At 37.3% G+C, this 288,358-nt stretch overlaps 1 protein-coding gene across 1 annotated transcript; it reads left to right on the forward strand.

The window, feature by feature from the left end:
• Positions 11,720-237,083, forward strand: UBR3 (ubiquitin protein ligase E3 component n-recognin 3 (putative)). Its single transcript, XM_021076503.1, is given in 40 exon segments — positions 11,720-12,074; positions 12,077-12,332; positions 43,259-43,398; positions 46,461-46,619; positions 53,368-53,511; positions 54,072-54,121; positions 68,528-68,594; positions 73,394-73,524; positions 74,600-74,828; positions 83,593-83,772; positions 84,907-85,040; positions 92,365-92,451; positions 102,931-102,996; positions 103,083-103,172; positions 104,941-105,069; positions 105,969-106,021; positions 106,121-106,254; positions 106,606-106,691; positions 108,260-108,401; positions 111,768-111,864; positions 124,404-124,545; positions 128,237-128,341; positions 132,134-132,307; positions 134,109-134,569; positions 142,796-142,884; positions 156,493-156,642; positions 163,367-163,500; positions 168,282-168,392; positions 175,770-175,970; positions 177,613-177,749; positions 185,171-185,256; positions 195,553-195,658; positions 206,604-206,707; positions 214,057-214,181; positions 219,838-219,945; positions 220,074-220,199; positions 229,663-229,842; positions 233,180-233,389; positions 233,962-234,101; positions 234,654-237,083. Coding segments are annotated over 40 exon segments (5,667 nt in total). The 5' UTR covers positions 11,720-11,788; the 3' UTR covers positions 234,772-237,083.

Genomic DNA, 288,358 nt, shown 5'->3' on the forward strand with positions numbered 1-288,358 from the left:
ACCCATTCTCTCAATCATTGCCCTAACATCCTTCTATGAATCTCGCCTCAGGCTTTGTTCTGCATAGGCTACTTGCTTCCCTTTCTTGTTCTACACTACTCCAATAATTTGATATTTTTTCCTTTTCTTCTTTTTAGGGGATTCTGTTTTTTTGTAGCAGGCAAACATATGTGTTCCAAGTATCATTATGCATGTGTCCTCTAGGTGCCCACAGGAGATAGGAACTCTTTGCATTCTCATGCTGACTTTCAGTCATATCGTGTTGTTACCATGAAATGAACCTTGTCATCTCTCCTTTATATGTGTGAAAGAGAGGCAAAGAGGCTTACTGAAATTTGAGTACAAACTATTCTTTTTTCTAATATTCCTAATATTAGAAAGTACATTTCCTCATATTTTTCAAATTAAGTTAATTTATTATATTGAAATTCCAAATTTGAAATGTTTCTTATTCAGTGCTGAAGATTCACTTAATCACAAATTATTAAGTACAAAAATATATGTCTTCTTCACAGGTAGTACTAATTTAAAAAACTTTTATGGGAGTTCTTCTTGTGGCTCAGCAGAAATGAATCCGACTAGTATCCATGAGGATGTGGGTTTCATCCCTGGCCTTGCTCAGTGGGTTAAGGATTCGGCATTGCCATGAGCTGTGGTGTAGGTCACAGACATGCCTCAGATCCCACATTGCTGTGGCTGTGGTTTAGCCTGGCAGCTGTAGTTCCGATTCTACCACTAGCCAAGGAACTTCCATAGCTGCAGGTGCAGGCAGAAAGAAAAAAATTTTTTTACTAACTTGCATATAAGCACAAATCATAAACGAATAGCTCACTGAGCAAGTGAATACAGTGAACAAATCTATAATGACCATCAAGAGATAGAATACTATCAACACCCAAAAAGCATCTCCCTTAGGCTCCCCTCAATCACTCCCTGCTGCTCCCACCTCCAAAAGTCTTTTAATATACTGCTATAGATTAATTTTTGTCAATTTTTACTTTATACAAGTGGAATCATACTCACTTTGTTCAACTTCTTTTGCTCAACATGTGTCTGAAAGATTCATCCGTGTTTGCTCATTTTCATTGTTGAATAGTGGTCCATTGTATGGATATACTATATTTATTCTACTCTTTATGGATATTTAGTTTGTTTCATTTTTGAAATTGACATACTTTTCACAAAATGCACAATCTTAAGTGTACAATTTGATGAAATGTGAATAACAAATATACCATGTAAACACCATCCCAATTAAGATTCACTGGAGTTCCCGTCGTGGCCAGTGGTTAACGAATCCAACTAGGAACCATGAGGTTGTGGGTTCAATCCCTGGCCTTGCTCAGTGGGTTAAGGATCCGGCGTTGCCATGAGCTGTGGTGTAGTTTGCAGACATGGCTCGGATCCCGTGTTGCTGTGGCTCTGGTGTAGGCTGGCGGCTGCAGCTCTGGTTCGACCCCTAGCCTGGGAACCTCCATGTCCCGCAGGAGTGGCCCTAGATAAGGCAAAAAGGCAAAAAGGCAAAAAAAAAAAAAAAGAAAACCATTCACTTACATTCATCCCAGTAATTTCCCTTCTACTTCTCCCAGTAAGTTGCTGCCATCTCACATCTTTTTTTGTGTGTGTCTTTTGTCTTTTTAGGGCCGTACCCGCAGCATATGGAGGTTCTCAGGCTAGGGGTCTAGTTGGAGCTATTGCCGTTGAGCTACGCCAGAGCCACAGCAATGCCAGATCTGAGCCGCGTCTGTGACCTACACCACAGCTCATGGCAACACCGGATCCTTAACCCATTGAGCGAGGCCAGGGATCGAACCTGCAATTTTATGGTTCCTAGTTGGATTTGTTTCCACTGCACCACAACGGGAACTCTGCATATCTCATTTTGATCATCACAGCTTACTTTTGCCTATTATAAAACTTCATGAAAATGGAATCATGCAAAAACATATTTTTGTGTTTGCCTTATTTCACTTAGCATTTAGTTTTTGAGATTCATCCTTGGTGTAGTTCATTCCTTTTTATTGCTAAGTAGCATTCCACTGTATGAATAGACTGCAATTTGTTTATACATTCATCTGTTGATGGACATTTGGGCTGTTTCTAGTTTTTAGCTAATATGAATAACATTACTATGAAGATTTTTGCATATAATCTTTTTTGGATATGTATGTTTTTGTTCCTCTAAGGTTTAATCTTAGGATCACAGGGTAGGTGTTGATTTAACTTTATAGGAATCTGCTGACCTTTTTTTCCAAAGTGCTGAAACATTTTGCATTCCCGCTGACACTAATTGGTAGTTCCAGGTGCTCCACATCCTCACCAATATTTGGTATTATTAATTTAAAATTTTAGCCATCCTGTTGGAAGCGTAGTATGCTCAATATGATTTTAATTAGCAATTCTCTGATTACTAATGATTATTTATTTCACATGTTTATTTGCCATGTGGATATCTTCTTTTGCGAAATGTCTATTGAAGTCTCTTCTCCAATTTTCTAATTGGATGATCATTTCCTTTTTGATTTGTAGGAATTCTCTACATATTCTAGAGGTACATCATTTCTGGATTAAATATGTTGGAAATATTCTGTCCTATTCTATAGCTTGCCTTTTACTCTTAGTGATTTTCTTTTCTTTTTCTTTTTTCTTTTTGGCCATGGCATGCAGTGGCTTGATGTGGAATCTCAGTTCCCAGACCACAGACTGAACCCCAGACCACACTGGTGAAAGCACTGAATCCTAACCACTAGACCACCAGAGAACTCTCAGTGGTATCTTATTATTAACAGCTTTTCTTTTCTTTCTTTTTTTTTTTTTTTTTTTTTTTTTTTTTTTTTTTTTAGGGCTGCCCCCATAGCATATGAAAGTTCCTAGCTAAGGGTTGAATCAGATCTATAGCTGCCAGCCTACACCACAGCCACAGCAACCCCAGATCTGTGCTGAGTTTGTAACCTACACCATATCTCATGGTAACGCTGGATACTTAATGCACTGGGTGAGGCCTGGAATTGAACTGGTATCCTCATAGATACAAGTTGGATTTGTTACCGCTGAGCCACAACAGGAACTCCTTAACAGATTTTTTGAGCAATAATTCGCATGCCACACAATTCACCAATTTAAAGTGTACAATTCAGTGATGTTTGGATTCAATTATGCTAATAATTTTTAAAAATTATGGTAAAATATATATAACAAAATTTACATTTTAACCATTTTTAGGGTAAAATTCATTGGCAATAATTATATCCATAATGTTGTTCATCCATTACTACTATTTCCAAAGCACTTTCATCATCCCAAAGAGAAACTCTGTAAACTGAAAACTCTGAAAACTCTTTTTTTTTGGCTGTGTTTGTTATGTGGTAGTTCCTTCTGGGCTAAGAATTGAACTTGTGCAACAGCAATAACCCCAGCTGGTGAAATGACAATGCCGGATCCTTGTTGTTTTTTTTTGTTTTGTTTTGTTTTTTGCTTTTTAGGACTGTACCCACAGCATGTGAAAGTTCCCAGGCTAGAGGTCGAATGGGAGCTACAGCTGCCGGCCTAAGTCACAGTCACAGCAACTTGAGATCCAATCCACATGTTTGACCTACACGACGGTTCACCACAATGTCGGATTCCCAAACAACTGAGTGAAGCCAGGGATAGAACCTGAATCCTCATGGATACTAGTCGGATTTGTTTCCACTGAGCCACATCAGGAACTCCCCATGATGTGTTTTAATGAACAGAAAGTTACAATTTTATTTTTAAATTTTTTGTCTTTTTTCCTTTTCTAGGGCTACTCCTGGGGCATATGGAGGTTCCCAGGCTAGGGATCTAATTGGAGCTGTTGCTGCTGGTCCACGGCAGAGCCACAGCCACAGCAACATGGGATCTGAGCTGTGTCTGCAACCTACACCACAGCTCACGGCAACACTGGATCCTTAACCAACTGAGCAAGGCCAGGGATCCAACCCACAACCTCACAGTTCCTAGTCGGATTCGTTAACCACCGAGCCACGACGGGAACTCCAGAAAGTTACAATTTCAAATTAACCCATTTTGGCAGTTAGTTTCTTCTTTTGTGATAAGTACTTTTGGTGCCCATTAAAAAATATTTTCTGAGTGCCTGTTGTGGCTCAGCTGGTTAAGAACCCTACTAGTATCCATCCATGAGCATTCAGTTGGATCCCTGGCCTTGCTCAGTGGGTTGGGGATCCGACATTGCTGTGAGCTGTTGTGTAGTTTGCAGACTAGGCTTGGATTCCAGGTTGCTGTGGCTGCAGTGTAGGCTGCCAGCTGCAGCTCCAATTCCACCCGTAGCCTGGGAACTTCTATATGCTGCAGGTTTGGCCCTAAAAAGAAGAAAAAAAAAGTTTTTGGAGTTCCCGCTGTGGCACAACAGGATCTCCGCATCTTGGGAGCGCTGGGATGCAGGTTCAATCCCTGGCCTGGCATAGTGGGTTAAGGATCTGGCATTGCTGCAGCTGTGGCTTAGGTCGCAACTGTGGCTCTGATCTGATCCCTGGTCTGGGAACTCCATATGCTGCAGGGTGGCCAAAAAGAAAAAGGAAAAAAATATTTTCTCACCTCAAGGTCGGAAGTAACAATAATTGTAGCAATAGTATTAATGTATCCTTAGATTAGGCTATGATTTATACTATGCTTCCATCATTCTGTGAGCTCCATGTCAGGGGCATTGTATTCTGTGTGAATGGTGCCCCCTAGAGTTGTGCCGCACCATGGACCACATCTCTTTTGTTCACTGTGCTATTGTCAGCTATTGCAGAGAGCAACTGGTAGGGGCTCAACTAATATTGGTTGAACTAATTTTCTGTATGAATATGGCAGTGGGTGAAAATCTTCTAGTCTTTAATAAAAATGCACAGAGGAGACTTTTTTATAAAAAAAGGGGGGGAGGGAAGAAAATTAGGACAAATTGGTAATGTTATTAAATGATAAAAAAGATCCCAGACGGTTGTTAAGCATTGATAACCTTGGAAAAGTTGCACAGACCAGTCTGCGGAGGAGATAATGTAGGTCAGACCCTTATTGCACTGTCATGCTTTTTCCCCAAAATATTTCTAAAGCATGAGTTGAGAAAGTTACTAAAAATGTCCTTGTTTCAATATTAAGCAGATGAGAGAATTGCAGATTGCAAGGTCTAAAAGGACTCAGTTTTGAAGGAAGGAAGGGAGGGCAGAAGGGAGAGAGGAGGGGGAAGGAGAAAGAGTGGGAGGGAGAGAGGAGAAGGAGAAAGTCACATGTAGGTAAAATAAATGAATTCTCTTACAGGGTTCTTGATTATGATTTGAATGCTATGAAAGGGAAGGTATCACTGCTACTTATTAAAATGGGGAAAATAATAATTACCTCTCAGGGTTGCTGTGAATTTTAAAGGTGATCACCTGGCACAATTCCTTGTACATAGTAGGCGCAATGTTTCTTATGGTGTGAATTTCAACAGTTCCCATTAGAAGTGCTGAACCTGGCGTTCCCGTTGTTGCTCAGTGGTTAGCGAATCCGACTCGGAACCATGAGGTTGCAAGTTCGATCCCTGGCCTTGCTCAGTGGGTTGAGGATCTGGTGGTGCCATGAGCTGTGGCGTAGTGTGCAGACTCGGCTCGGATCCTGCGTTGTTGTGGCTGTGGTGTAGGCCAGTGGCTACAGCTGTGACTCGACCCCTAGCCTGGTAACCTCCATATGCTGCGGGAGCGGCCCAAGAAACCGCAAAAAGACAAAAAAAAAAAAAAAAAAAAAAAAAAATTAAAGAGCTGGTAAACCTGCTGTGCACATAGAGAAGGTCTGGTGTGTCTCTGGAGGCCAGAAATACTGTTGTTGACATCTTGCATATTTATGTTTCCAACAGGTATCTCTTCCTCTTCCTTCTGGTGATAAAGTTGACATGGACCTTGAGTTGGCCCAGTCAGAGTTCTTCCCTGGGGTTCTTTTTTTTTTTTTTTTTTTTTTTTTTTTTGTCTTTTTGCCATTTCTTGGGCCGCTCCCGTGGCATATGGAGGTTCCCAGGCTAGGGGTCAAATCAGAGCTGTAGCTGCTGGCCTACGCCAGAGCCACAGCAACTTGGGATCCGAGCCACGTCTTCGACCTACTCCACAGCTCACGGCAACACCGGATCCTTAACCCACTGAACAAGGGCAGGGATCGAACCTGCAACCTCATGGTTCCTAGTCAGATTCGTTAACCACTGCGCCACGATGGGAACTATAATACATTGTTTTTTAGATATTATTTTGTAACTTTCTGTAACAGCCAATGTTGCATGGTTATTTATTCAAAGTCTTCAGTAGAGTAACAGTAGCATGATTAAATGTAATCTTAGGTGGTATAGGCTTTAAATGTATTTAAATGAGTCCAGAGTTTTCAGCTGCATTTCAGTCTGGCTTTCCTCATGGAAATATGATCATCGTAGGAATTCTCCATGACACAGCACAGTGATTTGAGAGGTAATTTCAAAGAAGAGTTTTAATATTACATTAATGAGTTGAAAGAGGAAAATGTCAGATTTTCTGGATCCAAATGATACAAGTCCCAGACATTCCAGGAGAGGCAAAGATTTGAGAGTCTGTCATATTGATTCTGAAAGCTAAAGCAGTAAAATAGTTTCTACCTGGATAGAAATTTGATTATTCCATTCAACTCAAACAAAAAGTAGTATTAACTATTGTTATTAACTTTTATTGCAGTATAATTTCACACCATAAAATTCACCTGTTTTTACAATAGAAATCAATGATTTTTAGTAAATTTACACAGTTGTGCAACCATCACCACATTCTATCTTTAGAACATCCCTGCCATTCTAAAAAGATCTCTTGTGCTCATTTGAAGTCACTCCTTGTTCTTAACCCCCAGCTTCAGACAACTGCTTGTCTGTTTTGTGTTTCTATAAATGTAACTTTTCTGGATAATTCAGATAAACGGAATAATACAATATGCATTTTTTGGTGTGTCTGACTCCTTTCACTGACATAATATTTTTCAAATGTATCCATGTTGTAGCATGCATTAGTACTTTTTTCTTTTTATTGTTTAATAGTGTATCATTATATGAATATACCACATTTTGTTTATCCATTTACAAATTAATAGACCCTTGGATCTTTTCCAAGTTTTTTTTTTTTTTTTTTTTTTTGGTCTTTTTGCCATTTCTTGGGCCGCTCCCGTGGCATCGGAGGTTCCCAGGCTAGGGGTCGAATTGGAGCTGTAGCCACCGGCCTACGCCAGAGCCACAGCAACACAGGATCCAAGCCGCGTCTGCAGCCTACACCACAACTCACAGCAATGCCGGATCCTTAACCCACTGAGCAAGGCCAGGGATCGAACTTGCAACCTCATGGTTCCTAGTCGAATTCATTAACCACTGAGCCATGACGGGAACTCCTTTTCCAAGTTTTTATGTTTTGTTTTGTTTTGTTTTTGGTGTGTGTTACGTGACAAATACACCTATAAATATTTACCTACAAGTCTTTGTGTGGATATGTTTTAAATTCTCTGGGGTAAATTCTTAGGAGTAGAATTTTACAGTTCTATGGAAAATTATATTCAGCATTTGAAGTACATAACTGTCAAACTGTTTTCCCAAGAGGCTGAACCATTTTACATTCCCATTAGTGTTGTATGAGGGGTCCCGTTTCTCCATATTCTTGCCAACATTTGTTGTTGTCTTTCTTTCTAATCATTGCCATTTTAGTGAGTGTGTATAGTGGTATCTTATTGTTTGTTTCTCATGGCCAAACCTGTGCCATATGGAAGTTCCCGGGCTAGGGTTTGAATTAGAGCCATGGCCTCTGACTTACGCCACAGCCACAGTAATGCTGGATTCGAGCTGCATCTGCTTCCTATGGTGTAGCTTCCAGCAACACTGGATCCTTAACCCACTGAGCGAGGCCAGGGATTGAACCCACAGCCTCTGGGAGACTTTGTTGGTTCTTAACCCACTGATCCACAGTTGGAACATCAAGTATCTCATAGTTTTGATTTGCATTTTCCTTTCTTTCTTTCTTTCTTTCTTTCTTTCTTTCTTTCTTTCTTTCTTTCTTTCTTTCTTTCTTTCTTTCTTTCTTTCCTTCCTTCCTTCCTTCCTTCCTTCCTTCCTTCCTTCTTTCTTTCTTCCTTCTTCCTTTCTTTCATTTATTTATTTTGCTTTTTAGGGCTACACTCATGGCATATGGAGATTCCCAGGCTAGAGGTCAAATCAGAGCTACAGCTGCCAGCCTACGCCACAGTCACAGCAATGCGGGATCCCAGCCGTGTCTGCAAACTACACCCCAGCTCACAGCAACACCAGATCCTCTGCCCCCTGAGCAAGGCCAGGGATGGAAACTGCGTCCTCATGAATGCTAGTCAGAGTCATTTCCGCTAAGCCACGAAGGGAACTCCAATTTGCATTTCTTTATTGACTAATGATGCTGAATGTCTTTTCTGTGTCTATTAGCCACTTATATATCTTTTTTGGTAAAATGTTTTTTTCACATTTTTGGCCCATACTTCACTTGGGTTATTTCTATTCTTATTATTACCAGTTATTTTTATGGTTCTCTGATTTTGAGCATCATGAACAAAGTAGGTGGGGTATCTGGTAAACATCCAGATTTCTGTATGTGTACTCTAGTGTCTATGTAACTGAAATAGAAGGTAGTATTTAAACTTTATTTTTTTTATTTTTTATTTTTATTTTTTGTCTTTTTTTTTTGCCATTTCTTGGGCCACTCCCGCGGCATATGGAGGTTCCCAGCCTAGGGGTCGAATCAGAGCTGTAGCCACCAGCCTATGCCACAGCCACAGCAATTCGGAGATCTGAGCCGCGTCTGCGACCTACACCACAGCTCATGGCAACGTCAGATCCTTAACCCAATGCGCAACGCCAGGGATCGAACCCACAACCTCATGGTTCCTAGTCGGATACGTTAACCACTGAGCCACAACGGGAACTCCTAAACTTTATTTTTATTAATTATTATTATTATCATTTTTTATGGCTACAGCTGGAGCGTGTGAAATTCCTAGGCCAGGGACCGAGTTTGAGCTGCAGCTGTGACCTACACTGCAGCCGCTGCAACGCTGGATCATTGTGCCTGGCTGGGGATTGAACCATCTGCAGTGACCCTAGCTGCTGTAGTCAGATTTTTAATCCACTGCACCACAGTGGGAACTCCTAAATTTTTTTGTTTGTTTTTGTTGCAGAAAAAAAGAGGCACTGGTGACAAGTGGTGCAATTTTGTAGAAATTTGTAGAAATTGTGTTTCTGTCAAACAGACTGTGTGCGGGCCATTGAGGAATGCTGAAATGAGGATGCATTTGCTAGTGTGCATCATCATGGTGAAGCGGAGCACACACCCTGTTTTTCTTCACAGGAAAGCAATCCTGGACAGATATCAGCACACTTCCCCAACTGTCTGAAACCATAGACACTGATTAGTGAACACACACTAGTTCTAATGTTCCTAGATTTCATTTGGTTTACAACTTGGTGATTCATAAAGGGAATTATTGAGCATTTTTTGAATTATTTACCGCTGTTAAGTGATGATTGTGAAATGCTTTATTAATGTAGGATCAGGACATGTGAAATAGTACGTATTAGTTATGCTAGATTCATTTATATCACTGGTTATGGATTGGAAATACTATTACTCTAATTTCTTGGATTGCTTCTCCTACAGCTGTTTTCTTTTTTTGGCCATACCCCAAGGCATTTGGAAGTTCAAGGGTCAGGGGTGGAACCTGAGCCACAGCAATGACAACACTCAGTCCCAAATTGCTAGGCCACAAGGGAACTCCAGCTTTTTTCATTTTTGGTTGTTCTTGTCATGTGTTACTAAGTTACTTTTAATAATACATCCAGCTCTCTGGAGGTGAGCTACAGGAACTTAATATGCTGCAGATTTTTAGTTCTGGAAGGATCATCAGTGATGATCTCTTTTAAGATTCAGATTTTGCTAGATACGGCAGTGTAACCTCTGGAGACTTTGATTCCCTGGGTCTGAGATGGGCCCCAGAATGTGTTTTTGTGAGTAAAACTTCAGCTGATTCTTAGGGTCAGGCAAGTTTGGGAAGCATTGATGTGGTAGAAAGAGCAGAGCTTTGGACTCAGATGGATCTGCATTTCAGTCACCTCTCATTTGTCAGTTGTGTCTTTTTGGGACACATAAATTACCTCCTTATGTTTTAGTTTCCTTACTTTATAGAATTATTGAGAGGGTTGTTACCCATAGAAAGAATGAGGCACACAGGAAATATGCATCAAACATTATCTACTGTAATTATGTTCCATTTAACAACAATAATCAAATATTTGAACACTTATGGGCAATGATGAAGAAAATTCATTCTTTGCCCTTAAGAAATTTATCAATGCTGTGGGGATGAAGTTTTTCACAGTGCTGGCAATAGGCTATATCATCAAAAAAGTTCAGAGCTATTTTTTTTTTTGAAGAAGGGAAATTAAATGGGCAGACATTGCTAGAACAGGGGTGTGGGGTGACTGTACGGAGTGGAATTAGGAACAATAAAGAGCAAAAGCAGAAAAGCATAAAGCATCTTCAGAAAACATAAAACAGCCCCATTAGTCTCATTCAAATGGCAAACTTGGAGTAGAATCAAAAGATAATGATAGAAAGTTAGGTTGGGATACCTGTGACTGTAGTGGACTTTAAAAGAAGATTCAAGGAGTTCCCTTTTGTTTCCACTAAAGAGTTTGAACAGGAGAGTGATGGTAATAATGTACCTTAATCCTCTAAAAAATGTATGTTAGAAGATTAAACTGGAGGAGTTCCCCGTTGTGGCTCAGTGGTTAACGAATCCGACTAGGAACCATGACGTTTTGGTTCCATCCTTGACCTTGCTCGGTGGGTTAATGATTCGCGTTGCGGTGAGCTGTGGTGTAGGTTGCAGTCACGCTCAGATCCCGCGTTGCTGTGGCTCTGGCGTAGGCCAGCGGCTACAGCTGCGATTAAACCACTAGCCTGGGAACCTCCATATGCTGCCCCAGCGGACCTAGCAAAGACAAAAAAAAAAAAAAAAAAAAAAGATTAAACTGGAAATAGTGTTAAGGGTAAGAATTGATTCGGGGGAAACGAGGTCCTACTGTATAGCACAGGCGACTATATCCAATCTCCTGGGATAGACCATGATGGAAAATAATATATATATATATACACACATACCCACATGCATGTGTGTAAATATATACAATATATATTCATACACACACACACACACACACACACATATACGACTGAGTCGCTTTGCTGTTCAGCAGAAATTGGCACACTGTAAATCAGCTTTAATAAAAAAAGAGAATTGATTCAAGGGGAACCATTAGGAGGTTTTTTCAATAATAATTGTAATTCAATAGCAATTAAGGATTTGATAAGTGGTAATCTACATCTTAAAACGAAATGTAGATGTAGTATCTGAAAGATACTGTCTATAATGTCTATAGTCCAGGTAAATAAAGGAAAAATTATCCCCATTACAGATTTTCCACATTGCCCGCATTAAATTTTTTTTAAGTCGTGTCCCTTATTTTAGCGGCTCTCAACGATAAGCTGAGAGCCAAGAGGTTGGAGGAAGACACAGGACGACCACCCCAGGCGAAAAGGTCGGGAAGCTGGCACCCGGCGGGAGGGGGCGTGTGCAGGGGCGGGGACGCAGGCGTAGGTGCGCAGAAGCCCCGGGGTATCGCGAGAGTTGGGCGGGCCGAGCAGTCGCAGCAGTCAATTCCCCCACCCTCCCCAGAGGAGCCGCCGGCCCTGGACTCTCCAAATTCTGAGCTCTCATCATGGCGGCGGCGGCCGCGGCGGCCGTCGGGGGGCCGCAGTCATCCCAACCTGAGGTGCCCGCACAGGGGCTGGCCCTGGACAAGGCGGCCACCGCCGCGCACCTGAAGGCGGCCCTCAGCCGGCCGGACAACCGGGCAGGTGCTGAGGAGCTGCAGGCACTGCTGGAGCGGGTGCTGAGCGCCGAGCGGCCACTGGCAGCGGCTGCGGACGGCGAGGAGGCGGCAGCGGCCAGCGGCGGGGGCGGTCCGGGGGCGGCCGAGGAGGAGGCCCTGGAGTGGTGTAAGTGCCTTTGGCTGGAGGCGGAGGCTACGACGAGTTCTGCGCGGCAGTGCGGGCCTACGACCCCGCGGCGCTCTGCGGCCTGGTCTGGACAGCCAACTTCGTGGCCTACCGCTGCCGGACGTGCGGCATCTCCCCTTGCATGTCGCTGTGCGCCGAGTGCTTCCACCAGGGTGACCACACCGGACACGACTTCAACATGTTCCGCAGCCAGGCCGGGGGTGCCTGTGACTGTGGGGACAGCAACGTGATGCGGGAGAGTGGGTGAGTGGAGACCTCCCCCCGGCGGGGGGCAGCGCTGGAGGCCCAGGCCGAGGTTTGGGGAGGCCTTGGAAAGGGGGAGCTCGGAGCCGACCCTGAGCTGTCAAGGGAGAGGAGTTGGGAAGGGTGCAGCTACACGGGGATGGCGATGACTGAGCTGTCAGCGGTGCAAAGGGGATGGGGTAGGGGTAGAGCGGAGAGCATGTTTAGAGAAGGAGGCTGTGAATTTTCGGGGAAGCCGAGGCGAGTGAGTGAGTGAGTGCGAGAAAAGAGACAGTGCGTGGGATGGGAGGGGAGAGAGGAGGAAATAGTACTTGGGGAATCTGATGTCGAGCTGTCATTGTGTACTAGTTGGGCAAGGCTTTAAAGCTGCCTGCTTCTTGGGAAGAACTTGATGATGTGATTTGGATTGGCTGGGAAGGGGATGATATTGGGGCTCAAATTGGGTCGCAAAATGATGAGAGTCGGGGAGGTGGCCTTGCAGCTGCAGGGGAGGACAGCTTGTGCAAAGGGACTTCTGAACTGTCAGTGTGTCAGTAAGGAGCTCTTGAGCTGATGGGGGTTGAGGGAGGAGGGAAGGGGAGGGGCATGCATGAAAAGTGACTGTTGAGCTGTCAGTGGAGTATTTGGTGTGCTGGAATGACATCTAGAAATGAGCTACTGAGCGAGCAGTTATAGAATACCCTCCATACCAGAAGAGCAAACAAAACACCAAGCGAGCTAGGAATCAAGTGTTAGGTCTTCTCCAGTTAAAAGGGCACTTTATTCACTAACTAATATGTGAACCTCTGTCTAAAAGGAAACACCAACAAATGCTTTTTCGATAGAAGTGATGTACTAGAGTGTTTGGATTTAGGACAAAAGATATTTCAGAGATTGCAGTGAGTTAAAGAGTTGGTACATGTTGTGTCTTAGCTTAGGATGTAGTGCTGGGGGAAGTCCTGGGAAAAGAAGAAACTTAGTCCAAGAGAGGAGATTTTGGCTGGGCATTCATTCAGTAGTTGAAAGAATGTTAGCAAATCCAGTCATTCAAGTTTTTCAATTTTCAGGTCTTATAATTAACAATAGAGTATAATCCCTATAGAAATGGTCACTATTTTCTTTGGAGTATTTGTAGGTTACTGTTTCTCCATAAGGTTTGTATGTTTGTATCTACTAGGTACAAGCAAGGCTCCCAGAGTATTACAGATGAACAAGACATTGACCTACCCCTTAAGCTGCTTACGCTAGAGTAGAAAATGATAAATTCCTTAAATAGTCTGGGAGTTAGAGGAGCCTTCTGTGCAGAGGGAGTAAGAAAAAAGCTTCAGAAAGAAGGTATATTGAGCTTGCTAATAATGATAATATTTATAATACTGCTGTTGCTAACAACAATAATAATAATTGCAGTTAACATTTTTGAGCTTAAAGTGTATGCCTGACACTTAAAAATGCTTTAAAAATTGAATAATTGAATAGGTAAAATATTTATGTAGTTAAAAAAGGAAAACAATAAAATAAAAAGATGCACAGTTTGAAATTTCACTCTCATCCTGTCTCCCATCTGCCCAGTTTCTTCCCATTAGTTTCTCAGTGCAAAAACAAACAAGGATGAATATGTGTTTTGATTTTTCAGTCTCCTTTTATGCAAAAGGTAACATTACATGCACTGTTCTATACATCTTTCAGTTTTCACTTATTTAATGGGTCTTTCCATGTCAATAAATCAGTGTATTCTGTTTAGTTAAAAGTAACTTATTTGGAGTGTAGTTGATTTATAATGTTGTATTAGTTTCAGTGTATGGCAGAGTGAATCAGTCATACCTATAAATATATCCATTCTTTTTTCCCTTATAGGTTATTACAAACTATTGAGTAGATTTTCCTGTGCTATATATAGTAGGTTCTCATTAATTAGTGTACTCGACTTAAAAAAAACTGCATAGTGTTCCACATCATGAATTTGCCATTTTTTATTTAATCATCACTTTTGATGGACATTTGGGCTTCAGTCTGAAATAAACTGGTATACCTGTCTTTTCCCACCTGTGCAAGAATATCAATGGGCTAAATTCTCTAAGTGGAACTTACAGATTGCCCCCCATAAGGGTTAGTAGCAAGCATAGCATGTGACTCCTTGCATTCTGACAGCCTCATCAACAGAGTGCTATTAAAACTTTGAAATTTTTTTAGTTGAATATTTTTATTAAAGTATATTTGATTTATAGTGTACCAATTTCTGCTATATAGCAAAGTGACCGAGGTATATATGTCTTTCTGTCTTGTCTGTCTGTCTATCTATTGCCCCGATTTTATATTATCTTCCATCATGGTCTACCCCAAGAGATTAGATATAGTTCCTTGTGCTATATAGCAGGACCTTATTGTCTATCTATTCTAAATGTAATAGTTTGTATCTGCCAACCCCAAACTCCCAGTCCATCCCGCTTGCTTTTCCCCTTCTTATGGCAACCACAAGTCTGTTCTCTATGTCTGTGAGTCTGTTTCTGTTTTGTAGATAGGTTCATTTGTGCTATATTTTAGACTCCACATGTAAGTGATGTCATATGGTATTTGTCTTTCTTTTTCTAACTTCACTTATTATGATAATCTGTAGTTGCTGCAAATGGCATTATTTCATTTTTTATGGCCGAGTAGTATTCCATTGTATATATACCACATCTTCTTAATCCATTCATCTGTTGATGGAGATTTAGGACATTTAGGTTGTTTCTTGGCTATTGTGAATATGCTGCTGTGAACACAGGGGTGCATATATCTTTTTGAATTTTAATTTTGTTCAGAAATATGCCCAGGAGTGGGATTGTTCAGTATTCAGTATTCAGTTTTCTGAGGAACCTCCATTCTGTTCTCTGTAGTGGTTGTACCAGTTTACATTTCTACCTACAGTGTAGGAGGGTTCCCTTTTCTCCACACCCTCTCCAGCATTTGTTATTTGTGGACTTACTAATGATGGCCATTCTGACTCGTGTGAGGTGGTACAGGGTTTTTTTCTTCTTTTTTCTTTTTTGGCCTGCGGCATGCAAAGTTCAGTGGCCAGGGATTGAACCCATGCCACAGCAGCAACTGAGGCTACTTCAGTGACACCAGATTCTTTTTTTTTTTTTTTAATTAATTAATTTATTTATTTTGGTCTTTTTTTTTTTTTTTTTGCTATTTCTTTGGGCCGCTCTCGCGGCATGTGGAGGTTCCCAGGCTAGGGGTCCAATCGGAGCTGTAGCCACTGGCCTACGCCAGAGACACAGCAACGTGGGATCCGAGCCGAGTCTGCAACCTACACCACAGGTCACGGCAACGCCGGATCGTTAACCCACTGAGCAAGGGCAGGGACCGAACCCGCAACCTCATGGTTCCTAGTCGGATTTATTAACCTCTGCGCCACGATGGGAACTCCTGACACCAGATTCTTAATCTCCTCTGCCACCAAGGGAACTCCCCAAACTTTGGATTTTTATCCATCTATTTGGAAAATAGTGGTCATATATTAAAATCTGCTTTGCATGATTAACTGATTTAATCAACAACCCTGAGGTTGTTACTGTTATTATCTTCATTGTATAGAAAAGGAAAATGTGGCACAGAGTTTTAAGAAACTTGCTTAGGATTATATAAGCAGCTGGCTAGGCATGCTGGCTCCAGAGCCTGACAGCTCAACATTTCGTTCTGTTGCCTCTAGAGATAGCTTTTTTTTTTTTTTTTTTTTTTTTTTAAAGGGCTGCACCCGCAGCCTGTGGAAGTTTCTAGGCTAGGGGTCAGATGGGAGCTGTAGCTGCCGGCCTGCACAGCCACAGCAACGCCAGATCCCAGTCTGTGACCTACACCATAGCTTATGGCAACGCCAACCCACTGAGCGAGGACAGGGATCAAACCCAAATGCTCATGGATTCTAGTTGAGATCTGTACCACTGAGCCGTGACGGGAACTCCTACAAATAGCATTCTTATTGGTCCTTCGGTTCATTACCCTGTATTGTACTCTCCCTTCCTACTTCGCACCGATGCACTCAAATATGGAAGTTCCCAGGGCAGGGATTGATAAGAGCCAAAGCTGCAACCACCTACGTCATAGCTGTTGCAAAGCTGGATCCTTTAACCCACTGCCCCAGGTTGGGGATTGAACCCTCCCCTCTACAAAGACTTGAGCTGTAGCAGTCGGATTCTTAAATCACTGTGTCACAGTGGGAACTCTTTTTTTTTTAATATCCAATTTTTTTTTTTTTTTTCTTTTTAGGGCTGAACCTGCAGCGTATGGAAGTTCCCAAGCTAGGAGTTGAATCAGAGCTACAGCTTTGTCACAGCCACAGTATCTCGGGATCTGAGTTGTGTCTTCGACCTATGTCACAGCTCAGGGCAAGCTGGATCCTTAACCCCCTGACTGAGGCCAGGGATTGAACCTGAATGCTTATGATACTAGTCAGGTTCTTAACCCACTGAGCTACAATGGGAAATCCCTGCCATTGTTATTTGTAGTTTCGTTTCTTTTCCTTTTTAAAGACTTACTTAAAATAAAAACAAAAAACAAAAAACTTAAGATGAATTTCAGGAGTTCTCTTGTGGTGCAGCCGTTAAGGATCTGGAATCGTCACTATAGCAGTCTGGGCCAAAACCTGGCCTGGGAAATCCACATACTGAGAGTGTGGCCAAAAAAAAAAAAGGAAACAAGAAACAAAAGCGAGGTTTCAAAGCAGAGAAATTGGAACAATTCTGTACTGATACTTAGACATTTTTTACTTCCTAGACTAGGTTAGCATTTAGGAGGAAACCCCCCCTCCTCCACCAAAGAATGTGAGGGTGGGAAAGAGTATTGATTCTTTTTTTTTTTTGTCTTTTGTCCTTTTAGGGCCGCACCCGCAGCATATGGAGGTTCCCAGGCTAGGGGTCTAATCAGAGCTACAGCTGCCGGCCTACGCCAGAGCAACAGCAATGCCAGATCTGAGCCGCGTCTGCAACCTACACCACAGCTCACGGCAATGCTGGGTCCTTTACCCACTGAGTGAGGCCAGGGAATGAACCCACAACCTCATGGTTCCTAGTTGGATTCATTTCTGCTGCGCCACAACGGGAACTCTGATTCTTTTTTGAATTTTAGAACACGTTGTATAATTATCAGATTGATCTGGGTGAGATGCCTATCTGATCTCTCATTGTGATGCTTCAGTGCAGGAGCAGAAATATCTCAGTGAGTTTTTTTGAAGGTACATGTACAGCTTTAGGGCATCTGAGCTGTGGTTAGTCTGCATCCTAGTCTTATAGCGTCTGCCTTTACTGAATCTTGTAGATTCTTGTATTTCTGTCAGTCTGGCAACCCTCTATGAAATGATATAGTGCTTAAAGATTTATTGTTTCTCTGCAATGCATAGCTATTGCCTGTACATGCCAGTAGTTGCCTTGCCCAATTTCATGAAGGGCAAGAGTGAACAATAAACAATACTGTGGCCATTTGATTATTCTGAAATTTCGACAACTCTGGGTTGGATAGAATAATTCCTCCGGGCTATACACCTTATCTACTGCCCTGAGGATATTAGCAAGCAATGCAGGTTAAAAGGCTACCTCTGAAACTTTTTAGAATTGGGAATCATCAACAAATTATATCAGTATTTCTGGTGGGCAAAACTGGACAACCCTTGCATGGATGGAATGTATTTAGCATTTCTCAGTTTTTGATATTTCTTAAAATCCTTTTAGATCACTAAAGATTGAAGATTTGGGAGCATTTTGTTATTTTAACTGCCATAGAAGTTTGTAAATCCCATTTGGTAAATTTTTAGGAGGATTCTGTTTTCCTCTGTATCATGTTCTTAGTAAAAGAGAAGAAACCCTGCTGTGCCTTAATCCTTTTCCCAAGTGTCTGACTGTTGAGAGTAGGATGCTGTATCATTGGAGATAGGAAAGAATCGAATCTTGGATCCATCATAACCTGTTATTTCTATTTAATTTTCAAATTTATAATTATAGAAATATGGAAGGAGGATTCAGTTGTTTTTGATTAGTATATAATCAATGTGATGATATTTAACAGGTGTACAAATAAAAGGAAGAAAACAACTGAGAATTCATTTGTGGGAAGAGATTACCAGGCCTATAGAAACTATGCATTAATAATTGTATGAGAGTTCCTATTGTGGCTCAGCATGTTAGAGACCCAGATATGGGTTCCATCCCTGGCCTCACTCAGTGGATTAATGATCTGGCATTGTCACAAGCTGTGGTGTAGGTCACAGATGCAGCTTGGATCTGGGGTTGCCATTACTGTACCTTGGCCTTAGCTACAACTCCCATTCAACCCCTGGCCTGGGAATTTCATATGCCAGAAGTGTGGCCTAAAGAGAAAACAAAAAGCTATATGTATAACTGCATAGTTTTGCCACTAATGTAAGTGCAATTCATTGTCACAAATGATTGATGGAGGGCTGAGTTAAAAAAAAAAAAAAGGAAAATAATGGAATTTTTAAGATAAGGTGTGAATGGTTTGAGGTTTTGATGGTACAAATCAGAAATTGAGATTTGAAACATTTATTTTTCAAAAAAAAATTTTTTTTTTTTGGCAGCATAAGTTTCTGGGGCCAGGGATCCAACTCGTGCCATGACTGTAACTAGAGCCACAGCAGTGACAATGACAGGTCCTTAACCCACTAAGCCAGGAGAGTACCCCTATTTTTCAAATTTGAAGCAAAGGGTGACCATTTTCATGATCTATCCCTGTATTACGGATTTCTTTTTTGCTTCCTTCATTATTTTCCCTCACAGATTGTAAACTCTAAAAAATAGGAACCTTCTCTTGCTATTATTAATCAAAGGCTTTTGCACTTAGTAGGTACTTAGTAAATGTTGAATTAAATTGAATAAAATATTGGCTCTTTTGCCTGAAAATTTGCCTTGAGATTACATTGCTTTATTCAGGAGATGGCATGGATTATTAAGTCTATAGCGTCTTTTTTTTCAGTGTACTTCAGGAATGATTTCTTTTTAATTTTAATTGGTTTATAACATAAAAATAGGTGGATAAAGTAAAGGTTTCTCTTTCCTCTATCCCACTCCTCAGTGAGAGATTTCCCTTACTTTATTTTGAGCTTAGTTATACCTTTAAAATCTTTTAAGTATGATTCACTCAGCATTTCTAGGTGTTTTCTTGTGAGAAGTCTGTAGGTTATTTGGTGTGTGGTAATGCCAGAAATGGAAGCAGTTAATGTGTGGCTGAATAGCGATATACTCTGCTGTAACTTGCTTTTTTCCCCTGAACATATTTATTGGGCACTGTCTCTTCTTAGTATACAGAAACCATTTCATTTTCTTTTTTTATTTTTTATTTTTATTTTTTTTTGTCTTTTGTCTTTTTTTTTTTTTGTTGTTGTTGTTGTTATTGTTGCTATTTCTTGGGCCGCTCCCGTGGCATATGGAGGTTCCCAGGCTAGGGGTCCAATCGGAGCTGTAGCCACCGGCCTACACCAGGGCCACAGCAACGAGGGATCTGAACCGCGTCTGCAACCTACACCACAGCTCACGGCAACGCTGGATCGTTAACCCACTGAGCAAGGGCAGGGACCGAACCTGCAACCTCATGGTTCCTAGTCGGATTTGTTAACCACTGCGCCATGACGGGAACTCTGTATTCTTTTTTTTTTTTTTTTTTTTTTTTTCCCCCCAGGACTGCACCCGAAGTATATGAAGGTTCCCAGGCTGGGGGTTGAATTGGAGCTGTAGCTGCTGGCCTACATGACAGCCATAGCAACAGAGGATCTGAGCCATGTCTGCGACTTATACCACTGCTCACAGCAACGCCACATCCTTAACTGAGTGAGGCCAGGGATCGAACCTGCAAGCTCATGGTTCCTAGTTGGATTTGTTTCTGCTGTGCCATGACAGGAACTCCTAAAGTTAAATTGTATTCTATTTCATTTTTGACTGTCTGTATTTTACTATAATTTATTCAGTCAGTTTCCTACTGATAGACATATAAGTTGTTTGTTGTCTTGGGCTTTTTTTTTTTTTTGGTAAATATTGTTGCAGTCAGTATTCCTATATATACTTCTTTGTGTATGTGTGTGAGTATATGTGTGAGGATAAATTTCCAGAAGTTATATCTTGGTTAATGGAAATTTTTTTCCATTTTAAGCTTTGTTAGAGTCTTCCATAAGTTAATTTACAGTCCTACCAACAATATATGAAAGAGCATGTTTCCCTACATCTTGGCTGGTATACGTGGTGTTATCAATTTTTCTGATCTTTGTTAATCTGGAAAGTGGAAAGTGATATCTTGTTTCATCTATTATCTGTTTCCCCGCTGCCCTTCCATCCCAAACTGGAATATTTTGAAACAAATCTCAGATATCTTATAAATTTATAAATATTTGAGTATATATTTTAATAAAGAGGTATGAACCCTTAAAAATAAGACATAACCCAAATGTCTATTGACAGGTGAATGGATAAACAAAATGTAGCATATACATAAGATGGAATATTATTCAGCCTTTACAAGGAATGAAATTCAAACAGATGCTACAATATGGATTAGCCTTGAAAACCTTATGTTGACTGAAATAAGCCCGACACAAAAAGACAAATACTGTATGATTCTATTTATATAAAGTACCTGCAATAGTCTGATTCATAGAGACAGAGAGTAGAGTGGTGATTGCCAGAGGCTGGGGGAAGGGGTCAGTGGGCAGTTATTGTTTAATTGGTAGAGTTTCAGTTTGGGAAGATAAAAATGTTCTTGAGTTGGATAGTAGTGCTGGTTGCACAACATGAATATCCTTGATGACACTGAATTGTACACTTAAAAATGGTTGAAATGGGAAGTTCCCTGGTGGTCTAGTGATTGGCGTTTGGTGCTTTCACCACTGTGTCCTGGGTTCAATCCCTGGTGTGGGAATTGAGATCTCTATCAAGCTGCTGCACCCTATGGCCAAAGGAAAAAAAAAAAAAGGTTACAATGAAGTTAAAACTCACCCTCCTACCATAGGTAAAAATAAAGGCAAAATGGCTTAAAGACTTAAATATAAGACAAGACACCATAAAACTCCTAGAGGAGAACATAGGCAAAACATTCTTTGTCATAAATTGTACCATTGTTTTCTTAGGTCGGTCTTCCAAGGCAATAGAAATAAAAGCAAAAATAAACAAATGGACCTAATCAAACTTACAAGCTTTTAGAGTTCTAATCAAACTTACAAGCTTTTGCACGGCGGAAGAAATAAACAAAATGAAAAGACAACATAAGGACTGGGAGAAAATATTAGCAAATGATGCCACCAACCAGAGCTTAATTTCCAAAATATACAAACAGCTTGTACAATTCATTAACAACAATAAGAAACAACCCAACTGAAAAATGGGCAGAAGATCTAAACAGAATTTATCCAAAGAATACACACAGATGGCCAGTAGGCACATGAAAAGATTCTTATTGCTAATTATTAGAGAAATGCAAATCAAACCTATGGTGAGGTGCCATCTCACACCAATCAGAATGGCCATCATTAAAAAGTCTATAAATAATAAATGCTGGAGAGGGTGTGGAGAGAAGAGAACCCTATTACACTGTTGGTAGGAATGTAAATTGGTAAAACCACTGTGGAAAACAGCATGGAGATTCCTCAAAAACTATAAACAGAAGTTCTTGTTGTGGCTCAGTGGGTTAAGGACCTGATGTCTGAGGTTCAATCCCTGGCCTTGCTCAGGGGGTTAAGGATCTGGCAGTATCACACGCTGAGGCATAGGTTTTAGCTGCAGCTCTGATTTGACCCCTAGCTTGGGAACTTTCATATGCTATAGGTGAGGTTGTAAAAAAAAAAAAAAAACAGAAAACAAAACCCTCCTAAAAATAGAGTTGCCGTATGATCCTGCGATCCCACTCCTGGGTATATATTCAGAGAAAACCATAATTTGAAAAGATACCTGCTCTCCAGTGTTCACAGCAGTACTATTTACAATAGCCAAGACATGGAAGCAACCTAAATGTCCATTGGCAGGTGAATGGATAAAGAAGATGTGATACGCACACCCTGGAATATTACCCAGCCATTAAAAAGAATGAAATAATGCCATTTGCAGCAACATGGATGCAACTAGAGACTCTTATACTAAGTGAAGTAAGTCAGAGAAAGACAGATACCATCTGATACCACTTATGTGTGGAATCTAAAATATGACACAGATGAATTTATCTACAGAACAGAAACAGACTCAAAGACAGAGAACAGACATGTGGTTGCCAAGGGGGGAGGTGGGAGGGAGTGGACTGGACTGGGAGTTTGGGTTTAGTAGATGCAAACTATTACATTTAGAATGCATGAGTAATGAGGTCCTGCTGTATAGCACAGGGAACTATATTCAGTCACTTGTGATAGAACATGATTGACAATAATATGAGAAAAAGAATGTATGTATAAATGGGTCACTTTGTTGTACAGCAGAAATTGACAGAACATGGTAAATCAACTATAATAAAAAATTTTAAAAAGAATGATGTAATGCCATTTACAGCAACATGGATGGACCTAGAGATTTTTATACTGAGTGAAGTAAGTCAGAAAGAGTTCCATTTATGTGGAACTAAAATATGACATAAATCAACATATCTATAAAACAAAAACAGACTCAGAGAGTAGACTTGTGGTTGCTAAGGAGAAGGAGCAGTGGAGGGGGGGAAGGATTGGGAGTTTGGGATTAGCAGAGACAAACTGTTGTATATAGAATGGATAAACAATGTGTTCCTACTAAATAGCACTAGGAACTGTATTCAATATCCTGTGATAAACCATAATGGAAAACAATTTGAAAAAGAATGTATAACTGAGTCACTTAGCTCTACAGAAGAAATTCACACATTGCAAATCAATTACACTTCAATAAAATTTAAAACATTTTAAAAATGATAAATTTTATGATATATATATTTTATCACAATTAAAAGAACAATTATAGTGCCATTACTACACCTAAAATATTCGCAGTTATTTCTTTTTTTTTTTTTTTTGTCTTTTGTCTTTTTGCTGTTGTTGTTGTTGTTGCTATTTCTTGGGCCGCTCCCGCGGCATATGGAGATTCCCAGGCTAGGGGTTGAATCGGAGCTGTAGCCACCGGCCTACGCCAGAGCCACAGCAGCGCGGGATCCGAGCCGCGTCTGCAACCTACACCACAGCTCACGGCAACGCCGGATCCTTAACCCACTGAGCAAGGGCAGGGACCGAACCCGCAACCTCATGGTTCCTAGTCGGATTCGTTAACCACTGCGCCACGACGGGAACTCCCGCAGTTATTTCTTAATGTCTTCAAATATCCAGTGAGTGTTCAGATTTTCCTTCTTGTCTCATAAATGATTTCTGAGGGTTGATTTAGGATTAGGATGCAAAAAGGTCCTAATGTTATATTTTGTTCTTATACTCTTAATTTATGTTCTCCCCTCTTCCTTCTTTGTAGTTTATTAGTTGAAGAAACCCACATTCTGGAATTTCCTAATTGCACCTCTGTGATATTTAACTTGTTTCTCTGCCCATTCTTTTCTATAAATTAGTAGTTACATGTGGATTCTTGATGAAATTTTAGGTTCTATTTTTGGAGGGGTGCTAGAAAACTTTTAATGGTGTTTTTAACTTCCTCTGGAATCACAGCAGGAGCTACAGAATGTCTCCTTGTCTCTTCTTTAGTAAGTGTTAGGTTGATCAGTGGGTTCAGGTTTGTCAGCCCAATCCATTTGTTTTAAAGTCCCCTGTCATGTTAAAGATTTTCTTTTTTTTTTTTTTTTTTCTTTTTTTTGGCTGAGCCCACAGCATTTGAAAGTTCCAGGGGTTGAATTTGTACCACAGCAATGACCTGAGCCATAGCAGTGACAATGCCAAGTCCTTAACCTATTAGGCCATCAGGGACCTCCTATGTTAAAGACTGTAGCATGTATTTATTATCATTGTCTAGATTCATTATTTTATTAGAGTTTGCAAAATGGTGTTATTCTTTTTTTTTTTTTTAAAGGGCCGCACCTGTGGCCTATGGAAGTTTCCGGGCTAGGGATCCGGTCAAAGCTGCAGCTGCCGGCCTGTGCCACAGCCACAGCAGCTTGGGCCGTGAGTCGTGTCTGTGACCTACACTGCAGCTCATGGCAACACCGTATCCTTTAAGCCACGGAGTGGGGCCAGGGATTGAACCTGCCTCCTCATGGATGCTAGTCAGATTCTTAACCTGCTGAACTCCAAAAAGGTGTTATTCTAATTGTATTGTCCTTTCATATATTAGAGTTCTTTCTAGCGTATTCTACTCTTAATGTTTGAAGAATAAGTTATACTTATATCTCTAGACATGTTTTACAGAGATCTACTGAGAGGTGTACTGTAGTCAGACTTAGAAAATACTACAGACTGTATTTTCTTGGCTATCTGCAGTGCATCTTAAAGAAATCCAATGGTAAAGAAATCTGTAACTTTGAATATCCTGCAGTTCATTGGTTAAATCCAGGAAGTTATTATTTTTCGAGACACGCCAATTTGGAAAATGTAGTCCATTTGAATTCCTCTCACTACCTTAATGTCAGCGTGTCTAAAATTGAATCAATTTATACCTCTCCAGAATAGTTACATGTAGATTTTCCTTTTTCTTTCATCCTTTTTTGTTTCTTTTAAAATTAGTATCATTTCCCACCCCTAACCCCCAGTCAGAAATCCCAGCTACTAGTGGCTTAAACTTTGAAGACATTTATTGTTTTGTATCTCAGAACTCGTTTAGCAGCTTATTGGTGTTACTGGGGAGCCAGACTTTTTTTTTTTTTTTTTAAATAAACTTTCATTCCATCTCTTTGTTTATATTTAGTCTTTTTGTTTCATGGCTGGCAAAAAACAGAGGAATGGATTTGGGGTAGATATCTAACAGTGTCTGCTTGTGTCACTGATTCTTCCCTTTCCCTTCTTCTTATATGCTTGGTACCAAGAATGTTCTTTTGCTTTATCTTAGATTTGTTCTCTTCGTTCTCTGCTGTCACTTTAGGCCAGGCCTTCGTCACGCCATAACCTATTCCATGAAAATTTACCGTTTTCCTGCCTGTAATAATTTCACAGTTCAGTCTAACCTTCACTCATATAAAGTTCTGCTTGATGTATGTCACTTCTTTGCTTAAAATAGCTTCCCATTTTTTCTAGGCTAAAGTCTGGAGCCCTTTCAGTGTTTTCCATGGCTTTTGGTAGGTGTTTTCCACCTACACTGCCAACATTACCTTCTCCATTTCTAGTGGGATCCTCTCCACTACTTTTTTTTTTTTTTTAGCTCACTGTATGTAGTCCTGTCCTTGATGTCTTATGTTGTAACCTGCCTTGCAAAGTCCAGTGGTGAGTTTTATTTTCTCTGTGAAGCTCATGTGTAGAGGTAGCACTCCTATAGCATAAGTATAGTGTGAAACCATACTGCAGGATTTGATTTTCTGAATTAACAATATTTTCTTTTCTGGTTTATATCCCTACAACTAACAAACTTCCAGTAAAGATGTGATGGTGTAGAAGACCTGTGCCATAACTACCTCTTTTTTTAATATCTTCTTTGTACATATTTGGAGTTTTAGAATGTGTCTGTGTATTTATAAATGGATTACTTGTGAGATTTTCTTTCCTATGAATCTGGAATTTTCTCTAGAGCAGTATTCATCTAACTCAAGTCACAAATTCAAACAAAGGAGCACAACACTCCTTATGTTCTGAGAGGTTGGAGGAAGAAGAGTTAAAGAAATCTTTATCTTCTTTTCTGTGTTCACTGTACTTTTTGTCATAATTTTTTTCTAATCATTTTTATGTCCTGTTAAGTTCTTTAAAACTATTTACAACTATGAAAGTTTTCAGGATACATGAATTATCAAGATAATATAACAAATACCTTTGTACTTACCACTGAGATTAATAGTGGTCAACCTTTAGTCATATTTGCCTTAGAGCTTTTTTCAATCAAAAAACTAGAGGTCATCCTCTTCCTCCTTCCTTTCTCTTTCCCTCCCCAGGGGTTACCATTATCTTGGAATTCATGTATTATATCCATGCTTGTTCTACTTTTACATATACTTAAATGTACTACATTTAAACTATGTCTATACACACACACACATATAAATTGTTTTAGTGTGAAAATTTTACGTAAAATATTTTACATTATATGAATCCTTTTGCAACATGCCTTTTTCATTTATCATGTTGCTAATATAGACTAGTTCATTCACTTCAAATTATTATTAAACAGTTACAGTGTGATTAAACCACAGTTTGCTTATCTATTTCTTTGCTGATGCTTTGTATTTGTCACTGTTTCCAAAAGGGCTATAGTGAACATTTTTTTTTAATGGCTGCACTCGCACTAACCTATTGCACCACAGGGGGAATTTCCCTGGGTTTTTTGTTTTATCTCACTGAGTGGTTTTTTTTTTTTTTTTTTTTTTTTTGTCTTTTTGCCTTGTCTAGGGCCGCTCCCGCGGCACATGGAGATTCCCAGGCTAGGGGTCCAATCAGAGCTGTAGCCACCAGCCTACACCAGAGCCACAGCAACGCGGGATCCGAGCCGAGTCTGCAACCTACACCACAGCTTACGGCAATGCCGGATCCTCAACCCACTGAGCGAGGGCAGGGACGGAACCCGCAACCTCATGGTTCCCAGTCAGATTCGTCAACCCCTGTGCCACAACAGGAACTCTGAGTTTTAAGACTAAATATGCTAAATACTGAGCTTCGTTTATGTGAATTCCTAATTTCATTTTTCAGTCTGTGGCCTGTGTCTTTTCACCTTGTTACTTTTCACCATCATAATAGTGTTGTAAAAAGCTTTAAATTAAAAATCCAGTTTTTCTGCACTAGTTTGTATTATTTGTCTTTTTATTTTATTTATTATTACTTATTTAGTCTCTTAAGGGCCGCCCCCGTGGCATATGGAAGTTCCCAGGCTAGGGGTCAAATGGGAGCTGCACTGCCAGCCTATACGAAAGCCACAGCAACACCAAATCTGAGCTGTGTCTGTGACCTACACCACAGCTCATGATAACACCAGATCCTTAACCCACTGAGGGAGGCCAGGGATTGAACCTGCATCCTCATGGATGAGCCATGATGGGAAACTCCTCATATAATGACTTAAAAAAATGTTTCTCAGAACCTAAATTAGGGCACCATTTTTAGATAATCAGCGGAAAAACATCGATACATTCAGGATTTCTTGACTTTCTCAGTGAGAATTCAACATCTTGTTTTTACCTTTTAACCCTGAATTATTAAAAAGCTAATTAATGTATACAGCTTCAAATAGAGGAGGAAAACCTTTTCTTTCCCATTTCCATTTTTCTTACTTTGTTTTCCTTTCATCTGAATACCTAAAATGTTCATTGTCTCTATTATTGATGATTCAACACAAATAGTCCTCAAAGGCAGGACAGACTTAGGCAGCCTGATGTGGAGATACACACACACACACACACACACACACACACACACACAACACACACACACGCATATTTGATCTGGTGTCTTTTACTCAGCATAATTATTTTAATTAATTAATTAATTAATTTTTTGGTCTTTTTGCCATTTCTTGGGCTGCTCTTGTGGCATATGGAGGTTCCCAGGCTAAGGGTTGAATTGGAGCTGTAGCCACCAGCCTACGCCACAGCCATAGCCACGTGGGATTGGAGCCGCATCTGCGACCTACACCACAGCTCATGGCAACGCTGGATCCTTAACCCACTGAGCAAGGACAGGGATCGAACCCGAAACCTCATGATTCCTAGTCGGATTTGTTAACCACTGCGCCATGATGGGAACTCCCGTTCATATCTCTTCTTAGGGAAAATATTGGTTCAGATATTTTGATTGTTTTTTTCCTTATCTAAGGTTTGCTTCCTTTATTTGCTTTTTTTTTTTGCTCATGGAATTTATTTTATTTTTTATTTTTTACTTTTTTAAAGGGCTGCACCTGGGGCATATGGAAGTTCCTGAGCTAGGGATTGAATCAGAATTGCAGCTGCCAGCCTACACCACAGCCACAGCCACATGGGATCCAAGCCCTGTCTATGACCCGCACTGCAGCTTACAGCAATGCTGGATCCTTAAGCCACTTGGCGAGACCAGGGATTGAACCTGCATCCTCATGGGTACTAGTTGGCTTCATTATGCTGAACCACAAGGGGAACTCCTGTCTTGGACTTTTGATAACTTAATTACAGTGTGTTTCAGTGCAGCTGTTTTTGGGCTCAACCTACTTAGGGACTTTAAGACCTCGTGAATCTGGATGTCCATTTATTTCCCCAGTTTGGGAAGTTTTCAGCCATTATATCTTTAAGTAAACTTTTGGTCTCCATCTCTTGCTTTTCTTTCTCTGATTCCCATAAGGCATGTATTTGTTCTTTGAATGTTGTCCCGTGTGTCCTTTCGGCTTTCTTCGTTCATTCTCATCTTTCTTTCTCTCTCTCTTTTTTTTTTTTTTTTTTGCTTTTCTGGGTGGGTAACTTCAGAGGACTTGTCTTTGAGTTCACTGAGTCTATCTTCAGCTTGATTAAAGTCTGCTGTTGAAGTTTTATGTTAGGTTTTTTAGTTTCAGTCATTATATTCTTCAGCTGTAGGATTTCTGTTTATTTTTAAAAATGACTTCTATGGTTTTTGAACTCATTTTATTAATATATTTTCCCCTTTTACTTATTTTATTTGTGTTTTCTTATAGTTCACAAAATTTATTTGAGTGTGGATGAATCTGCTGGCTGGGCTCCTTATGTGGGTGGGGCTGCTGGCTTGGCTCTGTGGTCAAGTGTGGCTACTGCTTGGGCTCCATAATCACTTCTAGTTGGGCAGGGTCACAGACTCTGCTTCCAGCCTGAGTGGTGCAGCTATTTGGACCACTGATTGGGTGGGTTTGCAGGCTGAGTTCTTAATCACCCCTGGTTGGGTGTGTCCCAAGGCTGTCGTCCCTGGCCAGGTGCCGGTCTATACTTCCCATTGGGTCAGATTTTTTAAATTAGCCTGGATTATGATAATTGATTGTTTCTTCAAACCATTGAAAGCTAAGGGAATTGCACTATTTTTTAAAAAAATTTTTTTATTTCGGGTAGCCTGTGTCTTCCAGCATATCTCTTTAACTTGGACATCATGTGAAAATTCTTTCTTTGACTGTAGTTTATGGTGGACAAAAGTTCCAGATTAAGAATTAAGCAATCCTGACTTTCATCTCCTCAAATGATTGGGTCAAATAGGTGTGCATTTATACTTATGGTAGTCCTTACATTCGGTATGTTTATTTACACTCTCTCCAGCAGTGGAATGAGAATATGCATCACTTTACTACCTAGCCAGGACAATATGTCATCAAACTTGTAGTCTTTGCAAATATGATAGGTATTAGAAAATTGTTCCAATGTGATTTTTTTGTTTTTTGGTTCTGATATTATTTACAGGTGTGTTATTGATTTCCAAACTTTGGAGAATTTTTTAGGTTTGTCTGTTACTGATTTCCAGTTTAATTACTTTGTGGTCTGAGAGCATACTTTATGTAATGTCAGTTTTAAATGCTTCAGTCCCACAGAGTTGATAAGATGCATATATCCTTTTTTGATATTTTTTGCTTGTCAGCATTGCCATTAATCTCTGGTTTTGATTAATTTTACTGTTAGCCAGTAGGCTGGCTCCATTGTGTGTTTAGGCAGTCATGTCTTACTGAGGGAATGTAAGTAGTCTGCTTGCTGTCATTAACATAGTACCACAAACTAGGGGACTTAAGCAACAGAAATTTCTGGAGTATGGATCAAGGTGCTGCCAAGTTTGGTTTCTCCTGACACCTCTCTCCTTGGCCTGCAGCTGTGTGCTTTCTTTCTGTGTTTTCACATGGCCTTCCTTCTGTATGCATGTATGCCTAAAAAGGACACCAGTTCTGTTGGACTAGAGTCCCACCTTGTGACCTCATTTAATTTTAATTACCTTTTTGGTGGCCCTGTTTCCAGATATGGTCACACTGGGAGTTAGGACTTCAGTGTATAATGTTAGGGCGCCTCACTTCAGTTCATAATGGGAGGGGAATGGAGAGTGGTTATATACATTGGGAAGGTACTTCCTGTGCTAATCCTATGCAAGGTAGTCAATGTAAATGTTGATAAATGTACACAGTGATTATTTGAAAATACTGTCTGTATGCTTAAGGTAATTATATGATTCTGTGAATTAATAATACCCCTTGCTTCTAAAAAATTTAGAAAAAGAAAATTTTTCTTTGGCCCCACCTGTGCCATGTGAAAGTTCCTGGGCCAGGGATTGAACCCATGCCACAGCAGTGACCTGTGTCACTGAAGGGACAGCACCAGATCCTTAACCTGCTGAGCCACAAGAGAAATCCCCAAAGAGAAATATATTGAGACGTATTTTATAAGCAGTGGAGTGAGTGTCCAGATGTTGTTGGGTATATATAGTGCTCTGTCATTGACACTTAGCTTTTTGGTTGATAGTACTTAAAATGACAGACATTTATTATCGTATACTGTTTATGTACCAAGGATTCTGAAGTGGCTTAAGTGTGTGGTTATGGCATAATGTCTCTCATGAGGTTGTAATCAAGATCTTGGCTGGCATTAGTCTTCTGAAGGCTTGTTGGGATGGGAGGATCCACTTCCAAGATGTGTCACTCACATGTCTGTTAATAGGAGAGCCATTTTCTTTTTCTTTTTTTTTTCTTTTCTGGGCTGTACCTGTGGCATATGGAAATTTCTGGCCTAGAGGTTGAATTGGAGCTGCAGCTTCTGGCCTATGCCACAGCCACAGCCATAGCAGTGCCAGATCCGAACCTCTTCCGTGACTGAGTGAGGTCCAGGGATTGAACCTACATCCTCATGGATACTCGTCAGGTTCTTAACCTGCTGAGCCACAAGGGAACTCCTGAGTTATTTTCTTGAAATGTGGATTTATCATAGGGATGCTTATAAAACTTAATATTTTTTTGTAGTGCAAATGTGATAACAATGAATTCTGGGTTTTGTCTGAAAAATTTTTATTTATCTTCAGTTTTGAAATGTATTTTTGTGTTAAGAATTCTGGATTTGTTTTCTTCTAGGACTTTAAATATGTCCCTGCCTTGTGTTCCTGATTGTGTGATTTCTAATGAGAAGCTTGCTGTCTTCTGAATCTTGGATGCTCTTTACATAATGAATCATTTCCTGATTACTTTAAAGATTTTCTTCTTGTCACTAGTAATATGATGGGACTTGTGTGGTTTAAAAAAGTTTATTATGTTTGGGATTTGATAAGTTCTTTTTTTTTTGTCTTTTTGCCATTTCTCGGGCTGCTCCCGCGGCATATGGAGGTTCCCAGGCTAGGGGTTGAATCGGAGCTGCAGCCACCGGCCTATGCCACAGCCACAGCAATGCGGGATCCGAGCTGTGTCTGCAACCTACACCACAGCTCACAGCAACTCCAGATCCTCAACCCACTGAGCAAGGCCAGGGATTGAACCCTCAACCTCATGGTTCCTAGTCGGATTTGTTAACCACTGAGCCACAACGGGAGCTCCCTTGATAAGTTCTTTGTTCTGTGATTTTACGTTTTCAACAAATTTGGAAAAATTTCGGCCCTTCTTCATATGTTTATTCTTTCTCTCCTTGTTCCTTTTTTGGAATTCCAATGCAGTGTAGCATTGCTTGTTCTTATCCCACACCTCACTGAGTCTCTGTTCTTTTTCTGTCCCCATGCTTTATTTTGGATAGTTTCTTATTGCTTTGCCAAAATTACTGATCTTTTCTTTCTAGTGTATAAACTACTATTATCCCATCAGGTGTACTTTTCATTTCTAAAGTTGTATTTTTCATCTGTAGAAGTTTGATATGGGCCTTATTTATTATCATGGTATAAGGTGAGAGGGGATTCCTCCCTCCTCCTGGACCCAGAGTGACTGGTTATTCAGTTATCTCAATACCATTTCTTGGAATGAGCCATGTTTTCCTCAGAGATTTGAAATCTGCTTTTGTCATGAATTAAATCCCACATATATTTGATTCCATTTCTCAACTCACAGTGATTAATCTGTCGATTGTTATGTCTTTTCATGTATCATTACCACATTTTTTTTTCTTTCTGTCTTTAAGCATTCACTTTATAATTTCTTTTCTTTCCTTTTCCTTTCCTTTCCTTTCCTTTCCTTTCCTTTCCTTTCATTCCTTCTTTGCTTTTTTAGGGCCATAGCCAGCATATGGAAGTTCCCAGGCTAGGGATCTAATCAGAGCTGTAGCTGCCCGCCTAAACCACGGCCACAGCAACACAGGATCCAAGCTTCATTTGTGACCTACACCACAGCTCATGGCAATGCCGGATCCTTAACACACTGGGCCAGGCCAGAGATGAACCTGCGTCCTTATGGATCCTAGTCGGGATCGCACATCACTGAGGCATGAAAGGAACTTCCTATAATTTATTTATTATTTTAATAAATAAGTACATTTACATCTATAATTTTACTTTCAAATCTTCTGATCTTATATGTCTTCCCTAATTGGATTTAAAACATTTAATTTTCATAAATATTTTGTTCATGCCTTTCTAGTTTTTTAGGCTCCAATAAATAATATTGAACTTGTATAAATAGAATTTAAAATGTTTCCTTTTATTTCTTAACTATTCATGTAATCTAACAATTTTAGACATGAGGTGAATCTGCATTTTTAATCAAGCCATACATAATAGAGAGTTAGAAATGTATATCTAAAGAAATGACATAAAAACACCTATAGGTGAATTTGGAACTGAATTTCTGTTTCAACTCTGTTTTACTTTACTCTGTACTTTATTTAATTGAATTTACCATTAATGTCTACTGTCTAGAGTGTAAGCTCCCTAAAGGCTAGATACAACACTGTTTTGAGTATTTTAATTGTAAAATATATTAGTATTTGATAAAACTGTTCTACTTTTGGAGTTCCTCTTGTGGCTCAGTGGAAAGGAATCCAATTAATATCCATGAGAATGTGGGTTTGATCCCTGGCCTTGCTCAGTGGGTTAAGGATCTGGCATTTCCATGAGCTGTGGTATAGGCTGCAGATGCAGCTCAGATCCCATGTTGCTGTGGCTGTGGCGTAGGCTGGCAGCTACAGCTCCAATTTGACCCCTAGCTTGGGAACTTCCATATGCTGCAAGTGTGGCCCTAATAAAAAGCAAACAAACAAAAAAACCTACTCTACTTTCATTACATTTATTTTATAGAACTTTCTTAGCTATTCTTAATAGCTAAGAATAGCTACTAACTTTTTTTTTTTTTTTTTTGGTCTTTTTTTTTTTGCTATTTCTTGGGCCGCTACCGCGGCATGTGGAGATTCCCAGGCTAGGGGTCCATCGGAGCTGTAGCCCCCGGCCTATGCCAGAGCAACAGCAACTGGGGATCCGAGCTGCGTCTGCAGCCTACACCACAGCTCACGGCAATGCCAGATCGTTAACCCACTGAGCAAGGGCAGGGACCGAACCCCCAACCTCATGGTTCCTAATCGGATTCGTTAACCACTGCGCCACGACGGGACGGGAACTCTTTTTTTTTTTTTTTTTTGCTACTAACTTTTTAACTTTAACTTTTTTCCATAGGAACTTTAGAATCATCTTTATTTATTCCTTTGATATTTTTACTGGGGTCATATTAAATATATAGTTTAGTTGCCTTATATCTTTATGGTATGCCTTTTGTAAATTTCAGGAGCCTTTTAATAATTTTATTAGGTAGGTCCTTTAGTGGTTCTGATACTTCCCTATCTGTGAAATGAAGAGAACAGATTATTTCAGGGGCTTTTCATTTGGGTTGCGTGACTCTCTAGGAATCCTCTGAATTATATTAAATTACATGCAATAACATGTACATGTATGTAATTTGTGCTAAGTTGAGAACATAATGTCCATGCCACAGGGTAACTTTTAGGTGAGCTTATCTTAAATGCTTTTCTATTTTTTTTTTGGCTGCACCTGTGGTACGTGGAAGTTCCTGGGTCAGGGAATTGAACCTGCGCCACAGCAGTGACTCAAGCTGCTGCAGTGACAATGCCAGATTTTTAACCCACTGAGCCACGCAGGAACTCCTCTAATTTTTGAAATATGTGGTTGAGTTATTTGAGTTGGCCTCTCCTTGTCCTTCTACCCCCAACCAAGTCTCAGGAATTTGTAGATGGATGGCCAGAATCCCCTGTTCCTTTTTCTTTCTTTGCATCTTATCCCCTCCCTTACTGTCCTATTCCACTCCCTCTCTTTTAGTCAGAGTACTGGAACTCTGCTTTTAGTCATTTAAATTTGGTATCAGTGAATCACAGGAGGCTCTCTGGGATGCTGGTAATATTTTGTTGCTTGATCTGGTTTGTACTTATATGGGTGTGTTCAGTTTGTGATACTTCCTTGAGCTGCACACTTAGCTGTTGGGCAATTTTTTGTCAATTGTACTTCAATAAAAACTTTTTATCTTCTTCTTTTTTGGCCACCCTTCAGCACATGGAGTTTCTGGACCAGGGGTCAGATCTGAGCCATAGTTACAACCTAAGCTGCAGCTGCGGCCAATGCTGGATCCTTAACCCACTGTGCTGGGCTGGGGACCGAACCTGTGTTTCAGCTCTCCTAAGATACTGCTGATCCTTTTGTGCCACAGTGGGAACTCCTTAATAAAAACTTTTTACAAAGTTGATATACAGCAAAATTTGGAGAAGTCATTTTATCAACTGTTTTTGCAGTTCTATTCTGCCATTCTATTTATTGCTGTAACATCCTGCTTAACTAAAAAATATTTAACCATTTTTGGTCATTCGAAACTATTGGGTTCCATGAAGAAAGTGTCTGTAACTTATAACTGGTAAGGCAAACACATTACTCCCTGCTATTTTTCTTTTGGGGCCATACCAGTTGTCTAAAAAGCCCTCTTTCTGTTCACTTGGGGAGAGATCTTTAGTACCTATTTATATGCAGTTGCATTTGTCATACTTCTTTTGACAACATGCTCTACCCACAGAGCTTTGCATGTCTAGCCTAACTCCTTCATTTCACAGCCTGAATATCACCTCTTCAGAAAGGCCTTCACTGACAAACACAATTTAAAGGAGCCTGATGGATGTATTCTATAAATCATGCTGGGAGGGGGTGGAAGGAGGGAGTGGGATGGAACTGGAGTTTGGGGTAGATGCAAACTATTCATTCCATTTAGAGTGGATAAACAGGAGTTCTCATTGTGGCTTAGTGGGTTAAGAACCTGACTAGTATCCCTGAGGATATGGGTTCGATCCCTGGCCTCACTTAGTGGGTTAAGGATCTGGTGTTACCATGAGCTGTGGTGTATGTTGCAGATGTGGCTCAGATCCAGCATTGTTGTGGCTGTGGTGTAGGCTGGCTGTTGCAGCTCCAATTCGACCCTAGCCTGGGAACTCCCATGTGCTACAGGTGTGGACCTGAAAAGACCAAAAAAAAAAAAAAAAAAAAAAAAAGGATAAACAATAGGGTCCTACTGTATAGCACAGGAAACTGTATCCAATCTCCTGGGATAGACTATGATGGAAAATAATATAAAAAGGAATGTGTATATATATATATGGCTGAGTCAACTTTGATGTACAGTAGAAATTGGCACAACCATGTAAATCAACTATATATATATAGTTTTTTGTTTTTGTTTTTTTGCTTTTTAGGGCCATACTTGTGGCACATGGAGGTTCCCAGGCTAGGGGTCAAATCAGAGACACATGACGCCAGATCTGAGCCATGTCTGCGACATACACCACAGTTCACAGCAACACTGGATCCTTAACCCACTGAGCGAGGCCAAGGATCGAACCTGCATCATCATGGATGCTAGTCAGATTAGTTTCCACTGAGCCATGATGGGAACTCCCCAAATCAACTATATTTTAATTTAAAAAATAGATATAAATCATGCTATAATAATATTTTGTAGAGCTTATTATTCATGTTAGTTTTTTGTTTCTTTTTCCTCTTCTCCATGCCCCCCACCCCAGTAGAAAGTTAGCTCCATGAGATTAAGGTCCTTTATTCCTAAGGCCTGAGGCACCAGGCACATTTGAAAAACTGGGATTATTAAATGAGTTTCTGTTTTTTTTCTTTTTTGGCCTCCCTGAGGCATATGGAAGATCCTGGGCCAGGGATCAGATCTGAGCTGCACCTGCAGCAACGTAGGATACTTTACCCCATTAAGTTGGGCTTGAGATTGAACCTGTGTCCTAGTGCTGCAGAGATGCTGCTGATCCTGTTGTGCCACAGCAGGAACTCTGGTTTCTGTTTTTTCTTTAGTTGGATGCTCATGAAATCATTTTTGGAGTTCCACTATTAGGTTAAATCTTTGTTTCACCAAGCCTTTATTGAGCACTTGCTATATAATATGTAAGGTGTTTTAGTTCCCCCACACCATTTCCCCAGCCTAAAATACAAAAACCTTTTGTATATTGTTTGACAGTCTTATGTTATCTTATAATGATTCTTGTAACCATAGTCCCTAGTTGTGTAGACCATTCTTGCTGTTCCTTCAGCTTTGCTCCGGGTTGAAGTGTCACGCCTTAAAGCTACTTGACACTCTGTTCAAATGTTCTTTACTCTCTGCCCAGAAGCTCCTCTGAATTCATTTCTTTCCTACAAAGAAAGTATCTAAGAGCTTTCTGTGTTCTTCTTTAATCCTTTCTCTCTTCCTGCTTTTTCATTGCATCCTTTAGTCTTTATGCCCCACTATGTTTTCCCTTTCTTCTCTTTTGGCTTTCCTTTCATTTGTTTTCTTTCTTTGACATTTATGCTTGTAGGCATGTCAATTAAATTCTCTTTGATCACCTCAGGTTTACTAACCTGTTACACAGACCAGATTCTTTTTTTTTCTCTTTCTTTCTATCATTAAAGACTTTTAAAATGGAGTAGGATTTTGAAAGTTTCTTTGATTTTACTTAGATTTTGTGTACCCCATCTGAAAGGTTTTTTTTTTTGTCTTTTTGTCTTTTTGTCTTTTTGCCATTTCTTGGGCCGATCCCGTGGCATATGGAGGTTCCCAGGCTAGGGGTCGAATCAGAGCTGTAGCGCAGGCCTAAGCCAGAGCCATAGCAACGTGGGATCTGAGCCGTGTCTGCGACCCACACCATAGCTCACGGCAACACCAGATCCTTAACCCACTGAGCAAGGCCATGGATCGAACCTGCAACCTCATGGTTCCTAGTCAGATTTGTTAACCACTGAGCCATGGCGGGAACTCCAGAAAGAAGTTTTTAAATTTGTATTTTCCTTTAAATAAAGATTTGGATTTAAGGTGTAATACTTTCTAACATTTTCATAATATAATAAATACGGAAATGATATTTGGATGGGACACAGAGGCAACTGAGGCGAATGTTCAGACCCTACCTGTCTGTCTGCCTGAGGACTGAGGAAATCCCTATCTTTACAATGTAATCTATTGACCTGAAATTTGAAAACTCTGCCTTAAGGGTAGAAAGACTTCATGAATGTGTGAACACCCTGAATGTTTTATTTTTTGTGTTTGCATACGTTTTTCTTAAGAAAGAGTGATAACTTTCATTAGACTCTCAAAGGGGTCCATCTGCCAAAAAAGATTAGGGATTAATGTTCCAATTGTGAAACTAAAACCAAATGAATGGCATAATTTATTATTGTTTGTTTTTGAAGTAAATTTTTTCTTTTTGATTACAAAGTTATGCGTGTATTTGTCATACAAAATTCAAACACTGTAGGTGGTAGAAGGTAAAAGTATATTGTATCCCACTTTCAGATAATTTCCACAAAATTTGATATACATTTTCCTTAATATTTTCAAATATCCACATTTTCTTACATAACCACAATGTCTTGTCTTACCTAATAAAATTATCTAATGCATTAGTACCCAGTTCTTTTTTAAACAATTTATTTTATTTTGTTTTATTTTATTTTTAGAGCTGCACCTGAGACATATTGAGGTTTCCAAACTAGGAGTCATATTGGAGCTGTAGCTGCTGGCCTGTGCCACAGCCACAGCCACAGCAATGCCAGATCTGAGTTGCATATGTGGCCTGCACTGCAGCTCACGGCAACATGAGATCCTTAACCCACTGCGTAAGGCCAGGGATTGAACCTGCATCCTCGTGGATACTAGTCAGATTTATTTCCACTGAGCCGTGACAACTCATAAAAAATTTATTTTATTGAAACTAATTTACAGTGTTCTTTAGTTTCTGCTGTACCGTAAGGGGATTCACTTACACATATATGTATGTATGTATTTTTCTTTTTTTTTTTTTTTTTGGTCTTTTTTTTGCTATTTCTTTGGGCCGCTTCCACGGCATGTGGAGGTTCCCAGGCTAGGGGTCCAATCGGAGCTGTAGCCACCGGCCTACGCCAGAGCCACAGCAACGCAGGATCCAAGCCACGTCTGCAACCTACACCACAGCTCACGGCAACGCCGGATCGTCAACCCACTGAGCAAGGGCAGGGACCGAACCCGCAACGTCATGGTTCCTAGTCGGATTCGTTAACCACTGCGCCACGACGAGAACTCCCTGTATTTATTTTTCATGTCTTCTTTATTCACTCATCTCTCGGTGGACATTTAGGTTGCTTTCATGTCTTAGCTATTGTGAATAGTGCTGCTATGAACATTGGGGTTCATCTTTCCTTTTGAATTATAGTTTTCTCTGCATATATGTCCAGGGTCATGTAACAGCTCTACTTTAATTTCTTTAATGAACTGCCCTACTGTTTTCTTTTTCATCTTTTTAAGGCCACACCCATGGCATATGGAGGTTCCCAGGCTAGGGGGTTGAATTGGAGTTGTAGCCGCTGTTCTACACCATAGCCACGTGGGATCTGAGCCACGTCTGCAATCTACACCACAGCTCACTGCAACACCGGATCCTTAATTCACTGAGTGAGGCCAGGGATCAGACCTGCCTCCTCATGGATACTAGTCGGGTTCATTAACCACTGAGCCATGTTGAGACTCTCTGTACCAATTTATATTTCCACCAACAGTGTAGGAAGATTCCCTTTTTCCACACCCTCTCCAACATTTTATTATTTGTAGACTTTTTAATGATGGCCATTCTGACCTCTGTGAAGTGGTACCTCATTGTAGTTTTGATTTGTATTTCTCTAATAACTTAGAGATGATGAACATTTTTTTCATGTGCCTATTGGCCATCTCACTGTCTTCTTTGGAGAAAAGTCTGTTTAGGTCTTCTACCCATTTTTTGATTGGATTGTTTGTTTGTTATTAAGTTGTATGAGCTATTTGTCTATTTTAGAAATTAAGCTCTTATTGGTTGCATCATTAGCAAATATTTTCTCCCAGTCCGTAAATTGTCTTTTTTTGTTTATGATTTCCTTTCCTATATAAAAGTTTTTAAGTTTGATTAGATCCAGTTCGTTTATTTGTGCTTTTATTTCTGTCACCTTGGGAGACAGACTAAAGAAAACATTAGTATGATTTATGTCAGAGAATGTTTGCCTGTGTTCTCTTTTAGGAGTTTTATGGTGTCATGTCTTATATATATATGTTTTTTTGTCTTTTTTGTTGTTGTTGTTGTTGTTGCTATTTCTTGGGCCACTCCCGCGGCATATGGAGGTTCCCAGGCTAGGGGTTGAATCGGAGCTGTAGCCACCGGCCTACGCCAGAGCCACAGCAACTCGGGATCCCAGCCGCGTCTGCGACCTACACCACAGCTCATGGCAACGCCGGATCGTTAACCCACTGAGCAAGGGCAGGGACCGAACCCCCAACCTCATGGTTCCTAGTCGGATTCGTTAACCACTGCACCACAACGGGAACTCCTCATGTCTTATATTTAAGTCTTCAAGTCAGTGAACACAGGAGTGCATGTATCTTTTTGAGTTACATTTTTGTCCGGATATATGCCAGGAGTGAGATTGCCAGATCGGTACCCAGTTCTTTTGTTTTCGTTTTTGTTTTTGTCTTTTCTGGGGCTTTACCTGTGGCATATGGAGGTTCCCAGGCTAGGGGTCTAATTGGAGCTGTAGCCCACTGGCCTATGCCACAGCCACAGCAACTTGGGATCCGAGCTGCGTCTGCGACCTACACCACGGCTCATGGCAATACCAGATCCTTGACCCACTGAGCGAGGCCAGGAATCGAACTCACAACCTCATGGTTCCTAGTCGGATTTGTTTACCACTGAGCCATAATGGGAACTCTGGTACCCAGTTCTTAATTGGACTTCCTCAGTTGTCTAAAAATTGCCTTTTTAAAGTTGGTTTTTAGAATCAGTTCACACGTTACATGCGGTTATTGGGTTTCTCAAGGCTTCTTAGTGAATGATCCTTTTATTTCCTTTTTCTCCCTGCTACTGATAGGTTGGAGAAACATAGTCAGTTGTCTCTATGATGTTCTACATTCATGATTTGTCTGTTTGCTTTTTTTTTTGTCCTGTCATTTAACTTGTTCCTTTATATCCTATATTTCTTATAAATGAAAGTTAGCTCTAGAGACTTGATGTCATTCATATTTAACTTGTTCAGTAAAAACTCTTCATAAATGGTTCTGTGTGCTTCTCAAGCATTATAGTGTCTGATTTTTGTTCATTTTTGATGATACTAAGATCTCTAAGGATGTAGCAGTCTGATTTCTAAGTGGATAATTTCTCCTCAGGCCTTCCTTTAATGACTCCATTGAATGGGTTAGTTATTTCATTAGGTATTCATTTTCTGATCACTCATTTTATATTTTAGTAAACTTTATTGCTTTGGTTATTAGGAAATTGAGCTTCTTTTCAAGTTTGTTGGCTAATCACTTCTTTTGTGAATTGTTCATGACTTTGGCTGATTTTTCTGTTGAATTCTTTTCTTTTTTTAAAATCTACTTCCCAAGATTCATAAATCATTGATACTAATCTTTTATCTGTTTTACCTATTGTAAATATTTTTTTTTTGTTTGTAATTGGTTTCTGCATAGAAGCTTTTGATTTATGTAGCCAAATTTTATTTTCTTTTATGGCTCTTGGTTTCAGATCTTACTTAGACTTTGGTACATTTATGTAATGTAGGGAAAAAGTTTATTTTATTCCTGGTAATTTTTTTTCACATTTGATTTTTGATCTCTGTGGAATATATTTTATATTTGGTGTAAGGAAAGAGTCGAATTTATTTCCTGCATGTAATCTGTTGTCCTTTAGCAATTTATTGGAAGTCTTCTACTCCCCACATTTATTGTCATAGTCATCACATTGTCTGTTTCTAGTGTCCATTGTGGTCTATTGATATTATCACATTACCACACATTTTAAATTATATTAGCTCTATACTGTGTTTTAAAGCTAGGTCACTAACATTAATTCCTTTTTAAGTTTTACTGATTTTTTTTTTTTCACACATATGTTCTTCCTTTTGAACTTTAGAATTAGTTTGCTATTAGTCTCATTGGGCTTTAAATCTAGTGTCATTAAGTTTGGTGGAAGTTACTTAAAAAAGAAAGTTTTTTTGGATTTCCTGTTGTGGCTCAGTGGTTAACGAATCTGACTAGGAACCATGAGGTTGCAGGTTCGATCCTTGGCCTTGCTTAGTGGGTTAAGGATCTGGCATTGCTGTGAGCTGTGGTGTAGGTCGAAGACGTGGCTCAGATCCTGCGTTGCTATGTCTCTGGTGTAGGCCGGTGGCTACAGCTCTCATTAGACCCTAGCCTGGGAACCTCCACATGCCACAGGTGTGGCCCTAGAAAAGACAGAAAAAAAAAGTTTTTTTTCCATTTGGGTATGTAGTTTTTCTCCATTTAGATCTTTTGTGTTTTTCAGCTAAAGCAGTTTCGCACCCATCATAAGTTTATTTCTAGGTACATTGTATGTTTAGTTGACTTATTTTGTGTTTGGTCACAAAATACCTTATTTGTGATTATTTGGATTGTGAATACAGAATAGTTTACTTCATTTTTGCTCAAATATACCAATCATACTTTTAAATAAGTATAAACAAGATTGGAAAGAATATCTTCTTAAGTATATAAACATTTCAAATAGGAGTTCCTGTTGTGACTCAGTGGGTTAAGAACCTGACATAGTGTCTGTGAGGATGTGGGTTTGATCCCTGGCCTTGCTCAGTGGTTTAAGGATCTGGTATTGCTGCAGGCTGTGAAGTAGGTTGCAGATGTGGCTTAGATCTGGCATTACTGTGGCTGTGGCGTAGGCCTGCAGCTGCAGCTCTGATTTCAACTCCTAGCCTGGAGACTTCCACATGCTACAGGTCTGGCCATTACCAAAAAAAAAAAAAAAAAAAAAACCAAAAAACTTTTCAAATAAACTTTAAGTATTTGTATCACTTATCCATTACTATAATAAGTTCAAAGTAGTTAAGGAATGGAAAATACAAATTCTTGGAAAATTATCAATTTGTACTTAATGGGTTTTACTTAAAGCATTGAAAGTAATAAAATAATACTTGAAAGTAGTAAATTGTGGTTAAATAATATAAACCATATAATGAGATTTTCTTTTTATATTCTAGTTGGAATCTAACTAGTATGGTCTTTTATTAGGAAGAAGTCTTCCTCAGTGACATTTTTATTTAAAGACCAATTAAAAATATATTCTTTTAGGAGTTCCTATTGTGGCACAGTGGAAATGAATCCGACTAGTAACCTCGAGGTTGCAGGTTTGATCCCTGGCCTCGCTCAGTGGGTTAAGGATCAGGTATTGTTGTGAGTTGTGGTTGTGGGTCACAGATGTGGCTCAGATCCTCTGTTGCTGTGGCTGTGGCCGGCAGCTGTAGCTCCAATTCCACCCCTAGCTTGGGAACCTCATGAGTGCAGCCATAAAAAGCAGAAAAAAAAAAGTATATATATATATATATTCTTTTAATTTAGTGCCTTAAAAAATCATAGAGGAGTAATATACTGGCTTTGATAGTGGCCCACATTCTGTTTATAAATATTGTAAGTAGGATTAGTGTATTCTTGGCAGATTCGACAACACTGTTAATTTTTTTTTTCTTTTTCATGTTACAGGTTTTGCAAAAGGCATCAAATTAAATCAAGTTCAAATGTTCCCTGTGTCCCCAAAGACTTACTGATGATGTCTGAATTTGTTCTTCCAAGATTTATTTTTTGTCTTATTCAGTACTTAAGAGAAGGCTATAATGAACCAGGTATGTTTAATCCACTCTTAGTACTCTTTTTAAGTTCCCAATTAACAAACTTTAACATTAACAATGAGGTGAATTTTTTTAGATGTCATTTTTTTGCTTAACATTTTTTATGTAATGACTATGAAATACAGAGACTAGATTAAAAACACCCTAAATATCAATTATGTAACCTCATAGAAGAGTTGCTGCTATGGTGCAATGGAATTGGCAGTGTCTTGGGAGCACTGGGATGCAGGTTTGATCCCTGGCCCGGCACAGCTGTGGCCTAGGTGGCAACTGATTTGATCCCTGACCCGGAAAGTCTGTATGCTGAGCGGCGACCAAAAAAGAAAAATAAAAGCAAAAAACCCCCAAAAATAAATAACCTCGTAATAGGCACAGTTTGGCAGTCTCTGCCCCTAGGATTGTAAATGTTTTTGATCAAACTTTGATGGCCTTTTGCAGATGAGAAAATAATCATTTTATGGGGTTAAAGTAACTTTATGATTATATTATGGTGGAGCAGAATTAAGAAGTCCTGCAATGTTTGACTTTAATTTAGATTTTTAGAAGATAAACTACTGTTTCACCTCTCTCTTGCTTTCTCTTTTTTTGTAGAGGTTTATATGTTTTTATTTTGCTCTGTATGTAACAACTTATGAGAGGGTCAGATTGCTCACACCCTTATTACTGATAGAGTATATGGATGTAAGCATTATGATAGCATTGAAAAGAGAAAAGAAACATGCAAATACAGATATTTATTTACCTTTTAAAATTTAGTCACAATCTTGATTAATATGCTTTTTACTTAAATATTTGGATTTAATATCTTTTAAAGTTTTTGGTCTGACATTGTGAATTATAGATATCAGTTAGTGATATGAAACAAGTTACATTTTTATGATGTCTTTTACTTTTCTAATGATATTTGCATTTTTATCATTTAAGGTATTCATTTGCATTACTTTTGAAGGTTTAAAATTATTTAATATTATAAATAATCTTACATCCAATTTGAAACTATGGCACATATTATTTTCTGTCTAACCTCTATCCTAAAATTGTGAAGAAATAAGAGTATCTTCATCATTTCTAAAACTATTATGTTATTTGCATTATGATAAAATACTTATACTTCCTTATTTCTACATTTTAAGGAAAATATACAATATTTTCTCAAGTACTTCTATTCTCAGAGTGGATGTCTTAAAATACAGAAAGAAATGTTATTTGATTTATTCCCAAACTACTCTGACTTTGGAATGAAGGAACTGGAGAGTAGTTGGGTCGTTGAACTTGCCTTTCATTCTGTTTCTCATGTACTAATTAATAGACTTTGAGAATTTACATTTTGTATTACAGTTGTCCTATTTTAGATAAGTAATAGGTAGAAATTATTTATTATGAGAACCTCAAAGCTTATCATTGTTTAATCAAAGAGAAGTTCATACTAGACTGTATTATATTCATTTTTTTATTTACTTGGTGACATTTAGTAATCATTAAAAGTGGATGACATAGGTACATAGCTTTGATAATTATGTTACCATTATTTGAAAACATAAAGGAATTAATGGAAGCACTTTTTTTGTCTTAAGATGAGTTTCATGAGTTTACTAGTTTCATGATGTTTTCCTCTCTATATTACCACTTGTGCTCAGCATTAGTTTCTTCTGTCTATACAAAAATAAATTATTGGATTACTTTGTGTAGAGATCACTGTTTAAAATTAAAGATTTGAAATCATCTAATCTAAAGTAATTGAAGCTCAGATAATTTGGTGGTTTGTCAGGTTGCCTTGTGTTCCATTTCTCATTTCACTGACCATCTTTAGACCAGTGTCAGAGCTTGTTTTAGAACCCTTGACAATCAAGAACAAATGCAGATTAAATATCTGCTATGTTAATACATAAGTCGTTGTGGGGAATATAAAGAGGAATAATGTATATATTGCTTTTCCACCAAGAAATAAGATTTTTGAACTTAGGTCCCTAGAATTTCATTGAACCGGGTAGTGAGTTCCAAGAATAAATGTCTTATTTAGTTTTGCCTTGAACCAGATTGTGAATTCCAAGAGTAAATAATGTCCTATTTCTTGTCTTGTTTCTCAGTGCCTATCATGTGGTAGATAATTAAATGTTGAATGAAATTGATGTCCTTTTTCCTGGGCACACAAGCCCCCTATTATCTCCCTTATATACATTCTTCTTTTAACCAGTCATGGCTAAGCTCTAAATCTCTCTATTCACTTCATCCTTTTTAGACCTTGTATTTATGAAACATGTATCTTTTCCTCTTAAGTATTCTTTTTAAGTTGCTGTCCAGATTTCTTCTCTCTCGCTCTACCAGCATATCTTGGCTGGTATTTTAAAATCGTTGTAGTAAAAACATCCATATTTATGAAAAGTTATTTTTATTTAAGTTGCTTTGACCTCTAGCTAACATGAATCTGTAGTTTTAGAATATGATAGAGTATAGGTTATTTACTACACAGATTTGAATTTAGAGCTGACATAATTTTGTTCTTATATTCTTACACTCCTCTCAATATATTTGATTTTTGCCTTGCCATAGTTTAGAGAGAAATGTTAAATTTTTTTCTTAAATACTGTGTATCTAATTTTGATAATCATTGATCTTAAGATTACATGTATATATCTAGAAGTACAGGGCCCTCAAATTGAATGTTTCTTACACAAATTACGTGGCTGATACCTTACGAAGTCTTCTCTTTTCCTTAGTCCTTTCTCAGGGGACTGAATTCTTAAACAAGTCTACCCTGGTCTGGGTGCTGGGTGAATGCCTACAAAAAGAGTCCTTAGGGAGTTCCCTTGTGGTGCAGTGGGCTAAGGATCTGCCATTGTCACTGTAGTGGCTCAGGTTGCTGCTGTGGCTTGGGTTTGATCCCTGGACCAGGAAATTTTACATACTGTGAGCATGGCCAAAAAAGCTAAAAAAAAATTCTTGTATTAACCTTTTGAATATAAAGTATGTCATCTAAGTTTTTGTAGTTTTAAGAGAATAAAATATTGTTATTTTTAGCAAAATATTTTAAAGAAAGTTATTATATGTTATTTTAGCAGCTGATGTACCATCAGAAAAAGACCTTAACAAAGTCCTTCAGCTTTTGGAACCTCAAATTTCCTTTTTAGAAGATCTAACTAAAATGGGAGGAGCAATGCGGTCTGTTCTTACTCAGGTTTTGACAAACCAACAAAACTACAAAGATCTGACTTCTGGTGAGTAAAACTTAGAAGAGAAGAAAGTTAAACTTATATGTAGTATAATTATAAGAAATTATTTATTTTAGAACTTAAAAGTAAAATGTAAATTTTTTAATGGAATGTTAAAGCTGGAAATTATTAAGAATACTTATTTTGTGGATAAAGAAACTGAACCCCAGAAAAATTAAATGACCAGTTCAAGACTTCAGAGTTAATTTATTTTGGGGTTGGAACTAGAACTCAGGTCTCCAGTGTTTGGTGTGACATATTCATAATTTTATTTCACCTCCCCTCTCCAAACAATAACAGTAACCATTTTGTGTTGTTCATTTTTGGTATTCTAAATTTTTTATTTTTGTGTTGTATGACCTAGGATTTTATAGTGATGTAGAGTTTAAGTTATAAAACTTAGAATTGTAGGGAGTTCCCTTGTGGCCCAGCAGGTTAAGTATCTGGCATTGTTACTGCAGCGGCTCAGGTCTGATCCCTGGCCTGGGAAGTTCCACATTCCCTGGGCATTGCCAAATAAAAACCACAAAAAAACCTTGCTTTTAAGTATATCTGTACATGATATACTGTTATGTAAATTACTTTAGTTTTCGTACCTGTAGTTTAGTTCAAGTTTATAGTAGGGTAAACATATCAATTATTTAAAAATCTTGTTATAAATATTTTAAATAGTATCCTTTTGCTGGGTCATGAACAGCATGTTGTAAAAATTGAAGTTTATGTTCTTTCTTTAGAGTGGTGAAAATTTTTTTTTTAGGGCTGCACCTGTGGCATATGGAAGTTTCCAGGCCAGGGTTCGAATCAGAGCTACAGTTTCTGGCCTGCACCACAGCCAGAGCAACACAGAATCTGAGCCATGTCTGTGACCTACGCCACATCTCATGGTAATGCTGGATCCTTATCCCACTGAGTGAGGCCAGGTATTGAACCTACATCCTTATGGATCCTAGTCGGGTTTTTTCTTTTGTTTTGTTTCTGTCTTTTTGCTTTTTCTAGGGCGGCACCCGAGGCATATGGAAGTTCCCAGGCCAGGGGTCTAATCGGAGCTATAGCTGCCGGCCTACGCCAGAGCCACAGCAATGCAGGATCCAAGCCATGTCTGTGACCTACACTACAGCTCACGGCAACGCCGGATCCTTAACCCACTGAGTGAGGTCAGGGATCGAACCCGCAATCGCATGTTTCCTAGTCAGATTCGTTAACCACTGAGCCACGATGGGAACTCCCTAGTTAGGTTCGTTACCTTTGAATCACGCTGGGAACTCTTAGAGTGGTGAAATTTTTATGTATATTGTTAACCATGTGTTATTTAGAGATAGTATTATCTGATGTATTTATTTCTTTACCAAGTACTTATTAAGCATTGTTATGTGCTTGGCTTTGGGCCTAGGTATAAGAGCTTGGAGTGGGGAAGGTAAGTAATAAACCAGGTATTCTTATCCTTGCCTTATAAAGCTTATGGTCTAGTTCATGAGATGACATTAACAAAATCCCCAAACCAAAAAATTGTGTAATTATAAACTGTAGTAAATACTATGAAGTGATGGGACAAATATTTATAAAAGGGAGACCTAATTTTTGGTTTTTTGTCTTTTTTTTTGCCTTTTCTAGGGCCACTCCTGTGGCATATGGAGATTCCCAGGCAAGGGGTCTAATCGGAGCTGCAGCCGCCAGCCTATACCAGAGCCATAGCAACAACTTGGGATCTGAGCTGCGTCTGCGACCTACACCACAGCTCACAGCAACGCCGGATCTTTAACCCACTGAGCGTGGCCAGGGATTGAACCTGTAACCTCATGGTTTCTAGTTGGATTCGTTAACCACTGAGCCATGACAGGAACTCCCTGGGAGACCTAATTCAATGATTGGGAAGGTGGGAAAGCTTCACTGAGGAAATGACACTTAAAACCTAATGATGGAGAGAAAGTCATTTAGCTAGAGGATGAGGTAAGCTGGGTGATAATGGGATGGAGTTAGATTCCAGGTAGAGAACATTTTCTGCTTCTGACTCCTGGACTTGTCCTTAACATCATAAATAATATTAAACTGGAAAAAAAAATGTGGGGCAGTTACTTTCAGGCAGTACAAGACTGTAAACCTTTGAGAGACAGGAAAAGCATGAGATGAGCCTCACAATTCTCTGAATTTCTGTCTGGGAATAACTTCCTGATTGTATTGTAGAAGGCTGGCATTGAAGCAGCATGGTGGTCCAACTGAGTTAAGGAGAAAGAGGTCACAGTTTAGGGCAGCTGAAGTAGTTGGAAACTGGAATCTCTGGGGCAGAATAGCATGAGGTAGTGGGGCAGATGTATGGGGCACCTCTGAAAGTGCTTGACTGAGAAGTGAGGATGAGACTACCTCAGGCTTAATAGAGAGTGCTTTGGGGTTACTGCTCTCGAATTAAAAGGAGATAGTAGAGATGAATAGAATAGAGATATTAAAGGTGAGGTGATGTTAGGAGACACTAGAGTTCAGCACAACCAGACTGGAGAGATCTTATTAATACCCTAGGCATCAAGCCGAGACACCAGAAGGCCAAACCTTAGAATAAATTCTACTTTAAGTCAGCCTTATTGAAACATTGAATCCTGACAGAGTTTGGAGATTATGCCTGTCAATTCCAGGGCCTTTTAAGAATCTCAGGCTTTCCAGAAATCTGCTTCTTACAAAGTGTAAAACCAAGCCTTATGAGTTCTAGGTAATCAGGCTATTTATTGAATGCCTTGTAGAATTAAAATTAATACTCTTTGAAGGAAAACAGCAGAATCCAGAATCTTTGATTAATTTGTCATCAGAATGTCCAGTGTACAAGAAGACTGCTAGACATGCAAGAAAATAAGAACTTTTGCATGATAACCAAGAAAAGGGACAGTAATAGAAATTGACTTTGAAATGGCCTAGAAATTGGGTTTAGCAGATAAAGACATTAAAGCAACTATTATAAGTATGTTCAAGAAATAAAGAAAAATATTTTGAAATAATTAAAGGAAAATATAGTGTTAGTGAAGAGATAAGGAATCTTAGTGAACAAATGTAAACAATAAAAAAAGAAATTCTGGAACTGAAGATTATTGTAGAGTGAAATAATTGAACTGATAAATTCACTGAATGGACTTAGTAGCAGTTTGGAGATGGTAGAAGAAAGATTTCATGAAGGCTAAAGGCTAAAGATTTTTTGAAGGTGGATTAATAGATTCTCCAATCTAGAGAACAGAGAGAAAACACAACAGAGCTGCAGGGACTATTAGATAGAATCAGATGATCTAACATACATACAATTTACATCCCAGGAGGAAAGGAGAGTGGGAAGAGGGCAGAAAAACATTTGAAAGAATCATAGCTAAAATTCCCCCAAATGGATTGATTTATAGATTCAAGAAGCTTAATGAACCCCAAACATGATAAATGTAAATACTGTAACATCTGGATACTTCCTAGATTCCATGCAGAGGGACTAGCATATGAAAATATTTATGGGTGAGAATGAACTTACTTTTTAAAAAAGGTACTAAAAAGGGTATTGTTGAAATGAAATGAATGTAGGGGGATAGTGGCAAAAATAAGGCTACTGCATTAGGCTAGCCAGATTAGGTAGGCCCTTGTTAGTTATTTAAGGGGTTTTATATCTTATCCTGAATGTAGCAGGAAGTCATGAAAATATTTTTTGCTTAAGAGTGACGTGATCAGATATGTACTTTAAAAAGGTGGCTTGTGGAGTTCCCGTCGTAGCTCAGTGGTTAACGAATCTGACTAGCATCCATGAAGTTGTGGGTTTGATTCCTGGCCTCACTCGGTGGGTTAAGGATCTGGCATTGCTGTGAGCTGTGGTGTAGGTCACAGATGTGGCTCACTCGGCTCGGATCTTGCATTGCTCTGGCTGTGGCCTGCAGCTACAGCTGCAGTTCGACCCCTAGCATGGGAACCTCCATATGCTGCAGGTGCGGCCCTAAAAAGCAAAAATAAATAAATAAATAAATAAATAAATAAAATGAAAAGGTAGCTTACTATTTTTTTTTAATTTTTATTTTTATGGCCACACCCATGGCATGTGGAAATTCCTGGGCCAGGCATCGAATCTGAGCAGAGCTGCAGCTGTAGCAGTGCTGGATCCCTTAACCCACTGTGCTGGCTGGGGATTGAACCTGCACTTCCACAGCAACCCAAGCTGCTGCAGTTGAATTCTTAACCCACTGTGCCATGGCAGGAACTCCAGCTTGTGGTTTTAGCTAAGAGTAGATGGGAAGGGGCAAGAACAGAAGCTCAAGTGCGGTAGCCTAGGATAAAATGATGGTAGCTTGTGTTTGAGTTTTGGTGATGAAGCTGGAGAGAGTTCAAAATTATACCTGGAGATCTGTTATTTATTCAACCTAAAAAGTGGTTCTTTATTCAGAAACTATCAACTGTTGGGAAAAAGAGGAGCAAGTTGTTCTTAATCATTGTAGGAATGTATTTCTTGAGAATCATTTATGGCAATCGTCTCCTTATATTCCTACAATTCTTTTAAATTCTTATTTCTTGAAATTAAAAAAAAAAAACAACAGAAGTCCCTAGCTAACTTCTAGTGATAGAAATTACATTAGATTTTGATTCAGAAGTTTAAAATTTGTGGTCTAGCTTCATTCCTAGTCATTCCTTGCTTACTCACTTATTAGCCATGTTATCTTGTAGGTCTCAGTTTCCTAACTTATAAAAATGGTTATTACTTTTTTTTTTTTTTGGTCTTTTTGCCTTTCCTAGGGCCGCTCCTGCAGCATATGGAGGTTCCCAGGCTAGGGGTCTAATCAGAGCTGTTGCTGCAAGCCTACACCACAGTCACAGCAATGTGGGATCTGGGGTAAATCTGCAACCTACACCACAGCTCACGGCAAAGCCGGATCGTTAACCCACTGAGCAAGGCCAGGGATCGAACCTGCAACCTCATAGTTCCTAGTCGGATTCGTTAACCACTGTGCCACGACTGGAACTCCAAAAATGGTTATTGTATGTTCATTTTTCTGAGGCTTATTGTAAGAGGTTGATAAAATATATTTTATTAAGTAAAAATATAAAATTTTGGAGTTCCCTTTGTGGCACAGTGGAAATGAATCTGACTAGGAACCGTGAGGTTGCAGGTTCGATCCCTGGCCTCACTTGGTGAGTAAGGATCTGACGTTGCTTATAGAACTACCATATGATCCAGCAATCCCACTCCTGGGTATATATCCAGACAAAACTATAATTCCAAAAGAAACACACAACCCAGTGTTCATAGCAGCACTATTCACAATAGCTAAGACATGGAAACAACCTAAATGTCCATCAACAGATGAATGGATTAAGAAGATGTGGGATATATGTATACAATGGTATACTACTCATCCATAAAAAGAAAAAAATAATGCCATTTGCAGCAATGTGGATGCAACAGAGATTCTCATACTAAGTGAAGTAAGTCAGAAAGAGAAAGACAAATACCATATTATATCATTTACATGTGGAGTCTAAAATGTGGCACAAATGAACCTATCTACAGAAACAGACTCACAGACATAGAGAACAGACTTGTTGTTGTCAAAGAGGAGAGGGGAGGGAGTAGGATGGACTGGGAATTTGGGGTAGGTAGATTTAGAATGGATAAGCAATGAGTTCCTACTGTATGGCACAGAGAACTACATACAGTCTCTTGGGATAGACCATGATGGAAGTTAAAATACAAAAAAGAATGTATGTATATGTATGACTGGGTCACTTTGCTTTACAGCAGAAATTGGCATTACATTGTAATTCAACTATACTTCAATTGAAAAAAGAAAAAGTGGCATTAATTAATATGCTGAAATTCTAAAGTGAAAGTTCTAGGATTAATTTTAGAACCTAAACTTTTCAGTATTTTTGGAATAAATTTGTTTTAGCTGATACAATGTAGAAATTATATTTTTAATTCCTTAAATGTGATTATAAAAACATTTTATGCTTGGTATACAGACATTAGGAGTAATCTCAGTTATAATATTTGAAAATTCCTCTCAGGCATTATCTTCTCCAGGAATTCTTTCCCAAAACTTTGCTTTGGATAAGTCTGACTACATTATGAGAGCACAGGCTGGCAAACCAAATGGTGAAGTCTGTTACATAATCATCACTTACCATGTTATCTCCCTTTTTTTAATTACTAATTTTAAGTTCCTTGAAGGCAGGAATCATGCCTTATTAACCTTTGCACCCTCTGTGTCTTGTATATAATCTCTGGTGTATTTTAGATGCCTGGTTACTTAGTGGATTTTGTTATATGCTATTCTTTTTTTTTTTTTTTGTCTTTTTAGGGCTGCATCTGCAGCATATGGAGGTTCCCAGACTAGGGGTCTAATCAGAACTGTAGCTGCCGGCCTACACCACAGCCACAGCAATGCAGGAGCCGAGCTGCTTCTGCGACCTACACCACAGCTCAGGGCAATGCTGGATCCTTAACCCACTGATTGAGGCCAGGGGTCGAACCCACAACCTCATGGTTCCTAGTTGGATTTGTTTCCATCACGCCACGATGGGAACTCTTCGTTATATGTTATAAACATGCTGTGCATTCATTCTGAGATTGTTAATGCCAAACATGAGCACAAAACGGTTGTCTGAAGCTATTTTACATTATCCATTTTAGGGTTTCCCCTCCATTAGAATATTTATCTGTTTTATATATGTATACTTAGTTACTGAGATGGCTATACTTTTATTTCAAATTTAATATTTTTTCTGATTTTAAATTTATTTTAAATATTAGGTCTTGGAGAAAATGCTTGTGCAAAGAAAAGTCATGAAAAGTACCTTATAGCTTTGAAGAGCTCTGGACTTACTTATCCTGAGGATAAACTTGTATATGGTATACAAGAGCCATCTGCTGGCACTAGCACTCTGGCAGGTCAAGGTTTGTCTAAATATTTAATTTGAACACTGATAACTTTTCTGTACTAAAACAAAAATCCGCATACTTTACTCATTAATGAAGAGATTTAAGTGCTGTGTCATTTTTTTGTAAGGAAAGTAGTAAAAGTGGTAAAATTTTGGAAGCAAGAAAGAATAGACTAATCAAAGAAGATACTGCATTTTTCCTAAATGGAATTCGGTTAGTTTATTAAAGGTTCTGCTTCTAACTCATGAAAAATGTAGCAGTTGCTATTTAAGAGTAGCCCAAAATTTGAATAGCTCAATATTTTAGTAAACCATGGTTTAAATATAAAAAGAAAGAGATCCTTCTGAATCACCATTTGTGTTTATTAAATCAGGGTATTCTCTAGAGATTTCCTATTGAAGTATAAACCTATAAGGCCCAAATTTATTAAAGGTCAATATTGAATTCTGCCAGGATACTATTAGAATGAATTGTCTTGACAAAACTTGGCTTTTGATATTGCTGTGTCTCAAAATACTTATAAAGTAAGCAATGTATAACAACTATGAAGGACAATTTTTTTCTCCTTTCCAAAGGTTTTGCAGGTGCAACAGGAACATTGGGACAACTAGATTCTTCAGATGAGGTGAGATTTAACATTTGAAACTTTTTGAAAGAGTTTTAAAAGTTTTGTAACTACCATACAGATTTGTGGATGTTGCTTAGTTTGAGTTCCTCGTTTTGTAGTTATGGACACTGCAGCCCTTAAGATCACACAGTTGCTTAGTGACAAGACAAGGACTACAACAACATTTCTATTTTTTGTTTGTAAATTCATTTCTTTTTTCACAGTCTAGAAATAGGAAATAAGGAATTCCTTTGTGGTGCAGTGGGTTATGGATCTGGCGTCACCTCAGTGGCTCAGGTTGCTGCTGTTGTGTGGGTTTGATCTTGACTCCTAGCCTGGGAACTTCCACATACCATGGGTGTGGCCAAAAAAAAAAAAAAAAAGAAAGGAAAATAAATGAGAGATAGATAATTCTCCTATGAAGAGACCCTCAAATTTATCCAGTTGTCATATGTACAGTGAATTTATTTTAAAAAAACTTAGGTAAGTCTAGAATAAGTTACTAGAAGAATATGAAATGTAGTTGCTTTTCTAATCTCATATAAAGTTATATCTTATATGTCAAGGATTATTATTATTATTTTTGCCTCTTTAGGGCTGCACCTGTGGCATATGGAAGTTCCCAGGCTAGGGGTCCAATCGGAGCTGGAGCTGCTGGCCTACACCACAGCCACAGCAATGTGGGATCCGAGCTACTTCTGTGACCTGTACCAAGCTCATGGCAATGCTGGATCCTCAACCCACTGAGTGAGGCCTGGGATCAAATTTGTGTCCTCATGGATCCTCGTCAGGTTCATTACCGCTGAGCCACAATGGGAACTCCAAGGATTATTATTTTTTTTTTAAAGCAGTGTATGTATTGGTAAATAGACTGTCAGTTGAAATTTCAGTTTTTATAGTGTTTATTAATAATAAATGTTTCTAATAAATTCCTTATAACATTCCTGTTTTTTAATTAGTATGCAGTTTAAAAGGAAAAATTGCTTTTTTAGTCTATGTGTTTAATCTTGATATTTGTAGAATTTAAATTTCATATTTTTATTGATCTATACATTTAGTGCTTGAAATTTAAAAAACTAAATTGTATTACATTTAATACTTTTTTTTTCTCTATGAAGACTTATTTTGCAAAGGTAATATATGAACTAAGCCAAATATCCTCTTTTTGGAAGTGTGATTTCCTTCATGGAAATGTAATTGATCTAATGCCTTATAATATAAACTTTTTTTTTTTTTTTGCTTTTTAGGGCTGCACCCGTGGCATATGGAGGTTCCCAGGCTAGGGAGCTACAGCTGCCAGCCTGTGTCACAGCCACAGCAATGCCGGATCCAAGCCACATCTGCGGCCTATAGCACAGCTCATGGCAATGCCGGATCTTTAACCCACTGAGCGAGGCCAGAGATCAAACCTGCAACCTCATGGTTCCTAGTTGGATTCGTTTCTGCTGCACCACGACAAGAACTCTAATATAAACTTTGTAGTAGTATTTCCCCCCCCAGGAAAGCTCCCACAAAATGCAGCATTTTGTGGTGTCTCATTTTGGACTAATATTTTAAAAGAGTTTTCAACAACTTGGACAGGCAGTTTCATATGCTGCTTAGAAACTGGACTTGGAATTAGAATATCTGGGTTTGAATCACACCAATTGGTAGTGTGACTTTGGATAAGTGTTTTGACTTCTCCATGCCTCAATTTCCTCATCTGTAAAATGGAGGTAATAATATAGTACTTAACACCTGGGGTTATTATGATGCTTGAATCAATTAATATATGTAAGCACTTAAAGTAGTAGTGCCTGGGATATTGTAACACTATATATATGTTTGTCTAGTAAAGAAATTAAAATAAAATCATTTAGAAATTGTTATAAATGGTTAGCTGTAATTTTTGCTTTTTGTTAGCTTTAAAGAGTTACTTCTAAGAATAGTGTTGCTATAATGACGAATGGGGAAAACTTGCTAGTGCTTAAAATAGGCTTTCAAAAATATATAAACTATTGACTAAAACAGTAATAATTTCATTCTGAAGCTGGGAGAAGGGAGTGTTGGGGGTAAGAATGCTAATTCTTTCTGTGTCAAAGAAGGAAGTGATTAGATAATAGACATATGATTTTAAATTGCTTATTCTGCTTGCCTTTTTTGTTGTTGTTGTTGTCTTTTTGCCATTTCTTGGGCCGCTTCCGCGGCATATGGAGGTTCCCAGGCTAGGGGTTGAATCGGAGCTGTAGCCACAGGCCTACGCCAGAGCCACAGCAACTCGGGATCCGAGCCATGTCTGCAACCTACACCACAGCTCACGGCAACGCCGGATCCTTAACCCTGAGCGAGGTCAGGGATTGAACCTGCAACCTCATGGTTCCTAGTCGGATTCGTTAACCACTGAGCTACGATGGGAACTCCTGTTCTGCTTTCTTTAACGGCATTTTGTATGGAAGTGGAATGGCCTCTCAAAGGTGACATCCGGGAATACTAGTTGATATGAATGGGTGCAGGAACCCTTCCTTGGCTAAAGCCAGCCAAACCAGAAAGGGGCCTTGTATCTATGCTTATCAGTTGGAAGATAGAAATGTATTTATTGCATAATGAAATGGTTCACTATTATTACAAAACATCTTATTAGAATAATCTAAATATCTTAATGTGATCTGGAACAATAAAAATCTATAGTTTTATATTTGTTTTTAATAAAGTAGGTTAAAACCTTCATATTGTGGAGTTCCCGCTGTGGGTCAGTGGGTTACGAACTCTACTGGTATCCATGAGGATGTGGGTTCGATCCCTGGCCTCCCTTAGTGGGTTAGGGGTCTGGCATTGTGGTGAGCTATGGTGTAGGTCACAGACTCAGCTCAGAGCTGGCATTGCTGTGCCTGTGACATAGGCCGGCAGCTGCAGCTCCAATTCGACGCTTAGCCTGGGAACTTCCATATGCTGTGAGTGCGGCCCCTTAAAAAAAAAACAGCAACAAGAAAGCTTCATATTGTTTTAGTATATTATTTTGTATGTATAATGATTTTTTTTTTTTTTTTTTTTTTTTTTGCTTTTTTGGGCCTCACCTGAGGCATTTGAAAGTTTCCTGGCTAGGGGTTGAATTGGAGCTACAGCTGCCGGCCTGTGTCAGAGACACAACAATGCCAGTTCTGAGCCAGGTCTGCGACCTACACCACAGCTTATGGCAGTGCCGGATCTTTAACCCACTGAGTGAGGCCAGGGATCGAACCCACATCCTCACTGGATACTAGTCGGGTTCATTTCCTGATCTTTAATGTGGATACTTTTTCCTCTATATAGGGAAAAAGTTAGTCATTTTTGTTTTGGCCTAAGCTCTCCAGATTAGCTTTTCAGTCTCCCGTGGAGACTTTAATTGTACATACCTGCATTGCAACAACACTGTATTCTATGGTAGAGTACTGAAAGTAGATCCATTTGGTGTGTGTGTGTGGGTGGGAAGCTTTTGAATTTCTCCTGGAAGTAATGTCTTTTTCTTTCTTTTTTTTTTAGCTGAGTTTTCTTTTTAGTTCCAGCACTCTATGATTGACTGATCATGTTAACTCTTTGGTGTGTTTTGCCCAGCCAATAGCTCCTTTTTCATTGTGTTTTTTTTGTTTTTGTCTTTTTAGGGCCACACCCGCAGCATATGGAGGTTCCCAGGCTAGGGGTCTAATTGGAGCTGTAGCCGCCTGCCTACACCACAGCCACAGTAACATGGGATCCGAGCCACGTCTGCAACCTACACCATAGCTCACAGCAATGCTGGATCCTTAACCCACTGAGCAAGGGCAGGGATCGAATCTGCAACCTCATGGTTCCTAGTTGGATTCGTTTCTGCTGCGCCGTGACGGGAACTCCATCCTGGAATTAGTTTCTTGAGGGATATCAGAAGATTTGAAATTGGGCCTTTTTTTCTTCATTACTATTGTTTCTGCTCTTTTTTGGGGGGGGCCATATGGAAGTTTCAGATTTGATCTGAGCCGCAGCTGTGATCTACACCACAGTGGCGGCAACATTGGATCCTTAACCCACTGCACCAGGCTGGGGATCACTCTCATGCCTCAGCAGCAGCCTGAGATGCTTGCAGAGACAACGCTGGATACTGTGCCATAGTGGGAACTCTCCATTAGCTTCTGCTCTTGTTCTTCTTAGTTCCTCCCTTCTGTTAATTTCTCTTGGATACTTTGTTCTAGCAACTGCTCTGTGTAATGTAATTTATATAATCATTTGTTCCTTAATTATGATTATGTCTCAGTGTAAATCATAGTAAATACTTTTTGATAGTGACAGCTTCAAAATACTTCATTTCTGTATGTATTCTTACAAAATGCTTTTTTTGTGATAGTAGCTGAGAACACTTACTTTCAGAGTACGTGAAGGTATATTTAAAAACAGTTTAGACTTTTTGATCTTTGTTTTTTGATCTTTAAATTATATTTTACAATTAAAGTTTTAATCTGTTAAAAAGTATTTTATAGACATATCATATTTTCTCATTGGAATGAAAAAAAGGATCATTTGGGCATCTGAAAGCTTAAGAATTTGAAGTAGAGTTGTTTAGCTGAAAGTAGATTGAAGGGATATCTACTTTGGTATTTCTTTAAGAGAAATTTGATGTTTAGAGTTAGGCATATCAAAGTTTGCATGCTGCCTCATAACATCACTATGTTTTTTGCCAGGTTTTACACTTCTGAACATCAATTTTCTCATGGAAAAATGGTGATAATTCTAATGTTAGGATTAAATGGGATAACATATGGATTACCTATCATGAACCAATGTAAATTAGGTTCTTGATAAATGTTTTCTGTCCTAGTGCTTTATATGTAGAAGGGATTCAAATACTTAAGTTTTGAGCTATTGTGGGTCATATTATAGACATTTCTGCTCATTTTTCCGGAGGAAATAGTTTGTGAAAACATGGCTTAAGAGTAATGAAGTTTATCTTTAAAAATTTATATTAAAGGTTTAACCAAATATCACACAAATACATTATAGTTGTTTTGCCAGATAATTCCAGTAAAGTGAAAGTCCTTTCTCTGCCCTCCATAATAACAGCTCCTCCTCTGGGTGACTTCAGTTAGTAGTTTGGTGTTCTTAACAGATCCTTTTCTATGTAATCAAGTTATTGGTTAATAGAAAGGTATAGTGTGTGTGTACGTAAATAAAAAAATGTAATAGGAGTTCCTGTTGCGGCTCAGCAGAAATGAATCTGACAAATATCCATGAGGACGTGGGTTCAGTCCCTCACCCTGTTCGGTGGGTTAAGGATCCGGCGATGCCCTGAGCTGCGGTGTAGGTCGCAGATGTGGCTTGGTTCAGCTATGGTATAGGCTGAACGCTGCAGCTCTGATTTGACACCTAGTCTGGGAACTTAAATATCACAGGTTTGGCCCTAAAAACCAAAACAAAAAAAGTAATAGTATTTTGTGTTCTTTTTAAATTTACTCTGTAACTTATTGTGCAAATTCATCTTTGGCAATATTTTCTTTCCATCTGCTGTGTAGCATTCTGAAATATGAATAAAGTATAGTTTTTCTAATCATTTTTATAATTTCCACTTTTTTATTACGAGATATAATGCTTATATTTTTTTGTGCAGACATGCAAATAGTTCTCTAAGATGTGGAATTGCTAAATTATATGGTATGCATATCTTAAATTTTACTAGATTGTATTTTTCTGACTATAAAAGTCACACACGTATTTAAAGTATAAGTATGGAAAAATACAGAGTACGGCTAGTCATAGAAGGGTTGTAGTGGTAGGAAACTTTCTATTTAAGATTGTGAGATTGATCAGAATTTTTTTATTTTCCTTTTTGGTTGCCCCTGTGGCCTATGGAGTTCCTAGGCTAGAGGTCTAATCCAAGCCAAAGCTGCAGCCTACATTTCAGTTGTGGCAATGCTGGATCCTTAACCCACTGCTCCAGACCTGGTATCGAACCTGTGTCCCTGCTGCTGCGGAGACATGGTTGATTCTATTGTGCCACAGTGGGAACTCCATGATCATAATTTTTAATACAAAAAATTCATTTATGTTTTATTGAAGTATGCACTACAGAGTCAAATCTTGAGTTAGAAAAGTCATGTGATATAACAAAACAAAGATGAGAATCCATCATTTTTCCTAGGAGGGGACAGTTTGACGGTTTAAAAGGAATTATGAATGCTGGACCTTAAAGTTCATCGTGCCTAACTTTCTTATAGATGAGAAAGCTGAATTCCAAAGAATTAGCTGATTCATTCAAGCAAGTGAATTTATCTACTTAGTAGTGCATTTGGAAGTGGATACTAGGTCTCCTCTTTGCAGTTCTAGAAATTTTTATGTAAAGTGGATAAATTACCTTTTTTTTTTTTTTTTTTCCAGCCGTGCCCATGGCACGTGGAAGTTCCCAGGCCAGGGATCCAACCTGCGCCACAGCAGTGACCTGAGCCACTGTAGTGAAAATGCCAGATCCATAACCCACTGACCCACAAGGGGACTCCAAACCACTGTTCTTTTTATTTCCATCTAGCAAATTTGTCCTAAACCTTGTGGCTTAACATTACCTTTTTTCCCCCTCACAATTTTATGACTCAAGAATTTGGGAAGGGCAGCTGAGCAGTTCTTACTTGGGTTATCTCATGAGGTTCCTATTAGCTGTTGGCTGCAACTGCAGTCATCTGAAGACTCAGCTGAGGTGGAGATTTAAGATGGCTTATTGACAAGGCTGGCAGTTGATGTTGACTGTGCAGAGAGAACTCAGCCTGCATTGGCTTTTCCTGTATGGTGATCTCAAGTTGTTGGACTTCTCAATTACTGGCTTCTCCCTGGATGAGTAGCTTGAGAGCAGAAGCTGTAGAGCCCTTTTCTGAGCTAGCCTGGAAAGTTACATAGTATCAATTCCACTGCATCCTCTTGTTTGGGAGTTGCTAAAGTGGGCTTAGATTCAATGGGAGAGAACATAGATTCCACCTCTGGAAGGGAGGAGTGTCAAAGAATTTGTAAAGAGCTCTTAAAACTTCTTCAACCAGAATGTGACATTTACCATTCTTTCCCCTGGATTCTTCTTCTTTTTTTTTTTTTTTTTTTTTTTTTTTCTTTTTTCTTCTTTCTTCTTTTTTGGGGCTGGACCTGCGGCACATGGAAGTTCCCAGGCTAGGGGTCTAATCAGAGCTATGGCCTACACCACAGCCACAGCAACTCTGGATCTGAGTTGTGTCTGAGACCTATACCACAGCTCATGGCAACACTGGGTCCTTAAACCCACTGAGTGAGGCCAGGAATCGAACACTGCATCCTCATGGATCCTAGTAGGGTTCTTTAACCACTGAGCCACAAAGAGAACTCTGGATTCTTCTGATAGCCTAGAAATGACTAGTGATTATAGCTAAATAATGTACCTATAATTGATTATGTGTTTTTTCATTTATTTCAGTGGTACTTGTCTGTTGGGAAAAACTATAACTTATAATGAAATACTACTGTAGCCAGAAATGTGTCTTGTAATGTTTTAAATAAGATCAAACTTTTCCTTAATTATATTAGTTATTATTGTACCTCAAGAGAACGAAAGCTTATATTTAAAGATGTAAGTTATTTTTTAAAAAGTCAGTCTTACCTTTGTAAAACAGAAGGGGATATGCTAAAACTCTACTAGCATTCATTGCAGCTTAAGGAACAAAATATAGTTTTGAATTTAGTTAATACTGAAATTAAACAATTACAACTCTGCTAATCTCTTCTTGGTGTCTCCTATTTTATTCTGCTTTTATTTCTTTATTTTTTTATTTTTTATTTTTTATTTTTATTTTTTGGTCTTTTTGCTATTTCTTGGGCAGCTCCCGCGGCATATGGAGGTTCCCAGGCTAGGGGTCTAATCGGAGCTGTAGCCACCGGCCTACACCAGAGCCACAGCAACGCGGGATCCGAGCCACGTCGCAACCTACACCACAGCTCACGGCAATGCCGGATCGTTAACCCACTGAGGAAGGGCAGGGACCGAACCCGCAACCTCATGGTTCCTAGTCGATTCGTTAACCACTGCACCACGACAGGAACTCCTGCTTTTATTTCTTAATGAGGAACATTATTTTATTAGGACCAATGATCTACATGGAAAAAAATTCCTTTTGGACCTTCGTATCATAAATAAGAGTTAACTGATTTTTTTTTTTTTTTGCTTTTCAGGGCTGCACCTGCCACATATGGAAGTTCCCAGGCAGGCTAGGGGTTGAATTAGAGCTGCATCTGCTGGCCTACACCACAGCTACAATGCCAGATCTAAGCTGTGTCTGCAACCTACACCATAGCTCACAGCAATGCTGGATCCTTAACCCACTGAGCGGCCAGGGATCCAACTCACATCCTCATGGATATTAGTTCAGCTTGTAACCCTCTGAGCCACAATGGGAACTTCCAAGTTAATTGAGTTTTAGTTTGATTTATTTAGAGGGAAGAAGAAAAGAATATCCATCTGCTCACTTAAAAATTAATGATACTGACATTTTAAATTTGTATTGTACTAATAGTCTTTTCAAAGCATTTTTATATATATTATGTAAATGCATTATTAAAAAGGCAAGCAGAAATTTAGTAAAGGTTAAAATAAAGGAGAAAGTAAGTGAAAGGATTAGGTAAATGGAGAGTATGATAAAAGAGTACCCAGATACAAATGTTCTTCAACAAATACCTATTTTATGCTATTTCAAAATTTTATTCTAAGCTTTTAAAGCCGTATTATATTTTATTTTGCAATGTAGGCACAAATGATGTTTGCTTTTAGTATATATATTTGAAATTTAATGAAGAGCTGAATATGGCTTAAGGATTGGAATTTCTACACCCTTACCTTACAGGCCCATGGGATTATTGAACAAACCCTTTTTTGTGATTTCATTGTTATAATTTAACAACTATATAAAAAGGAAGACAGGGTGAGAAGAGAGCAGTGACATCTCAAAAACTACCATAGAGAGGGAATTATAGCAATTAAAAAAGTACTGTAAGGTAGAATTTAGAATTGGAAGATATCCTAGGGGTAATCTAATGCTGTCTCTTTGTATTAAAAATGAAGAATTTTGCTCTGACAGCAGCAAGATTTTACCTGTTTGTAAAGAGTTTTATTTGAATGAGTGTACATATTACTGGCTACTTAATTTTATTCACGCAAGTTGTGTCGGATATTTGTACCTGCTGTCCCTAGAGTAACAGAACATTATGTACTCAGCAGTGCTATTTATACACATGGCAGTCTTCATACTACTACTTCTTGCTTTTTTGTGTGTGTAGCTAATACATAATAGTAGAAAATGTTCTTTGTGTTGTATGGAACCAAAAAGGAAATATAATAGGAGTGCATTTTAACTTTATGAAGTATTTTAAAATGTAAATTTATGTTTATTCATTTTTTCATTCAGATTTATTTATAACCATCAGAGAATTCAGAAGAAAATTATCTCTGGTATTGTATGTACATGGGTGTAGTAGCGAGTTTCTTAGGATAGAATCTTTTAGATCAAGATAACTTCTCAAGGGATGATTGTATTCACTGTGGCCATTACTATAAGCAATATCCTGTTTATCTGGGTTCAGTGACCAGATCATCATTACTCTCTATGACTTTGATGTATTTATCTGTTAATAAGATGAAATCATTTAAAGCACTTTTCCCCTTGTGTAACTATGAAAATATGAATGTTCAGTATGGAAAAACTGAAGAAAAAAGTATAAAAAAGAAAATATCTTCAGCTGTACTATCCAAAGATAACCATTGATTTATTAATTTTGCTTGTTTACTTCTGGTCTCTGTTTTGTATACTCTTACATAATTGAGAAACAATCACTTAGCAAAATAAAGTTTCTACGTGGATATGCTCCCAAAAGTCTTGCCTTTATTCGAGAGAACCAATGAATAATTAAAATTAATTTGTCAAAACTTGTAGCAAAAGAAGGATTATTGAAAGTCAAAGTAGCTTGTGATAAATGAATACGTAAAAGAAAAATATTTTATTTTTAGAGATATAAGGTTTAATTTTAATTATTTTTCATGAATTACATTAATGTTAAAGTATATGGTGGGGAATCATAGAAACTTTTGGTGAGAAAGCTTTAGAGATACCTAATATATTTCTTTTCCAGTTTAGGAATGTTACAATATTTCTGACAGTTGTTAAGCTTCTCCATTCACACTTGCAGTGGTGGGAAGTTTACCTAGTTTATGAGGCAACTAGCTCTACTTATTAGGACATTCTTCTCAATACTGCATTAAATATAATTTTCACACATTTCTTCTTGTTTACCCCCATAGAAATATGTTTTATTCCCATAAGACACCTCTTTAACTACTTAGCTTTAGTTGTTTGATATTCTTTACTGTTCATAGCTTTTCTTTTATTCATTCTCTTTTGAAAAATCTATGAGCTGATTCAGTATGGAGTGATAAGAACACTTTTCCTGAAGCATGTTATGGTTTCCCTAGGGCCTGAGGTTTTGTGTTAGCCTTTTAGCAGCTATGCTGGAGTGTGGCAGGAGTCCCACATTCAAATGAAATGCCCAGGTCCCCCACCCACCCACCCCTTCAGATTTATAGCTGACAAGGTTTAGATCTCCCTCTCTGCTTTGTACTTGCAGAATTGATTTAAAGCAAACAATCTCAGATTACAGTGGTTTACATAAACCTCTGTTTCATTGTATTGTAGTCTCTCAAGATCTCCTTCGGATTTTTAAAAAAATAACCTGATACGTTGAAATTTTTTTTTTTTTTGCCTTGTATATTCTGTATTAACATTCTTCGATTATTGGACTGTGGGAGTGTGGGACTTGTAATAGATAAAGCAGTAATCTGTTGTCTTGAGCAGATCATTGTGCTTAGGATTGAAAATAAGAATTAGTATTTAAAACATATTGGCTTAAGGCTACAATTTATAATAGTTGAATAAATAAAAAAGAAATGTTAACAAAAGATAATGAAATTACCTTTACTCTGGCGCTTAGAGGTGACTTACTATAAGCATATATATCCTAAAAGATTTTATGTACAGCATAATTTAATTGCTTCATGCTATATATGCTATTCTGTATTCTGCTTTCTCACTAATGGTAGTTTTGAAGATCTGTAACAAGAAGTGTATTTTAACAGATTTTATTTGTGTGTATTACTAGTACTTAAATGGTTTCATATTCCATATGCTATTCTATATAGCATACTTCTTTCATAATAATATATTTTTTCTTTTTTTCTTTTTATGGCCGCATCTGTGGCATATGGAAGTTCCCAGGCTAGGGGTCGAATCAGAGCTGCAGCTAAGGTCTACACCACAGAAACAGCAATGGCAGATCTGAGCAGTGTCTGCAACCTACACTGCAGCTTGTGGCAACCTCAGGTCCTTAACCCACTGAGTTAGGCCAGGGGTCCAACCTGCATCCTCATAGAGAGATGACATCAAATCCTTAACCTACTGAGCTACAATGGGAATTCCTGTAATAATAGTTTTTGAACATCTGTCTGGTCACAATGAATATAGACCTTTAGTATGGTTTTTCTTCATAGGGTATATGTGTGCTATAATTTATTTACCTAATCCCCCTGCTATTGGAAACCAAAGATTCTTTTTTTTTTTAAATTATAGATAACATTATGATGGGTAGTTATGCATATAGTCCTTATTCACTTGTCTGATTATTTCTTTAGAATAAATTCCCATAATTAGAATTTCTGTTCCAATGATAAATACACTTTAAAAAACTTTTGACATATGTATCAATACATTGCCATTTAGGAAAATTGTTCTGTTATATGCTTTCTCAAACGGTGTATCAGAGTACCTGTTTTCTCACCAGTTTAGGTGGAGATAAACTCCCTTTCTAGCTGAGTTAGATCTCTACCATGATATCAAACTCAACTCACTGATCTTTATTTCTAGACTCTTGTCATTGTGCCTTTTTTCACACTGTCTTCTTGGAATGACTTTCCTCTCCTCTGTTTGGCTAATTTTACTTGTGCTTTAGAGTATAACATGGGGAAATTTATAAAACTTTGTGTTGCTGTGACCATTACTTGATCAAGGACACTCTTTTCATAGGAGTTTGTATTTGGAATTAAGAAGTAATCCTAACCTGGAATATAAAATTAAAATTTGGGCAAGTCTTTTCTCTCTTGGGAGAAGAGTTTCATAAATGGCTATTAGTTAAGATCTCAAACTTGGGAATTTTCTGGGTCTTCTGGCCTGGTTTTACATTCTTGTATGTGTCTTTTATTGCTCCAAACTGACTGAGTTTCTCCAAGGGCAAGGTGAGGGCGGCAGAGGAGAAGAGTGTAGTTTGACCGTTAGTTTTGCTGCCAAGTAGATGACCGTAGAGGCCTAGCTTTGGCGGGGGTTAACAGGGAGGGCATATTGAAGTGCTTAGTAAATGCTGAATGATTTAGCTAAGTAATGTCTCTGAGAAACCATAGACTGGTCCTGAGGACTGATGCTGGAGTTGGCATCAGCCTGAAATTAAGGCTGTGGTAGGCCAAGGAAATTGTACCAATAGGCAGAGCAGCAGCATAAACCTGAGGCTTTCTGCTTTAGAGATTTGATTTAATTGAGAAAGTATCTGGGAATTTGTACCATAGTTCTAATCTGCCACCAACATCACTAATTAACACAACAGACTATGTGCCAAAATGCTACCACACGTCTTTATAATACCAGTTGCCTCATATATGTTTGGAAAATAGGAAAAAGGTGTCAGTATAACTTGGAGGTTTTGGATTCCTGTTCAGGAGAGCTGGGATAACGGGGTAGAATTATATCCTTTAGCTTGAGGGGGAAACCCCCTGAACTGTGAAGGCAGCAGGAGCCTTTTTAGCAACATTGAAAGAAAATTAGAAATGAGCACCTGTACCCATGGCTCCCTCCCTAAGTGGCACATCCCTAGCCTTATGTTGGTTTCACTAGTAACAGGCTGCTTCCTCTCTCCTCTTCCCTCCAAGTTGTCTCAGCCAGCTAGCTTCCTGCTGGTGTTGTGGTACTTTGTTAACATCCCCTGATACAGGCTCACACCCCTCCAGGGTATTTGTTGGGGCATCCAGATGATCTCCCCAGGTACCAGTTATTGCTTTTGTTGCTTCTTTGGTTATAAACTTTTTGGTTACAAAATAGGTTGTGAGCGGTCTATCCCTTACTCCTTCCCTTAAGCCTTGCTATTTTAATTTTTATTTTTTTTTTTTTTGCTTTTTAAGGTTGCACCTGCAGCATATGGAATTTCTCAGGGTAGGGGTTGAATAGGAGCTGCAGCTGCCAGCCTAGGCCACAGCCACAGTGACTTGGGATCCAAACTGCATCTGCAACCTACGCCACAGCTCACAGCAATGCTGCATCTTTAACCCACTGAGTGAGGCCAGGGATTGAACCCACTTCCTCATGTATACTAGTTGCGTTTGTTACTGCTGAGCCACATTAAGAACTCCAAGCCTTGTTACTCTAATGTGAGTTTTGTTTTTCAGGAGTGGGTATATCACATGTGAGCACGTGTGTATTTTCTTGGATTTTTTTCCTAAGCACATTTTAATTTGTTTTTATTATTATATTTTTTGACCGTCAACTCATCTTCTAATATGCTTTGCTTATTTTTCAGAACTTGATCTCTTGAACTCATTTTGTTTGTCATACACTCTTCAAAGCCTTTCCTCTAGTCATTGTTTTAACCCTCTTCCCCTTTTCTCCTTCCTTGCTATGTTAATCTGTTCTCTCATTCCCTTTAGATTCTTTTTTTTTTTTTTTTTTTTTTTTTTTTGTCTTTTCAAGGGCCGCACTCATGGCATATGGAGGTTCCTAGGCCAGGGGTCTGATCAGAGCTGTAGCTGCTGGCCTATACCACAGCCACAGCAACGAGGGATCCAAGTCACGTCTGCAACCTACACCACAGATCATGGCAACGCCAGATCCCTAACCCACTGAGTGATGCCAGGGATCGAACCCTCAACCTCACGCTTCCTAGTTGGATTTGTTAACCGTTGTGCCACCAAGGGAACTCCTCCCTTTAGATTCTTTGTGCATTTGTTATTATATTTATAAGGTTAAGAAAATTTTTGTTTTGGCATTTTGGGATATTTAAAAATCTTTCATTAGAAGCATAGATTGTTTAGAATTCATAAGGATTTTCATTATATATTTTAATTATTTTTCTAATTTTAAATTTAATTTTTAAAGTTAGCAACATTAAAATACATTTTATTAAAGCAAGTATATAAAATTGTTGATTAATAATGTATAAGCATTTCCATTAATCTGTGTTGGCTATTTTTAAAAGAATGACCATGATTTATTCAAATAAATAAATGTACAATAAAAATAATGTATAAGCATACCTATATTTTATATTTAACATTTATAAGCATATTAATATTTATATAAAATGTGTAAATTCTTGAAGAGAACTATTGATAATGCTGCTTTTGTTTTCCTCCAGGAGGATCAGGATGGGAGTCAAGGTCTGGGAAAGAGAAAGAGGGTCAAACTAAGCAGTAACACCAAAGGTATTTATATTTTGTTTTTTCCCTTGTATTAAAAAAAGCTTGATCACTGAGAATATGTGGTTGGCTAAGCATATTGACATCAAAGCTGTTTGAAGGCAGAATTATGTTATTAGATTTGTGTAATGATAAAATGTTGTTGGGGGTGATTATATGGGACCTCAAAACCAAGTAAAACCTTTACTATTGGGATATTTATTTTCTTCATAAAATGAGCAATATCATATTTGAGCCAGAAAAAAAGTCTTTTCACTGAATCTTTGATTTAGATCCAGCATTTTTGTTGTAAAGTTTTAATTTGGTTTACATCTTTTTATAAACTGGGGTATGCAGTGGACAAGCCAGGGATGGATTGTGTGTGTGTGAGAGAGAAAAATAACAAGAGTGAAAGAGAATGAGAATGAGTGAGAATAAAAGATGCTCACCACATATTAAGGGCTCAGTAAAGACTCAATATTTATTTATGTAAAGAAGGAAGTAGATAATGCTTGTAATGAGGGACCATATTAGTAATGGTAATGAGTAATATTTGCTAAACTTTTTGTATATGCCAGACATAGTGTTAATTATGTCACATGTGTTGTTGCACCTAATTCTCAAAGAAACCTTATGAAGCTGGTTTTATTATTATTACTGTTTTATGAATGAGGAAAGGGAGGCATGTTAGGCATAACGGCTAATGAGAGATAGGTCCTTAATTCAAATCCCAGACTTTAAATGCTTTATCACTATATTTTTTCTTAACCTCCCTAAAAGCTTTTCTGGAGTACTTATTAGTTGGAAGCCTGTGCTCTGGATTTTTGCCATGGACTTCCAGATCTTAACATAGTATATTTTCTGGATTAGTATGATCTGCTAGCAAGCCTCCAGAGGTTAAAATATTATTTTAAGGCAGAGATTCTTACTTCTGGTGCTATGTCTTGTGGAATGTTTAAGACTGCTTGGGAGGTGGAGCAAGCAGGCATTGTCAATTGAGGCTCATTTATAAGTGTGTTCTGGTTATATGCTGCTGCGTTTAATTTATAGACTGCTAGCAAAGGGCATGAAATTTGGTTTGCTGTCTAGGATGCACACATGAAACATGTTCCCCTTCTTCCTGTCCCAGCAGAGAACCTGAATGCCTGAAAGAAATTAGAAACCCCTTTGGCTACCTGGGGTGATTTACCAGAGTTGTCCATATGTTTACCTTAGTTCTTAAGACACAACTGTATTGAAGCAGATTATTATGCGTATATTTGCATTTAAGTTTGATTTACTAGAGTTGTCCATATGTTTACCTTAGTTCTTAAGACACATCTGTATTGAAGCAGATTATTATGCATATATTTGCATTTAAGTTTTAGGGATGTTCAGAAAATACCTATTATGGGGTAAGAGGTCATTGTCTTCCTTCAGCCTGGTCAGACTCTGGCTGAAGATACTTTTATGCAGACTTTACATTGAATTTAAGTTTATTTTCTATTATACATGAAGTTTTTTGCATTTAAGATTGCACTGATTGTCTTCTCTTCCTTCCTCTACTGGTTAGAAGTCATCAGAGATTTAACTTATCATATTTGGTTTAAGTATGTACATGAAAGAAATGGTTTTTTGAATTAGTAGAACATCTGTTTTCAAGAAGTGATTGCTGCTTTTGAAAATATCTGAAGTCACAGAGTGGTTTAGTTTTTGTAAGGAGTTGATTCAACAGTCTCAAAGTGAACTGAAAATATGTAATGACAGACAGGAGGAGAGGCATTGTGCTGATAATAAACACGTCTCTGGTTATTCTCAAACATAAATTTTATTTTATTTTTAAATTTTTTTTGTTATAGTTCATTTATAGTGTTCTGTGAATTTCTGCTGTACAGCAAAGTGACCCAGTTATGCATATATATATATATATATATATACATTCTTTTTCTCAAATTATCTTACGTCATGTCCTATCACAAGTGATTAGATATACTTTCCTGTGCTGTACAGCAGGATCTTATTGCTTATCCACTCCAAATGCTATCATTTGCATCTACTAACCCCACACTCCCAGGTCATCCCATTCACTCCCCCTCCCCCTTGGCAACCACAAGTCTGTTCTCCATGTATATGAGTTTGTTTCTTTTCTGTAGATAGGTTCATTTGTGCCATATATTACATCCAGATGTAAGTGATATCATATGATACTTGTCTTTCTCCTTCTTACTTTACTTAGTATGAGAATCTCTAGTTCCATCCATGTTGCTGTAAATGGCATTATTTTGTTCTTTTTTATGGCTGATCAAACCTATACCTCTGCAGTGACCTGAGCCACAGCAGTTGGATTCCTAATCCACTGCACCACAGTGGGAACTACACACATGCTTTAAATATCTTGGCAAACTCATATCTTTTAAGAGCAGCAGTGAAGATGTATTTTTTTTCCTTTTTTATCTGAAGATGGAAAAATTGTGTTGTATATAACTGTATATAAATGTAGTCTGAAATTTTCAATCGTGTTAGTACTGTGTGAATTTTGAGAAATAAATTGGCTTGGGAGTTCCCATCGTGGCTCAGCGGAAACAAATTTGATGAGCATCCATGAGGATGCAGTTTCGATCCCTGGCCTCGCTCAGCAGGTTAGAGATCTGGCGTGGCTGTGTATTAGGCTGGTGGCTACATCTCCATTCAACCCCTAACCTGGAAACCTCTGTATGCCATGGGTGTGGCCCTAAAAAAAAAATACAAAATAAAGGAGAAATAAATTGGCTTTAGCAATGTGTGCTGCAGATTTTTTTTTTTTTTTTTAGGGTCACACCTGTGGCATATAGAAGTTTCCCGGTTAGGGATTAAATCGGAGCTGCTGTTGCCAGCCTAAACCACAGTTGAGGATTAGTAGATACTTTTGCTTCTCTGTAGTTAAAAATCATAGTGTCTGTAGAATTTTATTTTATTTTATTTTTTTTGCTGTTCTGTTTAGGGCTGCACCTGTGGCATATATGAAGTTCCTGGGGCTAGGGGTTGAATTGGAGTTACAGCTGCCAGCCTATATCACAGCCACAGCAACGCGGGATCCAAGCCATGTCTGTGACCTACACCACAGCTCACAATAATGCCCGATCCTTGACGTGCCGAGCGAGAAGATCGAATCTGCATCCTCATGGATACTAGTTGGATTTGTTTCTGCTGTGCCACAATGGGAACTCTCCATAGTGTCTCCAGATTAATGGATTTATTAATCTGAAAATAATGCATTATTAATTATTAATGGAAAATTGAATTAAAGTTATATCAAACTTTTGTATCTGATTCGTTTATTAAATTTAATTATTTACAAAAGAAATCAAGAGAGTGATTAAATACTGAGTTGTTACTCTTTTAGACCTATTACCTGAGGAAATGTAAGAACACATAACTTAGTAATAGAAGAACTGTAACATTGGGTATGGTTCATTGAAAAAACTCTGTGGGGTTACCCTGTAAAACTGCTTATACTGTAATATAGTAGAGCTGTACCTGAGTATTTTGGTTCATGTGATTCTGTTTTTTTCAGATCTCTTATCTAATTCTAGTTCCTGTTTAAGCATTCCCACTGAACCTGTCCATTCATAGTTGGCTCTTGATGCACTTACATATATAGCTGATGGTTCAGAGCAGTATCCCAAGATAATTTGCTGCAGCAAAGATTGATAGAATTTCTGGTTTATTCTGAGTGATAAATATTAAAGAAAATGAGAGAAGGAGATAGCCAAAGTATTAAAAATATTCAGTTCATCATATACAAGTTGAGGCCTTCCTGTTGATTTAAGAATGGCAAGGAGGTAGAGATAAGCAAGAGACAGCCTAGCCCCTCAAGTGGTGGAACCTGGCTTTAGAAACAGGCTTTCCAGTAGATAATTTTCTTCCCCCTTTGAATACCTTTATTTAAAAGGGGCATGCTATTCCTGTTTCCTCTATGCATAAAGAGAGCATCTTGAGTCCAGTGGAAATAAGCATATCTAACCCTCTGTTACTTCCCTGGTATATTCCTACCAGAAAAAAGTAAATGCTTCTGTGTGCTAGAGTAAGCAATGCTCTAGTGAGTATTCTCTCTAATAAAGTTAGTTTTCATTTATGAAGGGTACTTTTAAAGGAATAGATAAGTTATTAAATCCTATACATTTTTTTCCAAAACATAAAAAATTAGATAACTTTGGAGTTTTTGTCCTTAATAGTATGATTTTTGTTTGTTTGTTTATTTATTTATTTTTACTTTTTAGGGCCACACCTGTGGCATATGGAAGTTCCCAGGCTAGGGGTTGAATTGGAGCTGTTGCTGCTGGCTTCCACCACAGCCACAGCAACGCCAGATCCAAGCCGTGTCTGTGACCTACACCATAGCTCACAGCAATGCAGGATCCTTAACCCACTGAGTGAGGCCAGGGATCCAACCCGCAACCTCATGGTTCCTAGTCAGATTCTTTAACCACTGTGCCACTATGGGACCTCCTAAAATTGTTATTACTGTTTTAAATTAAGTGCCATGGATATCTTTCTTATAATTATTTTGAATCTTAGTAGAAATTTTAGATAAATGGCTTATATTTAAGGACAAGTACTTACTTATTGTTCTAGTAACTGCTTTATATTAAATTAAAAGGATTAACTATTTTATTATTTATTTACTGTGGACATTATAAAAATGTAGCTTGATATTGTTAGTATTAGCATTGAATTATTGAAAGGATAGCCTTAATTTTTTTGCTATATTCAGGTGTTTGAGGTTGATAGGTTCTTAATTATAGTAAGGTTTAAATGAGATTAGCAACTTAAATCATTATGTGATAAAGTTTATTTTTCTTATATAGATCAGTCCATAATGGATGTTTTGAAACATAAAAGTTTCTTAGAAGAACTGTTATTTTGGACTATAAAGTATGAATTTCCCCAGAAGATGGTGACTTTCTTACTCAACATGCTTCCAGATCAAGAGTATAAGGTATATACATTTTTCCCTTACTTTCTGAACTTTGCTCCCTTTCTTTGCTTTTGAACTACTAAGTCTTTTGATGTATTTCTCAGCTCTGTTGCCAAAGTAGGGCCTACACAAAAAGCACAGTTTTATAGATCTGAGCAGAAGCACCATTATAGAGCTTGATTCCTTACAGTTGCCTTTCTGCATAAAACTTGATCCAATAGGATTGCTTGGGATAAACAAATACACCATTGGACAAATAAATATGTAGTTACTCAGTAAGTTCTCTAAAGGAAAGAGCTGTACAAGGTACTATGAGAATGGTTTACTGGGGGCAGCTGAATTTAGGGGGGTTAGGAATGGCAAAAGCTATGGAGTTAGTAGTTGCTGGCTATAACTGTTAAAGACAACAGTTTCTGACTTGTATACATGTAGGTAGGTGAAGTCTTTTGTCTCAGAGGGTGTGGCTAGGGCAAAGTTACACTGCCTAGTGTCTGAAGAGACTATAAATCATGTTGTAGTTATTTTTATGATTTAACTAATAAAGCCTCTTTGGGAGTGAAGCTTTAATAATGCCATTGTTTTGTGTCTATATCAGCTTATGAAGGCAATAGAGGAAGTGTTATGTCACACAGAAAAGAATATTTAGCCAGAATAGCGGTCAGCTTTCAGATCAAATATGTGAAGATATTTCTTTTGGAGTAATCACATCGAAGCATTATTTAGTTATAGAAACAACTCTATGATGGTTTTCAGATGAGACTTTAGATTTTGTTAGAGTTGGTAGCACAGGACAGAGACACATACTTGGACATTATTAAATTTGATATATTTGTAAGCACAGTTAAGATTTGTATTTTCAAACTGTATTTGTAATTGCTTTTAAACTTTAATAATTTAAAATGCATATTAAACATTTTTTTAACCATCAAAGTATTTGCTAATTTTCCAAAAAAAAGAAAATGTGAGACTACCATCTCCTTACCTTGGACATCATCATAAGCTATATAATAGCTTTAAAATGCCAATATAATATACTAGAAAATGTGTTCTAAAACTCAAACTGTTTTTTTTTTCTTTCTATTTAAAACATTTGCAGGTTGCTTTTACAAAAACTTTTGTTCAGCATTATGCTTTCATTATGAAAACACTGAAGAAAAGTCATGAATCAGACACAATGTCTAACAGAATTGTGCATATTAGTGTTCAGTTGTTCAGCAATGAGGAGCTAGCCAGACAGGTAACAGAAGAATGTCAGCTGCTGGATATTATGGTCACTGTGCTATTATACATGATGGAAAGTTGCCTTATTAAAAGTGAACTACAAGGTAAACTCAGAATTATTTCACTAGTTTTATAAGTATACTTTGTATAACCATCCTTAAAAACTCCTTGTATGCTGAAAAATAGCTTTAAAAATATTATAAAATAATACACATTTGTTAAGGAAAATTTTTGAAGTTTCAGCAAAATTTGAAAAAAAACTGTAAAATCCCTATAGTTTTGTTGAGCATAGATAACTTACATTTTGGGATATTTCCTTTCTGTCTTTTTGTGTGATATGAGTATATTTATAGATACAGATATGTACTTTAAAATATGCTATTTTACACATCAAGAATATGTAGTTTAATGATTGCAAGTAGTTAATATCATTTAACCTTACCATAATTTATTTAACCATTTTCTTTTTAGATATGTTTCTGTTTTTTTAAATTAGTTCAGCTTTGGGCATTTTATATATGTATACTTTAATAGTTTAAAAGTTGGAATAGGAGTTCCCGTTGTGGCTCAGTGGAAATGAATCTGACTAGTATCCATGAGGATGCAAGTTTGATCCCTGGCCTTGCTCAGTGGGTTAAGGATCCAGTGTTGCTGTGGCTGTGGCATAGACCAGTGGCTACAGCTCTGATTCTACTCCTAGACTAAGAAACTCCATATGCTGCAGGTGGGCCCTAAAAAGACAAAAAGACAAAAAAAAAGGGGGGGGGAAATGAATTTTGCCTTTCATATGTTCCTTTAGCGTGGTCTTTAATTTTTCTGCTTTATGCCTACTTCATGGTTAATACACCTCAAATTTGCCTTAACATTTCTAGGAATTCCTCCCATTCTTATTTATTTGTGGTCTTTGATCTTGATTTACCTTTCTGTAATAATTTATATTATTTGAGTATTTGCTATGTACTTGGCAGTATGTTAATACTATTTATTTGTTGCCTCAAGCTTCTGAACAATTCTTTGGATTGGCATTATTATTTCCACTGCAAAGATGAGTGAGTAAATTGAGGCTTAGAAAATTTGAGTCATTTGCCATAGATTATATGGTTAGTAGATGACAAAGCCAGGGACTTTATATCTCCTGATGTCAGAATCTTAGTTCTTAGCCACAACGCAGCCTGGCCAACATTAATAGGACTGCTTCTTCACTTGTTGGCACTTGGAGCTAAACTTAAAAAATAACAACAAACAATGCCTCAAGGTAAATCTTAGGACTTTCCATTCTCTGTGGATGGGAGATCTTGTTGTACTTGAGACTTTTACTGTTGACTCATCTTGCATATCAGCGCTTATTTTTTCTTTATACTGATAGTCTCCATATTCTCAGATGCGATACCATAGCCTGAAAATTTATGTAGGCCTCAGTGCAGGGCGTGATGCCTTATATGTAATAGTAGCTCGCTAATAATTATGGTAGCTACCATCCTTTGAGCATTATATACAATGTTTTTTTTCCAGTGCTTTAAATGTATTATCCAATTTAACCATTAGTGATTCTGTGGAATATTTGTAAATGTATTTCTCCCATTTTGTAGATGAGGCAGTTGTGACCTAGGGAGTTAAATCAAGTCGATAGTTATTATAGCTGTTAAGTGGTAAGGCTGGGTATCTGAGCTTCAAAGCCCATACCCCTGCCCACTGGCTGCCCTCACAGCATATGGAAGTTCCTGTGCCAGGGATAGACTCTGAGCCACAGCTGCAACCTACACAACAGCTGTGTCAACGCTGGATCCTTAACTTACTTTGCCAGTTCAGAGATTGAACCTGCACCTCCACAGAAACAATGTCAGATCCTTAATGAACTGTGCCACAGCAGGAATTCCACCTCTTTACTTTTTTTTAAGAGGAAAACTGAGAGGCTACTTTGTATGATGGTTTTTCCTATCTTTGTGTAGGATGACCTTTTTTTTTTCTTAGAGATTTACTTATTACATTTATTGCTCTTTCTTTTTTCTTTTTGAAATAGTATCTATCATCATTCAGCTGTATCAATGATACTCTTTTTTTTTTTTTTTTTGGTCTTTTTTTAGGGCTGTACCCATGACACATGGAAGTTCCCAGGCTAGGGGTTGAAATGGGGCTATAGCTGCTGGCCTACGCCACAGCTACAGCAATGCCACATCCGATCTATGTCTACGAACTACATTACAGCTCATGGCAGTGCTGGATCCTTGACCCACTGAAGGAGACTAGGGATTGAACCTGCTTCCTCCTGGATGCTAGTCAGATTCATTGCCACTGAGCCATGACTGGAACTCCTCAATGATATTCTTACACGTAGAATTATATTATTAGAAAAGGACTTTTATAAAAAAGTAATATTTTTAATTTATAAACTGGAAAAATTAAAAAAAACAGAAGTATCTATTCTTTTGAAACGAATGTGAATGTGGAGTCTATTTTCTTGACGAAGTGGTTTAACTATGTTTATTATATATGGTTTGCATTTCAAGAAAGAATGTTCGGGAAGATGTATATGAGTCTGTTTTCCTCCCCCCGCCCCCGACAGCTCTCCTGAGAGAGTTTTTATATTTGTTTCCTTGTCTTCCATTTGCTTATTAACCCAATCTAGTATCTGCTTCTGTCATTCTCTTTCTCTCTCCAAAATTGTGCATGACTCCAGTGACTGGATGTCCTTCTTTTTCCAGAACAGTTCCAAGTGATGTCTGTTATTTTGACACAGTTTTTTTTTGTTCGTTTGTTTTTCTTTTTGTTTTTTGGCCACACTCATGGCATATGGAAGTTCCTGGGCCAAGGATTGAGTCCAAGTCGCAGCTGTGACCTGTGCCACAGCTGCAGCAACACTGGATCCTTAACCCATTGAGTGAGGCCAGGGAATCAAACCCTCAGCCTCACGGAGACAATGTCGGGTTCTTAACCTGCTGAGCCACAATGGGAACTCCTCCAACATAGTTTTTAATACAGTCCTTTTTGCTCTCAAAAGAGCCCTAGTTTATACAACAAATTATATAATCACCGTTTCTGTAACTGCATGGCAAGGAAGCCAGTGGCAACACTTTGGTCCTGATCTTGCTTGATTTTCATTAGCATGTCACACTGTTGATTCTTTGTTCTTTGTGTGGCCTAAAACTATTTTCTACCTGTTCTATTAATTTTGGTGTTTCTTGGCACTTGGTCATGGTGTCTCAGTGTTTCTCATGTTTCCCATATTTTCTGAAATTGTTACATGGTCTTGGTTGCTTTCTACACATACTTCCTTCTAGCGCAGTTAGTTTGTCCTAGAAATTCATAACAGAAATAGAATTTTCCAGAAGCTAAATAGCTATAAGTAGCATTCCTAAGATCTTTAAATATGAATGTATTTTTTTAGCCGTATATTATATTATTTCTAAGCCAAGTCTTTAGTTTCTATGGTGTTTTTTTTTCCTCTTTTAAAAGTAGCATAACATTTCATGATATTTACTGGTTTTCTAAAAGCACCATATGCTTTTTCTGTTTTTACTTGAAGAGTATTGGAATGAGCTTTAAATATTGAACTAGCTGCAGATATTACACAAGATCTCTATACTTTCTTTTTATTTTTTAACAGCCTCTATCTAGCCTTTGTATACATTGTTATTTGGCAGTATTTGAAAATTTTGTCTACATTGTTAGTAAACGTAGGAGCTAATACAATGAAAATTCACGTGGTCATAGTAATAGCTGAAGATTAAAAGGAAAAAGCCTCTAGTAGTACATGACCTCTTCCTTACACTTTTACTTTGTCATATTCATTTCTACACCATTGCTGCTTTGTGATTCCAAACCTTCCATATCCCTGAAATTTAACGATTTTTCTTATGAATATCTGTGTAAAATGGAACTTAAAACCATGTGTTGTATAACTATAGGAATGTTTGTAGTTGCTAATAATGCCAGATTTATTTTCTGTCTTGAATATCAAATTGTTTCGTGAACTATTTCTTTGGATGTCTATAAGCAACTCAAGATATACAATGTCCATACCAAATTCTCATTCTTTCTATATTAAGCCTGCTTCTTTTCTGTTATTGCATGTGTGCATGTGTATGTCTGTATGTATTAGCACTCAGATAGGTATTTTGGTACCACTCTAATCATCTACAGAGCTTCCCAATCTAAAAACATTAGAGTCATTTTGACTTCTTACTTCTTGTAGATATAGTGAACATCATCTGGTCTGTCATTTAAATCCTTCTAAATATCTTAGAATAGCCAGTTCTCAGATTCTAGCACCATAGTTCAAGCCATTGCTGTCTCTAGGCCTTCTACCTCTAGTCATCACCATCATCATTCATTCATTCATTTACTCATCTGTTTATCTATTTGCCGCACCTGTGGCTTGTGGAAGTTCCTGGGCCAGGGATCGAACTCGAGTCACAGCGGTGACAATGCTGGATCCTTAATCTGCTGAGCCACCAGGGAACTCCCATCACCACCCTCCTTTAGTCTCTTTTCATACTAAACGTCTAGTCATTTCCTCTCTCTTCAGCCTCTCTCTGTGGCTTGCCATTCTCTTCACATGAATTGCAAACATCTAGACTCATTTCTGCTACCTATCCTCCATATTCTTTGTTCTAGTAATTCCATCCTTTTTTGTACTGCTTCCTCTATCTAGAGCACCATTTCCTCCCCCATCTCTAGTCTATTTGATTAATCCCAATTTCTTTCTCACTCTGTAAATCTCTGTTTAAACATCTCTTCCTCAGGAAACTTTTCCTAAATTGTAGACCAGCTTTATTTGTTCTTATGACTTCCTGTACCTTTCCTGTTAGAGTCCTTACCACACTTTGTCTTCTTAGGTATTAATCTCAGTGGAGAGAGAGACTATATAAATCTTAATTTATTTACCACTTTATTCTCAGAGCTTGCTAAAATACCTGACCCTCTGTAGAAGCTCAGAAAATATTTGTTGATGAGTGAATGTCATTTATTAGTGACTCATTGATCTCTCTATATCTGTAGTTGAAAAGTACCAATTGGGTAAAATTGGAAGTTCTAATCGTTTTATGTCATTAAAGATTCCAAGGTGTTTTTCACAAGAACGGTAGGTAGTATTTAAAGCACTCTCAGGAAAAAAGTGATTTTTATTTAATTACATTCTGCTTATTCATCTTCTGATTTCAATTAAATAGGACAGTGATTCTCAACGTTTTTTTTTTTTTTTTTTTTTTTTTTTTAAAATCCCAGCATTATCCTATCGATATCAGTGGCTCATACAAGGTCACAGTGACGGTGGTTGTCAGTGAGGGTTTTTCTGAATCTCAGGCGTGGATAATTTGTAAAAGCCCTCTTACCTCTACTCTCTCATTCAGTTAGAGCCTCTCTATCCTATTGAGAAGCACTGAAAGAGAGCATACTTTAGGGGGTCCTATTCTTATATATTGTTAAATTTAAGGGTTGGGTCAAATAATTTCATAGACTGAAACCTGAATTTAACTTATGGAAAATAAGAAGTGCACTAGAAGCTGTCTTCACTGGTGAGTTTGATAACTAGGGGGTTAGTTAAAGAATTGATTAAAGTCATGGACTTGGAGAAGAGACTTGTGGTTGCCTGATGGGAGGGGGAGGGAGTGGGAGGGATCGGGAGCTTGGGCTTATCAGACACAACCTAGAATAGATTTACAAGGAGATCCTGCTGAATAGCATTGAGAACTATGTCTAGATACTCATGTCGCAACAGAAGAAAGGGTGGGGGAAAAAACTGTAACTGCAATGTATACATCTAAGGATGACCTGACCCCCTTGCTGTACAGTGGGAAAATAATAACAAAAAAAAAAAATTGATTAAAGTGAAGAATCATTAAAAAATGATACATATGAATCTTATAAACAGTGCTTTTTTTTTTTTTTTGGTCCTTTGTCCTTTTAGGGCTGCACCCACGGCATATGGAGGTTCCCAGGCTAGGGGTCTAATTGGAGCTGTAGCCGCCACCTGGTACCATAGCCACAGCAATCACAGATCCGAGCTGCATCTGTGGCCTACACCACAGCTCATGGCAACGCCGGATCCTTAACCCACTGAGCGAGGCCAAGGATCGAACCTGCAACCTCAATCAAGGTTCCTAGTCGGATTCGTTTCTGCTGCGCCATGACGGGAACTCCTAAACAGTGCATTTTAACTTAAAACACAGGAATGCATGTTTGTTCTCCAGTCTTAATTTGGGCAAAGCATTTTTAAGGTATGATTTTCTTTACTGGAGTTCTCCCTCATCTTTCTTATATATGCCGCATCTGTAAAGCATCATCAGAACATAAAGATTTTTTGTGACCAATGTGAATGTAAAATCCTTGTAGACTTTTATAATTTTTCTCCTCCAAGATTTTTTCAGGTGCTTTTATTGTCTCTCAAATGCTTATGGTCTAATTTTTGTAATACCTCTGTGCATTCATATTTTATCAGTTTATATACTTTTAATTTAAATTTTATAATTATAATAATAAAAAGAACAATTAGTATGAACAGAAACAAAAACAGACATTGGATAAGCAAATCTCTTGGGGCTTGTGTACTAGGGAATAGGCTACTTTGAGCATTCTGTGTATTATGGGTATTAGTGCTTTACAGTGGGAGTGGGAGGCCTGTTTGTCCAGTAAGTCAATTAAGCTGGAATACCTCAAAAGAGCTAATGTATATATAACTTCTTTAAATTTTTTTTTTAAACTATAGTTGGTTTACAGTATTGTGCCATTTTCTGCTGTACAGCAAAGTGACCCAGTCTTATATATATGTGTGTGTGTGTGTGTGTGTGTGTGTGTGTGTGTGTGTATATACACACACATTCTCTTTCTTATTATATTATCTTCCATAATGGTCTGTGCCAGGATATTGGATATAGTTCCCTGTGATATATAGTAGGACTTGACTGTTTATCCATTCTAAATGTAATAGTTTTCATCTACTGAGCCCAAACTCCCAGTCTATCCCACTTCCACCCTCTCCCCGTTGGCAATCACAAGTCCATTCTCTATGTCTGTGAGTCTTGTTTCTGTTCTATAGATAGGTTCATTTGTGCCATATTTTATTTTATTTTATTTTTTATTTTTATTTTATTTCATGTCGTTTTGTCTTCTTGCCTTTTTCTAGGGCTGCTCCCGCGGATATGGAGCTTCCCAGGCTAGGGGTCTAATCGGAGCTGTAGCTGCTGGCCTACGCCAGATCCACAACAGCTCGGGATATGAGCCGCGTCTGCGATCTACACCACAGCCCATGGCAACACTGGATCTTTAACCCACTGAGCAAGGCCAGGGATCAAACCCACAACCTTATGGTTCCTAGTCGGATTTGTTAACCATTGCGCCACGATGGGAACTCCATTTGTGCAATATTTTAGATTCCACATATAAGAGGTATCATATGGTACTTGTCTTTCTCCTCCTGACTTACTTTACTTAGTATGATAATCTCTAGTTGCATCCATGTTGCTGTAAATGGCATTATTTCATTCTGTTTTATGGGTGAGTAGTATTCTGTTTTAGATATATGTACCACATCTTTTTAATCGATTCATCTGTCAGTGGACATTTAGGTTGTTTCCATGTCTTGGCCATTGTGAATAATGCTGCAATGAATATATATCTTCATGTATCTTTTTGGGTGCTTGTATCTTTTTGGATTATAGTTTTGTCTAGATATATACCCAGGAGTGAGATTATAACTTCTTTTTTTTTTAAAAAGGGCCACATCTGCAGCATGTGGAAGTTCCCAGGCTAGGGGTCGAATAGGAGCTACAGCAACAGGGGATCCGAGTCACATCTACAACCTACACCATAGTTCACGGCAGCCCTGGATCCTTAACCCACTGAGCGAGGCCAGGGTTCGAACCTGCATTCTCAGGGATAGTAGTTGGGTTTGTTACCTCTGAGCCACAGTGGGAATTCCTGGGATTATTACTTCTAATAGTAAAAATTTTATACAAGGCTGATCCTCCTCATCCTTTCCTTCCAACAGTGTACTTTTAATTTCTTTTAGGTTTAAGAAATTTATGTGTGTTTTTTTGTTCTTCCATTTTGGAAATACTGTGTTGCCAAAAAATTTACGTGTTTGTTCGTTAGTTCGTTCTTTCTTTCTCTCTCTCTCTCTCTCTCTCTCTTTCTTTCTTTCTTTCTTTCTTTCTTGTCTTTTTGTCCTTTTTTTAGGGCTGCAACTGTGGCATATGGAGGTTCCCAGGCTAGGGGTCCAATCAGAGCTGTAGCCACCAGCCTACGCCAGAGCCACAGCAACACGGTATCTGAGCCGCGTCTGCAGCCTACACCACAGCTTACGGCAATGCCGGATCCTTAACCCATTGAGTGAGACCAGGGATCGAACCCTCAACCTCATGGTTCCTAGTCGGATTTGTTTCCGCTGTGCCACAGTGGGAACTCCTGTTTTTTTTACATGTTCTTTGAATTGAAGAAAGCAATTAAATATATATTGTTCAGGTCATACAGATTTGGTTGAAAAGATGGAATGAGATTAATCTAGGGATAAAAACATTTTATTGATTGTGACTGAAAATATTGCATTATGTCATTAAAATCAAGGAAGTAATAAGGTTTTATAAACATAACTAACTTAATGTAATATGTTAGACATGTAATAATTATTACAATGATGTGCCAAGTGTTATGTTAACTTTTCACTTAATTCCCTTAAGATAGGTGTCTTTCTCTGTTTTATAGATGAGGAAACTGATTCAGAGTTTTGTAATAAACCTAAAGCTGTATAGATGTTAAATTGCAGGATAGGGTTTGAATTTAGGTGTCTCTGATTCTAAAGTGTATAATCTGTATCATTTGTTAAGCCTTTTTTTTTTTAAACTAATTTTTTTGGTGTGTGTGTATCTATTTTAGATGAAGAAAATAGTTTACATGTGGTAGTAAATTGTGGAGAAGCATTGCTGAAGAATAACACTTACTGGCCTCTTGTCAGTGATTTTATTAATATACTTTCTCATCAAAGTGTGGCTAAGAGATTTTTAGAGGACCATGGTTTGTTAGTGACATGGATGAACTTTGTATCTTTCTTTCAAGGTAGGAATTTCAGTTTTTTTTCTTAATTTTTTTAGTTTGCAAAATGCCTGATGTTGAACTGTCAAACACTAATTAAAAGATAATAACACATCATTTAGTTACATGTGAAATGCCTCATTTTATTCTATTTTATTTTATTTTATTGACTTTTAGGGCTGTAAGTGTGGCATTTGGAAGTTCCCAGGCCAGGGGGTCGAACTGGGGCTGTAACTGCCTGCTTATGCCATGGCCATAGCAACTTGGAATCCAAGCTCCATCTGCAGCCTGCACCATAGCTCATGGCAATGCTGGATCCTTAACCCAAGTGAGCAAGGCCAGGGATTGAACCTGCATCCTCATGGATACTAGTCAGGTTTGTTTCCATTGAGCCACATGAGAACTCCACATGTCTCATTTTAATGAGTTGCTGTTTGTAAGTGTTTTAATAAAGTATTAATGAAAACATATGTTATGGAATGTCAAACTATTACATAGGAAACAGGAGTTAAATTTTTTTTTTTTGTCTTTTGCCATTTCTTGGGCCACTCCCACAGCATATGGAGGTTCCCAGGCTAGGGGTCCAGTCAGAGCTGCAGCCACTGGCCTACGCCAGAGCCACAGCAACTAGGGATCCGAGCCGCGTCTGCAGCCTACACCACAGCTCATGGCAATGCCGGATCTTTAACCCACTGAGCAAGAGCAGGGATTGAACCTGCAATCTCATGGTTCCCAGTCGGATTCGTTAGCCACTGAGCCACGATGGGAACTCCCAGGAGTTTAATTTTTAAAAGCATTTTAAAGCATTAAGCTAGAATAAATTTCTAATCTCTTCTCCAAGAAAGATTTGTAACATTGTCATAAAAATTTAAATCAGCATCAATTAAAATAGTTATGACTTTTTAATTTAATATAGTCAATTATGTTATTTAAGAGACACTTCACAAACTATTTCTAAGAAAACCTAGTTTGTAAAGAATTCCAAAAGAATTAGATTATTTTATTTTTAATAATTTATACATTTCTATACATATTGTGTCATTTTTGCCATTTGAGTGCATTAAAATTACTGTTTCATACGAGGAAGTGTTTTACTTGGTTTTCAATACAGGGATTTGCTTCCAGTTGACAAGGTTTATATCTTTTAATTTTTGTAAGGTATGAACTTAAACAAGAGAGAACTAAATGAGCACGTGGAATTTGAATCTCAGACCTACTATGCTGCTTTTGCTGCTGAACTTGAGGCCTGTGCACAGCCAATGTGGGGACTCCTGTCACATTGTAAAGTTAGGGTATGTGGAAAGTATTTTTGTTAATATCTCCATTTGCTTTAAACTAATTAAGAAAATGATTTGTGAAAACATTGATTTGTTTATTTGTATGTAATAATATTCAGTGTTTAATTCTGAATTCAGTTCTGTGAAAGTTGACCTGAGATGGTAATTATTATTCTTAGGCAGGTTGGAATTCCTTTATATTATCAGATCTTTCCAGTCTTCTCTTATTGTGGATAGTCTCTGGAGCTTTATAACTCTCCACATTCATCTTTATTGTTTCATTTTACCCGTTATCAATTAGTTGCCTAATGCTTCTTGTCTTTCAAGGGATCAGATATTCCTCAGTAAAGTTTATACTTTTAAGATTTCAAACAAAACCAGTGTACATTCCATACAACTTCCAGTTGTTTGTAAAAAAAAAATCTTAAGAGTATCAAAGCAACAACATAAATTCTTATAATTGGTTAGGAAACGCTTACTTATAATTGCATGCATTTATGTCTTTCTAGACAAATATATCTTTTACTTATGAATTTTAAAGTGTTGGTTCGATAGGTCTCCAGAATCTTTGGACAGTTCAGAAAAAATATTATCTCTTAACCTTATTGAACCAGGTACGTGAATCAGATTTTGCTGTGTAGATCCCATGAGATTCCAACTGGCTAGACTGTACCACTAAGCAAGTTGGACAAGATTTTATAGTGGTCTTGGCTCTGCCACTTCCTACTTAGGTGACTTGGTTAACTCGTTTAAAACTGAACTTCTCAGTCTTTTTCCTCTTCTTTTAAAAACTAAAGGAAAGAAAATAGAAATGGGACAGCACAAAGCCTGTTCTTCCTCATAGTTTTATTAAGAGACTATCTTACATATACTCTTTAAATGTGTGTAAGCCGATTTATATTTTCTCTTATGGCTCCACCTTTCTCTAAATGAAGATGACTCACAATTTTGTTACACTCTAGCCAGATTCACATTTTCAGTAGCTCCAGTTATTCGTGTAGATCTCCTTATAAGTAGCTGAAGTTTTTGAGATTCCTAACCAAATTTTTAGAAACATTTGCCCGTATTGTGCCCTTTGTGCCATTTTATGTATGGTGTCTTTTTTGTCTTTTTTAAAAAAAGTACTATTACTATTTTAGGGCTGCACATGTGTCATATGGAGGTTCCCAGGCTAGGGGTCAAATCAGAGCTGTAGCTGTAGGCTTACAATCACAGCTATAGCAATGCAAGATCTGAGCCGCATCTGTGACCTACATCACAGTGCATGGCAACGCTAGGTCCTTAACACACTGAGCGAGGCCAGGGATTGAACCTGCGTCCTCACTTCTGCTGAGTGAATGGTGTCTTAAATGATGCAGTTATGTGAGATAGAAACCTTCCCCCCTTGCTGCTCCAGCTGTGTTCAAGCTATAATCAGATACCATGAATTCTCTTTTACATTTCAGAAATCTCTCTATCACTTCTTTCCTCTGTCTTAATTTATTTCTTTATATTTTAAAAATCTGGGTTGTTAAGTAATTTCTCAACTGCTTTTCCTGCCTCTAGATTCTTCCTACTCTAATATGTTCCAATACTTAAGTTACTTCTAAGCTCTATGCATATCTCTGCTTTGCTTAAAAATCATTCAAGTTCTTATCTGTCTATAGGATAATGTCCATCTTTCCTATTGAGGTATTTAAGACCTTCCACAGTTTGCCCTCAGCTTGTCTCTTTGCTTTCCTGTAACCCCTCTACCTCCATGCTTTCCTTGGATTGATTACCATTCCTCAACACACAATTCCTTCTTGATTCCAGGTCTTTTGTTCAAGATAGTCCCTTTTTGGTCATATACTTTCAATCTGTCTGCTTAGTCTACTGCTTTTCTTATGTGAGAAATCATATGGGAAGCTTTAAAAATACTTTCTGTAAGTATTTGTGAGATGGTGAGACAGACAGTGCCCAAGTCTCACTGTCAGAGAGTTTGATTTCAGTGGTGTGCAGTAGGACTTTGGCAGCAATTCTAACTGGAGTGAAAAACCATTAGTATTAGCTCTTCAAAAACTGTACTCTTAAGACTCAGATGATAGGTAATTGGCTCATTTAAATTCTTGCAGATTTATGATTACAGTCTCTGTTTTTGTAGTACCTTGTTTAATCTCTACTGTAGCATTTATCAAAAAACTGTCACATAATATTTATTTGTTCATTAATTAAAAAAAAAATCTGTTGAATACTGTTCTTTGTCAGATGCTATCTAGATGCTGGGTTTTTGGTCATGACCCAAATTGATGTGGTTCCTGTTCTCTTGGAGCAGTCTAATAGGGAGACAGACATTTAGTAAATAAGCACATAGGTTTATTTCGTAAGCTTTTATAAGTGTTCTGCAGGAAAATATCATATGGCTATGAGAGTAATGGGTGTGGGGACTGATTAGATTTGAGGATCAGGGAAGGCCTTTCCAAAGAAAGAATATCAAGGAGCCAGCAATGTGAAGAATAAAAGTAGGGTTAGTGGTGGTAGTAGGGTAAAGAGTATGGAGTAACCTACCTCCAGTAGGAAAGTGATTAGTCCTTTTATGGAGTTTGTGTTTGGAGTCATAGAGTAGAAAAAAAATAGAGTTGGAAAGATAGGCAGGGATTGGATTATTAATGCAGGTTCTTAGAGATCATGCTCATGAGCCTTGGTTTTCATCTTAAGGAGAAGCTAGTGATTATTTTAAGTAGGGGTTTGATGTGATCAGATTGCCATTGTAAAGATCATTCTGTTTGCTGGGAAGACTGGATTGGGGGAAGAGTGTGGAGCATCAAGACTAGAAGCAGATAGACCAATTAAGATCCTGTGATAATAGTCTAGGAAATTCAGATTTGAAATTCAAGGTATAAATCAAGGTGCATTTTGGATATTAAAAATGTGTTTGGGGTATATAACCAACAGGCGTGGTAATGGATTATTGTTATTGATGAGTAAGAAAACTTTTAGGTAACTATGCGTGGAGGTAATTTTACAGAGGTGAAAAAGATGTATAGAAAAGCAGGTTTAGGAATTCCCATCATGGTTCTGTGGTTAACGAACCCGACTAGCATCCATGAGGACATGGGTTTGATCCTTGGCCTTGCTCAGTGGGTTAAGGATCGGTATTGTCCCTGAGCTGTGATGTAGGTCGCAGACACGGCTCAGATCCCAAGTTGCTGTGACTGTGGTGTAGGCTGGCAGCTACAGCTCTGATTGGACCCCTAGCCTGGGAACCTCCATATGCTGCAGGTGCAGCCCTAGAAAGACATCAAAAAAAAAAAAAAAAAAAGGAAAAAGCTGAAAAAAATAGAAGAGCAGGTTTCGAGAGATTGGAGTTATTTTTGGATATGTTAAGTTTGAGATGTATCTGAAACATATAAGTGGAAATAGTGAATGGACTGGTTGGGTATATGAGTTTTGTGCTCAAAAGAAAGTCTGGACTAGGGTTATAAATTTTAGACCCTTGGGAATATAAATGGTATTTATCGCCAGGGAACGGCAAGTGGTCAATTAGAGGGAGAAGAGATATGGACCTTGAAGAAAAAACTAGCTTTTAGTTATCAGAAAGGGAAAGGAGAAAAACCACAAGAGGGTAGCATCATACAAGCCAATAAAAATGATGATTTAGGAGGGGGGATTGATATGATGTTGATATGAAAAGATCATTGTTTTAGGAGGATTATTCTGATAACTGTGTTTAGGCTGAATTTGGATTATAAGGCTAGGGCTGTGTTTATCTTTGTGATAATGAGAAATCATTGTTTCCAGGCAATAGTTTATTTTTCAGCTTTGAAGGCCAGGATTGCAATGTGTTTATGGTTCTTTTAATCTAAGAACTGAAGATAGAGGGAAAACGGGCTCATATTGTTCTGGTAGAAACTGAGAGTAGTTTCTCAGCCAAAGGAGCATATGGTTCCTAGATAAGATGTTCTCTTGATGAGAGCCTACACTGTGCCAGACATTTGTTCTTTACACTTTATTCCTTACATTATATTCTTATCTGCTCCTCATCGCATCTCTTATAAAGTAGATAGTATCATCCCTTTCTTCCAGAGGTTAAATAACTTGCCAAAATTTACACAGCTTTACGTAAGTGGAAGCTGAGTCTGAAAGCAAATCCATCTTATTTCAGAACCAGTGCTCTTTACCACTTTACTATTAATTGTCTTTTAAGCAAGAATGTATTGAGCCTTTTAGCAGCAGTGCTTGTTCCCTGATTTAGAAATGTAAACTAGAAGAAAGACTATTTTTTTAAGTAAAAAAAAGTCATTTCTTTATGTTCTCTAATTATAAAATATGAAACTAGGGGATTTGCAATAGAAAAGGGAACTTTGCCTGATAGCTTACTTTCTGTGTATGATTGCCCTGTGTGTTGTTAGGTTCTTGAAAGTGTTAAGGGATGGTTAAACAAGTAATACTAGATTAAGAACAGATAGCTTGGGTAAGGGATGGCCCATTTCTAGAATCTTACTAATTTTTGCCTTTTGAACAGAGCAAAGCAGCTGTAAAATCTCCATCTAGCGGCAACTTCAGGTTACTGCCAACTTGACAGAAGTTGTGTCTGGCCCCTCTGGGGGCACTTAGCTTGTACTTAGATATAGAGCTAGACTGTGACATAGAGCAGTTTTATGTTCATTCTTTCATTTGCTTCTTCATAACAGTCCTAGGAGTTAGGAAGTATTATGCCTGTTTTTATATATGGAGAAACTGAAACTCATAAAATTTAAGTAATTTGCTCATGGTTGTAAAAGTAGTCAATCAGCATGCATACTGAGGTTTTTTTGGGACAGGTATGATAGTGATGGGGAGGGGGGAAAGAGATCACCTGAACATGATTATTAAATATGCTATATTTAGGAATGGAATTAACTAGCCACCTTTTTGAAGACTCTTGATACCTTTTATTTTTTTTATTAAAGTATAGTTGATTTAGATACTTTCCAAATTGTTCTCCAGAAAGACTTATCCATTTACACTGTGCAAAGAGGATATAATGGTACCCCTTACTGAAATCTTCGATTAAATGGGAGACCATTTGATTTTAAATGTTTCTTTTTTAAAAAATTTTTATTGGAGTATAGTTAACTTACAGTGTTGTGATAGTTTCAGGTGTACAGCAATTTAAATGTGTATTTGTGAATTATCTGCCACATTATTTTGTTTATAACATTATTTATATGTAACTTATAAGTGCTATTACTTTTTTTCACTAAGAGATAGGGAACAGAATGTGTAAAATAGTATTTTTAGAAAATAAATCTCATATAGGGTAGATTGAAACAGGGTGAGACTGTTGGCAGAGAAACTTGATAAGTGATATTTGGTCTGAATGGTATCAGAAATAAGAGGAAATGGACAAGAACCTACATGATATTATTGAGGAAGAATTATCAGGACTTGGAGTCTGAGCTGGGTGAAGGAGAAGTCAATCTCTGAAAGAAAGGGATGATACTATCTATAAGGGATGCTATCAGGGTCAGAAATGACTATGAGACTTAAATCTTTTTTTAAAGGTCCAGGATATTTTATATATGTAGCTGATGAGTTTAATCTATTTGACTTTGATAGTATTTATTCTTTTATTCTTCATTGATGCCCCCAAATGTCTTTTTAAAAAACTTTTTATTGAGATAAAATTTACATAACATAAAATCATTTTAAACCATAAATTCACCAGCTTTCAGTATATTCACAAAGTATGAAGCCATCACCACTAATTTCAGAACATTTCTATCACCCCCTCAAAGAAATCTCATACCTCTCAATTCCAACCTCCTCTTATCCCTGAAAAGCACTAATCTCCCCTCTGTCTCTATAAATTTACTTATCTGGACATTTCATATAAATGAAACCATGTAATATGTGGCCTTTTGTGTCTGGCTTCTTTCATTTAGCATAATGTTTTCATGGTTTGACTATGTTGCTGTATGTGCCTGTACTTCAAACATTTTAATGGCTGAATAGTATTCCAGTGCATAGATATACCACACTTATTCACTTATTCATCCATTCATGGGTTGATTTCACTTTTCTTTTCTTTTTTTTTTTGGCTGCTTTAGATAATGCTGCTGTGAACATTTGTATGTGGGTTTTTGTGAATATGTATTTTCAATTCTCTTGAGTATATAAGAGTAGAATTGCCTGGTCATATGGTTTAGTTTTAAAGTGGCTACCCCATTTTATATTTCCACCAACAATATATGAGAGTTTCAATTTCTCTACATCCTTGTCAACACTTTTTATTTGACATTTTAAAAATTATAACCATCTTAGGTGTGAAGTGGTATCTTGTTGAGGCTTTGACTTGCACTTTCCTAATGACTGGTAGTGTCAAGCATCTTTTCATGTGCTTATTAGCCATTTGTAGGTCTTCTTCCAGTATATATTTATTCAAATCCTTTGCCTATTTTTTTTAAAGAAAGGCTCTGATGATTTATTTTTCCATTTAACTTAATATGCACCTATTTCACTGGATACATGTGTTCATAAAACATTACTATTTTCATTCATAATCTTTATTTAAGTGGCATATGCTCATTCTTCTTTTAAATTCTGTTGCAAGCTAAGATATTCACAGAATACTTATAGTACTCATCTGTTCTGCCCTCTGTATTTTTTATTACGGCAGAATATGCATAGCAAAATTTACCACTTTAACCATTTTAAGGTGTACAATGATATTACCTACATTTTCAGTGTTGTGCAAACATCACTATTAATTTCCAGAACTTTTTCATCATCTGCAAAGAAACTCCACCCATTAATAACAGTAGGGAAACTATATTTTTAGGATCTCTTGATATGAAACTCAATTTACATTACATAAATTTATTTCAGCCTTGATCCATATTCAGGAATATATTATATAAAAGATAACATATAGTGTTCTTTAATTTTCATAATGGTCACTTGTCTTTACTATTAGTTTGCGAAAGGATGTTTTTTTTTTTTTTTTTTTTGCTTTTATGGGCTGCACTTGCAGCATATGGAAGTTTCTAGGCTAGGGGTCGAATTGGAGTTGCAGCTGCTAGCCTACGCCACCGCCACAGCAACAATAGATATGAGCTACATCTGAGACCTACACTACAGCTCATTGCAACGCTAGATCACTCACCCACTGAGCGAGGCTAGGAATCGAACCCACATCCTCATGGACATTAGTAGGATTCACTTCTGCTGTGCCACAATGGGAACTCCTCGGGATGATTCTTGAAAATGTGGTTATTTTGAAAATATGTATATTTCACTATTATATATATAATAACAAACTTATTTTTCTGTATTATGTATACTTTGAAGTTGAACTTATGTTTATATGCTATAAAATTTATATAACTTATTATTTTAGGAAACTCAAGAATACACCCGAAATGTTGTTAGATACTGCCTTGAAGCTCTTCAAGATTGGTTTGATGCTATTAACTTCGTAGATGAGGTATGTATATTTTTGATATATATAAAAGCATTGAGAAGTATTATATCTCATTTAACATTGAAAATAATGAGTATCTTTTCCTGGGCTAAGGGAAAAACGTTGGAATAAACATAAAATCATTAGACTTTGAAGAGGGAGACGTGAAAGACCAGGTTCTTTGACATTTAGGAGATTCTACAGTACATTAATCATTTTTATTTATTTCTTAGAAGGGCATGTTTTTTTTCTGTTATTAAATGTATATTTGTCAAGAGTCAAAGTCAGTTTCGTTGAAGAGGTAAAAGTGACAGTGCAATTGTGAATAGGTTGGGGGAGATTAATGGAAAGGGTATCACAGGTTTATTAATTTTGGTCAATGTTCTCCTGTGGGTGTGGATAAAGATGATTGTTATTGATAATGAACTGAGAAGAGTTGGCACAGAACATGCTGTCTATGAATTAAATAGGGCTTGCTTTTAATTGGTTAGTCAAGTTTCCTATCAGAAGCCGTTTTTATTCCTTTTATGAAGTGGGGTCAAAATTCACCATATGCAGAAGAAAGAATTTGTTTCGGACAACTCCAACCCCTCATCTGATTTCTGAACTCTAGGGAGATGCAACTCCTGTTGTCTTTCTTGGGATGGGAGGGAGAGGGTCTTTTATTTATTTCTTTTTCTTAAAAAAATTTTTTTTGACACAATCATACTTAATTGAAAAGTTAGAAGTAGAGTACAAAGAACTTTTTCTTGAACTGTTTGAGAGTTAACTTATTGTCCATTATCCCCAAATACTTTCTTTCTTTCTTTCTTTTTTTTTTTCTTTTCTTTTGACTGCCTTGTGGCATATGGAGTTCCCAGGCCAGGGACTGAATCCTAGTCGGAGTTGTGATTTATGCCACAGCTGTATTAACGCCGGATCCTTAATCCCACTGAGCTGGGCTGGGGATCAAACCTGCGTCCTTGCTGTTGCAGAGACACTGTTGATCTTATTGTGCCACAGCAGGAATTCTGCCCCCAAATACTTCAGTGTGTTTTTCCTATAAACCAGGATATCTCTTATATAAACAGATATAACCATAAAAATTAGGAAATTAGCATTAATATATTATTATTATGTAATCCTTAGAACTCATTCATGTTTTACAAATTGTCCAATGGTTGCCCTTTATAGCAAAAGGATCCTTTTTAGAGTCACATGTTCCATGTAGTTTTGTCTCTAGTTTTTGCAATGATTTCTCATTCTCTCTTTGCCTTTTGTGAAGACTATAGCTCAGTTATTTTTGTAGAACATCCCTCAACTTGGGTTTTCTTATGATTAGATTCGGATTATGCATCTTTTATAGGAATGCTACAAAAGTGATGTTATAGTGTTACAGTGTTTTCATTGCACCCTCCGTGGAGGTTTATGATCTTTGTCCTATTGCTGCTGATGTTCTCTTTGTTCATTTGATTAGGCTGGTACCAGCTAGACTTCCTTACCATGAAGTTACCCTCTTTCTCATTGTAATTAATAAACTATTTTGTGAGGAGGTGCTTTGAAGCTATGTAAACACATCTGTTATCTAATTTTCAGTTCATTAATTTTTATGTGTAGAGATCCATAGTTTCTATTTTATTCAGTGAGTTATAATTTACTACTACTATTGATGCTCCAATTTTTTCAGATATGGCCAGTGAGAGCCCCTTAAAGCAGCTTTCTGTGTTCTTTTGACTTGTCCCATTATTCTTTGAGCACTTCTTCTCTTAGGGGCCCAACAAGATGTTTCAAAAACTCACCTCATATTGGAGATTCCGTTGTGGCTCAGTGGTAAGAAGCCTTATTAGTATCCGTGAGGATGTGGGTTCCATTCCTGGCCCTGCTCAGTGGGTTAAGGATCTGGCATTGCTGTGATCTGTGGTGTAGGTTGCAGATGTGGCTTGGATCCCTTGTTGCTGTGGCTGTGGCTGTGGCTCCTATAGCTTGGGAGCTTCCGTATGCTGCAGGTTTCGGCCTTAAAAAGACAAAACAAAAAAAGCTCACCTTATATTTTCCCTATTTCTGGAATCAGTCATTTCGTTGAGCATCTCTGGTTAATTTTAGTAGAGAATAGTATTGAGAAAGCAAGATTTGGGTACTTGATGGGCTCACTGCTATGAGGTGTTATTACTCCCTTCTCAGTGAACAGAAGTTCAGAATATATGCATTTATGTATAAACATATACATATTTACGTCTACATTTACTTTTCTATTTATTCTATATATTGAAGGCTGTGAATTCAAACTTATACTTTAAATTCCAGTATAACACCACAGATCTTAACTCTAGTTTTTGCTAACAGTGAGAAGCCTGGCTTAATATATTTATTTATTTGACCAGTCCTCAAATATAGAACCAATTTCTCCACTCCAGTTGCCTCCCTTTCCCCTGCATGGATGCACTCTTCTCCCTGCACTCTGTCCCCCATCCTCCTATATATGTGGATACCTTCCTCATCCCACTTGGGCACCCGCTACCCGACTTGGACTACCCTTCTGTGGAGAATCCTTCTCACTTTTCGTGTGCTTTGAATGCTTTCAATTCCTATACCAGGTGCTTCCTCATTCTAGCTGCTCTCTTCATTCTGCTTCGGCTTTGATGCCCCATTTTAGGTGCTTTGCACATGTGTATAATCTCTTCATCTTGCTAACAGTAGAAAAGCTCAAATAATAATGGGACAAGTCAAAAGGACACAGAAACCTGCTTTAAGGGGCTCTTTGTCTTGCTTGAAATTTTATTTTTAGGGCCACATCTGCGGCATATGAAAATTCCCAGGCTAGGGATCAAATTGGAACTGCAGCTGCCAGCCTGCACCACAGCCACAGCAACACAGGATCCTTAACCCACTGAGTGAGGCCAGGGATCAAACTGCATCCTCATGGATACTAGTCGGGTTCATTACCCACTGAGCCACAAGGAGAACTCCCTCATCTTGCTTGAATTTTGATTCTTTAGTCCAGGTTGGCTCCCTGTGTCATTTCCCTCTTTATTTTGTCAGGTTCTGACTTTTCTTCCCAGGTCGGTCCCCACATGGATGCTCTCCTCACCCTGATTTGATCTGACATACTATACAGGGCTGCTTGGCTGTGTGGATGCCCTGACTCCCTGTGCCAGGCCATACCGCACTTCTGTGAAGATACTTTTCATCCTGAAAAACCACTCAGCTGCATGCAGTTGCCCTCCCGACCTTGGTTCTCCTTAACTCCCCTCCCCTACTCCCAGTGGCCCTAGGACTAAATTATTTATGAAGGGAAGAACCCCCTACTGTCTTAACTCTCATCCTGCCTGTCCCAGACTAATTTCTTCTATCCTTGATGACTCCTCCTTCAGTATTTGTATCTGCCTTTAGCCTTCATTCTGGCCGTTTTGTCCATTTGGATTCTGATTCTGCCTTTACCAAATCACTGTGATTCTTAAAATGTCTGAATGTTGGTCTTTAAGCTTAAACTTTCTTTATATAAGTGGTAATGGATCAGCTTAAAAAATATTTATTTATTTATCTTTATTTAGTTTTTTTTTTTGTCTTTTTGCCATTTCTAGGGCCGCTCCTGCGGCATATGGAGGTTCCCAGGCTAGGGGTCCAATTGGAGCTGTAGCCGCCGGCCTACACCAGAGCCACAGCAGCGCAGAATCCGAGCCGCATCTGTAACCTACACCACAGCAATGGCAACGCCGGATCCTTAACCCACTGAGCAAGGGCAGGGATCGAACCCGCAACCTCATGGTTTCTAGTCGGATTCGTTAACCACTGAGCCATGACGAGCACTCCTATTTATTTAGTTTTTTAGGGCCGCACCCACGGCATATGGAGGTTCTCCGGCTAGGGGTCCAATCAGACCTACAGCTGCTGGCTTACATCACAGCCACAGCAATGCAGAATCCGAGCCTAGTCTGCGACCTATACCACAGCTCACCGCAGTGCCAGATCCTCAACACATTGAGTGAAGCCAGGGATTGAACCTGCAACCTCATGGTTCCTAGTTGGATTAGTTTCTGTTGCACCATGCCGGGAACTCCGGTAATGAATCAGCTTTAAAGAAAACGTCCCGTCTCCACAGAGCTCCATCATGATTTCAGCCTGCTTCACTGCTTCCTCACGACCTCCAGGATTAGTCTTTCAGCTGGGGCTTTTCAGATAGAGCTTTCCTCAGGCCAATTCTTCTTGGTATGTGAAACTTTAGGAGTTATTGTTGAAGTGGTAGATCACTGAGACAACAGGAAGACTAAAATAGGGAAAACGCCAAATTTGAGCTGTGTCTGCAGCCTACGCTGCAGCTCACGGCAGCGCTGCATCCGTAACATACTGAGTGAGGCCAGGGATCATCCTCATGCATAGTAGTTGGGTTCATTACCACTGAGCCACAATGGGAACTCCAAAAATTTAAATGGATTTTTGATAGAAAAGAAAATAAGTATAGGAGTTTCTGAAAAATAAGTATAGGAGTTCCTGCTGTGACACAGTGGATTAAGGATCCGACTGCAGAGGTGTGGTTTTTGATCCTTGGCCCAGTGCAATGTTAAGGATCTGGTGTTGCTGCGGCTAAGACATTGGGTGCAGCTTCAGCTTGGATTTGATCCCTGGCCTGGGAACTTACGTATGCCTCGGGTGCAGCCAAAAAGAGAAAACAAAAAGTTTTGTACTTTGCTTTTTTTATTTTTCTTCTTTTTGGCCACACCTGAGACATATGGAAGTTCTCAGGCCAGGAATTGAACTCGTGCCACTGCAGTGACCTGAGCTGCAGCAGTGACAATGCCAGATCCTTAACCTGCTGAGCCACAAGGAAACTCTGAAAATAAGTATAGAACCTAAGGAATCAAACTATACACACACCCACACCCACACCCCCCCCCCCCGCCAGGGTTTCTTTTTTGGCAGCATCCACAGCATATGAAAGTTTCTGGGCCAGGGATCGAATCTGAACTGTAGCTGTGGCGTTAGCACAATGTGGCAATGCTGGATCCTCAACCCACTGTGCCAAGCTGGAGATCAAACCACTGCCTCCACAGAGACAAGCTGGATCATTAACCCACTATGCCACAGTGGGAACTCCCCAACAATATGCTTTCTTATGGTGTTTAAAAGTTTCTTGCTTCTTAACATGCTTTGATATATTTGTTTCTCCAAACAACCCTATGAAGTAGGGAAGTTACTGCTCTCCCTCCATTTGTTGTAGATGTTAAATGGAGATGTAGAGTTATTAAATGACTTGCCTCTAGTTGTATAGCAAATTGCTGGCAGTTCTGGTCCAGAGCCTATATCTTTCAGCTCCTTTCAGGTATTATTTCAACTATTCTGGCTATTGGCAGTGGAAAGAGATTTAGAGTCAGGCATACTTGAGTTTAAATTGTGGCTCTGCCACATATCAACTAGCTGTGTGATCTTGGACAGGTTTTTAAAATTTTTTTTATTTTTTATTTTTTGCTATTTTAGGGCCGCACCCATGGCATATGGAGGTTCCCAGGCTAGAGGTCTAATTGGAGCTGTAGCTGCCGGTCTATGCTACAGCAACAGTAATGTGGGGTCCTCATGGATCCTAGTTGGGTTTGCTAATCGCTGAGCCACGAAGGGAACTCCTAATTTTAAAGACAGGGTTGAGTCCATCTCCTCATATATTTATTTAAGATGATACTATTAGCCAGTGAGGATTAAGAGGCACATATTTCTTGTGTGATAAATATTTGTTCTTCTTGGAGTTTCTGTTGTGGCATAGCAGATTAAGAACTTGACGTAGTATCTGTGAGGATGGGGGTTCAATCCCTGGCTTCCCTCAGCAGGTTAAGGATCCAGCCTTGTTGCATGCTGCGGTGTAGGTTGTAGATGTGACTTGGATCCAGTGTTACTGTGGCTGTGGTATAGGACAGCAGCTGCAGCTCCAGATTCAGCCCTAGCCTGGAAACTTCCATATGATGCAGGTACAGCTGTAAAAAGAAAAAAAAAATTGTTCTCTTTCAACCTTGAGAGTGGAGGTCAGAAGTTTTTGTAGTAATCCAGCACAGATTAAGTAAATAATGTTTTTTGAACTGGATAAAGCCAAATCAAACAATCACATAGAAGCAAAAGATGGAATAAATTTTCCCAAAGGATAGGCCATTTAAGAATCCTTAAATACTGAATATCATGTAAGGCAACATTTATGAGTGTATAGCAGAGTAGTTTGATTCATCTCTGATAAGAGGAAAGTAGAACATATGTTTATCCAGCAAATATTTATTGAATATTTACTATTTTCTAAACACTGGGGATACATTGATGAAATGACTTCTAATTTAAGTGGCTACTGTAAACTTGACTGTCAGTCAGATGTGGCTACTATAAACTTGACTTTCTAATTTAAGGAAATGAAAGACAAGTAGATGGCTAGTTTGGTCTCAGTGCCTCTATAAAGTTGTGACCAGGGTGCTGGGGGAGAGAATAGAGTGGAATATCAGATTTACCTTAAGGGACTCAGGAAAAGCTTCCTAGTAGAAATGTCATTTGAGCAAAGTCTTAAAGGTATATTAATCCAGTGGGAGCAGGAATGTATATAACATTTGAGGCAGAGGGATTAGCATATACAAAGGAAGAGAAGTGTGGGTTAGGGATACTGCCTATGGTGCATGAGTTTATATATCAGGAGATGAAGATGGAGAGGTAAGCCCTGTCTTCTCAAGAGTTGGAAGTTCTAAGAGGTTAAAACTATAGGGAGCCATGAAACGATTATGAGTGGAGAAATACAAGATTAATATTTTGCGAAGACCACCTCCTGGCAATATACAAAGGTTTAAATGCATGTGTTAATTCAGGTTCTTTTGAATGCAAGGAAAAAAACTTTTTTGAGGCAGCCTAATTTAAAGGAGTGATTTATTATGAGTGCAGAGGCTGCTGGACTTCAGGAACTGAAGGGACAGCTGAACAGGAACTCCTGTCTCACCTTTTCTTTTCACTGTCTTTCTGCCTCTTTTTTTCTTCCCTTTCTGTAAATTGGTTTTCTGTGCTTCTTTATGTGGTTAAATATTACCTTCCTATAGTTGCCTAATGTTGCAGTTTCAACCATATTCCATGACTCTGTTCAGTTGTCAAATGAGAGAGAACCGTGCTGTCTAGGATGGGTTGGGTGACCCTGCCTTGATTCCAGTCAGATGTGGCTACTATAAACTTGACTGTCAGGCTCCAATCCCTTTGTGCGTGTGTTTGGAAATTAGGATAGAAAGGGACATTCGGAGAAAATGGGGAGGGTTGTGAGCTAGGCAGATACCACAAAAGGTGTCTTATGGAAGGTAAGAATGGAAGCAAAGGGTTATACTGAAATCTAGGCACTAAGTGTATGGGCCTCAGCTAAGGTTAGTATGGGACAGTGTGGGAAGAGAGGAGGAAGTAGAGTTAAGAGGTACTTAGAAAATCAAACACACTTTGGTGCTTCATCAGATATAGGAGGTTTGAGAGAAGGAAGGAGTCTACATTTCAGATTTGTATTATAGGAATTTGGAGAAGAAACTTTGAGGAGGATTGAGTTTTAGGGCAAAGATGCTGAATTTGGTTTGGACACATTGTATTTGCCGTCCCTGTGGGATATTATTATTATTTAAAAATTTTTTTTTGTTATTTCCCCAATACAGTTTTTTTTCTACTGTACAGCATGGTGACCCAGTTACACATACATGTATACATTCTTTTTTCTCCCATTATCGTGCTTCATCATACATGACCAGACATAGTTCTCAGTGCTGTGCAGCAGGATCTCATTGCTAATCCATTCCAAAAGCAATAGTTTGCACCTATTAACCCCAAGCTCCCAATCCATTTTACTTCCTCCCCCTCCCCCCTGGCAACCACAAGTCTGTTCTCCAAGTCCATGATTTTCTTTTCTGTGGAAATGTTCATTTGTGACATATATTAGATTCCAGATATAAGTAATATCATATGGTATTTGTCTTTCTCTTTCTGACTTACTTCACTGAGTATCAGAGTCTCTAGTTCCATCCGTGTTGCTGCAAATAGCATTATTTCATTCTTTTTTATGGCTGAGTAGTATTCCATTGTGTATATATACCACATCTTCCTAATCCAAACATCTGTCGATAGACATTTGGGTTGTTTCCATGTCTTGGCTATTGTCAATAGTGCTGCAGTGAACATATGGGTGCATGTGTCTTTTTAAAGAAAAGTTTTGTCTGGATATATCCAAGAGTGGGATATTAAGTGTTGATCTTCAGTAGACACTTGAATGTAGGGTTTGGAGTTCAGGGATGAGATTTCTGCTGAGATTTGGGAGTCGTCTTGATAGTTGGCAGTCGAAGCTATGAACTGGATAAAGTCACCTAGAACAAGAATAGAAAGCTCGAGAATAAAATCTGAGGGCCATGGAATAGAAGAGGAGTTCATCAAGTGGCTGATTTGTCATATTGGACAAGGAGGGGTTATGGAATGCAGCACTGCAGAAGAATGTGCATTTACCATATGCTAAGCCTTAAAAGACAAGGTAGAGTCTATGGCTTAGTAATTAATTAATAGATATGTGTGTTGGGTACTATGTTATCTCACTTGATTCTCAGCTGATCCAACTGCTTAATATTCCCACTTGACAGGTCAGGCAGCAGGTACGGAAAAGTTAAGTAACTTGCTCACAGTTTTATAGGTATAGGTGACAGAGTCAGGATTTGAGTTCATGCAAATCCAGGTTTTAAGGATCTGATCTTAAACACTGTTCATGATGGCTGCCTTCAAAGGAAATTGAGGGAGATTCTGATTTAGCTAATTTATGTATAATATTTTACTAAAATGATTATAGTAACAGAGGGGCAGACTTGTTTTATTTTTATTTTTGATTGTGGTAAAATTAAAATGCACATAAAATGAAATTTACCATTTTATTAACCTTTTTAAAAGTATACAGTTCAGTAATGTTAGGTATATTCAAGTTGTTGTGCAACCAACCTCAAGAACTTTCTGTTTTGCAAAACCAAAACTCCGTACCCAATAAACTCCCCATTTTCCCTTTTCCTCAGCCCCTGACAACCATCATTATACTTTGTGTCTGATTTTGACTACTCTAAGTACCTCATATAATCATAGAGTGTATGTATTTTGTGACTGTCTCATTTCATTTAACATAATGTCTTGAAGGTTCATCCATATTACGTCATGTGTCAGAAGTTAATTTTTATGGAAGTCCAACTTTTATTTATTAGAACAGTTTTCTGTAGATGTTTATTCACATGTTGAAGAAGATCTTACTCTCAGATTGGTTTTGGAAAAAACTCAGGGATGGTGAAACAGTGCAGATCTTTATAACTCTATACTGGTATTATATTAACTTAATAATAATTATTATTTTTTCTTTTTCTTTTTAGGGCTGTACACACGGCATACGGAATTTCCAAAGCTAGGGGCTGAATTGGAGCCTCAGTCACTGGCCTTCACCACAGCCACAGCAACACCAGATCTGAGCCACATCTGTGATCTACACTGCAGCTCGTGCAGCACCAGATCCTTAACCTATTGAGCAAGGCCAGGGATCAAACCTGCATCCTCATAGATACTAGTGGGGTTCTTAACCTGCTGATCTTCAATGGGAACTCCACATTAGCATAAATATCTGAGTGTTTTGGATAAAAATTTTAACAGAAGGAAACTTTACTAAAAACTTTAAAAAGCATTAGAAATTAATTTTTTAATTTTTAATTTTTCTTGTTTAAGAAGGACAAATGTGGTATACTTTTTCACTGTAGTGGTAATGTGGCCTATGGGAGTCACAAATTTAAAACATAATTTTTCACAAGGATACTGAAGGTCTATGACATACAGTGTACTAAGCTTTCCTGTATTAACTGTGTTCAGCACAGATATGGGGAGCATGTCACCCACCAGGCAAAACCTTTAGGGCTGTGGTCAGAGCCTCTTACTATTCTGAATATAACAGTGGAGTTTAGGGCTGTGGTCAGAGGCTCTTACTATTCTGAATAAAACAGTGGAGTCCAGACTAGGTCCTTAGTTTACTACTTGTTAATTTTAGGAAGTAGCAAGTTTTTAAAGCTTGGATTTCCCTATACAAAATGGGAATATTCAGTTTCTGCCGCATAGGGTTCTCATAGGAAATTAAATCTGAATAAAGTGTTAGCACAACAAAGTGTTGGCACACAGTAAGTGCTCGAGTGTTAGCTATGATTACTGTTCTCGTTACTGTTATCATGTTTGGTATTCATGCCTTTGAAGATTCCCAAATGGTCTACTGTAAAGGGAAATCTATTACATCCCTTGTTCTGGGCTAGATGCTTCAGAGGATTCAAAGTTGAGGAGTATACAATTTCTGCCTTTAAGGAACTTGCATTTAGGTGTTTAAAATGGAATAATTTTATCTACAGTGGGTTTTTGAGCCATAACTTCCAAAATTTTACTTTTAAATAAAAAAGTATAGGAATAAATTGAGGTAAAAGTGTGGTTTTAGCATTTTAAAACCTTTGAACTTGGTGAAGTGTTCTTTGACGTGGATTTTGTTTATTTCAGCCGGCACCTAACCAAGTCACTTTTCACCTGCCACTACATCGTTATTACGCTATGTTTTTAAGTAAGGTAAGAGTGTCATTACACAATTGTTTAGTTTTTGAATATTTGGAACTATGTATTAAATTAGTAATTTTTTTAATTGTAATTTTTAGGCTGTGAAATGTCAAGAACTAGATTTGGATTCTGTTTTACCTGATCAGGAAATGTTAATGAAACTAATGATTCATCCACTCCAAATTCAGGTACGTATTCAGGCTTTTAAAAGGTTTTGAATTGAGTTCCTTGGTTAAGTGATTCTTCCTTTATTTTATCTGGTGCCTTTATCATTGTTATTATAGCTAAAATGTTTGAAATTAAAAAAAGAGTTTTGTATTTTTGTATATTTAGGTGTTTTTTATTTTATGAGATTTATATTTAGTTATAATTTCCCTAGGAATTCTTTTCACTATATTTATTTATAGGAGAGTTTTAACATTCTTCAGCACTGTTTTGGGAGTCAGGAGACTCAACAAATTCTAGCCTTAGTGCTACCACTATTTTATTATCCATGTTGTTTGGAGTGCTTCACCTACTCAAGTCTTAGTTTCCCATTTGTAAAATGCGAGGAGAGAAAAGAGAAGACAATTATCCTACATACTCACTGTAGTTTCTTTCATTTCTAACATTATGATTTGGTGGACTACCTTTTATATACCTTAGGGGGATTTTCACATCAGTTTGTTTATCCTGGCAGTTTTGGATTTGTTAATCATTATTGAATTTTAACTTTGGGAGTTAGAAACAAAGAAGAGATGAAGTTATGACTGTGCTTAGTTTTAGTTGATACAGACAAAAATACATGAAGAGTTAAATATTAATGTAGTAAGAAAATTTATTCTAATCTGACCTTCTCTTACCATTCAGATTTTATTTTATTTTTATTTTTTATTTTTTTTGGTCTTTTTGCCATTTCTAGGGCCACTCCCGCGGCATATGGAGGTTCCCAGGATAGGGGTCGAATCAGAGCTGTAGCCGCTGGCCTACACCACAAACACAGCAATGTGGGATCTGAGCCACATCTGCAACCTACACCACAGTTCATGGCAATGCCGGATCCTTAACCCAGTGAGCAAGGCCAGGGATCGAACCCACAACCTCATAGTTCCTAGTTGGATTCATTAACCACTGAGCCATGACGGGAACTCCTTACCATTCAGATTTTAGAAAATGACTAGGTTGGGAGTTCCTGTTGTGGCTCAGTGGTAACAAATCTGACTAGCATCCATGAGGACACAGTTCAATCCCTGGCCTTGCTCAGTGGGTTAAGGATCTGGTGTTGCCGTGGCTGAGGTGTAGGTTGCAGCCATGGCTTGGATCTGGTGTTGCTGTGGCTCTGGCATAAGCCAGTGGCTACAGTTCTAATTTTATCCCTAACCTGGGAACTTCCATATGCTGTGGTGCGGCCCTAAGAAGATGAAAAAAAAGAAGAAAAGAAAATGATTAGGTTGCATATTGAGTTAGAGTGAAGTAAAGATTATATTGGACAATTAGCTTTGTTTTATACTTATTTCTGTGTTTCTTTAAGCATATGTGTGTGTATGTATATATATATTTATTTTATTTTATTTTATTTTTTTAATTAATTAATTAATTTATTTTTTGTCTTTTTGCTATTTCTTTGGGCTGCTCCCGCAGCATATTTTTTTTTTGAAAAGGAAAAAGTTAAATATATGTTAATGATTCCTCATAGAAAATTTCAGTAGAAATTGTTATAAATGCATCTGGGAGTCAACATGAAAAACTAACTCATGTATAAGCTCCAAAAGAAGGGAGTATATAAAACTAATGTTCATTTTAAAATTTAAAAGTATATATTTGAATTAAATATCTTAGACATTGGATAGCGTGTCAGGCTCACACTGTGATTAAGTTATAAAATATTTTTGAATAATTGTTTATAGTAACATGATTTTATATAGGTCAACTTTAGATGACTTCTTTGTCCAAAGTACTTAATTTTTATTTTACTAGGCAAGTCTTGCTGAAATCCACAGCAATATGTGGGTAAGAAATGGTCTGCAAATCAAAGGACAAGCCATGACCTATGTCCAGTCTCATTTCTGTAATTCCATGATTGATCCTGACATTTACCTGCTACAGGTAAGCCAACTTGATAATGCAGATGTTGTACTTTAGAAGTATCTCATTGGTGGGAGTTCCCTTCTTGGCTCAGTAGTTAATGAACCTGGCTAGGATCCATGAGGAGGTGGGTTCGGGTTCGATCCCTGGCCTTGCTCAGTGGGATAAGGATCTGGTGTTGGCTCTGAGCTGTGGTGTAGGTCACAGACACGGCTCTGATCCCATATTGCTGTGGCTGTGGTGTAGGCCAGGGGCTACAGCTCCAGTTTGACCCCTACCCTGGGAACTTTCATAGGCTGAGAGTGTGGCCCTAAAAAGAAAAAAAAAAAATTTTATTTGTACCTGTGGGATTTTAATTTGTAGAGGTGACTAAATGAAAACACTGAAAGATCAATGTTATTGAAAGAAGATTTTATTATTTTTATTTTCCAAAGAAAGGGGGCATGCCACACCATGCAGGACCAGAGGGGAAGTGTTAGATTTTGGTCAGGAGGCAAAAGGAAGAGTGAGGGGAAATCCGTGATCAGAACCTTTATTAGGGTTTCTATGGGAAAGGCATGGCAGAGCAGAGGAAACAGTTTAGGACTGGCTCATTTGAATAATCTTGGTAGGCTTTGGGCATAAAGGCTGCCCTTAGCTATCTGGTACCTGGCCCTTGGCAGGAGGCCAGGAGGCCAGGAGGAATATTGGCTTGGTACGTGAATTAAATAAATGGCTTGTGTGGGTGCGTATAAAAGACTTGCTTCCAAGTAAGCTGTTTACCACCTTTAGAAATTAGCTAGCCCTAAGAGAGGTAGTTTCTCCCCTAGGTATCAAAACATCATAAGACAAAACAGAAAACATGATTAATACAAGAAGCAAAACTAAATACTGAGAAAGTTTGTGGGTTTTAGTTATTTTTGTTTTTCTGTCTTTTAAAGGTTTGTGCATCTAGACTTGATCCAGATTATTTTATTTCATCTGTCTTTGAAAGGTAAGCGTAATTTTATTAAGACAGGTATTAGGAAGTATTTGGAATTTAAATTAATTTTGTTTTAACTTTAAAAAATCTGTCTCAAATTTTTTTAAATAGATTTAAGGTAGTGGATTTGTTGACAATGGCTTCACAACATCAAAACACAGTACTTGATGCAGAGCACGAGAGATCCATGTTAGAAGGCGCTCTTACATTTCTTGTGATTCTTTTGAGTCTTCGTTTACATTTAGGTAAAAAGCACTAATACAGATACTTGGGTATTAACTATTAACCTTCCTTTCTTTCCCTCTCCCTGTGGTAGTAACTGGCTTATGGAAAAAAAAGGAAGGGATGTGTTTCAAATTCTTGATATATGTTTTACCATGATACTCCTTTTAGAATATCCTTTAAAAAACTCTACTTAATGGAACTGCAAACAGCAGAATAGTTAAACTGCAGTTATATTTGGGATATTGCATTCTTTGCTCTTTGATTTTTAAAGCATCTCATTGTTGGTAACACAGTTTAATAAATTGTGTTGTTAAGTTGTTTCTTTATAATTTACAGATACTCAGATGTATGACTTCTATTTTTAATTTTAGGAATGTCTGATGATGAGATTCTCAGGGCAGAAATGGTAGCCCAGCTGTGTATGAATGACAGGACACATAGTTCATTACTGGACCTCATATCCTTTGAAAACTTAGTTTTCTGTTTGTTGCAGGATCTAAGATATAAGTAGCATTTATGGATTAAAGATATGTCCACTTTTTTATTAAAAAATTTTTTTTGAAATTGAAAAATAATATGGAAAAAACACTCCAATTGTTTGTCCAGTTCTGTGTTCAGATCAGGGGTAGATGTTTTTGCTTCTCAGGGTACTCTTGTTAAGACCTCGGTTACTCCAGGATCTGATTTTCTTGGACAGCATTTGCAAAGGGGAGCCGGACACTTGATAAAAGACAACTAGGTCTACTTTATGTATACAGCCAGCCTGGAAATCATGGTTAAAATTTAAGGGTACATCTTGTAATTATTACCAGGGTTTTAAACATTTTGATGATTTTTTTCTTAGAACTTAGTCTTAATCTGAGAGGCTTTAAGGGTAGAGACTACTGTCTACAAACTTTAAAAACTTAGAATTTGGAGTTCTTGTCGTGGCGCAGTGGTTAACGAATCCGACTAGGAACCATGAGGTTGCGGGTTCGGTCCCTGCCCTTGCTCAGTGGGTTAAGGATCCGGCGTTGCCGTGAGCTGTGGTGTAGGTTGCAGAGACGGCTCGGATCCCGCATTGCTGTGGCTCTGGCGTAGGCTGGTGGCTGCAGCTCTGATTAGACCCCTAGCCTGGGAACCTCCATATGCCGCGGGAGCGGCCCAAGAAATAGCAAAAAAAAAAAAAAAAAAAAAAAAAACCCTTAGAATTCTCTATATAGGACTGAGCCTGCAATGGACATTTTATTATCTAAGTTATTGTTAAAATTTGAGGCAATGCTCTTCATGTTATATTGTGATAAAATTTATTTTGTAAAATTTTGACTATATTTATTCTGTATATTATGATTATGTTTGAAATAATTGACTAAAATTTGGTGAAATAGCTCCTACTTGAATGCCTATATCATAATCTTGAAGATTTTCATAAGCAATTTGATACTGTCTGATGATTTTATTCAACCATTATATACTGTGTATCAGTGCTGTAACAGTGTAAAGCATTCTTTGCAACTTTGAATTTAAAAAAAATTGTGTAGATTAATGTGAGACCAATTGGAAAGAATCCTTGTGGTTTTCTGGTTTTCCTCTTTTTAAAAAATTTGCTTGGTATCTTTTTCTTTTTTATTTCAAGGATGACATTTTGTGTTTTTGGAAAAATAATCTTTACTCAAAAATCTAGACTGACTTTTAGCATACTCTCTGATTTTCTAAGGGAAAATAGGAGATTATTTGCAAAATGATGAACAGGATATTAATTTTAAGTTTTTTTTCATTTACTGAAACTGTATTAATTTGTTTTAGGGGAAATATACTTCAAAACTACTTAAGTATGTAGTTTATTAGTAGGCTTCTATATTAAAATTATTTAAAAATTCATTGTTAATAAAAAGTTATTATTGAACTATTATATGGCCCTCTTGTGGCTGACATTATATATTACAACCAGTTACTCGGCATATTTTAGCAAAGTCAGAAACTAACATACCTTTGTAAGATTTTAAAGCTGGCTTTAATTATTTTTTTTCTTGACGCATACATCATATTCCAGAAAATCCAAATCCAAAAAGTGGCATTATTCCAGGCAGTTATAGCTTTGAATCAGTTTTATCAGCTGTAGCTGATTTTAAGGCTCCTGTTTTTGAACCTGGAGGTTCTATGCAACAAGGCATGTATACACCTAAAGGTATGTTTATATATGTATTTTTTCAAATGTTAGTTTTCTGAAGGTTCAATGTATATACCAAAATAAAATGTTTTTATTATTTTAGCTTTGATTTTTCCCCTTAATTTTCTTTTGGATGTATATTTGTCTTCTGATATGATGACATTGACTCCATTTATTTACAAATATATAGTTTATGTTACAGTAGGCTTCTTACCTGATTTAAATTATAAAAGGAATTTTACATATGAATTCAAGTTTATTTTTATAACGGAATGACCCAGAAGTTATAAAGTATAATATATACTTAAAAATACCTTGAATGTATTTGCCCTCTAAATTAGATTTTGAAATAGTTCTAACTACACAAATTTTAACTTGAAACAGTTAAAATCTTTATGGAATGCTGGTAACATTCTTACACATTTTGAACCTATTTAATACATAGAAACCTTTTCCTTAAGTGGTTGGTTTTCTAAGTTTTTCCCCTGAATTTGTAGATGACATGCTTAACAAGAGCCAGAAGTAGATGATATCTTGATTCATGGTCTTCTTCACCTTTACATTTTCACTGATATAAGTTAAAATTGTGAAGAAGATAGCAGTTACATGCTTCTTGATCCCCCTTCTCCTTGATATAGCAAAGTAAGCTTTATCACATGGGATTTTTCAGAGAGTTCTCAAAAAGAGTAAGAACAATCTAGAGTCTCTGATTGGAATGTATTCCATTAAAGGAAAGCACAGTATTTCTTTATTATGGAGAACACTTTATAGCTAAAATTTAGATGATCTTCAAATTAGAGTGATGTTCTTGTATTAAAATGCGATTATTGGGAGTTCCTGTCGTGGCTCAGTGGAAACAAGTCTGACTGGTATCCGTGAGGATGCAGTTCAATCCCTGGCCTTGCTCAGTGGGTTAAGGATCCGGTGTTTCTGTGAGCTGTGTTGTAGGTTGCAGATGTGGCTCAGATCTGGTGTTGCTGAGGTTGTGGCATAGGCCAGTGGCTACAGCTCTGATTTGACCCCTAGCCTGGGAACCTCCATATGCCTCAGGTGCGGCCCTAAAAAGACAAAAAAAAAAAAAAAAAAAAAAAAGTGATAATTGACTCAGACCCACTCATGGTCCTTATTAAAATACAGGTTTTGAGAGTTCCCCTGTGGTACAGTGGGCTAAGGATCTAATGTTGTCACTGCCACAGCTCACATTGCTGCTGTGGCGCATGTTCTCTCCCTGGCCCGGGAACTTCTGGGATATGCCGTGGGACAAGTCATGGTCATAGTCCAAAAAACCAAAAAACAAAACAGATTTCTATGCCTCAGCCCCAGTCTTCTTTCATCCAGATCTTTGGGGATAGATTCTGTAAATCTTCCTTTTTACCAAGCTCCATAGGACGATTATCATGCACAGGAAAGCTTGAGACACAGAGAGCACCGGGCATTTGAAGATTAGAATTAAGAATTTTGGTTTCATTTTCAAATACAGTAGCCGAATTGTATTAGCTAGTTTTACGATGTTGAGAAAGTTTTTTATCTTTGGATTTGACTTCTTATTTGTAAAATGGAAGAGTTTGAATAGATGAGAGATTTTTAAGCTTTTTAAAAGTAGTTAAAATAAGCCTTCAGTTTTAGGGAACTAAGCCCCAAGTCAGTCTGTTATGCAAAAGCAGTAAAAGCAAATCTACTCTTGTTAAAGGGAGTGTGGAGAGTGGACATAGTTTTATATCTGTTTTACTATCTTTGTGTTGCTAAAGTAGCTCCTGTTAAATCTCTGTGGAAATCTCACTCCATGGAACACTATTTGAAGCTCCTGGACTATTAGTTAATCGTGAAAGTGTTCTTCCATTTCAGTGGTTTTAGAATTCTGACAAAAGCACTGGCATTTTAATTATGCAATTTAATAGATTTAAAACCGAGGAACAATAAATGACAATGGAAATAGCAACAAAGGTCTTTGTCTTTGTGAAGGCCTAAACATACTTATGATAACTTAAGATGAATAGCTTGTCATATGAAATAGAGACAATTGTTGACAATTTTTTTTTAATGCCAAAAAGTTGAAATTATAGTGGATATGTAGGGAGATGCTTAAGCTTCCTCTCCCCCTTTTATGTGTCGTGCCTACGGCATATGGAAGTTCCTGAGCCAGGGATTGAACCTGTGCCACAGCAGTAACCTGAGCCATAGCAGTAACCCAAGCCACAGCAGTGACACCATTGGATACTTAACCTGCTGCACCACCGGGAGCTCCATAAGTTTCTTACCATGTTTTCAAATGTTAAGAATTCTGCTAGAGAGAATGAGAGGGGAGAAAACTTAACGTAGGAAACAGACTCTCTTGAGTCAGTGGTTTCTAAAATTATTCTCAGGCCATGTTTTAGAATTTTTTGGTCACATACAAATTCCATTTCTACTCTTATATAATTAGTAGGCTATGTTTTCTTTTGATTCACTTTTCAAACGTCTCCTCATCCTAAGCATTGTTATTAGTGAGATCATGGGTTTTATTTGCAATACACAATTTTCTAGTATATATTAATGTAATTGTATAGCTTTAACATAAAAAACTTATTGCACTTACTACTTAAAATTATCTTGTGTACAACTAATGTACACATACCACACATGGGATAGTGGTTCCTCATTATGGAGAAAGTAAGGAGATCAGTTACTGCTTTGAGCAAGAGAACAGAAAATATTTTGTAAACCAAAAATGTTTATAAAGTAAGCTCTTAAAAATTAAAAGATCCTTAATTTTTTAATCTAGCTTTCACATTTGTGTGTGGGTGTGTGTGTTTAGGGCCACACTTGCGGCATGTGGATGATCCCAGGCTAGGGGTCAAATTGGAGCTGAGGCCATTGGCCTGTACCACAGCCACAGCAATGAGGGATTCAAGCTGCGTCTGTGACCTACACCACAGCTCATGGCAACGCCAGATCCTTAACCCACTGAGCAAGGCCAGGGATCGAACCTGCATCCTCATGGTTACTAGTCAGATTCATTTCTGTTGAGCCACGACGGGAACTCCTAGCTTTTACATTTTTATCTTTGAGTACTTTCAAAAATGTTGATTCATTGTGTTTCTTATTTTCTGCCTAGCACTTTACAAAAAAAAAAAAAAAAAACTATTATTGAGGAATTATCACATTATAAAACTTTTTTGTTCACTAGTTCTTGCTGAACTTAAGAACCATCATAATAATGAAATGAAATTTGATTTAGAGAAGTTGTCATGGTATGAAGCTCATTAAGGCAAATATATCATCAAATTAAACTTTCCCATCTTTTAAATTTAAGATATACTTAAATGTAATTAATCATTGACTAATAAAGATTGACTTTATTCCTAAGAAGTCAGTATTTTGTTTCTGCTCTCTTTTGAAAAATAGCTGAAGTCTGGGATCACGAGTTTGACCCTGTCATGGTCATTCTTCGAACAGTTTATCGTAGAGATGTGCAGTCTGCAATGGACAGATATACAGCATTGTAAGTCCATTACATTGGTTAGTATAATAATGGGTATCTTGTATTTACATAGAAAAATTTCAGTTGTAACACAGATGTGAGATATGGTCTCATTAAAGTATACTCACAATCTTTAGAGGGGAAAATATTTTAAGATTAAAAATAATAACCTGGCTGAGATTTATATTCAAATCCAAAATCCGATGTTAATCTGATAATAAATTTTATAAAACATCACAAGTAAACAAACAAACAAAAACCCCCCAAACTTATTTAGTTGTTATTTGACCAGTGGAACTCAAAACTTGGTTTTGTGTTGTTTTACTTTTAAACCAGTAGAGGAGGCACAAATTCAGAGAATAAAATTGTTTGCCATCAACAATGTAGATGATGAATAGCTACAAAAAGTGTGGTAATATAGCTGTCTTCTTGACAACTGGGAAAACTGTCAAAGTAAAATGAATTTTATTTGTGAATATATTACAAAGTTGTTTTTTTAAATTTACTTTTTAAAAAGTTAAAAAATTTAAGAGTTCCCATCATGGCTCAACAGTTAGCGACCCTGACTAGCATCCATGAGGATGCGGGTTCAATCCCTGGCCTTGCTCAGTGGGTTAAGGATCCGGCATTGCTGTGAGCTCTGGTGTAGGCTGCAGACACAGCTCGGATCCCTCATTGCTGTGTCTGTGGCTGTGGCATAAGCTGGTAACCTCATCTCCGATTTGACCCCTAGCCTGGGATCATCCTTATGCTGCAAGTGTGGCCCTAAAAAGACAAAAGACAAAAATAAATAAATAAATAAATAAATAAATAAATAAATAAATAAATAAAAAATTTTGTAGCCACACACGTGGCTTATGGAAGTTCCTGGGTCAGGGATTGAACCCAAGCTGCAGCTGTGACCTACACCAGAGCTGTGGCAATGCCAGATCCTTTAACTCACAATTCCAGGCTGAGGATCAAACCCATGCCTCTGCAGCAACCTGAGCCACTACGGTCAGATTCTTACCCTAGTGGCCCACAGTGGGAACTCTTGTATTTTTTTACTTATTTATTTTTGGCCATGCCCTCAGCATGTGGAAGTTCCCAGGCCAGGGATCTAACCTGCATCATAGCAGCAGCCCGAGCTATTGCAATGACAACACCAGATCCTTAACCTGCTGTGCCACAAGAGATCTCCCAGAGTAAAACCTTTTAATCATTTTTTTTGGTAAATTAATCTGTGAAATTTTATGTGTATATTATTATATTAATCTAATAATATTTTGTGTATTTAAAGTAAATATTATATCCATGAAGAATGTGTTTCTATGTAAAACTTAATTTTTTTGAAATTTATTTTGTATGTGATATACAGCTTCTGTTTTCTTTATATGATATCTTATATGACTGTATAAGTGACTGTTTCAGTTCTAATTAGAACATAATGAGAAAATAACCCTAAAGTGTAAGATTTATTGGCTATTGGTCATTTTGTTTTCTTTTGAAGAGCAAAAGTAGCAAAACTGATTTTACTTAGTGTGATTCTTTCTTATTTCAAGAAGGCATTAGAAAGGTCTTTTGAAGAATTATAGAGAAACATATTTGATAAATTAGTTATTGTGTCTTCAGAATCTAGCTTGATCCTAGGCAATTTGTAGACAATCAGTAATTGCTAAATGAATGAAATGTAAGTTTCTTAATTATTTTTTTTCTTTTTTGCTTTTTAGAGCCACACTTGTGGTATATGGAAGTTCCCAGGCTAAGAGCTGAATTGGAGCTGCTGCTGCCAGCCTATACCACAGCCATAGCAATGCTGGATCTGAGCTGCGTCTGCGACCTACACCACAGCTCACAGCAACAGTGGATCCTTAACCCATTGAGTGAGGCCAGGGATTGAACCTGTATCCTCCTTGATACTAGTTCATTACCACTGAGCCGCAGCAGGAACTCCAAGGTTCTTAAATTTTCTTATGCTGAGAGTTTAACTGAAAATAAGCCATTTGCTTTGTGTGATGTTTAGAATTATAGAATTATAGGATCAAGTGCTTCCCTCCAGCTGCTGTAAGTTCTTGGGGGCCATCACTAGATGACGGGGTTGGGCAATAGCAAGAGGAGGCCCAAGAGAGTAGAGGTGGCTCAGCCTGTTTTCCTCACTCCCTCCTAAATGCCCCTTAATGGGCAGTTCATCTTTTAAAATGAAACAAAACAAAAAAATCGAAACAAACCAACAGCTGGAAAACCATTCATTCAATTCAGTGTTATATTTTACATGTGACGACATTGTAGTCTGGAGAAGTTCAGTGAAATATGTTTGTTAATGGCAATGTTGGAACTATTGTCTAGGCCATTTCCAAAAGACAAATGTGATTTTTATATAGTGACTACTTTAAATCCAGCTGGAAAGCAAATTTTTTGAACTATAATCTCTGATATTTCTGTAGCTTCCCATCTTCTACCATGAAGGTTAATGGCTGCTGACCCATGTTGGAAAGTATGATGTATGAGTTTATATATGTCATTTTTTTTTTTTGCCTCAAACTAGTCAATAATTAGATGTCAGTTTGAGTCACTTAAAATTTTTTGTTGTCATATAGCTTTTCATTTGCATTATTCCACTAATGCTTTTGAAAAGGGTGATCAGAATGATGTATTACCTGCTGCCTTGAACAAATATATAACCTTTGTTTTGGAACACTTTATTAGCCTAGGTGCTGCATATTTAGGGGCCTAGTGCTTAAAACAAACAAAGAAACAAAAGCTAAAAATTGCTTTTCTATGCTAAATGCAGTAGTATAATTAAAACATTTATATCATATTGGGATTGATTTGAAAATTATGCTCATATGTAGCCACTATAGAAATCATTTTTTTGTTTGTTTGTTCGTGTTTTGTTTTTTTGGGTTGTGGGTGGCTGTGCCCACAGCATACGGAAGTTCGCTGGCCAGGAACTGAACCCATGCCACAGCAGTGACCCAAGCCACGGTAGTGACCGTGCCAGATACTTAACCTATTTAGCCACATGAGAACTCCCAGTTTTTTTTTTTTTTTTTTTTTTTAAAGTTAATGGCATCTTCTTTTTGAATCATAGACACAACTCATATCTCTGGTATGTTAATGGTATTTTTTTTTTCTTTTTTAAACGCAGATAAGGGCTTATTGCAAGGCCAAGCGAGGAGAATGGGTGGCTCTTGCTCTAAAAAACCCCTGAATTGCCTGATAGTTTCAGGGAGAAGTTTCTATAGGCAAAATTAGGGCTGAGGGTGCAGGATGTGTGACTTTCTTTTGATTGGTTGTTGGTGAGGTAACAGGATGGTGCCCCCAGGAATCTTGTGCTTACTATCCTTCACCTGGTGGGGTTCCAGATCCTGGGTATGTTGTTTCCATTCCCTTCCCATCCCAGGGATCACTCTTTTGCCTCAGAAAGATGCCTCGGAAAGATGACCAGAAACGACCCAAGGAGACCAGGTTCCTATAATTCTCTAACATCATATCCCTGTACAATTCCCATTGAACAATGTATGGAAATTCCCACTCATCCTGAGAAAATTTTGTGGCTGCAACCTGGAATGTCAGCAGTCCCTGAGAAGTTGCCATATCCTCCTCTTCCTCTTTCTCTGGATCATTTTCTCCTTGGAATTATGTTGAGAAATCACATTAGCATCTTGAAAATAAGCCTTTGCTCCCAACACACCCACAGGCGGAAGGATCTTGAAAGGCTGAAAACACCACCTTACCCTGACCTTTTTCTCAGAAGACATTCAGGAAAAATTAGCTGCTACATGGAAACCACACTGCGAATTTATTATTCTTTCCTGTTTACAGGTGTTCTCTCCTCCTGTAGATGTCAGGAAATTCTGCTAACTCAGGGTATATGGGCTACACTGACTTTCCCCTGCCAAACCCATGTTATAGGAAAATTTGTTGCCTCTCCTTATAATTTTTGTGTTTTTAAGAAACCTTGTTGCCTCTCTTTATAATTTTTTTGTTTATAAGATTTTCCCCTCTTATCTGTTTCCTCTAAGTTGAGTTTTCTACTGTTTGTTCTCTAGCTTCTGTATTATAGGCATTCTTCGGATGTCTGATAATTCTGGCTGCTTGTGACGAAGAGCTTTCAGTGCCTTGGTGGATCTTGTAGACTCTGAGTTTCAAAGTAGGGTAATTTGGACAGGCAGGTTTGTTGAGAAGCCCTTATGTTAAGTCTCTTTAGAACTTTCTTTTTGGTCTTGTCGGATTCCTCAGAGAAATATTTTCAGATATTGCCCAGAAGGTAATGGTCTGTTTGTGTTTTGCCATTATTCTGTGAACTGAATGGAGTCAAAGCCTAAGGGCTCTGAATCAAAATGCTTATGATGACTTTGCCCTTAACTGTGCTTGTGTCTTACCTTCTTCAGAGATGAATTAATTATGTTGGAGTGGATGGGAGAGAAGCAGATTTTACCCAGTTTTCATTTTAGCCTCTTATCTCCCCACCTCTGATTATTGAATTACTGGGTGCTTACAGTTCCTAAATCTTTTGAGAATTCTGCACTATAACTGGGGTTCATAGCTTTTCTCATTGCCTTTTTGTAATTTGACTTAGGTTTACTAGCGTAATCACATGTCCAATTTGCTTTACAATTAACACAGTTTTGCGTTTTTTTTTCTTTTCTGATTACCGTCATCCTTCTGCTTTTCATCCTTTAAAAAATACCATTGCTCTATTTTTATTGGAATTTGGGTGAAAGTAAAATGAAATACTTATGTTTATTCTGTCATTTTAACTTCAAGTGCTAAATGTACGACTCACTTGCATTCTCTGGATTACTAGGTAAGGTTGAGCCTTTAAAAAATCTTTAAATTTCCCTGCATGATTGTTGCTCTAAGAGCGTGTCTGCTTTATTTAATGATTTTTCTGTTAGTTTGTCTAAAGTTTATTCTCAAGTTTTACTTTTTATATTTGGATCTTTAATCTACCTGGAGTTGATTTTTACATATAGGGTGAAGTAGTGATTTATTTATTTCCCTCCTGCAGAAAACCAGTTGCTCCAGTACTATCTTAAACAATCTATCCTTTTCTCACTAATATGTAATGCTAATTCTGTCATATACAGTTGATCCTCACTTTTTGCAGATTTTGTGTTTGGAAATTTGGCTACTTGATAAAATTTATTTTCAAGCCCCAAATCAATTCTCTGAGCACTGTCTTGGTTGTTTGCAGATCTGAGTGGATATGCAGAGTGCACCTTGGTTGAGGACACCCTAGCCAAGCTCTACCCTTTTGTTTTAGCTCATACTATAAACAGGTGTCTTTTTATGGTCAATTTAGTGCCTCGTTTTTTCATTTTTGTCCTTTGCTTGGGGTGATTTTGCTATTTAAAATGACCCCCAAATGTAGTGCCAACGTGCTATCTAGTTTAGTGTTCTTGAGGCTAGAAGGCTTTGATGTGCCATATAGAGAAAATATGTTGTTAGATAGGCTTCATTCAGGCTGCTGTTGGCTGTGAGTTCAATGATAATGGATCAATTATATGGTACATCTAGAAAAAGGTAGAGGAAATCACTTACCTGTACATGAAGCCATTCCAAAAAGGGCTAAAGTAACACGTATGATGTTATGTGTGATGTGTGTGTGATGAAGCTTTTGAAAAACTGAGAAGCTAAACTTGTGGACTCAAGAGATAATGATGGATAAAAAAGTGTAGTAGACAGAATTGTTTTGAGTCTGAGAGTGTAAGAAATTTATTGTCCTGTTTACCCAGGGTCAGGTAAATGTTAAACCGTTTTTGGCTAGTGCTGGCTGGCTTGCAGATTTCAAAAGGTGTATGGTATGAAAATGTTAACTTGCATGCAGAGCAGGTTCTAGAGATCAGGAGACAGTGGAATAATTAAAAAAATACTTGCTAAAAGTTATACTGGAAAAGGGTTATGTGGAAGACCAGATTTTCAGTGCTGATAGGGCCAGCCTGTTTTGCATTGGTAAAGAAACCTATAAATTTCAAATAGCATTTTGATGACAAAAATGTTGTAACCCCAGACTTGCTGAAACTTAACCTTGCATTTCCCCTAGGAGCAATGATTCAGTGTTGTGGTAGCTTCATAGAACATAAATAACTACTGTGATAAAGACAGTTGAGTGTATCAGGTAAATCTGTGTAGGTAGGTCTATTTCTCTTCTGTTCATTCTGTAAATATGTTATTGTCATAAATAACTCTAAGTCCCTCTCCTTTCTCCTCCTCCTCTTCCTTCTCTCTTCTAATAGCTGTTTATTCTTAGCCCTTTGCCTAGAATTTTATGATGACCATATAAAATAAAACAATGAAACATTTTGGGTTTTGATTGAATTGTACTGATGAATTCATAGATTAATTTGGTAGAAATGCCTTCTTAACAGTAATATGTTTACTTATCCGTGAACATGGCCTATCTTCATTTATTTAGGTCATCTTTAAATAAAACTTTATAGCATTTTTTTATAAAGGTTTTAGATATCTTTTGTCAGGCTTATTCAAAGTTATCTTAAAATTTTTATAAGTATTATATGTGGTATACTTCCTCAAATTACAGTTTCTGTTTGTTTTAGTGAATAAGAGTGCAATTGATTTTTGTTATTCATCTTAGGTTCAGGTGGACTCTTACTAGTTCTGATAATTCGTAGGTTTTTAAAATGTGGACAGTTATATTAACTGGGAATAATAATTTTGTTTCTTTGTGTATATACATATATACACATACGGACACATATTCTTCTCTTACTTTGCTGTCTAGGATTGCTAGTATAGTGCTGAATAGTAACAGTAATGAAAAGCGTTCTTGTCTTATTCCTAATGCTTTTAATTCATCATTATTGGATACGTTTGCTTCAGTTGCTTTGTAGCTATCCTGTATCAGGTTGAAGAAGTTCTCTTCTATTGAATCCTTACCAGGAATTTTTATTATAAATGTGTTTTTGATTTTAGTAGATGCTTTTCCTGAATCTCTGTAGATGGTGGTATACAATTTAGACATCCTTGAATTATTGGGGAAAAACTCCATCTTATTATGAAGCACTCCTTTTTTTTTTTATTTGCTTGATATGAATTACCAATTTTTTTAAAAGATTTTTTCCGCTCTACTCATAAGAGTGATAGTCCTATACTTTTTTTAAAAAAGTTCTTTCCTTGTTTTGTTAATTATAAAATTATCTGTGTACCTTTACCATTTTGCTGATCTCTAAAACTTATGCCAAGAGATAGAGATTATCTGTTTCTTGAAGTTTTTTTTTTTTAAAATAGCTTTATTTAGATATAATTCATGTACAATACAATTTATACATTTAGAGTATATTATTTCCATCAGGTGTTTTTCATATATTCACAGGGTTGTGCTATTATCACCATAATAGATTTCAGAACTTCTTCATCACTAAAAAGAAACCCTATATTCATTCATAGCTACTTCTAAATCCTTGGCAACCACTAATCTACCTTCTGTTTGTATAGGTTTACCTATTTTGGACATTTCTTATAAATGGAATCAAATGTAATCTTTTGTGACTGACTTCTTTCACATAGCATTTTTTTTTTTTGTCTTTCTGCCTTTTCTAGGGCCGCTCTCATGGCATATAGAGATTCCCAGGCTAAGGGTCTAATTAGAGCTGTAGCCACCGGCCTACGCCAGAGCCACAGCAATGCAGGATCCAAGCCACATGTGCAACCTACACCACAGGTCACGGCAATGCTGGATCCTTGACCCACTGAGCAAGGCCAGGGATCGAACCCGCAACCTCATGGTTCCTAGTTGGATTCGTTAACCACTGTGCCACGATGGAAACTCCTCACATAGCATGTTTTCAAGGTTCATTCATGTTGTAGCATATATCAATATTTCATTGCTTTTTTTGCCAAATAATATTCCATCTTAGGGATATTCCACTTTTATTTATCCATTTCTCAGTAATGCATATTTGCTTTTTTCCATTTGGAACTGTTGTGAATAATACTACTATGAACATTTGTGCATAAATTTTGTGTGGACATATATTTTCATTTCTCTTGAGTATATGCCTGTGAGTGGAAATGCTGGATCTAATAGTAACTCTATGTTTAATTGTTTGAAGAACTATCAGACTATTTACCAAAGCTGTTCTCCATTTTACATTCCTACCAACAGTGCATTAGGGTTCTGATTTCTCCACATTCTTACTAACACTTGTTATCTGTCTTTTTGTTTATAGCAGTTCTTGTTGGTGTGAAGTAGTATCGCCTTTCTTCTTTTGTTCTCTTCTTTTGTGATTTGATGACTATCTTTAGTGTTGTGTTTGGATTCTTTTTAATTTTTTTCTTGTGTTATCAATTATAGATTTTTGGTTTGTGGTTACCATGAGGTTTTGGTATAGCAATCTATGAATATGCATGATTAAGGTGCTAATCTCTTAATTTCAAATGCAATTTAAATGTCCTGCATTTATACTCTCTTCCTCTCATGGTTACTGGTTTCAATATCATATTTGTGTGTGGATGATTTCCTGCTTTTACTGTATGTTTGCCTTTACAGGTAGGCTTTCTCATTTTTGTAATTTTATTGTTTCTAGTTGCAGTTTTTTCTTTTCTTTTCCTTTCTTTTTGGCTGTATCCATGGCATGCAGAAGTTCCCAGGCCAGGGATTGAACCCATGCCACAGCAGCAACCTGAGCTGCTGCAGTGACAACATTGGATCCTTAACCCTCTGCCCCAAAGGGAATTCCTTTTTTTGGTCTTTTTCGTTGTCATTTGATTGTTTTGGCTGGTGGCCTTTTCTTTTCTGCTTAGAGAAGTTCCTTTAGCATTGTAAAGCTGGTTTGGTGGTGCTGAATTTTTTTAGCTTTTGCTTGTCTTTGATTCCTCTGCCAAATCTGAATGAGAACCTTTCTGGGTAGAATATTTTTTTTTTTCTTTTTCGGCCACACCTGCAGCATAGGAAAGTTCCTGGGACAGGGATCAAATCTGAGCTGCAGCTGTGACCGACACCATAGCTGCAGCAATGTCGGATCCTTAACACACTGCACTGGGCTGGGGATCAAACCTGCACCTTAGCAGTGCCCTGAGCTGGTGCAAAGACAATGCCAGATTCTTAACCCACTGCCACAGCAGGAACTCCTGTGTAGAGTATTCTTGGTTGTAGAGTTTTCCTTTTCTTCATTTTATACCACCTCCTTCTGGCCTACAGAGTTTTCTGCTGAAAATCAGCTGATAATCTTGTGTGGATTCCATTGCATGTTATTTGTTGCTTTTCCCTTGTTGCTTTCAGTATTTTCTCTTTGTCTTTAATTTTTGTCAGTTTGATTAATATGTGTCTTGGCATGTTCCTCCTTGGGTTAATCCTTTATGGGACTCCTCTGCATGTCCTAGACTTAAGTGACTGTTTCCTTTCCCATATTAGGGAAGTTTTCAGCTATTATCTGTTCAGATATTTTCTCTGGCTCTTTCTCTCTTCTCCTTTTGAGACCCTTATGAAGTGATATCTAATTTTAGGTGTTTTTTTTTTTTTTCCTTTTTAGGACGGCATCTGTGGCATATGGAAGTTCCCAGACCAGAGGTCAAATTAGAGCTCTAGCTCTGGCCTACGCCACAGCCACAGCAATGCCAGATCCTAGCTGTACCTGTGATCTACACCACAGCTCATGGAAATGCCGGATCTTTAACCCACCTAGCAAGGCCAGGGATTGAACCTACCTCCTCGTGGTTACTAGTTGGATTTATTACCGCTGAGCTACAATGGGAACTCCTCTAATTTTAGTTTTGATTTGCATTTCTCTGATGGCCAGTTACGTTTAGGAGCCTTTCATGTGTTTACTGGCCATTTGCATATCTTCTTTAGAGAACTATCCAGATCCTTTGCCCATTTTAAAAATTGAGTTGTCTTTTTCTTAATGATTTTTTTTTTTTCTTTTTTGTCCATGCCTATGGCATATGGAAATTCCAGGGCCAGGGACTGAACCTGTGCCTCATCAGTGACCTGAGCCATAGCAGTGGCATTGTTGGATCCTTAATCTGTGGTGCCAAAAGGAAACTTCTTTTTGTTACTGAATTTTAAGAGCTCATTTTATATTGTATATACTAGACTTATCAGGCATATGATTTGCAAATATTTTCTACCATTCTATTTTTGTGGGTTATCTTTTCACTTTTTTGAGCATGCCTTTTTAAGCATAAAATTTTTAATTTTGATGAAGTCCATTTTAGCTGTTTTTTTGCTGCTTATACTTTTGGTGTCATATCTGTTGCTTAATCAATCCATGGTCACAAAAACTTATGCCTATGTTTCCGTCTAAGAGTTTTACAGTTTTAGTACTTATATTTAAGCCTTTGATACACTTTGTTAATATTTACATATGGAATGAACTAGTGGTCCAACTTCATTCTTACTGATGTGACTATTTCTTGAAGTTTTGATGAAGCTTGCCTATTCACCACTTGGGTCTCATGTTTTTTGTTTTGTATTGTTTGTTTTTGTTTTCTTTTAAATTATAATTTAAATGGCTGATTCACTTTTTTAAAGGTTATAGTCTTGCTTAGAATTTGTATTTTTTCTTGAGAGTGACTGTCAAGTTACATTTTTCTAAGCAATCTTCTATTTTGTCTTAAGTATTTAATTAGTGATTTAAAAAGTCCTGTCTGCTTTGCTGGCTCTTATTCTTGTTTGGTCTTATCACAAGACTTCCAGTTCTACTGTTTTTTTTTTTTTTTTTTTTTTTTTTTAAAGAATCAACCTTTGATTTTGTTGTTTCTTTTTCCCCTTGTTTTCTATTTTATTCTTTTTCCTTTATTATTTGTAATTATGTTCTTTTAACATAGTTTGGATTTTCTCATTTTTCTTGGATGCTTAGTTTTTGATTTTTAAAAAAACATGCATTTGAAGTTATGAATTTCCTTCCAAGTACTGCTTTTGTTGTATCCTACATTTTTTTCTATATAGTTTATGTTCTAAATTTTTTTTTTTTTTTTTTGCTTTTTATGGCTGCATCTGTGGCATATGGAAGTTCCCAGGCTAGGGGTTGAATTGGAGCTACAGCTGCTGACCTACACCACAGCCACAGAAACACAGGATTCAAGGCGAGTCTTTGACCTTCACCAGAGCTCACCACAACACTGGAACCTTAACCCACTGAGTGAAGCCAGGGATTGAACCCGTAACCTCATGGTTCCGAGTTGAATTTGTTTCTGCTGCACCATGACGGGAACTCCTGTTCTAAATATTTTAAGTCTTCTATTATAATTATGACTTCTGAATTTTTTAAGAACATAGTGTTTTAAAGTATCTACATGTCTGACTTTTTGGGATTATCTTTTAGTTGATTTCTAGTTTTATTTGTTTTGTTACAAATTATCATCATCTGTATATCAGTTCTTTTGGTATTTGTTGAGATTTACTTTGCATCCTAGTATTTCATCAGTTTTTATAAATGTTCTAATTGTGTGTAAAATTATGTGTATTTTCTTATTATTGGATGTTCTCTGTCTTTGGTTCGAGCTCGTTAATTGTGTTGTTAAAAAAATCTTCAAAATTCTTTTTTTTAAGGGTCACACCCATGGCATATGGAGGTTCCCAGGCTAGGAGTCCATTTGGAGCTATAGCTGCCGGCCTGCACCAGAGTCACAGCAACACAAAGTATCCAAGCTGCGTCTGCAACTTACACCACAGCTCATGGCAACGCCAGATCTTTAACCCACTGAGCAAGGCCAGGGATTGAACCCGCAACCTCATGGTTTCTAGTCGGATTTGTTTCTGCTATGGCATGATAGGAACTCCTTCAAAATTCTTAAAAATTAACTTTTCTTGGGCATTCTGTTAGAAGTATATTCATATTCTTTATTATGGTTGTGGATTTGTTAGTTTCTCTGTGTAATTATCTCAGATTTTGCCTTTTGTGTTTTGAGTCTGCTCTTATTTGCATACAAGTTCATAATTATCATCTTTGTGGGGAGCATGTTCTTCCATCAGAGAAGAGACAACTTTCTTATCTCTCCTTGTGAATTATCCTATCACTGAGGGTAAAGGTTTTCAAGGATCTTAGCTTTATGTGAGATCTCAGTTCCATCTCTGAGCCTTGTGTGAGCCTAACACCTTGAGGTGTGCCTGCACAAGGACTTTAAAATCATCGGCAAACACAGTATTAGTGGTTGTTGTCAATTCTTTTCTTCTGGTACCAGGGGGAACTCCATTTTCTTTTTTGTGAGTTCAAGGACACATTCAAAAGACTATATTTATATTTTTATCCAGGTTTCTCAGTTGCTGGTAGTGGTGAAAATTTTAGGTTATCTGTCTTGTTCAGTTGTTGCAACTGGAAATTTCTTTGTTTAGTATTTAATTTTGTATTCTCTTTTTAGCATTTTCCTACTCATATTTCTTTCTCATTTTTAGCTTAGCTCTCTTTAGTTATTTTTACCCAGTATAAAGGAAATGATATGTTCATTGTGGAAAGAATAGATATTTGTTTGGCATTTTTGAGCAATTTGGCTAAAAACAGTACTACATGGAAAATATGACTAAAGTTAATGTCTATAAATCACCATTTAAACCACAACTTAATCTTGAGTCTATCATCTAATTTTAGTTTTCTTTTACTTTTTTATTTTTACAGTTTAAAACAGACTGGGAAATTCCCTGGAAATCCCTGGCCTCCCTATAAGAAAAGGACAGCACTCCATCCCAGCTATAAAGGTCTCATGAGACTTTTGCACTGTAAAACTTTACACATTGTGCTATTCACTCTGCTTTACAAGGTACAGTAGTAATTTGACTAACAAGATTCAGATTAGAATTTATTTCCATAATTTTTAAATAAAAGTGCTAAAGGATAATATTTACCTAAAAGTACCATTTATAAAGCAAAGTGTATTTATATATTTAAGATGTGAGTATATGTCATAATCACATATATGTGAATCCTATTGTATTCTATATGTAGTTTCAAATCTAAGTTGAAAATAATGGAGCTACACCATTCTTTGTGAGAAACTATCTTATGCAGTTTCAGATATAAATATTTCTTTATGGTTTCTGTGCCACAACAAGTGAAATATTGAGTGACTACCAGTAGAATAGAATAAACAGTAGGGACCGCACAATCACCAGAATCCACTAAAATGACAAAACTAAGATGGCACCATACAGGCCAGTGACTCTGTGTTTAGGCTTGTTCTCTTGGTTTTCTTCCTCTGATCAAGAGGAAGGGACTTGGAGGGATTTGAATGGGTTCCTATGTGATAGCATTAAGAATTTTCTTTTGTTAAATACCTTAGAAACTCGAAAAGTGAAAAGTGATAATTTTACTTTCTTATTACCTAGAATTTGTTTTATTCTTGGCTCTTGTCACACAGAACTGAATTAGTTACTTGGTTAATTGTGTACTCAAAAATTGTGCACATAATATAATGGAGTATATATATAGCAGACATTTTTATGTTTTAATCTGAATAAGAGATGAAAGACAAGCTATAGTCATATAGTTAAAATAACCATAGATATTATAAAGTAACTATAGACATGATAAACATTATGTAATTAGAAACAATGAAAATATTGTTTTTTTCTAATTAGAATTTGAAAAATTAAAAATTAAATTAAAAGAAATAGAAAAGTAAACCTATTAGGCAAATTTCCAGTTACCACATATACACTATTTAAATTACTTATGAAAATATACATTTAGTTAACTGGACATTCTAGTTTTTTTCTTAAAGTTTGCTGTGTAAATAATATAGCTTTTAGATTTCTGTACCCCCATTCATTTTAACTCTACCCCATGACCAGTTTTTCATTTTACTTGCAAAAGTTGCTCCTGTTAAGATTTTAAGTCATGTGCTTCCAAAGATATCCTGAATGGTTTATTATCATTAATTTCTAGGACAATTATTCAGTAAAATGATTTAAAATGTTTTTTTTTTGTTAAAAAAGGTAGAATTTTTTTCTTACTAGAAGGATATTTGTGGTTTTGTTTTTTTACAAATAGTAGATATTTTTGGAATGTTAGTGCCAGATTTTGTTTCAAATGCCTTATGTATACTTGTATGCATTACTTTGTTTAGTTGTAGCAAAAATCCTTATGAGTGAAATTCTGTTATTATTCTAATTTTTCAGATATGATTTTTAAATTTTAGAGGTTAAATAACTATTTCAGATAGTAAAGTTTAGGAATATAATAAGTTAGTAATTAATGACTTAAAAATTAAAGAAGCCTAACTTCAAATGAGTGTGTTCTTTCAAGTTATATTTTTTCAAACTTTTCATTTGTTTATTATAAAAACAGTATTTCATCAAAAATAGAAAGTCACTGTTTATTTGGTATAAGATTATTATGAATAAATTTTTCAAGATTTTCACTTTATAATAGCTTTCCTGGCTTTAGTGATAATAGAAAAACCTTTAACACTGCATTGGTGGGCCAACTTTCTAAAAATCAGTGTCAGTAAACCATTTCATCTCCTGTCATGTGTCTTAATATCAAAAACCTTTAATTTAGAACATGTTAATAAAACTCCCCAGAAATCATTCTTTTTTTTTTTTTTTGCAGTGCCTAATAAAGTGATTTTTTTCCCTTTAACCTTCAAGTTACTCATTTGAAGCTTTAATGCCACAGTATTTCAAACTGAAATTTATTTGATTTTAGTTAGTGATGTTGTATTTCTTAAGAGGAGACTGAGTAGTAATGATAGGCAATCATTTGGAGTCTGAAACCTGTGTTATGAAATTGCTTATGCTAGCTGAATGTGTGGATGATCCTTGGTTTCTCCCCTAGAAAGTACTGAATTAGGAAGGATGACCACAGTTGCCTCCCCACCCTCAGTCCTCTCTTATTGCTGTTCTTCCTCCTCCCACCATCCACACCACCTACCTACTATGTGTTGAACGCCAATTGCTAGATATGTACTAAGCAAATTCCAGATATTCCTATAACCCTCTCAACAGTTCTAGACTATCATTCCAGTTTTAAAGATGAGAAAAGTTAAGGCCAGATGCTGCTCAGGGTCAAATAGCTAGTTATATACACAATTTGTATGAAAAATCAGTTTTTTTTTGGAGTTCCTGTTGTAGCTCAGCAGCTAATGAGCCCAGCTAGCATCCATGAGGCCTTGCTTGGTGGGTTAAAGATCCGGAGTTACCATGAGCTGTGGTGTAGGTTGCAGATGTGGCTTGGATCCCACTTTGCTGTGGCTGTGACTTAGGCTGATGGCTTCATCTCCTATTAGGACCCCTAGCCTGGGAACCTCCATATACCATGGGTGCAGCCTTAAAAAAAAAGAAAAAAGAAAAATCAGGTTTTTAAAAAAAGTTTTGAAAGTCCGTTTATCCTCACCACTATGCCACAGAAAATATGAATGGAAAAGCCTTCTTAGTTGTCAGAATAAACATTTGAAAGTTGGTGAACTTAAAGTCTTTAGTCACAGTTGATTGGCTCTTCAGTGACTTAGGCCCTTTCCAAGCTCCCCCTGCCATTTGGGCATTTTCTGTGAGGCTCAGCCTAGACTGGTCTCTTTTACCATGTCTGCAGTCTTGCCTGCAGAACATCTTTCTCTTAGTCCTTCCATAGTTTGGCTAGATGGCTTTTTCCCCCCTTTATTTTATAGTGCATTAAGACCAAATGATAGCTGCTGGGCCACTTTTTCCTTATCTTATTTCATATATATTCTGGTTAGTAGTTTGTTACATTATATTGAATGAGTGATTCATGTGGGTTGGCCCTGAGGTCCTGCATAAGGTATGTGAGGCTTGCATTGTGTAATCCATGTATAGGTCGGATTTATCAGTGTTTCCTGAGAGAAGCCTCTCTCCTAACCACTTGCATTCCTTTTTCCTTTCTCACCCCTTATAAACCACACATTGTGTACACATTTACACAACCACACAAAATACTCAGCCTCAGAACTTTAATTTTAGAGACAAATTTTAAGAAAATTAATGTTCCATAAACAATTATTGTACTCCTAATTTTATGCCATGTGCTACACTAAGCATATTTGTGTGAATTATCCTATTTAACAAACTTTATTTATCTAATATCCTTGTCATCAGGAGAAGAGTATCAGCAGATTAGGATAGAAAATATTCTTGTTAAATTATTTTATTAGATACTACTATTTTTATAATAATAGTTTAAATAGATTATTTAATGTGTTAACCTTTAGGAAGTCAGTGAACTAATATTTCTAGCTGTTGCCTAAAATACTATGTGATCTTGAAAGGGAACCTGTTTTTTTGGTTTCAGTTGGTCTTTTCACCATGCATAGTTTTACTTACATATCTGACTATGAATTATATGTCTGTGTGTATACACATAATTATATACACATACATACACATATATATGTATATATCCTATGTTACTTTGATCTATAACATTGAAATGTTTTTTGATAATCAAATGAAGTATGTTTTCGGAAAAAATAATTATGGGGCGTTTTTCTCTTTTTAAAGATTTTGATGGATCATCAGAATCTTTCAGAACATGTACTCTGCATGGTTTTATATCTGATTGAATTAGGACTTGAAAATTCAGCTGAAGAGGAATCAGATGAAGAGGTAAGTAGCTTTTTATATTTTTAAATATTAAAGTTATGACATGCCTTAATGAGAGGTTGTATGTCAGCTTAAAATGTATTTATGGATTCATCATACTCAAATGAAATCTTCTTAAGAACTGATGCAAAATGCCCTTTTTAAATCTTCAAATACATGTGTTCCTTTTTTTTTTTTTTTTTTTTTTTTGGGGGGGGGTTGGGTTTTTTTTTGCTATTTCTTGGGCCGCTCCCGCGGCATATGGAGGTTCCCAGGCTAGGGGTCTAATTAGAGCTATAGCCACCGGTCTACGCCAGAGCCACAGCAACTTGGGATCTGAGCCACGTCTGCAACCTACACCACAGCTCATGGCAACGCCGGATCGTTAACCCACTGAGCAAGGCCAGGGACTGAACCCGCAACCTCATGGTTCTTTTTTTTTTTTTTTTTTTGTCTTTTTGATATTTTTTGGGGCTACTCCCGTGACATATGGAGGTTCCCAGGCTAGGGGTCTAATCGGAGCTGTAGCCACTGGCCTACGCCAGAGCCGCGTCTGCAACCTACACCACAGCTCATGGCAACGCCGGATCGTTAACCCACTGAGCAGGGGCAGGGACCGAACCCGCAACCCCATGGTTCCTAGTCGGATTCGTTAACCACTGCGCCACGACGGGAACTCCAACCTCATGGTTCTTAGTCGAATTCATTAACCACTGGGCCACGACGGTAACTCCTATTTTTTTATTTTTTATTTTTATCTTTTGTCTTGTTAGGGCCACACCTGCAGCACATAGAGGTTCCCAGGCTAGGGGTTGAATTGGAGCCGTAGCTGCTGGCCTATACCACAGCCACAGCAGTGCCAGATCTGAACTGCATCTGCAACCTACACCACAACTCATGGCAATGCTGGATCCTTAACCCATTGACTAAGGCCAGGGATCGAACCCATGTCCTTGTGGATACTAGTGGGACTCGTTAACCACTGAGCCACGATGGGAACTCCCATGTGTTCTTTTAGAAGTTACATTAAACTCTGTACAATTAATGAATTTGAAATCATAATATATAGATCTAAAAAAAAGTGGTTAATACATTTTTGGTGTTATGCTAATAACACTGAGTACTAGTAAAAAATTATTATGTTAGATCTTCAGTCTAGAAATTCTAATTTGATTATGGATTATTTTTGAGTAGCAAATTCTTTCTATAAAGATTTAATGGAGTTCCCGTCATGGCGCAGTGGTTAACGAATCCGACTAGGAACCATGAGGTTGTGGGTTCGATCCCTGGCCTTGCTCAGTGAGTTAAGGATCCGGTGTTGCCGTGAGCTGTGGTGTAGGTGGCAGACATGGCTCGGATCTGGCATTGCTGTGGCTCTGGCGTAGGCCGGTGGCTATGGCTCTGATTGGACCTCTAGCCTGGAAACCTCCATATGCCGCGGGAGTGGCCCAAGAAATGGCAAAAAGACAAAAAAAAAAAAAAAAGATTTGAAGTTAACGGAGTCAGTATTGTTATAAGGGAGAACGTTCAAATTACTTAAGAATACAGGCTGTTAATGTGTTTCAGGACTTTTGAAGTATCATTTCCATAAAAGTAATTGTTACTACAAATTGATTTTATAACTTAATATTTTCCTCACCCTTTCCCTCCAAAAATGCAAAATACAACTCAGCAACAAAAACAAAGAAGTAAAAAAACTAGGCAGTACTTTGTAGTCTAAGTTGAATCAACATATCTTCTTTCATAGATGTTAAAAGATCATTAAGAGTCCTTTAAGACTAAATCATACTTTTGGCTGATTTTTCAGACTTTCCTCCACAATTAGTCTGAATTAGCACTATTTGACTGTATTATGACTTATTCCTAGTGAGTGGTGAATAATATTCTCTACTACATAGTTCCAAATTAGAAAATGTATTTTTTTCAGGAGAAGGTTAGCTAACTTCCATTGGACTTAACCTTACTAGTCTCAATAAATTTTGTTTTTGAATTTTGTATTTGCATTTGGCTCTATTAGCACTTGGTGATTTGTGGATTAGATGATAAGGGATTTAGGAATATAACAAGCAGTGAAGTTTTTTTTTTTCATTTTTTTTAAGTTTTATTAAAGTATAATTGATTTATAATGTTGTGCTATTTTCTGCTGTTCAGCAAAGCGACCCAGTCAAACAAATATATAATATTCCCTTTTTTATATTATCTTCCATCATGGTCTTTCTCAAGAGACTGAATATAGTTCCCTGTGCTATTCAGTAGGACCTCATTGCTTATCCATTCTAAATATACTAACCCCAAATTCCCAGTCATCCCACTCCTGCCCCACTCCCCTTTGGCAACCACAAGTCTGTTCTCTTATGTCTGTGGGTCTGTTTCTGTTGTATAGATAGGTTCATTTGTGCCAAATTTTAGATCCGCATATAAGGGATATCAAATGGATTTGTCTTTCTCTTTCTGACTTACTTCACTTAGTAATAGAACTTCTAGTTGCATCTGTGTTCCTGCAAATGGCATTATTTCATTGATTCTTATGGTGAGTGGTATTCCATTGTATATATGTACCATATCTTCTTAATGCATCCGTTGGTAGACATTTGGGTTGTTTCCATGTCTTGGCTATTGTGAATAGTGCTGCTATGAACATGTGGGTGCATGTATCTTTTTGTATTATAATTTTGTCTGGATATGTACCCAGAAATGGGATTGCAGGATTATGTGGTAGTTCTGTATTCAAAGGAACCTCCATACTGTTCTCCATAGTGATTGTATCAGTTTACATTCCCTTTTCTTCGCGCCCTCTCCAGCATTTGTTATTTGTAGATTTTTTTTTGTAGATTTTTTAATGATGACCATTCTGACTGATGTGAGGTGGTATCTCATTGTAGTTTTGATTTGCATTTCTCTAATAATTAATGATGTTGAGCATTTTTGCATGTGCCTATTGGCCATCCATGTACCTAATTTGGAGAAATGTCCTACTTAGGTCTTCTGCCCACTTTTTGATTGGGTTTGCTTTTTTGTTATTGAGTTGTATGAGTTGTTTGTACATTTTGGAGACTAAGCCCTTGTCATTTGCAACATTTGCAGCTGTTTTCTCCCTATCCGTAGGTTGTGGGGTTTTTTTTGTTTTGTTTTTTGTTTGTTTGTTTGTTTTTTTAATGGTTGCTCTTGCTGTGCAAAAGCTTTTAAGTTTGATTAGGTCCCATTTACTTATATTTGTTTTTATTTCTGTTGCCTTGGGAGACTGAACTAAGAAAACATTTATATGGTTTATGTCAGAGAATCAGAGAATGTTTTTGCTTATGTTCTCTCCTAGGAGTTTTCTTTTCTTTTCTTTTTTTTTTTTTTTTGTCTTTTTGCCATTTCTTGGGCCACTCCCATGGCATATGGAGGTTCCCAGGCTAGGGGTCTAATCAGAGCTGTAGCCACCAGCCTACGCCAGAGCCACAGCAACTTGGGATCTGAGCCGCGTCTGCAACCTACACCACAGCTCATGGCATAGCCGGATCCTTAACCCACTGAAAGAGGCCAGGGATTGAACCCGTAACCTCATGGTTCCTAGTCAGATTCGTTAACCACTGAGCCATGATGGGAACTCCAAGGAGTTTTCTGGTGTCATGTTTTATGTTTAAGTCTTTAAGCTATTTTGAGGGGTTTTTTTGTGTGCATGGTATGAGGGTGTGTTCTAGTTTCATTGATTTACATGCAGCTGTCCAGTTTTCCCAGCACCATGGTGGACTATTATTTGGGCTTTTTACATCTTCATTGTACCTTGGCCATGATTGGCAGGGTTTGATATTCATCATGTTTATGTTTTAGGCATCAGTATGTGGACCAGAACGTTGTCATGACAGTTGGTTTCCTGGTAGTAACTTAGTATCGAACATGCGACACTTTATAAACTATGTTAGAGTAAGAGTTCCAGAGACTGCTCCGGAAGTGAAGAGAGACTCACCTGCAAGTACCAGCTCTGATAGCTTGGGTTCTTTACAAGTAAGTGTAAAAGAAATAAAAAAAGAAAGACTTTGTTATGTTGGGATGTATCATTTAGATATACCATCATAATTCAATAGAAAAATAAATGTGGTTGTAGATAAATTTAAATTGTCTTTTATTGCCTCTGATATATCTAATCAACTTCTGCCTCACTCACCTTTTTCCTTTAATCTACCAGAGTTCACGAAGGCCCAGAGTTCTTCAAAGAGAGGTAGATGCACATGATGTTTACATTAACTAGCAATATGGCTTTAACTGGAAATGAGGACAGACATTGAAGTATTTGTGTGTATATGTGTGTGTTTAATTAATATGGTAGATTAAAAAAGTTTCTTTAACATGTGTGTGTTTTTTAAATGTAGTAATTTAGGCTTAATTTTTAAGAAAATTCATATTATTGAATGTGGAAAATAATACTGTATACTTAATAGTGGGTTTTTCATAGTAGTGTTAGTATTTTGCACCGGTTATAAGTGGCACACTTTGGTCTGTTTACATTTAGCATTGTTACTAACATCTTAAAAATGAACGACTGTTGCCTAAATCAAAATAAATTTAGTCTTTAATTGCTGGTGGCATGTCCATTCACTTTTTTTGTTTTTGCTTCTATGGCAGTTAAGTTTGATAAAATAAGTCCACAGAAATCTGAAAACTCCATATAGTGTGTATTTGGACTTATTTTAAAAATCAGCCCTCTCATTGCATGTAGCTTAATTAATGTATAAAAAGCTGAAATGAAAATTCTTGAAATGTCATGGCAAGTATCTAAACTTAAATACGTGTAATCTCTACAGTTTAGATTTTTGTGAGTAAAGAACTTTGAATTAGACATTGCTTGTAGTAGAGTCAATTTGTAGTAGCTTTCTTTGACTTTAGCAATATGTTTTTGCTATGAAGACCAAGAATTCTGATCAAAATATTGGAATCTAAAAGAGACAACTTTTGCCTCTAATGCTGGTAGAGAGTACTTTGAAAAACAGCTTAAATGTTAAAAACATAATGTATATTACAATTTAGCTCATAAAAGCTCAACTGATATTGCAGTATCCTTTCTATTCTTGCTTAAAAAATTAATTAAGATACAGGTCAGTTTAATGGATTTCATTAAAAGATGATTTCTAAGAGCCCTAATGCAGTTTTACTACTTTTGCAATAAGGCTATTTAGAAGGTAAATTATTGAGAAAAATAGTTACAAAAGATCTGTTCAAATAACAAATTATAATGATATTTAAATATGAAACAGGTCAACTTGATTTTTCATCTTTATATTTCATTTTAGTAATAACTTTAAGCATTTATATTGGAAGTAATTTTCAACTTTGGAAATGCCCTAAAAATGAAATTAATTAGCAGTTCTGATTCATTACTTTGGAAAAAAGTAATTTATAGTTTTCTTAAGCAGAAGATATAATGATCTTGTAGAAATTAGTGAAGAGTATAGTATTTTTGATGAATATTGGCTAGAATAGCTTTATTCCTGTAGGCTGATGAAGTTAGTTTATGATTCCTCTTTAATATGGCTGTGGATACTACTCAAGCTTTGTTTATTTTCCTTGGAGATTGCAAAAGAGGTATTACTGTGGACAATCACCTTTCTCCTCATTGTTGTTTCCAGATTGAGTGGGACTAAGTATACGTCAGAAAAGTGAAGAGACAGATTTACTTAAAGAGCACATCTGTTAAATCTGTAGATGAAAATTTAAACATTTTCTTTCAAAAATATAGTACTAGTATGTTTTTGAAGTTGACATTGAGTAACTTCTTTTGATTTTTCTGTCTTTCGCTTTTGAATGGTAGAATTCTGGTACAGCTCAAGTTTTCAGCTTAGTGGCAGAACGTAGAAAGAAGTTTCAGGAGATCATCAATCGCAATAACAATGAAGCAAATCAGGTGGTTCGTCCTAAAACTTCAAGTAAATGGTCTGCTCCTGGTTCAGGTCCACAGTTAACTACAGCCATTCTGGAAATTAAAGAAAGCATATTGTCTTTGTTAATTAAACTTCACCACAAACTCTCAGGAAAACAAAACTCCTACTACCCTCCTTGGCTGGATGACATAGAAGTTTTAATCCAACCAGAAATTCCTAAATATAGTCATGGAGATGGTATAACTGCAGTAGAAAGAATTTTACTAAAAGCTGCATTGCAAAGCAGAATGAACAAACGCATCATTGAAGAGATATGTAGAAAAGTAACCCCTCCTGTGCCACCCAAAAAAATCACTGCAGCAGAGAAGAAAACACTGGACAAAGAAGAAAGGTAATTTTTATTTGTAATGCTTTAAACTTATGTATGGTACAGTTGAAGGTTTTTTATCTCCCTCCCCACCCCTCCACCGTGTGGCAATCTGAGGCTAATCACTTGAATTATTACAGCTCTAATCATAGCTGATTAATTTGCAAGATAAATGAGACCAAAGATAGTCATTGCTTGTGCAGTAGAGTTAGATGGGCTATGAAGACAAGAGTTTCTGATCCCAACATGAAATTACAACCCTAAGTTTGTAGGCCTCTTTGGAAAAATTGCTATTTCTGTTATTAGTGTGGGGAATCTAATAATTCTCCTACTATTTTCAAAAACTATTATTAATTCAACTCTAAATGAGAATAGAAAATTTAATGTTTCTCAAAAATTTGATTGTTTTAGTTTCTTTTGGTCCTTTCCAATCCTTACAGTATATGATCACAAATCATTAAGCAAGTAGTATTTTAAAACATACTTATGGTTTTAGCGTTTGGAATTTTAGGTTGCTTTTAATTTGTTGTAAAATCAAAACATTTATAAAACCTTTTTATTTATTTATTTTTGGATGGTGTTCCTGTGTATCAGGATAAAGGAGACTAGGAGGAGGCTCAGGCTTAGAAGCAAAATTGATATGCTCAGTTGTGTACATTACTGCCTTTAAGGAAGTTATGCAGGTGAAGATGTCTAGTTAGAAAGAGGGTTAGAGGCTTAGGTGAGAATTCCCAGTTGAAGCTACAGATTTTGGCACATAGTTAATAAAGTCTTGTATATGGAAGCGTATGTACAGTAAGAAGATGGGAACAATATAAAACTGAAGGGAAAAACATTAAAGAGAATGACTGGGGAAGGGGTACCTACAAAGGTGACTCAAAAGAGATTGCTAGAGGATAGGAGGAAAACTGCAGAGAGTGGCTTAAGAGAGACATTAGAGGAGGAGGTTCAGATAGGAAGAAACATATCAAGATTGTTAAATGCTGGAGTTCCCTTGTGGCTTAGTTTTAACGAACCTGACTGGTATCATGAGGATGTGGGCTTAATCTCTGGCCTCACTCAGTGGCTTAAGGATCTGGTATTTCCATGAGCTGTGGTGTAGGTCACAGGCACATCTTGGATCTAGTGTTGCTGTGGCTGTGGCATAGGCCGGCAGCTACAGCTCTTATTTGACCCCAGCCTGGGAACTTCCATATGCCACAGATGCGGACCTAAAGAAAAAAGATTGTTAAAATGGAGCAAAAGTTCATTTTGATTGTGAGTCCCACTTGATTGGATAGTTAGGAGTCATCCTTGTAACTGTATCTGGAGCAGATTTAGTCATATATAGTTATACATCATTTCTGACATAATTTTGTTATAGATAATTTATAATAAAAGTGTACACAAAAGGCTTTAATACGTTAAGAATTTAGGAGAGTTCCTATTTCTCATAGTACTTTATGAATAGGAGTAATTATATAATTTAGATGAAAGTTCATTAATTTTGAGTTAGTAGCTGCCTAGAATTTAATAGATCCAGATAAAATTGTAAGATGAAAAAGAGGATAAAATTTTTATTTTTGTAAACTTCCTTTAAACTGGTCATCTTTCATTTTGGCTATAAAATAATGTCTTTTTTTTTTTTTTAAGAAAGGATATTATGGGAGTTCCCGTCGTGGCGCAGTGGTTAACGAATCCGACTAGGAACCATGGGGCTGCGGGTTCGGTCCCTGCCCTTGCTCAGTGGGTTAACGATCCGGCGTTGCCGTGAGCTGTGGTGTAGGTTGCAGACGCGGCTCGGATCCCGCGCTGCTGTGGCTCTGGCGTAGGCCGGTGGCTACAGCTCCGATTCAACCCCTAGCCTGGGAACCTCCATATGCTGTGGGAGCGGCCCAAGAAATAGCAACAACAACAACAACAACAAAAGACAAAAGACAAAAAAAAAAAAAAAAAAGGATATTATCACTCATAATAGATGAGGACATAGTTCAGATGCTGTTTTTACAAAGGTTGTAATGCTGTTGTAATAAATAATATCCTAGAAATTTTTGAAGTGTTTTTTTTTTTTTTTGTAATGAGCTTTGTTTCCTTTTGTGTGTGTGTCTTTTTGCCTTTTTCCAGGGCCACTCCCTCGGCATATGGAGCTTCCCAGGCTAGGGGTCTAATTGGAGCTGTATCTGTCGACCTACACCACAGCCGCAGCAACGCAGGATCTGAGCCACATCTGCGACCTACACTGCAGATCATGGCAACGCCGAATCCTTAACCCACTGAGCAAGGTCAGGGATGGAACCCGCAACCTCATGGTTCCTAGTCGGATTTGTTAACCACTGGGCCACGATGGGAACTCCCAAGCTTTGTTTCCTTTGAGTGGTGATAATACTGAGAAGGACTTGAAACTAGTTCTAAGCAGACAGCTAAGTATTAAATGAATCTGTTTGAATCTCACTTTGCTTCTCACATTGTTTCTCAGTTTATTTTGGGTTTTGGATTAAGTTTTGCTATAAAGGCAGAACAGTTCATAAACACTTAATGATGATCTATGCCCAAATACCCACCTGTAGACAAATTTGGCATCACTGTCATAGTAAACTCCATAGAAAACAGAATACAGGTAGAAAATCTTAGAAGGATATAATAATATGCAACCTCAGTGACTCTACCCCTGAGGTCATAATGGAAAATTCCTGAGTTGTGTGAATGTGTTTTTTTGTTAAGGTTTATTCACATTTATGCCTGATTTTAGAAAGGAATAACCTAAGAAAAAAACTGGAGTTCCCACTGTGCCATAGTGGGTTAAAAATCCAACTGCAGTGGCTCAGTTCACTGTGAAGTCACAGTTTCAATCCCTGGTCCAGTGCAGTGGGTTAAAGTATCCAGCAGTGCTGCATCTGTGACATGCCACAGCTGCAGCTTGGATTCAGTCCCTGGGCTGGGAACGTCCACAGGCAGTGGGTGTGACCATAAAAAAAAAAAAGAAAACATTCACAAGGGAAAAATAACAGTGACATTCCTTTTCTGGAAATCATAGAAAACTTCTGGTGAAATTCATTTCTTAAAAGCAGTGTAAGGAGTTTTCTTGTGGCACAGTGGGTTAAGGATCTTGCATTGTTACTGCTGTGGCATGGATTTGATTCCTGGCCTGGAAACTTCCACATGCCACCAGTACAGCCCCCCTCACCAAAAAGAAATTTAAACAGCACCCATTTATTTGCACGTTGTTTTTGTTGAAGTCACATTGTTGATTGGGTTTTCTGCCCAGAGTATCACAACACCAAAATCAAGGTGTGACAGCTATGGAGTTCCCATTGTGACTCAGAGGATTAAGAACCCGACTAGTATCCATGAGAATGTGGGCTTGATCCCTGATCTCGCTTGGTGGGTTAAGGATCTGGTGCTGCTGTAAGCTGCAGGGTAGGTTGTGGATGTAGCTCGACTTTGGTGTGGCTGTGGCTGGTGGCTAGGGCTCTGATTCAGTGCTTCACTTGCGAATTTCCATATGCTATAGGTGTGGCCCTAAAAAGACAAAAAAAAAAAAAAAAAGTAACAATTATCTGAGTTTACTTAATTCCAGAATACAAATGAATTTTAATACTAGTGCCAATTAATTATATTTGAGGTTTGCTTAGTCTGATAATTAGATTTGTTATTTGAAATATTTTATGGGTGTGTATTCTAAATGTACATGGACATTTATTTCATTTTTTTTTCTTTTTTTTCTTTTTAGGGCCGCACTTGCAGCATATGGAGGTTCCCAGGCTAGGGGTCAAATCGGAGCTGTAGCTTCTGGCCTGTGCCACAGCCACAGCAACACCAGATCCGAGCTGCATCTGCGACCTACACCATAGCTCATGGCAACACCAGATCCTTAACCCGCTGAGTGAGGCCAGGGATTGAACCTGCATCTTCATGGATGCTAGTCAGATTCGTTTCCACTGAGCCAAAATGGGAACTCCTACATGGACATATTTAAAGGTGAGCTATTGAGTGCATAACTCACTGGGGTTTTTTTGGTGGTGGTTTCTTTTTTGGTCTTTTAAGGGCCCCACTTGCAACCTATGGAGATTCCCAGGCTAAGGGTTGGATCAGAGTTATAGTGCCTGCCTACACCACAGCCACAGCAACGCCAGATCCAAGCCGTATCTGTGACCTACACCACAGCTCACAGCAACACCAGATCCTTAACCCAATGAGCGAGGCCAGGGATCGAACTTGTATCCTCATGGTTACTAGTCAAATTCATTAGTGCTGAGCCATGATGGGAACTCTGTAACTTACTCTTTTAATTAAAGAAACATACTGAAACTTATAAGATTACAAAGTATAGGAGAACAAACACGTATTCTATCAGTGCTATTATTATTTAGACATTTTTTGGAGATCTCCTGTGTCTCATAGGTCATTTAGCATCTCTAGCACATTTTTTTTGGGGGGGGGATGTATTATTTTTATATTTATTTATTTATTTATTTATTTATTTATTTTCCCACTGTACAGCAAGGGGATCAAGTTATCCTTACATGTATACATTACAATTACATTTTTCCCCCCACCCTTTGTTCTGTTGCAACATGAGTATCTAGACAAAGTTCTCAATGCTACTCAGCAGGATCTCCTTGTAAATCTATTCTAAGTTGTCTCTGATAAGCCCAAGCTCCCGATCCCTCCCACTCCCTCCCCCTCCCATCGGGCAGCCACAAGTCTTTTCTCCAAGTCCATGATTTTCTTTTCTGAGGAGATATTCATTTGTGCTGGATATTAGATTCCAGTTATAAGTGATATCATATGGTATTTGTCTTTGTCTTTCTGGCTCATTTCACTCAGTATGAGATTCTCTAGTTCCATCCATGTTGCTGCAAATGGCATTATGGCATTCTTTTTTATGGCTGAGTAGTATTCCATTGTGTATATATACCACATCTTCCGAATCCCATCATCTGTCGATGGACATTTGGGTTGTTTCCATGTCCTGGCTATTGTGAATAGTCTAGCACATTTTTATTTCCATTTCTTCCTTGATGGCAAAGTTTTTTCCTTCGAGGATGGATTTAATTTTTAAAGCCTTTTTATTTTGAAGAAATCTCAAACTTACACAAGTGTTTGAAGGCTAATATAAAGAATTCTCTGGATCATTTCAGAGTGAGTTCCTTTACCCTGGAATATTTTAGTGTGTATTTTCTAGAAATAAAGGCATTTTCTTACATAATCACAATATGCCTTTCAAAATAAGGGAATTAACATTTTACATAGTATGATAAAATCCTGAGATCCCAAGTTCTGACAGTTGTTACGATAATGTTTTTTAGAGCAAAAAGATCCAGTCCAGAATCACTCATTGCATTTAATTGTCATGTCTGTTTGGTCTCCTTCAGTGTGGAATAGTTTTCTCAATATTTCCTTTATTTTCTTGACCTTGGCACTTTTGAAGATTACAGGGCAGTAAACACTGTGGAATGACCCTTCAAGTTGGGCTTGTCTGGTTCCCATTAGGTTTAGATTCTGGTTATATATCTTTGAGATATTTATCAAGAATGTATTACTGTTTTGAGTACGTCCCATCAGGTGTCATATGCTTTTAATTTTTTCATTTGTAATGATTAACTTTGATCACTTGATCAAGGGAGTGTCCCTAAGACTTCTTCAATTCAAGTCAAATTACCCTTTGTAACTTTCCTTCCTTTTCCCTGTTTATGATTTGTGGAGAGATACTTTGAAATGCTGCAGTATCCTTTTTGTCATCAATGTTCAATTTATTCATTTATTTATAATCAGTTTGGAGTTGTGGATTACTATTTCGTTTTGTGGTTTATAACTGTATCTTCATATGCTTATAAATCTTTTTTTTGTTGTTTGTTTTTTGTTTTTTTTTGTTTGTTTTTTAGGGCCGCACTTGCGGCATATGAAAGTTCCCAGGCAAGGGGTCAAATCAGAGCTATAGCTGCTGGCCTGCTCCACAGCCACAGCAACACCAGATCTGAGCCTTGTGTATGGCCTATGCCACAGCTCATTGCAACACCATATCCTTAACCCACTGAGTGTGGCCAGGGATTGAACCTGTGTCCTTATGGTTACTAGTCAGAAACCTTTCCCTTGAGCCATGATGGGAACTACTTGTTAATCATTTTGATGCTCAAATTATTCTAGATTTGACTAGTGGGAGTCCCTTCAAGCATGTTTCTGTGTCCCTTTGTTTTATCCCCACCGTTCTTTGAGTATTTTCATATTTTATGAGTCAGGAAGGGAGCCTAGGTTCATCTTGTGTTTGGTATTAGCCATTTTTTCCAGAGTCTTGGTTACTTTTAGTAGAGAATGATTTTTGGAAACCACAATTCATGTGCTCATTCTAATGAAGTATCTAATGAAGTATATATAGATAGTCATAGACCTTTTTAGTGGGCAGAATTTCTCAGGCACGCGTGTGTGTGTGTGTGTGTGTGTGTATGTTTGTGTGTGAGAGAGAGAGAGAGATGGGGGAGGGGGAACAAGAGGGAGAGAGAGAGGGAGGTGGGCTGGAGAGAGGGGAGAGAGAGGTATTAAACACTGTGACTATGGAATTTCCATTGTGGTGCAATGGGATCCACTGGCCTGGAAACTACATGTGCTGTGGGGCAGCCAAAAAAACAAAAACAGACAATACCACACACATACAACAACTGTGACTATGAGTTCAACCTGATAATTCCAATTCTAATCCAACATCATAGCATTTATTCTTGTTTTCTCTCTTTTCGTAATTGTAACTCTCTCCTCCTGTAGTGAGAAACCTGGCTTCTATAATCCTTAATATGTATTACTTACTGATTAGTTCTCTTGTATGTAACCTGTTTCTTGTAACTTTTCCCTACATGAATGCTCTCCTATGCCAGGCTGTTGGGTCTTGTTACCCAGTCCTAGGCTGCTGTACCACCTTCCATATTCAGGAAGGATAGAGAGGGCAGGAGTCATTTTTAATTTTTTGAAAATGGCCTACATCATTGGGAGTTAAGTTTGATGAATAAGGTGAATGATCAACCTGAATAATGATATTTTGGCTTAAAAACAGTATTAGAAATAAGAGTTGTAAATAAAATACATAATGAAGTGAATTTTCGTAGGTGAATCTCAAATTATTATTATTATTTGTCTTTTCTAGGGCTGCTCCCATGGCATATGGAGGTTCCCAGGCTAGGGGTCGAATCGGCGCTACAGCTGCCTATGCAACACCCACAGCAATGCCAGATCCAGGCTGCATCTGTGACCTACACCACTGCTCATGCCAACGTCGGATCCTTAACCCACTGAGCGAGGCCGGGATCCAACCCGCAACCTCACGGATCCTAGTTGGATTCATTAACCACTGAGCCACGATGGGAACTCCCCCATATTATATTTTAACTCATGGTTCCTGGTAGGCTTCGTTTCCACTGCACCGTAACAGGAACTCCCTCTTTCATTTTAAATTACAATATTAACCTTACCTTGATGAGGATAGAATTTTTTGCTTATTAGTATTATTAACATCTCTAAACCTAAGGAAGCCTATCTCCTTTTTTTATTAGTTCACTTTTATTTTCTTCTTCTTATGTTATAGCCATTTTTTTTTTTTTTGCAATTAGCCACAAATTAAAGTACTCTTTGGAAGTAGATAAGGGATAATTAATAAATAGAATAAAGTGAACTTATCCATAGGAGTATTTATGCTTAATATAGTTTTATTCTTTATGTTGTATTTGAGACTCTTTCATGTTCTTTTACTTCAAACAAAATAAACCAAACTTGAATTACCTCCTAGTGCAAACTGGGAACCCTCTTGGCTTTTTGCAAATTGTCTTTCAGGAGAGATCTATTTTTAAGGTAACAGTAAATCTATTATCTTTTAAACTTTGTTCACAGCTTATTTAATATAAAGTTTCTTCTAGCAACCAGTATGCTATTATTTGTGCCTGGGGTTAACTTGTGAGTTTCTTGCTAAAACACTTCTTGTTATAGCTATGAACTGACGTATATTTAGGGAATTGTATTGCTGGACATCCAAATTTTCTATCTACTTTAATTATTATTTCACATTTTAAAGTAAATCTTTTACTTTTACCTTTTTAAGCCCAGTGATTTTCAAACCATTTTAAAGCAGCAGAATCCTTAAAATTTTACATGAAATTTAATACATAATATAGAAAATTGGTTGTTTGTAACTGTCAGGGGCTTTTCATACATTTATATACTCCTTAAAGATAGTAGATGAGTCTTTAGCATGTCTGGTATTTATCACTTCATTTCCATTTGATCTAGGCGACAAAAGGCTAGAGAGAGGCAGCAGAAATTGCTTGCAGAGTTTGCTTCACGACAGAAAAGCTTCATGGAAACTGCAATGGATGTTGGTAAGTCAAAATTTATTAGTTTAGAACTCTCATACTTGTAGATGTTGGTAAGTCAAAATTTATTAGTTTAGAACTCTCATACTTGTAGTTATTACATTAGGGATTATGTATATCTAGTTTAATCATCCACTACTTTTAAACATTACAGATAGATAATTTCTGGCCTTTATTTAAACCATAGAGTGATGAAAGATCATACTTTTTAGATATTCCATTCTGTTGTTGAACAGCTGAAGTTAAGAAGTTTTTCCTGTTGGTAGCAATGCAGTGTTCTCCTGCTGGTCTCTTCTATGAACTTTAGATCTGTTAGCTTCACCAATATGCATTTACTTACTTTGATTTTTTCTTGTGAAATTATTCTAAGATCCTGAAAATACTTATCAGATACTCTTAGTGTCATCTTCCTTCTGCTACCCCTTCACTGTTTCTTAAAATCAGGTGCACTTGTCACCTCCATTAGGATTAGCCTTAGCATTTATACAATGAGAGGGGATGCCATTTTCCTGTATGATGGTAGATTGCTATGAATAATCTTTTACAAACATTGGAGAAATAGATTAAATCTCAGTTAATCTCAGTCTTCAGTTAACCAGGGTAGTCCTTCCATGACTACTTCTTACAGTTCAGTGATTTTTTTTTCTTTTTTTCCTTTCCTTTCTTTTTCTTTCTTTCTTTCTTTCTCCTCTTTCTTTCTTTCTTTCTTTCTTTCTTTCTTTCTTTCTTTCTTTCTTTCTTTCTTTCTTTCTCTTTCCTTCCTTCCTTCTTTTTTTGTTTACTTTTAGAAAAAAATACTGAAAGAAAATATATTAGAGTCATGCCTTTAGTTAAAATATATATGCATATGTGCATTCCAACATGCATGTACATTCTCATGCACTTATGTGCACATAAGCACGCATAACCAACATTTACAAGTGTGGGGAAGGGGGTTAATCCAGACTCAGCATACCATGTTCTAAACCATTAACAGTAGAGTTTATGATGAGGATATAACTTTGATATAAAGTATACAACATTCTGCTTATAGTATCAGTTGACATTCTCATATGAAAGATGAGGATTTAGTTCACTGACAATACTTTCTCTTTCTCCATGTTATCTTCTTTTCCTTCTTTCCCAAAACTGATAATTACATTTTTTTGGTTTTTACACATTAAAGATAATTGTAATATCTATTTATTGTTCTATCTACAGTCAGTTTCTTCATACCCCTTCATATAAAATGAACTAATAAACATCCCTATATTTCATTTTTCTTCTCCTCATTTCTACCTCTTGCCTTTTTTGTTTGTTTATTTGTTTGTTTTTAATTTTATGGCTGCACCTGTGCCATGTTTGGAAGTTCCTGGGCCAGGTGTCAAACTGGAGCTGCAGTTCCAACACCAGATCTGAGTTGCATCTGCAACCTATGCCACACCTGTGGCAATGCTGGATCCTTAACCCCCTGAGCCAGGCCAGGAGTGGAACCTCCATCCTTACAGAGACAGTGTCAGGTCCTTAAACTGTTGAGCCACAGCAGGAACTCCTCTACCTCCTGCCTCTTATTAGTTAGTTGTATTCTTTTAAATTAAGGTGGCTAACATTTTGTTTTGCAGTTACAGTTGTGTCTTCCATCCAAAGGTTGATTCTAAAAGTTGAAAAGCAGTTAAGATGACTTTTTGAATGTTGTTGGGTACAGGGCTAAATAATGTTCATTTACTTTTTTTTTTTTTTTTTTTTTTTTTGAATTCAGTGGCCTGACTCCTAGTCCACTTTAAAGAGATTTAATTTAGTATATAGCCTTGTTTCTTATAGTCTCACAACTGGTCAAACCATACCAGTCTTTTCTCATTTCTATTTTGACCATTAGTTTGCTGTAGTGTCTTTTGTTTTTCCTAAAGTTTCTACCTGTCTTTTTTCTTAAATAATATGCCTCTATGATAGCCCTTTTATTCTGCCCACTCAATCATACTGTCCTTTGCATGGAATTCTCTTTCAGTCTGGTCTGCTTGCTCTGTAGGAATGCTGTACAGCCATTACCTTGGGATTTTCCTCTTTTAGGGCTGATCTGGGGTTTCTTGCATTTTATCTAAGGTCTTCTTGGGGGTCTTGTTTTATTGGAGTGCAGCCTCAAGTATAGTCTCAATAATGTTTGTGCTAGAAGCTAAACTTTCTGATTCTTTATATTTCTGCATGGGACTCTAGTTTGTTCTCATGCTTGATTGTTCATTTGGATGAATGTAGAATTACCCACTGATGCATATTGTCATGTCTGTTACAGCAGTACTTCTTGTCTTTTACCATTCATTTAATAAGAAGTATGGCGGTAGTTTGATTCTTATTCCTTTGTATGTGAGCATTTTTTTTCCCCTTCCTGTGACTTTTTTTTTTTTGTCCTTTTGCCATTTCTTGGTCCGCTCCCGCGGCATATGGAGGTTCCCAGGCTAGGGGTTGAATCGGAGCTGTAGCTGCCAGCCTACGCCAGAACCACAGCAACTCGGGATCCGAGCCGTGTCTGCGACCTACACCACAGCTCACGGCAACGCCGGATCGTTAACCCACTGAGCAAGGGCAGAGATCGAACCCGCAACCTCATGGTTCCTAGTCGGATTCATTAACCACTGAGCCACACTGGGAACTCCTCCCGTGACATTTTTATAATTGTTTTGAGATCTGAAGTTTTATGGCATATCTAGGTGGATCTTTTTTCCTTTTCCTTAGTACTTAATGGGCCTTTTCAGTCTGAAGATTCATATATCTAAAGCTCCGAGAAAAAAATTTTCCTATGATTTTCTTCATAACTAGTATAGCTATCTTCTAAGATGACCCCCAGTGATCCACACCTGCTGGTTATTATGCCCTGTGTGTTCTTCTCTGACATTGTGCCAGAATTGTTATGCTTGATCACTGGACTATGGCAGCAGTGATAGTATGCCATTTCTGAGATTAGGTTATGAAAGATGCTGTTTTTTCTCTCTCTTGGATTCCTCGTTTTGGGGAAAGCCAGCTGCCAGCTTGTGAGCAGCCCTATGGAGAGGCCTGTGTTGTTAGCAGCTGAGGCCCCTGGCCAGCAGTCACGTGAATGAGCTTGGGTGTGAAACTCCCAGCCCTGTCAAGTTTTCACATGAGTACTACCCAGCAATTAGTTTGATCACAGTCTTGTGGGAGATTCTGAATCAGAACCATCCAGCTAAGCTGCTCCCAGATTCCTGACCCTCAGAAACTCCGTGAGATAATAAATGTTGTTTTAAGCCATTTTGGTATAATTTGTTAAATAGCAATAGGGAACTATTACAATACTTTTCTCTTTATATTTTCTTTATTCTCTCTTAGTGGCACTCTGACTACTTGGATATTGGATTTCTTGGGTTGATTTCTTTTTTTTTTTGTCTTATTTAGGGCCACACATATGGCATATGGAAGTTCTCAGGAAGAATCAGAGCTGTAGCTGCTGGCCTATACCACAGCCACAGCAATGTGGGATCTGAGCCATGTCTGCAACCTACACCACAACTCATAGCAATGCTGGATCTTTAACCCACTGAGCGAGGCCAGGGATTGAACCCACATCCTCATGGACACTAGTCAGGTTTGTTGCCAGTGAGCCATGGTGGAATCTCCTCTTGGGTTAATCTTTTAATCTTTTTTTTTTTTTTGTATTTATAATGATTTTTATTTTTTCCATTATAGCTGGTTTACAGTGTTCTGTCAATTTTCTGTTGTACAGCAAGGTGACCCAGTCACACATACACATGTACATTCTTTTTTCTCACATTATCCTCCATCATGCTCCATCGCAAGTGACTAGATATAGTTCCCAGTGCTCTACAGAAGGATCTCATTACTTATCCATTGAAAGGCAATAGTTTACGTATATTAACTGCAAATTTCCCAGTCCATCCCACTCCCCTCCACCCCCCCTTTGCAACCACAAGTCTATTCTCCATGTACATGATTTTCTTTTCTATGGAAAGGTTCATTCGTGCCCTATATTAGATTCCAGATATAAGCGAAATCATACAATATTTGTCTTTCTCTTTCTGACTTACTTCACTTAGTATGAGAGTCTCCAGTTCTATCCATGTTGCTGCAAATGGCATTCATTATTTTGCTCTTTTTATGGCTGACTAGTATTCCATTGTATATATATATATATATATATATATATATCACATCTTCTTAATCCAATCATCTGTCGATGGACATTTAGGTTGTTTCCCTGTCTTGGCTATTGTGAATAGTGCTACAATGAACATGCCAGTGCATGTGTCTTTTTCAAGGAAAGTTTTGTCTGGATTCTTTTAATTTTTTATGTCTTTTTTATATCATGTTTTGTTTTTATTTTACATGCTTAGAGATTTCTTTTCTTCAGTGTCTTCATCTTTGCCTATAGAATAGTTTTTCAAATCTTTTTGAATGTGTTAGAGGTCTCTCTTTCTCTTTTTCAATTATCCTTTATTCTTCTGAATTACTTAGAAATTTAAGTTGGTCTGTCTTTCATGTTGTTCGTTTTCTTCATGGCTGATAATCTTTGATTCTCCCAGAAAGATGGTCTGGGTAGTTAATTTGAGCTTGTCCTACTGAGGTGTAAATAGGTTTGATCCTAATAATTCTCTTTAGTGTGCGTATGCATGAGGAATGTCAGCTGTCAGATTTAAATTTGGGTGGGAGGACTTCAGGTTGCTCTATATGGGCCCCCAGATGTTAACACTTAATTAGATATCCCAGTGCTCTCCAAGAAACTTGTTCAGTTCTTTTGAAGAAACCGTCTTTTTTTTCTTTATGAGGTAAACGCCAAGTTATGTGAGTGCTCCATCAGTCAAAGTTGGGGAAGGATTTGGGGTGCTGAGTAGTAAAGTTCTGTATGTAGACTTTTGATTACTTATTCCATTTTCAGACTCATTTCATACTTAGGACTCCTGTTTTCTGCCTCACTGGCTTATTCTCAACCCAGAGTTGACATACTAATGGACAGATCAATTCTTCTTTTTCCGTAACTTTATCATAATGCATAAGTGGTTGCAGGTTTTATGACTTTCTTTCATTGTAAGTACATCTTCTTCTAATCTTTCGGCAATTTTTTTGACACCTCTTATTTGTTGGTTGGTGAAATTCTTTTTTTCACAATTCCATCTTTTTTCTGTATTCTTATGTGAATATTTCTTTATGTGTTTCTCTACTTTTATTTCAGTAGTTCTTTTTAGAAGGAATGAGAGAAACATATGTTCAGTCTGCAGTCTTGAATTGGAAACTTACTAATATTTGTTGTTATAATGTATAAAGTTAAAATTTCTGTTATTCCAAATGTATTACATTTTTCTTATGGAAAGTTAGAAAACACATATAATTAAAAATAAGAAAACAATATTATATTTTTACTACCAGATTTCCTAACCTAGGTTGTCCTTACAAATCTTTTTCTAAGTATATATGTATATAAATGCTTTTCTTAAACAAAAGTGAGTTAATTTCACACACGCTGTTTGTTCTTATGAAAAATTTCAAACATACAGCAAAGTTAAAGGAATCCCCATGAATCACTATAACCTTCACTTAGTTAATATTTTTCTTTATTTGCTCTTTCACTTAACTCTCTATCTGTCTTTACTAAATGAAGTAAGTTTTAGCTGTCATGACACTACTGAGTATTTCAGCATGTATGTCCTGGGATTGAGAATATTCTCCTACTCAAGTATAACACGTCATGTGTAAGGAAATTACTTTTTCCTTCAAAGTAAATAAAATAGCTTCAAAATATCAACCTTGATATCATGTTAAACAATGAAATCATTGAATTAAGCTAAAATATTTTTAAATTGTTACAGATCATTTTGTCTTTTGGTAATTCCACTAAGGGAATATAGTCAAAAGCTCTGTATTCTGAAGTCATTTGAGAACAGTCCTTTTTTGGGAAAGTCATGTAATCAGTTTGATGTACAGTTTTGATTTTTTTCAACTCTAGGAACTAAGAAAAAAAGCTTGGTTAATACTGTTTTTAGAAGTTGTTTTTTATCTGTTGCCTCTCATTTTCAAGTGAGATAAAACTAAGTTTTCTGAGAAAAGTATCCAGGGGAGGTTAGATGGTATTGTCTTGAGTAAGAGAATGTCCACTTCCTCCCCTGAGAAGACTAGAGGGAAGGAGGAAAGAGTGGATGGAGATAGAGGTAAGTTCCACTAGGGGTAAGGGAAATGGGAAATTCAGTCCATCACTCAGTTGCTTCAGTTTTCAGGGCTAAGTAAAAAGTGAGTTCTACTGAATGAAAAGAATTCCATCTGAAGTTTGGAATAGTTGCTAAGGAGAATAAGAGATACTGTTTACCAAGGCTAAGTATAAAAATTGATAAACAATGCTTAAGGACCAGTTATGTTCAAGATCATAAATTTTAATGTCATTAGTCTACAAAGTTATTGACTCGCTGTCCTAAATCTTACTACTTTTTGGAAGGTTTGACCTTTTTTGCACTAGCCAGGGCACAGGAACAACAATTGAGGGATCAGGGAGACATGATTGCTAGCAAACAGAGGCAATTCACAGAAGCCATCAGGATAATGAGCTCCACTCTCTGCTAGTCCTGATTCTTGCATGCTGCAGTGGTAACAGGTGAGGTAATATAGATTCATGAGCATTTGCTTTATTTATGTTCTTTATGGCCATGCCAGTGGGATTCTGGACCATTCATATTTATATATCCCTTTTATTTATAGAGTTATTCCCTCCCAAAGAGATCTGTTTGTTCCCCCAAACCTACTTGAGATCCCATTTTCATATATTGCCCAAGATAAAAATCATAGTCATCTGTCTCATGGCCTCTGATTACTCTGTTCATTTACAAATGACATTATATATTATAATATTATGAACACATGAAACAAGGCCCACATCTGAGATACTACTTAGCAGTACTGCAGATACAATTTATTCTTAGTCCAATCCTCTGCTTTGTCAGATAGCTTTTATCTTTTTGCCAGATTTCCCATCTATGTTGTAAGAATGTAAGCATTCTGTAATTGCTTCTTTCTTATTTTGCCTTTGTCTTTGGGCATGGGTTGTTCTTCTAAGATTTCTAGTCTTGTAACATAACATATAGAATATTGTAAATTTATAACATACAGTACTTTGCAAGTCCTTTAATAAAATATTATACATTATTGCATAAAAAGTTAGTATACAGACATTTTTCCTTGCAGCATCAGCTGAGAGGGCCTAGAAGTAATGAATATCTGGTAGAAACAAGCATACCCAGTGCCCCAGATCTTGGTTTTAATACAATTCTACAAAACTATGTAAAAAAATTAAAAAGGAACCAGATTTCCCTGGAGAAGTGGTGACTTCTGGGACTAGGACAGAGAATATGCAAGATGGCTTGGAGCATCTCACATCTCTAGAAAATTTGTTTCCTGGGAAACAAAACACATTGGTGGGTGGGATGTGGGCACTGTGTAGGAGGGACTCAGGAGCCAACTGAGAGTTGAACCACTTTGAACAAGAAAGTAAGTAGAGTAGTATTGGATTATAACTCTAAGTATAAAATAAATAAATAAATGAGGGAAAATAAATTTCCCATGCTGAAGAATTCCAAATAATTTATGTAACTATTCACCCTAAAGGAGATAGAACATAACCCCCTACTCTTTAAGTGTGTGCTGTGCTTAGTGACTTTGTTCTCAAAGGTACGATGTGGGAAGGGGGAAAAGTAACTTCATAGGAGAGGAAGTTGGCAGTTACTACCTAAGCCAGATGATTAAGGTCAATATCAACAGTAATAAGTCATGCTGACATTATGTACCCTTGGTATGTTGTTGATGAGAATGTTACTTTACCTCAGTGGTCTTCCTCAAAACCATAACCTCAGACTAATCTTGAGAAAAACATCAGACAAATTTCAATTGAAGAATGTTTTATGAAATACTTGACCAGTACTCCCCAAAACTGTCGAGGTCATCAAAAACAGGGGAAGTCTGAGAAACTGTCATAGCCAAGAGTTGCCGAAGGAGACATGACAACTAAATGTAAGACAGTATCCTGGATGGCATCCTGGTAAAGAAACATGACATTAGGTAGAAACTAAAGAAATCTGAAGAAAATGTGGACTTTAGTTTATCAATATTACATCAGTAAAATTGATCAATAATATATCAGTTTTAGTTCATTGTGACAGTCACATCATGCTACTATAAAGATTTAAGAGGAGGAGTTCCCGTCGTGGCGCAGTGGTTAATGAATCCGACTAGGAACCATGAGGTTGCGGTTCGGTCCCTGCCCTTGCTCAGTGGGTTAACGATCCGGCGTTGCCGTGAGCTGTGGTGTAGGTTGCAGACGTGGCTTGGATCCCGCGTTGCTGTGGCTCTGGCGTAGGCCGGTGGCTACAGCTCCGATTCAACCCCTAGCCTGGGAACCTCCATATGCCTCGGGAGCAGCCCAAGAAATAGCAAAAAAAAAAAAAGTTAAGGGGAAATTGGATATGAGGTGTATGACAACCCTTTGTAGTAGTTTCAGTACTTTTTGGAAATCTAAAATTATTTTAAAATGAGACTATTTTTAAAAAGGGAATGAGGATTTTTCTGTACCAAGTGAACAAAAGGAGAGGAAAACAAGAATATTAGCAATAAAACTGATGACCAATTAAGGACAGTGCTATACATCTTTACCAGAATTAATGATACTGCACAGCAGGAGTTTTGCAATTGTGACAGTTTTCACAGGCTTCTTAGCAGAAAACTCATTAAAAATGAGTTTTTAATTCCTTAAACTCTAGTAGTGTACTTAGTTTATGAATAGTAGCTTACCTAGTAGGTTACTAGCAAGTACCCAATTGTAGTTAGAAATTTAAAGTATATTATGTATTCTTAAAACCAAACAAAATATTTATAATTTTGGATCAATTTATGCAATAAAGAAAATTATCTATGCCTACCCATCATACTTTACCTTGTGATACTTAACGTTTCGCAGTTAACTCTTCTCATGGAGAAGCATAATGTTTTCAAACAAAAATATACGTCCCAAGATTTTGAGGGCACTAAATATATCATCCTTACATCATTTTTCCATTTGTTCCTTCATTTATGGATAGAACTCTATAAACACAAAAACAAAAGATGTACCAAGAAGATTTTAGATTGTTTCATGAATGCCTATTAGCTTAAATTAATTCAGTGATCTTAGAGGAAATTCTTTCAGCTTTTCACCATTGAGTATGATGTTAGTTGTGGTTTGTCATATATGGCCTTTATTATATTGAGGTATGTCCCCTCACTTTCCAGAGAGTTTTTAATCAGAAATGGATGTTGAAAAGCTTTTTCTGCATCTGTTGAGATAATCATATGGTTTTTATTCTTCAGTTTGTTAATGTGACATATCACACTGATTGATTTGTGTATACTGAAAAATCTTTGCATCTATGGGATAAATCCCACTTGATTATGGTATTTGATCTTTTTAATGCATTGTCGGATTCGACTTGCTAGTATTTTGTTAAGAATTCTTGTGTCTGTGTTCATCAGTGATATTGGCCTGTTCTTTTTTTTGTGTGTGTGGTGTCTTTGTGTGGTTTGGGTATCAGGGTAATGGTGGCCTCATAGAGTGAATTTTGGAAGCATTTCTTTCTCTGCAATTTTTTGGAATAGTTTCAGGAGGATTAGTGTTAACATGGATGGACCTAGAGATTGGTATACTAAGTGAAGCCAGACAGAGTAAGACAAATACCATATTATATTGCTTATATGTGGAATTTTAGAAAAGGATACAAATGAACTTATGTATCTGTTTTGTAAACAGAAGACTCACAGACTTGGAAAACAAATTTATGGTTACCAAAGAGGGAGGGAGGGAGAAGGATAAATTAGGAATTTGGAATTAAAATATAGAATAGATAACCAACAAGGACCTACTGTATAGCACAGGAAAGTATACTCAATATCTTGTTATAACTTATAATGGAAAAGAATATAAAAAAAGAATATATATGTGTATTTATATATATATTTGATTCATTTTGCTGTATACCTGAAGCTAACACAACATTGTAAATCAGTTATATTTCAATAAAAGTATTTAAAAATAGTAAATTAATTAATCAAATGAATTTATAAATGTAAAAGTTGAAAGGCAAAGCTATTTTGTAATTAAAGATTAATTTTATGTGAAAATAGCCTTTAAGCAATTTTAACCAATGTTAGATTAAGAAATTTTATGTAACAATGTAAACTCTTGAAGCAGAGTTATAATATTCATGAATACTGAAGTTTTTCAGTCTGATGATAATAAAATTAATGTTTGAATAGGTAGAGATTAAAAATGCTACTGTTGGAAAATGAGTTTTTAATTCCTTAAACTAGAGAATATTCTAAATGGAAATACATTTATCACTTTAAATATTAGCTTTCATCATTCACATATCTCAGTAAAGCAAACTTCTTCAGTTCTTTTGGAAGGTTACATACTGTAATTGACATACAGTGAAAACTTTGTCAGTTAGCATTTGCTATGTAATGAACTGCCCCCAAATTTAGTTATTTAAAACAAAAACCATTTGTTATTTCTCAGGAGTCAGTGGGTTGGCTTGTAGTTCTGCTGATTTGGACCAAACTTTCCTGCAAAAGGCTTAGCTGATGTCATCTGGGCTTACCCATGGATCAGTGATCTGATGGTTAGTTAGGTCTGGGCTGAGCTGGTGGGACAACTTGGCTCTATTCAGATGGGCTCTCCTCCAACAAGATACCCTAGACTTCTCATTGTAGGTGGCATGGTAGAGAATGACAGAAAGAGACAGAGACAGATAGAGACAGAGAGACAGAATGAGAAACAGAGAGAGAGCGAGAGGAAGAGGGGGAAAGGGAAGAGGGAAGGGGAAAATGATCTTGAGAGAGAGATACTGAGATAGAATATGCAATACCACTTTAGGCCTAGTCTTGGAAAGGCATCTCTTGACTACACTGAAACAAAGCAGCCCATATACAAGGAGTGGAGAATAAATTCTACCTTTTGATGGGAGGAGTTGCAAAGTCACATTGCAAAGATCATAATTCAGAGAGGAATGGAGAATTGGGGCCATTTTGCAGTCATTCTAACAGTGATTATAAATAGAACTTTGGCAAATTGAAACAGCATTCAGTAGAATTACCTGCTTAAGTCAGGTAGCTTTTTCTGTTTGTGTAAAACCAAACAGATGAATTAAATATTGCTTTATTAATCTTTTTTGCCTTTATTATAATAATATTAATTATAGTAATTTGAAATAGGCACTTTTGTTTTAAAAGAGGAAGTGTCAGTTTTATCCTGAAACATTTAAAATTTTAATTGTATTGGAAGTCAAAGTAGAGCTTAAGAGTTGAAGGGGTTATTTGTAGTAAGAATGTTTTCATTATTAGAATGGTCTGTGGTGGCACTTGTATTTATCATCTTTGAGTATTACTCTCTCAGTTTTGCATCTATCTCCATTTAGTTTACCTAGAGAAAATCATTGTAATTCTTTCATTATGTCAATTTTCAGGCCACATGCTTTTGGATTTTTTTGTCGTGGAAAATATGTGCAGATGTTGATGTGTACATGTAGTTGGCAGAATTGAGTATCTTCATTATAATACTTATTACAGAGTATACTCAGTTATATTATTTAATGGGGTTTTAAAAAACCTCTTTATTGAAATATACATATAGAAATATGCATGTATCATGAATTACAGCTGTTAAAATTTTTAATAACTGAATATCACTGTGTAACCAGCATCCAGATTGAGAAACCCTAGAACATTACCAGCATCCCCAACCCCTCTTCTTGTTCTCTATCATTCCCTTTTCCAAGAGTAACCATATCCTTACTCCTAATCCTATACATTAGTTTTGCCTGTTTATTTTTGTTTGTTTGTTTTTGTAACCATTTACATCTTATATGCACTCCCCCACCCCAAGCTGTGTCTGAGGCATGTGGAAGTTCCCAGGCCAGAGATCAAACCTGTGCCACAGCAGCCACTAGAGCCATGGCAGTGACAATGCTGGATTCTTGAAGAAAAAAAAAAGGGACATTAGTGTCTGTAATTATTAAGATTAGAATTAAAATAAAAATTGACTATGCATGTAGATTATTAAGCCTTTTAAAAACTCTCAAAAAGGTGACTTAGTCTCTTTGATAATGCATTTTGGTAATAGGATTTCCTTGAAGTGTTCAAGTTAACTGTACCAAGACATTAAAAAATAAAAGGGAAAAGATCTTTGTGTGTGAGATAGAGTTAATGAAATTCTACTTCTTTGGCACTTAACCCTTATTTCATGTCACTTTAAGTCAGGTATTTCTGTATTTGAACTTTAGAGCAATCACATACATCTCTTCTTTGAACTTGAGAGTAGTCAGACACATCCCCTCTTTTCTGTACTATAGTTTTCTCCCTAAAAGACAAAGTAATCACATATCAAATCTTAATGGCTTCTGGTACTTTCTTTTGAAATCTTCTTTTCATTTTGACCCATTAATCTTATTTTCATAGACATTGAGTTTTCTGATTCTGACTGTATTCATAAATTGTTGTTTTTTCTTTGATTTCTTTATTGGTTTCTTTTTTATTTCCACTAATTCTGGCATTATCTAAAGTTCTATTTTAGGTTCCTGCCCACTTTCCTCTCATTTGTAATAAATATCAGATGTGTTTTTACTGCATGAATTCTTATTAAAACATATCTACTCTTGACATCTTTCAATTTCTGTCATGTATTTTTACACGTTTATTTATATATGCCGCCATCATTTAAATGTCGTAAATCACTTCTGCTTCCCTGATCTTCCAGATCCCCTCTACTCATTTCTTTGCCACTATGGATGTCATTGATCTTCAAGAGTTTAAGATCTTTATTTGAAAATGTTTTATTGGCTCAATATTTTATTCCTTTTAATGACATGCACCAGAGGATTACTGTTATTTTCTATAATAGTTCTGCTTTATTAATATATATAGTCATATATAAATGTTTTCCCTACATATATAAATATATATGATAATTATTATCACTAAGGTTTGTCACTACAATTAAAAGTAAAGGAAAATCATTTGTTCCACTTTTATCTCCTAGTAAATATTGTCAGTTACTTCCGAGAGCTGCCATGTCATTATACATTTCCCTCTGAGGGTGCCTCAGAAAAAATTAAACAATCTCCCTTTATTTCCTTATATTATTATATTTTATGGGTTTTTTTTGATACAAATGTCTTTTTTTTTTTTTTTTTTTTTTTTTTGCCACACCTGTGGCATGTGGAAGTTTCCGGGCCAGGGATTGAACCTGAATCTCAGCAGTGACCTGAGTTGCCGCAGTGATAATGCTGGATCCTTATCCCACTGTGCCACAAGAGAACTCCTTGATACAAATGTCTTTGCATCTGTGTTTTTGATTTTTCATTTTATATGTGAATGATACATCAGAAGTGTATTTAACCATATTATTTAATATGTCTTTCATTATATCTATTCTTTGCATTTTTTTGGTCTTTTTCTGAGTAAACATTTTACCTTAGTAGGAGCATTTTCCCAGTTTTATTGCTAATAGACATTTATTGATATTTGAAGTTAAAAATTGTTTGAGCTTGATTTTTTTTCCATAAGTTTATTGAGAAATTAAGAGACCCAACTTTTTTCCCTCAGATTCTCCTGAGAATGATATTCCTATGGAAATCGCCACAGCAGAGCCACAGGTTTCTGAGGCAGTATATGATTGTGTTATCTGTGGACAGAGTGGCCCCTCTTCTGAAGACAGACCTACAGGATTGGTTGTATTGTTGCAAGCATCTTCAGGTAAAATCAAAGTAATTTTTCAGTGGAAACATTTCGGAGACTAAGCATAAAGAATAACAAATATCTCTAATAAATGAAAGCTGTGTTTTTTGCTTAGATACAACTATGGCAAGAATAGATTGAGATCTATATAGCAGAGATTCTTAATTTGGTTTATCTCACTTTCCTGGACATGAGTGTTGGAAGAAGCCCTTAGTAGAGAGGTCTCTCTAGATATTATACGATCTTTTTCTTTAATGTGTGTTGGTGTATTACTAGTGCTAGGTGGCCAGTAACTGAGTTCAGCTGTGTTGACAGTTTAATTGTTCTAAAATCTGGAAGCACTTTAAGCCTAGAAATATTGTCAATTTAAATATTTTAAGTACATAAGGCATATTTAGGTAGCTTTGCTTTTATTTCTTGAGCTTAGAAGCAGTCATTCTTGAAACAACCTGCTGTTTGTCGATCTGTAGGGAGAACATTTTTGTTGTTGTTGTTGTTTGAAGGATATGCCTGAATGTTCTCTATCCTCTGCCATACTGAACTATTTTGAGGTAGTGTTAACTATTACACACTCCAGTCCCAATGAATTCAATCCTTTTTCAACAGGAATATGTGTGAAGCAAAGAGAAAATGAAAGTCTTACAGATTTCTCAGAGTGTTTTTTTCTGGGGTGTTTACTCTGAATTGGTATAGTAAAGTAGAAAGAATTAGATATAAGAGATTCCCTTGAGTTCAAATACAGGTATTGCTTGACGTAATCTAGCCAAGTTTATTGCTTTCTTTCTTTCTTTTTTTGTCTTTTTTAAGCCGCACTTGTGGCATATATAGGTTCCCAGGCTAGGGGTCGAATCGGAGCTGCAGGTGCTGGCCTATGCCACAGCCACAGCAACGTCAGATCTGAGCTGTGTCTGCGACCTTCACCACAGCTCATGGCAACAGCAGATCTTTAACCCAATGAGCAAGACCACATCCTCATGGATACTAATTGGGTTCGTTAACCACTGAGCCATGATGGGAACTCTTGCTTTCTTTTAAATATAGAGGTAATATTGACTTCAAAGGACTGTGTTACTTAAGTAATGTAGTATAGGCCAAAGGATCTAATATGGTGCCTGGTAAATTAGTTTCTCCTCTTATTACTCTTCTTGTTTAAAAATTAAATTGGGAGTTCCCGTCGTGGCGCAGTGGTTAACGAATCCGACTAGGAACCATGAGGTTGCGGGTTCGATCTCTGCCCTTGCTCAGTGGGTTAACGATCCGGAATTGCCGTGAGCTGTGGTGTAGGTTGCAGACGCGGCTCGGATCCAGCGTTGCTGTGGCTCTGGCGTAGGCCGGTGGCTACAGCTCCGATTCAACCCCTAGCCTGGGAACCTCCATATGCCGCGGGAGCGGCCCAAGAAATAGCGACAATAACAACAACAACAAAAGACAAAAGACAAAAAAAAAAAAAATTAAAAAAAAATTAAAAAAAAATTAAATTGATCTAGAAAACCCTGACTGAATAGGACATTGGAGTAGAGCTATCAAGACCAGAAATGCTTACTAAAAAGGAAATATGTGGGAGTACTGACTAATTTTTGCAGTTAAGTAAAACTTATCTGTTCTGCTATTATGAGGGAATCAGTTTATTAGATTATTGCCACTAAACTTTCTCTAACTCCTTCACCAAATACTGTATAGTCATCAACTTATGTTTTATTTCATTCATTCATTCATTTCACAAGTATTTACTGAGTACCACTTTTATACTAAGAAGCAAAATGAAACAATATCCCTGCCTTAATGAAGCTTACGTTATTGTTTTAGACTTTTATTTGTTCATTATTTTATATTTTAAAGGTTGCTTTTTCTTATTACTTCAGTTAATCTCTTTTTAACAAGTTTGCCCACTAACTAATATTAGATAATTCTGCTATACTATGGGTCTTTTATTTTTAGAAATAGGGGAAAAGAATAAGAAGCTAACGTTAAATGCATTAAATTTCAAAGTGATTTTAACTGGGAATGGTAGCAAATGTAACAGGGGAAATCTCTGGCTGTTTCCTTTCCTTCTGAGCCTTACCCACCCACTGACATCTTTTCACATTTTACCTCTTCACTTTTTCCTTATTTATGAATTCCTTATTTTATTTGTCTCTTTCTTTTATCTTTTCACATTTGAATATAGAAAATTTTAACCATATACTGAAATAAAGAGCCTAATACAATGAACCTCCATGTTCCCATCAATCTTCAACAATAATTAACTTGCAGCAAATTTTAATTTATTTATTTCCTCCCCCTAGAATTATTTTGAAGCATATTCCAGACATCATTTTATTTCATCTATAAATACTTCACTGTTTCTGTTAAATAGAAAGGAGAGTTTTGTTTTGTTTTGCTTTTTAGGGCTGCACACACAGTATATGGAAGTTCCCAGTTAGAGGTCAAAGTGGAGCTGCAATTACCAGTCTATGCCACAGTCATAGCAATGCCAGATTTGAGCTGCATCTGTGACCTACACCACAGCTCACTGCAATGCCGTATGCTTAAGCCAGTGAGTGAGGCCAGAGATCAAACCTGTATCCTCATGGCTACTAGTTGGGTTCGTAACCCTCTGAGCCACACCCAAAAGGACTTATTTTTTAAACATAATCAGTTACTCCTAAGTAAAATAGTTCCTCAATACCATCAGATATCTAGTCAATGTTTAAAATTCCCCAATTGTTTCTTATTTATTTTGTTTAATTTATTTATAATTGTAGGGTTCCCTTGTAGACTTTTAATTAATAGGTTCCTTTTTCATCTCCCATGTGCCTGTCACCCTTCTCCCTAACTAGATGCATTTTACTATTTGAAGAAATTGTGTTGTTGAACATTTTGGAATTTGCTGATTGTATCCTTGTGATGTTTAACACATTCTTGTCTCCTCTGTTTTCTCTCTTTTGAGATATTAGCAGTGAATGGTGATTGCATAGATTTATCAGTTCATCAGGGGTAACAAATCTCTTTCATGTTTTCTTTATTAGCTGAACTACTTTTATAAAATAAATTTCATCTTGTCAACTATTTTGGTTATTCTGAGGTATAGATTGTATATAAAAGACAGTATAATTACTGTATTCTTTCCTTTTATCTTCTTGTGCTCAAAATATTGAGTTCCTGGTTTTTTAGCATTCTCTAAAAATAATTAATACTTATTGTATCACTATGAACTCTGTTGCAGTTAATTTCTTGTTGATGTTCACATTCTTCCATCTTCTTTATGGGAGCCTCTTCAAGTTATTTCCTGAGTTCTTTTGGCACAAACCTTGTAGACTTGGGACTTCACATTTTCTGGCATAACAAGTTTATACTATTTTTATCTTATGCATTTTCTGTTCTGAAGTCAGCCATTTCTCTGAGAAACTCTAGTTTATTTTGGTAGGAAATGATATTTAGAAACCACAGTTTGGTACTAGGTGTGCTTATTGCTCTAGAACTTTTTAAAATCTATTGATTCTTTATTGGCCTGCTCTTGAAATCATGCAACAAAGAAAAGTCTCATGCTTTCTTCCCTTAGTCTTACATTTGACTTCTGCTGAATTATAGACTTTTGATAATCAGTCAAAATAGTACTTAAATTAAGGGCCTTTATAATAGTTCTGTGAAGTTCTAGAAGTATTGATTTACATACCAATGTACAGAATGCCTGCTGTAAATGTTACTGATTTGGGGAGCTTCAGTTCTCCGTAGGAGGATAATATAATAGTATATAATATTTTTCATTCTATTAATGCCCAAAATCTTTGCAGAATTTAAGAAAGTCCAAAGTAAAGCAGCGTTTTTATCTTCATAGTACTTTAAAAAACATTTGTGGGAGTTCCTGTCGTGGCGCAGTGGTTAACGAATCCGACTAGGAACCATGAGGTTGCGGGTTCGGTCCCTGCCCTTACTCAGTGGGTTAACGATCCGGCGTTGCCGTGAACTGTGGTGTAGGTTGCAGACGCGGCTCGGATCCCACGTTGCTGTGGCTCTGGCGTAGGCCAGTGGTTACAGCTCCGATTCGACCCCTAGCCTGGGAACCTCCATATGCCGCGGGAGCGGCCCAAAGAAATAGCAAAAAGACAAAAAAAAAAAAAAAAAAAAAATAAAAAAAATAAAAAAAATAAAAAACATTTGTAAGAAGAAGGAACTGAATCTGGAAAGAACTGCAAATCGAGATTTTTTTTCCCCCAAAACAACTTTTTTTGTGTATGTGTTATAGTTGATTTACAATGTTGTGTTAGTTTCAGGTGAAGGTTGAGGGTTTTTTCTTGTGTGTGTGTGTCTTTTGTTCTTTTAGGGCCACACTTGCAGCATATGGAGGTTCCCAGGCTAGGGGTCTAATTGAAGCTCTTTCTGCCAGCCTACCCCAGAGCCACAGCAATGCCAGATCTGAGCGGTGTCTACAACCTACACCACAGCTCATGCAATGCCGAATCTTTAACCCACTGAGCAAGGCCAGGGATCGAACCCGCAACCTCATGGTTCCTAGTCGGATTCGTTTCCCCTGCACCATGATGGGAACTCCAATCTCTTGGTTGAGATTTTTAAACCAAATATCATTGTTCTTATTTGTAGAAAAATGCAGGCATTCAGATAAAAACATAAAAAGGACAGTGAGGGGAGATGGAGATGTAAGGGAGCAGAGTTTTTGTGTACTATGAAACTAGGCTCATATAAATTTAAACTTGATTCATAGAAAGAACAGAAAAGAAACTAGAAGGGAACCAAAATGGTATGCTATAATATTCAATTTAAGCACAGAGAGGCAGTAAGGACAAATTGAGGAATATATAAAATAAATAGCAAAATAGCAGAATAAAGTTTTTCTAAATCAGTAATTACTTGAAATATAAATGCATTAAATTCTTCAATTAAAAGGCAGACATTGACAGAATGGATAAAACAACATGAATATGCTGATTCTAGGCGATATTATAGATCCAAAGACACAAATAGTTTGAAAGTAAAAAGGATGAGAAACAATAGTCTTTGCAAATAGTAACCAAAAGAGAGCTGAGGCGGTCATGTGAATATCAGATGCAATAAACTCAAAAATTGTTACAAGAGACAAAAAGGACATTATATATTGATAGATGAGTCAATCCATCAAGAAGATGTAACAGTTATATGCATATATGCGCCAAACAGCAGAGACCCAAAATACATGAAGCAAAAGATATTATAATTGGAAGGAGAAGTTTTGTAATAATAGTTGGAGACCTCAATAATGGATAGAACAACTGGGTAGAAGATCAAAATAAGAAATACAGTGCTTTGGCAAAACTATAGAACATTTTAATCTAACAAACTTATATAGAAAAACTCTATCCAAATAACAGTAGAATATACATTTTCTCAGTAGTACATGGAACATATATATAGATAGACTGTATAGATAGCCTATATATTAGGTCACAGAACAAGTCACAATACATTTAATAATAGCAAAATCATCCAAAGTATGTCCTTTGACCTCAATGAAATTAAACCATTACATCACATCAGGAGGCCCATAGTGATAGTTTGTCCCATTATTGGTATTGCTAACCACATATAATCATTTGGTTATGGTGATTGGTAATCTATAGGATGATACATTGAGAATCTAACAGTTTAGCCTTTTATTTTATCTTGGTGTTCCCTACATGAATCAAGGATTGTGTTATCTGTTACTGTCATTATTCTTTTTGATTTCCAAATTTTCTAGTTACAACTCCTTTAAAATTCCTCATGACCTGCCCCCTCAGTGTTTGAATACTTCCTTGCTCTTTTATCACACACAATTCCAGGCTCAACTACCCTTCTCCCCAACTTTGGACTTAGCTTTTCCTTCAATGATATCTGTTTCCTTTTGGTGAAAAATCCCATATTTATTTATTTAGTTATTTATTTTAGAGCCACACCCATGGCATATGGAAGTCCCTGGGCTAGGGGTCGAAATGGAGCTGGAGCTGCTAGCCCATACCACAGTCACAACAATGCCAGATCCCAGCCATGTCTGTGACCTACACCACAGCTCTCGGCCGCACTGGACCCTTAACCCACCGAGCGAGGCCAGAGATCAAACCTATGTCCTCATAGATACTAGTCTGGTTTGTTACTGCTGAGCCACAATGGAACTCCAAAAATAGCATATTTAGAAATGAAGGAGTTCCCGTCGTGGCGCAGTGGTTAACGAATCCGACTAGGAACCATGAGGTTGCGGGTTCGGTCCCTGCCCTTGCTCAGTGGGTTGACGATCCGGCGTTGCCGTGAGCTGTGGTATAGGTTGCAGATGCGGCTCGGATCCGTGTGCTGTGCTCTGGCGTAGGCCAGTGGCTACAGCTCCGATTCAACCCTAGCCTGGGAACCTCCATATGCCGCGGGAGCGGCCCAAGAAATAGCAACAACAACAACAACAACAAAAGACAAAAAGACAAAAAGACAAAAAAAAAAAAAAAAGAAATGAAGTTTATTAGTATTGGAGAGTTATAACTTCTAGACTTTTTCTTTGGACAGATTTTGGAAACCATTCAGAGCTCATACTCATATTTTGGTGTAAAAAATAAATGTTATCATATTTAAAGCTTTATTTTTACTCAGTTGAAGAAAACTAGAATACCACTTTTTTTTCTAGATTTTTAAACATATTCTAATATTAGAAAAATTAGTGTAGCTTCTGGTGAATAACTCAGCTTTTCTTGGTGAAAAGTGTATATGTTGGTTTTGTAATGAGCTCTTATCTCTGTTAATGTAGTTTTGGGGCAGTGCCGTGACAACGTTGAGCCAAAAAAGTTGCCTATTACTGAAGAGGAACAGATTTACCCTTGGGATACATGTGCAGCAGTTCATGATGTGAGGCTCTCATTATTACAGCGTTATTTTAAAGATGTAAGTGCTCTTTTTCATCAATAGTATTTTTGCCTGCAAAATTGATGGTTATTTCCCTCCACAGTTTTATATTTTTTCTTCAACGAAATGTCTTTCTGACTTGGATCTGGAAGTTTATTAGAAAAAAATTAGTATGTGGATAGTAAAGAAATGAAAGTCAGTTAATAAATAAAAATTTTGGGTTTTAAATGTTATACCTTTGTTTTAAATGCTATTTATTATGAGGTGTACACATTCAGTTCAAAGGAATGGTAAAACCTTTTAGATGTAGTATGAATGTTTTATGAAGATTTTGCCTCTTTTTACTTTCATTTGAAGATAGACAGTAAAATCTCATTATGATGCTTTTTAAATGTAAAGTGGGAGCACATTTAGTCATGGCTTTTATAATTTCTTGTAAACTTGGTAGTTTTCCCCCCACCTCTTTGCACTTAGTGGCTCTAGCACCGAGGTATCTTCAGTCTTATTTAGTTGTCTAAGGATGTCTAAATAAGATTGTGGATTGTCAAATGAAGCTCTTTTCACCAGTTTTTGTTGCTTGGTTCTACTGTATTTTGAATTAAATAAACATCTGATAATAACTTAAATACTTAAAATATAAAATGAAGCACTATTTTTAGTTATCAAAATGAGATGATTATTTTGGTAGATTTCCGAATATAATTCTTTCCTGCCCATAATGCACTGGATTAAATGGAGGCAACTAGTAGGATACATGGAAGATGGAATACTTAATTAGAATAAACAGAAATTGATCTAAGATGGTAAGAGTCAGAAGAGAGTATGGTTCAGTAGTCTAGACTAAGGAGGTTTCCGGTGGATTCTGGAGGAGATGGTGGCTCTAGTTAGGGAAGTGTTGTTTAGAGTAGAAAGAGAGTCCCAGATCAGAAAAACTGGGGTTTGATCCTGATTCTGCCCTTCCTTAGCAATGAGAGCTTGGCCAAGCACTCTTAAGACTCAGTTTCCTCGTTTGTAAAATAGGGCTTATAATGGTCTTTCTTGCAATAACCCAACAGGTTAGGAATTTCTTAGGTCATTTTACAGGTAATAAAGATCAATATAAATGTAAAGTGGTGTTTTTAATTTTCAAGGTAGCTATTTAGGAGTGCTCAAAATAGGGCTTATTAAGCAGTTTGGGTTAGGTAATGAGGACAGTGCTTCCATATATTTTCAGAGGCTTTACGATGAAATGATCATTGTTTGAAAAAAGAAGTCAGTATGTGTATATACATGCATACATATGTGTATGTACACAGAGATGCACACACACACTTCACACTTTTTCTTTATTGTTTCTTTGGATTTTTTGCAGCATATAAATATATTACTTTATTAATCAGAGACTAGTATATCCATTTTGAAGAAAATAATGAAATTATGCTAAATTTTTATTTCATAAAAATTTACTACCACTTTTATTTAGATTTTATTTTCTTGATGTAATCTTGGTTTTAATTTCATCATTTTGAATCATTTTAGAGTATAAATGAGTAAAGATGAATCCCAAAGCCAAAGAGAAAATAAAAATAATTTCTTCAGTCAAAATATTACCCAGAACTAAGAACTAAATAATTTTGAGGGAAAAGGAGTTTTAATAAAGGAGAGAAAAAGTAGGGTATCTTTTTCTTGCAGTCGGACTAGCTATTCATTTCTAGGAAAATTTTTTTTTTTTTTTTTTTTTAAAGCTCTGGACTGGTATCTGAACTGGACTGAATCTCTTTTTGTTTCTGTTAGTGACCGTGAGATTTTTATTTCTACATTAATACTTTTGTTTGCTTTCAGAATGGTTATTTTATTTATAAATGATATGCTCCTGGATTGTATACCTTTGGACGTCTGGGGCTGTTTCTTCTATTGGTTTTAGAGTCCCCTCAGGAACTAACACATGCCATGTGCATTGAGGACGCTTATTGAATTTCAGTTTTGTAGCCAGACAGACCATACGGAGCAGAAGAATTACTATCAGTGGACACTGATACTGATTATTGAATCCAATTATGTAAATTCTGCTCTTTTCATATGAAAAGCATGCATTTTATAAGGTTGATGTATAAAATTTTAATCATGTAAGATAGTACATTTGCTAGTAAAACTAGAGTGTTGCATGTGAGAGATACGATACGTTAGGGAGGGAGTCAGATAGACGAGGTTAAATGTGGGCTGTGCCATTTATAAGTGAGTCATCTTGTTCAACTTTTCACTCCCTTTTTATAAAAAGGTTAAGACCGCTTACTGTTTGAGGTTTTAATAAATAAGTGAGGTTGTAAAGAGTCAATGTTAAACTCTTAGTGCAGTGGTGGGCACATTGTTAAAGTCTTCCTAAAATATAGATAAATGTAATATAGGTATTAGTAAATGATTTTCTGCTTCTTTTATTCTGGCAGATTAAAATAAGACATCAAACAGTTACATAGACAAATGACATAACTATTTTAAGTTTTAAAAGCTAATTGCTTTTATTAAAAAGAAAGATTCATTATATATTTTTTTATAATATATTGCCAAAGAGAGCAACTTGTTTAGTAGCTGACTACCAACCATTCTAAAATGATCTCATATCAAAATCTGCTTCTACTTCAAATGGCTCTATAACATAAAACAGAGGAGCAGGTCTCCTGTTGTTTTTTGATTGTAACAGAAGCTAGCTCACCTGCTGTGAGTATTTGATTTGTGCTGTTGCACATCTTTGAATTGACTGGGAAGGCATTTTACACTGTGTAATATTTTTAACTTTCAGATGTCATGAAGAGTCTTGATTTAATATTGGAATTCTGGGGAGTTCCCATGGTGGCGCAGTGGTTAACGAATCCGACTAGGAACCATGAGGTTGCGGGTTCGGTCCCTGCCCTTGCTCAGTGGGTTAACGATCCGGCGTTGCCGTGAGCTGTGGTGTAGGTTGCAGACGCGGCTCGGATCCCGAGCTGCTGTGGCTCTGGCGTAGGCCGGTGGCTACAGCTCCGATTCAACCCCTAGCCTGGGAACCTCCATATGCCGCGGAAGGCCCAAGAAATAGCAACAACAACAACAACAAAAAGACAAAAAGACAAAAAAAAAAAAAAAAAAAAAAAATTGGAATTCTGTTAACTATTGTTTAAAGATGATTTGGTCATCTTACATTATAGTGTATGAGTTTCTTTCCGGTATAAAAATAAAATTTAAAAGTTTACTCAGTTTTGATAGCTCTCAAATCTTTCATCATATGCTGTCACTCATGTTAGACCTTGTGCCTAATATTGCACTGAGTTGGCCACCTATTTGCTTCAGGCTGTAAGGAGTGAACTCAAATTCATGCTCAAATGCTGTTTGACGGAGGCCAAATGAAAATTCAGAGAAAATTAAAATTAGGAGGAAAGTCTAAGCCTGTTTACAGGTTGAAGGGAAAGAATTAGCAGAGATGGAGAAGTCAAAGATGTAAGAGAAAGAGAAGATGAAAGCAATTACTGTTTAAAACAAATTTCCAGAGGGTCTGTTGTTTGCTTATACAATCTGAGTCCCTTCTTTATTGTGTATTGTATTAAACCCTTGTAAATGTTTAGTCACTTTTGGGGGTTATGCTCAGGTGCAAATTTGTACTTTAGAAAGATGTGTGCAGGATTCATCTTCGAGACCAGCTAAGAAACTATTCAAGAATCCAGTCCCTCAGAACAAATGACACAGATCTAAATGTTACAGTGGGAATGGAGAAGAGAGGCCAAAATCATGAATTATTTAGGAGAGAGATTTCATATGGTTTGGAAACTAATAATGTGGTGTGAAGGAAAATATTTAATGTAGAGTAAGTTTTAGCTTTTTGATTTGGTGACTAAACAGATGTGGATTTTTTTTCTTTTTTAGGGCTGCATCCGTGGCATATAGAAGTTCCTAGGCTAGGGGTTGAATTGGAGCCACTGCTGGTGGCCTACACCACAGACACAGCAATGCAGGATTCCGAGCCACATCTGCGACCTACACCACAGTTCATGGCAACACAGGGCCACCGACCCACGGAGTGAGGCCAGGGATCGAACCCGCATCTTCATAGCTACTAGTCGGATTCATTTCCGCTGTGCCATGAGGGGTATTCCAGATGGGACTTTTTAAACCAAAAGGAAGAGACAGATTCATGGAGAAAATGAAAGTTTTTGACTCACTGGTTTTATGTTATCTGAGAGACCTCAAATGTGAGATTTCTGGTTGGCAGCTGAGTATTTATATCCGGCACTCAAACAAGAGACCCAGGTTTGGAGGATAGTTGAATTTACTCATTAAGTCACTCAGGGAGAATAATTTTAAAGAGAGGAGAATGTCACTAATAATAGAACCTCGATGAGTTCTATTGAAGGGGTGGACAGAGAAAGAAAAGTCTTAAAAGGAGGCCATACCAAATGGTTAAAGAGATTGGAGAAAAACCAAAAGAGAGTGGCATTATTGTAAGCCAGGGGGAAGTAGGTACTTTAAGTTGGCAATGTTAATTATCACAGAGAAATGAAGTACCATATAGAACAGGTAAGATAATAGCAGTATAGTTTCTTATATTTTATGGAGTAGAGAAAAGCTAATTCATAATTATTCTCTTTCATTATGAGTGTAGTTATTTGGAAGCTAAAACTGTTCCAGGTTTAAAAATTCTGCTTCAGAATTGTCGTCATTGTATTCTTTATATCACAAAAATACAAAGTTCATGCTAGTATAATAATATGAAATCATCGAGAGGTTTATGTGAATTTGTCTAGATGTGTGTATACTTCTTTAAAATTAATTGTATTTTGTCCTTTTTTTGTTTGTTTGTTTTTCTTTTTAAGAGTTCTTGTCTCTTGGCAGTATCAATTGGCTGGGAAGGAGGTGTTTATGTACAAACATGTGGCCACACATTACATATAGATTGTCATAAATCTTACATGGAATCATTACGGGTAAGTTGACCAAAACATTTTAAAGGTGTATATGTCTTTCTAAGTATTAAATATTTTTTTACAGCATATGCATCCTAGTTCATCTTGGGTGGTTATGATTGCCATTTGAACTATCCACCTTACAATTCCTTGACCTCTTCAACTTTAGGGATTTAATTTTTTTTTACTTCACATTAGCAACTGACTTCCATGGCAGTAATTTTAGACTTTGCTACTCTAGCTTGGAAATGTTAAGTTTAATAGCCTACCATATCATTTTATTATGTGATTATTCTTCAGTGTCCTTATTTTTACTTTTATTAGTGTGTTTTGCTTCTGACTTCAAGATCTCTAGTCTTTTGACCCCTTGTATTAGCCCATTAGCTCTTACCCAGTCTCACTTTCTTTTGTTTTGGAGTTTTTTGGTTTTTTTTTTTTTTTGGTCTGTTTGTTGTTTTTTGCTTTTTAGGGCTACAACCGTGGCATGTGGAGGTTCCCAGACTAGGGGTCAAATTAGAGCTGTAGCTGCCAGCCTATGCCACAGCCACAGTAACACAGGGTCTGAGCTGCGTCTTCAACTTATACCACAGCTCACTGCAATGCCAGATCCTTAACCCACTGAGCAAGGCTTCAGGATACTAGTCGGGTGTGTAACCCGCTAAGCCAAAACAGGGAACTCCTATATCACTTTGGTATCCTGTGCCATACCAGTCATTTAATCTGCCTCCTTTGATTTTAGACCTAGGCAGCTAGCACTGTTAGAAAAATCATAAAACTAAGTGAACTTGTACCTCCCTAAATTTGTGGTTTCTTAGAATAGTGGCTTGGATTAGAGTCTTGGACTTCTCAATGAGATACTGCTTCTCAATTGATTTACCTGTCTTTGATCAGTTCCCTCTCCTAGTCTCTTGGGCAGCTATTCCAAACCTTTGCCTCCTTTCTCCCAGACTCTCTGTTTTGCCTAAATCCCAAGATGCCTTTCCTCTCATCAGAGTCTGTCTCTTTCTGTGACACCAAGTGGCTATCTGTCACATACTGCCTTAGCTTCCCGCTTTGCTTTTCTGTTCCCCAATAAACATCCCACCCAATCCTTGCTTTTCTGTTTTTGAGGTAGTATTCCTTTTTTTGTTCAGGAGAAATTTTTCTGTTTATGTTCTAGTTTTCCTTTTTGCCTATCACCATAGGAGCCTTGAACTATCAGTAAGAAACCTCTTTTTTTTAGGGCTGTACCCATGATATATGGAGGTTCCCAGGCTAGGGGTCAAATTGGAGCTGTAGCTGCCAGCCTACACCACAGCCACAGCAATGTCAGATCCAAGCCATGTCTGTGGTCTTCGACCTACACCACAGCTCGCGGCAGTGCTCACTGAACGAGGCTAGGGATCGAACCTGTGTCCTCAGGGATGCTAGTCAGATTCATTTCCACTGAGCCGTGATGGGAACTCCCTTTTTTTTTTTTCCTCTTTTTCTTTTGTGTCTTCAGTTTTTCTGCCTATTTTGTTCCTTCATTTTTAGTTCTTAAAGTTGCTCAGGTCTCTGACATTCAAAATTTCTTTCCTTGGGAGTTCCCGTCGTGGCGCAGTGGTTAACAAATCCGACTAGGAGCCATGAGGTTGCGGGTTCGGTCCCTGTCCTTGCTCAGTGGGTTAACGATCCGGCGTTGCCGTGAGCTGTGGTGTAGGTTGCAGACGCGGCTCGGATCCCGCGTTGCTGTGGCTCTGGCATAGGCCGGTGGCTACAGCTCCGATTCGACCCCTAGCCTGGGAACCTCCATATGCCGCGGGAGCGGCCCAAGAACAAAACAACAACAAAAAAAGACAAAAGACAAAAAAAAAAAAAAAATTTCTTTCCTTGATCTTGCATTGCCATGTAGCTGCAGCCTTTTTTTCTCTCTCTCAGCTCTTCTTCTTCTTCTTCTTTTTTTTTTTTTTATTTTCCCACTGTACAGCAAGGGGGGCAGGTTATCCTTACATGTATACATTGCATTTACAATTTTTTCCCCCACCCTTTCTTCTGTTGCAACATGAGTATCTAGACATAGTTCTCAATGCTATTCAGCAGGATCTCCTTGTAAATCTATTCTAGGTTGTGTCTGATAAGCCCAAGCTCCCGATCCCTCCCACTTCCTCCCCCTCCCATCAGGCAACCACAAGTCTCTTCTCCAAGTCCATGATTTTCTTTTCTGAGGAGATGTTCATTTGTGCTGGATATTAGATTCCAGTTATAAGTGATATCATATGGTATTTGTCTTTGTCTTTCTGGCTCATTTCACTCAGTATGAGATTCTCTAGTTCCATCCATGTTGCTGCAGATGGCATTATGTCATCTTTTTTATGGCTGAGTAGTATTCCATTGTGTATATATACCACATCTTCCGAATCCCATCATCTGTCGATGGACATTTGGGTTGTTTCCATGTCCTGGCTATTGTGAATAGTGCTGCAATGAACATGCGGGTGCATGCATCTCTTTTAAGTAGAGAGCTCTCAGCTCTTCTTAAAGGCATGGCCTACTCTATTCCCAGATTCCTAACTCAGAAGCAGAGGAATTCTCTTTTTCCCATTCTACTTCTTACCTCTCATGTTCATTCACTTACTAAATTCTGTTGATTCTGTTTCTTAAATCTGAACTACATTCTGACTTCATTATTCCCACTTTTTTTTTTTTTTTTTTTTTTAATCTTTTTGCCTTTTCTACGGCCGCTTCTGCGGCATATGGAGGTTCCTAGGCTAGGGGTCGAATCAGAGCCATAGCCACCGGCCTACGCCAGAGCCACAGCAATGCAGGATCCGAGCTGCGTCTGCAACCTTCACCACAGCTCACAGCAACGCGGGTCCTTAACCCGCTGAGCAAGGCCAGGGATCGAACCCGCAACCTCATGGTTCCTAGTCGGATTCGTTAATCATTGCGCCACAACGGGAACTCCCCACTTCTTCTTTTTTGTGTATGCCTTCATTTTTCATGTTGACTGTTTTTAATCACTTTCTTATTAGTTCCCTTACTCCAAAACTAATATATTCATTACATTGATCTTTCTAAAATATAAATCTGATGATATGTCATTGGCTCAAAATTTTTTTTACTGATGGGATAAAGTTCATTCTTCCCTAAATGGCGTTCAAGGCACTCCATGATTTGGGCTTGCCTGTTACTTTAACTTTATCTTCCATGAGTTCAGCATTAATAATCTAATTAATAATTTTGTAAGCACATTTATGCATTTTTCATACCTCTGTATTCAGTGGCTTATTCAAGAAGTATTTATTCAGTACCTACAGTGTTCTAGGTACTGAGATAGACATTGGGGGTACAGCAGTGAAAAAGACATAGTTCCTTCTCTCAAGGAATTTACTATGCATTGTGTGAGACAGAAATAAACAGTTGTAATATATGCGCTGAGTGTTAAGAGATATATTAAGGAACATCTGCCAAGTACTAGAACTTTTTGATGAAGTAAAGTGCTTGAGTGATAAGAAAGACTGGAGAAGTAATTAGGAGTTAAATTATAAAGAGCCTATGTGGTCCACCTAAGGATTTTGGACTTTAGATGATTTTTCTGTAAGAGCCATTAAAGCCATTAAAGGCTCTTAAGCAGAGAGGTGATATATTCAGAAAGGTCACTGTGGCAATTGTGTAGATTTCAGGGGATTGTTATGGGACTGCAGAAGAATAAGAACCAATATGGGAGTTCCCGTTGTGGCGCAGTGGTTACCGAATCCGACTAGGAACCTGAGGTTGCGGGTTTGGTCCCTGCCCTTGCTCAGTGGGTTAACGATCCGGCGTTGCCGTGAGCTGTGGTGTAGGTTGCAGATGCGGCTCGGATCCTGCGTTGCTGTGGCTCTGGCGTAGGCCAGTGGCTACAGCTCCGATTGGACCCCTAGCCTGGGAACCTCCATATGCCGCAGGAGCGGCCCAAGAAATAGCAACAACAACAACAACAACACAACAACAACAACAACAACAACAACAAAAAAAGAACGAATATGGTGATAGCTTATATTATTTAGGAGGTAAGAGATGATGATAGTTTGGGTTTAGTCATGACAGTGGAAATGGAGAAGAGGTTAGAGAATATATTTAGAGAAGGATTGTCTAGACTTGGTGAGAGATTAATTCAGGGAGATAACGCATTCCATGGGCAGAATGCGGTCCTTCCCAGAAGGTGAGAGCAGCCCTGGGGTGTGAGGGCTGGGGAATGGTTAGTAGTTTATTTGTTTTTATGATTTTTTCCTTTTTATGTCCACACCTGTGGCATATGGAAGTTCCCAGGCTAGAAGTTGAGTCAGAGCTGCAGCTGAGGCCTACACCACAGCCATGCCAAAACCAGAATTGAGCCGCATCTGAGACCTATGCTGCAGCTTGCCACAGTGCTGGATCCTTAACCCATTGAGCGAGACTAGGGATGGAACCTGCATCTTCACAGAGACAGTGTTGGGTTCCTAACCTGTTGAACCACAGTGGGAACTCTGGGGGTGTGGTTAGTTTTTATGGACTGAGTAATTTCATAGGCTAACAAGTGGGAGAATGAATCCAACTATTTTGGGAAGGGGTGGGGATTTCTGGGAATTGGGCTATTGCTCACTTTTTGGCTCTTCGTGGATGGCCCCTGAACTGTAATGGTGCTGGTGGGTGTGTCATTTAGTATGCTAGTGTATAACAATAAGTGTATAATGAAGCTCAGGGTCTACTGGAAATGATGTCTTCCTCCATCTTGGGCCTAGTTTGTTCTAACCAGTTTATGTTGAATCCTCAGTGACTGTGTCATCTTCATGGTCGTGCCGACCCTTGCCTCCTGTCTCACTTCTGTGATTCTCTTCTTTCTGCAGCAGTAGGTGCACCTTTATGTTCCTAGAGTAAAGGGGGGCAAAGCTATGGTAGGTACAGTAGGTGAAGGAACTTGACAAGTGAGGAAGTGGTTTGGAAAAACCACTTGGGAATTGGGCAAAAGAGTGCTTTGTAGGATGTTGGCAAAAGATTGCCAGACAGTATTCAGGACTCAGGTGAGGTTGCAAGCAGTTATTTCAGTTTTCCCTAACAATACTCAGTTTGAGTGCAGAATTGCAGTCATACACTGGATTAATTTTGTATGAAAATCGTGTTAGGTATATATTTTGGAAAGTCATGTGAAGGGGGAATGAGAAGTATTAACTTAAAGAGTTTTTAAATGAGAGATCATGGTGTATAGGTAGGTTGGGAAAGGCCTGATAAACTGAGAGAAAAAGGAAGCACTAAAAGGGATAGGAGTTAGCATTCAGAATGTAAGATGTTTGAGTTTAATATTTTCAGATATGGACAATTTTTGGTCATTAGAAGACAAAGATATGGATATCGTTATGGTAACAGATGCTCTGATAGAGTGGCGATCAAGCCATAGCAGCTGATGAAGTTAAGAATATGAGGGTCTAAGATATAAGGTTGATAGTTCACATGCATATTGAGGTTGCATCTTAGAGTGATGAGGAAAGTGATATAGGTATCCAAGTCTTCTGATATTAAGGGCAATGGATGACAATAAAAAAAGAAGGAAAAGGGTGATCTTGTTAAATGACGTGAGCCGCATAGGTAAGGGGATGCGAGAGTAATGATCTTAAACCGGTACTGGAGATGAGAAGGACACTGAGGCGTGAGGGGTGTGGAAAATGAACATAGCCTATTTGAAGGGGCTTCTGAGGATAAAATTGGAAAGAACCTACTTTCAGTCAAGCCCAGGATGAGAACCTGGCATTCTTCGAAAAGATGGCTACAGGGGAGCTTATAGAATGTCCTTCAATGACCAGGACCTTCACCCCAGCCTTCTAGTACACTCTTACTATATATCTTTTTTTTTGTGTTTTTGGCCACATCTGTGGCATGTGGAAGTTTTCACCCCAACCTTCTAGTATACTTTTTATTGTATATCTTTTCTGGGGGCCGTGTCTGTGGCATGCGAAATATACTTTTTATTGTATATCTTTTTTGGGGGGCCGTGTCTGTGGCATGCGAAAGTTCTTGGGCCAGGTATCAAACCTGTGCCATAGCAGTGAATGCCAGATCCTTAACCATTAGGCCACCAGGGAACTCCTCTTCTTATATATCTTTAAAACTTACCTTACAAGTCTCCTCTGGAAAGCCTCCTCTGTTGCATTTATCACATTATTGTTATAAGTGATTTGTTTCTTTTTGCCTTTAAGTGAAGATGTCTCTTAACTCTTGTTGTCACCTGGCACAGAATTTGACACATGACAGGGCCTTAGTATTTATTTATTTATAGAATTGGATTTAATAAGACATGGTGTTACATTTTTAAGAACTTGAAAAAAAATGTCATAAAGTTAAAAAAAAAAAGAATTCAGCTCTTTTTGGTCAAAGTATTTGTGATCCAAGATATAGTGTAATGAACACTAAACTAAAGAATTGGGGAACTTAAGTTCATCCTGACATTTTCATTAACTACCTTTGTAACCACAGGCAAATAAATTCATTTTTTCCTTCTTCATACCTTTTTTTTAATCATTATTTTTGTATTGTTAGTAATAATGGTCATATTGTAGAATTCATACATATATATATTAGTACGTCAAAAACATATTTTGAGATAAAGTATTAGGTTAGTGGCAGAATAAGAGAGCTGGGAAAAAGAGTAACACAGTAGTTAGGACTACACCATAGCAGTGGCCTAAAAGAACGAAACAGATGTGGGTGGCGTCAAGCAAAAGACAGGAGCAAATGTAGCAGCCTGGATTCCTGCCTTAATTCCTGGCTAGTTAGCATGTATTGTAGTCTCATGAACAAGAGTTTCCTTGTAGGCCTTTGTACATGATGTGTGTCTGTTTCAAAAATTCTAATTTTTCCTCCTCTTCCTATCAGAAACATCTGAAGGAAAGGATGTTAAATTAATTCTCCTCCTATCACCTTTATATTCTGAATACTCTAAATCTTTTCCTTATGTATTGAACCTAAACAAACCTACTATGTCAGGTCCTGTCATTTGTGTTCAGCAGTTAATACCTTAGAAGGCACATCACATTTTTTAGGCTTAAGTACTCTCAAAAGCTGTCTGTCCTACATCAAAAAACATGAGCACTGGAAGAATATTTCCAGTAGTCACTTACAGAAAATGAAAACAGGGGCATGGAGTAAGAGCAAGGTGATTCACCTTATGTAACCTGCTTTTTCTTATTCTTTATCTTAAATCCACATTTCAGATTGATTACATCATTATTTAAATGTTTCGTACTGAGAGATGGGTAGAATACTTAAGCAGTTCATTGGTTATGGCAAGTGTTACATGATTGCCGTAATGTAAAAGTGATTTGATAAGCTTCAATAATTAAATGATTTTTTTAATGTTTTTATGTCATATATTAGAGGTCCTTTTCTGCAGGGTTCATTTATTTATATGTTTGTTTCATCTTTTAGAATGACCAGGTTCTTCAGGGCTTCTCAGTGGACAAAGGAGAATTCACATGTCCTCTCTGTAGGCAGTTCGCTAACAGTGTTCTTCCTTGTTACCCTGGAAGCAATGTCGAAAACCATCTTTGGCAACGTCCTAGTAACAAAAGCGTACAAGATCTCATAAAGGAAGTGGAAGAGCTGCAGGGACGACCGGGAGCTTTCCCAGTAAGCATCAGTGTAAGGCAGAAATTCCTGGTTAACTCAACTCTCCTTTTCAGCTGTACTTTTTGTTCTGTTTCTAAATTACTCTAGGTTTCTATATGTTTAGTAGAAATTGCTTTTAGAGGTTTTTCCTCTTTATGGTTATTAAAAACAAAAATGAGAGCAGTATACAAATTATTACTAAAGGTTATATTTTTCCTTAGTCTAAATTGTAGTTTTTTTTTTTTTTTTTTTGCACTTTTTAGGGCTGCACATGTGGCATAAGAAAGTTCTCAGGCCAGGGGGAGAATCGGATCTACAGCTTGACCTACACCACAGCCACAGCAACATGGGATCCAAGCTGCTTCTGCAATCTGCAGCACCCCAGATGTTTAACCCACTGAGCAAGGCCAGGGACAGAACCTGTATCCTTATGGATACTAGTTGGGTTCATTACTGCTGAGCCACAACAGAAACTCCCTAAATTGTTATAGTTTTAAAATATAGCTTCCAGATCATGAAATTCTATAAGTTTAGATATGGTTATTTTGAAATATTTTAAAACAAAACCAAATATTGTATGTATTTATCTTGCATTGTCAAGCATAATCTAGTCATTTTAAAATATGCTCCTTAGGTATATTAGAATCAGGATGATATATTTATGCATATGCTTGTGTGTGTAATTGAGAAATAAAATATTCTATATATGATCAAACAGTTCACTTTAAGTCAGTTTATTTTACTTTGGGATTTGGTATGAGTGAACTTATATTTTATCTCATCCAGTGGGAATTATTTATTTGACTTAAATTCTTAAATATTTCACCTTCATTATAGATTTATGATATGGTCCCTGAAAGAAGTGACAGGTGTGCCCAGTATATGCAGTAAATTTATGGAAACTATGAATATCTGACTTTTGAAACAGAAGTTCATAGTTTAAAGCCACTCAGAAAGATCCATCTCCTTTTCTCAATTGAAGACTAATTTTAGAGTCTAATATGATTTTTTCTTTTGCAAATCCAAATTTTATGTGTTTAAAAATATGCTTAAAGAGGCATCAATATTAATCTTGAAAAATGAACTTAAAGATTTTTTTACAAGCATGGAAAACTAAAATAATTTAATGACATCTACTCATTTGTTTAGAGTATAGTTTGTATGGTTAATTCACAGTTGGATCAGGAGTTCCCGTCGTGGCTCAGGGATTAATGAATGTGACTAGGAACCATGAGGTTTCAGGTTTGCTCAGTGGGTTAAGGATCCGGTGTTGCTGTGAGCTGTGGTGTAGGTTACAGATGCAGCTTGGATCCCACGTTGCTGTGGCTGTGGTGTAGGCTGGTGGCTGCACCTCCGATTTGACCCCTAGCCTGGGGAACCTCCATATGCTGCGGGTGTGGCCCTAGGAGAAAAAAAATAAAGGCATAGTTGGATCACAATATAAAATTAGGATGGAAGGTCCCTAAAATAAGAGAAAATATCCCTTGATCTGTTTTATGTTTGTACACTACATCTATTTATAGAGGATAGCTAATGTTTATCTGTTTTGATTTTTAAATCTTAATTTCCTAGTGTGCTCATATGATAAGTAATGTAGTTTTAGACTATTATTAGAGAAAATGAATACACATAAACTTTTTATGTGTGTTTGCATTTTTTACAGTCAGAAACCAACTTAAGTAAAGAAATGGAATCTGTAATGAAAGATATCAAAAATACCACTCAGAAGAAATATAGAGACTATAGCAAGACTCCAGGCTCGCCAGATAATGATTTTCTCTTTATGTATTCTGTTGCTAGGTAGGTATTTATAGTATTTACTTATTATTAATAGTTGGTTTTATTGTTTTATTTATCGACATTCATATTTATTTGAAGAAAGGTTTCATACTTTTAATGTTGGTTGAAATTATGACTAGTTTTAGAACCTCCTATAAAAGTGTAGTTTTCCTTCATTGTCCAAAGTTTTTATTTTAATGGACTGTTGTCTTTTTAGGGCTGCACCCATGGTATTATTTTAATGGAATTTTGATTTAAGTGTCATTGAGCATTATAGGATATGTGAGGAAAAGTATATTATGCGTGTTTAGGGGCAGATGACTACCTCAAAGCATGTGTTACATATGAAGGGTTTTGTTAAGAAATCACTGCTTGGAGTTCCCATTGTGGATCAGCTGGTTAAGAACCTGAGGTAGTCTCTGTGAGGATACAGGTTCAGTCTCTGGCCTCTCTCAGTGGGTTAAGTATTCAGCATTACCGTAAGCTGCCACAGGTCACAGATGAAGCTCAAATCCAGTGTTGCCATGACTGTGGTGTAGGCCTCAGCTGCAGCGCCAGTTGACTCCTAGCCTGGGAACTTCCATATGGAGGAGGAAGTGGCCATTAAAAAAAAAATCACTGTTGCAACCCTGTCAAAAAGTGGTTAGACTAGAAATAAAATATTGTAATATGTTAAATACTTTATTTATTTTTGCCACCCTGAGGCATTTGGAGTTCTCAGGTCAGGGATCATCAGATCCAAGCCACAATTGTGACCTGTGGCACAGCTGTCGCAATTCTGGATCCTTATCTCACTGTGTTGGGTTAGGGATGGAATCTGCATCCCATTGTTCCAGAGAGGCTGCCAATCCTGTTGCACCACAGTGGGAACTCCAAATACTTTTAATTTATAAAAAAAAGAACAGTTAAGAAGAACGTACTTTGTTTTAAGCTTTTGAAAGATCTAGTAATATCCTAGAAGAGTAGAGGTGGTTTAGAAAATTAAATAAAGGAAAGGAAGCAAGAGATTAGGCATGTTCTAAACCTCTGTAAGTAGCCATCAGACACTCAAGAAAGCAAAGGTAAATACTTTTCATTTCTCAGATTAGGTAGAATTAGTCTAATCAACTGAGGAGATGTTCAGTACCTAAGAAATAGTTCGAAATAGGAATTTTAGAAAACTTAATTAAATGAAAATGGAGAGCCATAAAAAAAGTAAACAAGAGAGAAGCAGGCACAGTTAGGAACTTATAAACACATTCTGCCAAATCTGATTTAGACCCCTGGATCTCTAGAAGCACATGTTGTATTTTGTCCAAGTAGAATTGTAATAGGTAAGATAAAGAGAAATAATGTGACTTGAAGCCATGTGACAAATTAGTGGCAAAGGACTAGAACTCAAATCTGAGTTGTTCTTTCAGTTACTATCCTTTTTTCCCCTCTCCTTTGTTCAATTTTTATAAGTCATATACATGCAATTCATCATGGCCATTCCCTCTGCCCCATTCCTGGAGCAGAGGGTAACAAGAGTGAATAAACTATGTACTCCTTTGAATCCAGGAAAAATGGAACCAAATTTAAGAATATTACAGCAAGCAAGTTAGACTTCAAGATAAAAAAAAATTAGTTTTTATCTAAAAATGAAAATGCTAGACTAATGGATTGAGAATTAACTTTCTAATTTGCCCATTCCTAGACTATTATTGTTATTTATCCAGAATACTTTAGGGGAAGATGTAACAGTTAATTTAACATTTTGTTGAAGAGTTAACCAATTGCACACTTATAAAATACACTTTATGTGAAAACTAAATTGACTGTAATTTAATTTTGCAAGTTTCAAGGTTTTATAAACTATTGTACAATATTGTGGTAAAAGATTGAGATGAATGTAGACCAATTCAGTTATGCTATATGTATTTGTATGTATGTACACATACACATGTATATATATACACATATTTATGTCACTTGTGTATTTATGCTTTTGACTTTATTAGGATTGGCCTTATAAGAAATCCAGGTTGAATGGGAATGATCTGTACATAGAATTTTGCTATAGTATGATAAATAATTTGATTTAAATTTAGTTTGGTAGAAGTTTTGGATTCCTGTTTCTTCGTTTAAATATACAAATAATTTATAGAAAAATATAATTTTTAATAGAATTTTTTATAGAAAACTTGCTGTGATATTGGGAGACTCTTTTTTTTTTTTTCCCTCTCTTTTTTTTTTCTTTCGGCTGTGCCCATGGCATGCAGAAGTTTCTGGGCCAGGGATTCAACCTGTGCCACAGCAGCAACGTGGGCTGGGACAGATATCAAATGTTACTTACTAAGGGTATATGTAGAGAAATGGAGAAAATATGTTCTCTGGTCTTCCTATACTTTTTTTTTTTTTTAATTTTTTCCCACTCTGCAGCAAGGGGATCAGGTTATCCTTACATGTATAAATTTTTTTCCCTACCCTTTGTTCTGTTGCAATATGAGTATCTAGACATAGTTCACAATGCTACCTAGCAGGATCTCCTTGTAAATCTATTCTAGGTTGTATCTGATAACCCCAAGCTCCGATCCTTCCCACTTCCTCCCTCTCCCATCGGGCAGCCACAGGTCTATTTTCCAAGTCCATGATTTTCTTTTCTGTGGAGATGTTCATTTGTGCTGGATATTAGATTCCAGTTATAAGTGATATCATATGGTATTTGTCTTTGTCTTTCTGGCTCATTTCACTCAGTATGAGATTCTCTAGTTCCATCCATGTTGCTGCAGATGGCATTATGTCATTCTTTTTTATGGCTAAGTAGTATTCCATTGTGTATATATACCACATCTTCCAAATCCCATCATCTGTCGATGGACATTTGGGTTGTTTCCATGTCCTGGCTATTGTGAATAGTGCTGCAATGAACATGCGGGTGTATGTGTCTCTTTTAAGTAGAGTTTTGTCCAGTTATATGCCCAAGAGTGGGATTGCGGGGTCATATGGAGGTTCTATGTATAGATTTCTAAGGTATCTCCAAACTGTTCTCCATAGTGGCTGTACCAGTTTACATTCCCACCAACAGTGCAGGAGGGTTCCCTTTCTCCACAGCCCCTCCAGCACTTGTTATTTGTGGACTTATTAATGATGGCCATTCTGACTGGTGTGAGGTGGTATCTCATGGTAGTTTTGATTTGCATTTCTCTTCTGATCAGCGATGCTGAGCATTTTCTCATGTGTTTGCTGGCCATCTGTGTATCTTCCTTGGAGAACAGTCTCTTCAGGTCTTTTGCCCATTTTTCCATTGATTGATTGGCTTTTTTGCTGTTGAGTTGTATAAGTTGCTTGTATATTCTAGAGATTAAGCCCTTGTCCGTTGCATCACTTGAAACTATTTTCTCCCATTCTGTAATTTCTCTTTTTATTCTTCCTATACTTCTTGATCCCTAGTGATAAACTCTAAAGCCACAGGATAATGATTCTGAAAGTGGAACCATCTAACCTTTAACAATCTCATTATCCTTTGCTTAAAATTACCCAGGCTATTGCAGATTCTCTGAGTTTTACATAATCATTAAAAAGAAAACACACACACAAAAACAAAATTGATTGAAAAATTAACAAAAATACAAATTGAAGGGAAAGAGCATGTAGTATCCTATTTGAATAAGATGTAACTTTTTCAGGGTAGGAAACCAGGTCTTTATAGTTATTTTCTGCCTAGCATATAACCTTGTTTCATTAAATACTTATGATTACAGATGATAATTATTTTTATGCATAAACTGTAGGCATTGAAATATTTAGCAGTGTTTAATATGGTAAAATATTTAGAAAAAACAATTTGAATTATTTAACTTGTGACTTAAAGGTTGTAATTCTTAAATGTATAGTTCTTAGAATGTGCAAATTTATTTGTATTTGACATTAGTAATTTGAATGGAATACAATACTGGTTTCCTAGAACTGAATTTATCCCAGCTGAACAATTTTGCTGCTCTTTGAAGAGCTTTGAGTAAAGCTGTTTCTGTCAATAACTATTTTAGAGCTATATATGTATTTTATTCGATAGGACAATATGCATCTCTGATTTTAATTTTTTTTGCATGATGATGGCTTAGAGGATTTTCTGAGGGCAGCAGAGAAGAAATTGTCGAAATGATATCCTTTTATTGTATTAAAATTAATCAAAATAACTCTTTTCAAGTTTTAATGTATTTCCAAAAAACATTCTATTGCAAATATCAGTCATTCAGATGGAACATGCAAAGTTAATTTTAGGGAAGAAAGCTTTCCTCACTTCAATACTAATTCATTATTTTATTATTGAAACAGTGAATCACACTAATTTGAGTCATTGATTTTTCTAAAGATTTTGGACCCAAGTTTATATAGCCTAGAGTTATTAGTTAGTAGCACTTGTCCTGTATATAGTGAGAAACACGGAAATGGAAAGAAGGTGAAACTTGAGTGACTGAGGTGTAGTTGGGGAGACATCTTTAAGTCATAGTGAGCAAACTACTGAGTAGACTGAATGCACTTTGCTTTATACATTAGTTGCATTATAAGTTTAAACCTTATCAATTATGTTTGCAATAAAAAGAATGCTTGCTAAATTCCAAATTATAGATTCTTTTTAAAACTAAAAAATTCTTAGATTAAAAAAAAAATCCCTGTTCCCCTGTTTTAATTTTTTTTCTTAATTTGAGTCACTGCTGAGTTTAAAGAAATAGAATGAAGGATCAACTGGAGAGAGAGAATAAACTGTAGGGACTAGAGATTCTTATCACTGGTTACATATCAAAACAAAGAGATGGTCATTTCCTTGGAATATTTTGAACAGCTACAGTTTCTAAATCCTTGATGGTACCTAGCAAAGTGTTCAAACTGTTTGCAAATACATGTCACAATGAGAAAGTGATGTAGAACTTCAAAAGGGAAGATGGGCAAATTGAAATATAGAGTATGTGGAAGTGCTCCTTTCCTATTCCAAGAAAAGGGAGTTAGTTCTTCCTAACTGAGCTGAGCTGAGCTTGAACTTGAGCTGAGTAGTCTATAATATAAGGCCATGCCATGATGTAATGAAGATTTTTTTTTTCTCTAAGAAATTGAATTACTTGGATGCGTAGTAGGTGTAGGCTCAGGCCTTGAAGCCACACTAACCAGTGTGTGTGTGTGTCTGTGTGTGCATTTTATACACATGTTTGTTTCTCAAATTATAGCTCTAAAAATAGAAGTTATTGCCAGAGTAGGGGTAGAAGGGAAAATATACCTTGGCCAAGCGTGAAGGAACTGAAGCATAGTCGGAGTTTTTATGTGGTTGTATATAACTAGGTGGCCACCGTGATAGGCTTTTAGCAGTCTTTCTTTTTTTTTTTTTTTTTTTTTTTTAATGTAGAGATTTACTCTTCTTTTTTTTTTCCCCTTCCAAACTAATTTAAATGTGATCATATTAGAAAATATAGAAAGTTGGCTTGGAAAGAACAAAATGGCTTGGAAACTCCTGCTCCCAATACATCTTTATATCATACATTCAGGGGGGCAGAAACAGCATATTGTGATTTTCAACAGTGAGGGAAGAGCAGTCATGGGGCGCATGAGGATCTGTGTGTTCTTTTGTTAGAAACTAAGGAAAAGCTGATGGCTAGGGCTTTTGACATATTCATTTTTTAAATCCTAGATATTATATGATACTAACTTTTGGATAGGTAGTTTTTGTTTTTCGTTAACTCAGAAGGATTGCTGTACACACGATCTTTCAACCATAATTTAGAATAATTAATTACATTAATAGTTTTCTTTCAAGTATTCTTTAAAATCAAATTTCTGGTAACATGTTTGTCATCCTTTAGAGTATCTTATTTGACAGTTGAATAAATAGGATTGTTCATGTATTTATATTTTGATGAATATTTTTGCAAATTATACTGAAATAAAGGTTGACATTCTGGTTCTGTCATTCATTTGTAAGAATTAATCATGTTCTGGTTAGCTCTTTTAAAAGTACTATCTAGGAAATCTTAGTTTTTATAAGAGAATATAGCCATTAATTTTTTTCTACAGATTAGGCAACAGAAGATTTGTGAAAACAAAATGTATTGATCTCATTTATATTCCCTTGATGAAGGAACACATGCTGGTCTCCGCTCGCTTTCTGTCCACTAATATGAAATCCTTGTCCCTGCTTCCTTGCTGGTAGGTTTTTAGAAGTTCAGTGAGCAATGCAAATCGCCTGAAGGGTGGAAAATTCCCTTGTTACACAGATGCCCTTATCAGCAGCAACCAGATGGAGCTCTGAGCAGGAACATTATCAGTGTTAAATTGCTTTTCTCCCCCCCTGAGTAGAGAGGATTAAAGCATTCCTTTAGAAATGGGTGGCAAATGTACAGATTTAGGAATATTAATATTTTAAACAGTTTGCATTTGTAAGTAAATATGTGAAATAATGTTTCAAAACATTCTGTATTCAGAATACAACAAAAACCAGCTCAAAATGTTTTGTTTTAAATAAAAAATGATACTGTTCTTTCCTGAATTCACTTGCAAAGAGTAAGCTTGAAACTTTGTCCTTTTTTTTTTTAAGATGGGGGCTATGCCACTATTAGTGTCATATGCATACTTATTCAGTTTTAGTTGTGGCAAATAAAGATTTCTTTCAGTTTATTAATATTGTTAAAATAAAACTATGCACAATTTAGCACTTGGAATTTTATTTATTGTTTTGTCAAAATTGGCTATTTCACTGTTGCTGTTTTTGAATAAATTCTTTAGATTCCAATTAATTTGTTTTTTGAAATATCAGTTTACTAGTTACTGCTATTTTGTAAGCTAATAATTGCTAAATATATGGTCATTTCATATGTATATGAACAATACTTTTGTTTTGCAGTGTTAATAGTTGTATGTTTTAATAAAAATATGATTTTAGAAGTCCATAAAGGAGGCTGCTGTTGATTATATGTGTTGTTCATAGCCACTTTGATGTTAGTGATTTTTTTGTTTCTTAATATTGGTTTCTAGATGCCATCTAAGCTACAATGAGTGATAGCCATTTCTGTGATAGAAAAATTGATATGCTTTTGTATTTTATATGCTAGTAACCACATAACCAGTAGCTAACAGAGTATAAATTCTTTCATCAGATTCATGTGCGGGTTTTTGAAATGTGTTCCAGCTTTTTTTCTTTAAGGCCTAGCTTATAGTATTTGCCAACAGCTGGGATTTTGCAACAATTACACTGTGATGTGTGCAGTTTTCCAGGTATAAATATGAACATATAAGTAAGGGTATATAAACTGTTACCCTTTTTTATTTCTAAATATCAGGTAAAATATGATTATCATTGATATTGCATAAACTATACTTTTGCAAAAAAATAAAGTCAAAGAACTTTATTTAGGTTGATTCAGACATATCAAAAAAACAAATTAAAAGTATCTCTCTAGTCTAATGACAGATATATCTTAATGCTTTGTTTTCAGAACCAATTTGGAACTTGAATTAATTCATCGAGGAGGGAATTTATGTTCAGGTGGTGCGAGCACAGCTGGTAAAAGGTCTTGTTTAAGTAAGTATTAAACATGCTAAATTTTAAAAAAATTTCTAATTATGTCGATTTTTAAAGCATATATAGGCAATATATGCTTGGTCTTTTTCAAATTTTCTTTATGTTTTATATAATCAGTTTTAATAGTGATTCTATGCTTTAAATGGTTAATTTTATATTTGAAGAATCATGAATATTTAGCTCTTTCTCTACTATTATACTCAACAAATAAATGTCATACTACTTGATCAGATTTGAACATTGGTTCAAAATTATAGCAGTGTATTATCCTCAACTATTAAAAAATCCTCAAACTTAAATTCTTTAAAAGAAATTTTACATTGTATTTAAGAAACCTTTTTATAAACACAGTTTGTGTTGCCTACAGATCCCCATATAAATAGCCGTTGTTAATTAGTGAGGGCATTTGTACTGTACTTTGATGTGTACACATGTATTAAAATTGTAGATGTTTACTTTTGTTCATGAATATGCTTTATATTATAAAATGAGCATGATCAGTATTTTTTGTAAGGGTATATTTCTGAAAAGTGTCATTTAGAACTTAAAGTAGATTTTTCTTGAGCATGGTTTTGATGCTACCACTGTGTAATCATTGTTGAGAGAATGTGAATACTAGGGGTAATATTATTTAATGTCTGGTACACCTAATTATTGATCCAAAATCATTGGAGTTAAAACATTACCTAATGTGATTGATATGGGAAATAAAAATTATTTAAAGCATGTTCTTTTGAAAAATGAATATATTTTCTTAAATGATAAAAGTATTTGTAATTATTTTAAGTTATAGAATACATATTAGTTTTTCTAAAATATGTGTATATTTTTAAAAAGATATATATGTAATTTTGGAATGATTTCAAAGCAAAGGACTGATCAGTCATCTTGAACTTTCTAACATAAAGATACAAATTTATGTGAAATCCAAGCTACTTTTAAAACTCTTACTAGTTGTATTAGGTTTTGATGTTTTATTTTGGGTTATCACTTGATTCTTAGAAGTTTAAGGTTTTGGAAGGTTTTTTTTTTACTGAGTGTTTAGCATTTATTGACCCCTTGATATATGCACTTAAACCCTATGTTTTAAAGGGGAAGTTGTTGGTAAATCAGTTTTAGCTTTTCTTGTTTGAATTGGCAGAATTGTTAATTTCACTTATATAAATTATTCTTTCTTATTAATTTGTTGTTTGCTGATAATATTCCAGAAACTGTTATATTAGCGTTTAGTAAAGAAATTTCAGTTTTATGTTAAAAAAACTACTTTTTTCCCCTCTCTAAGGTTCTTAAAGTCATCCAAACTTAGAAATGATGAATTTATCTAGAATGCCAAAAATAGTAGTAAAAGTCCAGCAGCAACCACTTCAGTTATCACCCTCAGTGTTAATTTATATTAAATTAACAGACTTTCATTTCTTTTTATTTTACCCTTTAGTGAATAAGAGATTACTGTGTCAGTATAGAAGAGATCGTGATAAGCTTATCTTTTTTTTTTTTTTTTTTTTTGCTATTTCTTTGGGGTGCTCCGGCGGCATATGGAGGTTCCCAGGCTAGGGGTCTAATTGGAGCTGTAGTCTCCGGCCTACGCCAGAGCCACAGCAACGCAGGATCCGAGCCGCATCTGCAACCTACACCACAGCTCACGGCAACGCCGGATCGTTAACCCACTGAGCAAGGGCAGGGACCGAACCCGCAACCTCATGGTTCCTAGTCGGATTCGTTAACCACTGCACCACGACGGGAACTCGATAAGCTTATCTTAATTATAAACTGTTTTTAGTTTTCTTTTTCCCTTATCAATTATGTTCTTTTGTCCCGCAGATTTATTGAGGTATGATTGACAAACTAAAAATTGTATATATTTAGGTTGTATACATGATTTTTGTTTTTAGTTTTCATGTGACTTTTTGTTTAGTTGCTTTTGCATTATTTATCCTAATTGTTTTAAAAGCACTGTATAAATCATGTATGCAAAATATGTTGTATGTTCTATAAAATCATATTATTTTGCAAGTGTATTAACTTAACGTATTTGTTATTTACTCAAGCCTAACTCAAATCTAATATAAGTTGAAAACCAGATCATAAATTGATGATGTTTCATAGGATCTTGGATCAAATATATAATTTTTTTCATCTTCCAATAGAATGCTAATGGTATTACTAAACAAAAATTTTGTCTTTTCTCTAAATCCTTCCTGTAAGTCAGTCTCATTTTAAAAGTATCTTTTCTTTTTTCATTAATATTTTGGTGAAAAGGAGTGAGAAAATGCTCCACTAATTAAGCAAATAATAAGGGAATAATGTTTTGGAATAATGTCCCATCACAAATTCCTAATGAGTTGAAGCTTAGTTTAGTTAAGAAAAGATTTAATAAAGTTTGTCTGGAACAGCTTAAGTAATGCCTGATAGATAAATATGGATGGGGACACACACACACACACACACACACACACGCGCGCGCGTGCGCGTGCACACAGTGGGGGTGGGGCAGGAAAGGAGACTTTTATCTACAAGAATGAGAGGGAAAATATTACTGGCCAAATTTATACTGAGAAATCAAATTGTCATGGAACAATGCCATTTAGCACTTCCACATTCAAACAGTGTTTGAAGTATTGTGGTGGAGTGACCAGTATTCAACCAGAGTAAAATTCATTGAAAATATGTGTCTGGGAAATTTTCCACAGTAAAAAAATGAGCAAAATTAATTAATTCACATAACAGCATACTATGGTATTTTAATAATACCTTATATTTGCACTCTTAAAGTTTATAAAGTACCTTCACATAAATTATTTAGCCTTTAGAATGACCATGTAAAATAGATGTTCTCTCTTTTTCATAGAAAAGGAAACTGAAGTTCATTCAGAGTGATTATGTTGCCAATTCATACATCTGGAAAATGTCAGAGTTTGCAATTGAACCCAGCTCTTATGATTCTAAGTTTAGTTATGTAAGACATATCCTTTGCCCTTAAGTGTCCCAAAGGATGCAGAACCTTTAAAAACTTTCACCCATGAGCTTAGTCAAGGATGTCCTATTCACACTTTGGGATCTTTCTAGGCTTTCCCATGCTAACCTTTCTGTTATGTTGCCTGTTTTCTTTGCTAGTCTTTCACTGTGAATCCTATTTTTGTTTTGGCCCACTCCTTCAGACATTTTCTCAAGTCCTGATCCTTTCTTTCTTGGATACCAGTTAGTTCTCCTTTAGTTTTCACTATTTGCTGGTTTCCCCTTGGTCCTGGTGGGAGGCATCTGCTTCAGTCCCACCAACAGCTCTGTTTGTAACTCTGTCTGGACCTCCTCTTTATCCATTGGCGGGTCAGGCATTAAGGACCTTGTATTCAGCAGATCAGACTGCTTCTAGATAAATTTATTATAAGCTAGAAAGTGTTAAGTTCTAAAGTGGGGTATTGATAAAGTTCTAGAAAATTTGGAAATTTGGGATGATATTAGCTTGTAACATCAGTGAAGCTTTTGGTGGACATGGCGTTTTGAACAAGACTGAAAGATAAGTGAATTTGGAGTTTTTGTTACAAATTGGTATGTATACTGATAAGTACCACCAACTTGGTCAGCAACAGATGTAGGCAAAGCAGATGCAAAAATTGAAGATGTAACTTTTTTTTTTTTTTTTTTTTTTTTTATAATAGCTGCACCCATGGCAGATGGAATTTCTTTGGCCAGGGATTGAATCCAAGCTTCAGCTGTGACCTATATCTGTAGCAACACTGAACCCTTTAACCCACTGCACTGGGCCAGGGATTGAACCCATGCCTCTGTAGTTGCCTGAGCTGCTGCTGTAGGCTTCCTAATCCACTGTGCCATAGTGGGGACTCCTGAAGGCATAACTTTTTATTAAGAAGAATGTTTTTTTAAGTTACTCAGTTAATTTCTTCATTCAAGTAATTTGAAGGTAGACATGAAACTCCATAGATTCCAGTGAAGTTCACAGGCTTTCAACACTTTTTTTGCCATATGATATTCTTAGTGTATTTCTCAAGTAGAAATTGTTGAAGCTGGTAGCTGGGGTGGAGGTGGAAGAGGCGTTATTGATAAATTATTAACATTGGAGGATAATTTTAATAAATTATCTTTAAGTAGATCAACATCTTTCCATATATTTGGGTCTAAGCTTTCTGCTTATTACTGTAATTTAAGAAGTCACAGTTTATATATCACAAGTGGATTTCATGACTTTATAGAGATTAAAAATTAAGCTTTGCTGTTGTGGCTTAGCAGGTTACAAACCTGACTAGCATCCATGAGGATGCAGGTTCGATTCCTGGCCTTGCTCAGAGGGTGAAGTATCTGGCAATGTAATGAGCTGTGGTGTAGGTTGCAGACAAGGCTCAGCTCCTGTGTTGTTGTGGCTGTGGTGTAGGCCAGCAGCCGCCCCTGAGAACTTCCATATGCCATAGGTGTGACCCTAAAAAGCAGCAAAACAAAACAAAAACAACTTTAGTCAGGAAACGTTAAAGCAAACCCTTGCTTTGACATTTTCACTTGGGAAGTTTTAACTTAATTTTGATATAATATAAGATCTTTTCAAGAAATGATGCATACAGTGGAGGACTTAGCCCTGTGTTTGTTATTCATAGAAAGCAGTCCAGCTCAGATGTATGCATTTATCTTAAAATAGTTTTAGTTGCTCAAAGAATAATTTTTGGTGAATTCAGAGTTAGAGAAAATTATTTTGATGTTAACTTATGCTGAGTAAGACTCCATAAAGATACTGTTTAATAATATCATAAAATTGTTACCAAGTAATCTGAACTTATTCTTTAACAGTGGTAAAATTCTGATATCTATGGCTTACTAAGGTCTTCCCTTTGATATGTATTTTTGTCTTAATGATCAGTTTGAGTTATACTAAGAAATAATCTGCCAGTTTCGATTTCTTATGTGTTTAGAAATAATGGACAGAAGAACAGAATTTCCAAGCTTGTACTTAGCTCATTAAACATCTGCTTCAAAAGCATTTTTGAAAGAGTTTAACATGTAACAACTTCAGGTTCAGTTTCCTTAAGTGAATATTCATTCAAGTCATAAAAATTGACATAATAGTGTTTTTTGTGTGTATGGTAGCCGTAGTCATACATGTAGCTCTCAAATTTACAATAAAGTTGGAATTATGTTTTTATTTTATAGATTTTTTGATAAAATCTTGCTTTCATATTGACAAATATAGATCTTACCTTTTTGTTCCAGCTGAGCGTTCTTATAATTAAATCTTTTTTTTTTTTCAAGGACAGACCAGCCTTTCAGTGCTGATTTCTGTTTTAGTAATGATATGTTTCTCTTGTGATTAAGTGCATTATAATACCTTAGACTTGTCACAGTTGTAGAGTTTGATTAGGTTTTGCAGAAATTGGAGTTCCTTGTCCCACGTGAGTTGTCACAGCAACCAGCATGGGGAAGAAGATGGTAGGAGCAAGTAGGTCAAGCTTTAGTAGTTAGAGGTGAAAGGTTGGTCTCTTTGGAGGCAGTGAAATCAAGGCTGATTAATTGACCTACTTCTTGGTTACTGAGCCAGTGCATCATTATGGCAGAAAAGGAAGAGTATAAATCCATCATGAATTTTAAGCTTCTGTGTATGATTTTAAAAAATAGAATTGTTGATGTTGATGTAATAGTTGGCATATTAAAAAAAATCCTATTAAATATCAAGCACCTTGCTAGCCTGGAAAGTACAAAGAAGAGAAGAAACAATTGTCTTTTTTCAGGGAGATAGCACCATCTAATATGATCAGAAAACATGTGAAAAATAATTACAAGGCTATATAAGAAGTGCTGAAGTAGGAGTTCCCGTCAGGCGCAGTGGTTAACGAATCCGACTAGGAACCATGAGGTTGCGGGTTCGGTCCCTGCCCTTGCTCAGTGGGTTAACGATCCGGCGTTGCCATGAGCTGTGGCGTAGGTTGCAGACGCAGCTGGGATCCCGCGTTGCTGTGGCTCTGGCGTAGACCAGTGGCTACAGCTCCGATTCAACCCCTAGCCTGGGAACCTCCATATGCCGCGGAGCGGCCCAAGAAATAGCAACAACAACAACAATAACAACAACAACAACAACAACAAAGACAAAAAAAAAAGAAGTGCTGAAGTAGAGGTAACACAGCATAGAGAATGCATAAAGCAAGGGATGGTCATATCTTTCTGGTATGGTATTAGAAAAGCTTTACAGAGGACTACTTGAACTGGCTCTTGAAAGATGAGTCAGGTTTGCCTGGAGAATAAGATGGTATTGTAGGCTGAGAGAACAGTTTGCAGAGACAGAGTGAGCCACTATGACACATTGGGGAATACTTGGTAAAGGAGTGGAGGAAAGAAGGTTAAGTAATAAAGAAGCTAGTGGTCATCTCATGAAGGGCTTTCTATGCCTGTTCCTTCAGTGGTTAACCAACTGATTTTGAATAATATGAAGAGACTTATTGTTTACAGGGATTAGAAGGGGGTGAAACAAAAGACATAAAGCTGAATGAGCACCCTGTTGAGTAATCTAATTGAGAAATGAGGTAGGAGTGGAGTAGAAGAGAATGGGTCATAGGAGGCAGAACTAATAAGATTGGTAATCACTTGGCTATGGGGGGGGGAGAATGTGGGAGATGTCTCCCACATTCTTTTTGGATGTTTGTATCTGCAGTGATGTCATTCACTCAAATGGGATTATAAGAGGAAATGAACATTGGAGCTAGGCTGGGCTATATAATCACTTTAGTTTGGGATATATTGATTATGTGGTGCCCATCAAACATCTGAAGTGCTCGAGGAATTTGTGAATTGTAAACTTACAGGTAGAAGTGGAAGTAGAGCTTAGGTAAAATCGTGTGTGCAGAATGAGAGGGAAAGAGGACTAAGAAGGGCTCCCTTTCCCTTTCTTATGGAAATGCCAGCTTTTAGGGTACAAAGCTTGGATTCAAATCCAGGACATCCTGGCTCTTACTAGACAGTGGTATCTCCTATCCATTTATTGAAATCACAGCATACCTGTAAGTTAGTGATATTTCTCATTTCTAACCCCCCCCCCTTTTGTGCCTTTTTTTAGGGCTGCACCTGCAGCATGTGGAAGTTCTCAGGCTAGGAGTTGAATCAGACCTCTAGCCGCTGGCCTTTGCCACAGGCACAGCAATGCCATATCAGAGCCACGTCTGCAACCTACATTGTAGCTCGTGGCAACACTGGATCCTTAACAAGGTCAAGGATCAAACCTGTATCCTCATGGATCCTTGTTGGATTCATTACCACTGAGCCACAACCGGAACTCCTCTAAATCCTTTTATAAATACATGTAGGTCTGATTTTAGAACTTTAAAATGTGTCATTCCAGAAAAAGTTATCTATTCTTTTTGTTGTTGTTATTCAGAATTTTAATAGTACACTGTCTTGGTGTATTTGCTTTTCAGCTTTTTAAATGTCATGCACACAGTTAGTGTTTAATACCCTTTTCCGTTGAAAACACTGTGAATTGTATAAACATATGAAAAATATTGAATATTATTTGGCCTAGTCTGTTTCCTAGTGAAGTTATTTGCAGTTTCCAAGGTTGTTTTTGAAAGATAGATGTACCTCATTAGATGTTATCATCCTTCAGTTCTAGTTAAAGCCAATACCAAAGACTCTTGTATAAATAGTTTTAGAAGACACTGCAGGGTTACAGTCTCAGTTTTTCAGAGGAATGGAATGGAAAGGGAGTATATGTTAAAAAAGGAATTTTGTACTTTTCTTTTAATCATAAAAACCCTAAGGAGAACTGGAGTGGTAGAAATAAACTTATGAATTAGCAAATCTTGAATTCCATTCTTAGCTTTCCCAGTAAACATTAGGGTAACCTGGCAAGGTCGTCCTTTCTCTGGGCCTATTTCCTTACCAGTAGAATTAGGGAGTATAAGGATGAAAAAGTTTTCTTCTACCATTTGTATTTCTTTAATTATGGTAAAGGCTAAGAAAATGTGCAGATTGCAACATTATTTTTATGCTGGGCATGGTTTCAATGCAAAACAGGTCAGTAAAATTCCAATTTCTGTGCTTTTGGTTAAATCAGATAAACTTTAAGTTAATTGACTTTCATCTTGAAAGGAGATATTGAAAAAAAAGAGTCCTTTGATTCAATTAAAACTATATAAAAAGAATGCAAAGCTCCCTACCTTACAACTTGAGTTAATATTTTTTCTGCTAGAGGAATTTATTTGTTAAAAAAACTTTTAGCTTTTAGACACTTTAAAAAAGTTATAAATTATGTACTTGGTAAAAACAAACAAATAAACAAAAACCCAGGCTCTTAGGTGTAATTGAACTGAAATTTTAAAAAAAGTACCAGTAGATCTATGTTATTTCCATGCTAAAAATGTCCCTAATTCTCAGTGTTATCAATGGAACCAGGTTACTAGAAAAAAACTGAAAATTTGGGAAACTTAACTTGTCTCTAGACTGGGATAACAATATTACCTACCTGAAAGAATTTTTGTAAAAATAAATTGAGATAATCTGTGTAACGTGATTATTAAATAGTGCTTGGCACTAATAAATTCTCTACTATTTATAGGATGAAGAAATTTAAAGAGAGAATTTAGGCTATTCATTGACTTATAGACAGAAGGTAAAGCAGGTTAAGGTATTTAGATTCTGCTTGTTATATAGAGATCAGATGGAAACTTAATTGTATGAATAGAGTGTTAGGTTTAGCTGCCTTGCCCACCTGCCGTTTCCTCTGCCGTGCCCCATAGAGTGGAACATTTATTTTGTTCATCTTAGAGCTCTCATGTCTTACAAATCACTTCCCCAAACTACTAACACTACTATTCCTACTGCTACCACTACTACACCTTTCCTCCAATATATATGTATGTACAAGAATCATATTGATGAATTTCAAGACATTCTGAAATTTGGATGATTTCTAAGTCAGTTGCTCAGAGAAAGAAATGTTTAGTTTTGAATATTTTAATTTAGAGAGTAAGTGACAACAGTGTGTTTGTGTCGTTTGGCTTTTTTCTTTCTGGTTTTAAGAGTTAATTTTAGTACGTCAGGAAATACTTTCTTGGAGTTCCCCTTGTGGTACAGTGGAAAGAATCCAACTAATATCCATGAGGATGTGGGTTTGATCCCTGGTCTTGTTAGTGGGTTGGGGATCTGCCATTGCTGTGAGCTGTGGTGTAGTTTGCAGATGTGGCTCGGATCCCACGTTGCTGTGGCTGTGGTTGTGGTGAAGGCCAGCAGCTGTAGCCCTGATTCAACCCCTGGCCTGGGAACTTCCACATGCTGCAGGTATGGCCATTTAAAAAAAAAAAAAAAAAAAAAAAAAGGATTATTCGACTTTTTAGAAAGTGATTTTTGGTTCTTTTTTTTTTTTTTTGGCCTTTTAGGGCTGCACCCATGGCATATGGAAATTCCCAGGCTAGGGGTTGAATTGGAGCTACAGTTGCCAGCCTACACCACAGCAACACAGGATCTGAGCTGCATCTGCGACCTATACCACTCCTCACGGCAATGCTGGATCCTTAACCCACTGAGCAAGGCATCCTCATGATTCCTAGTTGGATTCATTAACCACTGAGCCACGAAGGGAACTCCAACTTTGGGTTCATTTTAATTCAAATTTTTTGAGTATTAACCACAGAATAATTTAGCCCAATCCTTGTTATTTATGCCAGAAAAAAGACCTGTGATTTTTTTCAAATAATTGAAAATTTTTAAACAAAATTTTTTTCCTAAATGTAATAGTAGAATTTTGTTGAAAGCTAAGACTGATAGATTTTTGTCATGGTTTGAGTAGAAGAAATGAAAATAGCCAGAATAGTCTTATTTCCATTATTTTTTCCTTTACATTGAATCTATGATCAAGTCACAATTCAATCTAAAGAATATTTGGGGGAAACTATTAGATAAAGAAAGAACTACACCTAACAGTGGTTTATATGGATATTATTATCCGTATTACTAAGTGTAAGGTATTGAAGACAATAGTAAATTTTGGTTAGGAGACCACAGCAGTGAGAAGTACACATTATCAAGACTGAAGCATAAAGCCAAGAAAAAGTAATCTGTGGCAGGAAATAAGGAAAACAAACCATTCTTGTATTAAGATTGAGCATAAGACAGTCTAAATTCTAGTAGAATTTATTTGGATATATATCTCAGCATTTACTTTAAAAGAGAACATGAAATAGTTGATACTTAAACTCGGTAAATTATAAGGATAGAAAACTTTTTTATAAATTAGCTAAAAATTTTGCCTGAATATTGTTCTACAATAATTGTGTGAACTTCTAATTACCTTTTCTTCATTTTATTTAGATCAGCTGTTCCATGTATTAGCCTTACACATGCGACTTTATAGCATTGATTCTGAGTATAATCCCTGGAGAAAGCTTACACAGTTAGTAGAAGAGATGAATTCGCAGTAAGTATTATTGAAAGATTAAATTCAGTTAAAACTGTTTTTTTTTTTTTTTTTTTTTTTTTGGTCTTTTTGCCATTTCTTGGGCCGCTCCCGTGGCATATGGAGGTTCCCAGGCTAGGGGTCCAATTGGAGCTGTAGCTGCTGGTCTACGCCAGAGCCACAGCAACTCAGGATCCAAGCCGTGTCTGCAACCTACACCACAGCTCACGGCAACGCCGGATCCTTAACCCACTGAGCAAGGCCAGGAATCAAACCCACAACTCATGGTTCCTAGTTGGATTCGTTAACCACTGAGCCATGACAAGAACTCCTAAAACTGATTTAATAAAATGGTTAAGTGGGATTGAAATTCTTTATAAATAAGTGAATTTTCCTTATGAAACAAATATATAATAAAAATTGAAGACAGTTTACTGCTATACTTTTTGTAAAAATTGCATAGAAATTCCCACTAAGCGAGAGAATCTTTTAAAGAATCATATTGGTTTTTATGCAGATAAAACATTCAGGGAGAGACATATCATGGTTGGTTGTCCTTTTTATGTCAGAATTGGCCAGTAGAGGAGTTCCATGTGGCTTGGCAGGTTAAAGACTGGACATTGTCTCTCTGAGATGTGAGTTTGAACCCTGGCCTGGCTCCATGGGTTAAGGATCTGGCATTGCTGAAGCTGTGGCATAGGTCACAGATGTGGCTCGGATACGATGCTGGTCTAACTGTGGTGTAGGCCTCAGCTGCAGCTCTGATTCCCTAGGCTTGCAACTTCCATATGCTGTAGGTATGGCCATAAAAAGAAAAAGGGAAAGGAAAAAAAAATTGACCAGCGGGTTCAGGTAACCTTAACCTGATCCCTTCATTGTAATGTTCCCCATAGCCTTTCATCTAATATTTGCGACCCATTATGATTCTTGCCTAAATCCAGTGTTTCATTAGGCACTGCAAAATAGTGATTTAAAAAGAAAAACACAAAAATTTCCTTCTGATTCATTAACTAGATTGTTTTTATAAAGAAGAACTTTACCATATCAGCTGTTTGGTTACTCTGAAACACGGTTTGGCAGGATGAATGCTTAATTCTTCCCAATTTAGAATTGGCAGTGTGGGATCCAAGCTGTGTCTGTGACCTACAACATAGCTCATGGCCATTCCAGATCCTTAACCTACTGAATGAGACCAGGGATCAAACCCACATCCTCATGGTACTAGTTGGGTTCTTAACCTGCTGAGCCACAACAGGAATTCCTCCCCTTGATTTTTAAATTTTACTTATATAAAGCAATTTTTTCAAAGTAAAAGCTATGTAATAAATTTAGAGACATGTATATGTCATTTTTGTCCATTTGCATTTCTTTTTGTGAACTTCCTATCTGTTCTCCATCTGAAAATCAAATCGTTGGTCTTTTTCTTCCTCATGTAAAAAATATGTTTCTGCATTACGGATATTAGTCCTTTGTGTGATAAGTTGCAAATGTATTTCACCGTATTGTCTAATGTTTTTTTACTTTATGATTTTTTGTCATGCAAAGTTTTGTTTTTAATGTAGTCATATTTATTAATCTTTTAAAAAAATTAATTCTGGAATTTGGTTTTGAGGCTTTTTCCTATCTGGTTATAAGGGGGTTCATGCATTCATTTTTTCTTATGATGAGAACTTTTAAAATTTATCCTCTTATCAACTTTCAAATAGAATGTAGTATTATTAACTGTAGTCACCATGCTGTTCATTACATCTCTGTATGTACTTTATATAACTGAAAGTCTGTACCTTTTAACCACCCTTACCCATACACACCCCCTACCCTCCACTCCGTCTCTGCAATCACCAGTCTGGTTTTTTTGTATCTATGAGCAGTTTTGTCTGTTTGCTTTTTGTTTTTAAGATTACATGAATAGGGGAGATTGTATGGTGTTTGCTTTTCTCTGACTCACTTGGCTTAACATAATGCTCTCAAGCTCCGTCTATTGTTGTCATCAATGCTAAGATTTTCTTCTTTTTTACGGTTAAATAATACTTCATAGTATATATATATATATGCCACAATTTCTTTATCTGTTCACTCATTAATGGGCACTTAAGTTTCCATGTCTTGGTTATTGTAAGTAATGCTGCAGTGAATATGGGGAGTGCATGTTCACTGCAGCATTATTTACAATAACTTTCTGAGTTAGTGTTTTACTTTCCTTCACATAAATACTCAGAACTGGAATTGATAGATCGTATGGTATTTTTATTTTTAAATTTTTTGAGGAACCTCCATACTGTTTTTTCATAGTGACCCCACCAAGTGACAATCCCAATAGTGCATGAGGGTTTCTTTTCTCCAGATCTCCACCAACACTTGTTATTTGTTGTCTTTTTGATGATAGCTGTTCTGACAGGTGTGAGGCAGTATCTCATTGTGGCATTGATTTGCATCTCCCTGGTGATAGTGATGTTGAGCACTTTTCATGTACTTGGTCATCATCTGTATATTTAAAAAAAATGTCTAGTTAGATCCTCTGACCATTTTTTAATTGGATTGTTTTTTTGCTATTGAATTGTGTGAGTTCTTTTTGTAATTTGGATACTGACCTCATATATGATTCTTCTAATATTTCTTTAGCTTAGTATTTACACTTAGATCTCAAATTTATCTGGAATTTTTCATGATGTATGGTATAAGGAATAGATCCAGTTTTATTTTTCACTATTAGCTATCCTGCTGCTTTTCCTTCCCTACACGAGTAAATTAAAACATATCTACCAGAAAAAAAGAAAAAAGAGAGAGAAAAAAGAGAAAGCGCTCTGTTTACTGATATGGAAGGATCTCTATTAAGATACAATATTAAGAGAAAAATCCAGGCGTGCAAAATCTGTACTTTATGCTCCCACTTGTATAATCTGGAGGGATGAGAAATAAATTTGTATTTGCTGTTAAAACAACAAAACAAAGCAGACCTACACATATGTGGATATTGGATTTGTAGCGTAGATAGTGCTGTGGAGCAGATGGGGAAGCACAGTCTTTATTGTAAATGGTACTGGGTTAATTGGATATTTATATGAGAAAAATTAATATTGACTCCTACCTCATGCAGAACCTATTCAGATTTTGCTAGTTATTTCAGTAATGTCCTGGAAAATGCAAGTGCCATGCAAAGAAAATTCAGGAGCATGCTTGTGCTTAGTTTCATGTCTCTTTAATTTCCTTCTTGGTTTCATGTCTCTTTAATTTCCTTCTATCAGAAATTGTTCCTGACTTTCTTTGTACTTTACAACATTAAAATTTTTTTGAAGAGCTTAGGCAATTATTTTGTAGAACCCCTCAGTTTATTTTGTCTTGGTATTTCCTTGTGGTTAGATTCAGGTGATAAACTTCTGTCAGAAATGTCACAGAAGTAATATTGTCTTTTTACTGTGTCATATCAGGAGGTACATGCTGTTGATTTGTCTTGTTATTGGTACAAGTAACTCTTGACTATATGGCTAATATATTATCTGTCAGGTTTTTCTGCTGTAAAATTATGATGATGATGATGGTGGTGGTGGTCGTGGTGATGGCTGCACCCATGGCATATGGAAGTTTCTGAGCCAGGGATTGAATCTGAGCTGCAGCTGTGACATACGCTGTAGCTGCAGCAATGCCCTATCCTTTAACCCACTGTACTGGGCCAGAGATCGACTCCACCCTCAGCACCTAAGCATGAGTCAGATTTACCATCTGTCATAGCAGACTCTGTAAATTATTTTTATTTTTAATTAATATTACTGTTATATTTTATATATTATATATATATATATATATATAGTATCCCGTTACTTCTCAAAAATACAGAAAAAAAATTATGTGACGTGTGTGCGTTTGTGGCCCAAAATAGCCAGCTAGGAATATTTTGAATGTTCTGGCTAAGGAAAATAAATCACTTTTCTTGGTATTAGCTAGTAATTTTCCTTTCTAGCTACACTTGCATACTCAAGGACAGGAAAGTGTGCAGATGACATATTAGAATGCCTAACTCTTTGAGTGTAAAGATGTTTAGGAAACAAGAAATTTCTTAAATATGGTATTGGCGAATTTAAAGTTTAAAGAACAAGGAGATACTATGCTTTCCCTCTTACCGATTGCTAGGTTGTGTTTTTTTCTAGCCCTAAAATTTAATTTCTAAGATTTAATACTAAAAGATTTCTAAGATTTAATACTCATTAGGATAGTAGTAAATGCTGTTTTTATCATTTATCCAGGCTTACTTCATGCTACATATTTTTTGTGCTTTGCATATATAATCTCATTTGATCACCATCGTAACTCTATATACTAGGTACCATTGTTGCCCCAGTTTTTATACACAAGGAAAATGAGGCTCAGAAAAACTAACATGGTCTTTAAGAGTGCACAGCTGTGAAGGAACAGAGCTGATTTGTATCTAAATCTTTCTGATTTCAGAGCCTAAGGAAGCATAAAGTAATAGTTAAGAACTTAGGCTCTGGAATCAGATTTGGAGAGATCTGAGGAACTTGGGGAAAACCTAGTTGATTTTTCCCCCCCTCTTATTTGCTCTCATTTTTATAGTTCATTAGTTCAATAACTTGTAATATTACAGTTGATTATATCATTTGGTTTTCATTTCTGTATATTAGATTTTTTAAAATGAAAGTATCTTTCCCTATATTTTCACTTTTAATACTTTTACAACATAAATTCTTACATCTAATGATATAGGTTTCTCATATATACTCTCTATAATCCTCATGAAAATTATTTCCTTATTTTCTTTAAATTTCATTGTGTTGATAATCACTTTGGTTTTTAAAAAGAAAGGGAAGGAGTTCCCACTGTGATGCAGTGGTTTAAAGGATCTGGCATTGCCATAGCTGCTGTGTGGGTCACAGCTGTGACTCGGATTCAGTCCCTGATCTGGGAACTTCCATATAATGTGGGTGTGGCCATAAAATTAGAAGAAAGAAAAAAGAAAGTGAAAATTAGGCTTATAAATCTAATCCATCCACTTCCTCTTATTATGCATAGAGTTTGTAGTAGTGTATAGTTTTTATAATCTAGATTTTAAAGATTCTTTAAAAACTTTGAGGTAGAAATAATTATGTATTTTAAAGTGTTAAGAAGCATTTAGTGGATAGTTTTCACAATGATGATATTAAACCCTACACTCAAAATCTGTGGTTCTCTTTTCTACAGTGGGGTGTATCCATTCATTCATTCAGAGTGTATGTTAACTATGTGCCAGGAAAGATCCATTTCTGTGTTCTCAGAATGATTATTTTTACCTTAGTAGTCAACAGACTCCAGGTTGTTGTTTTTGTAAATTTTTCCTGATTATAAAATTATATTTGTTGTATAATATTTAGAACATACAAAAGCGTTGAGAAAGAGAATGAATATAAAACCTTATAACGTACGTGCTATATGTAGTTTATTACAGTTGAATGAACTCATGAGTCATAATGAGAGCAAATATTAGGGGGAAAATATCAATCTTATTTTCCAGGAATTCCTTTGACTATTAACATGTTAAGACATTTCTTTCCAGTTTCTCTTTTTCTGTGTATGTGTGTGTGTGTATGTATATACATATGGATTTTTAAAAGCTATTTGAGTCATATTGTATCAGTTTTAGAATCCGCTCTTTAAAAATAACACAACCAAATTCCTACATCATTAAAAATTCTTTAAATGATATACCTAATTTATTCATTCCTGTTATTAATCACTTAAATTGTTTCTTCTTTTCTAGTATAATATCATATAATGTATTAAGCAGTTCTTGATGTGTCAGATATAATCCCAGAACTATAGGATAACATGAAGGCATGTGAATATTTTAGATTTTCACTCATTTATTTGTTAAGTATTCACCAAGTGTCAGGCACTCCATGTTACATAGTGCAACACTGCTTTTCAGAAAGACTGTACATATATAAACTTTAACTGACAATGTAGGGATATCCCCATTTCTGTCAAGCTTGAGTATTGTCACTTAAAAATGTTTTTATTTAATTTGGTAGATAAAAATGAGGTACCAAAGCAACAAAAAATTATTTAATTTTTAGTAAAGTTGACTTCATTAAATATTTCATATTTATCAGCTATTTGTGTGCACTCTTTGTGAATTAATATAGTCAGGACATCTGTCCATTTTTCTCTTGCCATCTTATTTTTAAAGAATTATCTGAATGATCCATTATGGCTTAAAATATTACCATACTTTGTTGTGGATAATGAAACTTCTTTCAAAAATATGTTTGCTTTTTAATTTTATAATTACATTCTTTTTTTTCTTTTTTTTGTCTTTTCTAGGGCCGCACCTGTAGCATATGGAGGTTCCTAGGCTAGGCATATAATCGGAGCTGTAGCCACCGGCCTGCACCACAGCCATAGCAATGTAGATCCAAGCTGTGTCTGCAACCTACACCACAGCTCATGGCAACGCCGGGTCCTTAACCCACTGAGCGAGGGAGGGATCAAACCCACAATCTGATGGTTCCTAGTTGGATTCGTTAACCACTGAGCCACGACGGGAACTCCCTATAATTACATTCTTGACATATTAGAGTTTTAAGTTTTTCCACAGCTAAACCAATCAGACACATTTTTTTTTTCTGAGAAAAAATAGACATTTATTACTGTTTCCTTTTACTTTTGGAGAGATAGATTAAAGTGGCTAAGTAAGCATAGCCAAGATCATTAAATCCTAATTTTTTTTTTTAAACACAAGTCAGGTTGTTTTGATATCAGAGTTTATGCTTTTAACTAATACATTACTTTATTGTCAATCAAATGAATATATTAAAGTTCAGAGGACATCATTACAGGTGACAGGATATAGAATTTCACACATATTTCTTATTTTTTTGATTACTTTCATACTTAGAATGCCTGCCTATCCCATCCAAGATCTGATGTTTACCTTTATAAGTAGTATTACAGTGTGTTCCCATCTTAGAATATGCAATATCTACTTGTATATTTTCTGTAGAGTTTCCTTATGGGATGATTTTTTAAAATAATATAATCTACTAGGAATTTGTTTGCATCAATAGTAAATCAATAGATAAATATTTATAATTTATTTTCAAATCATCAGCTAGTTTTCTAGCAATCTATATATCATTTATTATACACTATGTAATTTTTATATATTATGCTCCTAATTAGGATCTGTGTTGTCCTAATTAGGATTTATATTATTATGATCCTAATTTCTCCTTTGTTCTATTGATCTCAAAGCCTGTCTGTGTCTTTGATAAAACCATGCTGTATATTGAGGAGTATACCTCTGGTTGGTTGAGGTTTTTCTCTTTTCTGCTCTCCACCTCCCAGTTTTTCTTTACTGTTCTCATCTGTTTATTCTAACAGATGATCTTTAGAACCTTTTTCTAAACCCTTCAACTCACTTGTGATTTTGACTGGAATTATTTAAACTCATAAATTAATCTAGAAAAAATAGTTATCTTTGTAGTAGAGCGTTTCCTCCACTGGGAACATTCCCGATTCTTTCTATCCTTTTTTTTTTTTTTTTTTAAATCATTCTAGTTTTGAAATATTTGCTAATTATACATTCTTAATTGAATTTAATATAAAAATTGCTAAGTTTTTAACAGGGTATGTATAAATAATCATAATAGAGGGTATAATCTTAAGTATAGAGTTTTTCATGCTTATGGTGATTTAGATTGATTTTAAATAATATTGGAAGATCATTGTAATAATAATAAGCAAATAAATAAAAGCAAAAAGTAATTCACCTGTAATTTTGAGAAAGATTCTATTACAGAAAAAATATTAACATATAATAAATGAGAATCTGAAATTCTATTAGCCATTTCAAGTTTTTAATTGCTTGTAATATCTTTTTTCTTTCTTTTTTTTTTTTTGTCTTTTTGCCATTTCTTGGGTCTCTCCCGCGCCATATGGGAGGTTCCCAGGCTAGGGGTCTAATCGGATCTGTAGCCGCCAGCCTACGCCAGAGCCACAGCAACTCGGGATCTGAGCCACGTCTACGACCTACACCGACCTACACCACAGCTCACAGCAACGTCGGATGTCGGATCGTTAACCCACTGAGCAAGGCCAGGGATCGAACCCGCAACCTCATGGTTCCTAGTCGGATTCGTTAACCACTGCGCCATGACGGGAACTCCCGCTTGTAATATCTTTATTTGAAGAAACTGTACTTCAGATGCTCTTTTCTATTTCTAAGAAGCTCTTTAGTTTGTTTGTCTTTAGGTTATAAGAAGTTCTTAACCCAATTTAATTTTTGTGCAGTCAAGTAGATCTTTGCATAAGAGTGAAACTGGTCTAATTTAAAAGGAGCCGTAAAGATCCTTTTGAGTCTTTTATTTAATCATCTGTTAGATTTAATGCAGTAGTTTGATAATCCAAAATCATTTTTATTTTAAATGGCTTTTTTGTGGATCTTTTTATTTTTTTAACCACGTCATTTTCCTTCCATAGGTCAGCAAAGATTTTTCAGTGTTACTTTCTTTTTACTCTTTTTTCCCCTTTGTTTGGGTCTGATTTCAGCCTTTTTGCATATTTCCTTTTGAGTCATTTTGTTCATTTAATTAAATGAACTGTGATAAAATGACAAAATACGAAAATGAGTAGTATCTATGTTTGTAATTTACTTAAGATATTTCTTCCTCAGCTCATTTTATCTGTCTCTTTATGTGCTGGAGTCTTGTCTCTTCCCTGCTGTTTGTTCATCCATTCATTTATTTTTCCATTTATTTTTATTTGTTTTTTTTTTAGCTAGTTTTTATTAACTGCTTAATCCAGGCATTGGGGAAATAATGGTAATCATGATACAGTGGATATTTTTTTTCAGGGCACAACAGTGTAGAGGATGAGTTGTAGGGATGTGAAATTGGAAGACATCAGATAGTTAGAAGGTAGTGGTTATAGGGATGGCCAGAGGGAGTAAAGATAGAATCCTTAGGACTCACTGTCAATTAAATATGGGGTGAGTGAGATAAGATGGTTGTCCCCAAGTTCTTAACCTATTTATTGTTTATACTTTTATTATGCAAGTTATGTTTCAGACACTGTGCTAAAGGATATAATCAGTAAACCACATCAAGACTATGATTATAGAGGGAGATCCAACTGGTTATGCCCAGGATAGGATTGTGTGTGTAGAGTAGAGTGGTATGATCATGAGTTCAGTTTCAGGCATGTTTAGGTTGAGCTGCCTGTCAGATGAAGTGGAGGTAGTGCATATTCAGATAGAGAGTTCAAGAGAGTCATGGCTAGAGATAGAGACTTGGGAGTCATCAGTGTATGACTGGTGATTGAAGTCAGGGTTTAGGAAATCTTTCAAAAGGAGTCCTTGGCGTGAAGGGAGAGTGAGAATTGGAGCCTTGAGGGACAGCTCTATTTCAGAGTTGGTCAGAGGAAGAAGAACCTGCCAAGAAGATTAAAGTGAAGTAATCAGAGAGATAGAAGAGAGCCTGGGAGAGTGTTTTATAAAAGCCAAAAGAATTTTCCAGACAAGAGCATTGTCTTGTCCAAGTTGAAGGTTGGTAAAATAAGCATTGAAAATGTCCACTAAATTTTGTAATTGGGAGATCGTTGATAACCAATGGAAAACCATTTCTATGGGAATTTGAGTAATAGATGAGAAAATGATGCCCCTTAGATTTTTTTTCTTTTTAAGAACTTTGGACCTATCAAGAGATGCCAGAGACTTAAGAGACAAGAAATGCTAGGTTTCTTGCATTAATGACAGATTGCCTTTGGGGAGGAAGACAAGCATATTTGTAGAGAATGAAGACATTCAAAGATCTGTCTTCCTCTGGCAGTTATATAAGCTTCGCAGCAGCAGGGATGTCCCAGTGTGTTCAGTGCCTGACATACAGTAAGTAATCAGTATATAGTTGAATTATGGAGCCTAATAGAAGATTTGAGCAATTTTTGTTATCCCAAGTCTAATCTCAAGTGTAGCTGCAGAATTTAGCCAATTTTAGAAGCTTAAGAATTACTTTTGTTCTCTGACATTAAAAACTAAACCTGTGATCAAAAAATTTAAACTTCTAAAGGAGTTTTAAAAATTCTTTTAGGATAAAAAGAGATGCTTTATAATATATTCTGTGTGTTTTATAGTATATTTTAAGTTCTACTTTGATTATTATTATCTTTTTTGGAACTTTGAAAATGTTAAAGATTTTATTTGAATTTTATATTATTCAGAAACTTTTAATGAGACACTAACCATGCCTTTTCATTGTAGCTTGTTTGTGAATTGTTTTTTTAAATAACATGAACACTTATTCTTTAGTATGAAGTTTATGATAGCACGTGTCTTAAGGCCCACCTCATGTGTGGTGAAACTAATTCTCTTAAGTTCCATTTAATGCGTCATTTGATTTCTATAGTCTTAAGAGATCAGAAAGATTCATAATTGGAGTTCCCGTCATGGCTCAGTGGTTAACAAATCCAACTAGGAACCATAAGGTTGCGGGTTCGATCCCTGGCCTTGCTCAGTGGGTTAAGGATCCGGCATTGCCATGAGCTGTGGTGTGGGTTGCAGATGCGGCTTGGATCCCGCGTTGCTGTGGCTTTGGTGTAGTCTGGCAGCTACAGCTCTGATTTGACCTCTAGCCTGGGAACCTCCATATGCTGTGGGAGCGGCCCAAGAAAATGGCAAAAAGACAAAAAGACAAAAAAAGAAAAAAGATTTGTAACTAAGTTAATGTATCTCAATTGTTTACTTTAGTAAGACCTAATATATTTTCTAGGTAGTTTTTTTATATTGAGCAGAGGCAAGGAAATATATGAGCCTAAAAGATTATATTTTTAGGCAAAAAATATGGCCGTAACTTTCCCTTTTGCGATTTCTCAGTTGCTTATAAAAGTTTGATTTATGTTCCATAGACATATATGTGAAATATAAAATGAGTTAGAAAGAAGAAATATATAATGCTGTTTAAGTGATTATGCATTTTTCTTTTAGGCTGGGAAATGAGGAGCAACAGGCTGAGGTTCCAATTCTTTATCATGATGTTACCTCCCTTTTGCTCATCCAGATCTTAATGATGCCACAACCCTTACGCAGAGGTATGTCTTTATAATTCAGATCCTTAGATTATATTGTATATATAATGAATATTCTAAAAATCATGGGCAGAAATATAGCATTCAGTCTGATGGAAATGTTCTGAGCTAAATGGCACTTTTTTTTTCTATTAGTAAATAGTAATCATGTATATGTAAAGAAGATGACAGTCAAATAAAGAGGTCTTTTTTCCTTGTGACTGTATTTTTAGCTTTTCAGTCAATAATAAAGACGTGGAAATCACTCAGAAAATCTTTGTTTTGTTTTTGTTTTTAGGGCTGCACTGGCGACAGCATATGGAGGTTCCCAGGTTAAAGGTCGAATTGGAGCTACAGCTGCCAGCCTATGCCACAGCCACAGCAATGCCAGATCCAAGCTGCGTCTGTGACCTACACTATAGCTCATGGCAACACCAGATCCTTAACCCACTGAACAAGGCCAGGGATCGAACCCGGAACCCCATGGTTTCTAGTTGGATTCGTTTCCGCACTGTCATGACAGGAACTCCTGAAAATCTTTGTTTTTAAAAAGTTAAAATGATAATACAGAAATGTAAAAAACCGAGCAAACTGGCAGCTTTAATGCCGCCACCTTATTTACATGCATACATATTTTATTTTGATACAGTAGTACCATAGAGTTATTCAAAATGAGATGACTCATTATTTTTAATTAGTGTTAATATGATACTAGTATCATATTAACAGCATTAAATACTAGAAATAGTTTAATTATTGCTCCCTGGTTGTATAAACTGTTTAAGTTTTTAATATATTTTGGATATTAACCCCTTATTGGACATATAGTTTGCAAATGTCTTCTTTTATTCAGAAGGCTACCTTTTTGTTTTAGTGATAGTTTCCTTTACTGTGCAAAGGTTTTTTAGTTTGATATGGTCCCATTTGTTTAATTTTTGCTTTTGTTTCCCTTTCATGAGGAGACATATCCAAAAAAAATATTGCTAAGAGTGATGTCATACGTTCCTGTGTTTTCTTCTAAGAGTTTCATGGTTTTAGGTCATACATTTAAGTTGTTAATTCATTTTTGAGTTTATTTTTGTATATAGTCTGAAAAAGTAGTCCAATTTGATACTTTTCCATGTAGCTTTCCAATTTTCACTGCACCATTTATGAAAGAAGCTGTCTTTTCCCAATCATATATTCTTGCCTCCTTTGCGTAAATTAATTGACCGTATATACATGGGTTTATTTCTGGGCAGGAAAGTCAGTTTAAATGCTTGATTGATTGATTTATCAATTCTCAGGAAAGTGACTGTTTTTTCTTTTTTGTCATTCTCCAAAGGTGATTGCTTTTTTTTTTTTAGTTTTATTATGAATTTGTGGATTTTTTAACAAATGTGTTGTCTTTGAGTTCCAGTATAGAATAACAACTGTTTAAACACTGTGTTTGGTTGCGTTGGCTTGTGTCCTATTGTCCAGTAGTCTTTGATAGCTTTTTCAAACCAAGGCTTTTTAATCCGTGGTTTAGGAATTCATTAGCGACCTTCAAGGAGTCCAAGAATCTCCCAAATGATATAAGAATTTTTGTGTGTAGATGTCTATTCTTTCTGAGAAGTTCCATAGCTCTTACCATATTTTCAAAAGAATATTGACCCCAAAAGCGAGTTATTTATAAATTCCCCCGTGGACTCTTGGTCATACACAAATAAATATTTCTATAATAAGGAATAGCAGTAAGGAAATTGCTTTTGAGTTGTTGTAGAATGAGATGCAGATTATAATGGGATGATGAGAGGAAGATGAGAGAACAGAGATAGGGAGAGTTATCAGGAATGAATGTGGGGAGCGTTCCCGTTGTGCATTGGAAACAAATCTGACTAACATCCATGAGGATGAGGGTTTGATCCCTGGCCTCGATCAGTGGGTCAGAGATCTGATGTTGCTGTGAGCTGTGGTGTAGGTCACGACCAGCTTGGATCCCGCTTTGCTGTGGCTGTGGCTGTGGCGTAGGCCGGCAGCTGCAGCTCTGATTCAGCCCCTAGCCTGGGAACTTCCAGTACTGCAGGTGAGGCCGTAAAAAAAAAAAAAGCACCCCCCCATAATGACTTCATTTTCTGCGATACTGTGATGTGATAGATGTGACATCTATTTAGTAGTTCAGTCATCACGGCAGTTTAGAAGATGCAGTAAAGAATAATAAAACTAAATATTAATGCCAATAATTTTCATTTGTGATTCTAAGGGAAAATTCACTTTTTAAAGAGCCCCAGGCCAGCATTCCTACCCTACCAAACTCTACATCTTATGTGATCAATAGGGGCAAGTTTGAGCCCTTGAAGGTGCCTTGTTTCCCTATTCCTTCCCTTTTCCCTATCATGTGGTAGCACTATAAAACTTAAATCTGTACCATCGTTTTAAGTCTGTGCTTCTACGGCATTTTAAATAAATATTGATCTTCCTTTGTTTACTCTCAGGTGGCTTGATAGGGGATTTAAAAAAAATGTTGATTGAGAGTAGATGTCCAATTTTTCTCCTTTTTAAATTTTGATAATTGTATTTAAAGGATTTTGCTCTCTGTAGTAACCTTGGAAGACAGCAACCTTAATTAATATACACTGAAAATGAGATTACTTGTTTTTGTCTAAGTCCTTAAAAGACATTGATTTCACAAATGTTTAAATATTTAAAATGATAATCACAGTAGACAAAGTAATTTTAAAAATTCATACTTTGCTTCAATAAAAAGCTTAAGGTAACATTTCTTTAAATGCATTGTTTCTTTCTAATTAAAAATTTATTTATTTAGTTTACAGTGAGAAGCAGCTGTATGCGGGTGGTGTTTCTAGACAGTATACATGATTTCCTGGTTAAAATGACTGTGCTTAGTAGACAAATTCTGTAACTTTCATCATTCTATTAAAACATCTAATTGTCATGAAATACTCTTTTTTTTTTTTTTCCTGGTTCTCCTCCTATCTCTTCTCCTACTCATTTTCAAGGCTGCTTTCATTAGCCTCTTCCTCTTACCACTCTTTGAGTTGTTCCTTGGTTCCTGACCCTATATCATTTTTACCTTTTTTCCCATCACATCAACTATACCTATTCTTTGGTGATTCCCAAATATCTAGCTCCAATCTACAACTCCCTGATGAGCTGCAGACTCAGTTTCTATACATGCCTCAAACTCAATTATATAACTTTAATTCATTTTCTTCCTATCCAGAATTGTTCTCTTCCTGTGTTTTCCATTTTAGTTAATAGCACCACTGTTTACTCTTTGTAGAATGAGAGACTACTTTCATTTTCTACCTCCACAGCTCTTTCAAATCCTAGAATTTCTCTAATGTAAATATTTCTCTAAGTTGACTCATTCTCTCCATCAGGCCATCTAATTTGACATATGCTAGAGTACTTCCACTGTCTGTGAATAGGTGTTCTTGCCTCTAGTCTTGTTTCAGTCCCTTTCTTCTAGGAAGCAGCAGTGAATATTTTAAAATTCAAATCTAATATTATTACTATCCTATTTAAAGTCTTTTCATTGCCCGGTCTAGGTGCTATAAATCAAGTGCTTTATAGATAACAAACAAGTAACATAAATAGTGATATTAATAACAACAGATGTTCACTGATTGCCATTGCCAGTCATTATTTTAAACATTTAATTAACCATATTTCACTTAATCCCTTTAAAGCAGGCAATATTATCCACATTTAACAGATAAAGAAATAAAATCAGAGCATTTAACTAACTTGCCTAAGATCAGAAGATTCAGAATTTATTATTTTTTTTTAACAGGTTTTTTTTTTGTTGTTGTTGTCTTTTGTCTTTTTGTTATTGTTGCTATTTCTTGGGCCGCTCCCGCGGCATATGGAGGTTCCCAGGCTAAGGGTTGAATTGGAGCTGTAGCCACCGGCCTACACCAGAGCCACAGCAACGCGGGATCCGAGCCGCGTCTGCAACCTACACCACAGTTCACGGCAACGCCGGATCGTTAACCCACTGAGCAAGGACAGGGACCGAACCCGCAACCTCGTGGTTCCTAGTCGGATTCGTTAACCACTGCGCCACGACGGGAACTCCAAGATTCAGAATTTAAATCTAAACAATTTGGCTTCATAGCCTAAGTTAATTCCTAACAGTAATGTATTCTGTTGACTCCTTGTCTTTAGTTTGATATAATTGGGAATTGGGACTGGGACAAGTTAGAGAATGTGTGCTTGGCCAAAGAGGCCAGTTACTACTCAGCTCCAGATAATTGCTGGCAGGTAAGAATGTGGGCCAGTACTGTCAGATCTTCCTGTTTGTCAAGAGTCAGTAGAACTCTGGACTTTTACAAGATGTATTCTGTTTTCAAATATCAGTAACTGAAAGCAAAGCAGGATAAAGGCAAACCAAATATGTCTGTGGGCTACATTCAAACAGGTAGCCTTCAGTTTGCAACCTTTGGTCTTCGGCATAAAGATTACTTTTCTAGCTTTGTCTCTCAAAGCTCACTGTTTATAGTCTAGCCTCACTGGACAATTTACAATTCGTGTTAAGTCTTGGGCTCTTTCAGTGGCCATTGCACAAATGCTTCCTCTATCTGGAATCCCCCTTTCCTTGCCTTGTCCCATCCTTGCCTTCCTTATTATGGCTTATTTCTTTGTATCATGCAAGACTAACACTCCTTGATCGGGCGGGTGGCTTTAATTTTTTTTTATGCCCCGCCCTTAGTCTATATTAGTTCCTTTTCTATTTGCTCCCATTATACCCTGTACATACATATAGCCATCTGCCTCTCTCTCCCACTCTCCAGACTCTAAGTCCTTATTATCTGTATCCTGGTATGTGTAAAATACCTAGGTATTAGGATTTATAGAAATCCATCTAGAGCTAGCTTAGAAGCACAAAGAAAGAGCACCAATGGATGTATACAACCAAACTGTAGGAGTTTATAGTCTTAGGGATGCTAGAAGTAGGGCTTCAGATGCTAGCAGGGTTCTTGCCATCTTGGGTCTATATTTCTTTGTGTAGATCTGCAGATCTGCTTCAGTCTTGCCTTAGATAGTCTCTGCCACAGACCTGAAACATGACCGCTGATATTTCCAGAATCTCATCTTTACACCTTCCTTTATTTACCTCCAGTTAGAAAAATCCCAGGTAGGTACTCTGACTGGCTCAGCTTATCTCAAGTTCCCACCCCAGAGCCCTTCAACACTGATAAGAAACAGAATGTGTGTGTATGCACGTGCACGCGCGCACACACACAGAAAAATACAAAATAAGGCAAGAGGGGGTTCCTGTCATGGCTCAGTGGTTAACAACCTGACTAGTATCCATGAGGATGCGGGTTCAATCCCTGGCCTTGCTCAGTGGGTTAAGGATCCAGCATTGCTGTGAGCTGTGGTGTGGGTCCCAGACACGACTTGGATCTGGCACTGCTGTGGCTGTGGTGTAGGCTGGTGACTGTAGCTCTGATTCGACTCCTAGCCTGGAAACCTTCACATGCCACCTTTGTAGCCCCAAGGAAACAATAAAATGAAATCAGGCAAGGTTTTTCTTAGGGCATAATTTTTAAGGTGTCTTCTGACTAATTTAAGAATTAGCCAGGCTTCGAAGTGGGAGTGTTTCCACTTGTACAGAGACCCAGTGGAGCAATGCCATGTGTTTCCTTTAAAAAGATCAGTCTTGCTATAATAAACAACAACAACAAAAAGATTGCAAGGGGCTAAAGAAAAGTTAACAAGAAGACCTGACTGCTATCTTTTGAAAGACCTGCTACCAAGGTTGGCCATTAAGTAGTATCTGGGAGCTTTGATTTGGGGAGGTTTTCCACCATTCCCCTCATAAGAGTGGCTCTCTATGCCTAAACTGTATAAAGTAGTTTATGCTGAACATACCCGCTTTCTTCCTGGGAATCTAGAACTTTGGTATATGCTAGGCAGAGGGTACCTATGTGAGTGGCTCCTAATAAAAATCTTGGGCATAATCTCTTAAGAGCTTCCATGGTATATACTTCACACATGCTGTCACAGCACATTGCAGGGGGAATTAAGCATGTCCTGTGTGACTGTACAGAGAGAGGGTTCTGGACTTCACCCAATATCCCTTTTGCTTTTGATGATTTTTCTTTGTATCCTTTTGTGACAATAAATCATAGGAGTACATGCTGAGTCTTGTTAGTGTTCCTAGTGAATCAGCAATCTGGAGTTAGTCCTGGGGACCCGCAACACAAGTATTTATGGGTCTGTGAAAGAAAGGATGGAAGTATGGTCTAGAGTATTGGAACTGGCTTGAGAGATTTAAAAATAATTAACAGGATTTGGTGATTCTTTTAATGGGGAGATCAAGATACTTTCTTTTAATGGAAAGTATCAAGGATGTCAACAAGTTTCTGAATTTAGCAGCTGATTAATTGGAAGTAACCATTTACGAAGGGGAGTGGCATAATAGAAAGAATAATTGAATTTGAATGATTTCTGTGGATTCAGGTTCAGAACTGAGTGCTTATTAGCTTTATCATCACAGGCATATCCTTTTGAAGCTCAGTTGTCCAGTTGTTATGAAGATTGAAAGGAAACATTTGAAAAAATGTTCTAAGTTATTAGATGTATTTAAATATTAATTATGATGATTTAGCTACTGTTATTAATACCTATTATGTGCCAGAAGCTACCAGGCATTTTACATGTTGTTATTACTATTCTTGCATTGTTATAGTTTTCACTGAGTTTTAAAATTCAATTAGAGTACTTAAAATATTGGGATTTCCTTCTTTCTCTTTCTTTCTTTCTTTCTTTCATTCATTCATTGTAGAAGTTCTGTATTGTATTATCCTTTAGAAGATATATATCAGATTAGAAGCAAAGTGTTAGTTTTAAGCCCTCAGACTCCCAGTCATTGTTTCTAAACACATGATGTCCAGCAAGTGATTTTCCAAGATTACACAGCTATTCTGAGGTTGAGTGGCATTAGTACTGAGGTCTTCTAAAACAGAGCACACTTTCCAATATGCTAAATGCCTCTCACCTGCATATTATGTAAATGAATAAAGAAAATTTGTTTTCATAATTCCAGATCTGTTGGGTAGCAAATATAATATCACATTATTATTTTATAACAAGTGTTGAATAAAAACCAATTACATCTGCAAGAAAAGGCATATGTGTATATATATATATATGTGTGTGTGTGTGTAAAAAGTGTTATATATGTGTGTGTAAAAAGTGTTGAATATATTATGTGTAAAAAGTGTTGAATATATATTATATATATGTAACAAGTGTTGAATAAAAATCAATTACATCTGCAAGAAAAGGCATATGTGTAAATATATATATATTTGGGAAATTATCTTGAGTAAAAACTGTCCAGATTCCAATGAAATAGTGATCTTCTGTTTCTCTTCTAGACCACTTCACCTGCATCGTGAAGGTGCTTTTTACCCTACTGTACACGCAAGGCCTTGTGGCACTTTCAGTTAAATGCAGTGAGGAAGATAGATCAGCCTGGAAACACACGGGAGCTCTCAAAAAGGTCAGTATCTTATCTGAATTTGTCATTTAGTAGTTTGGTGAACTATTTAAGTTGTGTTATGAGTGAATGAGATTAGATGTTTGAAAGACAAAATCAATTATTAACAGTGTATTAATTGGAAATGGAGCACCTTCTGGCTAAAACAGTTAATAATGTTTTCCTTATACAATGAGGACTTCTGCATCCATCTCTAAACCTTGGCCTTTTTCCCTTTTTATTTGGGCAGTTTTGTTTTGCTTTTGCTACAAGCCTTAAACTTTGAAAAGCTATAAAAATTGAAGCAAGTAATAAAATGTATGTAGACTTAAACTGTTTTGCTTATCCGTCATTTTTTTTCTTCCCCTTGCTCCATCCGCAATCATAATCCAAAGATCGCTTTTGACTCACCACTTCTAGATTTTAAAAATCCTAGCTTTTTCTTAATTATACTTCTTTAAAAACTGCTTTTTCCCATGTTAAAAAATATATAAGTTGTTAGTAAATTTAAAGGCATTCTCTTTAAGTTAAAATTATGTGGACAATTTAGAAAAATCGTGCAAGTTTAGTTAAATGTTAGTATTTTCAGTGGCTTGAAAACAAATGAGATACTGTGGAACCAAAGAACTGAATGAGTAATTTGGCTTAGAGATAAGTGAAATAGGGAAATTACTTCAGTGTTTATTTGGAGAAATCGGCAGGAAAAAGTAATACTTGTAGTGTTAGATTGAACCTTTTGTTTGGCTTAGACTTTTAAAGAGATTTTAAACCTCATTGAAAAGTTTCTGTTAAAATCATATCTACTTGTATTAAGGAGAGAAAAACAATTATAAATACTTATGTGTAAAAAAATTTAATATAGTATCGTGACAAAGTTTGTATATCCTAATTTAGAGATATTGGTGGTTGGCCATTGTACCTGAGTACTAGGCCAAGCTCTTGCCACTCAATAGAGATATTACTTTTTTGGTCAAGACATAAAGCTCTCTGAACCTCAGCCTTCTCAAAGGTAAATGAGAGGTTTAAAACATATGATTTATAAGGTCCCCTCTATTTCTAAAATTCTGTTATTCTAAATAACAAAATTAATTTATCTCTTCCTTCAATGATTTTTCTTCCTTCTTTCTAGTTGTTTCTGGGATAATTTTGCCTTCTCTAATTATCTTTCTTTTTTCTAAATGTTCTTTGAGTTTCTCTGTACTCTAATCTGTTATCTGGATTGTTTGTATTCAAATCAGTGTAACAAATCTCTATGCTGTGTCATTGTTTAAATGTTTCCTTAGTAAGTTGTCTAATCATGAAACAGTACACATTTAAAACACTTTCTGATATAATATGGGTCTAAATCTATTCATCTGACTTCTCATTAAAATGAGACTTCCTGACAGAAAATTAGACAATTGTAAGTCTGTGATGGAAGGAACATGAAGTAATTTGGAAAACTCTTCTGTCAGTTTTCTTTTTTAATTTGGTAATTGTTAGCTGTTTTTAAAAAATACTTAAAGCATTTGAGTCAGATTCTTATCAGAATATAAATTGGAAATTTATAGCTATATAAATTGCTCTAATGAATGAAAACAAAAAATTATGACAGTCTATATGTTGGTTTACCACATTATTAGCTTTTTCTACTATAGATCTAAACATTTAGATAAGTGACAGGTTATAAATAATAGCAACAGCAATATTTATGAATAATGAGATATCACTGTATTCTCTATCATTCATTCTCTTATGTATGTATGTATGTATGTATTTTTGCTTTTTAGGGTCATACCTGCAGCATATGGAAGTTCCCAGACTAGGAGTCGAATTAGAGCTGCAGCTGCCAGCCTCTGCCACAGCCACAGCAATGTAGGATCTGAGCTGCATCTGCGACCTACACCACAGCTCATGGCAATGCCAGATCCTTAATCCGCTGAGCAAAGACAGGGATCGAACCTGCGTCCTCATGGATACTAATTGGGTTTGTTACTACTGAGCCACAAGAGGAACTCCTCATTCCTCCTTTTAAAAATTTCCTTTTTCTGGAGTTCCCGTCGTGGCGCAGGGGTTGACGAATCCGACTAGGAACCATGAGGTTGCGGGTTCGGTCCCTGTCCTTGCTCAGTGGGTTAACGATCCGGCGTTGCCGTGAGCTGTGGTGTAGGTTGCAGACGTGGCTCGGATCCCGAGTTGCTGTGGCTCTGGCGTAGGCCAGCGGCTACAGCTCCGATTAGACCCCTAGCCTGGGAACCTCCATATGCCACGGAAGTGGCCCAAAAAAATAGCAAAAAGAAAAAAAAAAAAAAAAAAATTCCTTTTTCTTTTACCTCTTCCTCCTCTCTTTCCCATCCTTATTTTCTTTCTTCATTGTGTCTTACTCATTTCATCTTTGTAATTCCTTATCCTCAGGTATGATAATTCCAATGAAAATAGATCTTATCTAGTAAAATAAAATACGTAGGTACTATGTGTTTTCAGAGGGATGTTAGAGTTAATTTGATAATGAGGTTTAATTGCACTGGAAAAATAATCATTTCAGTTATTATACATTGTGTTCTTTTTGTTAGTGGAATTTCTATTAAAAGAATATTAACACATCAGGATTTCTTAATCTGGGGTCCTTTGTTTCGTTTTGTTTTGCTGGGGAGTAGGACCATAGAATCCAGCAAATACTCAAAAGGTCTGCCACCTCTAAAAGTTTAAGAGGTGCTATAATTTGGACAGAGCATCTACCCAGCACAGCGTCTATTGCATCTTTCAACCCTTAATTCTTTTATTTTACTCACATACCTTTGCCACTTTTCCAATAGGATTCTCTTGATTGTGATCCTAGGTCTTTCATCTGTGGTCTCAGAAATCCTCTTCCTAAGCTTTACTTCTTAAAAAAAAAAAAAAAAAGCTTTGCTTCTTAAAGCTTATCTTCTTAAGCTTTACCAAAAAGCCTACTCTTTGCTTTATTCAAATATTGCTTATATAAAATATGGTTTCCTAAGGCTGTTTATATATGAAGTAAAATTATTTCCTTAATCTAATACTCTTTGAGTGAGAAGAGTTAATGTAAAACAATGAATACTACATTGTGTTTGGCTTTCTGATCTGATATAGTGTCTTCTATGTGTAAAAGAAGTCCTTAAAAGGTATTTCATAATAATAATTTAAAAGCTAATTATCACTCAGTAACTTCCTTGCATGATCTACGTACCATTTGTTTTTATTGAAGGGTATTTTTCCCATAATCAGAAAGTATTATACTTGAAATACTTTTCTGTTTTTATGCTCTGTAAATCTTTTACTTAAAAGAGTATATTGAATTAGACTTCTGGGCTGAATTGTATTTTTTCACAACCTTAAATACATTGCATTGATTAATAAGCAGCAAACCTGTCTAATATTTTCTTTTGTGTTGCCTATTCAAGAACTACTCTGATTAAGTCATTTCTAAAAACAAATATGTTGCTGTTTTGATATTCAGTGGCATATTGTTTCTTGCAAATTGTGTGTAACCTGTATGTCATCATATTTGACAAGTAATCATCCTGTTGATTAATTATGCAGGAGTGTGGTAGGCCATGTGATATAAGGATATCAGTTGTAGAGTCAGAGTCTTTTTATAGTTTATCAGGATATGATAAAACTACATGGCTGCATTATATGACAGAAAGCTGGGGGGTCATTTAAAGATAGTGCAAGAACTCACTATTAAAAGAGGTGCATGTAGGAGTTCCTGTCGTGGCGCAGTGGTTAACGAATCCGACTAGGAACCATGAGGTTGCGGGTTCAATCCCTGCCCTTGCTCAGTGGGTTAAGGATCCGGCGTTGCCGTGAGCTGTGGTGTAGGTTGCAGACGCGGCTCCCATGTTGCTGTGGCTCTGGCATAGGCTGGCAGCTACAGCTCCGATTAGACCCCTAGCCTGGGAAACTCCATATGCCGCGGGAGCGGCCCAAGAAATGGCAAAAAGACAAAAAAAAAAAAAAAAAAAGAGGTGCATGTAGGCAAGTTCCAAGATAAAAACTCCATTACCAAAATAAATTCCATCAGTTAGCCAGCAAGTATTTAGTGCTCAGATTTTTGTTATGTAGAGAGAGATATAAAAGACATATAGTTCCTGATATTTTGAAATTTACATTCTAATTGATGAAAGCACAATAACATGTGAGAAGGAAAGTGTCATCAAATAACAAATTTGTGGGAGTTCCAGTCATGGTGCAGCAGAAACGAATCCGACTAGGAACCATGAGGTTGCAGGTTTGATCCCTGGCCTCACTCAATGGGTTGAGGATCCGGCATTGCCCTGAGCTGTGGTGTAGGTTGCAGATGCGGCTCGGATCTGACGTTGCTGTGGCTGTGGCTTAGGCTGGCAGCTGTAGCTCTGATTCAGTCCCTGGCCTGGGAACTTCCATGCTGCAGGTGAGGCCCTAAAAAGCAAAAAAAAAAAAAAAATTTGTGGTCCCAACTATCAGTGCCTTAACAATTCAGGATAAATTTATATCCCACAGGGTTTACTCAATTCTTATATTTTACTATTTTAAAAATATAGTTAATGAATAGAATAAATGACATCACGTTTATTATTTTATTATAATTTTACTTTGCTATAATTTGCAACAATTTTAATGTCTCTGAACATAAAAAATGCATTTCATTGTGTAAAAATCTTATTGAAATAAATTTAAATTTATAAATAGCTTTATTTTTCCTTTCTTATAAAAATATAGAGTTGTTAACCTTAATCAATTTGTAGACTTATTAATGTTATCTGTAATTCTTTAATAAACACATTGTCCTATTTCATTTTTACATTAAATTGTTTTAGCAAATCTTATCCAAGGAGTTTGAGGGAATTGTAAAAGAAAAAACTTGTGGTCCATATTATACTTCATGCATATGTGATTTGTTCCACTATAATGAGTGTATATATACTTCTGTTGGCTTTTTTCACACCATACTGTAAATATTTTTTCACGTAGCTCAAATTTGTCATATTTACTGCCTATGAAATATTCTGATATGTCACAGACTTGTGGCTGCCAAAGGGGAGGGGAGAATGAGTGGGATGGATTGGGAGTTTGGGGTTAGTAGATGCAAACTATTGTATTTAGAATGGGTAAGCAGTGAGGTCCTGTTATACAGTACAGGGAACTATATCCAGTCTCTTGGGATAGACCATGATGGAGGATAATACAAGAAAGGGAATGTATGTATATGTATAACAGGTCACTTTGCTGTACAGCAGAAATCGGCACAACATTGTAAATCAAATATAGTTTAATAAAAAATTCTGATATGTCATAATTTAGGTAACTGCACTTTGGTTGGTCATTTCTAATTTTTCATTATTATAGTGCTTCATTGAATGTCATGGGCCTATAGCTATTTTTTTCTTTTTAGATTTTTTCCTTAGGAAGAATTTCGAGGGGTGAGAATTCTTGGGACAAAAGATATGATTTAGATATGTTCATTTACACATACATTATATGGTGTCTTTTGAAGAAGTATTAGAATAGCTTCAATCACTTACCCAATTTCATTGTGAATCCAGAGGCATACTGTTGTACACAGATTTTGAGAAAGTGAAGTTTACTTGCTTGAAAAACAATGTAATCACAATTATACTCATTTAAAAGTGTTTTTTCCAATATAAATGTTTTTGTAATTTTCAGTGACTGATTAAACTAATTTTTAATTGTTTTCCAGAATATATGTGATGCAGAAAAATCTCATGAAGTGTTATTGAGCTTTGTGATAAGTGAACTATCTAAAGGAAAGTTATACCATGAAGAAGGAACTCAGGAGTGTACAATGGTAAGCTCTCTCTAAGACTAGATGTAGTGGTTATTTAAAAATTTAGATATTCTTGCCATTGTGAGTATAATTTTTTAAGCTATGTCTGTTATAGAATGAATTGTTTAGATTTTCTTTTTTAACTTTAGGTTAGCCCTATTGCTTGGTCTCCTGAATCCATGGAAAAATATTTACAAGACTTCTGCTTACCTTTCCTCAGAATCACCAGCCTTCTCCAGCACCACCTTTTTGGGGAAGATTTACCTAGCTGCCAGGTATAATTTGGGATAGAGAGTAGAGAACCTTAAAAAAAAACCCAATTAGCTAATTTTAAAAAATATACTGATATATAATATAATAATCTGTATCCAGAACTGTCATACAAATGTACATTAATTTAGCTCAAAGACATATTTAGAATATTTACTGTTATTGTTACTTTTGTATTTGTTAGCATTCAAACAAATATTTTCATGATAGTATTAATATTAGTATTTGATATTAGAGGAGTTTTGGATTAGAGTTGTGATAATAAATGCCCAGCACTTGAACAGAAGATAGTGTTCATATTGATATATTTGTCATTATTTTTGTCGTATTGATGTATTTATCACTAGTCATAACTGGATTGTAATAACCTTTTTAAAGGATATTATGTTAATGCTGGCCAGCAAGCTGGTTGGTCAAAGATATGATGGTATTTATGTAATTTTAGAATTGCAGAATATTCTTGGATGAGTGATTATCATGGGTTTAATCTATTTTGTAAAACTGTGGGCCAGTATGAGTAGGCAAGACAGTGACACAATAGGAAACCAGAAGGTAAGTAAACCAAACTTTGTCTATAGGATTATGATCCTGACATTATCTGCCATTTGTTTCCAGGGAATTTGATATGAGAAGTATGACACATGTTTATGGTCTTTGAAGCCTACATGCAGTATGTCAGAATTAAGTCATTAATCATTCCTTCTCTCTTAAATAATTGACAATGCATTAAATAGTTTAAATTCCTTGTTTTTTTATCAAGTGATTAAGGATAAACTCTGTACATTTGTTCCCAAACATTCTATTTAGAGTTCTAAGATAAGGAACAAATTTAAAATATTGATCTATTAGATATTTTCTTTCATAGTTATTTACTTTTAAATTTGAACTTAAAAGTGTATTTCCTTCTGGCATATGAGCATCTTCAAGCATAGAGGAGGTTAACCAAACAGAATCTCTACTTCCTTTATCAGCTTGGCTTTCTTCACATTAAAAAGCTAAAGGCTGTGGTTCTTTGTGCTCTTGTTACCTAATTGTTTATTTTGTCATGTGTTTTTATTGGAGGGTATTTTTCTCCCATAATAAAGTACCTGGAAGCAGAAGCTCTTGAATTGGTCATGAAAGTTAGTCTGGGGCTTGGTCATACAGTGATGCCTATGGAGGAGCAGTAGGAGTAGTTTAGACCAAGGAAGAAATTCGTCAGTTAGGAGACATGGAAAGGAACAGGGTGACATAGTGTCAGAAGGTAAATGAAGGGGAAGTTGTGATGGATCTTGAATTTCACATGAAGGAATTTGGACCACTGAAAGATTTTTGAACAAAAATGTGCCATTCAAATTGTATTTCAGTATAAAACCTCATCCTAATGTAAGACATTTTGTGAGCTGTGAGGAGTGGAGGAACTAGGAACAGAAGAGCCAGTTGGGGAAGGACATATTAGAAGAAGATAAGGAGCATTTAAAGATTTCATAGATGGAGTAGTAAGGATTTGATAGCTAGTTCAACATGCTAAATCAAGGAAGAAGAAAGAAGCATGCTGTACTTGGGTTTTAAGCCTGGGAGATTTGAACCTTTGTGGTACAGTTATATTAGAGGAGGAATATGGGCCAGTTTTGTGGGGGCCCAAATGAAAGTATTTTGCATATGTTTAAGTTGAAGGGTTAAACTATATGAGTTAAGCAGATATATTCAATTGGAAAAAATTGGACTATATGAGTTAAGTGGATATATTCAATTGGAAAAAAGTAAGATATAACTTTAGATAGAAATTTGCTCTTTTTGTTTAGATTTCTGTCATCTGTGTAATCTTTTTGCTTTTTACATATATATGTAATATATAAAATATATGTAATTACAGAAATATATGAATATATAATATAAAAATACAGATAGATATTTGCTTGCTTTCATACTTTATTCACTTTGGCTTGTTTCTGTTAATCATGGCAATAAGATATAGATGGGTATAATGTTATGTACACTTTTAACTTTTGTGGATTTGATATTTTTTTCTTTATGTCACTTTCTTTCATTTAGAGTATTTTTTTTTTTTTTTTGGTCTTTTTTTGCTATTTCTTTGGGCTGCTCCAATGGCATATGGAGGTTCCCAGGCTAGGGGTCGAATTGGAGCTGTAGCTGCCAGCCTACGCCAGAGCCACAGCAACGCGGGATCCCAGCCGCGTCTGCAACCTACACCACAGCTCACGGCAACGCCGGATCCTTAACCCACTGAGCAAGGGCAGGGATCGAACCCGCTACCTCATGGTTCCTAGTCGGATTCGTTAACCATTGAGCCACGACGGGAACTCCCATTTAGAGTATTTTGTTTCACCCATTCATATCTCATACTTTTAGCCAAAAAATGCTTTATTAAAATTTATTCTTTTATTTCTTTTGATTCTAATTGCAAATCTACTCATTCATCAGTTTTCTCTTAATTTTTTTTTCTGTATTTCTTAAGATTAACTCAAGAATTATTCATTTATAGCCCTTTGTTTCATTTGGGTGAGAAAAAACTAAACATTTATTTGTTTAGATACCTTTACAAAGCAATTTATAATGACTGGCTGTTTCTTCACCAGCTTATAAACGAGGTTCTCATTTTACAGTGAGGAAATTGAAGGATGAAGATACTTCTCAGCTAGTAAGAAATTGCTTCATTCATCTGATAGAAATCATATTGTTCTCCTTGTTCATTTCTTTTTTTTTCTTTTTTTTATAATTTTTTTTAATTTTCCCACTGTACAGCAAGGGGGGCAGGTTATCCTTACATGCATACATTACAATTACATTTTTCCCCCCACCCTTTCTTCTGTTGCATCATGAGTATCTAGACAAAGTTCTCAATGCTATTCAGCAGGATCTCCTTGTAAATCTATTCTAAGTTGTCTCTGATAAGCCCAAGCTCCCGATCCCTCCCACTCCCTCCCCCTCCCATCAGGCAGCCACAAGTCTCTTCTCCAAGTCCATGATTTTCTTTTCTGAGGAGATGTTCATTTGTGCTGGATATTAGATTCCAGTTATAAGTGATATCATATGGTATTTGTCTTTGTCTTTCTGGCTCATTTCACTCAGTATGAGATTCTCTAGTTCCATCCATGTTGCTGCAGATGGCGTTATGTCATTCTTTTTTATGGCTGAGTAGTATTCCATTGTGTATATATACCACTTCTTCCGAATCCAGTCATCTGTCGATGGACATTTAGGTTGTTTCCATGTCCTGGCTATTGTGAATAGTGCTGCAATGAACATGCGGGTGCATGCATCTCTTTTAAGTGGAGTTTTATCTGGATAGATGCCCAAGAGTGGGATTGCAGGGTCATATGGAAGTTCTATGTATATCCTTGTTCATTTCTTTACCTGAAATTATCTTTTTTCATTTTTGAGAGGAAAGATGAAGGTGCATGTGGATGGAATTCAGTTGATCATATTCTTCAGCTTATGGCATACCATGCATAATGCCTCTAATATTATTCTCCCTTTGTTCCCCACATACCTTAGCCATTACGTCTCAGAAGTAATATGTTTGTATTTTGCTATACATCTTGTATTTTTCTTATGTTTTTTCCTACTAAATATTATATCATTTAGACCTAATCTTGTATCTCTAAATAATTCTTATTTCTGAATAGTTGGTATTCCAACATATGTATAGTCCACATTTTACTTACTCCTCATTGGTGAGCAGCTAGGCTGCTTCTAAATCCTTGCTATCATGAAAAAAAAAAAAACTACTGGAATGAAGGTAATGTTTTGTGTACTTTAAGCTTTCTCTGGGTTCTCTACCTATTTATGAGATTGTGGATCCATAGGATACATTCTGCCTCTTTGCTTTCTAACATGGCTGCTCAAGGTTCACATTCTCATCTATTTTCAGTGCATGAGGATTCTTGTTTTTTGCCCTACACTTGCCGGCACTTTTTATTATCTAGTGTTCTAATATTTGCCAATGAGATGGGGGTAAAGTATATCCTTATGGTTAATTTAATTTGCATTTCTCTAATATAAATGCAGTTGATCATCTACCCATGTATTTTTTTGACATTTAAATTTTCTTCTGTATATTTTCTACTCCTGTTCTTTGAACATTTTTAAAAATTGGGTTTTCTGTTATTATCCTCCTGCTTTGTCAGTTTTACTCATCGTGGATATCTTTTCACAGATTTTTGTTTTTGTTGCCCTCAGTGGAACAGAAATATTTACTTTTAATATTGTCAGGCCTATCACTTTTTAATTTATGACTTATGCTTTCAGAATCTTATATTACAAATCCTTCTGTAGTGTGAGATTATAAAATTACTTTGTATTTTCTTCTCTTATTTTTATAGTTTTGATTTTTTATATTTTTATGTTTAGATTTTTTCATTCAATCTGGAGTTTATATGAAGTAAAGATTTGTTTTTTTCTGTATTTAATGAGTTTTCTTGACACTATTTACAAAATAACCAATTTATAAAATAACATAAATTTTGGATACTAACTTCAGATGCTAACATGTTTCCATGTTTCTGGATTCTTTATTGTATACTATTGAGATATTTGCTAGTGAACTAGTAGCACAGAGTTTAATTACAGTGGTTTTATTGTAGACATTATATCTGGCAGAGTGAGCATTACTTCTTTCTTCCTTCTAACATCTTTTTTTTCTCAAATTTTTTTCCTGGTTAGCTATAGATGGACCTTTATTCTTACATATAAATTTTATAATCAGTTTTGTAAGTTTGTTTCCAAAATCCTACAAGCTGTTAGATGAGAATTTTCTTTGAATTTATAGTTTAAAGGCATTGAATGTAGTCTGTATGTCTATTCAGGACTTCTTTTAATATTTTCATAAAATTTAAAATTGTCATTTTAAAGTCAGGTATTCTTTATAAAGCTAATCCTAGAGGCTTTATAATTTTAATTTCTTTTTAAATGATATCTTATTTTCTGTAACATTCTCTGATTACTCCTTGCTGGTATAGAATCATACTATTTTAGTATATGTGGTGCTGAAGTGAGCTCTAGAATAATACTGTTGATTTTGGGGTGTTCTCATGACTGAGTACTTGCCAAACTCTTCTTAATTCTAATAGTTTGCCTATTGATTCTTTTATTTATTCTGTGTATCATATCCTCTGAAAATAATGACAGTATTGTCCCTTCCTTTCAAATATCTATTTCTTTATTGTTGTCTTAATGCATGTCCAGTGCTATTTTGAGCAGTGAAAGTGATAGGCAATACCCTTTTTTTGTGTGACCTACCCCAAAGAAAATGCTTTTAAAATTTCCTTTGTATGTCTTTTTGTTTGTAAATTGAATCATTGCAAATTGTATTTTCTTACCAGGCAGTTAAATTAGAGGTCAGTAACAGAAGGAAGTACACAAATCCCCAGATGTGTGAAAATTAAGCAGCACCTTCTGAACAACTTATGGGTCAAAGCAGAAATCACATGGAAATCAAAAAACACTTAAACTGAGTGAAAATGAAAACACAACATAGAAAAATTGTGGAATGCCACTAAAATAGATTGGGAAGAGATACAGCGACAGATGCTTATATTTAAAAAGAAGAAAGATCTAAAATCCATTTATCTAGATTTTTACTTTAAAAAACTGGAGGTAAAACAAATTAAATCCAAAGCAAGTAAAAGAAAGGAAAAGAGAGCAAAAATCACTGAAGTAGTAATGCAGAAACAGAGAAAATTAGTCCAAAATCTGGTTCTTTGCAAAGATCTGTAATGGATACATTAATGGGTACATTTAAATGTCAGGCGCTCAGCTGAGCTGGGAGAGAGAGAACTGAGCTGGGGTGGCTGATTAAAGCAGCAAGCCAAAAATGAAAGAGTTAAGCCTTTCATTACTCACCATAATGGTTCAAGCAGAGAAAATGCCGATTCTCCCTGTTCCATCACCCTCAAGGAATGAAATGGCATACTAGTTGAGGATCGGGTGGATCAGCACAGATGTGGGAGTCTGCTAAGGGAGCCTCAAATAGAAGGCTCTGGCAGTGCTATGGACTCTGAGGTGGAGAGAAGGTGAAGGGGTAGAGATAGGAGTGGGAAGGTACGGGGTACTGAGTCAGAGTGAGAAAGTTTGATTCTTGTGCAAGGCCTCAGATAAAGAGGCCTAGGAATAAAGGTACAGGGCTAGGAGTGTAATATGTGAAGGAGCATGACTGGCCAGGGGGCCTGACACTGTGACTGCAAATCGCTTCAGAGATGGCAGTGCAGTGACTGTGTGCCAAGTCTGATGGAGGGAGGATAGTTTTCACCATGAGTCCTGCAAAGTGAAAACCTTTGTATTGCCTGTAGTTAGGCCTGAAAAATCACACACAGGCTTTTAATCCTCGCTAGATTGATTATATAAAGAGAGAGAGAAAGAACAAATTGAATGAAGGAGGAAACATTCTACAGAACCATAAGAAAATATTATGAATAACATTTGCAAATGAATTTGATAATATAGATAAATGAACAAATTCATTGAAAGATACAAATTGCTAAAACTGACTCAAGAAGAAATAGAAAATTTTGAATAGCTCTATATTAAGAATTGATTTAGCTAATAAGCTTCTATAATATCCTTCTAGAAAAGATTGACAACTTTATAACAAACTCTTTTAGAAAACAGAGTTTCTAAATGCTGTGTGCACACTCCATACTCATTTTCTGAGGCCAGTTTTACCCAGATACCCAAACGAGGCAGCACGAGAAAAGAAAACCACACTTCTATATCTCTCTTGAACATAGAAGCAAAAGACTTAACAAAATAGCACCAATGAAAAGGATAATACATCATGACTAAAGTCCTTCGGTTTATCCTAGGAATGTACAGTAGTTCAACAACAATAAAAAAATCAGTAAACTTAATTTACCATATTAATAGAATTAGATTTTTTAAAAGCTTATGGTCACCTCAGTAGTCATTTGACAAAATTTAACACCCTTTCATGGTAAAAATCACTTAACGCAACAAAGGAATAGAATGGAAATTCTGATAAAGGGCACCTATGAAAAACCCACAGCTAATACCAAACTTAAGAATAAAGAGAGAAAGCTTGCCCCTTAAGATCAGGGACAAGACAAGGATGTCTGGCCTTGTCACATCTTTTAAGGTTGACGTTATATGAGGTTCTAGAAAGAGCATTTAGGCAAGAAAAAGAAATGAGTCATCTAGATTGGAAAGGAAGAGGGAAAACAGTTTCTTTCTTTCCATGATCTGTTTGTGGAAAATTGCGAAGGATCTCCAAAGAACTATTAGAGCTAATACGCGTGTTCACCAAGGTTGAAGGATACATGAAAAATGTAAAAAAAAAAAAGAAATAAAATCGTGTTTATGTGCAATAGCAATGAGCCATTAAATGAAATTAAAATAATTCCATTTGCTCTAGGTTGATAATGCTCTGGAATTAGTGGGTGATGGTTGCACAATTTTATAAATATACTAAAACTCATTAAATTGTATGTTTTAAAAGGGTGCATTTTAGGGTATATGAATTATCTCAAAAATATATTGCAAAATGCTTAAATGCAGAATATATCAAGAACTCTTATAACACAGTAATAAAAAAGCACAAAGTTGAGCAAAATATTTGAACAGGCACTTCTCATCAGAGTATATACATGAGTGACCAACAGTACATGAAAAATTCAGTGTTTACCATCATTATTGATTAGAGGAGTACAAATTAATGTTACAAGTGTTGGTGAAAATCTGGAGTACCTGGAACTCTCATTCATTTGCTGGTGGGAATGCAAAATGGTATAGTCAAATTTGGGAAAAGTTTGACAGCTTCTTTAAAAAGGTAAGCACACATTTACAGTACAACCCACAACTAAATAGATATCTATAAAAAAAAGAATTTATGTCCATATAAAGACTTTTAAATGAATGTTCATAACAGACTATTAGTAGTCAAAAACTGGAAACAACCCAGAATTCTGTCAAGAAGTGAATGTATGAACAAAAGGTAATGTATTCATTCAGTGGAATACCACTCAGCAATAAGAAGAAATGGACTGCATATACACACAGTAACATGAAGCTCAAAATAAGCTAAGAACAAGGCCAAGCACAAAAGGCTGCATACTATATGACTATTTATATGAAATTTAAAAAAAATTCCAAAACTAAAGTGGCAGAAAGCCGATTAGTAGTTGCTTGGGGCCAGGAGTAGGGGCTGGAATTGGCTGCAAAGGAGCACAAAAGAATTTTGAAGGAGAATGGAATTATTCAGTGGTTACATGATCATATATTTACCAAAATTCATCAGACTACACTTAAAATGGGTGAATTTTATGGTATGTAAATTATACCTCAATAAAGTTAGCTTTTAAGATGCCTTACTTATGTATCTGTACAAATGGGGGGTTGGGGGCCTCATTTCTAGTGATGTAAAAAATGAGCACCTTTTACAGCCTGCATGTCATTTGCTTTTGCATCTATATTTCTTCTTTATAGCTTATTTCAGCGTTTTGTACTTAATCCACATAATTAGTTCAGTTTTGCAAACCGGTGTTTGTTGATTGTCTGCTATGTGCCAAGCACTAGGAGGACAGAGCCCCTATCCCAGAGATTATTCCACATAGTCTTAAAGGAAAGGCCAATTTATTTTTAAAGTATTTCTTAGACAGTATAAATGCAAGAAGAAGTGTTTACACAGTATAGACAGATTAATTTTATCTCAGTGGAGCTAGTCATCTAAGGTATCATTAACTGGGATCAGGGAAGGCGTCCCTGAGGAGCTGGAATTTGAAGGGTGATAGGGATTGATCCAGTGGACAGGGAAAGGTAGACTAACTAGCCTCCCAAATATATTTTTAGTGAAATAAAGGGGCTGGGGGAGTGTATTTTGGTATTTACAAGACTAATAAACTCCTTTAGAAATCATCTTTGAGGACATGAGTCCTTGGATTTCTGATTTCTCTGGTTCTGTTATTACTGAGTACAACTCAGATTACCTGGCACTTAGAGCACTCCAGTTTTTTTTAAAACTTCACCCTCTTTTTAAAACTAACTTTGTTTCATATTCATTCAGGGTCCAGGCAGATTATTTAGCACTGCCCATTGTGAATTCCAATTTTTGACTATTATTCTTCCTTATCTGCACTGACAGTCTATGTCTTTTAAACCAAAAGTCACTTTCCCTTTGCCCCAAACTAACTTTTGCTTTCATAGAGCAGCTGGGTCCTTTAGACTGAATTCATCAGATATATGACAACACTATTTTTAAAATAAATGTATAAATGAAGCAGAGGTTATGGTACTTAGGAGTTAAATTTCAAAGAGAAATATTATTGGATATAACACCTTGGGCCCTTTTTTTTCTCTTCTTTGCCCCTTTTACCCACTTCACTTTATTTGGTTGACTCAGTTAAGAAAATTTTCTTACTGTCCAAAAGTAATTGATGGGTATGACACTTAAAACATCTATAATGGGAAATTTTCATGATGAAACGTCTTGAGAATTTTCTGTTTCATATCTAAAAGGAAGAAGAAGAATTTTCAGTTCTTTCCAGCTGCCTGGGACTTCTTCCTACATTTTACCAAACAGAACATCCATTCATCAGTGCCTCCTGTCTGGATTGGCCAGTTCCAGCATTTGATATTATATCTCAGTGGTGTTTTGAGATAAATTCATTTACTGAAAGACATGCAGAACAAGGAAAGGTATGTGAAAAGAGTAATACTCATTTGCCATAGTGGTGATATGCTAGTATTTAAGAGAAAAATGAAGAATTTAACATTTCAGGTCGTCTGGTCTTGACATTATTTATCATTGACATTATTTATCATTATTATCATTATTTAATTATTTTTTAAAGTGGCTTACTTATACAATATCTGTTCATGAGTGTAAAAGCAGAAATATTTCAGTTAACAAAATTAAGGTATAGTATGATGCTTTGTTTTAGGTTATCAGGGGTTTCTGCAGAGCCACAATGGGAACTCCTCATCAGGTTTTTTGTTTGTTTGTTTGTTTGTTTTTAGGGCCATACCCATGGCATATGGTGGTTCCGGGCTAGGGGTCAAATTGGAGCTACAGCTGCAGGCCTACGCCACAGCCATAGCAACGCAGGATCCGAGCCATGTTTGTGACCTACACCACAGCTCATAACAATGCCAGATCCTTAACCCACTGAAAGAGGCCAGGGATTGAACCCGTAGCCTCATGGTTACTAGTCAGATTTGTTTCTGCTGCACCACAATGGGAACTCCCCTCATCAGGTTTTTTATTGAATACTTTAAATAGTCATAGCACTAGACTTGGAAGATACAAAGGAATTTTCAGATAGACAAGGAACTTGTAAGCTTATTGGAAAGAGAGGTATCACATAAAAATTAACCATTTGGACTAGTAGATCTAAAAGTTCATGTCTTTAACTTAAAATTTTGCTGACCCTGCGCTGTCACCCTGGCTGGTGAAGGTGTCGTGGAGATGAGTGAATTGAAAAGATAGAGTGGAGACAGCAGTGGGTGGCTCTGAGTGCCCTGGTTTGATGCTCAGACGTTCTTCTGTTTAGAACTACAGTTTTTGATAAATGGAATAATATGATGAAAGTAGTGTTTTAGGGAAGTAATTTTAGTGATTCTTTAGGAGGAACATTGATCTACGGAGAGAGAGAAGCCAGAGATTATTTAGGTGGTGAAGAAAATCTGGATTATTGTTTTGACAGCAGAAATTAGATAGAATGTAACCAATGAAAGAGACACTTGAGAAAAATATACAGGTATTGGTGACTAGGTGTACATGACTTTAAGATCTTGAATTCAAATCATCAGAAGAATAGTAACTAGTATATGTAGTTCTGATGGGAACTGGCTCCTGCTTAAACACCATTGAAAATGGATGCCCCACTTGGCTTTGGAGAAAGATAGGGAATCTTGCATAGCATTCAAGGATTTTCACTCTTGCTAAGCCTTTCTAACCTTATTCCATACCACTTGCCTGTTACCATCTTGCTCAAACTACAGAAGAATGTTTCTTAAGTGTGCTATGTATTTTTATTTTTTAGTTTTAGTTTTGCTTTTTTAGGGCTGCAGGTACAACATATGGAAGTTCCCAGGCTAGGAGTCCCAGCCAGCCTATCCCACAGCCACAGCAAAATTCTGTTCCTCCCATTGATGGAAGGGTTCCAGTATAATCAATCCATTACAGAATATGCAGTCTTTGGAGTTCAGGGTTGGGCACTGAGTACTGGCGAATAGCATGTTGTAAGCCTATATAAGTCCTTGCTTCCACGGCCACTTTATCCTTAAACATACTTATGTAAACACAAAGCTGCATACTTAGGTATTGCATTGATTTAAATGTATCATGGCTGTAAGTAATGTGAAATGATCACCATATGAATTGTCAGCTCATAAGGTTATAGATTCATACTATATTTTATCTGTCTTAAATGTTAATGAAGTAACAACTAGAAAGAAAATTAGTGCTATTTCCAGTATTTTTATATAACTGCAAAAATGAAGAAGATACCCTGTAGTGAAATTGAACTAATTGGGTATTTTTTTCATACTTAGTGAAAAAATTTATGAAAAAAGTTGTAGCCCCAGCACTTACGGATACAGAAGATCTTACAGCTTACAGTGTAAGATTTTTCATCTTCTGGGATGGAAACTCAAGGTTCTAATGTACTGAAAAATAAAAACAAAAACAAAAAAAAAAACAAGGAGTTTTCGTGGTGGCTCAGTGGTAACAAACCCAACTGTTATCCATGAGGATTCAGGACCGATCCCTGGCCTCACTCAGTGTGTTAAGGATCTGGTGTTGCCGTGAGCTGTGGTATAGGTCGCAGACACAGCTCTGATCTGGCATGGCTGTGGCTGTGGTATGGGCCAACAGCTGCAGCTCTGATTCGACTCCTAGCCTGGGAACTTCCATATGCTATGGGTAGGTGCGGCCCTTAAAAAAAATATATATATATATATATATGTATATATATATACACACACATATATATATTTATATAATGTATTGGAATAGAAATAATGAACTAATGAATTGTAACTGTACTCTTTGTTAAAGAAAAAGCCAATGAACTGTTAATTTGCCTAAAAAAGATTAAAAACTTGTGTAACTGTTTAAAATTATTCATTAAGAATATTTAAAAACAAGTACTTCTGGATATATTTTTCCCTGTCTAGTTATAGGTAATATTTTTCTTTTAAAGTAATAACAAATTTAAATAATTTAGGGTGCTTAGACTAAAAACTTATGTTGTAATTGAAAATTACATTAAAATAGAGATTGGGAGTTCCCATCATGGCACAGCAGAAACGAATCCAAGTAGGAACCATGAGGTTGAGGGTTTGATCCCTGACCTTGCTCAGTGGGTTAAGGATCCGACGTTGCCGTGAGCTGTGCTGTAGGTCACAGATATGACTCGGATCTGGTGTTGCTGCGGCTCTTGCGTAGGCCAGCGGCTACAGCTCCGATTAGACCGCTAGCCTGGAAACCACCACATGCCAAGGGTGTGGCTCTAGAAAAGACCAAAAAAAAAAAAGACAAAAAAAATTTAAAAATAGAGATTGATAATTGCTGAAGTACTATCTGTTGTCATTTGTAAAATGGAAATGGGAAGAATGTTAATAAAGAAAATAAGCCATCTTGGAGTTCCCATAGTGGCACAGTGGAAATGAATTCAGCTAGGAACCATGAGGTTGCAGGTTCGATCCCTGGACTCGCTCACTGGGTGAAGGATCTGGCATTGCCGTGAGCTGTGGTGTCACAGACTTACCTCGGATGCTGCATTGCTGTGGCTGTGGCGTAGGCTGGTGGCTTCAGCTCCAATTCGACCCCTAGCATGAGAATTTCCATATGCTGTGGGCGTGGCCCTAAAAAGCAAAAAAAAAAAAAAAAAAAAAAAAAAAAAGAAAGGAAAAAAATAAACCATCTTCTCGGAGAAAGATTTTCCTTTTTTTTTTAAAGGCCTTGAAAAAAATATTTTGTGTTAGGGACTTAAATACATAGGAGTAATGAATATTTTTGGATATTTTTTAGGCCTTGCTTATCCAGGAGTCAAAATGGAAATTGCCACACCTGCTACAGTTGCCTGAAAATTATAATACCATTTTCCAGTACTACCATAGAAAAACCTGTAGTGTCTGCACCAAGGTTCCTAAAGATCCTGCCGTTTGCCTTGTTTGTGGTACTTTTGTATGCCTGAAAGGACTTTGCTGCAAGCAACAAAGTTACTGTGAATGTGTATTGGTAAGCAATAGTAAATAATATAAAATTTATTAAAACAAATCTCATGTCATGTGGAAATGTGGTCTATATAGTCAAGCCAGCTCTTCAAATTTAACTACTCTGTGGATTAAGTACACAATACCTATAAGATCTTGTTTCTATTATTGTTATTTTAAATCCAATAGAAGGGTAAAAACAAAAACAAAAACCACCACAAAAAACCTTGAGGTTTTATTTAAGTAACTAAAAACCTTTCTTAAGTGCAGTTCTCCTTACTCCCCCTGCCCTTTAATGGTGTATTCTTTTAAATGTTGTGCTGTGAAACAATAGTCATATATTCTGTTGTGGATATTAGCCTCTGAATTAAGTTTACGTTAGTTCTTAATTGATTTCTCAGATAATCTTTACTCAGATTCCTCCTAATGTACTATTAATAAAGTATTAAGAATGAGATTATAAGTTTAACTTAGATGAAATCTGATTTTAAAAAATTTTAAATATTTCTGTATTATTTAGAAGACAAAGGCATTCTTGATTTTCTTATAAAGTCCATTTTATTATGAAGCTCATTGATACATTTTAAATTTTTTTAGCATTCTCAGAACTGTGGTGCTGGAACAGGAATTTTCCTTTTGATCAATGCATCAGTGATTATCATCATTCGAGGCCACCGCTTCTGCCTCTGGGGTTCTGTGTATTTGGATGCTCATGGAGAGGAAGACCGAGATCTGAGGTTAGATGTGCATGACTATATCTACCTATTTTGTTGAAGTTTGGTCATTAAAAATAATCTGCCATTCCTAGCTTTATAATAATTATTGTTTTTTATATTTAGAAATTCTGGCAATCATTAATTTAGAGCTGTTTCTCTCTTGGGGGATATTTTCCCTAGCATCATGTTAAAGAAATATGAAATAAACCAAATTACTATGTGAGATCTTGCCATAAAGAATCTATTTTTAGGGCGTTTCCATTGTGGCTCATGGTAATGAACCCAACTAGTATCCATAAGGATTTGGGTTTGATCCCTGGCCTTGCTCTGTGCGTTAAGGATCTGGCATTGCTGTGAGCTGTGGTGTGGGTCACAGATGTGGCTCAGATCCTGCATTGTAGCTGTGGTGTAGGCCGGCAGCTGCAGCTCCAGTTCAACCTCTAGCCTGGGAACTTCCATGTGCCGCAAGCGTAGCGCTTAAGATTTAAAAAACAAACAAAAATAAATTTTTTTAAATGTGTGTGAGATCTTCATTGAATTAATTTTAATACTTTTTCCCCCTTTTTATTCTAGGCGAGGCAAACCTCTCTACATTTGTAAGGAAAGATACAAGGTTCTTGAACAACAGTGGATTTCTCATACTTTTGATCACATCAATAAAAGATGGGGTCCGCATTACAATGGGCTGTGACTCACCACCTCAGCATTGCATTGTATCATTTTCATTAAGAATTATCAACAATAAGCTTTAACTTAATTTGGGGGAATAACGCTTTTGCCGAGGGAAAAAAAAGAAAACATACATTATAAAGCCTTTCCAAAATTAGGTGCTTGGTAATCACATTAATGGTATAATTTTTTTTGTAAGTATCTGGAAAACGTAACAAGTAACAAGTTAAATCATTCTTTAGTGGTCCTTTTTTTTTTTTTTTTCCTTTTTTAAAGTCAACGATTAATAAGAAGCACAACTTGTTGATAAAATCATTTAAAAATGATTCTCCAAGCAATGCATATCTGCTATTCATTGATATTTAGAGTGGGTGTGATTTATTTAAAGTTTTACTGCTTTATATCTGTGTTTTAATTTGCACCTGCTAAACATAATGCATCCTTTCCCTCTGCCATTCTTGTGTTGATTTGAGGTTTTTGCTGTATGTAATTAGAAAAAAATGTAAAACATGATTTATGTGAAATATTGTATAGTAAAAGTTGGTCTAATTGTAGAACTTTAAAATTTTTTCTTATTGTGAGGAATCGGTTAAAAGTTTAAGGCTTTGCTGAAAACTTAATTCATTCTCAGGAATTTCATAAATATTCTCCCCAGGTAAATAATTGAAATAGTTGTAAAATAAGTAGATAGCTGCTGTTAATATAATACAGTACATTTTGGGGGACATAATGTGTGGTTGGGGGAGTTCCTAAAAATCAAAATTTGCCATTTCACTTGGATGAATTACTTGAGGTAGTAGCAAATAGATTTTACTATAAAAAATCGGAAGTTTTAAGAGCATACACATGGCAGATTTTGATTCTGTGCATGCCCACCTTTTATTACCAACCAAGTTTTTATTTAAATGATTGGATTGGAAGATGCTCTGACTTTCCCACAAATGAAACATAGTTTTGAAACTTTCCTTATCAGCTCAAGAGGTTCATCTGTATTGAATTTGTGGAGTATAATCACTGTTATTTCTGCTTGGTTTCCTAAAAGGAAAAGAAAAAGGCCCAGTGGTGGTGATCTTCATGAATGAGCTGTACATCTGCATCCTTGTTAGAAGCTGCTGTGAAAAGCAATTTATGTTTGTAGGGTTTTTAAGTCCGTAAAAATGGATATGATTGAGCTAAAACCCACTCTGTTCTTATAGAAGGAAGATTACAGAGAAGCATGTTATTTATTGCTACCAAGATTTTTCTTCCAAATGATTCAATAATTTGATGATTATTTAATATATAGTGCTATCAAGCAATTCCTGATACGTTGGACTTCCATGGCTTGTTATATAAAATTACATTTTTATGTGTAAAAATAAACTAAAAAACATCTAATGATAAAATGTAAAAATAAAATCAGATCTGTGTTCTAAAAATTATTGAATGACATGATATTACAAGATATAAAAATGGACATTAAATGATGACCGTGCATTAAAATAGAACAGAAGAGTAAATATTCAAATGTGTTCAAAAAAATAAAAAAATTACCTATAGCTCTACAATAAAATACATGGAAATAGCTTGCTATTTTTATATACCTTTCCAAAATATTAAGATAACTTTCTGAAAGACTAGAATGATTCTGTTTAATTAAATAGCAGTTCTTTCCAACACATTGCTACTTTTTTAAATACTGTATCATAAACTCAGCCTGTCTTATTTTTTGCTTTGGTCATTATGGATACCAGACCATTTGTAAGTGTGGTTGAAGAACAAAATGCTAATTTACATCTCTAGTAAATACTGTTACAAGATTCATGAACTTGAATAATTCTACAGTTTGAAACTCTGATGCTATATATACATGGTATAATGTATTCATACTTTGATTACTACATATTTAAAATGGAATGTTTTATGGTTGTGCATATGGATGTGAAGTGAAAATATTAGCCTTAACATTAAAATTTGGGTATTTGATAGTGTTTATTTTGATATTGGTGAATTAGTCACCAGTGAAATTTTAAAAAGCACTTGGTTGAAAACTGTACTTGAATTACATACATGCATGCTGCTAAACTAGAACTTTAGTTTTCCCCCATAACTTTTATAAGTCCCATTTATAAACCCACTTTTAAAAATAACAGGTCCAAATTAGAGTGATGTGTGTATACTATTCAAAAAAAAAAAATGTACTGGTGTGATATCTTGTATGAATGATCATTTAAATACAGTACATTACTGTAGAAGCTAAATCAACCTTTATAATTAAGCAGAAATTACAAAACTAGGAATAATCAACATTGTAAGATATGTTAATAAAAACCTGCCACCATTTGGTTTGTGAAAGGTCCTTAAAATATTTAATTCTTATATGTTTTTCTTCTTTTTCAAAGATATTGACAATAGTATGCGTAAGTGAGCATAGCTGAATAGATCAAAGCATAAACATAAGGTGGAATTAATGTTAGTGGTTTGCTTTTCCTTTAACTGTTTATTAACAGAGCTAATTCCTGTTTCTCCTATCCTTGTCACATAACTAATGCAAAGCCTTTGCTAAGTATTGTGTGTGTGTGTTTAGAAGTACGGAATGAGTGAAGGAAGAGGAAATGGGCTTTGGGCGAAGAAAATTGATGTGTAGATCTGAAGAACACTGCTATGGTCCTTGATGCTTTCTGAAAATTCCCAACTAGACTTCAGAAATCCAAAGTGCTTTAGATAATGTTTATTTTGAGTGATCTGTATATTGTTTGAATTGACAGTCCTTATCCTTACCCCTCCACTCTGTAGCTCACCAGCCAGTTACCAGCTAGGAATCCGTTTTGTTTTCAAACCTTTTGTTCTGTTTTATGTATTTTGATATATATTAATTTCTGTGACTCAGAAAAGATGCTGACTGAAAGCTTGGAGGTAACAGCAATATTAGTGATGTGGCCCAAGGGTTTCTGTAACATCTCCAGGGTTGTAATGCTAACTCTCAAGTGCATGTTGTTAGCTTGTATTGAGGTCACATTGGACAACAACAGAAACATGATTTTAATGACTAGAATCAAAACACTGAGACAGGAGTTCCCGTCGTGGCGCAGTGGTTAACGAATCCGACTAGGAACCATGAGGTTGCGGGTTTGGTCCCTGCCCTTGCTCAGTGGGTTAAGGATCCGGCATTGCCGTGAGCTGTGGTGTAGGTTGCAGACGTGGCTTGGATCCTGCGTTGCTGTGGCTCTGGCGTAGGCCGGTGGCTACGGCTCCAATTCGACCCCTAGCCTGGGAACCTCCATATGTCGCGGGAGCGGCCCAAAGAAATAGCAAAGAGACAAAAAATAAATAAATAAATATATAAATATATAAATAAAAAGAAATCTAAAAAAAAAACACCAAGACAAGGTAACATTTTTTTGGTGGTTATGCCTGACACTTGATGGTTAGTAGGAGAGCAGAAGACCTCTGACTGTTTCAGTCCCATTCACAGCACGTGGTTGTTTCCTTTAACTTTATGATCAGCTGGAAGATATCAAGCATTGCTTACTTCATCAGGGATGAACTGAATGGCAACATGTCGTTTCTCTATTTGTGGCATTTCAAGCTCTCTTAATAATGAGGCACATTAAGTATGGAAGAGCTGTTACCTGCCATCCTTATGTACAGTAATGAATAGCAGTGGAGTGACAGTGACTCCAGCTGACGCAACACAACGAAAAGGCATAATGGGACCTGATGTAGAGCTGATTTTGTGTGAGTTGTATTCATGTAAAATGCAGCAACACCAAAGTCGATGCAACTGGGTCCAAGAGCAGGCTAGAGAAATAGAGTCAAGAACACAAAGCTTGAGGGGAAGGAAAAAGGGCAAGAAAAAGGGGAAAAAGTCTGGAGCAAAGAGGATTCATATCTGATTATCTTTTATCTAGCGACAGAGGAGCAGGATAAGAGTGGAGAGTGAACAGGTCTAGTATATCTGGGGGGCTTGAGTTAAATGATAAATGTTTAGACATTGTAGGAGAGAGAATAGGCTAGAAATAGAGGCATCACAGAGGTTGTACATATTAACTACAAAGGAAAAGATAGCTTTATAGTAGAGAAATTCAGTAGATAGCAATTAAATATTTCAAGTTAATATCACCAGTAATAAAACATATTGACTTCATAAACCCCCTTAATATGAGTTACTAAGAAATGTACAATACTACTTCTTTAATAAAACTTCAAAAAATGCATAATATTATTCTGACCCAGTGAAAACAGCAGACAAACCCAACCGAAGGACATTCTACAAAATAAGTTATCAATACTCTTGAAAAGTGTCAAGGTGAACATGAGGAAAACCTAAAGAATTGTTACTGACTGGAGGGACTTAGGGAAAAATAACTACATGCAATGTGGAATTTTGGACAGATCTTGACACCAAAACCAGACATTAGTAGTGGCTCTGCAGTTAACGAACCCGACTAGCATCCATGAGGACACAGGTTTGATCCCTGGCCTTGCTCAGTGGATTAAGGATCTGGTGTTGCTGTGAGCTGTGGTGTATAAGTCACAGACACGGCTCGGATCCTGCATTGCTGTGGCTCTGGTGTAGGCCAGCAGCTATAGCTCCGATTGGACCCCTAGCCTGGGAACCTCCATATGCCACGTGTGTGGCCCTAGAAAGACAGACCAAAAAAAAAAAAAAAAAAGACATTAGTGAGAAAATTGGTGAAATTAAAATAAGTTCTGGAATTTAATTAATAGCATTAAATTTCTGATTTTGATAATATTTTTATGGTTATATGAGTTGTTAACATTAGGAGAAGCACAGTAAGGAATATAGAGGCCTTTTTTGCACTATTCATACAGCTCTTCTGTAAGGCTAAAATGTGTTTAAAATGAAAAGTTTTTTTAAAAGCTACCATCTAAGAAAACTTTCTTCAAACAGGAGAAGACCTGAGTTCTTATTGAAAGAGCCCACAGAGTTCCAGAAGAATTGACCCTCAACCAAATTAACCCACCAAGATATATCCTAGAAACACTATTTGACTATAAAGGTAAAAGTTCTCAGGATCTACACACAGAAAAGATAAAAAAAAACTGTAATAAGAGAATTATACTGGTGTCAGATTTCACAAGAAACACCCAAAGCAGAACTTTCAAAAACCTCAAAAAAAAAAGAGTGTAACCCAAATGATTTTGTTTAAGGTCAAGCTGTCCTTTTGAGTATCAAGACCATGGGGAAAAAGTTTTAAGCATTCTAATGTAATTTTGTTTGTTTGTTTTTGAGAAAATCTAAAGATTGATTTCCTCCAGCCACAAATTGATTGGGGAAACTTCAGCAAAGAGACTGGTGGAGTGAAGGTAGTAAGTGTACTTCAGCTTTAGAAAAACTCAAATCTTGATAACACTGCTAATACTTTCTAGTGGCTGGCAGAACTATCCTCTCTGGAAGATGATCATCCAAATTCCCAAATTAGTTCTGAAAGTATTTCAAATAAAGTGAAGTAACATGATGAGATGATACATATAAGTCAGAACCAATAGGAAACAGACCATACAGACTCCAGATACTAAAATTCTGAATTTTTTAAAATTTGGAAATAATCATTTAGAAGTTCAAGTACTGAAAAAATAACCAAATTAAGAACTCAGTGGAGCTGTTTACTATCAGATGAGATAGAGCTAAAGGAAAACTTAGTAAATTGGATTATAAGTGAGAAGAGGACGAAAGATGGAAAATGATTAAGAGAGGTAAAAGACGTGGACATTGTGAGAATGGCAGATACACTCGTAATTGTTCCAGAAAAAGGGGAGAGAGAATGTGGCAGAGACTGTATTGAAAGAGATAAGAGTTGAGATTTCCCAAGTGTGATAAAAGACATTGAGCCCTATATTCAAGAAGTTCAATAAATCTCAAGTAGGATGAAAAGAAAGGAATCCATACCTTGACATAGCAGTGAAACTGCAAATAAATAAATAAAAATAAATCTTAAAACCACGTGGTTGAAAAAGAATGAATTATCTTCAAAAGACTTCTGATTTCTCAGCAGTAACACTGGAAATAAGACAGTAGAAAAATATCTTCAAAGTGTTGAAAGTAATTCAGCCAAGGACTCTACACAATAGAAATAATCTTCAGGAATGAAGGCAGAATAAAGTCATTAAAGTAAAAATTGAGATAATTTCAGAACAGCAGAGCCACACTAAGGAAGGAAAAATTTTTAAAAAGTTCTTCAGACAAAAGGAAAATAAGCCCTATGGAGATTGAATTTCAGTAAAAAATGAAAACAAACTGGTAAATATGTATATGCAAATTAACTGCATAAAATGATTATGATAATATATGGCATTTCAATATATATATATGTATATGTTTGATAACAATAGAATATAAGGTACAGGGATAAATGAAATTCTCCAAAGTTTTTATTCTGTCTCAGAAGAGCATAAAAGTAGTATTTACATAGTGTTTACACATAAATCTTTGTGTCCTTGGATTAAATGGCAGTAATTTCTTAGATATGAGGCCTAAAGCACCAATAACCCTCTTCTCTCAAAGAAAGAAAAAATCAATTGAACTTCCTCAAAATTAAAAACTTGTCCTTCAAAGGACACTATCAAGAAAGTGAAAAAAAAAAAAACCCCACAGAATGGAAGAAAATATTTATAAACTATATGTATGATAAGGCTTAATATGCAGGATATGTAAAGAACTACAACAACAAAAATACCAATTAAAAAATGGACAAATGACTTGAATAAACTTTCTCTGGAGAAGATACACAAACAACAAATAAGCACATAAAAGCATGCTCAGCATGTTTAGTCATTAGGGAATTGAGAGTCAAACCCCCAGTGTGATACTTCATGCCACTAGAATGGCTATAATCAAAAAGATGAACAATAACAAGTGTTTATGATGTGGAGAGATTGGAACTCTTAAACTTGGCTGGTGGAAACATAAAATGAATGATGCTGTGTTTGACAGTTCCTCAAAAAATGAAGGATTTATCACGTGACCCAGCACTTAAAGAGAATGAAAAATACACACAGTTCCCATCATGGCGCAGTGGTTAATGAATCCGACTAGGAACCATGAGGTTGCGGGTTCGATCCCTGCCCTTGCTCAGTGGGTTAAGGATCCGGCGTTGCCGTGAGCTGTGGCGTGGGTCGCAGACGCGGCTCGGATCCCACGTTGCTGTGGCTCTGGTGTAGGCTGGCAGCTACAGCTCCAATTAGACCCCTAGCCTGGGAACCTCCCATATGCCGTGGGAGTGGCCCTAGAAAAGGCAAAAAGACCAAAAAAAAAAAAAAAAAAAAGAATAAAGAAAAAGAAAAATACACACAAAAAGTTGACAAATATTTATAGCAGCATTATCCGTAATAGTCAAAAATGTCCATCAACCAATGAATGGATAAACAAAAGGTGATGTATGCATACAATGCAATATTATTCAGCTGTAAAAGTGAAGCACTGATACTTATTACAACATGGATGAACCTTGAAAATACCATGCTAAGTAATGAAGTCAGACTCAAATGCTACACAAAAAAGGCCAGGATATTCAGGATGGGAAACTATATATAGTGGTTGCCAAGGTACTTGGGGAGGGAGAAATAGGGAGTGACTGCTAATAGAGACAGTTTCTTTATGGGGAGATGAAAATACTCTGAAACTAGGTAGTGGTGATATTTGTACAACCTTATGAATATAATAAAATGGCCTCAATTGTACATTTAAAAAAGACAAATTATGGAGGTCCCTTGTGGTGGAGCAGGTTAAAGATCCAACATTGTCACTGCAGCAGCTTCAGGTTCAATCCCTGGCCCAGGAACTTATACATGCCATTGATGTGCCCTCCCCCAAAAATAAAAGATGCATTTTATGGTATATGAATTACATCGAGGTAAACTCAAGTGACAATCATATACTCTTAAGGTATTAATACACATTACAATTTCTCTAGCCTACATTCTGCCAGGTAGTAGAGTGGGAAAAAAATAAACATAAGAGACAGGCAATCTGGATTCAGATCCAGCCCACCACTTACTAGCTGTGTGATTACTTAGTCTCACTGAAATCAGTTTCCTCATCTGTATAATGGAGATAATACTTCACTTTAATTATTTGTTGTGAGGGGATGGTTGTGATATGTAGAAACATACATGTAAAGATTCAGCACAGCTGGATCCTCTGAAATGACAAGCCAAAACCAGAAAATCAATATGTGAAAAAGACTGATGTCATAGACGACTGACAATCTCCACAATAAACTTGTAAAATAATCTGTTCTTTTTCATAAGCACATGATACTTGCAAAATGAAAAAAAGTAGTAAGTAGTCTGAACTTGGGAGGTGTAGGGATTCTTCAAAAGAGAAATGAAGTTGTTGGTTTAGATTAAACTCAAGAACCAGAAGCTGCTATTCATTTTCTTATCTCTGTTCGTTTTACTTCACTTGATGTATGGAGATAATACATGTTTGGTAAATGAGAAAAGACTAATATTTTGGAAAGTATATTTCTAGGGAAATTTTAAAAAATCTTTCAAATAGAATAGAAAGAGAGTAAGCCTTCCAAACTAGAGTGGGAATGGAGAATAGAGTAATAAAAAGCAATCCAAAATAAGGAAAAAATGAAACAGCAATGTAGCCAGTAGAGATAAATATAATTACATAAGAAGGTGGTCATTTGAATTCATACTGACAGTAATTAAAGGCAAATAGTCTGAACTCCCAGGTAAGAAAACCTCGTCAGACTAGATTAAATGGAAAACCAATTATATGCTGTTTACAAGACACACATCTAAAACTATTATAGCTATATTTTGAAAAAAGAGTTCTAAGGAGACTGAAGCATATATGCAAATAATAATACAGTGTCTATCTGGACTTCGCTTTAAAATAATCTGAGGTGAGGGTGGGAAATGGAGAAATGGAAATATAGATGAATGAATGTTGATCATATACTGTTAATTATTGAAGCTGGATTATGGCTACATGGGAGGTTTATATTCTTCCCTCAAATTTTACATGTGTTTGGAAATTTCCAGAACAAATTATGACCATGTTGGGCTTATCTCCCAAATAATGAAATGATTAATATTAAAATATCAATGTAATTTGCCACATTAATATGTAAAGAAGAAAAATGTTAGGATCATCCAATAGATTAATAAAAGTCCTGTGACAAAAATATAACATGCATTTATTCATAGTTCAAATTATTAACAAATGCTGGGAATAGAAGATAATTTTCTTAATCTGATAAAGATTACCTACTCCCCCAAGACTAAAGCAAATATCATGATGAAATATTGAAAGCTTTCCCTTTGAAACTGGGAACAAGACAAGATATTCTCTCTAACTACTCTGTTCAACATTGTACTAAATGTCCTAATCAGTTTAATAAGGCCAGCTGAAAAAAATAGGAAGTATAATGATTGAAGAGGAAGAAGTAAAGCTGTTATGATTCAGCAATGATATGCTTGTGTACAGAGAAAATCCAAAAAAATCTACAGATAAATTATTTCAGTTAGAGTTTAGAGAAGTTATTGAAAACAAAGTCAAAATATAAACATCAATTACTTCTCTTTACCATAAAATTAAAAAAATGTAACGGTATCACATACAAAACACACAAGTATCAAACACCTATGAACTAATCTAATTTGCAAGACTTCCTTAGCTAAAACAATGATATTAATGAGAAAAATGAAAGATATTAACAAGAAAAATATAGTTAGAATTACATAATATAAATTGGTAGACTCATTATTTGTAAGGGTATTATTTTTTCTTGCCAATGCAATCAAATTCAAAGATAGGTTATTTCTGAATTTCATATGGAAATACATTGTTCCATGTTAAGCCAAGACATCGTAGAGAAGAACAAGGTGGAAAGACTCATTCTATCTCTTATCAAGACATAATAATTCAATAGCAACTAAGATAATGTGAAATTAGGACAAGTATAGATAAATAGACCAAAGGAACATAGTACAGACCCCAGAAACAGAGCCATACCACATATGAACACTTGATTTATAACAAGAGTAGCACTGTACAGCAGTGGGAAGAGAATGGGCTTTTCAAGAAATGATGCTGATACCCATACAGGATCCCATCACACCATACCAAAATTGGTACCAGGTAGGTGCTAGCCCTAAACGTGAAAAGCAAAATGATATAGATTTTGCAGCATATGAAAGCCATTGATTCTGTCTACCAAATAGTTCCAGTTCCCTTTCAGATTCATGTCAGGATTATAACTCCCTGCCCACCTTGAATTAGGTGTAGTCATATAACTTGTTTTAGTCAATGTAGTGTGACTACAAGCCATATGTGCTTCCTTGTGTTTTAAAAGCCAGTGACTAATTCACCCTGTTCTCTTGCCCATTGTCGTGGCAACTGGTGGTGCTCTAGATGGTGGCTACTCTGTCCCAGAGTATTACTGGGTCCCAACTTGAGGACAAGCTGGCCATGTGCAGGGTAAGCCAAGCACACATGAGCAAAAATAAACCTGGTGTTTCAATTTGATGAGCTCTTTGTTGTTGTTTGTTATTGCAATATAACCTAGATTATCTTTACTGAGAGAATTTACTATGAGGAATTGGAAGTTTTTGTAACAAAAATACAGTAAAATATATGTCAATGGTTTAAGAGTTGATGGTAGATAAGCAAGAAAGTTGATATTGAAGAATGAAAGGGAGATTGATGTTATCCAGGGGCAAAATATTTGCTGGCTGTTGTCCACAGTGATTTACAAGATGAATGACACATCTAGTGAATGTGTAAGAGGGAAGGATTGGAGAACAATGTTTTGCCGGCTGTTGGCTATATTATACAAGGTATTAAAAGAAAGAGATGAATCCAGAAAATATCTGACTGTATGGTAGCAGGAATAAAAAAGAATACAGTGCAAAAATTGGGGGACTTGTAGAGTTGGAAAACAAAATTGCTCTCAACCTCAACCACAAAAAGATAAAACTGAAAAAGTGTTGCAAGACAGAGTAAAAGCAGCAAGCTGACAAAGTAAATGAGATTATTATGGTCTCCACAACATTGTTAAAAGCTCTGAAAAGCCTTTGTGAAAGTATTGTCTCAGAGTAAATTTCAAACCAAGGGTGTTGCATCCAGTACCTCCTCTCAACTGGATGAAATGATTTAGGGAGAAGGGACTAAAAGTCTGGCTTTCGCATAGAAGTCTGATAAGTTCATTTTGCCTGCAGATAAGTATAGAGTCGTGCATATTTGCGAGCAGTGGAAAAGAGCAAATCTAAGAAGACTTTAGAGAGGAACCCTTGATACAGATTTTGGAATGTGGAACTGATTGAATTCCAATAGATAAAAAGCCTACTATGTTTTAAAGAGAGTTCTATTGTTAAAGAAACCACGAATCTGGATATTAAAAGGTCTGGATACTAAAAAAAATCTGGATACTAAAATTCTGTGACCCTTCAGGACTTAAAATGACCTCATAAGGCCAACCTAATGGGGAAAAGAAGTAGGCTGTCAGCGATCTGAGCAACTTCCCAGGAGGCATATTCTCAAATGCATGCTGCAGTGTGGACAAGGAATGTAATGAAAGTTAAACATACTCCCAGACCATGGGTGCCACAGGCCACCAAGAGCACTAGGCGAGGGAGCTGCTCCCAAGAAGCAGAATCTGGACATAATGAAGAAATTGTACCTGCTCATCAGGTAGCAGGCCTTCAAAATGTCTACCCAGCCAGATTTCAAATCATTATGAATCAGGGACTGCTGTATTTCTTTAATTTTTACATGTTCTCAATGGAAGTGATTATTATGATTATTGAGTCCCATTCCCTTATTATATATTCACGTTTTATGGTTTTTCTATGTAATTGGGCATTTTCACTAAAGTCAATGTTTTTCTCTGTAACAGGTTTTTTTTATAAATTTGACTTCTTAAAATGTATATAAACTCACTTTATATCACTGTCTTTAAGGTGTCCTAGGGAAAAATAATCATTAAAATAAAGCCCTCGGGATTTGCAGACTTTAGATGTAAAGAAGCAAATGTCAAATTTAAGTAAAATAGTTTGTCTAAAAGGATTATGACAGCTGTGAGTGAAATCAGCAAGTAAAAAAGCAAGTAATAAAGATCAATGAGAAGATTTGGATGAAATGAAATGCTATTGGCCTAAAACATTTCAGAATTTCTATCTGGGGTCAACTATTTTATTTCAGTTTGTTTATATTGGCCCATGTACTCTAGTTGTTTCATTTAAAAAATAGATTGTATTTCTTTTGCCATCCATTTTCTAGAATATTTTCCAAATTATCATATGGATACTCTAAAAAGAATCAAAATTATGACTTTACCTCCAAGCCTCTCTTTTCTTATACGACATTTGGGTTTTTTAAGCTTATATTTTCTTCGATGACCTTAACGTTTCTTCAGATCAATGCCCTTCACCATTATAGGCAAGCAATTTCTCCCAAGTGTTCTTGTTTCTTTAAAAGAATAACTGCTTCAAAGAAATTACTTTCTATCTAATTTTCCACTGTCAATTACCTATAAAATAAAAGCCCATGTTTTTATCTATGATATTATTACCATACAGTAACTCTGCTGCTAATAAAATTCATCACACAAAATTTTCCTCTATAAGATGATATAAACAGTAAGGTCTTTCAAATCTGGGGGGAAATTAAACTCTTAGTTCTTCTATGTCTTTTCTCACCAGAATTTGATGCTTCAGAATACTAATTTTGTTTTATAGATGAAAACAATCAAGACTGCATGGTCGCTACCAAGTTGGTCTCCTATCATACACATTATTAGACATTTCCCATCCATGCTTTGTAAGCTCACTGATGTTTAGTCTGATATGTTGGAGAAATTTTACAACACAAATATATATTATCTTTACCGAGCATATAGCCCATATCTCAACTACCCCATAATTCTTTATACCAATTCCACTAGAGGGCGCAGTAGAGAGCGCGCTAGATCAAGATCCTGAGTTGATGGGGGAGGAAAGTGAAGCCGGTGAACCCATTAGCATTGTGATGAGGAAAGCATCTGTGAAAGTACTTGCTCCTGTTGCAAATCACCTGAAATGGATGAATAAGGAGAACTGAGTGGGATCAGGCTGCTCAGCATTTCTGACAAGACAGAAAAATGGGAGAACATTTGAAAATATGAGCGTAATTTGAACAAATGCCTCTAAGGTAAAGTTGATTTTATTATTACTATTGGTGTTCATTAGGAAGTCACACACACACACACACACACACACACACACACACACACACACACACACACACACACTGCCCTCCTCCCCCACAGGAATCCTTGCTGATCAGTCTACTTCCTAAAGCTCATCCTTCCCCTTTTTTTCCTCTCTGTTTAAAACATTTTTCGTCTTGATCTCATCTCAGTTTTTGGCCAGTTTGTGGCTTCAGCTGTAATTCCTTGGACTCTTTTGATAGACTTTTCTCCCATCAATATTATTAATTTTATCGAAGAAACATTTTAACAGCCTGCTGCTCATAAAGCCTTGCCTTAGGTTATTTGGAATGATACAGAGTGGAGAACTGAGCTAGTATTTTTGGTGTGTAAGTGTGAGTAAGAAGACATCGTGCTTGGCATTATTTTGTTGAATTCTTACAGCGACGCTTTTCGACGGACATTATTTCCCCATTTTACTGATGATGAAATTAGGCTGAGAGAGGCTAATTGGTGCAACATCACACATCCAGTAAAGGAGCTGAAATTCAAACCCTACTTCAACTCTAAAACTCATTGTCCTTCTTCAGTATTTTGCAGTATTGAAAAAGATTAATGTGGTTGCAATGTTAGAAATGTGCACAAATGTAGGCAGCATATTGAAGGTTTTTGCCTTTTTATCCACTCAGCCACTCTGTGTCTTTTGATTGGGGCATTCAGTCCATTGACATTTAAGGTGATAATTGATAGATGATTATTTATTGCCATTTGAATCTCGTGTTCCAGTTGATTCTATGGTTCTCCTTTTTTTTTTTTTTTTTTTTTTTTTTTTTTTGGTTGGATGGTCTCCTGTTATTATCTGCTTGAGTGTTTTTTTTTTTCATTTTTTGCAAATGCAATATTTGGTTTTGGCTTGTGGTTGCCCTGTTTTTTAAGTATGCTAACCCCTTCCCATAAATGTGTGTTTTAGCCTGATGGTCCTGTAAGTTCAAACACTTCATTACTATATTAAAATTAAGAAGAGAGACATACATATAAACAAAAAGGGTTATTTACCTCCTGAATCTGCTACCATCGCGGTGTGGACCTCTCAGTCCTGTCTGCCCTCAGGAAGTCCTCCTTTGCTTCAAAAAAACACGGTTAGCCCCATCAACACTCCAGAAAAGCCACACTGTCTCAAAAAAGACTGACCAACAACGCCAGCCCTCAGGAAATATTCCACGGCAGTGACAAGGCAAACACTGCCCGATCACGGAGAGTACAACTCCCTCAGGAGAAAGAAAACAACAAGCAAGATGAAGAAGCTGAGAAACCACCCCCAGTCAAACCAACAGGAGAACTCACCTAAAACAGTCAACAATGAAACAGATCTCGGCAGTCCGACAGACCTGGAGTTCAAAAGAGAAATAATGAAAATACTGAAGGAATTAAGAGAAGATATGAACAGTAATGCAGATACCCTCAGAAAGGAACTAGAAAATATAAGGAGGAGCCAAGAAAAACTAGAACATTCATTTGCAGAGATGCAAACTGAACTAGGGGCAGTAAAAACCAGAATGAATAATGCAGAAGAACGAATCAGTGATATGGAAGATAGAATAATGGAAATCACTCAATCTGGTCAACAGACATACGCAAATCAATCAGCATCATACACCACATTAACAAAAAAAAGGTCAAAAATCATATGATCATCTCAATAGATGCAGAAAAAGCATTTGACAAAGTCCAACATCCATTCATGATCAAGACCCTCGCCAAAGTGGGTATAGAGGGAACATTCCTGAATATCATCAAAGCCATTTATGATAAACCCACAGCAAATATAATCCTCAATGGGGAAAAACTGAAAGCCTTCTCACTCAAATCTGGAACAAGACAGGGATGCCCACTCTCACCACTGCTCTTCAACATAGTTTTGGAAGTCTTAGCCACAGCAATTAGACAAACAAAAGAAATAAAAGGCATCCATATAGGAAGAGAAGAGATCAAACTGTCACTGTATGCAGATGATATGATACTATACCTAGAAAACCCTAAGGACTCAACCCCAAAACTCCTTGAACTGATTAATAAATTCAGCAAAGTGGCAGGATATAAGATTAACATTCAGAAGTCAGTTGCATTTCTGTATACCAGCAATGAAACATTAGAAAAGGAATACAAAAAAATGATACCTTTTAAAATTGTACCTCACAAAATCAAATACCTCGGAATACACCTGACCAAAGAGGTAAAGGACCTATATGCCGAGAACTATAAAACCTTAATCAAAGAGATCAAAGAAGATGTAAAGAAATGGAAAGATATTCCATGTTCCTGGATTGGAAAAATCAATATTGTGAAAATGGCCATCCTACCCAAAGCAATCTACAGATTCAATGCAATCCCTATCAAATTACCCATGACATTGTTCACAGAACTAGAACAAACAATCCAAACATTTATATGGAACCACAAAAGACCCAGAATCGCCAAAGCAATCCTGAGAAACAAAAACCAAGCAGGAGGCATAACTCTCCCAGACTTCAAGAAATACTACAAAGCCACAGTCATCAAAACAGTGTGGTACTGGTACCAAAACAGACAGACAGACCAATGGAACAGAATCGAGAATCCGGAAATAAACCCTGACACCTATGGTCAATTAATCTTTGACAAGGGAGGCAAGAACATCAAATGGGAAAAGGAAAGTCTATTCAGCAAGCATTGCTGGGAAACCTGGACAGCTGCATGCAAAGCAATGAAACTAGAACACACCCTCACACCATGCACAAAAATAAACTCCAAATGGCTGAAAGACTTAAATATACGACAGGACACCATCAAACTCCTAGAAGAAAACATAGGCAAAACACTCTCTGACATCAACATCATGAATATTTTCTCAGGTCAGTCTCCCAAAGCAATAGAAATTAGAGCAAAAATAAACCCATGGGACCTCATCAAACTGAAAAGCTTTTGCACAGCAAAGGAAACCCAAAAGAAAACAAAAAGACAACTTACAGAATGGGAGAAAATAGTTTCAAATGATGCAACTGACAAGGGCTTAATCTCTAGAATATATAAACAACTTATACAACCCAACAGCAAAAAAGCCAATCAATCAATGGAAAAATGGGCAAAATACCTGAATAGACACTTCTCCAAGGAAGATATACAGATGGCCAGCAAGCACATGAAAAAATGCTCAACATTGTTGATTATAAGAGAAATGCAAATCAAAACTACCATGAGATACCACCTCACACCAGTCAGAATGGCCATCCTTAATAAATCCACAAATAACAAGTGCTGGAGGGGCTGTGGAGAAAAGGGAACCCTCCTGCACTGTTGGTGGGAATGTAAACTGGTACAGCCACTATGGAGAACAGTTTGGAGATACCTTAGAAATCTATACATAGAACTTCCATATGACCCCACAATCCCACTCTTGGGCATCTATCCGGACAAAGCTCTACTTAAAAGAGACACATGCACCCGCATGTTCATTGCAGCCCTATTCACAATAGCCAGGACATGGAAACAATCCAAATGTCCATCGACAGATGATTGGATTCGGAAGATGTGGTATATACACACAATGGAATACTACTCAGCCATAAAAAAGGATGACATAATGCCATTTGCAGCAACATGGATGGAACTAGAGAATCTCATGCTGAGTGAAATGAGCCAGAAAGACAAAGACAAATACCATATGATATCACTTATAACTGGAATCTAATATCCAGCACAAATGAACATCTCCTCAGAAAAGAAAATCATGGACTTGGAGAAGAGACTTGTGGTTGCCTGATGGGAGGGGGAGGGAGTGGGAGGGATCGGGAGCTTGGGCTTATCAGACACAACCTAGAATAGATTTATAAGGAGATCCTGCTGAATAGCATTGAGAACTATGTCTAGATACTCATGTCACAACAGAAGAAAGGGTGGGGGAAAAAAACTGTAACTGCAATGTATACATCTAAGGATGACCTGACCCCCTTGCTGTACAGTGGGAAAATAATAATAAAAAAAAAATAAAAAATAAAACCAAACTATTCTTTGCTATAGTATTGAAATAAAATGAGTGAAACACACACACACACACACACAAAAAAGAAATGTGCACAAATGGTATATCTAGACAGACTTACACAACTGTTAGAAGGAAATGCCACAGGAATGCCAAGAAGGATTCATTCCATCGGGGAGCTCAAAGAAGGATTAACTAAGAACACAGCTTTGAAAGTGGCCTTGAAGGATGCATAGGAGTTTATTAAACAGGTGAAAGGGCTGAGGGCCTTCTGAGCTGATCAAGAGCAGCAAATCAGGGGAGGTTGATTGTATCTGGGGAGCGGAGGCATTTAAATGCCAAAAGGGGAGTTCCCATCGTGGCCTCACTCGGTGGGTTAAGGATCCGGTGTTGCCATGAGCTGTGGTGTGGGTCACAGACGTGGTTCAGATCCTGAGTATCTGTGGCTGTGGTGTAGGCTGACGGCTGTAGCTCTGATTCAACCCCTAGCCTGGGAACCTCCATATGCCGCGGGTGCAGCCCTAAATAAATAAAAAATAAATGCCAAAAGCAGCTTCACTTTATAAGGCATAAGCTGCCCCTGATGTTTGAGTAGGGGAGTGAGCTGCTCCATCCTGAGATTTGAGGGAGGGAGAGCTGTGACACCATAAAGGAGAGATTATGTTATTATTAATAGCGGTCTGTGTGAGAAATAATCAGGATCTGAGGAAGATGGAGGAAAAACAAAGGCAGTGAAAAAGGTGCTCAAAGGCCCAGCTTATTGGATAGCGAAGGTGAGTGATAATGAGTTACTGAGGTTTCTAAATTCTTATTTTAAAAAATATCTTTAAATTACTTATTTTTACAAGTTATTAAATTACTGAATGAGTAATGATTCTAACTCACCACAGGAGCACAGGGGGGAGAATTTTTTTTGTTGAACTGTGGAGTTGAGTTTGGGACAGTTACCTGCCCGTGGAGCAATCTCACAGTAAATTGCTGGGAGCTAGAGATGCAAACCTGGGTTGATTTCCATGGGCCATGAGACAAGACACAATGAGAGAGGGCAGGGGGCAGAATCTTGGGAATAATTCCACTTATGAGTCAGTGTGGGGTCTGGTTACTGCAGGGTAGGGTTACTTGTTAGATGAGGCAAGTTGATGTCACTAAGGGACTTGATTGAGCACAATTTGTTTTTTAGTGAACACGATGTTATCTGGCATTGCTGTGGCTGTGGTGTACGAAGGCAGCTGCAGCTCTGATTCGAACCCTAGCCTGGGAACCTCCATAGGCCACAGGTGCAGCCCTAAAAAGATGAAAAAAAAAAGTTCTTTAGAAAGAAGGAAAATAATAAAGGTCAGAAACTTCAGTCTCCAAAAAGAAAGGATGAACATCAAAGAAGGAAAAAGTGAAGGTAAAATTTTCAATTTTATTTTTCTTCATTGATATAACAGATAAAACTGTTCAAAATAATAGCAACAGTGTATTAGATTTTATACACACATACACTTGTATACTTATATATAAGTGAAATGAATGACAGCAGTGGTACAAGGAAAAGGGGGAAGGAATTAAGATTATTTTATTATGAGGTGCTCATACCACCCATGAGGTGGTATAGTATTATTTTAAAATGGACTTGCATTAATTGTAAATGTATATTGCAAACTCTAGGGCAACCAACTATTACAAATAATGCTGTTATGAAGATGTTTGTGTTTTTCTTTTGGTGCATTAATGTATGCATTTCATTTCTGAAATAACCAAGAATGGGATTGCTGAATTATAGGAATTGCTACCGCAATGTTTTCCAAAATGATTATAAACATTTATACTTCTCCAGCAAAAAAAAAAAAAAAGTTAGTATTTGATAAAACTAGTCTACTTTGGAGGTCCCGTTGTGACTTAGTGGAAATGAATCTGACTAGTATCCATGCGGATGCAGTTTCAATCCCTGGCCTCGCTCAGTGGGTTAAGTGTCCGGCATTGCTCTGAGCTTTGGGGTAGATGGCAGACACAGCTCAGATCCTGTGTTGCTGTGGCTGTGGCACAGGCTAGCTGTAGAGTTACAGCTGCCGGCCTACACCACAGCCACAGCAACACCAGATCCTTAACCCACTGAGCAAGGCCAGGGATCGAATCTGCAACTTCATCATTCCACTGCACCAAGACAGGAACTCCAAGGAAAAATTATATAATTTCTATGTGTATAAACTTTTAATTTACCCAAATGGTTTGTGCTATAAATCTTATTCTTTTTTCACCTAACACTATGATTTTGCAGTTTTTTTGTTGTGTGGTTTTGTTTGTTTGTTTGTTTTGCTTTCTAGGGCCACACCTGCAGCATATGAAAGTTCCCAGCCTACGCAAAAAAACTGCAAAATCATAGTGTTAGGTGAAAAAAGAATAAGATTTATAGCACAAACCATTTGGGTAAATTAAAAGTTTATACACATAGAAATTATATAATTTTTCCTTGGAGTTCCTGTCTTGGTGCAGTGGAATGATGAAGTTGCAGATTCGATCCCTGGCCTTGCTCAGTGGGTTAAGGATCTGGTGTTGCTGTGGCTGTGGTGTAGGCTGGCAGCTGTAACTCTGCTTGAACCCCTAGCCTGGGAACCTCCATATGCCATGGGTGTGGCCCTAAAAAGCAAAAAAAAAAAAAAAAACATATGTGTGTGTGTGTGTATACTTCTTCCAGCTTTATTGAGGGATAATTGACATATAATAAAACTTGTATATATTTATGAGGTACAACGTGATGTTTTGGTACCCTGGTACATGTATACATTGTGAGATGATGAGCACAATCAAGCTAATTAACGTACCCATCACCTCACATAGTTATCATTTGTGTGTGCGTGGTGAGAACATTTCAGTTCTATACTCTTAGCAAAGTTCAAGTACACAATACAGTTTTATTAGCCACAGTCACTGTGCTGTACATTAGATCTCCAGAATTTACTCATCCTGCATAATGAAACTCTGTACGCTCTATAGTGTTAAAGAATACATAACATCCGAAGTTAATCTCCAGGAAACATTCTCTAGGTACCTATGTTTGGGGGCAGGAGGAGGCCAGAGAGGGAAATAGAATTAAGGATGCTGGAAACAAACAAAAGATGGACCTTGTGTAGGTCGGGGATTGTTATCTCAACTCTCTGACCCTAAGACTGCTTCTCCCCACCCCCACCCCCACCAATGAGAGCATCTTAAGCTTTCTAGGAAGGATTAGTGTTACCATTTTAACAACAGTTACTATCATTGGTAGGCAATAATGGTGAGGAAAATATGCATGAAGGTGAGGAAAATTTAATGAAACAAAAAGAGTGAATGGAGATCTAATGATCTTTGTAAATTAGGTAACATTACATTAAATCAACATATATCGCAAATCATTCTGGTTAATGCCAAATGCAAGCGACAATTTCAAAATGCAGTTTTATAAATGCTTCAAGAAATAATAGTACTCGGTATTTTCTTTTTATCACTACTATTCAAAACTTTCATGTTGACTGTATATTCAGAAAAGTGCACAATTCATAGCTGTTAATTTTAGTGAATTATCACAAAGTAAATATACCATCACCCGAGGCAAGAAATAGAATGTGGAGTTCCCGTTGTGGCTCAGTGGGTTAGAGCTAGGGAACTAGGATCTGTGAGGACTCAGGTTCGATCCCTGCCCTCGCTCAGTGGGTTAGAGATCTGGTGTTGTGGTGAGCTATGGTGTATGTCGCACACACAGCTTGGATTCTGTGTTGCTGTGGCTGTGGTATAGGCTGGCAGCTGCAACTCTAATTCACCACCTAGCCTGAGAATGTCCATATGCAACAGGCATGGCTCTAAAAAGCCAAAAAAAAAAAAAAAGAATACTACCAGAGAAACCAGAAGTACCCTCACACCCTGTGCCAAGTGCAATGTCCTTTGTCCTTCCCAAAGACCTACTGTCTTCTAACACCGTGGCTTAGATTAATATGTTTTTGAACTTTAGAACTTTAAAATGCCTTCAAAGAGTAAGAGTTTGAAAAGCAATTTAAGGCTGAATATTAGATTTATGCTTGAGATTTCTTTTCACAAGTAATGTTATTTTTTAAAATGTGGTTTCATTGCTAATATACAGTTGAATTACTTTTGTGTATTGGTCTTGCATCTTGTAACCTCATCAAATTCGTTTGTTAGTTCTAGGAGATTTTTATAGCTTTCTCAGGGTCTTCTGTGAGGACATTCATACTCTCTGTGAATAGGGACAGATTTTTCCTTTCTAATTTGTAAGCCTTTGGTTACTTTTTACAGCCGCATTGCAGGATGTTGAGTGCGATAGTGAATATGAATGGTAAGAGCAGACAGCCTTTGCTTGTTCCCAGTCTTGCAGGGAGAGGATTCACCAAGTGTGATGTTTGGCATTGTTTTTTTGGGAGATGTCCTTTAATAGAAGTTCCTTTCTCTTTCGAGTCTGCTAAGAGTTTTAATCATAAATAGATGTAAATTTGTGCCTCATCCCTTTTCTGCAGCAATTGGTACTGTCTTTAGACCATTGACTGTGTGGATTACATTGATTGATTTTTGATTATTGACACCAGGCTTGTGTTTCTGGGATAAATCCCACTTGGTGATGGTATACTATTACTTTTATGTTTTTATATTGCTGAATTTGATTAGTTGTGTTCATCAATGATTTTTGCATCTGTGTTTATGGAGGCATATTATCTGTACTTTTCTTGTACTGTCATTGTCAAGTTTTGGTATCAAGGTCAGGCTAGTGTCATGAAATAAGTTGGGAAGTATTCTTTCCTCTTCTGTTTTCTGGAAGAACCCTGTGTAGAAGTTGTGTTATTTCTTCTTTAAATACTAGGTGGGATTTACCAAGGAAACAATCTGGGCCTAGAAATTTCTTTTTCAGAACGTTTAAACCATGGGTTTAATTTCTGTTTAATAGTTTTAAGATAACATAGGTTATTTATTTCATTTAGGGTGAGTTTTGGTAGTTTGGATTTTTTAAAGGAATTGGTTCATTTTCTCTAATTTAAAAAAATTTAAGGGCATTGAGATGTTTTTAGTGTTCACTCATTACCCTATTAATGCATATTGAATCTATAGTGACACCCTCTCATTCCTGATTTTGGGAATTTGCATCTTTTATCTTTTCAGTCTTTCAAGATGTCCATCAATTTTATTGTTATTTTCAAAAGAACTAGCTTTTGGTTTTGTGATTTTTCTTATTGTTTTCCTGCTTTCAATTTTATTAATTACTATTCAGTATTATTTTCTTCCTTCTATTTCCTTTGGGTTTATTTTTCTCTTCTTTTTGCAGTTTATTAAGGTGGAAGCTTAGATTATTGGCTTGAGATTGTTTTTCCTCTCATATAAGCATTTAATGCTTAGAGATTTTGCTGGTTTTTCTTTCTGTTACTGACTTATACTTTAATGCCATTATGGTCAAAGAATATATATTGTGTGATTTTTCTATCTTGGTGAATGGTCTATGCACTTGAAAAAAATACATATTATTTTGTTGTCGGGTGGAGTATTCTGTGAACATCGATTAGATGCTAGTGGCTGATGGTGTTGTTCAATCACCAATGGTGATTGTTCAAACCAACAATTCTATAATATTGCTGATTTTCTGTGTATTACTTCAGTCAATATCTGAGGAGTATCAAGACTCCAACTATAATTGTGGATTCATATATTTCTCTTTTCAGTTCTTTAGTTTTTGCTTCATGTTTAAAACTCTATTATTTGGTACGTACACACTTATACTTGTTGTACCTTTGTGCTGAAATGATCATTATATTGTTATAGAATTTCCCTCTTTGTTCCTGGTCATTTTCTTTGTTCTGAGTCTACTTTGTCTATAATTAATATAGCCACTCTTTTTTTTTCTTTTTCGAAAGTGTGTGCATGGTATATCTTGTTTCATCCTTGAACTTTAAATTTACCTATGTCATTATATTTGAAGTTAGTTTCTTGGGTACAGCATATAGTTGGAACATTTTAAAAAATCCATTCTGGAATTCCCATTGTGGCTCAGTGGTTAAGAACCTGACTAATATCCATGAGGATTCAGGTTCAATCCTTGGCTTTGCTCAGTGGATTAAGGATCTGGCATTGCTTCAAGCTTCAGTGTAGGTTGCAGATGTGGCTTAGATCTGGTGTTGCTGTGGCTGTGACACAGGCTGGCGGCTGCAACTCCGATTTGACCCCTAGCCTGGGAACCTCCATGTGCTGTGGGTGTGGCCCTAAAAAGAAAAAAAAATTCTGATAATATCTATCTTTTAAATGGCATTTTTAGACCACTTACATTTAATGTAATTATTATGTTTAGATGCAGGTCTATGTTTTTAGTATTCGTTTTCTGTTTGCAAATGTATATTTCTATTTTTAGCCTTATAAAATCCCAAGCAAAAAGCCTAAAGGGGCCTGTACAGGCTTCTGACTTATAGAACTGTGAGATAACAGATTTGTGTGGTTTTAAGTTACTACTTTTGTGTTTATTGTTATGCAGCAATAGAAAACTAATATAGGTCTCTTCCTACACTGAATCAGTGGTGGCCTACGTGACCAATAGAATATGAAGGAGGCTGACAGTGTGTCACGGAAGACAGCCTCACGCAGGCACCGTGCAGTAGCCCTGTAAAGAGGTTGCCATGGAAAGGAACTAAACCCTCCTGCCAAGGGCCAGCTACATGAGTGAGCCACCTTGGAAGTGGGTCCTATAGCTCTAAACAGGGCTCCAGATGTCTGTAGCTCTAGCCAAGCTCTGATCACTTCATGAGAGCCTCTTGGCCAGAACCACTTAGCCAGGCAATTCCTAAATCCCTTACCTCAGAAACCGTAGGAGATAATAAGTGACTATTATGTAAAGTTTGGGACACTTTTTAAATGCAACATTAAATAAGTGATATGTAGACCTATTTTGTGTGAGGCACTATTCTACATGTTATGGATAAAGCCATGAATAGAGACAAGTGTCTGCTGTCATGGAGTTTATACTCTAAGGGAAGAGATCAAAACTCTGTAAATAGATGAGAACATATACTTTGTCAGGTGGTCACAAGTGATAAGAGAAAAGTCAATCAGAGTAAGAAGGTTGAAAAGTGATGGTGCCGTTTCTATAAGATGGTCAGGGAATGTACCTCTTAGATAAGGAGAAGTAGGGCATCAAACCACAGAGCTATTTTGAGGGCAGAACACTCTAGCAGAGGGAGCTACATATGAAAAGACTGATGTGGGAGAGTCTTTGGTGAGTAGGACAAACTGCCAAAAGTATAAAGAGTTCTATGTCTAGTTTTAATTGACATACTTCTAAAATGTTTGAAATGAGAGTTGCTGGATAAAATACAAGACTCCCTGTTAAATCTGAATTTCAGATAAACAACATTTTTTTTTAGTGTAAGCATGAAATATTGTATGGATAATATTTACTAAAAATTGTTACTTATTCATCTAAAATTCAAATTTAACTAGGTATCCTGGATATTTATTTGCTGTATCAGGCAACTCTAGTTGGAGCAAAGGAAAATCTGAAGACAAATGACTCAAAAAAGTATAAGAATGGAAAACATTTTTTTTTTTTGAGGAATAATAAAAGAGTTTTAAATATGTACTCTGAAGCAGAAGTGTCTAAGAGGATGCTTCCAACCTCAAATTAAGGCAGCACAGCAGAATAGAAAATGCACAGTCTGGGGGCAGGGTGGCTAGTAAAGCTACGTACTTCCTCGACATCTTCCCTCTGATGTTTTGTAGCATTGAAAACTAAAACCCAGTGAATATATACAAATCTTTGGACAAGTTTTCTCATGGGTAACATAAAAGGGTAGTGCCAGACAACATCTGCAATCTCTTTTGGCTCCAACACTCTGTGAATCAATGAAGGGTTAGAAATTATACACTAAGTTGTTGTTTCTCCATCTCTGCAGAGAATAGAGCAAGAGTTGATTAGTCTTGCAATGAGAGAATTGATTAAATGTAAAGAATTTAACTGAAAGGTGTTTTAAGTCCTGGAATGACTTTGGGAGGCTGTGAAATCTTGCTCTTCTGTGGTCTTTAAGAGGAGGCAGCAGCTGCCGTGGGTCACAGAGGTCACAGGGTGCCTTCTTGGAGAGGAGGCGTTGAACCGGCTGGACTCTCGAGGGTCCAGATCCTGGGAATCACTCTCTTTTGGTTTAGAGAAGTGGAAGGAAATGATCCCTTACTTCTCTTAGGAATTGGTGCCAGTTCTTGAAGGCTGTCCTTATGTTGACTTGCCCTAAAACAAGTTTCAAAAGAGTCTTCTTTCTACCTGAATCAGAATGACCCAGAATGATTTAATGATTTACTTACTAGAATGAAAAAAAATGCAGATTCTTGAGATTCACCCCAGACTTGCCGAGTATGGAAGAAGGGCCCCCAGATATGCATTTTATTAACAAGTTCCCCAAGTAGTCCATGTACAGACTACATTTTGAGAACCATGGTCCTTGAGAAATGAGACTTGTTCTCCCTAGGGATAACCTTTCATGACCTACATAGTCTTACACTGGTGACTGACGACCCTGGCTCAGCTTATTTCCTGGAGAGGAGTTAAACCTGCTAAGAATGAAACTAGAGAATGGAGGTGCCTAAGGATTTAAAGGTGATTTTGCTTAGGTTGTTCTCGGTCACATGGAGGCATAGAGGAGAGGGAAATACACTGGGGTTTATTGGGCCCTTTTGCCAAACACTCCCCTCACAATAAAAACCTACATTCTGAAGCCATTTCTGTCCCTCTTTGTTTAATCTTCTTGAAATTGTCGACCAATGTTCTTATTTGGGAAAAAAAAAGGATAATAATTAAACCAATGTTCTTATTTGCAAAAAAGGATAATACTTTAATTAAACAAACAAACAAAAATAATGTTTTCCTTTCCATAGTCAGGATAGATTGGGGACCCAGAATATCTCAAGCAGCTTTGGGTGGACAGCCATTCCTTCTTAAAGTGTCTGGAAAGAACTGATGGACAGGTAAAAATATAAAAAAGGAAGAGCTCAGGGTCCTCTAAGAAACAATGTAATATAATTCAATATTATAAAATGAATCCAAAGATGCTCAGCATTCCCAAGTTCCTGACTCTGTTATTTCAAGAGCTGTGAACGTCCTTGATGAGGAAGAACTACAAAGGAAGGACTCCAGGTTGAACATTCTGGTCTCTCCTTTAAGGTCCCTGGAGAGTCTCCTGGAATCAGTCCCTCCAGGCAGCTGTGTAGGTCACGCCTCAGCTCTGGGTCCTATGTGAATCCTCTCCAGACTTCTGCCAAGCTCTGAGTATCTAGCCCTCTCCTCCTGTCAGCAGTGACAGTGATGTTTGGCTGTCATCACATGACCCCTCGCTGGTAGATGATCCTGTCATTACTCAGGTGCCTCATGCTTCAAGCTCCTCTTATCCTCTGAAGCTCTTCTGCATCCTTTCTAGGTTGGTTCAGGGCAGGTAACTGGTTTTCCCAGACTTTGTCTCTTCTTCCTTAGACACAGGACCCTGAATCTGTCTACATGTGGCAATTGACTTGGGGTCAGGGGAATAGCCAGCTTCTTGCAGACTATGGCTCGGAGACATGCCAGTGTTTACTATTTGAACATCTCAACAAGCCATGGAGATGTTCAACTCACCTCTTAGCCCAGATCCACAAAACTTGCCTTGGAGTGGGCTGTGGCTAGTCTTTGCCTATGGTGATTCCAAACTGATTCTAAATATCTCTTCTAGTAGATTCACACAAAATAAATTTTTCCCCTGGCAGAGCAGCTTGGTTTGATTTGGATTATTTGACTACAAAAGCCCAGAGGCCAAGCATTTATGTAGAAATATTAGGAATCAGCAGCACAAATGAGATTGAATGTTTGTGAAAAGTTAAAGATTTCTCACTTAGAGAGGGAGTTCACGAAAGACCCCATTAACCAAGCCTCGCCAGTAATTAGTCTGATTTCTCAGGCAAGAGGCAGGCTAATTGTCTGCCATCCATTCCAGAAGGCCTAGAGACACTTTAAAAACCTATCACCCATTGAAAAATATCTTCAGAGAATTTCATGCTGTGTCTAAAGTCTTTTCTATTAACTAAATGTTCAAACTGAGATCAGTATATGAAAATATGAACAAAATGTCTGATTATAAATGTGTCTTTTCAAATGGCAAATCATGGGTCTATTACTTAGGACACTCAACTATAGAGAAGTGGAAAGGGGCTGAAAGTTATTGAGGAACACTGTGAAATACATATTATTATCCAAGTTTAATGGAAGAAGCAGCTAAAGCTCAAAGAAGGTAAGTAACTTGCCCAAAGTCACACAATGAGTTTGCGGTGGAGCTGGGATTGAATGGACTAAAGTGAATGTGGTTTCTATAAACCAGCATAAAGGTTAGAAAAAAATGCAGCATTGATGTGGTGGTTATTGGAGGCCGGCTGGCTGGCTCTTGAGATCTCCAGGATGGTCTGGTTGTAACCATGTGCTCTCTCAGGGACAGAATCCATTAACCATGTGTACATAGTGAAGCCACTGTTGAACCCAGTGTAGACAATGTGGCTTGGTTATAATATGTGCTCCTCTGAGCATTTGGACTTGTCTTACCAGTGTCGCATCTGGGATACATGTACCCAAAGCACACAGTGTGTGGACCCTAACAGAATCCTTGGGGAAAAAAGCTATAGTCCAACTCTATGTCACGAAGCCCGCAGCAGCGCTGGTGCACTTTAGAAATGCCCTGACCAGTTCCTCTCAGAGCAGACAACTTGCAAAGACATTGGAGGCTTTGGTGCAGACTGCTCACTCACCCACCCCTGGGCCCCCACCCCTCCCCTGCCCCTGCCCCCTGTGCATTTCCTTTCTGATGCAAGTAGGGGGTCCCCAGCTTTCAGCACTGCCATGCTGGACAGAGAACCATGACCTGACTGCTTCCTCCTCTCCTGATGCCTGTAGGTGGCGCTGTTGGCCCCAGGTTGCCCACCTGACTTTAGCTCCCACGCCTCCATTCCAATGTGCAAGGCCTTCTGTCCCTTCCTCCCTCCTAAAGGTCTCCCAGCAGTCCCAGTGCTGGGGTGGGGTGAATCCCCTTCATCCTCTTTCGTGTTCCCAAAAGCTCCAAGCTTCCCATTTCTTAAATGGCTTACATGGGTTGTAGAATTTTATTGATCCTCCTCCAGTCCTGTGGGCTCTTAGGAACCCTGTAGAGACAGATCCCCAAAGGACTGTGCCTTTGGTTGTCCCTTCAGAGTTGGATGTGTCTAAGGCTCCATCGTTAAAATGTTGATTTCAAGGTTTTACCCCGAAAGACTGATGTGGTGTAGGTCTGATGTTTGGGGCTTGGATGCTCTGTCTTCAGTAAGCTACTTGGAGATTGTGGCACAGAAGTTAGGTTGAGAAACAGTGGTGTTGGAACTTCAGCGCTACCCTGCCTGGCTGACTGTGCTCATCTGACTGGCTGGATGCCAAACTTCCAATGGGCAGGGATGAGGCTCATTCATGTCCCTACTACTCAGTGTCCAGCCCAGGGCCTGACACCCAGTGCCACATCAGAAAAACAGGGGCTGGAACACGGAAGAATTAGAGGTACAGTGTGAGTGGACTTTCCTTACCAAGTTAAGAAAAAATTACATTCAGGGTTTCCTGGTTGCCTAGTGGCTAAGGATCCTGCATTGTCACTGCTGCTGGGGTACGGGTTCGATTGCTGGCCCAGGAAAGAAAAAGATTACATCATATATAACGTATAATTTAATATATATAATATAGATCTCTATATCTATTGTAATAAGTATTATATTTCTGAACAATTCGATAGTAAGTTACCTGCTTCATGGTCTTATAACCCTAAATGTTCCCATGCGTATTGCCTAAGAATGGAAATACTCTATAACATAACCTTAAGGCCTGATATCCCCTCCGAATGTCAGTTTTGGTAGATGACTTATCCATGTCCTTGATAACATCCCCCCGTTTAGGGTGAGGTTTGTATTTTATGGTGTCTTTCAGCTCCTTGAATCAGGAGTTTATGACGTTGATGCCTCCTTCCTCTCACACACACCATTTTTTTCCTTCCTGAATCTATTTGTCATCTTTCTGCAAGCGCGCTGCTGATCTTTTTCGTGTTATTCCACATTTAATATATTTGCTGCCAAAGTGAGCACCATGGACCAGTTTGTTTTGACAGCGCGTTCCCCTCTGTGAGCTTGTCAGGTGTTTGGTCCTGGTTAGCTTGAGGTTATGGGATCTCAGCCTGAATCCTGCCCAGGTGACGTTGAGTCCCATCCAGGGTTTCTAGGGCCACATGATGCCTTCTGCCCCTTGCCCCGTTGTACATGAAGTTAATTTGGAGCTGGTGGAGGTGATCTCTTTATTGTCTGGCTGTTATGTTTTCATGGCCACTAATAAGCCATGTGTGAAAGTCCCTTTAAGAATGTGTAGCCCGCCAGTGGCTCTGTGTTGAGATGGGTAGTGTATTGGACTTCTGGTGACGAAGACTGTGTAATTAGTAGCCCAAGAGCAACTACTGTGAGAGCCTCTTCTCATGCCAAGCACCGTGAGTTGTAGACGTGGCCTCTTTTCACCCTAGGGGGGCTCCTTCTCTTTCTGGTGACCACAAGTCCATCTTCTCCTGGCTCAAAGCCCTCTTTGAGGGCAGAGTCTGCTGTATCAGGAGTGGGATCAGATCTGTGGTTTTTTAATGCTGTGATGAGTAAGCTGCAGATGGAACTGGAGCAGAGAAAAAAAGGAAAGAAGAAGTGTTAATTAGGGGATCTTTGGAGAGGGAGAAACTGCCTCCAGAAGCTTAGCTTAGCTCTAGGAAAGAGAAGGTGGACCAGAGGGGCAGGGAGATTGGGAAGTTACAGCCACAAGTCACCCTAGTGAAGCTTGGCGTGGTTTTGTAAAACTGAGCCCTTATCTTCCCACACTCTGTGGTGTGTGACAAGGGCCCAGGCCCTTGTCTTTGCAGAGTTCTCAGTGGGCAGTGGCATCCTGGAATGTCTGAGAAAGGATGCCTTCCAGAGTGGGCTAGCAGTTGCCAAGGCGTCTAAAAAGGCCGTAAAATCCAACAACCTACGAACCAAGAAGAGCCCCAGTGGAGTGATTTGAGCTTTGTCTGTCCCCCTGCTGGGCACAGCCATTCCAGGACCAAGTGGATGCCAAGGTGCCTGACAGAGCTGAGCTATGCTCAAACATAAGACTGTCCAACCACTCCCAGGGCCCAGGGAGGCCATGCATTCTTCCAGCTCTCTGCAAACTAAGAAGTAAATAAACATGTCTTCATTTTTAAATTTTGTCGTATGAGCTCCAAATAGGCTTAAGGGAGGGCCCTTTGATTAGTGAGTCCTTGAAGGAAAGCTACCAGGAAGTACTGTGACAGTTCTCTCTCGAGCTGGGAAGCCACCCTGGCAGATGACAATGCAGAGACATTTTCCTGTCCATCCAGCCATCCATCCATCCAGCCTTCCATCCACCCACCCGTTCTTTCAATCAATGGATATTTCTTAAGTAGCTACAATGTACCTAGTGACCCAGGCACTGAGCTGGAGATGGAGGGGGAAGAATAATGAAAGGAGAAATAGCTCTGTCCTGGTTGGGTGAACAGAGGAAATCTTGACTCCTGTCATTAAGAAAACTTATAACCTCAAATATTTATAAGTGTCAGAATCTAAAATCTACTAAAAGAAAGAACTTTCTTTTCTCTTCCTCTAAGGGAAGAAAATAAAGAAACACAAGCTGATCATTAATCAGAATCAACCATTAAATCTGTGAGGTTTGGGACTGCTGAAAGGTGGAAACTTGCTTTGAAGTTAGGCTTTATAACTGGGACACAACACAGTCCCTAGAGTGATTCAATGCTTTTCTATACCCTCTGTCTTGAGCTTTTGGCAAATAGGTCAGGTAAGCCAGAAGCTGCCCAGAGGGAAAAGGCTGAAAAGAAGCTCACATGCCAACGCATCTGGGGAGTAGAGAGTGGGGACTTGAGATGCAGCCTCTGGAATAGGAGTCCCTACCTCTCTGGGGACCCCGATAGACTGAGGAGGGTGCTCAGGGATGACAGAGTATCTCAGCTCTCCTGCACCAAGGGACTTTGGGGGAATGGAAGCAGCAGGGTTCTTTTCTGAGCCAATGCACATGTTCCTGGGAACAGCTGAGTTTTCTGTTGTTTAAGGAATTAAATGGTTGGAAGTTCATTCACCCATTGAAAACACTTTCTGGGATTATACTGAAATGTTGGGCAGGGGTTTTCCAGGCACAGAAAAATCCTGGGGCTGAATGGTGCATGACAGAGAGAGGTGCCACGAAAGAAGCCCCCCTTGGGAGCCATCACTGCAGGATGGGAGTGGGGTGTCTGACAGCCCCATGCCCCCCATGGGAAGTTGCCTCACTCAAAGCCAAAACAAAGTTTCTTCTTCCAGTCAGACCCTAAAGCTGGGGCAAGAACTCATGCTTTATTAATTCTTTGCAAGGAAGGAGAAAATTGTTGTGAGGTAACTTTATTCTGACCATACCTGGCCTTTCTATCTTTGAACTCAACCATTGACAAGTTTTTCCTGGAGGTATTCCAGCTATTTGCTTATCTAAGTGACCGGTTATATTTCCAACCTAGCGGATGCCTGTTACAATACAGAGAAGGAAGCACACCTGAAGCCTAGTCTCCATTGTAGAAACACCTACCATCCATCGTTCTTACCAATGTAGGACATGGCCAAGAATCACAAAGTAAGAAAAACCAAATAAACGAACAAAACATCTAAGAATCCAGACTTGATGTCACAAGATGTTCCATTAATTTTATTTATTGATACCCTACCTATTTAAAAAAGTGCCAGAGCAAGTTTAGATGGTTCATGTGTGAAATCTCTCAGGGGCCCATTCCAAATCCATTTATATGAACTTTATACATAATTCTCAAAATTTGTCTCTTAGGTAGTGCAGCGGAAACGAATCCGACTAGCAACCATGAGGTTGTGGATTCAATCCCTGACCTCGCTCAGTGGGTTAAGGATCTGGCATTGCCATGAGCTATGGTGTAGTTGCAGGCGCGGCTCAGATCTGGCTGGTGTGGCTCTGGCTGTGGCGTAGGCCAGTGGCTACAGCTCCCATTCGACTCCTAGCCTGGGAACCTCCATATACTGTGGGTGCAGCCCTAAAAAGAAAAAAAAAAAAGCAACAAATGGTTAAATGAAGCTACTACAGACAGGTAAACTGATAATAGCAGGAAATGACAGATGTCAATAAGAGGGGAGATAGAAAAACTACTATGAGCCCAAGAACTCAAAACTAACTCTCTAGAGTCAATTTAGCATAAGGTTAAAGAACCCTTAGAATCTTAAATCTACTCTAGGCTAGGCCATTTATTGATGTTTTAATGGATGACCCTAAGTCTCTAAAAGAAGGTAAAATTATATTCACCTTATTTAGAAAGTTGGAGTATATCTGTTTAGGGAGGTTTTGCCTCATGTCACCAAAACTCTAAAATTATTTCTGTTTAAATAATTAAACTTTCAAGTATTGGAAGACTTAGCCATCTAGAATGACTCATGGTATGAGGTTCAGAGAAGCCCAGATAGCACATTTTCATCTTGAACACAGGTGTGTTTAGGGTTTAAATCAGCTGACTCTTGATACAAATTATACTTCTCATTTTCAAAGGTGTAATCTGGGTCTTCACACAGACCTTTGTAAGTAGCATTAATGTGATTCATACAGCAATGAATCAGAACCACAGGACCAAATTTTCACTTGGAATTCTTAAGGGCTTGTGAAAAAAAATGTTCAGAAATATAATTCAGGGTGTTTGATCTGCTAGGTTCATGTAACTTTTGGGTTTGGCTGATATTTTCTGGAATGTAGCAGATACTGACCACTGGTCTTTGGATACTAAGAATCCATTCTGCTTCTTATGTGGAGGGAATCCTGATGGAGAGCTGGGCTCTACCTGTCACCATAGAAGCCAGAGGGGCTCAAGCATCTCTCCTAGCTCCAACAGGATGTAGGTATGGGCCTCAAAATTGAGCCAGGATTGTCCTTGACTCTTGAATCCACAGAGAATGCTAATCATTGGTGAAGTCTCCGCTATTTTAATAAGATAAGGAGAAGTGTTGTGGGAGGTGGGGATGACTGCCCTTGGAAAACAGTAAGGCTTTTTTGTGGGATAGTCTGTGTGTGTGTGTGTGTGTGTGTGTGTGTGTGATAGAAGTACCTCTAGTGTCATACTTTGGGGTATGAGTGATGATGAGCCAAGGACAATGGAAACGGTAGTACCAGAGAGAAAATCTGAATCTACCCTAACATTTATATACTAGGATGAGACATGAGCTGGATCCAGTGATGCAAAAAGTAAACATAACATTGGCAATAATAGCCATAAAATACGTTATACATTTTGAATGCTTAATATGTGCCAAGTACTATGCTAAGGAATTAGCATAAATTATTTTATTTAATATTTATTGTTAGCATATGTGGTAGGCTCTGTTCATGTCCTCATTTTACACTGTTAGTCATGACTGCTACATCCCCAAATCCAGGGGTTATTTTTAAGTCCTCATCTTGATCTTTAGTGGCATAGACCATATTAACCTCTTCCTCCTTTGGAAGTTTGCCTACTTTGTTTTCTAGGACACTATATTATTTTGGTTATTCTAGCCCCTGGCCACTACTCTGTTTCTTTCGTAACCTACTGTTCCTCTGCCCTCATCTCTTATATAAGAGTCTTCCATCCTAAGCCTTTACACTCTCTATAGGTGATTCCTTATATTATAGGACCACCTATATATTGATGACACTCAAATAATAACAAGAATAATAACTGACATTTTTTGAGTGGTTTCCATGTTCTAGGTTCTTTCCTAAGTGGTTTATATGTAATAGCTTACTCAACACTCAACACCATGAAGTAGGTCCTATTATCATCCTTATTTTATAGACGAAGAAACTGAAGTACAGAGGCTGGTCAAAGTTAGAGCGCTAGTCAGTGGTGGAGGAAGAATTCCAATTCCAGGGGCTTACCTCAAGAACCTGAGTCTGGGCCCCTGTTTTACAAATACAAAATGACAAAGATTAAGTAGAAAAGTGAACGTTTATTTAGCATGAGAAAAGAAACCGTAACAAATTGATAATTTTAAAGAGCTGGTAGAGGCTTTTACTTTTGGCTGAGTAACAGGGACCACATTTACCTTCTACCTGATAACCACCAACAACACCATCAAAAAAAGTGGACAAAATATGAAACAAGGATTTTTCAAAACACTGGATATCAAGCAGCAAAGGAAAATGATTCCTAAGAAATGGAAAACAAATGAAATAAACCTGACAATCTCCCAACTTACTTCATTGAGAGTTTCCAGGCTATTGTGCAAAGAAGAGAAATCCAGATGGAATCTGTCAGACTACCTGAATTGGGAGGTTGACCTAAAAGTCTGGGGAAAAGACAGTTAATAGAATTAATTAACAGTACTGAAAAGGAAAGAGTTGCAGAGAGAGAAAGAGAATTCCAGAGATCAGCAGAGGGCTCCCTTTAAGTATCTTGCAGAGCACTCATCAATGCGTGTGTGTGTGTGTGTGTGTGTGTGCAGAAACTACAGGAGGTTGGAGAAAGAACCATGCAAAAGGATTAGAAGGAACAATACTGAGTGTTTGTACAAGGCCAAGAATGGTACCTCTTCCCACCAGCCAGACTGGACACCTTCATAATTCTTGAAACTCAGAAGTATATTGCCTCAGTAGTAGCCAATAATAAGCTCTAAAGACTGATCTGCTCTTACCTAAAAAATCTTAAGAACAAGATGAAAAATAAACAATTTCCTAGTAAATTCACTGCATCTGAGAACAAAGCCAAGAATATTTATAACAATAAAAAATTACCCAATAGCTGAGAAGAAAAATTCATAATGATTGGTATCAAATAAAAAAATTACCAGGGATGTAAATAGGTGGAGAAAAGCAACCACAATAAAAAATAAGTTGAAATTGACCTAGAACTCACAAAAATGTTAGAACTGGTAAGCAAGGACATAAGAATACCTTTTATAACTGCATTACATATGTTCCAGGTAAATAGGAACATGAAAGTTACTTTTAAAAAAGATGCAAATTAAATCTCTAGAAATGAAAACTATAATACCTAAAGTGAAGAATACATTAGAAAGGATTTATCTTGTGGCACAGTGGGCTGAGGATCTGGCATTGTCACTGCAGCAACTTGGATTGCTGCTATGGTATGGGTTTGGTCCCTGGCCCAGAAACTTCCACATGCCATGGGTACAGTAAAAAACAAATACCTTAGAGAGAGTTAATGGCACATTAGATATTGAAGAGGAGAAAGAGTAGTTAATTTGAAGAATTAGCAATATTTAGCAATTTTAAATAAGCAAACGGAAAAATAATTTAAAAAAACAAACAGAGCATCCATACACTGAGGGATATCTTCAGGTCTTTCACATGAGAAATTAGAGTTCCTTAAAAAGAAGTGGGCAAAGAAAAATTATTTGAAAAATAATGGTCCAAATCTCACTAAAAGTACACGAAACTTAATGAACCCCAAACACAAGAAAACTGAAGTAAACTACACCAAGGCATATCATAGTCAAGTTGCTGAGAAAACCTTCAAAGCAGCTTAGAGGAAAAATGACAAGTTATAGTCAGACGACTAAAGATAATAATGACAGTGAGTTTCTCATCAGAAAAAGAAAAAGGAGCAAAATACAAGACAGGAGAGCTCCATGTTTAAAAAATGAAAAGAAAAAAACCAAACACCTGTCAACACAAGATTTTATACCTGACAAAGGTATCTTTCAAGAATGAAGGCCAAAAAAGCCTTTTATCAACATACAAATGCTAAATGAATTTATCACTAACAGACTCAGGGTACAAGAAATATTAAGAGGAATTCTTGTCATAGCTCAGCAGGTTAAGAACCTGACACAGTGTCCTTGAGGATGAAGGTTTGATTCCTGGCCTTGCTCAGTGGGTTAAGGATCTGGAGTTGCTGTGAGCTGTGAGGTAGGTTGCAGATGTGACTTGGATCCCTGTATTGCTGTGGCTGTGGCGTAGGCTGGCAGCTGCAGCTCCAATTGGACCCTTAGCTCAGGAACTTCCATATGCCACAGTTGTGGCCTTAAAAAAAAAAAGAAATATTAAAGAAAGTCTGTTAGACAGAAGAAAATAATATTAGTGAAAATACAGATCTACAAAAAGGACCAAAGAGTATTGGATGTGATAATTACATGTGTAAATGTATGATTTTATCTTATATTTAAATCTATTTAGAAGATAACTGAGGAGTTCCCTGGTGGCCTAACAGTTAAGAATTCATCATTGTCACTGCTGTGGCTCAGGTTCAATCCCTGGCCCAGGAGCTTCTGCGTGCTGTGGGTGCAGCCAAGAAACAGATCATTGGTCATTAGTCATCAGGCAAAGGGAAATAAAAAACATGATGAATAATACTAGGATAGCTACTGTGAAAAGATGAATAGTAGTATGCTTTGGCAAGGATATAAAGAAACTGGAACCCTCATACACTGGAAATTGAAACATTGCTGGTAAGTATGTAAAACAGTGCAGCTGCTCTGGAAAACATCTGGCAGTTCTACCAATAGATAAAAATAGAGTTGCCATCAGACTCAGTGTTTCTACTTATAGGTACCTACCCAAGTGAAATAAAGACATATGTCCACATAAAAACATGCACATCTGTGTTTATATCAATATTATTCATAATAGTCCAAAAGCAGAAGAAATCCAAGTGTTCATCAACTGATGATTTGGAATATGAAAGGTGGTACACACACACACACACACACACACACACACACACACAATAGAATATTATTTAGTAATAAAAAGAAATAAAATATTGATATAGATATGATAACATGAATGAACCTTGAAAACACTTACGCTGTGTGAAAGAATCCAGGCAGAGAAGACCACATACATGATTTCATGTATTTGAAATGCTAGAAGAGGCAAATCTATAGAAACAGAAAGTAGATTAGTGGTTACTTTGGGATCAAGGGAATTGTTGGTTGGCTAGCTGAGGGTATAGGGTTTCCTTTTGGGGTGATAAAAATATCCTGGAATTAGTGGTGATAATTGCACAATTTTATAAATATAGTAAAAAACCGTTAAATTATTCACTTTCAAAGGGTGAATTGTATAGTATGTGATTTATATCTTAATGAAGTTCTAACAAAAACAAGATAATTGATTAAACAAAAATAACAAGAATTAATTGTGAGTTTTACAACATATGTATAAGTAGGATGCATGAAAATGTGTGGTATAAAGGCCTAGAGGAAAGGGCTGGAAATAACCAGTGTAAGTTTCTAATACTCTACATGAAGTGGTATAATATGACCTGAAGATACACCATGATATGCTAAAGATATATAATATAATCCCCCAAAGCAACCACTAAAATAACAAAGAATCATAGTTAGTAAGCCAACAAAAAAGATACAGTGAAATTTTAAAAAGTGTTGAATGTAAAAGGAAACCGGAAAATAGGGAAGAAGGATAAAAAACAGATGGCAGAAAAAACCCCAACAATATGGTAGATTTAAAACTAATTCTATCAATAACCATATAAAATGTTAATAATCTGAACATTCCAATTAAAAGGCAGAGATTATCAAATTGAATAAAGAAGAAGAACTAATTATACATTGCCTTCAAGTCCACAGTTTAGAGACACAAATAAGTTAAAAGTAAAAGAATGAGAAAAGCTTACCATGTTAATCTTGATCAAAATAAAGCTGTAGTGGTGATATTAAATATCAGACAAAGCAGATTTCAGAGTAAAGCGTGTTACCAGGGATACAGAATATCATTTCCTAGCGATGAAGGGGCCAGTTCATCAAAAGGCCATAAAAATCCTAAGTATTATGCATCTAATAACAAGTCTTTAAAATACAGAAAGACTAATTTAACTGTAAAGAGGAAGAAACAAATCTTCGATTATAGCTAGAGATTTTAATCCCCTCCATCAATAATCGATGGAATAAATAGAGAAAATAAGCAAAGCGCTAAGACTCTAGAATACCTGAACAACACCATCAACCAACTCGACTTAATTGACATTTAGAGAGCACATCACCTAACATCAGCAGAATTCACACTCTGTCGCAGTCCATTAACCAAGATAGACCATATTTCGTAGCATAAAAAAAAAAAAAAAAGCTCGGTAGATTTAAAAGGATTCAAGTTGCTCAATACATATTCTCTGGTCATGATGGAAGTAAGTAAGAAACCAACAAAAGAAAGATCTCCAGAAAATTTCCAAATCGTTGGAAACTGAAAAACACAGCTATAAAGGGGTCAAAGAAGAAATCAGAAGAAAATTAGGAAGTATTTTATATTGAATGAAAATAGACCACGACTTATCAAAGAGCAGGGGAATGGTGGTTTATAAAGGATCTCAAAGAAAGTTTTGAGGGTGGTGGCTGTATTTACTATCTTGTTTGTGGTGTGATTCTCCAAGTTCTGGGTGGTAATGTCATGGTACACAAAAACGCTGAAACTATCAAGTTGTACATTCTAAATATGTGTTTATGTCAATTATATCTCAATCCAGTTGTCAAAATCATTTTAAAAAGCTGACAGATACTGCTAAGTAAAATAATCCAGAAAAATGGCATTCTTATTAATCAATCTCTGACACATCTCTAAAGTATTTTTTCTAATTTTTTTTTGCTGAATACTCTTTAATTGCTTTTTATATGACAAAAATCTTGTAGCATTATTTTCCACAGAGAGAATAGAATGAATTCAGCCTTTCCTTTATCTTTGCTAATCAAAATTGGTTTTTTTGTTATTTATATTTTAGAATGGTTTCAAACTATTTTACTCTGTTGGTGACAACTATGCATTTGGTATCATTAGAAGTCATCAGGACAAGGTGAATCAGATACACTAAAGTATGATTTGCTAGGACCAAAACCATATGTTTTCATCTACTGATACAATTGCTATTTTTAGTGTTGCTCAAGGAGTACATCTTATGAACACAGAAATTTTGATATATTCTCTTCTGTGCAATTCCAATTGTATATGCGGAATTAAAAAATATAATTACCAATGGTGTGTAGGTACCAGGCATTATTCTAGTGCTTCAGGTATAGCAGTGAATGAGATTGGCCCCCCAAAAAAAACAGAAAAAGAAAAAAATCCTCCTCCTCACAGAGCTTACTTTTAATGCCAGGAGACATAAATTTTAAAAACTTAAAATTACAGTATATTACCAAGTGCTATGCCCCAAATAAAGTAGGAGATGAGGATTGGGGTGCAGTTTTACATAGAATGGTTAGGGGAAGGCTTACTGCGAAATGACTTCTGAATAAAGATCTGAAGGATGTGAGGGGCACGCCATGTAATTATCTGGAGGGAGAATGTCCCACATTGGGGGCAAGGGGTGGGGAGAATGTGCAGAGAACTGAGGCTGACATGTGAGTGGAGGCTGAGGAATGGAGGAGCTTCTGTGGGGTGATGAAGTGAGAGGAATAGGTGGGGAAATGAGAGCATCGAAGTGCCCAGATTGTGAAGGAGGGCAATTCTTACCCAGGGTAAGATGGAACCATTGGAGGATGTTGAACAGAAGGGGGACAAGATCTGATTTTTTTTTTTTTTAATATGGTTGCTGTAGTGGTTGAAGCCTTAGCCCCCCATACCAGTGAGTGAGACCTTATTTGGAAATAAAGTCTTTGTAGATACAATCAACTTAAGGATCTCGAGATGATACCATACTGGGTTTAGGATGGGTCTCAAATCTTATAAGGCTGGTGTCCTTATAAGAAGAGAAGCACCAGAGACATAGAAGACGGCAATGTGAAGATAGAAGCGGAGGTTGGAGTGATGTGTCTACAAGAGGCCAAGGATTGCCAGCAGCTGCCAGAGCCTGGAGAGAGGGTTTGGAACATCCAGATTCCCCCTCAAGGGTCTGCAGGCTAAGGAACCTCACTAACACCTTGATTTCAGAGTTCTGGATTCCAGAACTGTAAAAAAGTAATTTCTGTTGTTTCATCACTCCCAGGTTGTGGTCATTTGTTTTAGCAGCCTTAGCTAACTAATATAGTCATGTTGGCTTCTTTGTGGGGAATTGAGTCTGGAGACTGTGAAAGAGCTCCTTGGGAGGCTATTTGGAAGGCTGGTGGCACTTAGACCAAAGTAGTGGCAGAACAGTGATGACAAGCAGTGAGGTCGTGGAGATACTTGAAATGTAGAGCTGGGAGGCTTTGGTGGAAGGTTGGAGGTGGTGTATGAGAGAACAAAGTCTTTCTAAAATTAATTTTTAGGCATTCCCATTGGGGCTCAGTGGAAACGAATCTGACTAGCATCCATGAGGATGCAGGTTTGACCCCTGGCCTTGCTCAGTGGGTTAAGGATCCGGCATTGCTCTGAGCTGTGGTGTAGTTTGCAGATGTGGCCTGGATCCCTCGTTGCTGTGGCTGTGGCATAGGTCAGTGGCTACAGCTTTGACTCAACTCTTAGCCTGGGACCCTCCATATGCTGTGAGTGTGGCCCTAAAAAGACAGAAAAATAACAATTTTTAAAAATTGAAGCATAGTTGGTTTACAATCTGTGTTAATTTCTGCTGTACAGAAAAGTGATTCAGTTGCAAATATATATGGGTATATATTTTGTGTGCGTGTATGTATATATGTATTCTTTTTATATTCTCCTCCATTATGGTTTATCACAGGATATTGAATACAGTTCCCTATGCTCTATAGAAGGCCCTTTTTGTTTATTCATTCTGTATACAGTAGTTTGCACCTGCTAATCCCAAACTCCCAATAATACTTACTTTCCCCATGGCCCTCCCCTTTGGCAACTATAAGTCTGTTCTCTCTCTGTGAGTCTCTTTCTGTTTTTTGTTTTCATTTGTGTCATATTTTGGATTCCACATATAAATGATAGCATGTGGTGTTTGACTTTCTATTTCTGACTTACTTCACTTAGTACAATAATCTCTATGTCCATCCATGTTGCTGTAAATTGCATTATTTCATTCTTTTTATGGCTGAGTAATATTCCATTTTATATGTATACCACATCTTCTTTATCCATTTATCTGTTGATGGAAATTTAGGTTGTTTCCATGTCTTGGCTATTATAAATAGTGCTGCTCTGAACATTGGGGTACATGTATCTATATGAATTATAGTTTTGCCTGGGTATATGCCCAGAGTGGGATTGCTGGATCATATGGCAACTCTATTTTTAGTTTTTGAAGAACCTCTATACTATTTTCCATAATGGCTGGACCAACTTACATTCCCACAAACAGTGTAGGAGGGTTCCCTTTTCTCCACACATTCTCCAGCATTTGTTATTTGTAGACTTTTAATGATGGCCATTCTGACTGGTGTGAGTGATACTTTATTGTAACTTTGATTCGCATTTCTCTAATAATTAGTGAGGTTGAACATCTTTCCAATGCCGAATGGCCATCTGTATGTCTCCTTTGGAGAAGAAATTCTCCAAAGAATGGCTATTTAGGTCTTCTGCTCAATTTTTTTTTTTTTTCTGTTATCAAATTGTATGAGCTGTTAATATATTTTGGAAATTAAGTCCTTGTTAGTTGCATCATTTGCAAATATTTTCTCCCAGTCTGTAGGTTGTCTTTTCATTTTGTTTGTGGCTTTCTTTTCTATACGAAAGCTTGTGAGTTTGATCAGATCCCATTTGTTTATATTTGCTTTTATTTCTGTTGCCTTGAGAGACTGACCTAAGAAAACATTGGCACGATTTGTGTCAGAGAATGCTTTGCCTGTGTTTTCTTGTAGGAATTTTATGGTGTCATGTATTATATTTAAGAATTTAAGCCATTTTGAGTTTATTTTTATAGATGGTGTGAGGGTGTGTTCTAGTTTCATTGATTTACAGGTAGCTGTCCAGATTTCCCTGCACTGCTTGCTGAGGAGATCGTCTTTTTTCCCATTATATTGTTGGAGACTAATTGACCATAGGTGTGTAGGTTTATTTCTGTGCTACCTCTCTGCTCCCCTTTGCCTTTTCAGTTCTCTAGTACCTGGTTAACAATGATTATTTTAACTTGTTAAAATAACTGCTATGGCAGTTCCTTATGGCTCAGCCGTAACAGGTATCCCTAAGGATGCAGGTCCCATCCTTGGCCTTGCTTTGTGGGTTAAGGAACTGGTGTTGCCATGACCTGTGGTGAAGGTTCCAAATGTGGCTCAGCTCCAGTGTTGCTATGGCTGTGATGTAGGCCGGTAGCTCTAGCTCCAATAAGACCCCTAGCCTGGGAACTTCCACATGCTATAGGTGCGGCCCTTAAAATAAATAAATAACTGCTGTGGTGTCTAGTTCCCAAACAGACTCTGATGCTGAAAGTGACTCCAAGAAAAATGCGAGTCATAGAAAGAATGGAGGGGCCTCAATGGAGATAGACAAGGGTCTGGGAGGAGTGGGTTTGGGGTCCGGATCTGGATAAATTCTGCTTAGATTCCTGTTAGATGGCATGAGATACCCAGGAGAGATGCGGAGTGTGGTTTTGGTTCTATGAGTTCTAAGTTCTTAGGGGGAAGTCTGGACTGGGGACGATTGTGTGGATTCAACGATGAGCACAGACCCAGAGTGCAACCCCATCCTGAGACACTCTGGGTCTCAGCACAGATCTTGGCACAGGGGAGCTTCATAAATATTTGTTGAATGAGGGACACACGGGTAAAAGAATCAGCTAATCCCGTTGTGGCTCAGTGGTAGTGAACCCAACTGGTATCCATGAGGATATGGATTCGATCCCTGACCTTGCTCAGTGGGTTAAGAACCTGGCATTGCCATGAGCTGTGGTGTAGTTTGCAGATGTGCCTTGGATCCTGTGTTGCTGTGGCTGTGGTGAAGGCTGGCAGCTGCAGCTCCTATTTGACCCCCAAGCCAGGGAATTTCAATATACCGTGGTGTGGCCCTCCTCCCCCCAAAAAACCCAAGACTCAGCTAATGGCATTAGTTGAGTCACTGTGCTTGCAATAGTAATTGCTTTGAAAATGGAAAGTTGGTCTCCTAGGAATGGAGCCAATGTGACAGGGCGGAACAGGGATGGACTCCTCAGAATCGACTTGCATGTTGAACCAGATGCAAGAACCAGGGTGATCAGGCTCCAGAGGGCATTTTTTCCCAGCAAGCGTTCCCTGGGAATTTTTGGAACCCAAGTCTAATTTCTTTCAGCCTAAAATTAATGCGTGGAAAGAGGCTCTTGTTCCAGGCGGTTGAACATAACATCCTCTCTCTGAGCTTCCTTATGAATGAAGCGTGGCCTTTTTGTTTAGTGTTTCTTTCTTTTATTCACCCTGGCCTCACACGTACCATCCGCTTCGAGTTCCAGTGAATTATTAATTATTCATCTCTTTTTGTCCCTCAGCTTGGGAGGACGACTCCCTCAGGGTTAGTCTTGCCTTTGGTCGGGTTGAATGATGGCAGGTAAGCCCCTTCCTCCCTTGGCCATGAGCTGAGGGAGTGAAAAATACTGCCTGGACCCCAGCATCCCAGGCAGCCACCGTGGGGAGGCTGAGGGCCGCAGGTATCAGGTGGCTGTCACGATTCTACTTTTTTGCTTGTTCTTTGCAGCAGCGTCAGAGGCAAGGAGTGAAAGCGCAGAAGGAAACAAAGCAGGGTAAGAGAAAGAACTCCCAAAGCCATGTCCTTCCCCTCAGACAGCTGGTCTGTAGTCTTGGCGATGTGCCAAAGCGGGGCTTGAGCTTCCGGCATGCATTATTTGTTTTCATCCTAAAGAAGAATTTCTCTTAAAAAAAAAAACTATTACAGCTGCATCTGCGAATCACTGGATCAGGCTTGTCAGCTGCAGCCCGAGAAGAGTTAAAATTCTCAAAGTTCAAGTCAATCTGGTTTCAAATATGATTAAAAGATCCTGCCCTCCCAACATATATTTTTTGCTTCAAGTTTCTTGCGAGGAAAAGTGTTAAATGGCAGCTGTGAATTTTTAGTGCAACAGTGTGGATCATAAATTTGAAAAGTTTGCCTTCTGATGAGGTTCTTTGGTGCACCTGTGTGCTGTGCTGCTCTCTCCCTCTGGGGCATCAAGCTGTGGGGCTTCCTTTTGCCCTTGACTGTGGGAGACCTTCCCAGCCTAGGAGGGTCCCAGAGTAGCCTGTCCAAGGGGTGGGTGTGGGGGGTAGGGGCAGAAGACAGATGGAAGCCACTAAGCAGGAACTTTGGAGGCAGGAGGGCTGCCGAATTGCTCAAACTTTCTTGCTCTTTCTCAGGACCTACAGGAAATGATCTAGCAGGCTTTATGCCTATGGTCCAAAAAGTGTAGCCTGCCGTCAGCCTCTGATACTCTGCTTAGGCTTCAGAGTTCTGCTCATGGGGCAGTGGTGGAAGGAGGGATCGTATCCCCCTTTCTACCCAGCAGAGGCTGAGTGCCCTCCTTTCTTCCTGGCCTCCCAGGGCTGGCCTCCAGGGACTGATGGCAGGCCAGTTGGTGTTATGCAGAGATGAAGATAAGATTATACGACTGTGGGTGGAGAGAGACCAGAGAGGCCTGTCGCTTTTTTCCCCTTATTGTAATTACTGCTCACAAATGGATTGATACTGCTCATTGGCCTAGAGGCCAGGCTGGGAGCACCTTCCCTGGCAGGCTGTCTTCAGGCGGTGGAGATAAGGGGGTCCATAGAAAGCATTTAGAGAAAATTGCCCGCCCTCCCAGGGTAATGTTTTAAGGCTTATGCAGCCCACCAGCAGAGGCTGTTTGCCTTTTGAGAGTTATGTTAGGGTGTTTCTGTGACCACAGAGCGTGGCGTGAGATCACAGATGCATCAAAGGCTCAGTGGGTTCACCTTGGGTAATGCTTAACTGAGAAAATAGTAGTTGGATGGCTCTCCCTTCTTCATGACGCGGCAAAAATGGGTTGGGTGAGCACATTTTCTGCCCAAGTCATGGGCTTTGTGAGAACTGGGAGCTGCACTGGCTCAACTGCAGCATTGTCGCCTGGAACGTTGGGGCAGTTTGCCAGGAGTCGCTGTTCCTAAATGCTTTGTCATCTCGGCCCCACGGCCCCCCATGATCCTGGATCCCCAGTGGAGGGTGCTTCTGCTTTGGGGGTGGTTACTTGGTGTTGTCAAGCCCTTTGTTAGAAACAGGAAGAATGCTTTCTGGCAGGGGACCCCTCAATGGGGACTGTGAAAGACTTTGCTCCCCTTTTTTAACCAGAGTGAAAATGTAGTCATTCTCCATGTGACATCAAACCCCCACGAAAAGAGAAATTCAGTTATCGTAGGGCTCTTTTGTGATTGTGTATGTTGGTATCTTGGTTCTGACACATGGCTTGGGCGAATTGTTAATCAAAAACCATTTGCTCTCGTACTTTTGAATCCCTTCAGTCCGCTTTTCTTCAGGGATGACCATGGGCTAGGCCAGAATCTTGGGCTAGATTGTGAATAGGCATTTTCTTTGCCTCTTTACTAAATAAACTCTTTTAATGTCAAAACAGGGGATGGTGTGACAGTTTAATCAGATATTGGGATATGAGCATAAAGAAAGCAAAAAAGTGGTATCAAAAATATGTGATAGAAATTATTCATATTTTCCCAATCTTCTATTTAACTGATAAACCGATACTCTTTAAATATTGAAAAGATGGTTTTTAAACGAATAGTCAGGAAGCAGTGAGGCTTTTTACTTTTCAAAATTGAAATATAGTTGATGTACAATAGTGTTAGTTTCAGGTGTACAGCAAAGTGATTCAGTTTATATATATATTTTTTGTTGTTTGTTTATTTGTTTGTTTGTTTTCTTTTCTTTTTTGGCCTCCCTGAAGCATATGGAATTCCAGGGATCAGATCCAAGCTACAGTTGCGACCTAAGCCTGAGCTGTGGCAATACTGAATCCTTAACCCAGGCCAGGGATTGAACCTGCATCCCAGAGCTCCAGAGACACCACCAATCCTGTTGTGCCACAATAGGAACACCTACATATCTTTTTTCAGATTATTTCCCATTATAGGTCATTACAAGGTATTGAATATCGTTCTCGGTGCTCTGCAGTAAATTCCTGTTGCTTATCAATTTTATGTTTAGTAGTTTGTATCTGTTAATCCCATACTGCCAATGTCTCCCTTTTTACTTAATATGCCCAGTGTAAATTTTCAGTGGCCTTGAGCTTATGGGGGAGAGGGTTTATACTGGTGCTTATCCTGTAGGATAGTGTTAGTTTGTAGGTACAGGGTGCTGGAAAGAAAAGTAGGATAAAGTCTTTTGGCTCACTAATACTGGCCAGTCCAGGACCCTGAAACGGGTTAATCTTCCTGGCAAGGAAGGAAACATAAATTGACTTAAAGGAAATGGCCATCTTGCTGTCTCTTTCTTTCCCTGCTTCTCCTCCTTTTTCTGCCTCTGCCTTTTTGCTGCAGTCAATCTATCTATTTCTGCCTGTTTCTGTTTCTCTCCCTCTCTTGTTTGTTGTCACTTGTACCTTTTCTTCTATCAGTCAGCTTAATAAAACAGTATATATAGTTGCACACATACTCACATACATACCCACACACTGCAGAAGGCCTGGAAATATATGCCTCCTTGATGTTTTAATGGTTATCTCTGAGTGAGAGGATTGTATATAAATTTACTTTTCTCTTTCCTACATGTTAAATTTTTCAACTTTTTCAGTAAGTGTGTTTATCTTTTACCTTTTTTGGGGCCATGCCCTTGGCATGTGGAAGTTCCCAGGTCAGGGAGCGAACACCCTTGCCACAGCAACAACCAAGCCACAGAAGTGGCAATACCAGATCCTTAACCCACTGAGCCACCAGGAAACTCCTATTTATCTTTTATAATCAGAAGGCATGTAGAGGTTCCCAGGCTAGGGGTATAATCACCAGAGCCACAGCAATGCGGGATCCCAGCCACGTCTGTGACCCACACCACAGCTCATGGCAACGCCAGATCCTTAACCCACTGAGCAAGGCCAGGGATTAAACCCGCAACCTCATGGTTCCTAGTCGGATTCACTAACCACTGCACCACGACGGGACCTCCTATAATCAGAAGTTTTTAATAGAGAAGTAGGCTACCTAGTCTCATGTGAGATGCAGGTACTTGCTTTGGAATGTGAAAAAGAATTTTGCTCAGGATGTCTCCAACTTGACTGTAATATCCATTGGGAGTTTGTAACAGTGTTTTGTTCCCTGGCATAGCCCCAAGCCTGGCACTGCAGCTTTCTCAGAGTGACCTTTGATAGGTGTTTGTGGAGTGAATAATTAGAGAAGAATCTATGGTGGAAAGAAGGTGATTTTGGAGGAGGCAACTTCAGTATTCAAATGCTGCTGTCAAAGATTCAGTCTATTTAAGCTTAAGGAAAAAGGACAGTACATGGGAACTAAAATGCTCTGATTGGATATAACTGGGGCAGGATTTAATAAACTTCTTATTTATTTATTTATTTATTTTGGTCTTTTTGCCTTTTCTAGGGCGGTATTTGGAGGTTCCCAGGCTAGAGGTTGAATCGGAGCCGTAGCCACCAGCCTACTCCAGAGCCACAGCAATGCCAGATCTGAGCCACGTCTGCAACCTATACCACAGCTCACAGCAATGCCGGATCCTTAACCCGTTGAGCAAGGCCAGGGATCGAACCCGTAACCTCATGGTTCCTAGTCGGATTCGTTAACCACTTCACCACGACGGGAACTCCTAAACTTCTTATTTAAACTCCAGTAATCTTTCATTAGAGAGACTATTTCAAACAGGAGCCCAGAAGGGGTTGTCTGTATGAAAAAATAAATCTGGCATATGTTTTTTAGCCAAGAAAGCCTATTGCGGGAATCCTACATACTGGTGTTTGGTCCCTCACTAAAAATGTCTGTAACAGCAACCATGGGATATGGGCAAAGCTCCATCCTCTCTGCATCTGAAAGAAAGCCTGTTTCTTTCAAGCGGAAGTGTTAATGGATTTATCTGGTGCCAAACCGCTTGTGGAGGGAGGAAGCTGACCTTATAGTCTCCCCATTCACATAATCTGGGTGTTCAGCCAGCCGGGACTTGAGGAGTCTGCCCGGCTCAGCAAAGTGCCCTTGCAGGCAGCTTCCAAACTCCCTGGAAGCACTGCTTCCAAGCATTTGGTCCTAAGATGACAAAAATTTAGTGAGTTAGGAAATGCTTACCTACTTCAAATGGGGGATTCACCCCAGCTATAGTTTTGATGGGGAAAGGTCAAGCTCTACTAAAAGGATTTTTTTCCAGAAACTTCTGCTCTAAAGCAGAGCACCCTGGGACTCTGGGGATGCAGAACCCACATCCTTAGTCCTCCTCCTCAAATCGCTGATCAGTTGTCAAGGCTCCTCAGGACTCACTTCTATCAGTCGGATATTTTGGGGGGTATTTTCTGCTAAGTGAGTTGCTTAGGAAAAAAAAAAGAAGCAATCGGAGTTAACAGAGCTTGTATTGGGGTGATGAATTAAGGACTTGAGGTATAATTTCTGCTTATCAAAGAGTCATTTTATTTACTTGGCAGGATGAGTGAGAAATCTTTATTTATTTTGCTCCTATAAAAAGACCTCGGGTGGTGGTGGTGGTGGTGGTTTTTCAGAGTGAGGCCAAAGCAAATATTTTTTCAACGTCAAAAAAAAAAAAAAAAAAAAAAAAAAGGAAAAAAGAGTGAAATTTCAACAAGGGGATTTCTCAAGCACATTTTTATGCTCAGCATCGGCTAAACTGTGCTTGCTTTTCTGGGCAATCTGCAGACTGCTGTAAATCTATCAACCATTGTGTCTAAGGTCTCATTAGCACTCATAGAAGTAGGGCTGTCTGTGAATGGTCTTTCTCCTGAAGAGGGATACCTGCCTGGTATGGGTGATTGTCCCGTGCGTATCTGCTGCCATCTCCGTGTGCCTCCTGGATACTTCACTTCAACCCTACAGGCCCATTTCAAAAACCAGAGCCAGAGTTCCCGTCATGGTGCAGTGGTTAATGAATCCGACTGGGAACCATGAGATTGTGGGTTCGATCCCTGGCCTTGCTCAGTGGATTGAGGATCGGCGTTGTCGTGAGCTGTGGTGTAGGTTGCAGATGCGGCTTGGATCCTGCGTGGCTGTGGCTCTGGCATAGGCTGGTGGCTACAGCTCCGATTAGACCCCTAGCCTGGGAACCTCCATATGCCTTGGGAATATCCCTAGAAAAGGCAAAAAGACAAAACAAAACAAAACAAACAGAGCCCTCAGAATAGACTCCAGGAATGCCTTGACATTCTGAAGCCTTCATGGCCACTCCTGGCCAGCTATGAATGGTGAAAAGACATCTGTTCATCTTCCCTGCCTCCCACACTCTCGTATATAAATTTGTTAATATGGTGAAAGAGCAAGTAAGTAAAGACAGCACTGCTTCCTATGCAGAAATTACATGCTCATTCTGAGGAGGGCCATGTATTTATTAGAGGCTGGCTGTATGTGGTATTATCTTTGCAGTCTGCTGAGCCACCTTGTTTGGGTACTGGGAGGAAATTATTCCTTAATGAAACTTTGTGCTTAATTTATAGGTTTGATGCCTATTTTCTTAATCATCATTTCTGCTAGCTTTTAAAACTTTATAATACTTTAATTACAAATTGTCTTGGTTTTTATAGCCTAAGGCTATTTGATGGGCAGGCAGGGTTTTATTAATTAAATAAGTAGATACGGTTCACTTAGAAAAAGGAGAAAATAGAGAAAGCAAACTCTTCGGGGGAGTGACTGTAATCACGTCCTCAATTTAAACAGAGATCTGCCCACAGCACAGAGCTTTGGAGACTTGACAAAACCATGGCTTCCAGAAATAACAGAGCTTCTGTGAGCCTGCCCTTTGTGCCTCAGACACAGGAAAGCTTTCAACCATCCTGAGCATCTGATGTGAAAGAGGAATAAAATGGTACAGAAACCTGAAGGCCTATGGACGCATCTCGACTCTTATTAATTGGTTATATAACTTGGGAAAGTTGGAGTTCCCTTTGTGGCTCAGCGGGTTAGGAACCCAACTAGTATCCATGAGGATACAGGTTTGATCCCTGGCCTTGCTCAGTGGGTTAAGGATCTGGTGTTGCTGCAGCTCTGATTTGACCCTTAGTCTGGGAACCTCCAAATGCCATGGGTGCAGCCCTAAAACACAACAAACAAACAAACAAACAAACAAAAACAACTTGGGAAAGATATTTACTTTCTCCAAGCCTCAGTTTCCACATCTCTAAAAGTGTCCATAATAATATCACTCCTTCTTGGTATAGGAGCGTTGTAAGGGAGAAGTGACATAATGGCTGTAAAGCTACTTGTTAAACTGTGAAGTGTTGTGTAAATGTAAGGCAGTGGCTTCATGCTGGCAGCTCCTGGGCCAAGTACTATACACGTTATTTTATTTGGCCCGAACTGTATTTTTGTTTGTTTATTTTTGTCTTTTTAGGGCCGCGCATACGACATACGGAGGTTCCCAGGCTAGGGGTGGAATCGGAGCTGCAGCCACTGGCCACAACCACAGCAACGAGGGATCCAAGCCACATCTGTGACCAACACCTCAGCTTACGGCAATGCCAGATCCTTAACCCAACGAGCAAAGCCAGGGATTGAACCTGCAGTCTCATGAATACTAATCAGGTTTGTTAACCGCTGAGCCACGATGGGAACACCCTGAACTGTATTTTTAAAAATAGAGCTAACGTTTAAACATCAGAGGATTTATATAACATTTTAGATTTCTGGCTTCTCTGGAGAAACCATGCCATGGGGTGACCTGGGCCCCGTTTCTGTGAGGCGACACTTGGCTGGATTGGATTGTGGCAACCCTGTTAGACGGACCACATGGTTTCCAGTTCCCTCAATCCCCACCCCTCCCTGATACTCTCTGACAATGGCAGGGATCCCTTTTGCCATTTGTGTGAGCTGCCTGGCTCCTGTGTACGTTAGAGTTTGTGACATTTAAGGAAGATGTTAGACATCTTGCCTTTGCTTTGTGGCTTTAGAGTACAAAGTCAGAGCTAAAGCCCCAGCGCTGGCATTTTTCAGCTGGGGCATCTTGGACACGTCACTGCACCTTCTCAAGTCCTTTTCGTCATATGGAGAGTGGAAATATGGTAACTGTCTCATAAGGCCTTGGGAGGTTTTACACAAGATAAGGACGTTAGCTTATAAATAAGACTGAACAACACACATATGTATGTATTAGTAGATATCTAGTTATTTATTATTGTTACCAAACCGAGTGCAGCAGATCTGCTCACCCCACGTGCTGGTCTGCTTACAGTGAGTTGTGATGAAGGAAAATTCAGTGTTATTTGCAGGGTGCCAAGCAAGCAGAACGGGCAGCTAGTGCTCAAAATCCTTGAACTCGCTGATAGCTTTCAGGTGAGGGTTTTTTCTTTTTTTTCTTTTTATGGCCATACCTGTGGCATATATTCCCAGGCTAGGGGTTGAATCGGAGCTGCAGCTGCTGGCCTACGCCAGAGCCAGAGCAATGCAAGATCCGAGCCACGTCTGCAACCTACACCATAGCTCACAGCAATGCCAGATCCCTAACCCACTGAGCAAGGCCAGGGATTAAACCCGCAACCTCATGGTTCCTAGTCAGATTCATTAATCACTGAGCCACGACCGGAACTCCAGCGAGGATTTTAAAGGCAACATTAGGGGAGAGGGTCATTAGCATGGTCAGCTGATGAACATTCTTTAATGGTTTGTGGGACAGGATCAAGATGATGTCTTGGGGAATCTTAATCGTCATCTTTCTGGTTCCAGCCACTCTGGTGTCTGTGTGGTTGCTCTTTGCTTGTAGTCATCATCCCCCACCTAGGTGGGGGTCTTGGTTTCTGCAGAGCAACTCAAAGATATGTGTCAGATTGCTATGTATCTCTCTTGAGATGGAACTAGGACTCTGTTTTATGGCCGAACTATTGTTTCTTGTCTGCCTTTCCTTTGTTTCTGCATTCCTTCACTTCCCTAATTAGTATCTGTTTGAGTCTGCTTTTTGGAACTCAGGGACTGTCCTGGAGGCTAAAGCCTTTTCCTACAGACAAGAAATGGGAGACACAGAGGGGCTTTCATATCCAGGGTCCCACAAGGTCCTGCTCAGTTTCACTAGCACAATAATGTGTAACAAACAATCACAAAAATCTTGGGGGCCTCCTGCAATAAACACTTAGTTTTGCTTCTGAGTTAATAAGTTGGGTGGGTGGCTCTGCTGTTCTTGTGAGGCTCTTGCATGTGTCTGGGCCTTGGCTGAGACAGCTGGGCCAGCTCTGCTCTGTTCCGTGTGTCTCATCCTCCAGCAGGACAGTCTGGGTTCGTTCTCATGGCAGAAGCAGAGAAACAAGGAAGAGAAAGTGAAAATGTGCAAATGCTTTTTCTTGTGCTATATTTGCTAATATTCAGTGACTCTGGTAATTCCCAGGGCTGAACCCAGAGTCAAGGGATGGGACAGAAAACCCCACTGACAGTGGGTAGGTGCTGCAAAGTTATATAGAAGAGAGATCCAGGGAGGAGTGAGGATTTGGAGCCATTTTTGCTGCCAGTCTGCCACCTATGGGGTCAACTAAACTGCAGAAACAAATATATCTAAAGCACATAAAGGCTCAAATTCAGTAGAAGTTCATTTCTCATTCATTTAGCAGGACAGGTCCTGGCTGAGGGGTGGGTCTCCTTACACAGTGATTCAGGGACCCAGGGAAGCCCATCATCACCCAAGTCCCATTGTGGTTGCTGTCAACCCAGGATATTAGAGGTTGATAAATTCTTCCTAAAGGGCCAGGTAGTATATTTTATGGCTTTGGGGGCCACAAGATCCCTCTTGTAACTACTCAACACTTGCCTTACAGCGCAAAAGCAACCATAGTCAGTGTGTAAAGGAATGGGCCTGACTGTGTTCCAGTAAAACTTAGAAAACCAGACAGCAGGCTGAATTTGGGTTATGAATTATAGTTTTCTAGCCCCTGTCCTGAGCTACAGGCCTTCTAGGTATTGAATTGACCTCAAAAGTCTTATCAAACATTTTACCCAAGGAATAAGAGGAATTTTCTGCTTTTCAATCTGCTATATCTCTTTCTTTGCCATCTGGTACCAAACTACCATGCCATTTCTCATAAACACATTTTTTGTCTTTTGTCTTTTTTGTTGTTGTTGTTGTTGTTGCTATTTCTTGGGCCGCTCCCGCGGCATATGGAGGTTCCCAGGCTAGGGGTTGAATCGGAGCTGTAGCCACAGGCCTACGCCAGAGCCACAGCAATGCGGGATCCAAGCCGCGTCTGCAACCTACACCACAGCTCACGGCAACGCCGGATCCTTAACCCACTGAGCAAGGGCAGGGACCGAACCCGCAACCTCATGGTTCCTAGTCGGATTCGTTAACCACTGCGCCACAACGGGAACTCCATAAACACATTTTCAAACAGCAGCTCCCCACTTGGAGATACCAATGTCTATGTCAGGATAGCCTAACTGCTATTAAAAAAAAAAAAAAAAGACTGCTAATATGTATAATGGCACAAATATGCTAGGAAAGTACCTAAGTGCTA

Source organism: Sus scrofa, chromosome 15 (assembly GCF_000003025.6).
Source record: "Sus scrofa isolate TJ Tabasco breed Duroc chromosome 15, Sscrofa11.1, whole genome shotgun sequence".
Taxonomy (NCBI): domain Eukaryota; kingdom Metazoa; phylum Chordata; class Mammalia; order Artiodactyla; family Suidae; genus Sus; species Sus scrofa.